Consider the following 241,239-nt stretch of genomic DNA (forward strand, 5'->3'; position numbering starts at 1 on the left):
CGGTAGCTCTGATTGTCAAAAGTTAACAGACAAATCAGTAACCACAAAACATGGCGCCGTACAGTGCCACCTTTTTAGGTGTCAACCTTGATGACAAGATTTCTTCTTATACTTTCACATCTTATCCATGAAAATCTATGAATTATTGTTGAAAAATAAAACCTAAATTTGGCCTTACTTATTTTTATTGCATTGTCAACACCCTGGAACAGGTCAAAATTTGTATGAATCTCTTTTTTGGAGTCCATACTTGTGAAGGATCTTGAGGTCAAGTTAAAATGGCATTAAATAAATACTCGCTCGCGCATTCAGAATCCTCGACGGGATTGTGCTCGCACCCTGCCAATTACTTCCAAAACAAGCCAGACGCCATTTTTACAACGCTCCATCTGCATTTCTTTGTAAGTTTTGCGATTCCGATTTTGAAGGTCTGTTTTTTTTAGATTGTCGGGGTTACTTTTAAATTGTTTTTTTAATTAATTAAAGACTTTGGAAGTTTCGTGTTTTTGTGTATTATTTGGGTCCGACTACGGTAAGTTTTCATGCCAACTGCTATAATATGTAGTCAAGTATGGCGCTCCTATTTTTGCAAACATACAAGTTGGTGCAAACTTAGCGTGGTCGGAATATATTTAAAATGAGTGTTTGTTAAAGATCTTGAAGCGAGTAATCAATTCTTAAAATATTTATTTGTGTAAATATCTCTCCAAAAATACAACAATTAGGTTTGGATGAATGGACTGATCAAAACTATGAAATACTCACATTACTCACTGACCCAGTAATAAAAAAACACTGAAAAATATCAATAGCATACTTTAACCCTAATATGTCCACATAACTGGAAACAAGCCTTATACGTTACCTACACACTCGGTAAATTATAATAACTACCTCAAAGATTTCAATGCCATGTCATCAAAAATCAAAGTCGAATGCTGCTAAACACCCCATAAACAGGGGTTCCGTTCCCATAGTAACCGCGTCTCGCTCAATCCGCGACACTAGCACCATCTGTCGCAAAATCCTCGAACTGATTGCTAGATGGTATCGCTTCGTAGTTTCAGATGTTAAGGATAGATGGCGTGCAGTACAACATTCGAGATTAGTTACGTAATGTAAAATGTAACTGTAAGGTGTTTTGAAATCTTTTAGAGTTTAAGTTTGTATCCAATATTTATCTGACATTTCCAATGCCTTAATATCACATTAATATGAAATAAATAGGATCCATCCATCAGTACTCCTCTTTTTGTAATCTTAAGCTTGTATTTCCTATGTACGAGTATGGGTGTTTTTATAACATAGAAACTTTTTGATATTTTAGATTTTTGTCGTAGGTATTCTTTTGTCAAAGTAATTTTGGGCATTTACATACATTACATACGTACCTAATTGAACACGTATAACAACAAGACAGCATTTTAAATAATACGTAGGTTTATTACCCTATTGCCTAAACTACAATTAATATTTGTTTTAATTATTTACATGTGTAATAATATAACCATAATTTACTTTTCTATCCATAGTGTTCGTTTGTCTGTCATTATTATTTGTCAACTCTCAAATGCTCAAAGGTTGACTGGAAGAAATTCCTTATAGGGATAAGTTCGCCTTTGTACATTGTATAGGTACTTTCTTTTTAATTGTATCTTAACCTGTCTTATGTAAGTACAGTGGACTGCAAAGAGATGTCCACTTTTTCACCTTACTGCCTTGTAATAAGGTGAAAAAGTGGATACATCTCTTTGTAGTCGACCCTACAATAAAGTGTTTACATACAAACATACAACATTACATATTTATGTTTGGGCCCCAGCACTCCCACCACATTTTTAGGGTTCGTCTATTTTAAAGCATAACAATAAAGCGCCAATTATTTAATTTACCTACCTACTCACTTTTACTAAAATACGTACCTAAAGGTTTTCTGGAAGAGATCGCTCTTTAGCGATAAGGCCGCTTGTTGTTTACCTCTGTCTTCATGTATTATTTGTGTTTCCATGTACATTTATTCTGAGGTTGTGCAATAAAGAGGATTTGTATTTGTACCTATATACGCACTTAAACGGAAAAATGTGGGCACCATTTGCCGTTTAGTTGCGAGTAACTTTAAAATTGATTATGTATAGGTACATAAAAAAAAACATGTAAACTGAGAACATAGGTAATTGAAACTTAGGCAGAAATTATTGCCATAGAGCACGTCTATTTAGATGCGATATATGACTTCCAGCAAAGTTCAGGGCCTGCCGGTTCAGTTCGACTGCCGAGAATGATATTATCAAACTAGTTTAATCAGATGAAACCGGCTCGAGGCAGTTCGAGCTAACACAATTAGGTAGTTTCTCGCTTCTATTAAAATGGAGGGTATATAATAATATCCTGTAAGTACCTATACCAGCTGGGTATATCCTGTATAGCAACAGGGTGACTGTATACCTATTTTCCGTGTGAATAGTTTAGTCATTCTCCGTGGCGGCAAGGCAATAAATAAGTTAGCCGGAGCTGGCCTACTCTTTCTTTCAAATATTTCAAACTAGCGACTCTCCCCGCCTTCGCCACGGGTTAACAAATTATACATAAATCTTCCTCTTGAATCACTCTATCTATTAAAAAAACCGCATCAAAATACGTTGCGTCGTTTTAACCTTTTTAACGCCACAGACGGCAACTGACGTCAACGCAAAATCGTGACAACGACGCCAAAGACGGCATTTGCCGTCGATCGTTTTTTGATGAAAATCTACTGAAAAACACCCCACTTTTAGGTTGGCATTATTTATTCACAAAACTAAATTTTACCCCCGTGGCGTCAGTGGCACGGCAAATGGATGCGCCGTTTGGCGTTCAAAAGGTTAAAGGTCTACGCATACATAGAGACAGACAGACAGCGTGCAGCGGGAAGCGAATTTGTTTTATACTATGTATATGTAATTAGGCAAGCCGGTGAGATTCTTGTTCCATTGACCATGACCAGAGGGTCAATAGGACCTTACCTTGCAAAATTCTAGGTTATTAAAGTTACAATTCCTTAGTAAAGTCAATTGGGGTCAGAGAAACATAATTTATTTTGCTTGGGGCAAGGAAAGGAATATGAGGATTTCCTACAAATGTTTCTTTTACCCAAATATTTCTCTTACTTCATCAAACTATAAAACTATTTATTTAGTTTATCCTTATGTATTACATTGATGTTATAATATAAGTGGCAAGTCATAATTACTAATTTACATTATTTGATTTGAATAGGTTTTTTTTTTACTGCAGTTGAACATAATTTCACTGTTAAAAGAATAAAAACGCGTGCAAAGCAACGTACAATGTACTATAGCGTAGGGATTTTTATTTCACATTTATTCATGATAATCATACTACTCCACGCTTGAAGTAAATGGTTTATTTCAATGGTTTCTTCAGAGCTCGTGCATGGACCAAAGGTTCGTTTTATATCTTTCCCAAAAATCTGATTAATAAAGAAGGCCTACATGCAAAGACAGTAATCTAACGGAATAAAATAAACCAACCTGAAGGCACACCGACCATGGGGGAATCGTTCTAAACACAAACAATTCAGATAATACAATTTCGATGTCTTAAATTCCACTCCAAAATACTTCGGCGCAGTAAATACATTTTTCGGTTCAACAATCCCGAGAACACATAAAAAACATTAATTTATCCCGCGAATTTCAGAACTTTAGGATTACGGCATTCAAAAATTTCGTAAATAAATTTTGTTCAGAAAGTTGTTTGGGCGCGCCAAGATTTATTTGGGCCATAATAAAGGCTGACAGCTGGGTGTTCCTTTTTGAAGTTTTAAGTATTTTTTTAGGTTTAAGTACCTATCATGACGACATGATTGATACGAATCAATCGAAGTCACATGTGAATTAGGTTAGAATAGCTACAATCTATCTAAAGGGGCCCACTGATTACCAGTCCACCGGACGATATCGGCCTGTCAGTTAAACGCAAAAGGTGACAGTCCCGAACAACTGACAGGCTGATATCGTCCGGCGAACTAGTAATCTGTGGGCCCCTTTACTGGCCAATTCGAAAAAACTGACATCAGGATGTCGTACTTATGTCGAGTGTACGGACATGTACGAGCGAAATGCACGATAAATATTCATGTCAGTAAGTATATGTGGTTTACCTAACCCTTAGCCTCTTGTATGCGAACGCGGATCCACGTTAGTAGGTATTGAACTCTAATTAACAATTAATTAGAATTCAATACTTACTGCGCGGATCAAAATACGAGAGGTTAAAATAGGGCAAGGGGAAAATATTTACCACCATGATGTACATACATAAATGGTAGAGTTATTTTCCGTTATTTCCGCCATATTTTGTAAGAATTAAATGACAACTTTTTCGGTCTCTTTTTCAAAAATGAAAACGTACACTTTAGGTCTGGTATGTACTGTAGGTAGGTAATTAGACTACCTACCTACGTAAGGTAGTGAGTCTAGTTTGCTAGTAAGTCTTACTGACCTATTTCTCGTTATACTATATTAACCTTTTAACCGCCAGCAATTTTTGATCGAGCGTGCTCGTGTCGCCACCGACAGCAATTGTACCACGCAGAGTAAGGTTGGCATAGTTACGGGAGTTATAAAATGTGCTGTAAAAACCAAATCAGATCTTTGTCTTATTTATCAGACTGTGGCGAAATGAGCTGGATATGTAATGTCTTATATATCAGACTCTGGCGGTTAAAGGGTTAATCGAAATCAATTCACAATCGCATATTTATCATACCCGTCTTACCGAAATCCTCCACATCTAATTTTTATAAAATCACGCACAAATGGGAACACGACTTAAATGATAAGCCGATTCGGATTTGAATGCAAAAAATCTCAATCGAAATTACCTTTCTATTCTTTTACAAATGGAATTCTTTAAGTAGCCATAATAATTGGAGGGCTTATGGCTTAAGAGCTTTAGTTCCTAATGGCAGTTCCGATTGATCAATTTTTAATCGGCGATCCCTTGAGAAAGGAGGAAGGTCGGGCTTGTAAATTGCTACAATAGGGTATTCTTCTACTAGTCAAATCAGTTTCTTTTTGAGAACTGTCAAAACGATTTTCTAATTGGTCTGATCACGACAAGTATTCATAACTGAGGACACGAAAGGTCCTTTAACATTTAACATCCATAATTAACATTGTAAAAAACGGCCGCCATCTTCAATTTCAACAATTTTGTTGTAATTATATTGATATTTATTCTGAGGATCCGCAAGACCTTTAAATAATGTTCCCGTAGTCACCAGCAATGTAATAAAAAGCTGTCATCTTTGATTTGTAAATATTTTAATCAAATGAATCTACCTACATGGAATTCTGTCGTTAAAAATACTAGCTTTTTCAATGTTTTTGGCGAATTGTGCGTTCATAGTTCGGGGTGAACTACTAGTAGGTATATTTCTGATTCTTAAGGGGCCCACTGATTAACAGTCCGCCGGACGGTATCGGCCTGTCAGTTGTTCGGAACTGTCAACTTTTTGTTCTAACTGACAGCCGACACCGTCCGGCGGACTGTTAATCAGTGGGCCCCTTTAGCCCGTTATAGTGTCCCACTGCTGGGCGAAGGCCCAGGGGAGAGCCCCTTGATCTTCACAACCCCCGTTGTTGTGATTTTTGTATTGTATTTTCCTTGTAATAATTTGTATTTTCCTTGTTGCAGTTGAGCGCACAGTAAAACAAAATGGCGGCGTTCGTGGCCAAGCAGATGGTGGGCAACAAGTTAAGCGCCGTTAAAGGTAAGCTACTGATTTAATTCATCTGTTTTCTCTTCTTCTTCTTCCTCGATTCCTCATGTCTGAGGGTCGACCACATGAGGTCGTTATTTCGTGCACCAAGGTTCCCCATCCTGCACGATTTTCGGCCTTCCTGATGTAGATCCCTGGCAGGCCTTCATCCGTTTTATACAGGCCAACACAACGACATCCTGAGGAGCGCTCGTCAGCGCTAACGTCCCTGCGGCTCTAGAGCCCCAGATCGCAAGGGATGACGACAAACGTTCCGACTGGATATCTCAGGGCTATAACCGCGAAAATAGAAGTTCAAAAATTGCGAGCATCTGTCTCTGTCTCTCTATTACACCTTCATTGGAGTAAAAGAGAAAGTTCCCCGCAATTTGCGAATTTCGATTTTCGCGGTGGCCCCTCTGATTCCCTGGCGATAGGGCCGCGCGCTGGTGCCCGTTTCTCAAAAGCTTGTAGCTTGTAATACAAGCGGGACTTCCACTTTTATTACAAGTTACAACCTTTTTGGAACCGGCCCCTGGTGTGGGACTATACTACAGAACTTTTTATTTTCTTACATGTTTTCAATAAACGCGTATCCCATCGTCAAAACTTAAGTACCTACATGGCTAAAACTATTGATTCTTATAACCTATAAAACCATAACCATCACAATCTGTAATCTTCTGAATTTACCAAAACTTAATGGTTGCAAAACTTGATAAAACTTCCTTTAAAACCTCTTTTTTTTTCTTGCCACGCCAATCGTGATTTCGTGCGATTTGGCCAATGATTCCTGAGATCTGTCTACAAGTTTTCCTAACTTGTCTCTCGATTTTGATCGTTTGCGGAATTTAATATTGTATTTTTAGCGATTTTGTGACGGATAGTGGTATCATGATTTGTAAAAGATTTTTGGACAATCTTCAAGAATATTCGAGTATTTTTTGCGCCGTTTAAGTGATAGGGATAGGACTAGCGGGCCTAATGGTGCGCTATTACATTCTGTCGTAATTTTTATTTTCTAACAAGTACCTATATAAGTGCGAAAGCTTTGTATGACACGATAAAAGTGCAAAAATTGTCACCTTAACTTGAATTAAAGCATAAAAGTTGCTTCTGCACCTCTTACTTTTACGTAAAAAATTAAAATAGGTACTTACGTACGGCTACCAACAGTTTGGCACTGACAAACGCCGTTGAGAACGTAATTTACTTTACGTACTCGCATATTGGTGCGAGCGAGATATAAGTATAGAAAGTAAATTACGTTCTCGATAGTGTATATGTCAGTTTTGACACTGTCAGTGACTCATGGTAGGTACGGGCTAAGGTCGATTTGTATTTAGCAGTGAGTGAGTGATTTTGTGTTCGGGTAGACTCACATTGTATAACAAATGCAGTTGTGGTGTCCATGGGCGGCAGTATTTGCTTACCACTAGGCGATTCGTCTGCTCTTTTGCCTCCTATATCATAAAAAATATAATACCTATATAAAGTTCAGCCCTTTTGACTTTTAAAAGAACATCTTTATGGCACGCTCTTGGCGCTGGCGTTCCGTTTTATGTCCTCATCTCGGCATATATGTCATTATTATGTCCACATTTACATACAATGCTGATGCGACGCGTGAGCGGTATGCGTTACTTGATGTGCTATGAATAGGTACAGTTTCATTGACTTATATCTCGGGACTGGCCTTATGTGCACAAAAAATGGTACTAGTTCAGCGGTGTTACTCATGAATTCGAGCCAATCATGTAGTCTAACGCAACTAGTTGCGACCAATCCCGCGGCCGCGTGCGCGTGATGCGAACTCATTAACCAATCGCGTTGCAGCGTTTTCACACCGCTGTACTGGCCCCATTCATGCGCCATTCTTATTGCCCGTAAGGCTAGTCCTGAGATATATATACTTATGTCAATGTACAGTTTTGGTTACCTACTAACTTTACTTGCATATTGAATTTACTCTGATACGAAGGTTAAACCTTGATCTTTATGAATAATAACCATTAGTTATTCAAAATAATTAACACAAAATAATCTTAATTTAATCTTGAAATGTGATTATTCTAAAAATCGACAAGAGGTCGAATTAAATGTGAATAGAAAATAACGAATTATTTGCTGGTGGCTATAATAGCTGCACCTGGGTTATTTACGGTTATTCTCTAATCTTGTCATTTTCTCTTTGAAAAAAAGTACCTACTCGTAGTTGCCGTGCAACAATTAAAGTATTTATTTCAAGTAAGTAAAACGTTAACAAAATCCAAACTCTCAATCATAAGCTGAAAAGGACAATAAGTACGAGTAAGTCTGGCTGGCCGACACATTCGGACCTGTTTACACATTGGTTAGTGTTTTTTGCGAGTTCATACGTTTGCCACTATATGCAAGTAGCAAGTACATAGTAAGTAATCATAGGAAACAAAAAAACCGGCCAAGTTCGAGTCGGACTCGCGCACGGAGGGTTCCGCGCCATCAACAAAAAATAGAGCAAAACAAGCAAAAAAACGGTCACCCATCCAAGTACTGACCCCGCCCGACGTTGCTTAACTTCGGTCAAAAATCACGTTTGTTCACAACAACAAATTGTTGTATGGGAGCCCCACTTAAATCTTTATTTTATTCTGTTTTTTTTTGTTGTTATAGCGGCAACAGAAATAAGATCATCTGTGAAAATTTCAACTGTCTAGCTATCACGGTTCGTGAGATACAGCCTGGTGACAGACGGACGGACGGACGGACGGACGGACGGACAGCGAAGTCTTAGTAATAGAGTCCCGTTTTTACCCTTTGGGTACGGAACCCTAAAAATGTTCATTTAATCGCCGATCATTAGGCAGATTGCCAGATGCATCGACTCAAAACTGTCTCCCGGGAAATCTCCAACGCGAACACAGAGCTTTGTCAACACACAAAACAGCTTTTTCATTATTAGCCAGCCTTGGGGGACTTTTGAGCTACTTAGAGCTATTTGGCATCTATTGGCTGTATGAGAGACATTGGCCAGCTTGGTGCCTTTGGGGATGTGGTTATTTGATAGATGACAATGATTTGCAGCCTGGTTCGAAGTTTAAGATACGTCAATTAATAGATCAACTAGGGCAGTTGAGAGGGTATCACTACATAATATAAAACAAAGTCGCTTCCTGCTGTCTGTCTGTCCCTATGTAAACTTAGATCTTTAAAACTACGCAACGGATTATGATGCGTTTTTTTTTAATATATAGTGATTCAAGAGGAAGGTTTATGTATAATTTGTTAACCCGTGCGAAGCCGGGGCGGGTCGCTAGTTTTACTAATAATAATAAGTCAAATTTGCTACCAATAAACCATGGTTAACAATTTCAGTGCCAGGGGCCCCATATCCAATACAAAATGAACACATTTACGTGTTCTTGGTGTGTTAATTAAGTGTGTTGCATTTATTCATTTTAACACATACACTGCCAGCTCGAGCTACAGCGCTTCGAGCGTAGCCGTATAACACGTTTTTGTAACGAAAACATCGCTAGCATTGAGTTAATAAAAGAAGTAAACATTATCGTTCAAAGGTTAATTTTATTATATCATTAAGTATATCCTTAAAATTAACTTAAAGCTTACAAAATTATAAATTTACTAATACTGGCATATAGTTTGTTACAGTATTTTTCTGCCGCGATCACCACTCCACCGCTTTGATCTTTTTCTTATTACAATTTCAAGATCACATATAGTTAATACAGTGAAATGTACACTAGGGGTAGGTACTGATACTAATCACTTTTCGATTAACGTATATCGATAAATGATTGCCATTTTAGGTACGGCTACTGATCTTTATTTACTTGCAGACACATAATTAATATAATCTATATCTATACCTACTTATTTATACAAATGGAAGCACATAATTATCATTCTTATGAATTGCGTTGAGGCCTATTTGCCAATTACGTATACATATAACTGTTGAAACTCTGCACCTTTTAATAATTATAAATATAAAGAAAAAAGCATGATGATAGGAAGTACGAAGAATATTTAAAGAAATAAATAAGGTTTTTGCAGTACGTAAATAAGAATTATTGGAACAGGTCATGGCTGATATGTTTTTTTTTTTCACCTCGACGACTTGAGGTTAGGACCTCATATTAGACCTCATATATTAAAGAAACAGAAAGATTTTATCATAGGTAACATATTTTATTTCATTTTGTATTAAGATATTTTAAACCTTATTGAGTAGGAACTTTGTATAGAAAATAAAATTAATCTTGTAACTATTGAAGGCTTATAACATTAAAATTTAAATCGATATAAGTGAGGTTTAGACAAAAGTTAATAATGATGTTTAAATTTTATTTTTATTCACGAATGTTAAAGTTTGCTACAATTTTCTTTTGGTTGCTAGATTATTAGCAACATATGTTGTTGTTGTTGCTTAGTGCGGATAGTTTATCAACCGAATGATTTACCTTATTCAAAACATACATATTACTAAATCTGACTAAATCCCAACATCCATAGAATACTCCTTATTATGAAAGAGACTTATCAACACTTTCTTCCTCATCCCCCCCATATTCTCCCCATACCCCTCCTCACACTGTATGTACGCCCTCTTGAACCTTTCACCCCCATCAGGGATAAGGAACTGTTTCCTCTTTCTGTGTCTTCTTCGGTTTTCTGGACTCCTGGTAGTTGTGACCTCGTTTTCTGTATTCTGCATCGGGGAGTGGAAGAGCTTTTTGCTGATTGGCTGTAAGTTTCTGTTTTTGCTGCGCACTGGAGAATCGGTTTCCATCTGAAATAAAAAATATTAGAATATTAACCTATACAGTACCCAACTTTGGGAACAGATCAAATTATTTTATTAAATAAGCAAGCAAGCAAGCGCATATTGCTTGCCCTTAGAGTTGGTCAAAGACGCCTAGTCTTAGTAAGATGGCATATAGTCGAGAAATTGGGACTGGTTCCACCGTGGCGGGGTGGCCAAGGGGTTCAAGGCGTTAGCCCGGATTGCTAAAGACCCCGGTTCGAAATTCGAATCCCGCCTTCACCACTGGAGGGCTTCGTCACTTTTTCTTTAATATATGACATCTATATCAATTTATTACTATATTTACTATACAGTACCTTTCATTCTCATTTATACAGTGTCTATAAGAGTGAAAAAGACATGTTACGCGAGTTGGTGGTCATTGTTGCCTTTCTGAAAAAAAATAGACCTACCCCTAAGCCCACAATTCCTTCTATTCGAACAATTACATGCTTGCCTACCGATCGGCTACCTGCTTGTATACCATGGTCCGATTCAACTTGAGACTGCACAAACAGTACAGTCGCCATCAGATATATCGGAGCGGCCAAGGTGTTCACAATATCTGAACGCGCACTCTAACGCCTTTACAATAAAGGCGTGTACAGATATTTGTGAGCACCTTGGCCGCTCCGATATATCTGATGGCGACTGTACCATAATAAACATCATAAACTTTTTAAAGATTTGGTACGTTTTTTGAATCAACATACTTAGCTTAATTAATTATTGTCATATTCATCATATAACTTTATTACTGTAGCTTTTACTGTTACCTACATGTTTAATTATACAGCGCTTTGGCGCTCCTAGCTGTAGGTAATGCTGTAGAATTATACCAGAATAAATATATTACCTATATGTTCTGTTTGTGTAATTATGTGTATTGTCTGTATGTTTACGAATAAAAAACTATTTTATTCTAATATCAATAATGTTGATTTATTGTTTAACAATTATTATTAATATGCTTTACGAGGTCTGCTCTTTAAAGTAATATATTACCTATAGTTACTTATATGTACCTACATGTTTTTTCTAACATTAGTAAGAAGTAAGCGATCTTGACGTGTCTTTTTATTGAAAAAAAAAAGTTGCAGCTAATATGTAACAATTATATAGCATATTATTTATATTCTTTTGGTTTTATAAGTAGGTAATCGTTACTATATTTTAATAGGTAGCGTTTTGCAATAAAAAAACACATCAATATTGTTTACCCTTTGTCTAATGCAAAAAAAACTAAGTATAGTCTGATTCATTCAAACTTACCATATCATTATCTGACATAAACTCCACGGAGTCATCCAATATGTTGTTCCTTATCAACACTGTCAGATTATCCCGCGATATTCTATTTATCGGGGTCGACACACTCGTCGCGGCCATATTCTCTGTTTTCTTGCTCCAATTAAATAACTAACGGTTATATTCGAATTTCTTCTGCTTAAAACACACAGAAACAAGCTAACTTCTTTGTGCGTTTCTGTTGATATCACTAGAAATAGTCCAGCAAAGATTTCTTTAAACCCAAATAAGGCATCTACAAAAATAACTGATGATAGTTTGTTCAAAATTTAAATGGCTATAATTGGTATTTTAAACTGAGTTTATTCTTAACTTGGACCGTCTTTTATCCTTAGAATCTATCTCAGGATACTAGGTTCTTTTTATAACAATCTTTCACAGTTCACTATCCATCTGTTGCATATTATTATGTCTAAATCAGTCCTTATATTCGCGCCAAAACAATATTTTACTTGAATAAACTCAAGTTAACACGCACTGCACTGTGTACTATTTTAAAATAGCCAACGCGATTTGATCGCAACGGTCGGTATTCGGAATTCAAAAACAGGTTGGTCGACGCGTCCGACGGGATCGCAGAGCAGGTACTACATGGAGTGAGTAGGGATGCGCGGGAGTTATTATCGATATTTCATTCGGATTAGATAGACTTAAACCAAGGCTGCAACAATTTCGATAACACACGCAGTGCAAGTGTTAAACATACGTCATAATTTCACAGAATTTGACGTTTAAAATAACACTTGCACTGCGTGTGCCATCAAAATCGTTACAGGCCTTGCTCTAAATCTAGCAATTTTGAAAAGAATTCACGTTCCCGAAATACTTGATTATTGCTTAAACAAAAAATGGACGGTTAAACCCATGTCAATTTCGCACGCATTAATAGTCTTATCTTATCTTATCAGACAATTTTAAAACCGAAAGAAAAATAACACATTTATTTTAATGCGACATAAATAAATTATGTACCTAGTTACCGATTTTATGTCGTAATTGATCATTAGTATTCTTCGCATTATTGTTTTAGGAAACGTCTGTAAATAAAGGTAGGTAACAAAATAAATTCGCGATCGGTTACAAATGTGAATTAATATATTTTATTTTATTAAGTGTTTGGATATCAAATCAAGTCAATAACGAAACAAAATGTCACTTGAATTGTTTTAAATTTTATGTAGGTTTGTTTATACATAAATGTCCAACCTATAGCGTTATCTCACAAAAGAAAAACGGAATTAAAGTATCGATACCTACATTGTTCAATCGAGTTGTTACCTGCGCCTCACTACATTACCGTTCTTTGGGGGTTGAGCAAAAAATCGCATGTTTATTAAGATCTTATCATCACTTTACTTTGAATCCTAGTGGGATAGGTATATGGTTGATTATATAGTCAGCTAGCAAAATGCTGTCTTAGGGCGATTGTGCACTACAATGAATTTTAAATGCTGTCTTATTTATAAAACTAAGTAAATAGCGTTAAGTACAAAAGATGGTCCCTATGACAGTTCATTTTTAGGGTTCCGTACCCAAAGGGTAAAAACGAGACCCTATTACTAAGACTCCGCTGTCCGCCCGTCCGTCCGTCTGTCACCAGGCTGTATCTCACGAACCGTGATAGCTAGACAGTTGAAATTTTCACAGATGATGTATTTTTGTTGCCGCTATAACAACAAATACTAAAAACATAATAAAATAAAGATTTAAGTGGGGCTCCCATACAACAAACGTGATTTTTGGCCGAAGTTAAGCAACGTCGGGCGGGGTCAGTACTTGGATGGGTGACCGTTTTTTTGCTTGTTTTGCTCTATTTTTTGTTGATGGTGCGGAACCCTCCATGCACGAGTCCGACTCGCACTTGGCCGGTTTTTTTAAAGTTCTGCACATTAATTGACTTAGAAATGTAACATTTAAATAGATTTAAAAAAATACGGTAAAACATCTTTCATTAATAAAATTATGGTTTAAATTAAGCCCAACCAGAAGACAAATTGAAGGAACTGTCATGGCTCCTCTACACGATGGGCCAGCGCCGGGCACTCCAAGGGACGCAGCCATGCGGTAGAATGAGATAGCAATATCACTTGCTCCCTCTAACGCATAAATGCGTCCCTTGGAGTGGCCGGCGATGGCCCATCGTGTAGCGGAGCCATCATAGGGATCATCATTTGACGCAAAAGGTATAATAGTTTATAGTCAAAATACTTTTTATACTTTATTTACTAAAATACCTACGCAAATATGACGAAAATTTTAAATACATTTTCGTTTATTTAAGTAGCCCCTAAGAAATAAAAGCAGTTTCTTTTTATATTTAGGATTTATTACAATAATAAACATCTGGTAGTAGGTAGGGAAAAACACTTGTATTCGACAAACCAACTTATTAAATTACAAAAATAAGTACATGTTTCTTAACAAAAAAGTAAATCTGTGATTCAAAACACATAATGTTTTATTACCTCATGGAGTAGTCCAAATATAATATTATTTTTGTATATAAAATCATTTTAATTAGTACAGAAGTGTAGCTAGGGTATACAATAAATAAATTATTTAGTAGGATATCTACAGTCAAGGTATTATTTAATAACTAAAAACTTAAAACATAAGTAATATTTTTATAGTCGCAACTAATAACTAACCCTAAGTTAGTAATATAAAGATGCTAGATTATTTATTTATATAATTTTAAAGTTTACTTATTCAATGATATATACACTCTTATAGTTATACGTTTTCAAATGTGTGTCAATGGGGTTCTTCAAAAAAGGAGTGTACAGGTTTTTAAAAAAAGGTCGGCAACGCGCATGTAACACCTCTGGAGTTGCAGGCGTCCATAGGCTACGGTGACTGCTTACCATCAGGCGGCCCGTATGCTTGTTTGCCACCTATGTGGTATTAAAAAAAATGTAAAATATAAAATTAATATAATGTATTATTCAGTATTAATGTATAGGAAGCGCTGGTGGCCTAGCGGTAAGAGCGTGCGACTTTCAATCCGGAGGTCGCGGGTTCAAACCCCGGCTCGTACCAATGAGTTTTTCGGAACTTATGTACGAAATATTTTGATATTTACTAGTTGCTTTTCGGTGAAGGAAAACATCGTGAGGAAACCGGACTAATCCCAATAAGGCCTAGTTTCCCCTCTGGGTTGGAAGGTCAGATGGCAGTCGCTTCCGTAAAAACTAGTGCCTACGTCAAATCATGGGATTAGTTGTCAAGCGGACCCCAGGCTCCCATGAGCCGTGGCAAAATGCCGGGATAACGCGAGGAAGAAGAAGAAGATTCAATATTAATGTATTATTTTGTATTAGTCATTATGTAGGTAATTGAGAATGCAAACTGTAATTATGACTGACTGACTTAAATATATAAGATGAATGTCTTGTATTCCATATGATGTTATGATAGTTCAGCCAGTCAAGATACAAAATTGGCTTGGTATGTTAGTCTTAGGTACAGTCGCCATTAGATAATATAACGGAGCGGCCAAGGTGCTCAAACTCAATATTTGAGCATGCCTGTATTGTCAAGGCGTTTGCTTGTTCAGATATTGTGAACACCTGGGCCTCTCCGATATATCTGATGACGACTAATTATATATTTTATTTATTTTTATTTGGTTCATAATTTACCATCATAGGCTTAATTTGTTTGAATTCCAATTATATTTGGCAGTCAACATTTACAGCGATATTTTTTTTTTACTGTCCTACTTAAATTATATTTTTTTATATAACCTATTTGAGCTTTCGTTACAACAACATTAATTCATTTTTCAACTTCTGATTAACAACTTTCATATATTCTATATTGTACCTACTAGCTTCCTGTTTCTCCGGGATCGGGTTCATATTTCTCTTCTGACTCTGTTTCTTCGCGAATGCATTTCTAGCGTTCGACACCTTGTTCTTCAAATTCTCATTATTCCAAACATCAACTCCATTCAGCTTCATCGTCGGAGATAATCTTATACTATCTAACAATCTCATTTGACTCAAGAAATTTACAGACGTATCTTCAACGGAATCCTCTTCAAGAAAGCTGAACGTTCTCGGACAGTTAGCTATCATTGTTATTTCTTCTTTCACCATTTTTCTCTTTATATAAAAGGCCACGTTTTGAACGTTGTTGTTCAATTGACACTTAGCTGCATACTCTTTAAATTCTGTCAGGAAATTCTTCAAAGTAATGGAGTGGCTGAAGCAATATTTTCTGATTAGCTGACTGGTTTCGACTATCTGCTGTTTAGTGGCCCCATTTTTCGGTCCGATCTCCTCGAAGCCTTCTAGTTTGAACACGCATTTCTCGTTCCTGATGGCTTCTAGTTTGGTGACGTAGTAGTTTTCTAGCTGGGTGTTGGTGTAGAGCTTGGGGTGGTGGGAGTTGAGGTAGGTGGACGAGGGCGGCGGGTTGGTGAACAGGTCGAATTCGTGACGACGGCTGACGGCCCGGGTGTCGACTGAGAGGTTGTCCTCCTGTAAAAATAGATATTGTGATGACACATCATTACTTAATTTAGGCCTCACTTCTATTCATAAATGAGGATGATAGATAACTAAGAAAATAATTCCCAAAAAAAAATATTTAATTTAATTAACTTATATCACTTTCTTTTAATAACTTACAAGATAAAAATTGTATTTGGGTGAATACAATTTTTCTTGGCACTCGTTTTTAAGGTTACGGTCGCCTGGGTCACTCTCAAACCCATAGTTTTATGGTACCTACTTATTTCAAATAACCAGATTACCAGACATACATTTTCATAACTGTAAGCCCTTTTCATAACTGGTAATATACTTAGCATGCTAATAGAACGTAGTATATGTATAACATTTCTTATAAGAAACCGTGCTACGGTGCTACTATTGTCGCCTGGCTGACGGGACTGGATGGACTACCAACAAAAAAAGGTGATCCACCCATTTGTGACGGTCAAGATGTTGAGTTGAGTGTCGGACTGATTCTAACTTTAAGATATCAAAAGTGACGTTTCTTCAAACCAAAAACGTCACTTTTGACACTGACATAGGTATCCGATCCATATACGATATATAGCAAATTTTTTTACGTATCTTAAAGTGCGAATCAGGCGTGTGTCTTTTAAGGTATTGACTCACCAATCCTTCCAAGAAGTGGAAGTAGTTGCAGACGTCCTTGAACTTGTTGGTCTGGCCGCAGTGCAGCCAGACGATGAAGGCACGCCTCACTGTCACGTTTGTGTATTTACCCCCCAAAATTGCCCCCATGTTTAAAATTCATTTGTTTAAGTTACATGTCCGTCTTTGGGTCACTAATTTACATATGTGCACCAAATTTCAACTTAATTGGTCCTGTAGTTTCCGCAAAAATAGGCTGTGACAGACGGACAGACGCACGAGTGATCCTATAAGGGTTCCGTTTTTTTTTCCTTTTGAGGTACGGAACCCTAAAAAGTTAGTTACTTACTTGGCTGGCGCGATGACCCACAATGAGTCTTGGCCTCCAACATAAGAGTACGCCACTTTGCTCGGTCTAGAACGGTACCACGCCAGCTTTCGCAGACGCTGAGCGAGGCCGAGGCCGAGGCTAAAAAGTTGATCCACCCATTTGTGACGGCCCAGATGATGGGTATATTGACTCACCAATCCTTCCAAGAAGTGGAAGTAGTTGCAGACGTCCTTGAACTTGTTGGTCTGGCCGCAGTGAAGCCAGACGATGAAGGCGCGCCTCACTGTCACGTTTGTGTACGCTGGTGAAGGCGGCTCGAGAAGTGTGTGCTCGGTCAAACGGTTCATGGCTCTGGAAATTACAATTGCCTTGGGATACATTATGTAAATGATCTCAAAATAAATTGTTTTTAATTTACACAACTTCGGGAACAAATCATTTTTTGAAGTGAAATCTTCTTTAGCGGCGCTGGGCACTTTTTGAGGTGGGGAAAAAGTGATAAACTCGAGACAGCGTAAGGCGATCACGTGACCGTAAGGGGCGTAAGGCGATCACGTGACCGTAAGCCCCGTAAGGTGGTCACTCATAATTTAAATGGCATTTAAATCAATAAAGAAAACTCAATGTTATTTGACATTTATGTTGCGGACTCCTTTTCAAGACTCTTTACCTATGTTCAAATAATTTGAGGTTGTAATGGCAGTATGTAAATAAACATGTCAATGAAAAAGTGTGATCTTATTTGGAAATGATAATAATATATAATAAATAAATAGAATACCTCCGCTAAACGTATGTATCGTGTTACCGGGCGTCGGTAACATAGTGAGGTGAGTTTTCACTTCTATCGGCACTCCCGGAGTTCAACCGTTGTTGCTTGTTTTTTTATTTTGATTTGTGTTTTTTAGTCACACTACTACCTATATATTAATTATAAACTGAAATAGATGTCATATATGTTATAAAAAGAAAAAGTGACGAAGCCCTCCACTGGCACAGAATAAATAATAGTACTAAGTACAGAAGACTCACTCTCTAACAAAACGCGTCTGTTACGATCAGCACAGATATGGCCGCTAGGTGGCGACAGCGCCACGCGCGGCTTATGGCTTTCCCTAAAATTGGTGTGGAACGGATGTAATGTTAGCTAATTTCTTACATTTATGTCATCCTCCTGAACGATAATAACATTAATAACATGATACTAAAACCTATACTAAGTAGGTATAAGTACATGGCTTTTACCTAGAAAAATAAATGTAAAGATTTAACGATTCAAAAGAATAATTATAGCTTTAAAAACAATATTTAAAAAAAATACACTTAAAAAAGCGCAAGTTTGTAATACTTATTATAAAAAGTAATATTTTTGTTTTATACATCAATTTATTTTTGTTTTAAACCTCTTTCGCCGTTTTAGCTCGCTACCTAAGAACTGAATTTACCCTGATCCTTAATAATAATAACGGTCCGGTAGCTTGGGCCTTGCCACCGGTAGCTTGGGCCTTGCTGCCGGCGGCACCCTACGTTAGGTTTTTTTATAATGTGTTTATATGTATTTTTTATTGTTTTGTTATTTTACTTTTATATTCATATTATATAAACCCTAGCCTAAGAAGGATGATGAATAAAGAAAATAACGGTCCCACGAGCATTACATAATTTCAGAACAAAAAGGCTACCCTAGTTTTATATCACCTTCCCAATTCTTAAAACCTACAATCGATTTTACTACTTAACAAAAGCTTTTATTACTAACCAGAATACTTGACCCCTAGTACAGTATTGAGATAAGGTACTGAAGGGTCTAGTTATACTGAATTCTACTTTTTACCTACATTTTCTTATGGAACTTTGACAAAAGGGACTAAAAGGGTATCCTTGTAGTCGTAAAATGGATTATTCCAATATTTCGAGAAATTAGATAACGTTTACAGAGGTTTTCGAAGGTTATTCCCAAATTGCCGAAGTATTCTTACGAGATTGCAACAGTTCTAAAAAAACCGGCCAAGTGCGAGTTGGACTCGCGCACGGAGGGTTCCGCACCATCAACAAAAAACAATCAAAAAACGGTCACCCATCCAAGTACTGACCCCGCCCGACGTTGCTTAACTTCGGTCAAAAATCACGTTTGTTGTATGGGAGCCCCACTGAAATCTTCATTTTATTCTGTTTTTAGTATTTGTTGTTATAGCGGCAACAGAAATACATCATCTGTGAAAATTTCAACTGTCTAGCTATCACGGTTCGTGAGATACAGCCTGGTGACGGACGGACGGACGGACGGACGGACGGACGGACGGACGGACAGCGGAGTCTTAGTAATAGGGTCCCGTTTTTACCCTTTGGGTACGGAACCCTAAAAAAGGTTGTCTGGAAGAGATCGCGTTTTAGCGATAAGACCGCCTGTTGTTTACCCTCTTCTTTTCTGTATTCTTTGTATTGTTTTCTGTAATGTGGTGTGCAATAAAGAGTATTTGTATTGTATTGTATTGTATTGTTTCTGGTACCTATTAAAAAAAAGGTGCACAGGTTCTTAAGGCCCCGTGGGTTCTTCTCTCTCTCACTAAGAGTAAGCGTGAGCGAGACACTTACGCTCACGCTTACTCCCTGTGAGAGTGAGAGAAGAATTTGAACCCGCGGAGCCTTAAGGGTCCATTATTATTATTATTACTATAAAGTGTGACTTTGTTTGTATAACCATTGTAATGTTATAAAACTCAGGAACGTATTTTCATCATCATCATCATCATTAGTATCATTAGTTTTATTAGCATTAGAAAAAAATACGAAACAATTTTGAGAGCAGTCTTTTTATTGAAAAACACTTTTGAAAAATAATTCACAGCAAATATGTAACAATTATGAGTCATACGATTATTTACATATTTTTGCTTTCATTAACTAATAGTTACTGATTTTTAAAAACTTTTTTTCAATTAAAAGACTTCTTCCAATGAAATAAAACTATTAAAACGGATTATATCGCGTATATTGAATTTATTCTAATGCTAAAAAAACGAACTATAGTAACTTACCTACCTCGTAAATTTCTTATTCTCTGCCAATATGGCAAAGTTTCATAATGTAACAACAGTTCTATGAATCTATTTTGCTAAGCACCTTAGTATGCATAATAATTATTACACCTTTTCTTATAGTTAACTAGCGTCCCGCCCCGGCTTCGCACGGGTTAACAAATTATACATAAACCTTCCTCTGGAATCACTCTATTTATTACAAAAAACCACAACAAAAATCCGCGCACATCCGTTGCGTAGTTTTAAAGATCTAAGCATACATACAGACAGACAAACAGACAGCCGGAAGCGACTTTGTTTTAAACTATGTAGTGATGAAGTGATAAGTATAAACTCGTATAATAATTATAATTATTTTTCTTTGTTTATAGGTATGTCTACAACTAATGTCTCTGAAACGCAACTAAATCGTACGTAGGTATCTTACTATACTGAGGATATTAGTTTTATAGAAAATATTTTTATCTTTTATCGAGGTATACTGAATATAAAGGTACTTTGTCTTTTTACTTGATATGATAAAAATAGAGTATTTAACATATAGGTACTTATTATGATTTCTAAACACGTTAATTATTCCGTTAATGATAGGTTGGTATAATACTGATTGTTACGTAGGTACCCTATGATCAATTCCTAACGAATTACTGACACATTATTTGACACGCTGCATAATAGCATATATATGTACCTAATCATAAAATTATAATCACCAAAAAATACCTTACCTTTATTTTTCTCAGTTAAACAGTAGAACCACTATGAATTTAATACGGACAAGTTACACTAAACAAATAATTATTAATCAAAATCAAAATATAAGATTGTTAAATGTCATAAAATAATCATTAATTTGAATAATTTCGAATAATTGGCCGCTACGCGTCCGCGAGCGCTGTCCACCGTCAATTGGTCAACGGTTTATTTCAAAAGTCCGATTCGAATTTTAAAACTACCCACATTTATGATATCACAAACAAAATTCACTAGTAAACCTGCCACTTATCTTCAAAACCTCGTATCTTAGTATATAATCGATACTGAGATACGCGCTTTCTAGGCATAGTTTCGCTTGGTTTTAGTTATGTTGACAACCGACATTTTAGTAGGTAGTCTATAAACTTATCCATGCAGCACGCAGTTTATTTCAAACTTGATCTTATGACAAGGTAATAAGGGTTATTTTATAATGAAGGTCTAACTGGTAAAATTGACAAATAAATGAAAATAGTCTGGAGGAGCCATAATATTATTATGTCCATACTCCATACTAATATTATAAATGCGAAAGTGTGTCTGTCTGTCTGTCTGTCTGTTTTTGAAATTTGGTATGAAGATAGTTTGAGTCCCGGGGAAGGATATAGGATACTTTTTATCTCAGAACTCACCCCTTAAGGAGCTGAAGAGGGGGGTGGAAATTTGTATGGGCAATCAATAACCACTGAACCTATTTAGTTGAAATTTGGTATGGAAACAGTTTGAGTCCCGGGGAAGGACATAGGGTAGTTTTTATCCCAAAAAACTCCCTTTAAGGGAGTGAAAAGGGGGGTGGAAGTTTGTATGGGGATTTGGGGATTCGTTAAAAAGCAGATTGGGTAAAAATAAGCTACCCAATTACTAACTCCACGCAGATGAAGTCGCGGGCAAAAGCTAGTACTTAATATTTAATTTAGCATTTCTTTTTTAGGTTATATTCATAATTTTCTGAAAAAGCGTCCATGCTTTAGGCCTGAGATACACTTGTATTTTTTACTTGCGTAAGTAGGGACAAAGCTATTTGTTAGAAGGAGATAACAATCTTTATCTCTCATTCTGTAGTATATCGTGGGCCTTATAACAAGAAACTTATGGTGCAAGATTTTTTTTATATCTCCTCTACCTAGTCCTTGCAGCAGAAAATGCTGCCTGGAGTAGGGTTACCAGATGACAGGAATTTTCCTGACATGTCAGGAATTTTGGCCTTTTGTCAGGAATGGGGACGGAACACGTAAATGTCAGGATTTTTTTGAATTGATAGACTTTTTTATAAAGTACCTTTTTCTTAATCTTCCTCGCGTTGTCCCGGCATTTTGCCACGGCCACGGCTCATGGGAGCCTGGGGTCCGCTTGGCAACTAATCCCAGGAATTGGCGTGGGCACTAGTAATAAAGTACCTTTTTATTAACTTAAATTAATATGTCAAAAATATTCGGAAATCAGGAATTTTGTCAGGAAATTCTAAATTTGTATCTGGTAACCCTAGCCTGGAGTTACCCCTTGAACTGAACTGATTTTACGCTAACATTGCCCTTAAATTTAGGGTTAACGATACTTATAAATAATAATTTGACTGTAGGTAACATAATAAAAAAAAAATACGTTCTTTTACTAGCTAATTTATTACGCATAATCGCACATTTTATCGTTGTTTCGTCAATTATTACGCATTAATTTATAAGATTCTTACAATACTATTTAAAATCTAAATTTATGTTTTTTTGGTTTTTTACGGCCCTTCAGCCGGTTTGTTTCATATCATCTTATAACTACACAATTATAAAATTATTTGCAGTCTTTTGACTCTCCTTTACTTAAACCTAATTAATTAAATTCCCAGTAATTACACCTCCACGGCCATTAAATAAATTATTGCTGTGGCATACTATTTGTTATTATTTTATTTAAAATGGAGTAGTAACAATTAGAATTAAATGTCATAAATATTTATAGAAAAAAAAGTTGCATCTAAAAACTATAGTACCTACCTAAACTATTCAAAAATAGGCATGATCACTAATTAAATTTAATAATTGTCTCCCTGAGCGCTCTTAGGTTTGACTTTTTTTTTAAATCAGCTGACAAAGTTTGAAGTCCCAACATTAATGAAACAGTCACATCAAAAACCTCAACTCTTGTTAATCTTAAATTAAAAATTCTTACAAATCATCCATCATCAGCCATCAAATACATAAGTCAAATAACGTCATTATCTATATATATAAATGCAAGTGTCCTGACTGACTGACTGACTGACTGACTGACTGATTCATCAACGCAGAGCCGAAACTACAAAAGCTAGAAAGTTGAAATTTGCACACTAGGTTGAATTTATAAAGTGTACAAGAGATAAGAAGCGATTTTGAAAAATTCAACCCCTAAGGGGGTTAAAAAGGGGATGAAAGGTTGTATGGGGTGCAAGTTTTATTTTAAGCTAGGAATTTGAAACTTTGTAAAAATGTACTATATTAAAAAACAAGAAAACTAATTTCTGCGGTTTCGAAAATTCATCCCCTAAGGTGGTGAAAAAGGGGTTGAAAGTTTGTATGGAGATCAAATATTTTTGTGAGTGTTGGACTTGAAACTTTGTATATGGGGATATTATTACAAGACGGGAAAAGTAATTTCAGGGTTTTTGAAAATTCATCCCCTAACAGGGTTAAAAAGGGGTTGAAAGTTTGAATCCATTACAAATGCTTTGAAACTTCTTAGAAAGGCATAATAGCCGATGACAAAAAAAAGTAATTGCGACGTTTTAGGTAATTCAACCCCTAAGGGGGTAAAAAAGGGGATGAAACTTTGTCCTGGGGTGCAAATTTTATTTTAAGCTAGGACCTTGAAACTTCGTAAAAAGGTATTAAATTAAAAAACAAGAAAACTAATTTCAGCGTTTTTAAAAATTCATCCCCCAAGGTGGTAAAAAAGGGGTTGAAAATTTGTACGGAGATCAAATATTTTTGAGAGTGCGGGACTTGAATCTTTGTATTTGGGGATATTATTAAAATACAGGAAAAGTAATTTCAGCGTTTTGTAAAATTCATCCCCTAACAGGGTTAAACAGGGGTTGAAAGTTTGAATCCATTACAAATGCTTTGAAACTTCTTAGAAAGTCATAATAGCCGATTACAAAAAAAAGTAATTGCAACGTTTTTGGAAATTCAACCCCTAAGGGGGTTAAAAAGGGGATGAAAGTTCGTCATAGGGTGCAAATTTTATTTTAAGCTAGGAACTTGAAACTTTGCAAAAAGGTATTAAATTAAGATACAAGAAAACAAATTTCAGCGTTTTTAAAAATTCATCCCCCAAGGTGGTAAAACATGGGGTTGAGAATTTGTACGGATATCAAATATTTTTGAGAGTACGGGACTAGAATCTTTGTATTTGATGATAATATTAGAAGACAGGACAAGTTATTTCAGTGTTTTGTAAAATTAATCCCCTAACAGGGTTAAAAAGGGGTTGAAAGTTTGTATGGAGTTCAAATTTTATTTTAAGCTAGGAACTTGAAACTTCGTAAAAATATATGTTATTGAAATACAAGAAAACTAATTTCAGCGTTTTTGAATATTCATCCCCTAAAGTGGTGAAAAAGGGGTTGAAAGTTTGAAAGGATATCAAACATTTTTTCGAACGCAGGACTTGAATCTTTGTATTTGGGGATATTATTAAAATACAGGAAAAGTAATTTCAGCGTTTTGTAAAATTCATCCCCTAACAGGGTTAAACAGGGGTTGAAAGTTTGAATCCATTACAAATGCTTTGAAACTTCTTAGAAAGGCATAATAGCCGATTACAAAAAAAAGTAATTGCAACGTTTTTGGAAATTCAACCCCTAAGGGGGTTGAAAAGGGGATGAAAGTTAGTCTTAGGGTGCAAATTTTATTTTAAGCTAGGAACTTGAAACTTTGCAAAAAGGTATTAAATTAAGATACAAGAAAACAAATTTCAGCGTTTTTAAAAATTCATCCTCCAAGGTGGTAAAACATGGGATTGAAAATTTGTACGGATATCAAATATTTTTGAGAGTGCGGGACTTGAATCTTTGTATTTGGGGATATTATTAGAAGACAGGAAAAGTTATTTCAGCGTTTTGTAAAATTCATCCCCTAACAGGGTTAAAAAGGGGTTGAAAATTTGTATGGAGCTCAAATTTTATTTTAAGCGAGGAACTTGAAACTTCGTAAAAATATATGTTATTAAAATACAAGAAAACTAATTTCAGCGTTTTTGAATATTCATCCCCTAAAGTGGTGAAAAAGGGGTTGAAAGTTTGTATGGATATCAAACATTTTTTCGAACGCGGGACTTGAATCTTTGTATTTCGGGATATTATTAAAATACAGGAAAAGTAATTTCAGCGTTTTGTAAAATTCATCCCCTAACAGGGTTAAACAGGGGTTAAAAGTTTGAATCAATTACAAATGCTTTGAAACTTTTTAGAAAGGCATAATAGCCGATTACAAAAAAAGTAATTGCAACGTTTTTGGAAATTCAACCCCTAAGGGGGTTAAAAAGGGGATGAAAGTTCGTCTTAGGGTGCAAATTTTATTTAAAGCTAGGAACTTGAAACTTCGTAAATAGGTAGTTAGGTAGTAGGTTTTATTAAAAAGAGGACATGAAAATCTAAGGGGGTTTAGAGGGATTACATCGAGGACAATTTTATTCAGTTAGGGGCTTGAAACTTCGTAGGTTGTGAAAGAAAAGTCTCATGCGTTGTATAATATTAATAATTAAGAAATGATTAACCGTCCTACCGCAATCTCTTGCTGCATAATGTTCTAAGCTAATGTAGAATATATAACCACCAATATACAAATCCACGCGTACGAAGTCGCGGGCAACAGCTAGTTAGCTAATAACTAGCTATTTAGGCAATAACAAAGAAACAGTTAAATCGAAGACCTACTCTTTAGTTAAAAGTCAATTAAAAATTCAATATGTCAAATACATGAGTCAGTTAATATCATTATTAGCTAACTATTAGGTAGTATCGATCATTAGCATGAAATTATTTTATGGCTTGGTAGAAGGTTATGCCTTATAAGCCACCGTTGTAACAATTATTTTCGTAAAAATAATTTTCATACAACATTTTCGATCTTAAACCACGTCACATTGTTAACATATAATGAATACACAATTGCACATCTAAATTACTATCTTAGAAAAGAGCATATTATGATTTTAAAATACATAGTTATTATGTACCATAATAACACACACACACGAAATATTTCCGTCGTCGTAGTACAAAGTAAGTATAAAACACTCACGCGCTTTAAATTATCAATTAAATTCAGATCGAATAAGTATTTTAGCATTGATATAATAAAAATATAATAACAATATTTATAAAAAAAGTTATTATACTGTCAAGTTCTAAATAATCACATTACAATGTTTGCTTGTACAAAAAGCTTTGATGAGATAGAACACATAATGTAGAATTGTAGACTTTGAGTTTAAAAAATATAAGTTTTGATGAATTTATTTCTCTTACTTAACTCTATTTTATTTTGAATCTTTCCATTTGGCTATGACATCCTGGACGCTTCGGGCCTTCGGCCCTACGCGGAGCTCGGCCTTCGCCCTTCGCATTTAGACACTTATACTATTGTTCTGTGATTAAGCACTGACATTCTGGACGCTTCGGGCCTTCGGCCCTACGCGAATCTATCTAACGCGATTCCGCAGACATATCAGTATCCTATAAAGAGTTTAGATTAGATACATGAATGCGAGTTTTATCACCAACTTTCATTATTTTCAAAACGCAAAAGAATTTAAAATCTTACGGATTAACTTCCGACAGCAATTCATCGTTTATTATACGCCCGTGACTTTCTTTGGCATATTTAGGAAAGACAAACACTAAAACACGCACACTCCTTTTCTCTAGGGTAACTGCTATAGTTTTTGGCCACTCCGTAGTAATTGGCCACTACATAGGCAATATAATTAAGCCATATTGATAACAGTCATCGTATTAAAATGTCATTCAATAGAACTTGCTAACTATGTAAACAAAAGTTACTAGTAAATTGACATTCAGTGTCAGTTTTAGTATGGCGGTTTGTTTACATAGTTAGCAAGTTCTATTGAATGACACTTTAGGTTCGAAAGAGCTCGTAATTCTGAGTCGAAATAACATAAAAAATCCCAAAAAAGTGTAGTGTACAAATTTAAAACAAAATGACCCTTGTAGCCTTAGAAATAAGTATATTGCGACTGCTGACTAGCAATACTCTTCAGTTTCCGCATCAGAGCCCTATTTTGGACATATGTCTTATCCCCAACCACATACATATTCACACTGAACGATTTAAAAAAATCCTGGACATTTCTAGTTTGGCTGACAGTCGCCGTATTAATCTCGGGCCTGTTGATTTTGTTTTTATAGTCATTCCAAACGGCCTTAGGTGCTGGGGGCCAAGAATATGTTAGGCTGGCGAGGGGCTTGGAGCCGGGGGATTCGGTTTTGTCCGGGTTGGGAGTGCTGGAGCGGACCCAGGATTCAACGTCCTTGATTGGCTGGTTGGTTTGCTCGTTGGATTCGCTGCTGGAATGGAATTCTGGGCGCGGGACGTTGATAGCTGGGAATAAAAATAAGACAGTTAATTTCCAGTTACGACAAATTATAGTTTTTTTTTATTAATGCAGTCTAAATAATGTTATACCTATATGTAAAAATAACTGTCACATACTCAATTAATATACATGGAAAATGGTATATTAAAGTTGATTCTTGTAAGTGAAATAATAATAATAAATGTGGCGGCATTCTAGGTTAGGTTTTTTATAATGTGTTTATATGTATTTTTTATTGTTTTGTAAATGTTTTTATATTTTACTTTTATATTCATATTATAAATAACCTAACGTAAGAGGAAAGATAAATAAAGGAATAATAAATGTTTACAAAATTTACGGCTAACAGTCTGTATTTTACGAGACGATACTACATAAAAATCTCAAGCTCGATGGTGTTGTGTTGTTTTATATTCTGTCGTGTGCTTGTCGCCGAACTTAAATAAATACATAATATTTCACGTTTTATTCTATATACATATATATATTTTTTAACAAAAGTATAAAAAAGTAAAGTATGATATTTTACAATGATAACCTCTAGTCGCCCATACGTCAAACCTTGCCAAGCAAAAATAAATTTTATTTTGTCAACACAAAGTTCAAATTAGAATGGAACAGGAGACCTTTTTATAGGTCTCTGGGCGGTTAGAGGATATGGTTTCGCCAAACTGCTTGACAATCCGTTGGCGAAATACAGAACTCTTTATTTAAATACTATATCTTATATCTATTACATTTAGGTCTAATATTAATAGGTTTAGTTCAATCTGACACATGAAAAAGTGGAAAAATGAGACAACATGTAAGAACTTACCTGGCGGCGATTTAAGTTCATGACCGCCAATCGCCGTGGCTTCAGCGAAAGACCGCGGCGATATCGGCGCATTGCGGCCCTCTGTGCATCCATGCCCAGTAACGGACGGCGTTGGCCCAGTAACTGACGGTGTGGACCCAGTAAAGAACGACTTACCTGGCGGCGATTTAAGTTCATGACCGCCAATCGCCGTGGCTTCAGCGAAAGACCGCGGCGATATCGGCGCATTGCGGCCCTCTGTGCATCCATGCCCAGTAACGGACGGCGTTGGCCCAGTAACTGACGGTGTGGACCCAGTAAAGAACGACTTACCTGGCGGCGATTTAAGTTCATGACCGCCAATCGCCGTGGCTTCAGCGAAAGACCGCGGCGATATCGGCGCATTGCGGCCCTCTGTGCATCCAAGCCCAGTAACGGACGGCGTTGGCCCAGTAACTGACGGCGTTGGCCCAGTAACTGACGGTGTGGACCCAGTAACGGACAGGGGGGGTGTGGGTCCGTTGTCGCAGCGACACTTGATGAGCTGGCAGCGGGAGCAGTCGGAGGCTTCGAAGTCCTCTAGCATCTGGATTAGGGAGCGGCGAATTGATTGGAGATTGAGCTCCTGAAAAAAAAAGAGAATAATTATTGTATTTATGACGTCATATAGTCAAAACCGTAAAAAATATAGTAATAACGACAAAACGGATACAATGACGAATTTTCGAGGTCCCGTCTTGGTAGATTATGGGTATTTAATACATTTTGTATTATATAAAATTGAAAGTATAATTATTAAGACATAAAGATAAATAGTACTAAAAAAATTTAGACTACATGCAATAAGAAATAAAGAAAACTAGATGTTTCTAGTTTTTTTTTATAGTTACACAAATTTGGGGACAAATCTAATTATTTTTATCAAATAAATATTTAATATTTAATACATATATTTCAGTTTATAATTATTAATTAACAGAGATATTGTTCCAAGAGGTACTTAAGTCATATTATGAAGAATTTGTTTTTTATATAAAATATATAGGTACTTACTAGCAATCACACTAAAAGAAGTATAACATTATATTTAGCATTATGTTGTAGAAGCATTCAAAATTATCTTAAAAAATGTAGAACCATGTAATGTATTAAAGGTACGTATTTAAGGTGTTCAATAAAACCTATAACTACCTATTTTAACTCATAAAAAATAAAAATTACTGTATGTACGAAAATATTATTGTTTTTAATTATTTTATATAATTATACACTTTCGTAGAAATATGTCAAAAAAAGCCTGTATTTACAGTCTATGAAGGAATTCCTGATTTGTTATGAATTTGATCTGTCAAAAGTTAACCTCAGTTACTGACAAATCATATCCATAACAAATCCAGATCAAATTCATGACGTGTTATTACATTCGCATTCAGAATACGCCTTAAGGGTGGTATTCCACCTGTCTAATTTGTTTGTCCAATGTGTGTTTTGTCTCATATTTTGCTTGAGAGAGAGAGTGAGACGCCATGAGATTGGACAAACATATTGGACAGATGGAATACCACCCTAAAGAACAGACTTACAAACAAACAACTTTACCCCACTATACATAATGAAACTAAATGATAAACTCACCAACTGAAAACTACTATCCGTATAGTAGTATGACTGATCATGCCACATATTAAATAAATATTAATTTTAAAAATAAATTAGATGTTACTCGGTTAACCACGAACACGGTAATGGAACTCACACCCAAAATACCAAATAACATTACCTGCTTTCACTCATTAGGGCTAGAACTAACAGTAAATTATACTAGGAATAAGGATTAGCCGATCATTGTTTTAAAATTCTAAAGGGTATTCCTACTCTTACACTTTTCACAGGTGATTTAGCAAATTAGTCTTTAAATTCATAATGATAAGAAAATAACACATTTGCGAAATACTACAACTAAATAAAGGGATTAACTGCGTGTTATCTATTGTTCCGACTTTTATCTAATGAGGGTATTCACGTGTTGTTTGTCGTCTAGCCACCCAGAGACCTATAAAAAGGTCTCCTGTTCCATTCTAATTTGAACTTTGTGTTGACAAAATAAAATTTCATTTTGCTTGGCAAGGTTTGACGTATGGGCGGCTAGAGGTTAATGGAATGGTTGTTTGGTAAGGTTTGACAGCACGTTGTATTTACATAAGGTTCACCGATGGACAGGAGTGTTGCTGTTTGTACCGTGTTTTATGTCAAGTTATTATCAACCTTAGATATCCGTTGATAGGGTTTAAATTTGAGTGAACAGATACTAAAGATTTTATATTATGGCTTGGGTATTTTAATGATTTTTAGAGCATGTTGTGGGTTAGCTGGCTATGGGCTTATTTATTTCTATCATTCTATGTATAAATGATATCGTTATTAGCTAGTAACCACAATAGGTACATCAAAAATCTTTGTCTCGCTATAATGGATGACTCACGCTAGACCGGCCCGGGCCCGGACCGAAGCGTCCGACATGTTATTTTCTATGACGGCTGATCAGTGCGTGGTGATTTCCATAGAAACAAAGCGCCGGAAGCTCCGGCCCGGCCGCGGCCCGGTCTGGCGTGAGTCATCCTTAAGTTCGCTTAAAACCTGCCGAGGTTTACCGAGGGACTACAGTATGCTTTTCATCCAAAAAGGTCGGCAACGCACATGGTACACCCCCGGAGGTGCAAGCGTCCATAGGCTACGGTGACCGCTTACCATCACCGTGTGCTTGTTTGCCACCGACGTGGTATAAAAAAGGCAGCATACCCCGGTTTGAAGGGTGCAATTCGAATTGACGTATTAAAAAAGTGCGAGGACAAGTAAAATTCGATAAAAGTATGATGTAATTTTCAAATCCCATCAAAAACATTATATGTAAATTAAGAGCGAACTGAAAATTTAAATATAATTTTTAGTTGTGTTAGGTACTCAACTTAATGAATGTAAAATATAATATATAGGTAAGTGTTCTTTCAGGGTCGTAAACAGCAAACGGAAAAGTTTAGGCTCATTTAGGGTCGTGACTGTACCTGCATATTTTATTTCGATTGCAGTCGGGGACCTTGATATATTGAATTTTTCCCATTCACAGGTCCCCGACTGCATCGAAATAAAATATACAGGTACAGTCACGACCCTAAATGAGCCTAAACTTTTCCGTTTGCTGTTTACGACCCTGAAAGAACACTTACCTATATATTATATTTTACATTCATTAAGTTGAGTACCTAACACAACTAAAAATTATTTTTAGCTTTTCAGTTCGCTCTTAAACTGCAGTCGTGCTTTTTAATTTTTAATTAATTTATTTTATTTTATACATTTTAGTGACCATACAAACCAACCACATTTTTTATATGATTTAAGTCACTTAAGTTGCTTCAAAGAGCTTTCATCATGTTGATATTTGATATGTTAGCATAAAACGTGCTTAAAAACCTAAATAGGTCGGACCCAAAAACCAGACGTATTGAAAAGTGCTATGGCTTAATATCTCTACAACTACATAATTATTTCCCATTAGTTGGCTTTCGGCCTTCGCAATTAAGATACTTAGGGAAGCTGCAGAAAGCATACACCTTTCTTATTACGTTCCGGGCCTTCGGACCTACGCGAAGCTCGGCCTTCGGCCTTTGCAATTAAGAATCTTCGGGAAGCTACAGAAAATGTGCACCTTTCTTACGCTCTGGGCCTTCTGCCCTACGCGAAGGTCGGCCTTCGGCCTTCGCAATTAAGAAACTTGGAAAAGCTGCAGAAAGCGTGCACCTTTCTTACGCTCCGGGCCTTCGGCCCTACGCGAAACTCGGCCTTCGGCCTTCGCAATTAAGATTCTTGTGGAAGCTACGGAAAGCGTGCACCTTTCTTACGCTCTGGGCCTTCGGCCCTACGGGAAGGTCGGCCTTCGGCCTTCGCAATTAAAAAACTTGGAAAAGCTGCAGAAAGCGTGCACCTTTCTTACGCTCCGGGCCTTCGGCCCTACGCGAAGCTCGGCCTTCGGCCTTCGCAATTAAAATACTTCGAGCTGCAGAAAGCGTGCACCTTTCTTAAGCTCCGGGCCTTCGGCCCTATGCGAAGCTCGGCATTCGGCCTTCGCAATTAAGATTCTTGGGGAAGCTGCAAAAAACGTGCACCTTTCTTACGCTCCGGGCCTTCGGCCCTACGCGAACCTTCGGCCTTCGCAATTAAGATACTTGGGGAAGCTGCAGAAAGCATGCACCTCTCTTACGCTCGGAGCCTTCGGCCCTACGCGAAGCTCGGCCTTCGGTATTTACAATTAAGAAACTTGGGGAAACTGCAAAAAGCGTGCACCTTTCTTAAGCTTCGGGCCTTCGGCCCTACGCGGAGCTCGGCCTTCGGCCTTCGCAATTAAGATACTTGGGGAATTTACAGGAAGCACGCACCTGCCTTACGCTTCGGAGCGTCGACCCTATGCGGAGTTCGCCCTTCGGCTTTCGTTATTAAAATACTCGTGGAAGTTGCAGGAAGAGCCCATCTGTCTTAAGCTCCCAGTCTTTGCTTCTCGTAAAATATTGTTTCACAACAGTAGCACGTGTGCTCCGGGATTTGCAAAATTTGTCGTGCAAAATTAAAATCATCATCAAAGACCTGCCTTCTACAGTCATGATAATAGTGTCTTCTATTCAAAGTCTCAAGTTAAATCTTATAATAAACAGCACAATATGTTTATTCAGAGTACCTGAGCATTTCTCAAATTATTTGTACATTTCGATCACATCTTAGATTTCTATAAAAATTGGTATGCTGGTAAAGTACCTACATGAAGCTGAATAATTTCCACCATATTTCCCAAAATGTCCAAGAAAGTTTGTATGAAACATTCCTTTTTTGTTACCAAATGTGTAAGGAAATCTGTTAACAAAAAAGGATGTTTCATACAAACTTTCTTGGACATTTTGGGAAATACGTATGATGGAAATTGTTCAGCTTCATGTAGGTACTTTACCAGCATACCAATTTTTATAGAAATCTAAGATGTGATCGAAATGTACAAATTATTTGAGAAATGCTCACCTAGTCAATCGTTCAAACCGTTCCTTTCGTATTTGACACTTTCGCAATTGAAAATAACGTAAGCGCCACGTATGACGTTGTCGTATATAGCTGCAAAGAGAAATGTCATTAGCGCGATGTAGAACATTTCGTATTTTCTCTCCAACGAGACAATTAAACATATAACTTATATATATTCATATGATCGCCTTAAAAAATCCTTTCTTTTAATATCCCATTCAATAGATTTAGACAATTCATTTATCTTTGCGTTATACTTATATTTTGTAAAATGTTGTCCTACCAAATGAATAGTTTAAACCATATTTTGTGTACAGTTTTAGAATCGTCTTTCAAAATCCTTTATTTTAATACCCAACTCGATAGGTTTATAAGTTTTATTTTTGTTTCGGTTGCACAATTTGCAGTGCATAATCCGCCATATTGGTTTTGTGATGACGTCACATAGCCTATGTTACTCGGGATGACGTAAGGATTCCAATGATATCTCAAACACCTAAATCGGTTCAGGCACTTAGCTGTTACGGTGTAACAAAGAAACTTACATACCCACATACAAACATGAACCCTGAAAACAATACACTCTTTTTTTGGGGCAGTCGTGTAAAAAGGTGCAAGTCTCGCAACGCTTTTACTACAAAAAAGTTTTGAGATGTAATGTGAATCCAAGTCGGTTATTTTAATCAGTGCCAGGGGGTGTTAAAACCGTATCAATAAGATATCTTTAATTTGTAATACGTATAATGACTTGGCCATCGCACGGCTGCATAATGACAAAAGGATCATCGTCACCTATTAAAAATAATTCTAATTGAACATAACGCTAGCGCTAATTGCAGTTTGAGCATTACACATATTTACGAGTACGGTACGAGTAAAGCATTATGTGCGATTGCCAAGTCATTATAGGTATTACAAATTCATACTCACATCGTACATCGTAGTGTACCTTTACTTTACCTACTATTTGTAGGAACTGCAACAGTAACTTTGTAATATCATATATTTTATGGGATTACAAACTTACTTATGCAGTTCTTAGATCTTTAAAACGTGACTGATATTGCAATATTTTTAGGTTTTCCCTTTATGTGGCCATTAAACCCTAACTCTATACCAAATTTCAGCTCTCCGAGTTTATGGGAAGTACTAATTCTATTCTGATGATCATGAGTGAATGAATGAGTGTCATAAATGCGAAACTATGCTTTCGCTTAGCTTCGGAACTAAATGACCTACAGACTTGAAATTTTGCATTTTAAGTATGTGATTATAGCTTACTGGATGACGAAAATTTCTGCGTTCTGGTCTTATCCAGAGGTTCTCAAATAGGGGCCTGAAAATGCGGCGAAATAGTTCCAGTAAAGGATGGTACGGCAGTGTTTGCTTCGCGATAGATATTGTAATCGCTTTTCTATAAGAACTAGCGACCCGCCCGGCTTCGCACGCGTTAACAAATAATACATAGATCTTCCTCTTGAATCACTCTTATCTATTTAAATAAAACCGCATCAAAATCCATTGCGTAGTTTTAAAGATCTAAGCATACATAGGGACAGACAGACAGCGGGAAGCGACTTTGTTTTATACTATGTAGTGATTTATATTACATATAGGTAGTCTATATTTAATTAATTACTAACATTGGTACGTTCTTTCTCTCAAAAAACCGAGCTATGAATATAATAACTAACATACGTTTTATTGAATAAATATTATCTTATCTTATCTATAATCTAAGTTTGCCTTTGTCAGCAAAAAAAGTTTTATAACTCTCAGCTGTTTTAAATACCACAACGGGCCATAATTGTCTTAAAAATACTAAGAAAGACAACATGTTATTTCTCTTTATACTTTTGCCGCCGTACTTTTTACAATTGAAGGTTACTACGAGGTACCTAACTTCTTACCACCTGCTGTATCCTTACCAGTTACCACGAATTTGACACTGACATATTCTCTAACGTGAGCGTTACTTACTTTCTATGCATCTCGCTCGTACTGCCATATTAGCGCGAAAGAGATGTATAGAAAGAAAGTTACGCAGACGTTACCGAATATGTCAGTTTGACACTGCTATAACTCAAGTAGGCTTGTGTTGTGGGTACTCAGACAACGATATACATAATAATAATATACAAATACTTAAATACATAGAAAACATCCATGACACAGGAACAAAACTGTGCTTATTACAAAAAATAAATGCCCTTACCGGGATTCGAAGTATTCGAACCCAGGACCATCGGCTTCATAGGCAGTTACTTACCGGTCGTCGGTTTTTTGCTAAAATTATTGGCAACACACTAGTATAGGGTCTTTGCGCTAGTTTCCGTCCACGCTCTAGTTTTCGTCCACTTGACAGATTCGCAAATAATACCTTTGATTTTTAATTTTCTACTTGAGAAATATGATTTTTATGTAGACACATATATTGTTTTGACATTAAGGATTGCAATATGTACAATTTTATTGTACATATTTGTGCACGAATGTAGGTTTATATTGAAATGTCGTCAAGTGGACGAAAACTAACGCACCTACCCTAATTGAAATAAATGTAAAATATTAAAAGAAAGTGCATCCGAGCACACGTCGCCGTATAAAGGCGGAGGTCAGAGTCAATAAGCGAGTGCGCGTTGTTAGGCGCGTGGGGAGTCGGCAAATGGAATACCGCGGGGTAGAGATGGAATGGGACGCCGTGGGTAATTTAGTGAATATCGATTTATTTCACTCCGTATTATCGCCTTACATTTCTGGCTTCTTCTTACTTTCACATCTAATTATTGTGATAGTAAAGAATAAAATATATTTCAGTCGAAATCTTCATTTTATTTATTCTCGTCCAGTTCAAGAAAACGAATTTAGTTATTTTAAACCAATTTGTCCGTCAGTAAGAACCAGGAAAACTATACTCATCCTTTTCTTTTGGATGCTAGTACTAGTGTAAGACTAAGATAGTATTATGATTCTCTTTGTCTATGTTTGAAATGAGACAGTCCTTTGACCAACTATATTATGTTTTTGGTCAGCGAATTCATGAATAACAAATGCCAGTGTACTCGTAACTCCCACTGCAGTAAAATAAAGGTGTGTTCTGTATTAAGGTTTATTTAAATAAAAACAGTGCCTAATGATTATTATCAACATCATATTTTTATTAGTGCGCATATTTTTTTGACGTTTCTACAAAAAATTTGAACAGCATAAAAACGAATGTGTCATTCTATAGAACTTGCTAACTACGTAAACAAAAGTCACTAGTAAATTCATATTTTTGACAGTTTCAATATGGCGATTTGTTTACATAGCAAGTTCTATAGAATGACACTAAGCATTTTCTCAATTTTATCAAATTGGAATCAACTCCACCCTCAAAACCGAAAAATGCCGCCGCCCCAATTTCTAAATTCCCTAACCCTTACTAAGTATTCGGCATTGTTCTTAGTTATCGGCGCGCGGAGATATGCAATATACCGGGGCACGAATACGCCCACAATATAGTCAAGTATACGAGGAATGCGGGCATGCGACCGCCAACCGCTGATGGACATTTTTTAGATACGTCTTTAAGTTAGAAATAATTTATCGATGTCGGTTGTTGTTTTGTAATATAACGTTACTATTGTTTGATTGTTACATGTAAAAACATTTATTAAGTATTTTAAAATTAGAGACTACTGTGTAGATATTGTATTTATTTATACAATATGTCTAATATAATATTTATCGAATACGTTCATAGCAATGAAATATTAAAAGGCCTTTATTTTTTGAGGTGCGGCGTTTATGATGTGTTTGACGTCATAATTTTTTCCCGTTACAACAACGTATTGTTATTGTTATTACGTATCATTGATACTTTTTGAAAGTGTTTTTTTTTTTCTTGTACCTATTTGTGGAACAGTAAAGTTTATAATGGAACACAATTATAACTTAAAATGCCTACGTTTTAAACCTGATTACAGGTCAGGAATGTAGTATTTAGTCCCGGATATCGACGAGGTGGCATGCGGCCGCAATATTAAAGGAATGCGGGCGTGACGCGATGCGGTGACGGGACATTTTTTACGTTCACCTCAATTTAGAATTCGTTTATCGATAATTTAGATATCAGGCCGAATATTACGTAAATTATATTGTCTTTCATTTTAGGGTGACACTTGAACACACACAACAATTGAATTTTAGGGTATTTTAGTTTACTTGTAGTAAAATTTCATGCTCTTTTTATAATTTTTTTTTTATCCTTTTATTTAACCTTTATTTAATATTGTATAAAAAATAAAATCAGTTTTATAAAAGAGAAAAAGTATAAACTAAAATAACCTCGTGAAAATGAAAAATAAATTAGGTTAACATAAATTATAAATGGGAACTTGCCAACTAGGTAAACAAACCGCCATATTGAAATTGTCTCTGAATGATGAATTTACTAGTGTCTTTTGTTTACATAGCGAGTTTCGTAGAATCACACACGATACACGACATAAGTACATCGACAAAACTTTTATCGTGCCTTTAACTATCGATAAGCGTGTGTCCCATCACTAGGCCATAACGAGCGACGTGCCGTTGCCGGGCGACGGAATGAAGCGCGAACGTGCACTCCCGACGTCGCGCCAAATGGGAATTTTATTATTTTTATTTTATTTCATCCCGTTGTCGATAGTTATGTGGTACTGCACTAACTTTTGATCCCTTACGTTTGTCTAAGATTTTATTGTCTTACTTTATTTTACTTCATTTAGCTTAGCGGTACGGACTACGGATGTGCGACTCTCAATCCGGAGGTCGCGGGTTCAAACCCCGGTTTATACCTATGAGTTTTTCGGAATTTATATACGTATAGCGACCCGCCCCGACTTCGCACGGGTTAACAAATTATACGTAAACCTTCCTCTTGAAATCAAATCCAAATGAATGTTATCAAATATTTATCATTCAAATTCATTATTTAAAAGTCAATTCTACCAGAAAACAACTCAAAATTTGCATTTGCGTACTTTGCCTCACATGTGAATAAAATGGAACTTTGCTATCTTTTTTTTAATAATCAAGAGAGCCTTCACCAGTTGGTGTGGTGAAAATTGTATTTTATGAATTACGGTCTTTTGTCACTTAGCTACCGCTATCGGGCCCCACAGTCCGCAAGGTGAACATTGGTGCCCGCCGGGGCGCGATATCGCGGCGCGCAGCCGCGCTACGGACCGTGAAACATTGGCTTTATTACACTGCCAGTACCCTTACCATGAGTTTACCGCGGCCTTAAAGCTCCGTGGACTTCCAGTTCGAGCGCCATCTTGATTGTTAGCCTCGTGATTAATTCCTTTGTTTTTTGCTCATTCATATTGTTTAAATGAAATGAAATCTTTTATTTCAGGCAACTAGTGGCCCATACATAAATATCTTAAAACTAGCATACATAATTATATTATTATAAAATATATATATATATAGGTATATAAACTAAACACTAAAAATCACATTATGATTGCGATGCATTACGCAACCCCGCAGTGTCAGGGAACCGGCCGCGGAACCGCCGAAACTTGACACCCTTCGGCCAAAACTCCTCCTTGGTGAAGGTCGCAAGATGTTAAAGTGTAGTACCGATAGCTTATTATACAGTTAACTAATATGGTGTGTGTGCAATGGAGAATTCATCTTGAAGCGCGTTTAACCACCATTTTGGAGTCAACGGCCGGTTGTCCACGTGCTTCTTGTAAAGTCCGCTATCGCTTTACAAGAGTGAATAAAATCACCGTAATACATTATCTTGTACAAACCGTACAATTTCAATCGTATTACCTTGCTCTTATGACCTTGATACTGGCGAAATTGCCCCACTGGGCTGAAGCCATAATTTTAAAAGAAGAAGACCTCATTTCGCCGTTAAACGTAAGTTTGGCGAACCTAATATAAGTTTAAAATGTACCATACTTTTTTGAAAAAAAAAAAAGAAAAGCTCCGTGGGTTCAGGTTCTTCTCTCACTCTCACTGAGCGTAAGCGTGAGCGAGACGGCTGTGCGTGCTCGGGATCGAAGATAATCATGTTTTAAATTTTTTTTTTTTTGTAAAAAAAAAGTAATCGACCGAACAAAAATAAAAATGCATGCACATTCTAATTGACCTATATGATAAAGTTGCAGGTAGATATCACGAAATAACCTTCGAACTTATAAACGATGGGATTTTTTAGAGTTCTTCATATCTACTACTTTCATACCTACTAGAAGACTCCAACCTTTACAACTGTACCTTCTTTGTTAACAAATAATCATTTTTCATACCTACTAAACCACGTTCCTTGACTTAAATCATTTTTTTTTAATTAACGCAGATATGTAACAGAATAAAGGGGCCCACTGATTTTAAGTCCGCCGGACAATATCGGCCTGTCAGTTGGAACAAAAATTTGACAGATCCGGACAACTGACAGTGACAGGCCGATATCGTCCGGCGGACTGGTGATCAGTTGGCCCCTTAAAATAACTGGGACATCCTTGTATTTACTACAATCGCTAGAAAAAAGTTGAAATTTTCACGCGTCGACTCCATATTGCCGAACTAACAAATCTACCGAACACATTACGGATATAGCGAAATCCTGCAACACTGTGATCTTCTTCAGAAAGAGCGTATCATAGTATGTAACTTCTATTGGGATACGACCTTTTAAAAATAAGTCTGTAAGCGTCAGCAGTTCAATATACATCAGGCGATGTTCATAAAAATGTTTTCTTTCACCTTTAAAAGAGACCAGTATAAGATGACCCGCGGCTCCATAGTTAACTAGTCTACTTAGATCGCACTTATGCTGGTTGCGTTTAGATGTGTGCAGAAAATGTTGTGGGCAATGTACGCCTGATCCGAAGATATAAAAATTTATACAACGACAATCCAAGGTCATAAAACGGACTTATCGGATATGGAAGGCATAATTCACCGTTTGCGACGGATACGGGGGAATTGCGTGTTTTTCTTATTGATTCCTTACGGCACACAGAAAGACGCGATGCGAGGCGTTTACGATAACGCGATGTTATATAGGTGTAAGTCTTGTATTCGCTCCGCGCATGACAATGGCGCCGCTCCATTTGAGGTGACATTCGAATGTCAACTATAACTGCATTACTGTTGCGACATTACTGCTGCGGCATCAACGCCACCGCCGTGTCTGTCAATTTCCATGATAAGATGGGTGACGAATTGAAAGTCGTGGCAGTAACCGCTGCATTACTGCCACGGTTATGATACTTATGACATTCAATTCGTCACTCATTTTATAAAGTAACAGTAATTTCGCAACAGTAATAGACCTGCAATTGCCATCCGAATGTCACGAACATCGTATGTGGAACATACAATCGTTTATTTGACAAATAATCTGCCAAATAGTATGAATTGTGAAGTAGTGTAAATATACATACAAGGCATAGTTGTTGAATGGTGTTTAGCATAAATGTGTCAACCCACATTGATTTTGCAATAAAATGTCAACTATAAGCGTCAATTTTTTGAGTTGACATTTTATTGCAAAATGAATGTGGGTTGACACATTTTTGCTGAACACCATCCAGTTAACATATTAGGTAGGTACTCCTTTAACATTAGTAGTCCGAAGGAACAGTGGATATCTATACATCTATATCAGTTTATCATTCATAACTTTCATTTTGACATAAATATTCATAAACATTTACTCACACCACTAAAACCCAACTCAATCCAAACATTTCCCTAAAAAAACCCACATCAGTAGCTGTGGTATAATTTGGCCCGTTCCGGCCAGCAAAGATTGAGCCCGCCCGCAATTTCCGGGCCGCACTTTGCCGGCGTGCAGTTGACGCGCACTCTTGTGCGGTAATTGGCTGGATCACTTGTTGTCAAGAGGCCTGTAGAATATGTTTTTGCATTGTTGGCTATATTGATTTGCGATTGTTTTGTTGGGGTGACTTTGAATAGGAATAAATTGCTTTTATATCTCAATAAAACTATAGGTCTATACCGACTGAAATAGATGGCATATGGTAAAGAAAAAGTGACATTTCCCTTCAGTGCGTAGGTCGGATTTGAACAGGCGTCTTGAGCTTACGTGGAAAACGCCTTGGACTTCCAGGCTACCTCACAACGCCTCACAACCCACCCCAATTTCTCGAGTACCTATATGCAATCTTAGAAAGCTTTATAATAATTATAAGTTTAAAACTGAAGTGATGTTTTTATCATGATTATTTACAGAACGCTTGACTTCTACTAGAAAGTTACCTCGCAAATTCTTTACCAAATGACTGAGACAGGCGGTATATCTATACTTACATAATAGCGGTTCCATCACGCTTACGGTTTTATACCAAATTTGATACGTCGAAAGCACTTTTGTGATAAAAAAAATATCCTGGTCACGGCACCAAATTGTGTACTATTTATGTGAATTGGAAGTCATCTTCGAATAACAAAATGTTTATGTCCCTTCAGAATCAGAAAATGGATTATCATAACATCTATTTCATAATTAAATTTATATGAAATCAATATACTGATATTAATTAAATTAATTTGGTTTGTTCCCTAAGTTCCCTTTATAAAGCCCCGTCTACATATTTAGCTAATATCTTTCAACAGAATTTATTGACAAAAAGTCGAATTAAAATTAAAAATGTGTCAAATGCATCCAAACACAAGTGTATCTAAGTGTTAACTGGTACACTGTTGCTAACGCAACCTTTATATTTGTATAAAATCTCAATACCTATATTCCTAATGCAGTAGCTAAACGTGACCGTCGGGCTCGGCTAGTATTCGGAAGCTTTTTCTTAAGCACCAATAGGGGCGCTCCACATACTTTGTATCGCGGCCAATTAGAGGCACCTAAATTTAAACCACCTTTTGTACTGATCAAATATTGCAAATCACTCTCTCATCAGCCCCCATACACTAACTACACCACTTCTACATTTAACCGTTTTGGCAAGAACCCTTTGTAACCAGTATCTTTGGAAGATACATCAGTTTACTTTAAATCGAAGCTTTTTATTTGAGTCGTCGAGCTCCTGACCTGCACGGCGGCTACATACACCCTTCAATTATTTAAAAGCGCTTTTTAAATAAGCGTTTAGTCTCCAACCCCGCACCGGCAAATCGGATCAGTCGCTCTTTGATTACGCAAATCAGAGCTTCTTAAGGCGGCGGGTACAGCTAATTTCATTATTTAGCCTGTGCTGCCTTTGAAACGGGAGAGTTGGTGGTTCACTGTGCTAGCAGAATGGTTTGAATAGCAGATTTGTTGGCCACGGCAACGGCACGGTTTGAAGCAGATTTGTTGGCAACGTCACTTAGTATTCGTACTATTTGGTATGGCTAAAACAACTTGACAAATATAAATACCAGTAGCTCCAACTTTACAAATTTACTTTCTTTATTGCAGGATTCAAAACTTTCTTCTGGATTTTCTAATTGATTTTAAAATAATTGTTGTCAGTGTTGTTATTTGCTTAATATGTTATTTGCAGGTGCATTACAGTTTTAAAATACGATTTTTATTTTGATAATTATTGTATTAGTGCTTTTCACTCGCAACGATATATCCATGAAAGATGCCCAAAATCGGAATGTGCCTGAATGAAAAAATAGGTAGTACTGACTCTGTCATAGTAAATAGCGTCTAAAAATGAAAGTCGTTTTTCTCATCGAGAAATTATTCAGTAAGCATTAAAAAAGTGGCTTAACAATAACTAATTGTGTTTGCCCACTAAAGCGCCTACGGCAACACTTAAAAATAATTTTCTTTTTCCAAATATGCCTTTGTTCTTCAGAACAAGTATTTAAACTGTAATTCCAAGTAATATAAGTACCTATTATTACTATCTTTTTTATATTTTTACTGGTTTCTTTAACACAAATAGGTACCTACTTACTTTAAACTTAGCTAAACTAGCTCAAATACTCTACTTGGCCGGTAGCCAGCTATAATGATTGCCGTCCTGGATCGGGGATTGTTTATTTTGGCCTGTTGGTTATTATGAACACGTTATTTAATAGGCTTTATCTTTCTTTTTCAGGTATGAATACAAATGCTTTTGTGAGGATGCAAGATATAACGTCGCAGTTGAATGCACACCGCGATCCCGCGTCGCTCCGTTATAGGCGGAGGTGGCACTCGGTGGGTTTTTAGACGGTAGTAGGTCCTTGCCCTTTAGTCCGTCATACCCGTCTTGCTTCCCTCGTGACGGGATGCGTAAAAGCATTTTCCCAACGTAAAAAAAAAGCGGCCAAGTGCGAGTCGGACTCGCCCATGAAGGGTTCCGTATTTAGGCGATTTATGACGTATAAAAAAAACTACTTACTAGATCTCGTTCAAACCAATTTTCGGTGGAAGTTTACATGGTAATGTACATCATATATTTTTTTTAGTTTTATCATTCTCTTATTTTAGAAGTTACAGGGGGGGGGGACACACATTTTACCACTTTGGAAGTGTCTCTCGCGCAAACTATTCAGTTTAGAAAAAAATGATATTAGAAACCTCAATATCATTTTTGAAGACCTATCCATAGATACCGCACACGTATGGGTTTGATGAAAAAAAAATTTTTGAGTTTCAGTTCGAAGTATGGGCAACCCCAAAAATTTTTTTTTTTTTTCTATTTTTGTGTGAAAATCTTAATGCGGTTCACAGAATACATCTACTTACCAAGTTTCAACAGTATAGTTCTTATAGTTTCGGAGAAAAGTGGCTGTGACATACGGACGGACAGACAGACGGACAGACGGACAGACAGACAGACATGACGAATCTATAAGGGTTCCGTTTTTTGCCATTTGGCTACGGAACCCTAAAAAGGATGCAAGATATAAGGTAAACAATTTTATAACAGCAACAGACCTAAGTAATATTAAGTCCAATACATAGAGGTAGGTACCTACTCGATACTTATTTTATTACTTTGTTGAATGCTTTGGATTTAAGTACATTATCATTTGCAAAGTAGCGTAGGTACCTATGAACTTCTAAGTCAGTAATTCTAAAGCCTTCTAATAATAATAATTCAGCCTACATACGTCCCACTATTGGGCCACAGTATAATAAAGAGTACTAGCGAACAGTATGGACACTCCCTGCCTCCCGTTGAAAGTGCCGCCCACCCGCTCTCGGTTACCTCACAGTTACCCTACAATGTCTTATCTCACTCATACAAGCATGGTATGCGTTCACCTACACGAGCTTAGGCTGTGTGCGTAGGAACGCGTTTGTTTCATACATTTGATCGCCAGTGTCCGAGATGTGGCTGGGCACAGGCCTCCTCTCATGCGCGAGAGGGTTTGGGCTATAGTCCCCACGCTAGCCCAATGCGGATTGAGGACTTCACATACACCTAAAGCCTTACTTTTGTAAAAATCAAAACCTACTTATTTTGAGCAATCATGTATTATGTATTTATATATTTTAAGTAGAGTGTATTACTACTACAGACTACTTAAGAAATTATTAGCGTGAAAAAATAACATTAATGTAAATATTAACTTTGTCGATTCCTCATTTTAGCGTAATTTTAGCTTTAGGTATTAATAAGTACCTACTTATATAAAATATAGGTAAAAATATTACACCAAGCGAAAAGAAAAACTATAATTAATGCTAAACAATTATTTGTTGAACTAGGTCACTGGCTACTCCATTAAATCAACTCACCCCATCCAAACGAAGTACCGCACTACTCGCAAAGCAAAATCGGGGCTAATGAAAACGAAAACCGAACCTTTGTGCGCTTTCAAACGCTGATCCGGTTATAGCAAGTTTTAACCGCTCCTAGCCTGTATTCAGACGGCAGTTGGGGTTAATTGGACTGATGAGGGGTGAAAAGGTTGAGACGAAGACGACTGAAAAGCTGACTTTTGTTGCTTTGTGTATTAAAATAAATTAATATGACAGATTATCAGATTCTAAATACTGGGTAAGAAAATAGTCGAGTTGCTTCGATCGTATTCGATGGACTTTTTCAACTAAGTATGTACAGTCAAGTGTAAAATATGGGTGCACTCATCAGACTCAAAAATATGTCCCATAGCTCTTATGTCAGCGAATTAAGAACTATCGGACATATTTTTGAGTAAGTTGTATGCACCCATATTTTTACACTTGACTGTACTTATATTGTAAAATATTAGCAGACGTAATTATGTTCAGAATTTTTGATTTATTTACCCTCAGTATCGCAAATAGCCTCGTAATTCAAGTAATTTAAAAGAGTCCTTAAATATAAATAATTAAAGAAAAAGTTCAGACCACTTAACGCGAGCCGGAAATCAGAAGTTTTGACAAAACATTCAAGAATGAATTGACAACCCTTAGCATGTACCGCAGCATCATCAACCAATCAACGGGCAGCATTTGAAAGAAACAATAGAGAATCAATCATCGCCCCGCCTATTCAGTTCAGGGGTGTCACACTTATTTCTTACCGAGTCGAGAGCTTAGGTCAATCATTATAAGTGCTCGATTCTTGATATAGCAGAGTTGTTACAGACATCACTATATATATCGGAGTGGCTAAATTGCTTAAAAATATCTAAACTCGCCTCTATTATCAAGGCGTTAGAGTGCTTGTTCATATATTTAAGAGCGCATAGGACGCTCCGATATATCTGTTGCATTTGGGCGATGTTTGTCCGACCCGTGTCACTCAGTCTTTGATTAATAGTATCCGTAATTAATGAGGTTAGGGTTGCTATTCGTAGAGATTTCTAATGCGATGTGGACCAGCGTAACTCGGCGATCAAGATTGTTTATTACAAATCTAAGTACCTACTCAGGTATAAGTACTACGTTTTAATAGCAATATAAATCTGACAAACCAAGAAGCATTATATGCTGTCTTGTACTTTTGGTCACATTGGGATGGTGTGTCCAGTGGCAGATTTCCGATTCCAAAATTTGATAAACAACCTAAAATAAAATAAATAAGTAATTGAATATTTTAAATTGTGAATTTTGGAGCAAAGTAGGCACATTTAAGGTAATTAAAGTTTTTAGATGTCTAGATTCATATTAAAATGTTCTACAAAGAAATGTTCGTATTTACAGTCTTCACTGGAACTGGCAAAGCTCAGGGCTCTCCGCATCGAAGCTTTGCTAATGCTACTTTTTCTTTGATAAGCCAGTAATCTGATTATCGAGGGCTTTGTGGATTTATAGTAGTCGCCATTAGATATTTCGGAGCGGCCGAGGTGCTCACAAATATCTGAACACGCCTCTTTTGTCAAGTCGTTAGAGTGCGTGTTCAGGTATTTCGAGCACCTCGGCCGCTCCGTTATATCTGTTGGCGACTCCACCATCGTCCGCATAGTTGAACTGCAAATTATATTTAAAGACATAAGTCTAGTCTAAGTTTACTATCTACACTTCAGTCATAATAACTTGTCATCTAGCCTTTTATACATATAGGTACATAATTATAATCACGCCTATTTCCCGGAGGGGTAGGCAGAGACCACGGATTTCCACTTGCTACGATCCTGACATACCTCTTTCGCTTCCGTTACTTTCATAACATTCCTCATACACGCTCGCCGGTTTAGGGCGCTCTTGACCTGGCCTTTCTACAGGATTTCCCCGATCTGATCAGAGAAAGTCCGCCGAGGTCTGTCCCTTCCAACTCCCTCTTCTATCTCCCTTATACACTCTCTTTGTCAGCCTTCTTTCATTCATTCTTTCCACTATAGCCTTTGCCTATTAGCCTATGTTAGCCTATTATTATGGTCCATCGCACTATATGCATGTGAGACATGGACGCTAAATAAGAGAGATCAAAAATATCTACAAGCATTTTAAATGTGGTGCTGGCGAAGGATGGAAGGAATAAAGTGGACGGAAAGAGTGACCAATGAAGCCGTCCTGAACAGAGTGAATGAAAAGAGAAGTTTAATGGACATTATTAAAAATAGAAGAGGAAAAATGATCGGCCACCTGCTACGACACGACCACTTCATCAGAAACATCATAGAAGGGAAAATAAATGGAAGGAGAAGGAGGGGAAGACCAAGAAAAAGTTATATGAGCCAAGTGAAGGAGCATGTAGGGGCCGTGTCGTACCAGGACGCTAAAGGGCTGGCTTCGGATCGACCAAGGTGGAGACAAATTCATCACGCTGCACCGACAAGAGCCCAGCTCTTAAATTGAATGATGATGAGCCTTTTATTGCAATTTTATATGTCACCCGCTACGCTACGTTTGTATGGAACAATTGAATACAGAAGGGGAAACATGTTGGGGCACCTGATACGGCATGATACTTACATAAAGTCGATAATTGAAGGAATAGAAAAAAAGAGAGGCAGAGGAAGACCGAGACGTGCGTTTATGACCAGGCTAAAGAGAAAATCAAGGTAGTGACGTATCAGGAGCTCAAAACAAGAGCAGAGAGAAGAACTGAATGGCGGTTACTCCACCGACAAGAGCCAGGCTCTTAAGACTTATGATGATCATGATGATATGTCACCCGCGATAACACAACATTAGCCATATGATCACAGTCACCGGAAGACCCCATTTGCCGCGGATTGGGCCACGGCACGTACTGTCTACCCTTTCACGTTGCATTACGCGGACGTGGGTTCAATGCCGGCGCAAGGCACAGGCGGTGGCGGGAAAGCGGAAAAAAGTGGAAAAAGTCGTGTTAGGATAGTTTTTGACCGAGGTGTCAATTCAAGTTCCGGCGGTCCCGAGACCAACTCCCTAACACTGCCGGATTTCGTAACACATCATAGCCATAATGTTAGATTAAATAGATCTAAAAACGCTTACACTAACAATTGCAATAACTTTGGCCCGAGTCACGTTATACTATTATGGCTTACGATGAGTAAAAGTTTCAAACACCGATTTTATGTAACCAAAAGGTTACATATGCCTTAAAATTAGAAGCTAAACACTAAGTACCCCTTATTCATAAAACTTAGAAACAAGCCATACCCATAGTATCCGTAGTATCTTTTAATGTTTCTGTCTGGCCTTATGGTTGACTGGTAAAGAATGCCTTTTGGCATTAAGTCCGCCATTTGTACATAATTGTATATATCTTTGTGCAATATAGTTTATATAAATAATTAGTATAGTTATCTAAATATGGCATAGGTACTTACGATAGTTGTCAGTTTTTAAGAATGCTTTTGTAAAGAATAATGGCGTTATTCATAAACGGCTGCTAACTTAATCAGTTGATGATTGTCGTTTGTCCCTATCTGTCGTTATTCCATAGAGACAGACAAACGACGATCATCAGCTGATTAACTTAGCAGACGTTTAAGAATAACGCCGATGTGTAACACATCTTCAAAATTATCTTTCTTCTGAAACATGTCCCGTATCTTGTCACTTACACCACACCCCCAACTCAACTAAGAGCAGCCGCATTGAAGCAATAAGTCAGAATTTTCCTAATAATAGTAGCAGTCGACTAGAGTGAGCCTTTATTGCGAGGCTAAGCTCGGTAATCTCGAGAGCAACTGTTTCAGAGACGAAGGTCTGTAATAGTTTTTCTGTGGCACTCATGTGGAATAAACTCCACTTTCATATAATGTATTCGTATTGAATACTTTTGTTCTTGGCTTTTAGTTTTATTTGTGTACGGTCGAGTTCATACACATCTTTACAAGCCCACGTTTCATATTGTGTCATGTATCATAAATTCAAAAAATTAGGTACCTACACAGAACATGAAATTCAGTGAGCTGAAGTAGGTGGCACTGTAGAGTCAGCAGCACAATTTGCTAAGCGGGCGGGGTGTTTAAAATTACCTACCTATTCCCTTAAAAATAAAGTTCCGTCAAGAAAAATAGGCCAAATATGATCACATGATTTCTGGACGACCCCCAAGATGTATGGAGTCGCGCGCGAAAACGTAACTCTTGCTAGACCGCGTAATTGATAAGTATTTAGAATCCAAATAATAGATTTTTAGGGTTCCGTACCTCAAAAGGAAAAAACGGAACCCTTATAGGATCACTCGTGCGTCTGTCTGCCCGTCCGTCTGTCACAGCCTATTTTCTCCGAAACTACTGGACCAATTAAGTTGAAATTTGGCACACATATGTAAGTTTGTGACCCAAAGACGTACATATATCGTAAACAAATGAATTTTAAATATAAAGGCCACTTTTGAAGGGTAAAAGAGCAAATTAAAAAATAAAGTTTTACAAAATATATCGTGTTATATATCAAATTAAAGAGCTCATTTCGAGAATCTCAAATATATTTTTTTTTATAATTTTAATATAAATAGTTTAGCAGTTATTCAAGAATATAAGCAAAAAATGACCATCCCCCCCCCCTTTATCTCTGAAACTACTGGGTCTAAAATTTTGAAAAAAATACACTAAATAGTTATTTACCTGTAGATGACAGGAAAACCTATTAGAAAAGTGCAGTCAAGCGTGAGTCGGACTTAAGTACTTAGTTTTTGATCCGACCCCTACGACGGGTTTTTTAAAGAGATTTTACGCACTTTTCATTAAAAAACATATTGTTAAAAATACATGTAACGTAAACAAATGAATTTTAAATATGGAGGCCACTTTTGGGGGGTAAAAGAGCAAATTATAAAAATAAATTTTTTCAAACTATACCGTGTTACATATCAAATGAACGAGCTCATTTTGAGAATCTCAAATATACATTAACTCACATATATAGACGGGTCTAACGCGAAATTAAAGTTAAAGCCAAAGGATGTTGAAAATATGATGTCTACCCCAAACTTTTTCATACTTTTTTCGTCGGGTAGTTGCACAAATCTCTGTTTTGACATTTTGCTGGGACGTCAGTTAGCCGCGACCATGCCCAGTGAAACCTGTGTCGCAACGTCGGTAAATAAATATAATGGAATAAATTTCGCGTTAGACCCGTCTATAGATGTGAGTTAATGTGTTCAAAACGCAAAAGTTTTAAATCTCAAATAGGTATATTATTTTTTTATAATTTTAAGATAAAATAGTTTAGCAATTATTGAAGAAAATAGGCAAAAAATTACCATTCCCCTCCTTCCCCCCTTTTTCTCTGAAACTACTGGCTCTAAAATTTTGAAAAATATACACTTAATAGTTCTTTACCTATAGATGAAAGGAAAACCTATTAAAAATGTGCAGTCAAGCGTGAGTCGGACTTAAGTACTTATATAGTTTTTGATCCGACCCCTACGGGTTTTTTAAAGACATTTTACTCACTTTTCACTAAAAAAAACATATTGTTAAAATTTGTGTAATGAAAATGAAAATGAAAAATGAAAAATATTTATATTTTATTCAGTAGCTAATTACAGTATCTGCACTGGTGCCTCTTTTTAAGTGAGAATACACTTGTGCTAAGAGAACACCGCTCTTCCACGCGGTTAGTTTACAATAAGTATCTTAGGAATAATATGTAATAATAAACTATGAAAAAATTAATATATGTAATGTACGGAACCCTTGGAACGCGAGTCCGACACTGAACTCTTTCTCTCCATATCATAACCGATTTCAAAAGTAATGTCTGCATACACTTTCTAACCTCTCTTTTACTTTGTATTAGAATTTCTGGTGCAAACTTTTATAATTTTGAGCCAAAGTTTACACTTGCCATACATAAAGTATACGCAAAACGAGCTCTCTAGCCGCTAATAAGGTAGTCTACGTAGTGCAGGACTAAACTGTAAGCGAATTTGCATCTTATTTGGACGGGTTAAGCTTCAAAATGCTTGTCGTTGATTGAGATGACTGTATTAACGCAGACAATGTGAAATACCGGAGTGCGCCCTTGACCCGAATCTGCGGGTGTTTTCTTAGAAAACGAGCTACTGTGGAAAATATGTGGAAGTTTTTCTGTGCAGTCACACCTATAATTGTTTTATGTAAGAAATTAACCTTTTTTCTAACTAAGAAGAAATTAACTTTTTTCTAAGTTTTTGACAAAAATGACAATTTTGTTTTATTGATGACTACTTTTCTTTCCACATACAACAAATACTCATAAAAACATGAATCTAGAATAACTGGTTAACTGGATCAGGCATGGGGGGGAGGGGGGGAATGACGGAACGGGTCTTATTATACCTTGTGCACTCGTATTTGCGTCATTTGACACATGACACTGACAACAGCAATAGAACGTAAAATATCTTGCACATCGAAATTACAAAGGAAGACAATTGCACTGCGAACGTTTACGTTTTACGGCTTTTTTTTTATTATTTAGGGTTAGCCGGACACCACCGTTATGAATCGTTATGAATCGGTAGTCGTCTAAGTAAATCGATATAAATTTTTCATTTTAGGTCGCGACAATTCAATCCAATTCAATGTTTTATTCATAAAATATACATTTTACACGTCAACTTTTTAAACATTATTAAATCTAGGTAAATGTTGTTATAAATCATTCATATTACAATAGTTATTCGATATTTATAACAAATGATTATTAAATTTATTATATCGTCTTATTATTATTTATTAACCATATAATTCTAGCTTTATTTAAATCTCAAATAAAAATTCATTAAACGTCACAATTCGATACCTCAGTCTAGGTGCCATCCAATCGTAATCGCTTGCTGTGACAATCGATTTGGGTTAGTTACATCTCTATATACGTCAGTCATAATGTGTCAAAAGACGCAAATAAAAATAATTCCACTATAGTCTTATTATGTATCTTTATTCGACTGCATTTTAAATAAATTATTTTAAACCATGCATAAAATAAAGCACCAAAAGATTAACAGAGAAACAGACAGTATAGTTATTTTAGTGACAATTTCTTTTTTTTTTTAGTAAATAAAAAAATAAAAAACCCGCATCAAACCATAGATGAATCTATAAAGAGTACGTAATTTGATTGTGACGTCCGTAGTAGCAAAATCGTTTTGACAGTTCAAAAAAAGAAACTGATTTGACTAGTAGTCAAATACCCTATTCGCGTGTATACGAATTCTTTTTGAACTCATACAAAACAAATACTGTTCCTTTAACCACAGCCTTTTATCTAATGAGAGCCACTTACATTTGCGGCTCCATACATATTAATCGAAGGTGCTTCATACATATGGAGGGTTGTATAATATCGCCTGCCTTGTCATTGTTGGGACGGGGTTACTTCAATTATTGGCCATAGAACTACAAAACCGGCCAAGTGCGAGTCGGACTCACGCACGAAGGGTTCCGTACCATTACGCAAAAAAATTGGGTCTCTATTGTTTCCATATTAACTCACATTTATAGACGGGTCTAACGCAAAATTTATTTACATACCTTTATTTACCGACGTTTCGACACAGGTTTCACTGGTCATGGTCGCGGCTAACTGATGTCCCAGCAAAATGTCAAAACAGAAATTTGTGCAACTACCCGACGAAAAGTGTATGAAAAAGTTTCCCAAAAAGTTATAAGTCATATATTATACTATATATAATATTATTATTATTTATATATGTTGTATTGTTTGCCCGAATTTTCGCTAGTCATTATTTGTTTGGTTCAGAAACGCGTCACTTTTCAGGATTGCCATAAAACAAACCTAACCTAACCTATCCATAGGATAGCCTTACAAGAATCCTGAAAAGTTAACGGTTATGATATGACTTAAAACTTTATGGGAAACATAGGGACCCCAAAAATCACGTTTGTTGTATGGGCGACCCACATAAATGTTTATTTTATTTTGTTCTCATGTATCATGTCACATCTGTGAAAAAAAGAGGAAGATGGGTGCAACTATGCAGCGACGAAATAAATATGTGGCTTTCCATAGAGAAGAGTCTTTATGCACAGGGAGCATAATAACACACATATCGATATATTTCGTCGCCAAAGCGCAAACCTTCCTATAACCTCCTTTTCCGAACGACCCGGATATAAAAACAATAACCCTCTCCCTCCGGATAAAAATGATGGTTGTAATTAATAACCGGGTATGAAGACGTATGGGCCGATCAATCTAGCGACCAACCCTTCTGCGGGCTACACCTTTTATTCCGAACAATCAATCAGCGGTAGGTATCACTTGAGGAATGCATTTTAGGTAAAAATAAATGATACCTGTATGAATTTAAACTGTTGTGAGACATGCTAACATTGAATAATTTTACGGTTTAGACTCACTTTTTTTAAGTCACTCGCGCGACATGTTTCGGAGACACAACAAGTGACAACTCGGACAAGTGAGTCTAAACCGTAAAATTATTCAATGATACCTGTATGTGTGATACCCGGGTCAGTATTTTTTCCGGAAAAAAAAATTATTACATTTAATTTAAATGATGTTATTTAATTATCAATCGCCCGTTAATTTTTCTTGTACTTGCCCGTACATGTATTGTCTCGAGCGAGACGCACGGGCAAATTAGAATAAAATTACATCACTTAAACCATATTCGAACTTTAAGATACGTCAAATACTAGATGTTGAAACGATATGGATTGGATATGTCAGTGTCAAATAAGTGTCAATAGTGACGTTCCTTCAAACAAACACGTCACTTTTGACACTTGTTTGACACTGACATATCTTGTTGATGTCTAATATTTAATAGATATCTAGTTCAAAATCGGAATTGGGCCCCAAGATATAGGTAATTTTATGTCAAAATGTTAGTTTGAATTGAATTCCGTGTCAACGCTGCAACAGTAGTAAATACAACAAATATATGTACATACTAACAGCACCTATGTCATGAAACTAGCAGCTTTTAAAATATCTTAGACATTAAAAGACCAAATAAAATATTTCCCAGAAACCCCGAGTATATTAGAGTGATTCTAAAAGCTCTAAGAAGTCCGAGCGCGCTAATAACGGCGGCCATTTTCCGGAAATTGTCACCGCCGCCATCTTCGTTTCGACCGGAAGCGGGGATCGGCACTCGACACCTTTGTACTGTGCCGTTTAGTATACGATTCCTTTTTTGAAGTTATACTGGTCTTTAAGATGATAGAAGGATTTTGATTTCGTTTTTGTGAGATTTTTATACAAAATACGTATAGAGCGTAATAATATTTATCTTGCATTCTATTGGCGATATTTATAATTGCGCTACAATCATTGAAGTGAATAAAAGTGACCATAGTAATAAGGTGCAAAGACGGTACTACTCAATTTGTTGATATTTTTCAATTGTTAATACTTACTTCCGATAAAATTTCTCTAAAACAATAATTCCTTTAATAAACGTAAAGTATCAGTATTTCATATTTTTTGTTGTTTTTTATTAAAAAATCTAATTAAAATATGATAACCCCTAATTCCGGAACCAGTTCCGTAATTCCGGAATTGGGACCCAATATCGAAAATCAGTTCCGGAATTAGAAACCATCCGATATTGCAAGCCTTAATTACCTAGCTATTATTACAAATATATAAGTTTAAAACGACCGAGATTTACTCACAAAACGATAACCGGATAACTCAAAAAATATTCCATCTTTTTATTAACCTTTATTTATACCATAATCATAATTAAAATGTATTAATTAGACCAATAATGTTACCCTATTTTAATTTCAACAGAAGTGATTATCATAATATTGAATGAAACGATTAACCATATATCAGAACAGAACAGTCACTGGCCGATGTTATCCAGAAGATGCGGTATCTAAACTAACTGGAACGACGGATGACTGGCAATGAACAACTCATCTTAAAACATGACTCACATCATCCATCACTAGACATAGTGGACATTGCACGATGGTACATGGTAATTTGTCTTGTCTGCATTTAATAATGCATGTAAGTATAATACAACTAGAATTGTATGCTTCGTTTAGCCTGCGATGACATGCACTTTTAGTCTTAATGAATCAATCATAGGTAGGTAGAGTAAAACCAAAGAAAGTCTGCAACGCTAAATTAATAGTAGTTTTTAAAAATCAGTATGTGACAACACCACAGAAAATTGATTAAATAGTCTTGATACTAGTGAAATTTCTACTATATTTACCGTCTATGAAAAAATTAAGCTGTGCATTATGGTTAAATAAATGTAATTCCAACAATAGATGTTACTATTAATATGTATACATAAACTAATATTGATAAATAACATTGGGAGAATGTGACATTTGGCATCATCAAAATTATTGAACTTTTGTAATATCCGCGACGGCCTAGTGGTAAACAGGTACAGAGGGCCTACCGCGAACACCAAGGTTCGCAAATTGCAGGCAAATCTGTCTCTTTTACTTTCATCAAGGCGTATTTAGATTGACAGAGAAATTGCCCGCAATTTGCGAACTTCGGTTTTCGGAAAACCTAAATAAACCATTAAAACAATAAACATATATTAAGAATAAATTTAAGCTTTAACTAGTAGGTACCCATGCCGTAAGTATAAGCATGGAGGCTGTTCGAGCTCGAAACCCGATTAGTACCAATGAGTTTCTCAAAATGTTAGAGGAAGTTCATAAGGTAAGATGCCTATACCTATCAGGTGTGTTCAATTTGCAGTGAAACCTTAATCTAAACCAATATTATAATATTATCTACATAATATGGTGCAAGTAGTAAGATGTTTCCTTCCATTTACCCGTCTTCAACTCCAAGTTTTGTAAACATTGTCGTTTTTGAGCTTGAATCGCCTCGTGCTGATTTTTTACTAGTGTAAAATTATTCGTCATGCGGAAAAGTAACTCCCGCATGCCGGTTTTGTAAGGTTTCAACATGTTTTTTCCGTTCATCACAAAACACAACGCATATTTAAACGATTTTTACAAACACATGCCATAGTGAATGACGTTTACTGACTGCTAAAAAACATTGCCATATATAGATTTTTAATTCGCTGTCAAATTATTGCGCTGCAGACTTTCTTTGGTCTTACTCTATATAAATATCGAAGCAGATATACAAAGTGCCCCCTAAAAGATACTTACTTCCTTAAATATGAAGAATATGGATTACCTACTACACAACAACTAAATAAAACTATGTAGTGTAATTATTACAAAACTGCCTTTTGCCCGCAACTTCGTCTCTTTTGTATGACGATGATGATTATTGATGTACCTAAACTAACCTGTGCTTCCTCGCGCCTCAAATTACCTCCATACCAGATTTCATCTTCAAATCTGATCAGCTGTTTAAGCGTGAAGGGGTAAAATAGACAAACAGACAGACAGACAGAGTTATTTTCGCATTTCTTAATATTAGTAGGAATAAAGGTAGCTAGTAATATACTTAATTAAGTTTATTTTTTGTGATTTCTTGGTCATCACCATTCCCATTTACAGTGAAAACAGTATCCGATTCATATTATATAAATATCATCCCTTATATATATATAATATAAAGCATCAATGCAAAAATGATGGGAAATACGAGGATAATTATAATTTTACAAGCCTCAATTATTTAATTGATGTTTTCTCCTGTACCAAATGTAAATCCAAGATCTTCGGTTGCGAAACCGTACATCTTACAGTCCAACGGTTTCCGGATAAAAAGTAGTTCAAGAAGACAAAGACAAACCGTGTACCATTCGCTCAAATGTTATTCAATGGCCAAAATCGACTTGCAAACACTAAAGTTAAATAAATGTTTATAAAATACGGTCGTGTTTGAGTGAAATACGCTCACAATAAATCACTCGGCGAACGGGAGGCATCGAACGAATGCAAATGACCGGTGATGGATACCCGGGTTTGCGTAATGTAGATTCTGGTGCTTTTTTGTGTTAAACTTGATGGTTGACCTATCACCTGGACACTTATGTTAAGCCCTAGGCCAAAATATGGAAACAATGTTGTTTTCTTTAATATTTCTTGTTTCTAGAGTTAGATCAAGCAGCAGATAACAATCTCATAGATAAGTATACGAGTAAGTACCTTGATTCATTCATAAAAATCGTATAGTTCTAAAATTATTTAAACCGAACAACCTTCGTTGTTAGGTATCCCTCCTGTGCTGTAAATTAGTTGCCAGCATACAATTTTTCACCAACTTTCATATCACAAACAAAAGAAGACTCCACTCACCTGCCAATATAACCTGTGTTTTTACACAAACATCCCTTTGAAACGGCCGATCGACCCGGATAACCCGGATAACCTGGTGATGTATGCTGGCCGCGACGCTTGACACCGCTTGTATTCTGTAGAGTGAGCGAGATCAAAACGTTTTTGCACGTATATCTTGTATTTTGTATGAAAAAGTTCTTGATATAAACTTTTATTGGCCTATTAAAAAACAGTTTAACAGCAAACATTGTCCCAGTTTTTCCCCATGCACAAATAAAAAATGGAAGCTAAAACGTGACGATAATTGTAGAAGTTTCTTTATCAATTTTTGTTCGTATCATGACCCATCATCTACGTATACACCTGTATATACGTCTCCCTACTGGACATAGGGTCCTTTCAAAAGGTTTAGCTAACAAATCAACCGAATGCAGATCAGGAACTACAAACATACCTTTAATATGACCCTTGCTTGACCGATTAGCAAGTGATAAAATAAAGGTAAAATTATATTCAATTATGTATGAAATTATATTCAATTGACAATTATGTATGAAATTATATTCAATCATGAATATTCATTAGTAGTAACCAGAGTATAAAGCGACGCTTCAGGATTTAAAACGCAAATGAAGATTTCTGAACCAGAAAATTTGGATAACGCTTTTGTACCTACTTATTGGTTTACCATAGTATTTTATTCCCCTTTTTTCGTAGGTAAGTGTTTGGAATACACGTCTCGCCGAACATTTTTGCTCATTACAAAAGATCGCCACTCGCCGAAATGTCTTTGTCGCTTACGCCCCATTTTTTAACCGGCCGGCGCCATGATTAACCGCGCTTTTTAACCGGGTCCAACGTGTGTTCTGATGTCGAGTATATTTCACGTTTTTTAGGGTGTTGGCTGTTTTGTTTCGTAAATACAATTTATGCACGGGTTGGGATTTTATTTTTGGAGAGAAGGAATGATTTTAGCAATCTGTTTGTGGGAAAGGGTAGGTAAGTATGTTTGTGTTGATTTTTTGAGCAAAACTTTTGAGCGAATTAAAGGAATGAGGTAATAATTGACTTTTTTAAGCTTAGAATAAATTTAAAAGTGGAAAAATTACTGTCTTGGGTGAGACTTGAACACACGGCCTCTGGATCCAGAGGCCGTGAGTTCAAGTCTCACACAAGACAGTATTTTTTCCACTTTTAAATTTATTCTAAGCTTAATAGCATCGATCGCAGACGTTTCTGCTTGTTAAAAATTAAAAATTGACTTTTTTTACAAAAACATGGATGTGTATAAATACATTATATTAAGTTTATCGCCAAAGTAAGTTATAAGTGCCGGTTCGTCATTAAACATTTCCACAATCGGCTCCTTTATTTTTCTGCAAAATAACAATTAATAAGACAATGATATTTTTAATTTGGCATAATGCGTAGATGCCGGTTTTCATTTTTAATTTAATAGTTATTACTTCCTACAAAATGCTCTCAATTTCGACATAATAATTTAACTTGCCTTCCTCTAAAACACTGCAAGGAGTTAGGCTACAGCCTACAATTTACAATTTGTAATACGACATATCACACGTCACAGCCACAAGGGGCCCGGGGCCTCTTTGACTCGCGACTTGTGACTCTCGCGGCGATACCGGATTTGAATTCATTTGTTACCCTCGTAAGACCCACTGTGCACTCCGTTTCAATCTAATTCTAACGCTACGTCTTACGTAGGCGAACAACGCGCGAACGCGTCTAAATCGCTCACGTACGAGTAGGACATACCTATACGTATCAACGGTTTGTTTCATTCTCGCCGCGCCGCGCCGCGCCGCGACGCACCGCGCCGCACCGCGCCGCGCCGCGTTCGCGCGTTGTTCGCCTACGTAAGCCGTAGCGTAACCTTTCGTACCTTCATTAATATTCAAATTAAAAATGGGAAAATATTATATACCTACTTAGTGGAATTTTAGAGGAAAACCTAATGTGCAAATTGTGTAAAAATCTGTAAATTCTAAATATGTTTCACAAGTTTAATAATTTGAGTAAACATACTGTGAAAGCTGGAAAAGTGCTCTGTAGTATTTTTAATCCTATTAATTTCAATTTGGATTCACCCTATTCATATCATTTTGTCCACCATATATTCGTGACCTAGTACCTACCCATTAGTTTTTGTCTCGAAATAAGAACTTCCTATAAAAACACTTGGGTACGTGTAATTAAATCAGTAAAAATAAGCCTTCAAAACTATAAGGTTAAAATTACTAAGAAACTTTTTTGATTAAACGGACACCTTTGAAAATAATCGCTTGGAAATCCAAAAAAATATGCATTATGAACCAGGCGTACAAAAAAATATCAACTATCATCATGTCACCATTTATAGACCACTACTGCGATAGACCCTTCGAGTGCGCCTCTTGTCCCAGTCCTGAACTAGACGAATCATTATAAAATTAAATCTTATAAATAAAGCGAAAGAGCTTAATGAATTCAAAGTCAAACGATATGGATTGAATATGTCAGTGTCAAACAAATGTCAATTTCTTCAAACAAAAACGTCACTTTTGACACTTGTTTTACACTGACATATCTTGGTGATGTCTAATAGATATCTAACAGATATCTAGTTCAAAATCCGAATAGAGCCCTAAGTCTACTCGATACATATACCTACTTCAATGCACATGCGAGACAGCAAACAGTGGCACGCATCGAGTGCGTCGCGGGCCGCATTAAAGAATCCACTCCCTTCGAGACCCTTGAATTGATGGGAGAGAAAAACGCAGGTTGCAGACCTAAGTGAACACCAAGGGATGTAATACATCAAATTGGTATTTTATTCGTTATTACACGCACAATTTACAAACTTACAAATTACTATTTGCTATTTTTAAATTTTACTATTTATTACAAATATTCTTAGCAACCGCTTGGCACGTCTTGCTTTAAGTAGTATATTTTTCACTATTTTAACTACCTATTTGATGTGTGAATTCATCAAATAGTTAATATATGTTGTTGTTAGTATAGTTTTTAATGTACCTACGTTATTATAATCAAATCAAATCAAATATCATCAATATAAATATCAAATATAATAAACAAACGAATATAACGGCAACTAATATGTAAACATACTCGTATTACTTAACTACGTAAAGTAAGAGTACGTAATCGTAACTCACACTTACAGCCATATTCGAACTTTAATATACGTCAAATACTAGATGTTGAAACGATATGTATTGGATATGTCAGTGTCAAAAGTGACGTGTTTGTTTGAAGAAACGTCACTTTTGACACTTGTTTGACACTGACATATCCGATCCATATCGTTTCAATATCTAATATTTGACGTATCTTGAAGTTCGAATATGGCTGTTAGTATCTAATCAATTGAGACAACTTAATATTAAATAAGGATTCGATATACTTTAACACATATTTTATTACGTGCAAATATATCATCGCAAATCGTAAGTGGTAGTAACATCACAATACGTCAGCATCTAAAACACATCACAATCACTACACTACACCCCCCGTACAATTATAAACCCCCCTTACGATCGGGGGGAGTAAGGAGGAGGGGATAAGAAAACCGTATTCTCCGCGAGTGGGGTAACTTTATACTGGCACCTAAACATAGGGTTGGCGACGGACTATGTCCCACAGTAAGCTCAAGAAGGCTTTTGTTGTGGGTACTCAGACAACGGTAGGTATGATATACAAAATACATAGAAAACACCCAAGACTCAGTAGCAAATATCTATGCTCATCACACAAATAAATGGCCTTACCGGGATTCGAACCCCGCGGCTTCACAGGCAGCAATAATATTTTATATTTTGCTTTTTACTTACCTTTACCATAATTTTACCTTTAAAACCACACAAACAGTACCGTAAGAAAACTCACACAAAAGCTAAATTGTACATTTTTTTCATTCCAGTTTAAATTCGATTTTATTTACCTGCCATTGAAAATGATTTATCTAAGCTATTTAGTTTTTTTTTTTGTTTAGGTATATTGATTCGACAATTTGAACAGCTACATATAATACCTTTTTAAATAGCAATAAATCGCCACACAGGAAGACACGCACAAACAGTATTTGTATCTAATGTATTTTATGTATTACAAAACACTTAAAGAAACACTATGGCCAATATTTAAATAAGTACTGTTGTTAAACACTACTAAAATGTGATATTTACTCGTACAAATCTCAATAATTTGGAAGCCTCAAAAATAAATATAAGTACCTACATGTAAGTTAAATGGGGTAAAAATGGGGTCCCTCCCCCATTTTTACAGCAGACAACAAACTTTTTACGCATTCCAACACAGTTCAAATTCAACCCATTTTTTTTTGTTCAATTAACATAAAAAAGCCGGCAGTGGCAACCCTAGCGTCCATCAAAGGCCCTCGCTAAGTATATGAAATGAATTGTAAATGAAATCAGAGGCGAGTGCTACGCTTTATCGCGCCGAGTGGACGCCCGCCTTTATAGCACATTCGTTACGGGGAAATGTAAACCTTATTATTTATATATTAGAGTTTATTTTTGGGTTACAAATGTGACTCATATAACTATTGGAGGACCTTATGGTTTCTGTCGGTGTTTGGGAGAAGATAATGTACTTTTTTGTATAATGATGCGTGTTTTTTTAACGAAAATATTTAGTTAACTAACTTGATGTTCAACAACGAGTGTAACAAAAATAGACAGGCCGATTCGAACGTACGTAGATATCAGAATGATTTTGAATTATTAGTTAATCATTCATAATTAATAAATTAAATAAAGTTGGTGAAACCAATTTGTCAGTAAATAAAAACAAAAAACCTATACTTACTCATCCTTTTCTTTTGCGTGCCAGTATAATTGTAAGACAAAGATAGTATGATTCTCTCTATGTTTCAAATGAGACAGTCCTTTGACAAACTATATGTGAGCAATTTTTGTGCTTTTTTTTACAGCTGGCAAATTGTTTGGCAAACTATTTTTGAAGTGAAAACTTCTTTAGCGGCGCTGTGCACTTTTTGTGATGGGGAAAAAATGTTAAACTCGTAACAGGTATCACGTGACCGTAAGGCGTAAGACGGACACGTGACCTGATCTAAAAACTGTTACTTCAATGTCATTGAGTTTTTCTTTATGATTTAATATAATTTATTCAAGAAAAAACTCTAGTTATATATGTAAGAAATCCACAACGCAGGCTTCGTCCGGTGGCCACAAATGCAAATCAGCAACATGCTTCGTCCCAAACACAACAAGGATGATATCCGCAACAGGCTTCGTCATTCTAAAATCTAAGTTAAACAATATAACCGTCACAAATCGTACCTGGCTCAAATGTCCCCATTACGCTGGCAGCGTTACCGCGCTGAATGGCCAATGAGATCTGTTGGACCAGGTACGATCCGGACCGAGGGTCGCACCCAGCCACAGTCCCTCAGCCGCCGACCCAAATCCCTCACAAACTCCCTAGCCTCCACAGCCTAAGGTCCCGCAGTCTCGACTGCAACTGGGACAAAGTCGTACATTGGTTCCAGGGCAGAGTATTTGGCATGTTTCATTTTGGCGGCATACTCCGCGGCTGTTCCAGCAGACCTGACAGTGAGACTCAAGTGGGAAGGCGCAAATGTGCTCACGCACGTTGCATCCCACAAGAGGCATCGTCCCTTCTGCCAAGGAACCAATGTCAGACCATCAGGCCTCTTGCCATCCGTGCGGCACAACCCTGGAGGCTCCAAAACGCAAGGAATATTGGCCGACACCAAAGCCCTGCGGATGACATCATTGATGGCATGATGCCTGGAAAAACGGCCCGCGCACTTCATGCAGCTAAGGCCATGGTGACCGTCTTCTTCAACCATGACCTCACAAATACACCGATGCGCTTCGCACACCTTACACCCCAATCGCAAGGCAACCTTTTTCTTTATTGATTTAAATGCCATCTAGTGAGTTTCACTCAAACTGGTATTAATATAACTCGAGTACTAACAGTGATATGCTTAGGGGTTTCAAGTAATGTGACGAAATAACCCTAGATGGCGTTAACCTCAATTATACATAGTGCTGCAGACATTTTGCAATAGTGATTGAGTTCATCACTTCTGCCGGCACTCCCTGAGTGCAACCCGTTGTTTTTTCTTGTTTCACACACCCTACCTCTATACAATGAATAATTAATAATAATATAATGAATACTTACTATTAGTAAAGTTCAGGGCACAGACAAGACATCCTCTAGACTGAGCATAGTAACGCTACCCCCTGTGCCACTATATACGGTAGTTTTACTCCATCTTCGAGTCAAAGTGTCAGAATCCCGTGCCGTGATTGGTCCGTGTCTTTGAACGGACCAATCACGGCACGGGACTCGCTCACCTCGTCCCCCGCACCCCCGTATCTTTGGCAGCATCGGTTTCATGAAATAATTGCTCTAAACTCCGTCTAGAGGATTCCTAGTCTATGGTTCAGGGTTACCAAGCGTATCCTGTCAATCTGCCCTCAGTTAGTTAGCGGTAGAAGGCTCCGTAAGTGGGTACGTAACAGAGGATACATAAAAGCCGATCTACGTCGCTGTCAATAAATTAACACTGAGTTGCGGATGGATAAAATAAAGTAAGGAGTAAAGTGTGGCTACCACCAGTTTAGCACTCAAATATCAAACATCAACATTTATTCAGCGAATAGGCCAGAAGGGCACTTTTACACGTCAACATGGAATTTACATACAAGCAAAAAAAAGACATCAACAATTATAAAATAGGTACATCTAAGCCGCAAATATCAAATCAAACTAAAGTATTACAATTACATAGAGATGTATAAAGTCTCTAAATGTCGAATTAAAAAAAAAGCTATAATCAAAAAACCACCAAACATACAAATAGAAAAATCTACTGACATATTATGACACTGACATAAAACGCTATCGAGAACGTAACTTACTTGCTATGCTATGCTCGTACGCGCATATTAGTACGAGTGAGATGTATATGAAGTAAATTACGTTCTCGATAGCGTAAATGTCAGTTTTGACACTGTCAGTGACTCATGGTACGGGCTCTGATGTCAGTGTAAGTTCGAACTAAAGTGTCATTCTATGTAAACAAACCGCTATATTGAAATTGCCAAAAAATATTAATTTAATTTGTGACTTTTGTTTACATAGTTCGAAAGTTCCATAGAATGACACTTTAGTCTGTTAGTCAAACAGTAATTTATGGCGTACTAAAAAACCATATCCGTATTAAATTTTGAAAATCTGAATAGTGTAGTCTGACGGCCATATTCGAACTTTAAGATACGCCAAATACTAGGGATTGAATCGATATGGAATGGATATGTCAGTGTCAAACAAGTGTCAAAAGTGACGTTTCTTCAAACAAACGCGTCACTTTTGACACTTGTTTGACACTGACACATCCAATCCATATCGTTTCAATCTCTAGTATTTGACGTATCTTAAAGTTCGAATATGGCCGACCATCTAACGTAAAAGTGACATTGGTTGCCCGAATTGCGCTGCAAAAGAGAACTAGTTGAAATCTAAACTATAACGTATCTAGAATGAATCTAGTACGTGTCGTCTCTTGTGAATATCTTGAAGTTCGAATACGGCAGTTATTCGTATTCTCATATCACTTTAAAAATAAAGCGTAGCACAGCGTTGTTACGAAAGTGCTACGACGCGTAGCAAGCTACGGCGTAGCTGCTACGTGTCTTTTGACGGTTCGAAGTCTCGGTAATTATGTCGAGTTTCTGTTTCAATAAAATATTAGTTTTTCTTTGTTGGAAACTGATGTTCGAATATGACGTCATTATTTTGATGTTACGTTTTAAGTCATAATAGACAATAGACTTGGACTCAGAGTTAAAAGTGTTGTAAGTCCTACAGCCATATTCAAACTTTAAGACACGTCAAATATTAGATATCTAAATGATATGGATCGGATATGTCAGTGTCAAACAAGTGTCCAAAGTGACGTTTTTGTTTGAAGGAATGTCTGTTAGGCTTGAAAAAAATTAACAACAAAATTTTCCAACCCCCAAAAAAAACCGCCAAAAAAAGTTAAAGAAAATAGAATAAAAATCTGCTAGATTTAAGAGGGTAGACTAAATATTAAAGTCACACAAAATTAAGTTAATTAATGCCTTTTTCTTCTTTGTTTTCAGGTAAAAAACTTCGAGAGGAACGAATAGTTTTTATAATAAAAAAAAGTGCTAAGAGGTAACATTTTAAAGAACAGATTTACTCAACTACGGTAAGGTTTATTTTATTTCATATCGTGGTTTGTCTTTGAAGCCACTAAGCTGATTTTAATGAATGATGTATGGATAATATTTTATAGTCACTTAGGCTTTGTTTAAAACTATCCTAAAAAAAATATTACAACAAAAAACCTGCTTTTATGTTTTTTAATTAGGTCATATTCTACATAACATTTTACCAATAATTAGCATAAAAAGCATTTTAGTACAGCTTACATCTATCTTATATTCAACCTATATAATTATTCAAAGTACATAGTTATACGTACTCAGTTATAACAATGTAATACGCTTCCCAAAATCTTACTTCAAGCAAAATAAAAGCATAACTGCCCGATTCGAACTTTAAGATACGTCAATTAATAGATCTAGAAACGATATCGATTAGATGAGTCGGTGTCAAGAGTTACATTTTTGTTTGAAGAGACGTCGCATTTGACACTAACATATCTAATCCATATCGTCTCTAGATCTATTAATTGACGTATCTTAAAGTTCGAATCCGCCCGTAGCACTAAAAAAACACTCCCCAATATTCATAGCAGAAATCCAGAACATTTGATACGCACAATAACTCCACGCATTACAATAAAAATAAAACTCCCAGCCTTTTACGCGGACCGTACTTCAAAACTTCAAAGCGGACGCTGAGATAAATCGTGTTGTCTCCCTCGCACGCGTAGCGGATCGTATCTTCCGTCTCTGTTGTTGGTTTTTATGCAGTACCGTCAGGTCGTAAGGCGAAAGGATATCGCTACGTGTTCAAAATGTTGAGTAAGGTACTTTTTTTTTTCTTTATTGCGGAATGAGTAACAGCGAATAACACTTATGGTGTGGTTATATTTTTTGGGAATGGCCATATTTTGTGGGAATTAAGGTCGCGGCTGTAAATTATTAAGTTGTTCGGATAAATTTAGCTTTTTTTAGTTTAGTTGGTCAAGAGTCTTGGCTAGGCACCCTGATTACTGATGTTATACAGCATGTATACTAACATTACTAACATCATACCTTTAAGTGGCCATCTATGGACATTTACGTGTTTGCAATCAGCAACAGAATATACATATTATTACATATATATATACGAAGTTCCCAATACGTTTTTTTTATTCTACGGGTTTTTACATGAAAGTGAGTTTCCTTGCGGTGGTTCTTATCTATGTTTGGTAGAAATCAGCTCTTTTCCAAAATTACAAGAATTATTGACAAATTTTTTGAAGTGAAAACTTCTTTAGCGGCGCTGGGCACTTTTTGAGGTGGGGAAAAAATGATAAACTCGAGACAGCGTAAGGCGATCACGTGACCGTAAGGGGCGTAAGGTTTAGATGGCCACTCGCCACTCATAGTTTACATGGCATTTAAATCAATAAAGAAAAACTCAATGTTATTTGACATTTATGTTGCGGACTCCTTTTCAAGACTCTTTACCTAGGTCAGGCCTATGGAACTCTCCGCGCGAGCTCGGTTTTATACCTACGAATCTGTTCCCGTTCACAGTAGAAAAGCAAGCCAGTTGGTTGCCACACGCGCTCACGCACGCACGTCGCGTCGCCGCGCGCTCGAATATGCCAAATTGTATGCGAAATAAATGTCTTCTTCACGAACAAATAACACAGCTTCTAGTGTCGATGGATGCAGAAACAACAAAATTAATAAAAAAAACCGTTTTTGCTCTTCCGATAGATAGGAAAAGTATTGTATAGATAGACATTTTCAATATAAAGTAGTTTATAAAACGGCGTAAACACTGCGGTTACTGCAGGGAGATATGACCTTTTAAAATTGTCTTGCAGTCACTTGTCGGAATAAAACGCATAAACGGAATATTATAATAACTAATTGCAACTTATCTTACTCATGTATAGTTATTGTACGCTATGATTTTATATGGCAAGTTCTAATGCAAATTGGACAATTAAAACTTATATTTTAGGTAGGTATCTTCTATAGAATATATAGTTTAAGTGGTACCTACTTATTTGTAAAATCATTTCTAAGCGTCGGCAACCCTAGCGTTGTGCCGGCGCGCGCGGTGTGGGAAGCGGCGCGTTGAAGGTCACTCCATTGTATTTTTGTGTAGGTATCAAAACGGTAGGTATTTGCGTTTTCTTTGAGAGATAAGTATCTGTTCGTAAGAACTATTATATAATCTGTGCCTAGGTTCAAATAATTTGACGTTGTCATGGCAGTATTCAGTATGTAAATAAACATGTCAATGAAAAAGTGTGATCTTATTTGAGAATGATAATAATATATAAATAATAAATAGAATACCTCCGCTAAACGTATGTATCGTGTTACCGGGCGTCGGTAACATAGTGAGGTGAGTTTTCACTTCTATCGGCACTCCCGGAGTGCAACCGTTGTTGCTTGTTTTGGCACATAGCGTAGGAGGTTTTGTAAATATACATAGTTATTGACTTCTTATAGCAGTGTACATGACTTAATAGTGAATACACATTTATTAGTTTCAGATAACTGTCAGTCATGTATGTAGAATGCTTACTGATGTCAGAAATGTGTTAGAAGCTTACACCCACACACACACACACACACACACACACACACACACACACACAGAGTTTTAAGTCATAATGTATTGTTTATCATACATATTTTCATTACTGATGTCTAATAGATATCTAATATTTGACGTACCTATCTTAAAGTTCGAATATGGCTGTATGACTTGAAACTTTTTGGGAAACAATAGAGACCCCACACACACACTTACCCGTATGAACTTTATAAAATTATACCACTCTTAATGCTTTGCCAAGCGTTTCATCCACATTACGTCATCCGCAATGCTTATCATACATTTAACCACATGACCCATTCTTACAAAATGTACCTAATGCAATACGAATAAGGTCCCTTTTCCAACGACGTCTTATACTTACATCTTTCATATGACACTACAGTCGCCATCAGTTATATCAGAACGGGCGAAGTGCTCACAAATATCTGAACACGCCTCTATTGTCAAGGCACTAGATGCGTGTTCAGATATTTCTTAGCACCTTGGCCGCTCCGATATATCTGATGGCAACTGTACATCATTCTCGTTTAGGAATATATGCCTTATGTGGGGTACTATTAAGGTTAATTTTATTATGCATGTGGTTGATATCAGGGATGTTGCGGATGCCGATTTTTTGACATCCGCGGATGCGGATGCGGATTTTTAAAGGCTCACATCCGCGGATGCGGATGCGGATGTCAAGATAGGTACATAAAAAACGTCAAATATTACATTTTAGTAATTTTTATTTCAAAAAACCGGCCAAGTGGGAGTCGGACTCGCGTTCCAAGGGTTCCGTACATTAAGTCCCACTCACGCTTGACTGCAAATTTCTAATAGATTTTTTGGCTAATGACTAGATTACCTAGCAGTCTAGCACTTACGCCGATGTTAAGACATTCCTGTACCGACCTGTTCCACATCCGCATCCGCATTAAACTCCGCATCGATTTTATGCGGATGCGGATGTTGAAAATAATGCGGAAGTTCCGCGGTTGCGGATGCGGATGCGGATAATCGCAACATCCCTGGTTGATATATTCAAGTGATATAAGTCGGAATGCCGGCATGTCGCCTGGTGGCGGGTTCGGTGTCCGGATTTTAATTACTGCAAATATGCTAATCTGATGTATGTATGTGCTAAACTGGATCATAATACCCCATACTAATAAGTGTCTGTCTGTCTGTCTGTCATTCTGTCTGTCTGTTACCTCTTCATGCCTAAATCGCTGAACGGACTTAGTTTAAATTTGGCATAGAGATAGTTTGAGTCCCGGGAAGGACATAGGATAGTTTTCATGTCGGAAGTCAAGTCACTAAAGAGGGTGATACTGAAACAAGCAACAACGGTTGCACTCCGGGAGTGCCGATAGAAGTGAAAACTCACCTCACTATGTTACCGACGCCCGGTAACACGGTATATTATTATCATTCTCAAATAAGATCACACTTTTTCATTGACATGTTTATTTACATACTGCCATGACAACGTCAAATTATTTGGACATAGGTAAAGAGTCTTGAAAAGGAGTCCGCAACATAAATGTCAAATAACATTGAGTTTTTCTTTATTGATTTAAATGCCACCTTTCGCTCCTTACGGTCACGTGATCGCCTTACGCTGTCTCGAGTTTATCATTTTTTCCCCAACTTAAAAAAGTGCCCAGCGCCGCTAAAGAAGTTTTCACTTCAAAAATTAATGATTTTCATGTTAATTGGTGTAAGCAATTAAGCATATTATGCTCAAAGTTATTGCCTTACTTACTCTAACTGCTGGAACTAATTCCACACAGACGAAGTCGCGGGCAAAAGCTAGTATTATTATAAATGTGTTAGTCTGTTTGTCTGTCTGTTACCTCTTCACGATTAAACCGCTGAAGCAATTTAGATATAATTTGGCATGTTTGAGGCCCTGGGAAGGATATAGAATAGGTTTACTCAATAATCATCATCATTATCATTGACGCAGACGAAATTCATTTTATTTAACCTTAGGCTGACTTTTTGCGACTTCACAGTATCTACAACTCAACCACAACACTAAAATACTAAACCAAACACATTCATACCATAACTCCATACTTTAGAAGTTACACACATACGTCAACTCACCAAAAGGCCTTAAACTGTGAAATAACCGGCCGATGTCAAATGCAAGGTATTATAGTAAATTACTTAGCGCATCGACCTATAAAAGATTTAACACACACACACAAACGACACGCCACGCCCCCTGTCGGCAGTCTTTGTTCCTCCACTACCATTTAATAATATACCTTAAGTCTTTTGAATAGGGTTCACGAAATGCTATGTGGATGGTGCACGCACACATGCGCAGTACGCGTTAAGGGGGAGTGAAATATTTCCGCAATTTTTCTTACTTACATTTTATTGTGCGGGCTCTTTGTAATGGCGATTGAATTAGATTTTAGAATATTGCGATTGTTAAATTTATATTAAATTCATAAAATACCTTAATAAATGTTAGCTAAGAATTTCGCTTCAAATTAGAATTAGAATGAATGGTGTATTTATTAAAAAAATATAAGAGACACTTTTACAAGAATCCCAATTTTCCTGTGATTTTTATTCGCTCTTATAAAACCCAAGGGGCCGAAATTCTAAATATCTCACGGAACCCTCCCAATAACGATAATTGCAGCGATCATTATTAAAAGCACAATTTGACGGGAATCAACTTTTCCGTAGCCATTACCACTGACAATGCTCCCATTTTACTTGTGCACCCTCTTAAGGGAGTCAGTGTGTGTGCGTGTCTGGCCGATATACACGCTAGTGTGGGTGTGCCGAGAAAGCATAAATAGCGGTGCGGGGCGGGCTAGAGAGCATTGGCGCGCGGCCTGCCGTCGCGGTCGGTCGCCTCTCGCCATGCCATAGTCAATCCACGCTTCTCTTTCCTTCTCTCCTAGTAACTAATACGTATCATGCATTCTCTATTGTAAAACTGGTGCTCAAATAACATATATTTTTATATACGGACGTTATGGAGAGTTGTTGATAGGTTTAGATTATATTTTTGGTATAGAAGTGATAGAACCGCCAAGATGAATTTTATCGGTAAGTCCAATTTAGTTGAAAGCTTTTTTTTAAGTTGCCAACAAAAGGTTAATAAAGGGGTGTTATGGGTGTGTAATAAAAGTTAAATAAGTCGTAGCGATGTCATAAAAGATACACGCGTAGCTGCCGCATTGATGGCTACGCTACGGCGTAGGCCGTAGTCGAGCTACGAAATTGAATTAAGCTTAACTAAGTTGATTGAATTTGCCGAAGTTACTAAAGGATGCATTACTTTGAGAAGTTATTGAATACACTTTGGTTGCTGTACTTGCTCTAGCTGTTTAATTTGATTTTGCAGTTTTTGTGTAACTTTAACTTAGTTTAGATGAAATCAGACAGTTGAATTAAATGCCTTGATTTTTTTGCTTAGTTTACTTTAAGTATTTTGACATAAAGTAAACTGTCTGACTCTACCTCTTACTTTCAATACTGTATCTATAACCATAATTCGTTATTAAGAAATAAGTTTATAATATGTTTCAAGTTTATCTAAGTTAAGTAATTTGTTTGACATAAATAGCACGTTTACTACTATTCATAATACATATAAGGAAATATGCTCCTTTATTTATTAAGTAGTATAGTAAATTTTTAACGTCAAAGTATATTAAATATTCATTGATGTAGTAGTGGTTCTTCAAGAAGCAAATATTCAGGGTTCTCAAGATTTGACAACGCATAAGTAGCTCTTGTGATGTTTCTTATGTCCATGAGCAATGGTGACCGCTTCCTATCAAGGCGGTTCGTATGCTTATTAGCTAACACATTAAAAAAATCGTAGTTTGACATCACACACAACAAAACACAAACAACAAAGTTTACTATGCTACCAGCACTGCAGGCGTAATATGGTTATAGACGTGACAAAATTACCGTCCCTTTTTAACACACCGGGATAGAGTGAGGGACACCGTTTTATCACGCTGTCACGTAGACAAGAACGACCATCATATCCGTACAGAAATACGTACCTACCTATACAGGGTGCACAGTAATTAATGGATAACCTTCTAACCACCGACAGGGCACCTTAGGCTGGTCCAGAAAATGCACTTATAGGTCTAGTAAAAGTTTCGTGGTTTTCGAGATAATCGCACTTTTCTAAATTTGAAGTATGGTGCTAGCTATTAAAAAAGACAGAAAAGTTCGATTATCTCGAAAACCACGAAACTTTTACTAGACCTATAAGGGCATTTTCTGGACCATTAGATGGTTATCCATTAATTACTGGGCATCCTGTATATTAATTATATGGTCCTGATAACTAACAACTATTTTCCAGTATTCAAAAGACCTTACGATGGTGAAATTTAGTAAATTAAGAATATCATTTATTATATTTATTTATTAAATAAAGTTAAACTTTTATTTTAACCTCCTGAGACCCAGAGGCATTTGTTTTGTTTTTGAATTTGGAACCCTTAGTTACTTAATGAACGTTTAAAATATTTTTTGGAATATGTACAAAAATTTGTATGCGGGGTCTTAGCAGGTTATGTTATGAAACAATTTTTTTAAAGGTCTTATTGGTGCACTTAAAAGGGTATTTTTTTGTTACATTACCGACAGGAGGGTAAAAACACACACATTTAATATACATACTAAAAAGAAAGTTAACTCTTGTTCTTTTTACCTTAAAAAGCAACTACAACTTTTAGTTCTGCTATAAAAAAAAGAAACTACCTACGTAGTTCACCACACATTCACCACCATAAACTTATACATATATTATATTGCTAACATCTCATTCCTCTTTCATGTTATACAGCTTTAGGATAAGTACTAAAAGTATCATAAACCTTTATAGGTAATAAAGGCAGCTGTTTAGGAATTCAACACGTGGCTGACTAATAAAGTTAAGACACATGGCCAATATGCCAAATAACACTCGTCTTACATATAATACTGGAATTAATACGAGTACGTACTTCTATATGAACTACTCTGAGATTAAATTTAAACTAACGTTATTTAAAGTGAAGCGCTAGTGGCCTAGCGGTAAGAGCGTGCAACTTGCAATCCGGAGGTCGCGGTTCGAACCCCGGCTCGTACCAATGCGTTTTTCGGAACTTATGTACGAAATATCATTTGATATTTACCAGTCGCTTTTCGGTGAAGGAAAACATCGTGAGGAAACCGGACTAATCCCAATACGGGCCTAGTTTACCCTCTGGGTTGGAAGGTCAGATGGCAGTCGCTTTCGTAAAAACCAGTGCCCACGCCAATTCCTGGGATTAATTGCCAAGCGGACCCCAGGCTCCCATGAGCCGTGGCAAAATGCCGGGACAACGCGAGGAAGATGATGATGTTATTTAAAGTAAAGATGATTCACGCTGAACGGTTCAGGGTGCGCAGCCATCATGCCAATCGTTTGCGGCGTAGCTAACAAAACGCAATTTGTCACTGTCGCACTAATGTGGAAGAGTTATAGACAAAACGTATCGTTATCGTAGCGCAAACGATTGTCTACTTGGCCTAGCCCAGGTCCGGACCGAGGCTTCTAAGACTTCGTTTTATATAAAACTAGCGACCCGCCCCGGCTTCGCACGGGTTAACAAATTATACATAAACCTTCCTCTTGAATCACTCTATCTATTAATAAAACCGCTTCAAAATCCGTTGCGAAGTTTTAAAGATCCAAGCATACATAGGGACAGACAGACAGCGGGAAGCGACTTTGTTTTATACTATGTAAAGTCTATTTTTTAATTCGGTAGACTGAAATGACAGTTAATAGTATGAAATGACATTTCATGTTCATACTATTAACTGTCATTTCAGTCTACCGAATTAAAAAATAGACTTTAGTGAAGCATGACGTGATAACCGATCACACCGGTCACCGGTCATACTTAGAAAACGAAGTGTCGGAAATCTCAGCCCGGAGTGGTATTAAACAAACTGCCGTATTCGAACTTCGAGATATTCACAAGAGACGACACGTACTAGATCCATTCTAGATACTTTATAGTTTAGATATCAACTAGTTCTCTTTTGCAGCGCAATTCGGGCAACCAATGTCACTTTTACGTTAGATGGAGTTAGATATCTATTAGATGTGAATTGGATCTCTAAGTCATGTCTTGTGGAAATCGTTCAAGAGTATCTCCAGAATCGCGGAAATGTCAAATTTGACAGGTTAGATCTTAAACATATCGTTATCGTATCTTGGTGATGTCTAAAAGATATCTAATAGATGTCTATTTCAAAATCCGAATCGGGCCCTCAGTCACCTTTTTGACTAGAACCCTATTTTCGTTGGCATGTTGTCTTGTCAAGTGTCTCTTTTATCGTGACAAGTTTGTCGACTCCCAACTAAGAATTCCAAAAATCCAACGCAGAATTTCGAACATGCGCCAACCTTTGGCTCAATCGTTTTTGGCCATTTCGTCCCCGGGGATCCAGCAGCCTCTGTGTGGTGTCAAGGCTGCTGGCAGCGTGCCAACTAGGCTACCGAGACCTTAATCCAAACAGGCGTAAGTCTATTACAAACCCTACGGAAATCTGTCTTATTGGATACGGGGATAGAATGCGCTGGTTAGACTATTTTGGAAGGTCTTAATATAAAGTATATTTATTTATTGCACGGTATATGTTAGTGGAATGTTGGGGTTTATGGAGGTTTCAGATGGTTCTAGTTTGGTTTTCCTGTACGCTAATTGGGAGTTACGGAGTGTTGTTTCGGATATATTACATAAAGCACGCGGAAGGTCAAATTAAGGGGAAAAATCTATGATACGAGTATATCATACGGACGTATAAAAAATGTAGTCTACTAAAATCAGTCTTGTTTTATGAAATAACTAGCTACCCGCCCCGACTTCGCACGGGTTATAAAATTATACATAAACCTTCCTCTTGAATCACTCTAAGTATCTATTTAAAAAAACCGCATCAAAATCCGTTGCGTAGTTTTAAAGATCTAAGCATACACAGGGACAGACAGACAGCGGGAAGCAACTTTGTTTTATACTATGTAGTGATATGGAAAAAAGTAATTCATGTTTTCATATTTTATATTCTAACACTAAAAATCGATGACATTAAGCGTTTCATTAAGGTGACGTTCTGATGTCATTGTTGCTGCCGCTGTATATAAAATAAGTGAAGTTAACCGCCTCATTACTGCTGGCGACGTTCATTCCATCACTCGTTTTATCAAGGAAATTGACACATACAGCAGCAGCACAGCAACAACAACGGCGCAACGCTAGACTGTGGCCATGAGTAAGCCCATTTATAATAAAATAAAATAAATAAAAAATAAAAATATGCAGCTGCAATTGAAATCCGAACACCTTAAACGTTCTGTATGCCTCAACGTAGTTCGCAACCCTTTAAACGCTTATATTTAACTCGCACTGTTCTAACATAGGCTACTCTTCATAAATCTACTCTGCCAAAACTCTAAATTCGCCCAAATAGCACGAAACAAACAGAACGATTGTAACTCTCTGCGAACCAGTCACATTCTGTAATGACAATTTATTGCCATGCTACAGGGTGTTTTGCGGCAGATTTCCGATTTCAAATTCAAATAACGGCCATATTCGAACTTTAAGATACGTCAAATATTAGATATCTAAACGATAACGATCGGGTATGTCAGTGTCGAACAAGTGTCAAAAGTGACGTTTCTTCAAACAAAAAATTCACTTTTGACGCTTATTTCACACTGACATATCCGATCCATATCTTTTAGATATCTAATATTTGACGTATCTTAAAGTTCGAATATGGCTGTAATTTTCGAACGCGAAATGCGAGGGAGACGCGGGAGGGTGTTTAAGTTTAAGTTTCGTGAGTGTTCCGAATTGATTAGTGACAATAGGCCGCTGTCCAGCAGAGCAGCGTGCATATACCTAATGCTCTTGAGGCGTATCGTCCTAAAGTCTTTTATTTGTACAGTCGCCATCAAATATATCGGAGCGGCCAAGGAGGTGGTCACAAACATCTTGGACATGCTGTTATTGTCAAGGCGTTAGAGTGAGTGTTCCGATATTTTGGAGCACCACGGCCGCTCCGATATATCTGATGGCGACTGTACCGCAAAGCGGAAGTTTCGTATTAATTTCGGAATGTGCCGAAAAGGTTGGAGTGCGTACGCAGCGGAGGATGACAATAGAAAATTAGATTTGCCAAATATTTAATCCACATTCATCTACTTATCATAAAAATAATTCCTGACCACTTTAACTTTGCACAAACTTGGCAGCCAGAATCATGTTGTACGTCTATTCTGTGGAAGGGTTGTATTTCGGCTCCATTTCGGCAACTTTCAAGTTTGACGACTGGTCTGGCCTAGTGGGTGACCCTGCCTGTGAAGCCGCGGTCCTGGGTTCGAATCCCGGTAAGGGCATTTATTTGTGTGATGAGCACCGATATTTGTTCCTAATTCTTGGGTGTTTTCTATGTATTTGTATATTATAATAATATCGTTGTCTGAGTACCCACAACACAAGCCTTCTTGAGCTTACTGTGGGACTTAGTCAATCTGTGTAAGAATGTCCTATAATATTCATTCAAGTTGGTAAAACCGATGAAGAGAGGACTAGAATTCTTTCCTCCTATCATCCTTAACGTCGACTAGGCCCAGTCTGGCCGAGAGCCAAGCTCTGAATGTAAAAATTAAAGATTAAAACTCTCCTTGATATCGAACCCGACGAAGTTCCATCGTTAAACTGCGAACTTGGCCGGACTTTTTACAAAATCGGAGTTTTTATGCATGCTCATGATCTTGGTTGTAAAATTAACGGTTTTTTAAAGTTTAGTCCAAGTTTGGAAAGATATTTTAATTTTGAGGATTATTCAAAATATTTTAGTAGTGACAATTAAGCATGTTACATTATGTGTTTGACTGTTTTAAAAGGAATTTTAAGTAAAGTTTTCTAACATTTTAATGGCAAAAGATAATGAAATATAAATACTTTAGTAATGCTTATTTCTTTCAGGATTGAAATCTTGAAACTTATCTTTATATTAACATGAAAATTATCATTTTGTTGGCTCTACCACTACTCATTTGTTTTTTTTATCATTTAATTAAAGTGCCAAATAATAACGTACCAATATTTACAAAATAACACACTTATTTAGTCAGCAGCAGAAGTTGCTAAACGGGCGAGGCGTTCATAATTACCTTGACGCGCTATTAATAAAGTCGCGTCAAGATCATTTTGAACACCTCGCCCGCTTAGGAACTATTGCTGCTGACTGTACTTACTTAAATTACGTAAAAGTAAACAATTTAAGTGAAGAGGAAATAAAATCCCGTGAAGAGGGCAAGAAATCGCTTAAAAACTCCAAATACGCCTCCGAAACTATCTCGTTTCGCAAAAAAAGGAATCTCGTCTTAGAAAAGTTTTAACGACCGCTCGGTCCCTGTCCGTCGGCAGTGTTTAGAGAGGGACGGCCGACTCTCGAGTCGAGTGCTGGTCAAACAGAGGACATCGGATTGCTTTTAGCGGGAGGTGTTATTAAGTTGTGAGTAATGTGTAGTGATGTGGCGATTTTTTGGGGAGTTTCGGCTATTATGGCGGTCGCAAAGGTTAGCCAAAAGGCTTTCAAAAGTCCTGATTTTGACTCCCTATTTTGCCTAACAGTAGGAGGTTCCCAGCATATTCAAACTTACATAGTGACATCAAAATGACATCATTTAGATATACTTAATTTTGATATTACAATATAAGTTTGAATTGGCCTAGATTTCTCCGAAAAATATTCAAAATAAAATTGAATAAAAGACATGAATCCATACTTGATAAACATTGGTGTTGACTAAGTAAATAAAAGTTCCTAGCTTTCGGTAAATAATAACATAGACAGCTTTTTAAATTACCTACCCTAGGTAGCACGGTCGCATTTTTATCGTTTGTCACCATGCCTGTCACGTTCTAACAAGTAAGTATGTATGTAAGTGCGAAAGTGACGGGCATAGTGATATTCGATAAAAATGGAACCGTGCTGAGCCCGCTATGCTATCATAATTAATGTTAGATGGCACTTACTATTTATATTATTTTATTAAGTGTTTTGTGTTACTAACATAACTGTAAGTTTTGTGTATGTAATACGTATGGACAAAAGTCTGATATAAAGAATTTTTATTTATTTATTTATACCATAAATAAAATTCCAACATGACTATTTTGACTATGTATTATAGCAACCCAAGTTTTAGTACCTATATATTTTGTATAATTGATCATAGATGGCGCCAGCAGTGCCATTTGCCATAAATAAAACTACACACGCGGCACAGCCAGTATTTAATATCAGGTTCTTTGTTCCGAATATGTAAATGTGCATTTGCATTGCAGTGACGTTGCACCGCCCACGACATAATTTGACCTGCACGTTGCACAATTTACCCCTTTGTCGTTCACAGCATGGACAGATACTAATTAAACACGAACGTTTTAGGGAATATACTAAATAAAACAAGAAATTATACCTGCAGTTACAAAGCCAACGTTTTTGTTTGAAAACGTCACATTGGCCATGGGCTAAGATGGTCACTTTTACACACAAATTAAACCACTAGCCCTCAAGTGGCCAAATATATTGGTTTCTAACGAGATGACATTTATTCCTAAAACAAATTTCCTACAAAGAGTGTATTCACTAGCGGCCGCCACTTTTTACCCAGAATCTGCTTGATGCACACTTTGAAGAGATTTTGTTTTTTCATTTTGGAAGTTAAAAAATACTTAAATATGGAGGTCTTGTATTTTTTATAATTTCAATATTTTTAGTGGTTTTTTTTGTGATTAACTACCCATCATCTGCCTTTTCAACTAGAATTTATTATCAAATTCAATATGTGTCATCATCCTAGTTCTAACGACATAGCATAAAACAAAGTCGCTTTCCGCTGTCTGTCCCTATGTATGCTTAGATCTTTAAAACTATTACGCAACGGATTTTGATGCGATTTTTTGTAATAGATAGAGTGATTCAAGAGGAGGGTTTATGTATAATTTGTTAACCCGTGCGAAGCCGGGGCGGGTCGCCAGCTAATCTCTAAAATAAAATTTCGTCCAAACAGTCACATCACTAGTGGTGTATGTGTGCGTTAAGCCGGACATTAGGACGTTTTTGCGGACACTTTTTACTTACAATCTGCTCGGTGCACGCTTTGGCCAGATTTACTGCTGAAATGTTTCATTTCGGACGGAATGCTGCGCTAGGGAGCTTTATTTTGAAAATAGGTAGTATTAATATTTTCTAAAAGTTCAAAGAAGTTGTCAAACAAAACTTTTGTCAATACGAAATCATATTTTATTTGTAATGACGTTTGGAATGATAAATAGATGGACTGTATCGAACTTAACTTTAAATGCATCTTAAATGAACATGACGGCTTCATCGTAATATTTCATATTTTTGATGTATTGAGACTTTCAGAATATCTGAAGTAGCAAGGGTCACCGTACACATATTCACTGCCAGCGGCCCGCTAGGCGGGTTCACTGTTTGTAAGCGCTTTTCGCCACATACGAGTTTTCCCATGTTGTCGGCTACGCTCGTAGCACTGAATGTGTTAAATATCACTTAAAGGTTAACTGGAAGCAATCCCTTAAAGTTCGCCTTTGTACTGCGTGTCCTGTGCCATAAATGTATGTTACACTAAAGAGTTTATACATACATACATGTATTTAGCATATCTTCCTTATTTACGCCCTCTACAACTGTATAAATATCTGTACTATCCAAAATTTCAACCATTTACTGCCGTATTCGAACTTCAAGATATTCACAAGCGACGACACGTACTAGATCCATTCTAGATACGTTATAGTTTAGATATCAACTAGTTCTCTTTTGCAGCGCAATTCGGGCAACCAATGTCACTTTTACGTTATAATATCGTATGAACGAACTATTTCCATTAGATATCTATTAGATGTGACTTGGATGAGTATCTCCAGAATCGCGTAAATGTCAAATTTGACAGGTTAGATCTTAAAAATATCGTTGTCGTATCTTGGTGATGTCTTATAGATATCTCATAGATGTCTAGTTCAAAATCCGAATCGAGCCCTTAATATGCTTAAAACGTAACACATTTAAATTTCATTAGATAACCACAATACCCTCAATTAAGCTGTTAACTTTATGCATTTTCAATTAAAATGGAGCGGCGCAGTAATTGCACTAAAATTGAGTGTTGCCATAAACTTGTAATTGCTGTAGTTGGTATTTATTGTTTTGCCGATGGTAACACTGAATTATAACATAGTAAAGTGCTTCCAATTACTTAGTGCCATTTGTAAATGCTAGAGCCTCCTAAAACAAGATTAGGTTTCTTAAGTGGCATAGGATAAATATCGGCACTATTTTATTAACAGTACCCTTACCACGAGTCACTGACAGTGTCAATACTGACATATAAGCTAATGTCTACGTAACTTTCTATGTATCTCGCTCGAACTGACATATTAGTGCGAGCGAGAAGTGTTGCCTCAAAAATATATTGACAATTTTTTTTAAAGAATATTTTTCTTATTTACGGGGTCCCTTTTTTCCCAAAAAAGGGTCCCTTTTTAACTTTTCAGGTTTTTCGTAAGGTTATCCTATAGATAGGTTAGGTTAGGTTTGCTTTATGGCAATCCTGAAAAGTGACGAGTTTCTGAACCAAATGAATTATGACTGACGAAAATGCGGGCAAACAATACACATTTAAATAAATAAATATTGGACATCCTTACACAAATTGACTAAGTGTAAGGCCTGAGTGGACTCACGAAGCGGAGCGTTCGGCGGGGCGTGCAGCGTGGCGTCGGGCTCGCAAGTGATTTGAGCAGCGTGCACTAAGGCCGCTCCTATACGTTTGCATTTGTTTAACATGCACGCCGCACGCCCCGCCCCGCTGCACGCCCAACTCGAGCGTCCACTCAGGCCTTACACTAAGCCCCACGGTAAGCTCAAATAGGCTTGTGTTGTGGGTACTCAAACAACACACAACATTTAACAAATTGTTAAAACAAAATCAGCCTCAAAAATAAAAATAAACAAAAGGAAATACAGTATCATGGGACACCTTACCGGATAATTCGATCTAACGGGAAGCATGGCTTATCCGGAACACCCCCAGTATTCTGGCCATTTTATTAGTTTCGCGAAAATTGGACACTCTGTGTTCCGATTTGGAAACTAATACGGTTTACATAGCTTGCGTAACTTTTTTATTTTGGATTTTAGTTTTGCTGCTACGTGAAAATAAACCATTGAAAATGGTGAGCCTTTGTGAGTCGAATGAGAATAGGAATACATTTTATGAAGTTTAAGTAGACGTTGGTACTCAATTATTTTACCCAAATAATTACTTATTTATTTATTTCAACATGACCTTACAGACAAATCCAATGCGCCATGAAACTTAACATTTACATATACCAAGCAGGTACATTATTACCAGATTATATCAAATTATTACCAGAAAATGTAAAAAATAATCATTAAGTACGCGTTTTTTTTACTTTTCTATTTTTGGTGGTGGCCGAGTAGATATGACGTCCGACTTTCAATCCGGAGGTCGCGGGTTCGAATCCTGGCTCGTGCCAATGAGTTTTCGGAACTTATGTACGAAATATCATTTGATATTTACCACTAGCTTTTCGGTGAAGGAAAACATCGTGAGGAAACCTGCATACATCTGCGAAGAAATTCAAAGGTGTATGTGAAGTCCCCTATCCGCATTGGGCTAGCGTGGGGACTATAGCCCAGTGGGACGTATATAGGCTGAAATTATTATATATTATTTTATATTTTTGGTAAGTATAGTACCTAAAGTTTACACTGTCCATAGTAATGTCGTTTTCAGTGTCACTAGAGCCCGTACCATGAGTCACTGACAGTGTCAAAACTGACATTTACGCTATCGAGAACGTAATTTACTTTCTATACATCTCGTTTGCACTAATATGCGAGTACGAGCGAGATGTATAGAAAGTAAATTACGAGTACCATCTCGACGGCGTTTATGTCAGTGCCAAACTGATGGTAGCCGTATAGATTGATATAACTCTACTGAAGCATATATATACTAACTCCATTACTTGCCGTCATTCCAATACTATCACTAGTAATGTCATTTCTTCAAAGTAATGTCATTACTCATGATAGTGCCAGTACCGTATAAGACTGGAATAATTGATGATCTAGATTTTAAGTGAGTCTAGACGTAAGTGGGCTAAAGAGGCCGTTGACGAGGTGAGTCGCTATTTTTAAGGAAATCGATAGCGAGGGCGCAACATTTGTCTGTTTCCTTTCTTTTGTTAGTTTAAGCCGAGTGATATAATAGACATCTTTTAGGTAGGTAAGCATGTTCCATCCTAGACTGCATCGGCACTTAACATCAGGTGAGATTGTGGTCAAATGCTTACCTTTTTCCAATAAAAAAAAACAAGTTGCACTCCGGGAGTGCCGGCAGAAGTGAAAACTCAATGACATATTGTAACAGTTTTTCGATCAGATCACATGTCCGTCTTACGAATTTTCAATCTGTCGGTCACGTCCTGTCGCGAGTTTAACATTTTTTCTCCACGTCAAAAAGTGCACAGCGCCGCTAAAGAAGTTTTCACGTCAAAAAAAACTTTGTTTTTTTATTATGATAACTTCCATATCTATATGTAGGTATTTTTTATACTTACTACTTAGTGGCAAATGACTGACCAAACGGCTAGTTTACTATAAGAAGGGACACAAATTAAATTGTTTTAAGGTGACAGTCCAATCAGTCCATTTCCAACCGCAGCTGCACTACTGTTCATTTTACTATGGAAATTGACAGTAAGGCTGCGGTCGTACTGCAGACGCCGCACGCAGCCGACAACGTCACGTCGCACGCAGCGTCTGAATGGTGTTGGCGGGGGGACGCCGCACGCAGCGAGCGAAAACGACCACTCCCGAGCATTCTCGAACACACCATTCAGACGCTGCGTGCGACGTGACGTTGTCGGCTGCGTGCGGCGTCTGCAGTACGACCGCAGCCTAACAGCGACGCGTTCAGTACCAGTAGTGCAGCTGCGGTCAGAAATGGAATGTTACCCTTATTGACATGAATTTAGTTGAGCAAAACATCATGAATCTTTTTGGGTTTTTGATGAATTTTAACTGTTATTTTTTCACAAAACGTAGTAATAGTCTTCTTCTTAGTCGGATACTCTTGTCAGAGCAGTCGTGGTCATTGGGGTCGTTGTACGGCTTTTTTCGTTATTTCCCGCCATCCTTCTCTATTTTCTGCATTCCGCACGCACAGATTTAAAGGTGATCCGGTGAGATTTTTAACTTGGTCGGTCCATCGCATTGAGGGCCGCAATCTGGGTCTTGTGCCACCCACTCTGCCCTGAACAACAAGCCTCTCCATGGCGTCGTCTTCCCTGCGCGTAACATCACCGAAGTGTAACCTTGAGCTCCTGGAGAATGGATATATTAGTGCGACGCTGAGTCCACGATATCCGCAGCATCCTTCTCCAGCACCACATTTCCAAAGCATCAATGCGTTTCCGTTCACTCTCTCTTACTGTCCACGTTTCAGCACCGTACAGCAACACTGGAAAGACGAGAGCTCTTACCAGGCGAGTCTTCGTTGCCTTTGTGATGTTACGGTCTCTCCAGATCTTACCGAGTTTCTCCATTGCAGACCTAGTAATAGCTATGCGTCGCTTGATTTCATCTTCGGAGCCTCCGCTGTCTGAGACCAATGACCCCAAGTATATGTATGATGATACAACTTCACAGTTTCCAATCGCTTTTGGTTTCTTTACGTTGTTGCGGTTCACGACCATCATCTTGGTTTTCAGTCGGTTGATCTTCAGACCAAATTCGAGACTGACTGTCTCAACGTAGTAATAGTAGTAGTAGTAAAACACTTTATTGTACAAAAATCAAAATAAAACAGGAAAAATAACATGAAACGTACCTATGTTATAAAGATATCAAAAAATGTACCGTTACAGTAATTATTTTGGGATTTTATAAGCTTGTTTATTCCAACAATTTTGCCATTTCATTCTATAGTATAATATCGATCTAACATAGTTTCAACCCAATTCCATGGTAAGAACTTTTTAATGAGTTCAGCTTAAAAACTCACGAGTCGCTTATGGAAATGAGTCTGTAATTATAATTAAAGTGGCATTTGAATGACCTGATGTGAAAGTAGGTTACAATCTGACGACAGGCATGTAAAATGTTACATTACATATCGTCGGGTGAGAATACGTTTGTGCCATACGCCCTTAAATTGATTCGCAGGAGAGCGAATAGAGTCAAAAGAAATATTTTTCGTTTTTTTTTTAATTTAGGACATACCTATTGCACTTATTTATCATTTAGGCACATATGTTTACGATTTATAGTACCATACAATTTTTTTATTAAGTAATATGTAAAGATAAAGCATTAAGTTACGTACTTTTTTATACCACCTTCATGTAATTTAAAAAACAACGGGTTGCACTCAGGGAGTGCCGGCAGAAGTGAAAACTCAATGACTAGTGCAAAATGCACTATGTATAGCGAAACTCACTAGATGGCATTTAAACCAATAAAGAAAAACTCAATGACATTACATGTAACAGTTTTTCATGTAATGTCATTGAGTTTTTCTTTATTGATTTAAATGCAATCTAAATGAGTGGCTATCTAAATCTTACGGTCACGTGATCGTCTTATGCTGCCGCGAGTTTAACATTTTTTCCCCACCTCAAAAAGTGCACAGCGCCGCTACAGAAGTTTTCACTTCAAAAATGTTTTAAAATGAGAGCGTATAACTTCTATTGTATGGTAGCGACACTAACCTTCAGGCATTACATAAAGTTCAAGGCGGAATCCGCTGAAAACCTCATCTCAGGCGCTAAATAATGCAATCAGCAAAAAACTCCCGCAGATGCGATTCGGGAAATAAATTAAAACTGGAGTGTAATTCCAAAAGCTTTACCGAGACAGAGTGAGTTTGGGAGCTGAGGCGAACCAGAGTCCGTACCATGAGTCACTGACAGTGTCAAAACTGACATAAAACCGCTTTCGAGAACGTAATTTACTTTCTATACATCTCGCTTGCCCTAATAAGCGAGTACGAGCGAGATGCATAGAAAGTAAATTACGTTCTCGATGGCGTTTATGTCAGTGTCAAACTGATGGTAGTGGTACAGTATTCTGTCCATAGCCGAGTTTGTCAGGGGCAAAAACGTACCGTACTAATGCTAGTGATTAATTTTAAAAAACCGGCCAAGTGCGAGTCGGGCTCGCATTCCAAGAGTTCCGTACATTACACAATTTTTAACAATATCAAAAACGAATTAAGTCTGACTCACGCTTGACTGCACTGTTCTAATAGGTTTTCCTGTCATCTATAGGTAAAGAACTATTTTGTGTATTTTTTTCATAATTTTAGACCCAGTAGTTTCGGAGATAAAGGGGGGGGGGTGGTCATTTTTAGGGTTCCGTAGCTAAATGGCAAAAAACGGAACCCTTATGGATTCGTCATGTCTGTCTGTCTGTCCGTCTGTCCGTCCGTATGTCACAGCCACTTTTTTCCGAAACTATAAGAACTATACTGTTGAAACTTGGTAAGTAGATGTATTCTGTGAACCGCATTAAGATTTTCACACCAAAATAGAAGAAAAACAATAAATTTTGGCGGTTCCCCATACTTAGAACCCTTTTCATCAAACCCATACGTGTGGGGTATCTATAGATAGGTCTTCAAAAATGATATTGAGGTTTCTAATATCATTTTTTTCTAAACTGAATAGTTTGCGTGAGAGACACTTCCAAAGTGGTAAAATGTGTGTGTGTCCCCCTGTAACTTCTTAAATAAGAGAGTGATAAAACTAAAAAAAATATATGATGTATATTACCATGCAAACTTCCACCGAAAATTGGTTTGAACGAGATCTAGTAATTAGTTTTTTTTTAATACGTCATAAATCCCCTAAATACGGAACCCTTCATGGGCGAGTCCGACTCGCACTTGGCCGCTTTTTTTCCTTTTGAGGTACGGAACCCTAAAAAGTATCGATAACAAGCAATTTTCAAATCACAAATGTGACTCCTCCTCATTTTTTATTTATTTTAAGATATAAGCTACGTGTAAAAAATGCTAGTTTTCAAATTTGTCTTTAGGTCTTTTTGGTGTTAGGCCTGAGATAGACTTGTAAGTTTTACTTACGTAAGTAGGGACAAAGCTATTTGTTACAACTTACAAGTGTATATTGGGCCTTAGGGAACTTGAGTCACTGGCACTCGCTAAGCAACGTGAACACACATCCTAGATGGCGCAGCTGCGCTTGTTTAATTGGCTGTAATACGTCGGGCGGAATGATGGGGCAAGTTACAACAAGTTTTCGTTTAGTGGCATTTAAAAATAGCTGAGTTGTTTGAAAAACTGTAACTCAACTAGAGATCAAATAACACTTTGTTTTCCTATCAGAGGGCCTAGCCAATATGCCAATCGTTTGCGCCGTAGCGAACGAAACGGTAATGTATCTCTATCAATCTATATTAGTGCGACAGAGACATTAGCGTTTCGTTCGCTACGGCGCAAACGATTGGCATCTTGGATAAGTACCCAGGATCGATAGAGCTCGTAATTCTAAATAGAAATAACACAAAAAATTCCAAATCTGAAAAAAGGCATGTACAATCACTACATAGTATAAAACAAAGTCGCATCCCGGTGTCTGTCTGTCTGTATGTATGCTTAAATCTTTAAAAGTACGCAACGGATTTTGATGCGATTTTGTTTTATAGATAGAGTGATTCAAGAAGAAGGTTTATGTATATAATTTGTTAACCCGTGCAAAGCCGGGGCGGGTCGCTAGTTTTAAATAAAATGGCTCAGACTAGCCTCAAGCAAGTTTACTCTGTCTAGTGCCGCGATGTATTAGCTAGGGCTGTCAGGAAATAAGTAGCTCCGCAAATTAAAAACGGGCATTGTGCACCCTACCGTGGATTACAGACGCAGACTACTTCCTTCAGATGGTGCAACGAAAAATGTACTAACTGAGGCTACACAGGCACTCCTGTACGGCTACCATCAGTTTGGCACTGATATAAACGCCGTCGAGAACGTAATTTACTTTCTATACATCTCGTTTGCACTAATATGCGAGTACGAGCGAGATATATAGAAAGTACATTACGTTCTCGATGGCGTTTATGTCAGTGACAAACTGATGGTAGCCGTACTGTACTTGGAAATAAGATAATCGCGTGCAACATATACGTACGGTAATCACAAAAAACATTGACGCAATCGAAATGAGAATTAAGTATAGTAACACAATGAAATTATAAGTACGTATACGTAATGTGTAACTGGTAGTAAGGTAAGTTTTTGGCAAAAATTTCAGCTATTATCGCTGACTACTTTTCATTCCACAGGCAACTAATATTCATCGAGACAGTTCTAACAACCCGAAACACAATTGGTTTGCGTTGTTTTATCAACCTCCTGTCTCCATCATCAAATCAAAAAATCATTTCAATCTTAAATCGGGAACTGGGTCAAATTTAGCTTCCAATGTTGGACCTACACTAACTAACTAGCACAGGGCAAGTTTAATAAAAGCTTGTAATAAAAATGAGATTAATTTCAGCTCAAATGCTAATCTGAGCGCGTCTTCCATGGTGAGCGTGTCTCCACGTGTGCTTCATCTAATGAGTAGTAGTCTATGCGTACAGCTCTGTGCAAGGATGTGGAAATATCCATGCTTTCCTCTCTTGGGATTAAAATGCTCTCGTGACTAAATAACTGAATAGTTTTCTTTGAGCACACATTTTAATCAAGAATTTTGGTCTAAAATATTCGTAGTGCTACAGTATAATTTTTGAAAATGACTTTTAATAACCATTAGGGTTTATTATGTTTTATTAAAAATATAAAAATACAGCTAAAATAGGTACAAAACGAAAGAACCAAACGAAAATGAAATATCAATATTTTTTTAATAAGCACCTTTATAAAAATCTTTTTGAAATATCGTACCTATATAGTATTCATTCTAACTCTTTTACTAATTAATTATTAAACATATTTTGACATATTTTTAGCAAATGTTTGCTCAACTTTAAAAACGCTGACACGAGCATGATATTTCAATAACGATGTCCAAACTCCAAACTTTCATAAAAGTCACTCTCGAATTTTAGTAAAACTTATTTTCATTTTGGAAGCTCACTCGTTTTGGTGTGATAAGTTTTTATACGTCAAACTTCTATGAATTGATGACGTATAACTAACATTTGCACAGTCTGTGCTGACAAAATCGTTGCAGAGTTATCTTGGTCTAACTCTATGTTGATAACTTACAAACCGATTCGAAGTTGCACCGATATTTGAATCATATTGGAATCATATCAGTTAGCAAACCTAGTCACGTGTACGGACAAGTACCTATTAGTGCGAGCGAATAACATACTAACTGATATTTTTGAAGTGAAAACTTCTTTAGCGGCGCTGGGCACTTTTTGAGGTGGGGAAAAAATTATAAACTCGACACCGTAAGGACCGTAAGGACCACATGACCACTCATAATCGGCTCGCGGTGCTCGGGCCCGACGCGCCTCGGTAGGGTGCCCGTGCTTCAATGGGATAGGTTTGGTTAGGTTAGGTTAATTTAGATGGCATTTAAATCAATAAAGAAAAACTCAATGTTATTTGACATTTATGTTGCGGACTCCTTTTCAAGACTGCTGACCAATACTGCCCTAATACTGCTCGAAGCAATACCGAGCCGAACGGAGCCGAGAATGTCCGAAAGGCGGAGTGTCGCCCCACTGGTACAACCGAGCACAGCCTAAATACTACATGACTAAGTGTAAGGCCTGAGTGGACGCTCGAGTTGGGCGTGCAGCGGGGCGGGGCGTGAGGCGTGCATGTTAAACAAATGCAAGCGTATAGGAGCGGCCTTAGTGCACGCTGCACTTGTGAGCCCGACGCCACGCTGCACGCCCCGCCGAACGCTCCGCTTCGAGCGTCCACTCAGGCCTTACACTTAGCGGTTGATTTGCCGTGTAGACAAATTGATCGGTGTCTAGGGGGCATATGATATGATGGACGCTGTTATCGGCTTGACAAAGCAGATGTCACTTTTTAACGACGCGCGAGTGAAAGAGTCAGACTGTCTTTATCACGCCGATCGCTCCGCTTCGAGCGTCCACTCAGGCCTTACACTAAGCGAGTTAGTATCGACCGCTCTAATAATAGCACCACGTGGTATGTACTCGCAGGTTGGTACGGTCGATAGTTTGTCGCGAATCGCGATTGGGGCTTGGGATTCGTTCCATTGAATAGGATGTTTCATTAATAAGCTTTAGGTAAAATAAGTCAGCGGTTTTGACTTATTAATAATGTTAGTGCTGGTAATTGCTATAATTGTTCCAAATTTTAACTATCTACGTCAAACGGTTTCTGAGAAAAACACATTTAACTGATTTGCAAGACCGATGTGATCCGATAAGTGTACCGCGAACAAAGTTTGTGCGGTACACTAAAAACTGATGTCACACGACACATTTTTTTAGTTTCATTAATATATTTGTTTATATTTGTTTTATTCTATTATGATGGTTAGATTGTTAATTACCTACTAGGAATGTACCGACTAGTCGCCGACTAGTCGGGAAAGCCGACTATCCGGCCACATTTGCAGTCGGCGATTAGTCGGCGAAAGCAGGACATGAATAAAATAAAAAGCCAATATTAATCAAATGTTACATGCCCATTCTACTCTAATACGTATACGTATTTAGGGCCAAAAACTTATATAATAGGTAGGTAGGTAGGGTTTTATAATAGGTAGGTTATTGTACATTTATTGTAAACTACGTGTATGTGAGGTGTGCAATAAAGAGTATTGTATTGTATTGTACCTACCTATAATATACCTAGAAATTTTCTTAGTGCAGATATTCGTCTGACAAAGAGGTTTCAACTTGGTTGAAAGCATTTATTAACACAACGAAAACGCGTAAACTTTGAACTTTGCACAATTATCATAATGAGCCCGAGTGCCCAAAAGCCTCCTTTGAAACGAGACGCTTAACTCTGAAACGTTCAAATTGTTCGTAGCTAAGAATTTGCTACAAACGCTATACCGTAGAGGAGCTACGCTGCTACGAGAAAACTTAATACTAACCGCGGTTTTCGGAAAACAAGATTCGTTCTAGAGAAGAGAACGATACGATATGTACTAGATACCTGGGGCCCGATTCGGATTTTGAAATAGATATCTATAAGACATCATCAAGATACGATAACGATATTTTTAGGATCTAACCTGTCAAATTTGACATTTCCGCGATTCTAGAGATACTCTTGAACGATTTCCACAACATCTAAAACGCCCGCTCCGTGCATCCGCGCCAGCTAGCGGGCGCCCTAAATTGCATTATTCTGTTAATTAAATACCAAAACCAAAACCACTCGTGACGCAGATGGCGGAACTTTACGATTGTTTCCCAAATATTTTTAATCAAACTTTCGCTGTTCCGGACAAGCCATTTAAAAATAAAGTCTAAAGTAAGACAAGGAAACCTCGTAAAAACTGGGACTGTTGGTAAACTACAATTTAAAGCAAACTTGTATTTTAAAGTATACAAGAATGACATTGTATGACGAGCGCCGATGCATATGTTTTCGTCTAGTCAGAGCAATTTTTGAGGTGCTCATATTTGTACAAATATGATGTTTTAAATTTAAAAAAAAAAACACTGTTGAAGACTAATATGTACTTACCAGTAGTTCCATTTTGTATATAAATATTCTGCAATAACAAAGTCTAACAACATACTTACAAAAAATACCAGTTTTCACATTATTGCGGGCAGGAACTTGACAAATGTAGAAAGGGCTATTTTTGCTCTTCACTAGACGAACTCCACTGCATTGGGGCTAATATATGAAACCTATTTATGTACCTGTAATTTCAATAGGCCACAATAGAACCTTGTCGATTTAACTACAAAATACATGACTTACAACACTCAATAAGCACTGTGGTAGAAGACAAACCAATCGATTCGTTATGTGGTTCTATAGTGACATAGGAATCAAATTGGTTAAACGTGCCTACAATTACAGGTGCATAACAACTATAATAGGCTTCCAAATTGCCAAATCACTATAAATATAAACCAAATCAGCAACCAATTTATACATCAAACATACTAAATAGAAGAATCATTCCTTCCTTGGCCGAGGGAACCCTAAAAATCATAATGCGTATCGCAAACATTTACCTTCCCACTGATTAGACGGACAAGTATATATACTTATACCTATATTATACATCATTATATCTATCGGAGGGGAGTGTAGGGTGGACATGAACTCTAATTTAGCCGGACATGTCCAAATGAAATTCTAAAAAATAAAAAAAGTCATAGGGCATATCATTTCGACTACACCTCCTAGTAGATAAAGGCTTTCTTTATTGAAAAACTGATGAAAAAGTTGCATTTTAACAACAAAAGCGGCAAAGTAATTAAATGTTGAGTTGTTTCCTCATGTTGGCTGGCGGAATTTACTTTAAAATGATAAATATTTAATAGCGTTCATTTGTATTTGATTTATAACATTTTAAACTTCACATACGTATGTTTTACAATTAGTATTTTTCTCGCGGTCGGTATTTTAGTAATCTGATGATGTACTCATCAATACAACTTATGAAAAAAATAATTAAAATCATGTTATCGGGATAAATAGCACCTTTCCTACTACTTCATAGGTTTCTTTCTTTTATTCTATTATAAATCCTGCACCTAACACCCGTCTCTTTTAGGACCTGTGGTTGACTAGTAGAGAATGCTTTAAGGTATTAACAGCCATATTCGAACTTTAAGATTTACGTTTCTTCAAACAAAAACGTCACTTTAGACACTTGTTTGACACTGACATATCCAGTCCATATCGTTTCGATATTTAATATTTGACGTATCTTAAAGTTCGAATATGGCTGTAAGTCCGCCATATGTACTTAAAATTGTATGTGCAATAAAGTTTAAATAAATAAATAAGACAATAAATATCTAGGATACTTGTCCCCACTTTAAACTCCATTATGGCGACCCTGACCGCCCCCGGATAGCTAGGCTGTGCCTACTGCCTAGTCTGGAGCATTGACCTAGCCCGCGTTGTTATAGCGTAGCTATAGCGTCGCTGTGTACACAAGCGGTGGACTACCACCCTACAGACTCCACTTTACAGTGATACCTTTTACTTTGGACGTCCACGCCTAATGCTTTTCAGTATAAATAATGTTAAAGCAGGTGATGTAAATGAATGAAATTGTATAGTCGTTTTTAATTTACCGCTTAAACCTATTTTTGTCTATATTTATAACTCCATACCAAATTTGATCTAAGCGGTTCAGCGGTTTAAGCGTGAAGAGGTAACAGAGATATAGATAGGCGGCCTGATTCGAACGTTCAGATGCGTCAAAAGTTTGCTAAAGATACGACATGGATCGGATATGTCAGTGTCAAATGTTTGAAGAAACGTCACTTTTGACACTGATATATCCGATCCATATCGTATCTTTAGCAAATTATTGACGTACTTATATCTTAAAGTATATAGATTTTATGTATTTAGAAAGTATTTGAGACGTCAGGCCATAAATAATTAAGCGTAAATTTTACGCGATTGAGTCCCGTGTTCTTTTTAAAATGGTGTTTCTTAAAGTTCTAATCAGGCCGAGAGTTACAGCCATATTCGAACTTTATGATACGTCAAATATTAGATATAGAAACGATATGGATCGGATATGTCAGTGTCAAAAGTGACGTTTTTCTTTTGACACTTGTTTGACACTGACATATCCGATCCATATCGTTTAGATATCTAATATTTGACGTATCTTAAAGTTCGAATATGGCTGTTACTTTCGCTATAATAATATAAGTAAGTGCTGATACTAGAGATTAATAGGGGATGGGAGCGCCGTATCGCGAATTGTCAACTCGTATATGCACTAGGGCCATTTTATTTAAAGTTGTCCCATACACTTTTTTTTAATATGTGATTTTCTATGTTATTTCTACTCAGAATCACGAGCTCTTTCTATTCTAATAGGAGAAAAAAGTGTCCCAAGGTTTTTATTTCCATTCCGTTACTATTTTTCATAGACTTTGTATGGCGGTCACGGAATGGAAAGATCTAAAAATGCATGGAAATTTTGGGACACTTTTTTTCTCCTATTAGGAACGAAAGAGCTCGTGATTCTGAGTAGAAATAACATAAAAAATCTCACATTTGAAAAAAAGTGTAGGGGACAACTTTAAATGAAACGGCCCACTATCTAGATGATACTAAATAAAACGGCCCACTATCTAGATAATACTAAATAAAACGGCCCACTATCTAGATAATACTAAATAAAACGGCCCACTATCTAGATGATACTAGTACATATAGCTATAGTAGGTACCTATAGCCAGGAGGGACGCGTACCGGTAAGCGGCATGCAACTTGTGGATATTGATTGTGATGCGTCAAATGGAAATTTACAGAAGGGGTGGACGAACCAAAGAGCTGCTTTCCACGCAGTTGTATTTAGAAATAGATATCTATCTATCTAATAAAGATATAAGATCATAATTCAAAGAAAAAATTACATTAAAATCAAGGTACCTACTCTTAAAACTAAACACTACTACTAAATATTAATCTAAACTAACAACTAACAAGTAACCTACCCACCAAACTCGCCCCGCGCCCCTCCAGACGCAAAGGAGCCCATCACGCTAATAATCTCTCTAATAATACCTTTAAACGAGCAATTCTTGTATATTTATTTATATAGGTATATATTTCGGGGATCTCGGAAACTGCTCTAACGATTTCGACGAAATTTGTGGGGATTTTCGGGGGCGAAAAATCGATCTAGCTAGGTCTTATCTCTGAGAAAACGCGCATTTTTGAGTTTAAATAAGTTATTCGAGCAAAGCTCGGTCTCCAAGAGCCCGTACCATGAGTCACTGACAGTGTCCAAACTGACATTTACGCTATTGAGAACGTAATTTACTTTCTATACATCTCGTTTGCACTAATATGCGAGTTCGAGCGAGATGTATAGAAAGTAAATTACGTTCTCGACGGCGTTTATGTCAGTGCAAAACTGATGGTAGCCGTACAGATACTCGTATTAGAAGTAAATTGACGTTTTGCGAGCCTGTTTTACTCGTCACTGCTATTTTGAATATACTTATAGCATAGGTTTAATATGTAGCATAGGTTATGGCTGTACCTGCTATAAAAATGGGAGATAAAACATCTTACCCTTTCATTCTTTCTTTCGTATTTAAGCTCCAAACAAACACCTAAGTTTTCATGTCAAGTGCTACGCCAAGTTTATATGAATTCTTACTACCAAGTTTGTGTAAAGTTAGCATGCTCTGAGACTAAATATATGTTTCATAAGATTATAGTGATATTTTTATGAATACTAATTAGTTATAGGATAAGTTCGCCTTTGTACCCTACTTAACCCATTCAGCAATCATCATGAATCAATGTTGTTTTGGCTTTACGAAACATTTTCACTACATACCGGGAAACCCATGTCACCTATGACGTAGCGCTACGATCGTAGCTTGGTAGTACCTAATTATGTTAACTAGTATAAGAGCTATATACTAACATATTTTGTTTTTAATACTTAATAGTCATTTTCTCTTAAAAATGCACCATGTAAGTTTTTCGAAAATCCATCAAATTTTAGGCTAGGTTTTGGGATTATACTGAGCAACTTTTACTATGGTACCAACCCCGAAATTACGTTCCCATAGAAAATGGACCAGCCAAAATGTATGAAACAGCCAAATTATTTCTACTCAGAATCCCGAGGACAAATGATTTAAAAAGAAAAAAAAATGTGTCCCAAAAAAATATTACACTATTTCAGATACATTCTGTATGGACCGACCGTTACAAAACTGCCACCCAAAATTTGTATGAAAATCTGGGGACACTTTTTTTTCGTTATCTCGTTCAATAATCGTGATTCTGAGTCTAAATAACCCAAAAGTGGATGGTTTTTTCGAAACAAAATAATGGTACTATTTTTTCTCAAACCCCCCACTTACGTAATTAGTTTCCTACATGTTTGCCATTAAACCTATGTATACTAAGCAAACAGCTATTGATAACGTAATTATGCAACAACAAGTCGTTATAAACCGGCCGACGTAAACAAGGCTGTAAAAATAATTGGGGCGAGGCCGATATTACTTTCTCATGAGCAAGATGTTTACTTCGTGTGTCGTCATGTGAACAGGGGAAAGTCGCGTCGTACACACTAACACATTCACACAAACTCGAGCATAATTCCAACCCTATGTACGACATAGATCACATAAAACATTAGAATTTGCATGCGAGAACACACGAGGCACACTTTGTCGAACTTAAACCAATCAGCGTCCAATTCAGGAGTTCCGCGCAATCCAATTATGGCCCGGGCGCCGTTTTGATCGGGGTACATGCTTTGGAGAAATATTGAGATGCTAGTAGGCCATTTCGGATGCTCAATTTGACATCAAAATGATATGAAATGATGTTGTTTAGTTGTCATTCACGAGTGTATTTCGATCGTATGTCTCGCGTGAACGAGAAGCATGGACAAATGATAACAAAAAGACATCATTTTAAAATCAATATGCTACATATGTAAGTTTGAATTGGACTTTAGAAGTCGTGCACTCTGCGTGCTAAACGATAATAACTAGGATAGCTTACAAACATATTTACGTCACCCTAGGCCCGTAAGTGGGATTTTCTCCTCGCGTAGCGTAGCGTAGTAATCTCACTTCCTGGCCAAGGCAAGACGTAAAACTTTAGACAAACCACGGGCGGTAATTTGTAAAGCCCCAGATCGCATATTTATGGCCACAAACACCTGCGATCTGGAGCATTTACGAATTCACCTCCCTAGGTATGTAATGTACTATTCCCTTCCTCTTATTTAAATTTTAAATTAACTACGCAAGTCTAAAATAGAAGAAAACGAGAAATACCAACACGCAATTTCCTTGCACCAACCGCAAAATATTCCTCTCGCAACCGAAGATATTTAATTAAAAAAAGCGGGCCTTCTCAAAAAGCGGAGACGCATCATTATTCTGTCAGCGGCAGCCGATCAATTAATAATTGAATTTCAAGTGCCTTTTCTTAACTTATCGCGCTATTTCCACAATAAATTGAATTCAGTCTTCACACTCGTTTAATCTCCATTCTGGGAATTCAATAATAATTCAGTGCTGAAATGAGCATCTGCATAAATATTTCATTATGTTTAGGAGTTATGGCATTCTGTGCGACGAATGCGCGTAAGTGAGCATTCTTACGTCTTATTTATGGGAATGGTAATGTAGATATGTAATAAAATGAAGCCGAGCGTTGCCAAGTCTAATGTTTTTACAACATTTTATTTAACTTTCCTAACAGACAATGTACTTTTAAATCATAATTATTATTTTTTTCCTCTATTATTCCAACTGTCACTCATGACATACAAATGCATACTTGGTCTCCCTCGGTACAGGCCTAGCCTACCCCTGGAATTTCGGTACTATTTAACCCATGGTATGTACCCACCCGATGTCACAACAATTTATGTATTGTTATTGTTATTATTGGTGTTATTGTTGTATAAACTTATTTTTATCTTTTATCTTTACTGTGTGTGCAAATCTTTCAAATTTGAACCAAGAGTATTTGATTTGGTTGAAATTAGGAAATCTTCCGTAATCCCGATGACCAATAATATGCTGACATGGAGAAAATAATGTAATTTTGATACCGGTATCACGAATATAAGTACCTAAAGTCTATTTTTTTATTCGGTAGTCTAAAATGACATTTCATAGTATGAAATGACATTTTATGTTCATACTATGAACTGTCATTTCAGTCTACCGAATAAAAAAATAGACTTTAGATCCGTGTGATCTCAAGTAGGTACGGTAGTCTGGTTACACTAGCGCTAGAGGGTAAATTTGCCCCTTTTAAAAATTATCAGTAATATAGCCCGGTAAAAACAATGTTTAGTATATTTGGGCCACCCTGTAGGTATAAGTATAAAACCAGGAATCCGTTTAATCCCAATCGTGAGACTATGCGTTTCCAAATTCCATGTCTATAAATGTCTTAAGTGACGACACTTAACTATACACATGCGCTCTTTTATACATAATATCCGTGGCCTGTTTATTGTGGCCTCTGCTTTCTTATATTTACTACTTAACTGGAGGTTATCGTTATATTGGTTTATTGAGGTGCGAAAAGTAGGAATACAGAGCAAGGGCGAGGCACGCTAGGAATGTAGAATGGTCGTCGTGGGATGAATTTAATAATAGTGCCATTCCGGTTTTGATATGAGCGGTTTTGGCTAGGGAATAAATTCAATTACGAAATAAATAAATATATGTCTTGGCCAAACATGTTACTGGGTAGGTAAACAGTATTAAACACTTATTTACTAGGTACCAGAAGTTACACTTACTTAGTCACGGGTGCTTTCTATGTATTTAAATATTTTTACATTTATTTATTGGGGTCCCGTTGTTTCCCATATAGTTTTAAGTCATAATGTATTGTTTGTCATATTATCATTAGTCATAAAACTGAAACCGTTAACGTTTCAGGATTTTCGTCAGATTATCCTATAGGTTAGGTTTATTTTATGGCAATTCTGAAAAGTGACGCGTTTCTGAACCAAATGAATTATGACTAACGAAAATTCGGGCAAACAATGCATTATGGCTTAAAACTATTTGTGAAACATGTCCTTTTATTTTATTATGTTCTATATTAATATTAGCATTATCTCCTTTTAATTCACAAAAACAAGGCCCTTCAACCGCATAATCTGATATTTCCCTCAAACGAAACAGATATCTGTTAATTATACCAATCCCAAAACAATTAGGTTACGAAACACATTTGCACCGCTAACCGGATCCGGTTATCCGTGCCTTTAACCGGTTTTATCTGGGATCCAATATGGCGGCTGCAAACCATTTCACGTCAATCTGCGCTTTTGTCACTGACGTGTCTGTCGGACGGAGATGGGGTGTGGAAAAATGGGTGGGGAATTTGATTTGGTCAATTTACGTAGCATAGTGTTTTCTCTTTTCGAAGCGCTGGTGGCCTAGCGGTAAGAGCATGCGACTTGCAATCCAGAGGTCGCGGGTTCAAACCCCAACTCGTACCAATGAGTTTTTCGGAACTTATGTACGAAATATCATTTGATTCGGTGAAGGAAAACATCGTGAGGAAACCGGACTAATCCCAATAAGACCTAGTTTCCCCTCTTGGTTGGAAGGTCAGATGGCAGTCGCTTTCGTAAGAGCCTACGTCAATTCTTGGGATTAGTGCCCAAGCGGACCCCAGGCTCCCATGAGCCGTGGCAAAATGCCGGGATAACGCGAGGAAGAATAATAAGTGTTTTCTCTTTTCAATATGTTTCGTTTTCAAATGTTATGTACTTAACCAAAAATGTGTTCTGCAATATTTAGGAGGCAGCTACATAATACTTTTAAGATTTTTGTACCTAACCTTATACTTATTTGAAAATAAACAAGTACTTAGTTTTTAATCAGGACAATATTTTTAATTTTGTATACTTAAGGCCGTAAGTCATTAGTGCCATGTAATTTTATGCCAAGTGTACTGGTATACTGCAATCAACGGCGGCATAATAATATTATCTATCTATAGCACTTGACCGAATCCAATAAACTTTATTGAACTGTTTATGTATTCTCTAAGTTGATCATAAATAGAGTAAAGTCAATGTGAGAAGGACAGTCAAGACAGTACACATTTTCCACTTACAGAAAGTCATTATAACAGGAAGAGCAAAGACCTACCTTGCTGACTGACTGTGTCGTAGCGAAGTATAATATTGTACCTATACGGGGTCCCGTTGTTTCCCATAATGTTTTAAGTCATGATGTATTGTTTGTCATATTATCATTAGTCATAAAACTGAAACCCTCTTAAATCACTCTATCTATTAAAAAGCGCATCAAAATCCGTTGCGTAGTTTTAAAGCTCTAAGCATACATAGGGACAGACAGCGGGAAGCGACTTCGTTTTATACTATGTAGTGGTTAACAAATCATATGCTTGTTACAGGCGCGGTCGGCGGCGACGGAGATGACAGCGACGACAAGGAGAAGGAGGAGGAGGCGGAACGCGAACGACAGGAGGCCATCCGCGAGGCGGAGGAGCGGCGCAAGGAGAAACACCGCAAGATGGAGGAAGAGAGAGAGAAGATGCGCCAAGAGATAAGGGACAAGGTAGGAATATAACTATAGGCTTTTGGAGAACCCAAACAGAAATAAGCTTAGGTGCTCTAAGATAAGGAGGAGGTGGAACGCGAACGACAGGAGGCCATCCGTGAGGCGGAGGAGCGGCGCAAGGAGAAACACCGCAAGATGGAGGAAGAGAGAGAGAAGATGCGCCAAGAGATAAGGGACAAGGTAGGAATATAACCACAGGCTTTTGGAGAACCCAAACAGAAATAAACTTAGGTGCTCTAAGATAAGGAGGAGGCGGAACGCGAACGACAGGAGGCCATCCGCGAGGCAGAGGAGCGGCGCAAGGAGAAACACCGCAAGATGGAGGAAGAGAGAGAGAAGATGCGCCAAGAGATAAGGGACAAGGTAGGAATATAACTATAGGAGGCTTTTGGCGAACCCAGACAGAAATAAGCTTAGGTGCTGTAAGATAAGGAGGAGGTGGAACGCGAACGACAGGAGGCCATCCGCGTGGCGGAGGAGCGGGTAGAAAGAGAAAGGGTAGATGCGTGAGGAGTTAAGGGATAAGATAGGAGAATAACTTACAAGAGGCTTTTCGCGAAGTGGAGAAAGGCAAAAAGAAACAACGCGAGTTGTTGGAGGTGAGAGAGAAATAAGGGACAAGGTAGGAATATAACTACAGGGGGTCTTATATAAAACTGAAGAGAAAAAGGAGGAGGAACACTGCATTATAAAGGAGGAGTGAAAATATGCGTCAGTAGATTTAAGATAAGGTAAGATAGAAGATGCGACACAAGGGAAGAGATATGCTATGATGTATTTATTTCCAGGTGGAAAAACAAATATCTGCAGCAAAGTAGGGTATTTGTAAATGTTATTCCGGAGATGAAAGTCCAAATAGCTTACAATTATTAGAAACTTAAAATCCATATAAGTTTATAGGTACGTCATTCAATAATCTCTAAAATGAAACCTAACGTTTCATACAAAATTAAATAGTATTTCAGACTTATCAAAGTAATAACATAAAGCTGGCCTAAAAACCAAAAAGTGATCCTATTTCGAGGTATAAAAGCAAATAGAAATACCAGTCCGGCAATAGAAATAGCACCCATGTCTGTGATAATAACTGGGTAGGATAGGTATTTGATTTCACGCCGTTTATTGGACAGTGCGGGTGAAAATAGTTGGAAAATTGCGGATAATTCTTCAGGGCATGAACGAATATTGCGGTATCACGATGTTATTTATATGTAGGTATGTTATAATCTTGATTATAACTTAGCTTAGAGCCTGGATGAATAAGTTTTTGCGGCGCCAAATTATTGACTATGGAGATCAATACAGTTTAGTGACATGTGGTTACGTTTTGACACGCGTGATGCAAAGAGATAATTTTATTAAAGATAAACAATGTGGACTAAAAACTTCAATGAAAATATTTTGGGCATTGATATTTTTTAGAGGAATAATTTGAGAACTTTCTGCTTTTATTAATTACTTATGTTATGTTAATTTGATTTCGAAGTGACGTTTTTGTTTGAAGAAACGTCACTTTTGACACTTGTTTGACACTGACATATCTTGCTGATGTTTAATAGATATCTAATATTTGACATATCTTAAAGTTCGAATATGGCTGCTACGAGGGTGAATCAAAAAGTCCTTAGAAATAGGGTCAAAAACAAACGAATATCATTTTTATTTTTTTTGCTTTTCAACATAATTTCCTTCTTGTTCTATACATTTATTATACCGTTTTTCAAGTTTTTTTTATCCATCATAAAAAAACGATTTTTCTTGAGCCTCAAAAAACTCCTCTACGGCACCCATGACCGCGTTGTTGTCGTCAAATTTAGTTCCGCGAATGTGCTCCTTTAGTTTCGGAAACAAGTGGAAATCACTAGGAGCTAAGTCTGGCAAGTAGGGCGGATGATCAAAGATCTCAAAACCAGCTTGGCGGATTGCAGTGAGAGCCATTTGTGATCGATGAGCCGGAGCATTATCATGGTGAAAAAGCACTCCCGCACTCAATTTTCCTCGACGTTTTTCTTTGATTGCTTGACGCACTTTTGGTATCAAATCGGTGTAATAGGCACCTGTAATGGTTTTTCCTTTAGGCAGATAATCAATAAAAAGGATTCGTTCTGCATCCCAGAAAACTGAGGCCATAACTTTACCTGCTGTCGGAAATACTCTAAATTTCTTTATTGGAGGGGAGGATGGCCGTTTCCAGGACATGCTTTGCTTTTTTGTTTCAGGGTCAAAATGGTGAACCCATGTTTCGTCCATTGTTACGAAACGACGATAAAAAGTGTCAGGATCATGTAAGATTTTCTTTAGATTCCGCTTCGAAACTTCTAAACGCAAGTCTTTGTTAGCCTGCGTTAACATTCGCGGAACCCATCTTGCTGACACTTTTTTAAAACCCAAAACATCGGTTAGTATTGAATGTACGCTACCAAATGAAATCTTTAGAGTCTCTGCTATGTATTTAATTGTTAGTCGCCGGTCGTCCAAAACCATTTTCTCAATTTTTTCAACGGTTTTTGCGTTAACTGAGGTAGATGGCCGGCCGGAGCGGGGGTCGTCTTCGCAGCTAGATCTGCCTCTTTTAAACTCGGCAACCCAGAAAGCGACGGTGGAATAGGGTACAGCACTAGTGCCTACGGTTTGCTGAATATCCAAAAAAATTTCCTTGGTAGTCATTTTTTTCATACACAAGTACTTTATCACGGCACGTAACTCATTTTTTTCCATAATGGGACGTTTTAGTCGACTTATTTCGCAAAATATTGATTTACCATGTAACGGCGGGAACAATTCGAATGAAACCAACTGTCAAATATTACGTTATAATGACAGTTCAAAATAAAAAAAAAACTTCATTTAAAAACTTTTTATAAACAGCCAGTTCTAAGGACTTTTTGATTCACCCTCGTAGTAACCGCCGCCGGTTTGTGGCTGAGTGGTCTAGTAGTCAGCGGGCCTACCGCGAACCACGTTCGACGTGTTTCCTCTCTGTCGCACTTGTAAATTCGTAAGTAAGTATGACAGGGAGGTAACACGTCGAACGTGGTTCGCGGTAGGCCCTCTAAACGTTAGCCGCGTAAGCTGAAGACGCGGGTTCGATTCCCGCCTCGGCCACCGACTTGGTCACTTTTTTATTTAGTGTATGTTATTTATTTCAGTTTATGAGTTTTGATACTTTTGATGCATTGACAAATTTAGAGAACGGCCGATTTAATAACCGATGAATCATTTTAAATTAACAAAAACTTTTGTATAAACTCTAGGCACGTACGATGTGTGGTAACTAAGAGGATTTTGTAACCCTGGCACAGATCCAAAATGGAGTGAACAGCCGACGAAAGTGCTTTTTTATCGAATGTTGCATTTTAGATGACTCCGTGCGATGTTTGATCTAGATAGGGGTTTCTGTAACGTTCAGCTAGCTTTCGGCAGTTTTTTTAAGGAATATAGTAGGTAATTTAATCAGATTTGACTTTTTCTTTCCTTTTAAAGTTCCAATCTATCGAGTAGTAAGAAAGATCATTTATTTACAAACAAGATATATACAGTGGTATTACTAAAATAAATTAAAAACTAGCTTAAATCTAAAATAGGCCCTTGAGGCATTGTAGTATGATTTTAGAAGTATACCAATTATTATGCCGATACTTATTTTTAAGTTAAATAAAAAAAGTTAGTTTGGTTGAAAAAATTACACTTTTCACACTGACAGATCAGTATTGTATCGCCGTGATATCTTATACGCATTGTTCGAATCGGGCAGAGCTTTGTACTTGATATTCCACGACTGTCCGTGCAGTTTTTCAAGTACAATAGTAAAAACTGTTCAAGTTTAATAAAGTTAAATCTTGCAGAAGCGCGTGTACGAGTCGTTCTGTAAAACGGTTCCGTGCTTGCAATGTTAAGTGATATTTTCTATTGCATAAACTATATTTTCTGAGACATACTAACATATTTTTATAAATTATATAGAATTAAACAAGTGTATAAAATTTCTGCACCACAAAATCAGATACCAGGTATATTATTATTGGTCTAACTATTTATAAGTAAATCTTTGTGTAAACAGAAATTAAAGAACTTGTGAATAACGTAGTTTGAGTTAAACTTGTTTTCCAGCAAAAGTAACAATTATTTGCGGTTTTTGAAAAAACTTACTCTATTCGTGTGTGCACGACTGGTGCTGCCCTCATTTTGTCAGACTTTCTACGTTAAATCTTATGCAGGAGTAAAATTATTTCAAGCGACTGCCGCTGGTACTAATGTCGGACATTCCATAAGATTACCTGTGTTTGTGACGATCAGTGCCACTTCCCCCTCCATCGACTTCACACCTTCCCAATAATGGCAACAGTTCCAATGTCAATTTTTTCAGTAAATAAATTTGTTTATTTTTTTTAATACGTGGTCAAAAAATGTTTTTTTTTTCTGATACGTGGCCCGCCTCTTAACTTGCTTGCTTAAGCTTTCTTAATTATAATTCAGCGGACTGTAGTTCTTTTTGCCGCACGTTTAGCTTATCATCATCTTCTTCCTTGCGTTGTCCCGGCATTTTGCCACGGCTCATGGGAGCCTGGGGTCCGCTTGGCAACTAATCCCAGTAATTGGCGTGGGCACTAGTTTTTACGAAAGCGACTGCCATCTGACCTTCCAACCCAGAGGGTAAACTAGGCCCGTATTGGGATTAGTCCGGTTTCCTCACGATGTTTTCCTTCACCGAAAAGCGACTGGTAAATATCAAATGATATTTCGTACATAAGTTCCGAAAAACTCATTGGTACGAGCCGGGGTTCGAACCCGCGACCTCCGGATTGCAAGTCGCACGCTCTTACCGCTAGGCCACCACCGCACGTTTAGCTTATATTTTCGCTTAATTCTTTTTCCTAAATCGTAGCGACTATAATTGAAAAAGTTTATTACTTTCTGTTGACGTTGCAACTTAAAAATATTTCAAGTTAATGTTTCAATCTTTCACAAGAACTCTTCAGCTTGTTAAATGCAGATTCTTCAAACAGGCATAAAAGCCACGTACCACCGTTTAACTGTTTTTACCCATTAATTTGAAGTTTCGAACGCTTGGCACATGGAAGTGGGTCAAGCGTTTGAGTTATTACGCTTGCAGAGCGTTACACAGTTTTTTTTAATTAAAAAAAAATTAAAACTATTTATTTGGTAGCATACAATTTTTCATAATTGGGCTGGTACCTCTTTTTAAGTATTGTAAATGCTTGTATTAAGAGAATACCGCTCTTCCACTGTTGGTAACTTACAGTTAGTTTTTTATTTTACTTTATTATGCTATTAACATTAGATATCAAGCAATTACAATTAAACATTAGACATTAGTTTTGGTAAAAGAAATAAGCACATACTTATGCGTGTACAAAAAATATTTTAATCTTGTAATAATATTTTAATAACATAAAATCTTTCTTTCTCTCCCCCGGTTATAATTGAGTTTGATTTAACTGGTCTGCAAACAAAAGTGGTTCGGTCAGTAGAATAATCAGATGGTCAGCAAGGGTTAGCTTAGGTTAGATTTTTGCTGATCAACTAATTTTTCTGCTGACGGAAAATGTTTTTTTGGCTGACCATTTAATTACTTCCCGTAATAATTGTGAGGATACAGTTAATATACTGGTTGCGAGACGGGTTATCGTGCTCTCTTCGCAATGGGAATGTACCCGTGGAGCGCCCTCTAGCGTAATTCGCGTGCAGTTAATTTGACGTGCGAGTGCCTCACGTGCTCCACCCACGTTTAACTTCAATTGAGGTTTAACCCTTTTGAAAGTTGGCCCAGTACAGTCGGCGAGAGATGGTTGAACGAATATATGAATATATGTATATTATTAACTAGCGAACCGCCCCGGCTTTGCACCGGTTAACAAATTATACATAAACCTTCCTCTTGAATCACTCTATCTATTAAAAAAAACCGCATCAAAATCCGTCGCGTAGTTTTAAAGATATGTATAAGCATACAGACAAACAGACAGGGAAGCGACTTTGTTTTATATACTATGTAGTGATTTAATCCATATAGGAATATGTATGTATGTATGTATATAAACGCTTTATTGTACATAAGATAGGTTAAGATACAATTAAAAGAAAGTATATACAATGTACAAAGGCGAACTTATCCCTATAAGGGATCTCTTCCAGTCAACCTTAGTCAATATGATCTGTAGTTTAGAGTTTACTCTTTTAAATAGCAGTACTGTGATGTCCCAGAAGTACAGATATTTTATTTTCAAAATATTTATTATGATGTAATCATTAAAAGTACCTACCTAATAATAACGGTGTCCTAGCCTAGTCGGTACTGTCGGTAGTGAAATGATCCTGCCTACTAAACAGGAGGTCCCGGGTTCAAATCATTCGTGCGTTATCTAGAATATTTGTTCCTGAGTTATGGGTGTTACCTAAATACGTATGTATTTAATTATCGACTAGATTGATATGTGTAAGATTGTCCCCAGGTAGGTACCTATTTATTTATATTTTGTATTAATTAAATGCAGAAAAACCGGCCAAGTGCGAGTCGGACTCGCGTTCCAAGGGTTCCGTACATTAAGTCCAACTCACGCTTGACTACACATTTCTTCTAAGTTTTCCTGTCATCTTATAGGTAAAGAAATATTTTGTGTATTTTTTTCAAAATTTTAGACCCAGTAGTTTCGGGGAATAGTAGTAGTCGGACAGACAGACAGACGCACGAGTGATCCTATAAGGGTTCCGTTTTTTTCCTTGTGAGGTACGGAACCCTAAAAATTAAATTTACCGGCTAACTACGAGCAAAAAGGGAACTATTCCAAAAATCTTCACCAAAAGCGCGCTCATTTAGCGCAGATTATTAAGATATGTCCAGTTTTTAATTAAAACACGCTTTGTTTTGCCATGTGCTGGTATTTAAGAGGCTTTAGGTTGACGCTCGGTGGGTTTTATTGTGTACTCATTGTTTTAGGGTCCATAAAACGTTGATTTCAATCGCTTTGTCTTGGCAGTGACGATGGTTTATTGCAGTGACGGTTTATGTTAAGATTTCATTTGTGAGATGACTTTTTAGTTCAAAGTACCCCACAGCAAACACAGGGAAAAAGTGGTTTCAATAAAACCTCACGAAATTTTTGTATGATGTAGATTTAAGTCTCCGGATATATTTTTTATAAGAGCACAACTCTCTGAGAAGTATATTTTCAGAAATAATCAAGTTTATATTTTTCTATTTCTGGGACGTGTTTTCTAAAATACTTTAGATATACTTCGTGATATTTGATTGAAACCACCTTTTCCCTATATTTTCTTAAAGGTGTTTTTGAAAATCTTTAGTAATTCGGTTTAAGATTTAAGATACAATACCCAGTTAGGGGCTTTCCCTATGTAGTAGGGACACAGAACGTTTGAGCTCAGTATCAAATTACCATCTCTTTTGTCCTATTCCATGTCTATTTCTAAAATAATTACTTGAACTATCTACTGATACAACACATTTCGAAATTGAATGGTTCAATAGCAAACCGTCCATTCCATTTCGAAGGCAATATTCGTTTTACCTCAATCGAGAATTGGGCACGCGACGGTAATCGGGTAAAAAGTGAACTTAAGGTACAGTTCCGATTCAGACTACACCATCATTACTGCTGCAGTATTGCGCGACATTGCTTCCGACTGCATTGCTATAGTAAATGTCTTAAATCACCGCAGTAACATCGATTCTGACAAAACACTGATTTATATACTTTCACGATTTTTACTCATTATTATTCACAACGAAAAGACTTAATCGCGTAAAATTTAGTTTTTAAATCTACCTCCGACGTTTCGAGGACGGCGTTGTCCCCGTAGTCTCGGAGTCGGAGTCGAGTCGTGTTGTCAGAGCCGTTGTACGGACACCGTCTTCGAAACGTCGGAGGTAAATTAAAAAAACTAGACATTTATACCAAATTTAGCATTAACTGCAGTAATGCAGATAGCAGCATTATTACGGCAGCATAGTGCAGCGTGGCATTACTGCCGATTGCATGGCTGCTGCAAATGTAAAATCGTTTATTCCCCTGATTCTAGCTAGACTTTAGCGGCAGCAGTGCAGTCAGCAGTAATGTAACGCCATATTACTGTAGCAGTAATACTGCTGTATTCTGAATACAACCAGTACCTTTATAATAATTACCCCGTTTGTCATATTGCAGTAGAGAAGTCATACATTTGTACATTTTATTACTGAAAAGCATCAACAGTGCGCTTAGATTGAGCTAATATGGACCTTCCGTCAACGGCGTAAGGTCTTTATCGTCTGCTTTACGTTATTTGGGGAAAGAATGTATTTTATTTGAAAAGGTCGCTTAAGTGGTTTTTATTTGACAGCAGGAACAAAATTTTACTATCTTTTCTCACGAAAGTCTGCCTTACGAGTAGAAGTAAACATTTGGAAGATGATTAATAAGGTAAACGTACTAGTGCTCGACATGATAATGCCCAAAAGATGGCACCATAGATATAATATTTTTAAAGATAGAGTCTAAGCCATCCATCACCGTAGCCTCACACACACAGCCAAATGTTATGTACGATTAACAATGAGGAACCAAAGGCACTATGTGGCCACGACGATAAAGTCATATCGATAAACTATACGGACTTTTTTACAATTAAATTTTTACTTGAAAGGATTTTAACTACCTAAAATGAGCAGATAACCATTATAACACAACTTTATATACCGTGTGTAAATCCAATACGGGCGATAAATTAAACCAGATATACGAGGGGCGTTCAAAATATTCTCGGTATTGATATCTTACGACCTCTTCTAAAATTTTTTTCGTTACTGGCCGCTAAGGTTTATTCATTGACATTAAAAAAAAGTATAATTCGAACCGAGATGGTCTTTTGTTTTTCTGCAATTGCTGAACAAACATGAACATCATGTGCGAATTGACAATGTTAAATTCTTGACAAAACAGGGTAAAAATCAAAAAACCATAAAAGAGGAAATGGATTGTGTTTACCGTGAGTCTGCTCCTTCTTTATCTACCATTCAAAAGTGGTCAAGCGAGTTTAAACGCGGAAGGGAGAGTATTGAAGATGACCCTAGACCTGGCCGGCCTGTAGTAGCTACTTCACAAGAAAATATTGATAAAGTGGAAAAACTTATATTGGAAGATGGTCGAGTGAAGGTAAAATCTATAGCACAAGTAACCAATCTCTCTATTGGTACCGTACATGATATTATACATGACCATCTTAATATGTCAAAAGTAAGTGCAAGATGGGTTCCGCGAATGCTGACTCGGCTTCAAAAAGACATGCGTGTAGCTTGTTGTTCCGATTTTATTGACCTGTGCGGTGAAAATCCTGATGAGGTGCTGCAAAGAATAGTTACCGGAGATGAAACCTGGGTTCATCATTATGACCCAGAGAGTAAACAAGAGTCCATGCAGTGGCACATTAAGGGTTCAGCTCATCCCAAGAAGTTCAAGGTCATCCCTTCAGCTGGCAAGGTCATGGCCACGATATTTTGGGATTGTGAAGGAGTATTACTAATCGATTATAAAGAAAAAGGTGTAAATATCACAGGACAGTACTACGCTAACATTCTACGTCAATTAAAGGATGTAATTAAAGAAAAGAGGCGAGGAAAGTTAACCAAAGGTATTCTGCTTCTGCATGACAACGCCCCCGTCCATACTGCTCATATTGCCAAGGCAGCTATTGTTGAATGTGGGTTTAAAACTGTTACTCACCCACCGTATAGTCCGGACTTAGCCCTCAGCGACTTCTTTTTGCTCCCCAATCTTAAAAAGGATCTGCGTGGAAATAAATTTTCTGACGATGAAGCATTGAAGGCGGCAGTGGAGGAGCATTTTTACACGAAAGATAAAAAATATTTTTACGAGGGATTAAAAAAAATAATTGATCGATCTTTTAAGTGTATGAACATAGGGGGGGAGTATATTGAAAAATAAAAATATCAAACTTTTCGTACTTGTTTGTTTTCATTCTCATACCGAGAATATTTTGAACACCCCTCGTAGAATTTATCCTTGTAATCATTAATTCAGTATTTTTTTAAGTTACTCTTAATTATGACCCCGTTTTAATTATTTGAATTATTGTCTAAAGGAGGCATGGAACGCCACATATATAAAAGTTACATTAAAACCAAATAAAATATGTTTTTCGCAATAGTAGAGTTTATTATTATATTATAAAGTATTCATTATCCATTAGCATTTCCAGGTTGTTTATTTTTAGTGAAGATATCGAAGCTTCTATTAATCGCTATTCCGTTCCGCTGTGTAGAGAGTATCGATATATAACATGATTAAAATCGACAAATCCACATCCCTAAAAACGTGCAATAAACTCATACACATTTTAACGCACACATACACAGCTTGCCCACCACCAAAATGGCTACGGCTTGACGGATAAATTTTGTACTGAGAACCGATAACGTTGGGGCCTTGGATGGCACCCTGCTATCACCTCTATTGACAATGACTGAAGTTCTAAGACTTCTAAGATGACATGTCCTGAGACCGCGTGGAGCACCAGTACGTTTACCTTATATAAGGTTTTTGTTATGTGCGTCAGCAAACGTGCGTTTTTTTTTGTGAATCAATTTGCAAAAATAGAACTTGGAAGTGTGTTACATTTGTTTTTCGCTGAACATTTTTTCGTAACTATGTAAATCAAAAAAAAAAAAACAAAATTCGTTTATTTTTTAACCAGTTTTTGCCGTGATGTCGAACTCTCCTTTTAAGTTATAGTTAGTAAATAGATAGGTCCGATGAGTACCTTGCTGATTTTTTCTATAAGTAAACATTTTAATAGTTATTTGTACAACAAGAGATCAAAGTTTGATATTTCTTCGAGTGCTTATTTTGAGTCCCGTGCAAGCGAAAGATTCTATACTAGATTCACGAGCGTAGCGAGTGAATCTAATTTAGAATCTTGAGCGTAGTAAGGTACTCAAAAGCGCACGAGATGTAAATAACTTTGATCTCGTGTAGTTCACAAAACTTTTCACCTCAGCAGTGAGAACATATTAGAGAACCCGAAAAATGTATTCCTTCTTCATCACTTACCTATTCACTCATGTTGTCTTAAGATATACTAACAATTAAGTTTTCACCTCAGCAGCTCGAACAAGGGTACTTTGCTACTTAAAAACAGTGAGCAAAATCGCATTTTGCTCCTTTTGTCTCACTCAGTGAGCAAAATGCGATTTTGCTCACTGTTTTTAAGTAGCAAAGTACCCTTGTTCGAGCTGCTGAGGTGAAAAGACAATTTATTTAATGACCTGTTTGCATTTAGCTGTCAGCATTTCTAAACTTACAACATATTTCTACAACATTGACCTAAATTTCTCTCCCTTTGAACCTGTAGATTTTCTCATAGCGACCTCAAGTCGCCACCGAAGTCACTTAGCACTCGGCACTGAAGTCACAAAGGCACTTGGAAGAACTAACTGGCCCCAATTATGAGCAATTTGAGCGCGACGAGGGCACGGAAAGTGGTAAAGTGCACTGAGGGGCTACCGCGAAAACCGAATTTCGCAAATTGCGGGCATTTTTATCTGTCACTCTAATTACGCCTTGGAGTAAAAGAGAAAGATCCCCGCAATTTGCGAAATTCGGTTTTCGCGGTAGCCCCTCTGCTCGTACTAGGTAATACATTGTTGGTGATAATACCTATAGTATCTTAAGAAATTAGTCTTTTGAGATGAGTAATAATTTTAAGTTAGTTGTCTAAAGATACACGTGTAATGTGTCATAGAAGTAATTCTAAAGTTTTAAATACAAAAGTCTGTCTGTCTGTTACCTCTTTACACTTAAACCGCTTTAACCGAAAACCGATGTGAGGTGACTGTTACAGTTATTGGCCACTGTTAACAATAATAAGGCTTCAATTGGCTTGTTTCTTTCTGATTTGTTAGGAGTGGCCAATTTCTAGTAGCTAATAACTATAGCATGCACTTATTTAGATGAAATTTGGTATGGAGATAGTTTGAGTCTCGGGGAAGGAAATAGGATAGTTTTTGCCACGGAAATCATCATTGTACGCTGTCGAAGAAATAGTCTGATTATTATAGGTTGATTTTTAGGGGGCAAACGTACCACTGGCTAGTGATTGATTAAAGATCGACTCAAGTGCTAAAGCAATTTGACGTTTATGGTGACATTTCCATGCTCTGTCATTGCAAAGTATGCAGAGTTTTGGTAATTTTCTACGACATTTCAATCTCTGATCAGGAATACCGTTAAAATCCTTCGATGTCCACCCTGGGGCCCATTTCTCGAACGGTATTAGTCTAATATTATTAGTGTGTTGCCATGGTAACCCATAAGATTTGACAGTTTGTGGACTTATAATATTAGTCTAATACCGTTCGAAAAATGGGCCCCTGTATTTATTTATTCACTCAGCCGGGCTATTAAGCCTAAATATCCCTCATATTCGCGTGCCTTCAGTGGAATGTCATTTTCAATCGATAGCGCCCCCTAGCGAGGGGAGGCAAAGTTAATTCTTGATCTTGTTACGAGGAGCGATCCGTCCGGTAAAGGTGTGGTGCTAGTGATGGCGTGATGGTGAGCTACCGCTTGTGGCAGGTAGTCCCAAATCTTTGCGTGAATAAAAAAGTTATCGCCGCAAAAAGTACTGAGAGTTGAAACGTGACTATATATATAATTTTTTTCGATACTAAGATCCTGTGTTGCAGATCATGAAGGTTTTGTTATTGTCGATGATTTTGTGTCACAATATTCCTTATAATTTTTATTAGTTTTCACATGTTTAGCCGATGGTCCCGGGTTCGAATCCCGGTAAGGGCATTTATTTGCGTGATGAGCACGATATTTTGTTCCTGTCATGGTTTTTTTCTATGTATTTAAGTATTTATATATTATTTATATCGTTGTCTGAGTACCCACAACACAAGCCTTCTTGAGCTTGCCGTGGGACTTAGTCAATTTGTGTAAAAATGTCCTATAATATTTATTTACTTATTTTATGTTTTTTGTGTCATATATTTTAACCCTAATATTAGGTATTCTTGTTTGACCCTTATAGCCATGTTTAAATATTAAGACGAAAACGCAAAAGACAAGACAATTTTATCTTAGTAAAATTTACCCAAATCCTTGACTATTAAATGATAGTTTCTTGTAGACAATATTTTCCGTAGGTACATATAAAAACTGTAACAAAATTAACGCTTCTATTTAGTTTACACTTACAACAGCACTATCTAAGTATCTACATTTCCGCACACTTGAGTCACAAAAGCACTGCATTTAGCGCCGGGCCCCGCGAAACCAATATTATAATTACGTTAACTTCGTTCCGGGTACAGTTGCGCAGAGTTGCTCCTGTAGACAATATTGTCCCACTTACATATAAAAACTGTAACAAAATTAACGCTTCAATTCAGTTAACACTTACAATATCACTATCTACATTTCCGCACACTTGAGTCACAAAAGCACTGCATTTAGCGCCGGGGCCCGCGGGACCAATATTATAATTACGTTAACTTCGTTCCGGGTACAGTTGCGCAGAGTTGCTCCTGTAGACAATATTGTCCCACTTACATATAAAAACTGTAACAAAATTAACGCTTCAATTCGGTTAACACTTACAATATCACTATCTACATTTCCGCACACTTGAGTCACAAAAGCACTGCATTTAGCGCCGGGGCCCGCGGGACCAATATTATAATTACGTTAACTTCGTCCGGGGTACGGTTGCGTGGAGTTGCTGCTGTAGACAATATTGTCCCACTTACATATAAAAACTGTAACAAAATTAACGCTTCAATTCAGTTAACACTTACAATATCACTATCTACATTTCCGCACACTTGAGTCACAAAAGCACTGCATTTAGCGCCGGGCCCCGCGAAACCAATATTATAATTACGTTAACTTCGTTCCGGGTACAGTTGCGCAGAGTTGCTCCTGTAGACAATATTGTCCCACTTACATATAAAAAGTGTAACAAAATTAACGCTTCAATTCAGTTAACACTTACAATATCACTATCTACATTTCCGCACACTTGAGTCACAAAAGCACTGCATTTAGCGCCGGGGCCCGCGGGACCAATATTATAATTACGTTAACTTCGTCCGGGGTACGGTTGCGTGGAGTTGCTCCCACGGCGGTCGTAGCGTTCGTAGTGTACACGGAACTCAAGGCAATATTGTTTGAGTTTTTATAAGGTCCGGGGTAATATTAAGTTGGAGAAATAGGTTAGTGAGGGCAGATTAAGCACTGGCAACTTAGATACTTAAGGTGTGCGATGTTTTCATAATTTGCGATTTTCACTTATAATTTACTAGCGACCCGCCCCGGCTTCGCACGGGTTAATCCTCTTGAATCACTCTATCTATTTAGAAAACCGCATCAAAATCCGTTGCGAAGTTTTAAAGATCTAAGCATGCATAGTGGCAGACAGACAGCGGGAAGCGACTTTGTTTTATACTAGTGAAGCTGAAACGGGATTTAATTGCATGCATATAAAGTATTTATCGTTTTTTTCCTTTTTTATATGTCTACCTGTAACCATAAACGTAATGTTACATTCGAAACGTCAGGTTAAATAATGAAATTACAATCTAAAATTAAAAGCTAATGATAAATATAAACTAGTTACTTATAATAAAATTAAAAACTAAAATAATCTAAATTAAAAATGATTAAAAGTACTTAAGTGCACGCGATTGCGATTGAATAAGGAAATTGTATACCGTAAATCGGTTGATTGTGACACTCACTAATCAAATAATTTTGTAACATCTGTAAACTGACATGCACAATCTGACAATAAATGATTACTTACTTACTTATTGAGTCCTATTTCAGTTTCAATTATGAGTTAAAATCGTATTAATCAGTTCTATCCCCGGCTTTTAGCAATAAGTTTCTTGGAAGTTCTTTGCGTAGCGTTATTAGATGGTCACTTTTTTGGTGAACAAAATAATTGTGATCAAACCGGACTTTGTAATCTCAATAAGGTTTTCCCGCCGGATTTATTTATAACAAACTAGAGTCTGCGCCCATTATTGGAATTACATACATTAAATTAACAAGATTTGAGCTCTTCTATCATTTCAGGAAGCACTAAGATCAAAAGGAGTTGTATCATATTATATAAAATAAAAATATACACTCGAATAGCGTTAATAAATCCCCCGCTGCAATTGGGACCCAACCCGTTTCGACACAATTAAAACTTGCACTCAATATGGCTGCCATACAACTTGGCGCGTGAATGTCATCCTTTGCACTGAGCACCGCTCACTGTGATAAGCTGTAGCGAATTGCATGAGTAAACCGCTCACTGTCGAATTTCGCTATGTAATTTGGAAATTGGTAAACTATGCGAGTCATTGTATGAAAACAATATACTGCTTTACTCCGCGTATAATATTTAGGACTAAAGTGTAATCCGATAATTACGAATGTCGAAAACCGTCAGATAATGCCGTAAAGGGACTCTTATTATGATGGAATTTTCGGTGATATTCAGCTGATTTTATAAAATATTCTGTACCTACTCCAGTTAATCTTTGAACATGGCACTGGCAATAATACTGAAATATTGAGAATTTCCAACATAAAATATTTATCAGAAGATCTGCATATTTCATCATTTATTATCATTATTCTCTTGAGAGCAGAATATTCCATCTTTCTCTTACTTATGCTATCTCTAATCATTACCTACGTATAGCGTGTGATAGAGACAGCACGCCCACCCGTACGTTAGACAGAGATGACACGCCAACTGGGCGTCTTTCCTGGGCGCATGCGCGGCCATGTTTTGTATCGCGTGATCGCTGAGGGTGCTGCGCGCGAGTTAGTTCGGTAGCCGACATCTTTGTGTATAAACGTATGCGCGTATCCGACCCTACGACCGATCATAGTTTTGTTCAATTGTAATAATTTTAGTATTTTAAAGTATAGTGGACTGTTGTGTATCGTAAACCGTGTCTTAAGTTAAATAAACTGTTTAACTTCAGTGCCGGTTATTCTTATTATACCTACACCCGCTATATACGTAATAATTTAGAAGATCCTAATGATTTATTAGACAATAACTAACGAGCAATTCTTGTATATTTATTTATATATGCATATATATTTCGGGGATCTCGGGAACCGCTCTAACGATTTTGATGAAATTTGCTATATAGGGGTTTTCGGGGGCGAAAAATCGATCTAGCTAGGTTTTACCCCTGGGAAAACGCGCATTTTTGAGTTTTTAAATGGTTTCCGAGCAAAGCTGGGATACCCCAGGTATTTAGACATTTAACTGACACAATTTATGTCCCTGCATCAACAAACGCTCCCTTCTTTAAATTGCGCCTCAAACTTTGAACCAAACCTTTGACAAGTAACTGAAGTTGCTCAGTTCCGCAAAGATTTGTTTTATAACTTTTACAAGGCTTCAAGATCGGTTTAATGACTCGTATAATCATCTCGGAGTTTAGATCATGATATAATGCGGAGTTTAGTTCATTTGAAAAGTTTACTTCAATCATGTTGAATATTGTTATGAATGGAAGTTTTGTAATGAAAAGATTTTATCGCTTATAACGCGGTTTTAGGTATTTCCATCTTGTCAAAGAGTTGAGTGTGACGTTGCTTAATAATTACTTGTTTCGAAAATCCATACTTTTAATCCATACTAATATTATAAATGCGAAAGTGTGTCTGTCTGTCTACCTGTCTGTAACCTCTTCACGCTTATAAATAAATAAACAAGAAATGCTCGTTTAAAGGTATTAGATTTTTAGTATCTACCTATTCCTTCTCGCCTTCCTGCCTAAGAAAGACCTTAAACTCCGTATGTTTGCCCTCGCTAATAGTGTTTGTTTGTATGTTTGTGCGCAAACACATCCTAATCGGGCCCGGCGAAATGGGTCGAGTGTCCATTCGTTACCGGCTTTCCTGTTAGAAAAGAGAAGGGTTAAACTACGGAGAAGGTTTCCATTGTGTTTCTAAATGTAGGTAACTGACTTATAAAAAAAGACGAGGCTTTCTATTCGACAGTGTGACTGTTTGTTTTTAAGGTTCCGTACCCAAGGGGTAGAAACAGGACCCTAATATTAGGTACTAAGACTCCACTGTCCGTCTGTCTGTCCGTCTGTCTGTCCATCTGTCTGTCTGTCTGTCCGTCCGTCTGTCTGTCTGTCACCAGGCTGTATCTCATCAACCGTTTTAGATGAAAGGGTAATCATACAAATTCTATTTCATCTCTGATAAAACTGTCAAATTAAATCAAGTCGTAAATAGCAAACATATGTATATATATTTAAAGTCAGAATACGCCGCCATATTGTTTTATATTTATCTGCCATTGGACAATAGGGCGATCCTTATTCAATTAATATTTCAATGGCTACCAGCTACCACTATACACTATACAGTCGACATTCATTGTCTTTCCATGATTGATATGATAATAATCTGTAGGTAAACTTTGATTTCGTCATCCCTATAGGTATTTATAGCTGGTCAAGCAGATCTTGTCAGTAGAAAAAGGCGGCAAATTTGAAAAATGTAGGCGCGAAGGGATAACTTCCCATAGAAAATTTGAATTTCGCGCCCTTTTTTACTGCCAAGATTTGGTTGACCAGCTTTAACAATGATAACAGCTTGTATGTTATAAGTTTTATTTCGTAAATAGGCTTCAATACAACTGAAATTATCTGTTTAGATGTTTAATTGGACATACACACGCACACATAGAAAATTTTTATCTGATCTTATCTGAACACACACTTACTTACTTACTTATATAATCTGAAAATTTTAAATAGTGTACCAGCATAAAATCGGAACGGAGCGCAAACAATTAATTAATTACATTAATCAATCACTTAATTTAATATTTAAAACTTTCGCGTTTTGAACACATTAACTCACATTTATCGACGGGTCTATCGCGAATTTATTTTATTACCTTTATTTACCGACGATTCGACACAGGTTTCACTGGTCGTGGTAGACTTAATGGCTAATGGCATTCTCTACCACTCAAACATATTTAGCCCGTTGTAACCACAGACATGTAAAAATCAAAATTAATTAAAACTATATACATATATGTATTGTTAAGTATAAATTTAACAATCAAATATTACATAAATTACGTATATCAGATCGCTTGGGACTAATCCTCTGTAACCATTGAGGCCTATACTGCCGTATTCGAACTTCAAGATATATTCACAAGAGACGACACGTACTAGATCCATTCTAGATACGTTATAGTTTAGATTTCAACTAGTTCTCTTTTGCAGCGCAATTCGGGCAACCAATGTCACTTTTACGTTAGATAGAGTTAGATATCTATTAGATGTGAATTCGATCCCTAAGTAATATCTTGTGGAAATCGTTCAAGAGTATCTCCAGAATCGCGGAAATGTCAAATTTGACAGGTTAGATCTTAAACATATCGTTATCGTATCTTGGCGATGTCTAAAAGATATCTAATAGATGCCTATTACAAAATCCGAATCGGGCCCATTGAGAATAATATTCCCGTAACAGTCCAGGAATAAAGGGCTATGACATATAGTGAGATAGGTCGTTCGTGTTATGGACGTTATCGGTTTTCCGACATGATACTGATGTGTTACTATCGGCTCCTCGGTCACTGTTAACTCACGCGTCTCTCACTTTGCCCCCTTACTACCCAGGCCATGTAGATTGTAGACGATTTTAAGATCCTGCCAGAAGCAGTCGCTTACCTGGGAAGTAAGATAGTAAATATTATAATAACAATACATTTTACATGTAAAATACAAAGAAAATTATAACTAGGTAAAGTCGAAGAACAAAGCAACATGGGAAGGGTAAAATTCTAACTAATATATAATATATTATACACACCATTGTGTACATATAATGTATGGCTGTTATATGTGTGTATGTCATACAATAAATAAATAAATAGATAGAGAAAAGAGAAGCAGCAGCAGTAATTTCGGAATTGGAAAAAATTTGAAAATATTAATTACTTACATTCATATTCGATAAGTTCAAAATTTTGTACCGGTATCAACTAACCTATTTCGTTATTTCGATTATTATGATTGCAAGAATAACAAGACATAATGAAATAGAATACTTGTTATTGAAATTAACAGGGTGGACGTAACAAAGGTGACTGTTTGTGATCAGACTGTATCACCATAATAGACAGAGTCGTAGTTTTTTTCTTAGCATGTATTTAATGTTTTTAGTTACGGTTTACAATCTAAATAATTTATAATAAATACGACAAGTATTTCATAACAAATAAATGTCCTATGTATGAGTGAGTTAACATAGTAACGCTTCTGAAAGCTATGAATATAATTCAATTCGGGACAAGCCCCGACAGTTATAATTGCCACTATACACATCCATATTTTATTCAGAACGCTGTTACGTGCTGTGATGGCTTCAGTTTACGTGGGAATCGGGAATAAATAATTAAGCAACAAAGACATTAAAGTTGTATTATAGGTAAAACAAAAAGTTTAATTGTTTTGTAATTTCAAGAAGAGTGAGATCTTAGTCTTTAAGTCTGGTACGAAAACATATTCCATACCACCTATTAGTCTAGACGGTTCTCCTCTTCAGACTGTTACAAAATTTAAATATTTGGGCCATTGGGTCACAGACGACACTCTCAAAGATGATGAAGACGTTGAAAGGGAACGCAGAGCACTATCGGTTAGGGGTAACATGTTGTCGCGCAGGTTTGCACGCTGTTCCCGGGAGGTCAAAATTACTCTATTTAAAACGTACTGCCAAAACCTGTACACGTGCAACCTGTGGAGCAACTACACCAAAAAGACTTTTAGTGCTCTGCGTGTCCAGTACAACAACGCCTTCAGGGGTTTGTTGGGGCTGCCCTGGCGATGCAGCGCGTCAGGAATGTTCGCCGAGTGGGCACAGACGGCTTCCACGCAGTGCTGCGTAAGAGGGTAGCGTCCCTGTGGCAACGCGTGCGGGGCAGCACCAACACACTCCTGAAGGTGATTGCGGAAAGGGTCGATAGCCCTCTTATAGCTCATTGGATGTCTATGCATGTAAGATCCAATGAGCATTATATGTTCTACTAACATTAACGTTTATTTTTATTTTTATAGTTGTATTTTATTTTTCTTTGTTATCTACTAATATAGGTAGTTGTGTAGACAAAAATATGGATACCTGGTGTCTGAAATAAATATTTTCATTTTCATTTTTCATTTACTGCTATGGGATCGGATACCGAATTTTTTTGTATGGGAACGAAAACGGTATTTTTTCGTAAAATATATAACAAAAATATATGTACGTAAGAAAAATAATCTAACAATTATTTTTAAGCCAATACCTGTATGTATAACTTACAATATTGGCTGAAGCAACTCGCCCAAGTAATAACAACAACCTATAAAAGGACGTATTTCCACAGGAATTCACTATTGTTTACGACCTTTTTGCATAATACATGATGCTTTGAAAAGTTAATGCCTTTCTAGGCTTATGTCGATGTAAATGATTGTAGTCACGCATGCGTAATTGAAAGTAATTGTGCTACGGCAGTGGAACACGTAACTCATATTATTGTACAGTCCCACAAGAAATTGTATATTATTGAGGGCGCCACTGAGCTTTATTAGGCAACACACGATGCAATACGTACATTCTAAACTGAAATAGACCTCCGGTGGATTTGGTCACATTTCCTTTAGTGAATCATTTCAGTTTATAATTTAAAATATAGTAGAGTGACTACTTAAAAGAACAAATCGAAATATTTTCATAAAATCAATTTTACGAAAGTAATAGACCATCTCACCTTCAAACCCAGACAGGAAAAGTAGGCAATTAAAGAGCTGACGCTTTTAATTAATAACGTTTAGTTCGATTTGTTATTATAATTTAGAAAATTGTTTCATATCAATATCGATAACACTTGAGTCGATATTTAATTAATCACTAGCACGTATGCTTTTGTGCTATTTTGTGCCCAGTCAAACAGGGCTATGTAGGTATATTACATTTACTTAACGAAATAATGTACCTACTACATACTTTTTCTTCTTAATATTAGTATATTGACCCCAAAATCAATAAACATTAAGCAATATTCGCATTTCGCACTACACAGAGTAACACTTAGTAGGTAGGGTCAGCAGCTTACTTATACATTTGTATATTGATGGTTATACACATACGGGTGTTTTCTGTAACAGGAGCAATAAATTAAACTGTAGGCTGTACTCCTCAAACTGACCAACATTTGTTCAGCGACTTTTAAAAATAACTTATGTTTTGATTTTTATTACACTTTAAAGTATGTATATTCTAAAGCGCAATGTATTGCAAATTTTGTTATGATTAAAGCGTGACAAGCAACGTCAAACACACTGATGTCAGCGTACATTGAAGGCAATATTTATTTTGTATGAAAAAAAGGAAGTCTAAAGTTTTATAATTTTTAAAAGTTGTTTAACAAAACTTTATAGTTTGAGGAGTATAATATAATATGTTTCAATTATTTGCTCGTGTTACAGGCAACACCCTGTATACCTACTCCTAATATACCTATGCGTAGGTACATTTTGGCAGTGAATCATCCGTTCTTTATAAAAATGTTGTAGATACATTTATCGAGAAGAATTATCTCCAACTTCCTAACTTCAGACAAAGACACTTTAATTCAACGAACTAGAATAACTATAAGTCTAGAAACTCAAGGCTAGAGCTCAAAAACCGGACAAGTGCGGGTCGGACTCGCCTAACCGACGGTTCCGTACTTTTTAGTATTTGTTGTTATAGCGGCAACAAAAATACATCATCTGTGAAAATTTCAATTGTCTATCACGGTTCATAAGATACAGCCTGGGTGACAGACAGACAGACGGACGGACAGCGGAGCCTTAGTAATAGGGTCCCTTTTTTACCCTTTGGGTACGGAACCCTAAAAATTACCCTTACCTACGTGTATTGTCCCGCGAGTGACTCAACTGTACAGTCACGAGTAATTTGGGACCCATTTCCATTAAATGTTGTTAGAACATTCGTAATGCAATAAGGTTGAAACTTCAGTTCGATGGTGTTGAAATGTCAAATTAAGACATTTATAAGTCATAGCGAATCGACCCTTGAAATGATAACCTCTTGGCAAAAAGTTATCACTCCGGTTTTATAATCTGTTTGAAGTGACATTTTCAAAAATATTATTTCACAAATTGACGTAATTGAGTGGTTGCCCCTAGAAACGTAAACGTAAGTAAATGTCGATGGTAAACATTATGTCAATGAATTATGACACCACTGCGTTAAAATATTAGCTCTAAATAGCGTCAGTTTGCTACACGATATTCAACCTTAGGTGGGTCCCAAATTAAAGCTCGTGACTGTACAACACACATGGTGACAACTTCAACGTCCAAACGCGCAAGAGGTTTGACATATGTATGGATTTTTATTAACCAATAACAATATAGTAAATTTTTTTTACCAAAACATTTTTAAATTACTGGAATTTGTGTACTAAAGCTGGAGGCATATTAATGCAGAATGAATATATTTCAGTGGTATGACAGTTTTTCGAAGTCAATTAAGCTTTCGTATGTATATTTATGTCGTCGCTGCTTTATTCAATAATCTTAAAGAAAAACAAGGCATCTACATCTCAGCTTCAAGCATTATAAAAGATTACTGCTGACGCTACAAGCACATTAGCGCCCCCCACCCGTGTACCAGCGTGTTGCTAATGCATTCTGCACTTTATCTTTAATGGGTTACGACTCCATGTCGCTTAATGGTGCTTGTGATTTTTATTGACATTGTCGTTTATAGTTTCCCAGAGTTAGTAAATATGATAAATGGAGTATGAAGCCTCTTAAAACATTTTCTGCGAGGGAAAACTGTTTTAGAAATATTCGCTTTACTTAGAACACAAATTTTTGGCGTTATCTTTACGGACTCAACTCTAATATCTTGCGCAACGAAATGTGCAAAATATTTGATAGAATCTTATTTATAGAGCCATAATCAAATTAATTCAAAACAAATATCATTTATTTTCAGGCAATACATACCTTACAAACTAACACACCTACATACAAAAAATTTAAATCTTTAAGGCTAAAAATCATTTTGATGACATAGTTTTCTGTTCCGGTATAAGAGCGTATCATACATATATAATTTTTTGTGTCTGCTTCGTGGTACAAATTACTATGACAGGTGAATATAACTGATAAGTATGGCAAAGTTTCAAATGTCACGTGTAAAAAAACATGTCACGAAAACTGTAACAAATTCATATTATGTATCATTCACAGAATAAAACAAATATTTGTATTTCGCATATGTGTATGTTTATTCAATGTTATTGTGTGTGTAAACGTAGGCTCCATAATGTTTTGCAATACCTACCTTTTCGATTATTTCTCTGTTTCCGCTACCCAAAGGTTGTCTGGAAGAGATCGCTCTTTAGCGATAAGACCGCCTGTTGTCTGCCTCTACATATAATCAATCGTTCTTTTCGTTTGTATCTTTTTACTGAGGTGTGCCAATAAAGAGTATTCTATCTATCTATATTTTATTCGATACAAATGCTGAACAGTAAAAGTGTGACAACGGATCAAAACTACGTTCAAACCGGTTCCGTGTTAGATTTACGGCTACAAAACTTAACGCATCGCTCAATAAACAAGTATGTAACGAACAAAGCACCTAAATCTCGCCGCCATTTTCTCGCCTGTCACCGCTCGATGGCAATTTTCCGGTTCGCGAACATTTCACACGTCGACGAGCGATCGAGCCAGTGGTAACGCTGCGACGCGTGATTGAGCACCAGTGGTAACGCAGACATTGTGTTTACGGCCATAGTCCTGTATATGTAGGCCCCCATGATTTGAGATCTCATCTCTAATTGTTATCATCATGCCCGCATATAAAAGTATATATTGGTATGTCGAGATGAACAGATAACAATTAAGTTTTTTTATTTTATTTAAATGATGATGCCCATTTACCGTTTTCAGGAAATAAGATAACATGTAAAATCCTTAGACGCTTAACCCGACAACACTTAAATAGTTTAGCTGGAAGAGATCCCTTATAGGGATGAGTTCGCCTTTGTTCCTCTATTTCTGGAAATTTTATGTAAACCTGTGTTGTGTACAATAAAGTGATTACTACTAATTATATATACTACACTTTTAAATAAAAATTATTTGATTTCTTTCCCGGTAAAAAATAAAGTTTGGAAGATCAGAATTTTTTAATGAGTACCTAGTACCTACCTAACTATAGAATTACGGATGAACGTGCATTTTCCACAAAGATAATAATAGTACATTACATACCTAGGGAGGTGAATTCGTGAATGCTCCAGATCGCAGGTGTTTGTGGCCCGAACCGAAGGTGAGGGCCATAAATATGCGATCTGGGGCTTTACGAATTACCGCCCGTGGTTTGTCTAAAGTTTTACGTCTTGCCTTGGCCAGGAAGTAAGATAAATAAAATAATGACGTAAAATAATAAACAGTGACGTAGCTACCTCTTTTTGTGTAAATGACTCTCGCCTGTCTTCGCTCGATGGCAATTTTCCGGTATGTGCGCATTTAATACATCTCCGCGCGATCGAGCACACGTGGTAACGCTGCGCGTTGCGATTATAACCTTCAGTGCCTTACAAATAATTTATTTCATAGACACAACCCACATTCGAGTTGCCTTACTGCCGTATTCGAACTTCAAGATATTCACAAGAGACGACACGTACTAGATCCATTCTAGATACGTTATAGTTTAGATTTCAACTAGTTCACTTTTGCAGCGCAATTCGGGCAACCAATGTCACTTTTACGATAGATCGTGTTAGATATCTATTAGATGTGAATTAGATCTCTAAGTAATATCTTGTGGAAATCGTTCAAGAGTATCTCCAAAATCGCGGAAATGTCAAATTTGACAGGTTAGATCTTAAACATATCGTTATCGTATCTTGGCGATGTCTAAAAGATATCTAATACTTAGGTCATACTGAAAATTCCTGGACTGGCCACTTAGAAAAAATAAGTTTTCACATATATCAGAATCCAGAAACTTTCAGTATGAGCCACGTAGATGTCTATTACAAAATCCGAATCGGGCCCACAACCGACATTCGAGTTGCCTTAGTAGCGCAACGTTTTTACAAAACAACAGGCCATATTTCAAAGGTCCCTGTTCGCTTATCTGCCGACTGGGGATTACGGGGCATATTTGTTTTGGATGCCTTTTCGTGTGCGCCATATTTGCCATGATATGCTTTGTGATACTTAGCTTTTAGAAGGGACAATCCTAATATTATTATAGGGGTAGATTTTTTTTTGTTGTATATTTTTTCGTCAGGTTTCGATGAAGTTTGGTGGATAAATAGTTCTCTATACTGCACAATATTGAGCGCAGTTTCGATGAAGTTTGGTGGATAAATAGTTATCTATACAGCACAATATTGAGCGCAGTTTCGATGAAGTTTAGTGGATAAATAGTTCTGTATACTGTACAGTGTACAATATAAGCGCAGTTTCTATGAAGTTTGGTGGATAAATAGTTCTCTATACTTTACAATATAAGCGCAATTTCATCATAAAAATCTGTTGAGTTACGAGAATATGTGGTATTTCGTAACTCAACAGAAACCTACATACATTTGGTTCAGGACAAGTTGTGAATCTCAACCAGCCAAATTTGATCGAATCTAATGTGGAATAATACTATATAAATATACACTGATTTAAACTTTCACGATTTTTACACATTATTAAATTGTACAACGGGACTTAATCTCCGAGACCACGGGGACAACGCCGTCCTCGAAACGTCGGAGGTAAATCTTAAAACTTAGATACGCGATTAAGTCCCGTTGTACAATTTAATAATGTATATAAATATATGTACTTATTTGTGTAACTACCTACAATAAACTCTCTTATCGTTATTTTTGTATGTGATAAGTTGATAACAATAAAACCAACTTCCAATGTGCCTCGTGGCGTTTTAGCATGTTTATTACGGTTTGGACAACTGGGCCCGATGATAAGGTAATCCCAAATAAGGATAACCCCTAATGTACGATAGGGTTCGTGTATTTCAGAAATGAATATACGTTTTACAACTGTATTTCATTGGTTTTAAGGTTAAAAATTAAGTATGATAAGGTAATACCAAATAAGGGTAACCCCTAATGTATGATGTTGTATTTCAAAAATTAATATACTTTCATTAGTTTTAACGTTGAAAACAGGCAGGGTTGCCGAGGTTTTCTCGAGGGACTACAGTAAGTATAGGGTTTTCCAAAGAGGGTATGTAATGTACAGTCACCAGAAATAATATTTTACACGACGAAGGCCGCAAAAATATCTGACACGATCGTATTAGAGCAAATTTTTGCGACCTTCGGAGAGTCACATTGAAGGTGATTGTACAGGTTTTTAAAGGGTTGGAAACGCGCATCTAACACCACTGGAGTTGCAGGCGTCCATTAGTTGCAGTGACCCCTTACCGACAGGCGGGCCGTATGCTTGTTTGCCACCGACGTATTATTTATTTATACAAGGAATTCCAACAGCTAGGAAATATTTGTTTAACATTTTAAATAGCATTACAGAGCCAATTATAATAGGAACTCGCAAATAGAAACTGAATATAATAATATGTTACACAGTACACGCTATGATATCAAAGCACAGTATGTGATACAGGATAATACAGTATGGAATATATCAAAAGTTACAATATATGTATCTAATACCTTTAAACGAGCAATTCTTGTTTATTTATTTATTTCGGGGATCTCGGAAACGGCTCTAACGATTTCGATAAAATTTGCTATATGGGGGTTTTTGGGGGCGAAAAATCGATCTAGCTAGGTCTTATCTCTGGGAAAACGCGCATTCTCGAGTTTTTTTATGTTTTCCGAGCGAAGCTCGGTCACCCAGATATTATATATAAAAACATAATGCTATATAAGCAATGAGTAAGAACATCTACAAATTAATTCAATTATAAAAAGATCCTTTGCTAAAGCAGGTTCGTATGTTAGGTATCCTAGAAAGCCCTGTGATGATCAAAACTAGACGAACAAAGTGTTACAACCTAACCCTCCCCCTGCTCTTAGCTCAATTTCCGCACTGATAGGCTCCTAACCCTGTTAACGGGTCTTGACTACTGTTCATAAACCGGGAGGCGTATTCTGCTTGTAGTATCCGGTTATGAATTTGGTCTGGATTGGTTATGAAACTTATGAATATAATCTGTCAGTGTCAAAAATTACGTTACGATCAAATTCATAGCCGGTTTTTACAATCAGAATACACTTCCATGGCGGCATTCAGCCTTTAGGTATAAGATGTGTTATTGATTTGATTTTGATATATGTGGTATAAAATAGAGATGCCATGAATATTCGGCAACTATTCGGTATTCGGCCTATTCGGCCACTTTGCCGAATCGGCCGAATGTTGCCTACTATTCGGCCGGATACCGAATATCTGTTGCACCTACTTAAAAATAAAAATTGCACAATAAAAATAACCAAAAACTACGTAGGTATATTTAGAATGGGTTCTTGGAAAGTTGTTAAATACGAAGACCTTTTTTTGAGCATTTGTTGATAAAAAAAACTGTTTATTTTTACATGAGTCTGTTTTGTTTGACTCTATTTATTAACGCTGTTCAACAAAAATATATCTTAGCTAACGTCATCTAACGTTGAGCTTTGTTAGCGATCAATGTTCATAATAATTGTGACTCATGCCGAATATTCGGTATTCGGTCGAGAGAGGGGCCGAATATTCGGTATTCGGCCAAAACCACTATTTGGGGCATCTCTAGTATAAAACCTGCGAGCGTGATGCATATTCACATTATCGTAATTATGTTTACACAATTAATTGTATTTAACCATATACCTACTTATTATCTATTCTAAGCCCCTTCGTTTGACTTTTCTCGTGTTTTTTTATTGTAAGAGGAGCCAAAAACAAATCCATATATATTTTTAAACTTTTAGATAACTTCTATAATAATTAAAATTCGAAAAAAAACGACGGGACATAGCAGTGGTTAATACATAAACATAATTTTGCGTGATGATATTTTCTTTAATGTCTTCAGAGAGAAAAATGAGGCATAGGTCGCATTTCCTTCTTTTTTAAAAAAAGCAACTACTTACTTTAATTCCGATAAAAGTAGCGTTACAAGTACCAAGACATGTTTCTTGTACAGTCGCCATCATATACATCGGAGCGACCGAGGCTCTCACAAATATCTGAACACGCCTCTATTGTCAAAGCATTATAGTCGTGTTCAGATATTTTTGAGCGCCTCGCCCGCTCCGATATATCTGATGGCGACTGTACACACAATCTTCCGAACGCCACTATAGGTTTAAGTAAGGATATCGAAGGACGGTGGCAATTCCCTGTCTGATGGCTTTGTAACAGGGTTAGTGCCGGGCAGCGGGGGGGTTAAGTTCATTGACCCTTGTGTTTATCAGAAACTGAGGTTGTTTCACCAAGCTGACGCATATTTACGTAACTAATCGTATGTATATAGACAGTTGGTAAAGGTGATATCTAAAGTGTCATTCTATGGAACTTGCTAACTATGTAAACAAAAGTCACTAGTAAAGTAAATTCATAATTCACAAACAATTTCAATATGGCGGTTTGTTTACATAGTTAGCAAGTTCCAAAGAATGACACTATACACATGTATTGTAATTTACCCTTATTTTGCGAGTAATGAATTTGTTTGTTTTTTGTATAAGTATGTAAGAGGGTTCTATTTTATTTTACTAAAGTTATTGTTGTGCCGTCGGTAAGTATCCGAAAATGTCCACAACATGTAATAACTTTAGAAGCTGGTCATATATTTTGTACGGGAAACAAAATTTTCCATTTCCAGAAAGAAAATTTGTAAGAATTTTTAAAGGTTGTTCCTCGAAATTTTTGATTGTCATAGTCATCAAGTCAAGTTAATGAGACCTTGGAGATCTCGAGGGAACCCTTGAAAAGGCTTTGAATTGTAGTATTTTTATAGCAACTCACACATTTGAAAACAACATATTTGGTTATAAACTGAAATAGATGTCATAAATTAAAGAAACAGTGAGGAAGACCTCCAGTGGTGAAGGCCGAATTCGAACCGGCATCTTTAGCAATCCGGGCTAACGCCTTAAACCCCTTGGCCACCCCGCCATGGTGGAACCCGTCCCAATTTCTAGACTATATGGGTCAATTTCACCAAACGAGCATTTTTGTCTAATTCCCATGGAATTTTGAAATACCAACATTACACAAAAAAAAATATGCTGATAATTTGATAAAAAATATAATAAACATTAATTTTCTTATGGGGTAAAAATATTCATAAAACTATAAAAGTTATTTCAATTTAAAATTTTGGTCAGGGCACGGAAATTAGTGTGTCCATGGGAATTAGATTTTACTAGCACGGAAATTAGAACATTGCACAGGAATTGTTTTCTTAGCTTATTTTGGTAGTTAAAACTATTATTTATGTATATTTTAATCTACAATAATATACTTCAACCATACTGAAGCGGCATCGAACATATTTATCTACTTTAATTTTAGTTTCGGACGACAAATCTACGAAAGTATGATACACTAAAAACTACGTATTTGACTAATAGTTTCCTTGATTTTAATGGCAACTAATCTCTCTTTCTTAGTAAAATATATATATTTCAAAACAATACTTTAAGTAGTTGCGTAAACATGTCCGCCTTACATACAAAACTATTCATTAAAAAGTGTCATTATGTATCTGCATGTAGATAGGTACAAGGTGTATGATCTGCTTTATGGCCGTATAGGAAATGATACTAAGAAATAAATAGGGGCACAGAGAGAAGAAGTTATTGTGTAAGTTAATCTGAAGAAATCGAATATGCTGCCTTCATAAATTCATAACACAAACAATTGTTTAACCACATATGAGGTAAGGTGGGGTAAGACTATCACCGGGGTAAGACTATCACAGACAGACAGACATGACGAATCCATAAGGGTTCCGTTTTTTGCCATTTGGCTACGGAACCCTAATAAGGTATCTAATAGTATTACGGTTTTAATACCCCCCTGGCATTGTCTAAAATAACCGACTTGGTTTCACATTACATCTCAAAACTTTTTTTGTAGTAGAAGAACTGCGTTGCGAGACTTGCATCTTTTTACATGTAATGTTTTTGATAGGATCCCATCTCTTTTTGTAGGCTGTCCTTCTTTTCAGGTAATCATACCCATACCATACTGATACTATGTATACACATATCATAACTATATACATCTTTATTCATACTCACATCGTACATCGTAGTGTACCTTTACTTTCCCTACTAATTGTAAGAACTAAAAGGTAAATTTGTTATCGCATACATTTCTATAGGATTACAAACTTATTTATGCAGTTATTAGATCTTTAGAACGTGACTAATATTGCAGTATTATTAGATTTTTATTGGCTTAAAAAGCTTAAACCTAATTACGTTTCAAATTTGGAACTTGTGGGTATGCTAGAAGTACCTTAGAATAATGATGATCGTGAGTGATTGTGTCAGTGACAAAACTAAGGGATTTTAAAGTGCATTAATTCTTAGATTACATGTTCAAATTAAATGTTATTTTGACCGTGCCACTTGCCAACAAAACATTGCAAATGTGATTCATTTTGTTTCATGTAACCTTAGGTACAGGTATTATAATATGTAATAATTCCAGAAATAGTTTTATGTTTATATAATATTTTAATGTTATAATATGATCAATGAATAAGGTAAGGTGGGGCAAGACTAACAGTACAAGGATTCCATACAAGTGATAGTCTTACCCCGGTGTCGTCTTACCCCACCTTACCTTACGTATTAAAATTGCCCGGGTTATTCGGGTCGATCCTGTATGTAAGTACTATAGTACTTATACTAAAAAACTATTCACAGATTTTTGTGCATTCTTTAAGATTTCCTTAAATGTAAAATAGAAAGATATACGTCGTATTATTATTACATATAATATATATTCAATGCCAATATATATAAGTAATAATAATATGACGTAAACATTGCCAATTAACTTACAGTGCCCCCAATAAAAGATTTGTTGACAATATATGTAATACTTTCTAATTCCCGTGCCACTTAATCAGCTGTTTTAGGTAAATTTGTTATGGGAATTAGGGCACGGAAATTAGAATTCGTAATAAAAAAAATCGCCAAAAATTTAAATCGTGTTTGACCAAACTGTTATGTTATCGCTTACATAAAGATACATAAAGGGCTCCTAAATATGACAATTGCTATTGAAAAGCTATGTGGAAAATAAAATTTATAAGGGGCATCGAAATTAGAAAAAAATTGTCGCCCACCCGGATTCCGAAATACTTACGCGATTTGCTCGAACACGCCGCGGCTTGACTTACATCCGCTTGCTTTGAGAGACAGCCGAATACTGCCAGTACAGGTGAGGCGGGATACGAGGCGGTTCAAATACAAACGTCGGCTGTCAGAGCCCTTTGAGTTTTGCCGACGAAATTTTACTCGCGCGCTCGGACAAAATTTAAACATCGATCACGAGTTATTTACCACAATGAAGTTAATAGTATATGTGCTCAGTGATAGTAAATATCATCTAGTTTAAGTATTTGACACTAAATTAGTGATACTAATGTAGAATTTTTCGTAGGATTTTTCATTATGCTCAAAAGTAGATTCCGGACAGGGCACGGGAGTAGTAATTTGAGCCTTTAGGTATTTTTATGTGTACTCTAAAAACCAACTAATCAGTGAATTCATATGGAACTCGGTGTGAAAGTGTGACTTCTTTATGTAAAAAAAAATTGGTAAGTATTGTCTGATGCTAACCCGCGATTTTCATCACGGACAGAAAAAAAATCGTGTTCAGAAATTGACCCTTATGCCATCTTACTAAGACTAGGCGTCTTTGACCAACTCTAAGGGCAAGCAGCAATTTGCGCGTGTCAGATGCGTCCTTGGCGATCAAAGGTTTAAGAAGAAAGAATATTGAAGAAAGAAGATAAGAGAAGAGAAGGAGCCCATGGATGTGAAATTGACTCTAGTAGGGAGTCCGTTTCCACGCGACTCCCTAATCGAGTCAGGTTGACTTCCGTGAGGCTAGCTCGGCTCCTGACGACGGGTCTACGAAGAAAATTCACTAGTTCAACATTTTCTTTAATAATAGGGTATTTTTTAATGGTATCAGTCGATCAGGCGGTCTAGCATGAGTTGCGTTCTCGTGCGCGACTCCCTTTGGTACATCAAGCGCGACTTCAAGTATGGACTCGCGCGCGAGAACGCAACTTATGCTAGACCGCCAGGTTTGTTTTGAGGATCAAATTTAATGTATGTATGGGACCCATTGTCTTAAAGCAATACAAAAGTCACAAATGATGGTCAAATGCTGGCACCCGCACTTTACTGACGAAACGCTTCTAACAAAATGGCAATACATCGTGACGTCACCATGTGACGTTGGAAGCCGTTTCGATGTAACTATGTGAATTAAGGAAATTGCGATTTTGTCGGTGAAATATTGCGTTTATGTATATTATAGCTATACAATATTTTATTAAATAAAATGTAAGGAATCGAATGGTACCATTATTTTTTTCCTATTTGGAAGTAAAACTAAAAAAAAAAAGTATTTTTTAATTGTTGTATTTTTTTTTTCATATATTGATAAAGTTTCCAATGTATTGTAATAAAATGCTCATTTTCTATGTATTAACTAGATTTAGTTGTAAAATTCAACATGTGTCAACAACCCTATGCAGATGTAATGCATAATCGTTTTCCATCGTATTTCCTCGGAAACGTTTGTATTAGTCATGCTACTTCAGTCAGTCTTAGTACTTTTTGTACCAAGACTGACTGAAATAGCAAAACGTACACTGTACGTACCTAATAGGTACCTAAATTAAGTTAAAATTATCAAATAATTATAATCTGTCTTTGCAATGACGTCAATTGTACCTTGACGATTACGATCGATCTTATACAGAGTGCTTCCTGTAACAGGAGCAATAAATTAAACTGTAGGCTGTACTCCTCAAACTGACCAATATTTGTTCAGCAACTTTTGAAAATAACTCAGGTTTTGATATTTATTACACTTTAAAATTTATTCTAAGACGCAATGTATTGCAAATTTTGTTATGTTTAAAGCGTGACAAGCAACGTCAAACACACTGATGTCAGCGTACATTGAAGGCAATATTTATTTTGTATGAAAAAGTGGAAGTCTAAAGGATTCATAATTTTTAAAAGTTGAACAAATGTTGGTCAGTTTGAGGAGTACAGCCTACAGTTTAATTTATTGCTCCTGTTATAGGAAGCACCCTGTATTTTCGTTTAAACATTATACCTACATTTAAAGTAAAATAATATTGACTAAGCATTTTTTTTCTAATTCTAAAATATCTTTCCACTTCAAAAAATCCTGAAGATTACGTTTTAAAAAATAACGTAAATAACAGCAGAAATGAAACTTTTTATAATTAGAATTTATGCTTCGGTAATAATAATAAATTATCTATAATACCCTTCTTACCCAAACTGACGGGTCTCTAAACAAAAATATCGTCTCTTACGCTCTTTTTATTCTAGATAAAAATATTCGGAGGGTATACCACAGGGATTTGCACGGATTAATATAATGAAAGCTTATCTATATTCAAAATGAAACCATAACAATGCGTAATACGGTTGATTTTACTCTGAAACTTTGGAGGTTAAATTTTATTTACTAAAAGGTTGGGATTATTGGCTTGGAATAATTTAATTGAAATTTAATTTTATTGCTACTTACTTTCATATTATATGTACATCGGGTTTGTTTCTTTATGTTAGATAATAATGTAGATTTAGTTGAAAGACAAAAGAATCCAAAGATAATTTATTTTTCACCTCAGCAGATCGAACAAGGGTACTTTGCTACTTAAAAACAGTGAGCAAAATCGCATTTTGCTCACTGAGTGAGACAAAATGAGCAAAATGCGATTTTCGAGATGCTGAGGTGAGAATTTAATTGTTGGTATATCTTAAGAAAACATGAGTGAATAGAGGTAAGTGATGAAGAAGGAATACATTTTTCGGGTTCTCTAATATGTTCTCACTGCTGAGGTGAAAAGTTTTGTGAACTACACGAGATCAAAGTTATTTACATCTCGTGCGCTTTTGAGTCCCTTACTACGCTCAAGATTCTAAATTAGATTCACTCGCTACGCTCGTGAATCTATTATAGAATCTTTCGCTTGCACGGGACTCAAAATAAGCACTCGAAGAAATATCAAACTTTGATCTCTTGTTGTACAAATAACTATTACATTTGCGTATTTATACCGAAAATCCTATGAAATTGATTATGAATTATCGAGTTGGACATTGTTTATTTTCTTATACTAAAGGTGTATTTAAACAGCTTCAGTTTAAGAAAAATATATGGGCTTTATAAACTGAAATAGATACCATACACTAAAGAAAAAGTGACCAAGTCCACTGGTGGCCCAGGCGGGAATAAATGGCCTTTGTCTGAGAAATATATGTTATTATGGAACTGAAACCAAAGCGAATGAGGTAGGTATGTAATTTACCTAAACGAAAAACGCATTAAAAAGACAGTTAGAAAAAAACACATTCGATTTAATTTAACTTGCAAAACCTTATTAGTTTAAAATGTTACTTATAACAACAAAATATTTTAAATCAAATGTGACTTAGGTATATCAAATGTACCTAACTTAAACATACAAACACGTTAAGTCATGGTCAAGTTATGTTTTTTTAAACATATACAAGACTTACGGCCATATTCGAACTTTAAGATACGTCAAATACTAGAGATTGAAACGATATGGAATGGATATGTCAGTGTCAAACAAGTGTCAAAAGTGACGCGTTTGTTTGAAGAAACGATACTTCAAGATATTCACAAGAGACGACATGTACTAGATCCATTCTAGATATGTTATAGTTCAGATTTCAACTAGTTCTCTTTTGCAGCGCAATTCGGGCAACCAATGGCACTTTTACGATGAATGCTACCAAATGTTTAAGAACGGGACAAGTAGGTACACAATTTTGGGATAAATAATTATTTGTCAGTTTGTCAAGACAGCAGTGTCAGTTTCACCGGGGCTTGTGATCCGCACAGAGGACTCGGCCAGGGCACAGGATTCTTCCAGGTATCCGAAATTCACAACGTTCGCGGAGCACCACACAGGTGTTTAGGTGCATGTCTTATTTCGTCTGTCTGTCCAAATAGGTGTCAACTAATTAGAGGACCGCGCGGGCCGGAGGTGTGGGGGGGAGACAAATCTGCATATATAGACACATGTATAGGTAGTATTTTGAACAGTGTTAGATATCTATTAGATGTGAATTCGATCTCTAAGTAATATCTTGTGGAAATCGTTCAAGAGTATCTCCAGAATCGTGCAAATGTCAAATTTGACAGGTTAGATCTTAAACATATCGTTATCGTATCTTGGCGATGTCTAAAAGATATCTAATAGATGTCTATTACAAAATCCGGATCGGGCCCATTTAGTGCTATTTGCTTATCATTATACAAAAACATAATATATCATTATATTTTATTATAACATTCTCATGTTCCTCTCTTTGCGTGTAATAAAGGGCCGCCCTCTAGGGACTCCGGGATATTATTCTATCCCTTACAATTACAAAATGAAAGTTGTGGACGTGAACATATATAGGTTTTGCCTTTTTTGGCTGTAGGTTATATATATTAACTCACATTTATAGACGGGTCTATCGCGAAATTTATTTAATTACCTTTACCAGTGAAAAATATTACTAGGTTCATACAGCGCCGGTTTATGCTTAATTTTAGGCTCTTTTTGGAAAAGGTTTTGCCTTTTTTGGCTGTAGGTTATATATATATTAACTCACATTTATAGACGGGTCTATCGCGAAATTTATTTAATTACCTTTACCAGTGAAACCTGTGTCGAAATGTCGGTAAATAAAGGTAATTAAATAAATTTCGCGATAGACCCGTCTATAAATGTGAGTTAATATGTGTTCAAAACGCGAAAGTTTTAAATATTATGTAGGTTTACTTGAGTCCCGAACACCTGTCACACTAGAAGCGCTGGTGGCCTAGCGGTAAGAGCGTGCGACTTGCAATCCGGAGGTCGCGGGTTCAAACCCCGGCTCGTACCAATGAGTTTTTCGGAACTTATGTACGAAATATCATTTGATATTTACCAGCCGCTTTTCGGTGAAGGAAAACATCGTGAGGAAACCGGACTACTTAATCCCAATAAGGCCTAGTTTACCCTCTGGGTTGGAAGGTCAGATGGCAGTCACTTTCGTAAAAACTAGTGCCTACGCCAATTCCTGGGATTAGTTGCCAAGCGGACCCCAGGCTCTCATGAGCCGTGGCAAAAAATGCCGGGACAACGCGAGGAAGATGAATATGAGTAGGTTATACTTGAGTCCCGAACACCTGTCACGTTTTTAGTGCTCCGTACAAAATTATGTTCACGGAGCACTTATGCGACTGAAATGACTTGAGTTTCATTCCGTTTTCTCACGGCTGGTTACATAAGGTTTACAAGAACTTGTTGCCAACTGTACCTAAAGTGCAGCCATTGATGTCTCGCTCCGTACTCCATAATGACATTAAAAGCTTTCTACGCGTAATTAAAACGGAGCGACGCGAATATTGAGCGCGCTTTGAGGCGATGGCTGTTGTTAAACGTTTTATGACTGTTGTGTAACTAACTATAAGTAGGTACAATATTGAAATAAGTACAAAATTGGAACGAAATATTGTTTTCATTTCTCATGCCCCGAAAGTGGGTCTTTGTTGTGGTTGCTGGGGCAAGAATCGAGATGTGGGTAGTCAGAGGCCTTCAGGCCTATATAGCCAAGATGACAAACGTTTGCGCTACGAGAACGAAACGCTATCTGTTACTCTATCACACTAGTATCGAAGAGTGATAGAGAGACAGAATGCGTTTCGTTATTGTAGCGCAAACGATTATCATCTTGATTATGCCCGCAGTTCTGAACCTCAAGATTGCATAGCTATCCGATTCGAACTTAAGATAGGTACGTCAATAACGATATTGATTAGATGTGTCTCATGTGTCAGTGTCAAAAGTGACATTTTTGTTTGAAGAAACGTCACATTTGACACTGACATATCAAATCCATATCTTAAAGTTCGAATCGGGCCGTAAGTCTATAAAAAAATCTTCCCCGCAAACTCGCAATATCGTCGGCAAGATTAAATATCATGTTCATTTTATAAGGCCCGGCACAATTAAAATTGTCTTAGCCTCGTGGGCCTTGTTACTGTAGTAATGAGATCCCGGAGGAGCATTATTGGAACAATCGGATTAAAAAAAGACTGTTTCAGGACTGAGTTCAATTTTTAATATGGCTTTGTTTTTTAAGCTTTTATTATATCTTAAGAATTAAGTACTAATATTTATATGTAATTCTTATTTTTTATAAAAACGGCTTCCGTCAAATTTGCAGATAGGAAAAACGATTATAATCTGCTTGTTAGATTTGACAAACATGAATGACACCATAATTATAGCCAATCCTAACATGGTTTTAAATCTTGATGGTCAAAAACAGATTATCAAGACAACAATCAAAATATTTTCCGATTATAATAAAATTTCCGTACACAAAGACATTTGACTTATTGTTGTTCGACAATATTAACTTTTAACTTAATATTTTAACCAGCGGGCTTTATATTTGTAATTTTATTCTTACAATTAATACTCATCACTGCCACCAAAAAATGAGAAATAGCATCTACTGAAAAATATTTCCCAAGTTGCAATACTACAAACTCCATACTAACGTAAACCTTTGAGCTTTTCCTCGGGGAAATTAGGGCAAGTCGGGAGCAGCGGCTCGGCCACTATAATTCAACCAATTTCATCGATACACTCAAATATCGAACTCTCCCGTTCGAAATGTCATGGATTCCCAAAACGCATTCTTATTGCCTTTGCTGGGTTGTTAGTCTTGGAATAACAAGGTTGGGCTTTATTTCTAGAAACACTGGGATAAGGATATTATTACAAGCTTTTATTTCACTTACAATGTTTGTCGTGGAATATATGAGACCCAATTCATTCCGGAACTCTTCTCTTTCCGCACAGACTCTATGTTTACTCTACAAATCTTGCAAAATTAGACCCATTATTCGATTGAGCTGAAATTTGAAATAGGTATGTAAGTTGACCGACAATTCAATATTATGGTATCATCGAGCTGATCTAACGATGGAAAGAGGAGGTGGCCATAGGAACTCTGTGATAAAACAACGCAACCTAATTCGGTTTGTTAGAATTGTCTTGATTAGTATTATTTTTTCCTTTTCTGCCTTGAAAAACCATTATCAAATTGTCAAGGTTTAGAACTATATTAGGATTGATTTATTCTGTAAAATCGAGCCACAAAATTTACCCAATTTTTACTTTTAGTCATTTAAATATTTTCTTTGAAATAATTGAACTGCATGTTGACACACGAAACAGTTTAATTTAACAAAATCTCATTTAAATCCAAAATTCTTTATTAAACTCTTTTCTCCCTTAGTTGGGGCCACTTGTCACCAACTCACCCAAATGCAAGCGGAAGTGCAAATGTAAACAGGTCAGCTGTTCCAAATAGAATAAAGTTAGCTGTGGTAAGTACCCCTACGGTACAAGTGCGTCTCCCTACAATACAGGTACGGCGTAAGATTCATGGGCCTTTTTTCGTATTAAATAGTCACACTTTTCTCAGTGACTAAAAGGAGGAGTGCACTCTGGGTAGATGCTGTAAAAAGGCCTCAACTCTTTTGCCATTCTTGTAATCTAAAGAAGTCGCACTTGTCCAATGGGAGCACATGCCCCAACTGATCTTATTTGGGGACGGAGCTAAAGGCCCTGAGGAGATTAAATCTTAAAATATATATCCGTCATTATTTGGCAATATGTAGGTATATATACTTATAGGACATATTCTATATATGTACTTTCAAGTATATAATGAGTTGAATAAATTTCATGATACACGCATATTTATTAATTATGTTTTGGATTCTTGTATTTATTTGTTTGTGAATCTCAAATTATCTTTATTCTTCATCTTCCTTGCGGGTCTTTATTCAGTCCTCCACTAGTTTTAAAACTTTAACACGTTTTTTTATATTCTTTATTAAAATTGACACAAGATAAATCCACCATGTTGATCTCACCTCGGGGCTTACCACGGCATGAAATTCAAAACATCTATCGGTTAATTTTCTGAATTAGCTGCCATTTTAAAACGGATTTGCACTCTCTCAATTGCTAATCAATTGTTAATTTTATTGCTTCAGAACTCCATACAATATGGAATAACCAGGCAGGGTTCTAACAGTCCTATCTCTGTCGATTTTTTGTCGTTAACTCCACTGCACAGTGACAGGACACCGCCACGCGTAATGAGCGTAATACCTAAGGCGTAATAAAAAGAAACTGGTAGAAAAAAACTGCAATACTTTGGTCTCGTTTTTTAATGCGACGGGCCCAGAAATCTGATGTCACATTCAAAGTCAAACACTGTACCTAACGCTTTCCTTTCCTGTTTCCAGTACAAAATCCCCAAGAAAGAGGAGGTGGTGGAACAGCAACAGCAGGAGCCCGACAACCCCCTTATGAGGAAGAAGAAGACGCCCGAGGAGCTGGCGGCCGAGGCGGAGCTAGAAGACCAGGATGAATTTACTAGTGAGTACCCACCATTACACAACCCCCAAGAAAGAGGAGCCCATCAACCCCGTCATGAGGAAGAAGATGCCCCAGGAGCTCTGAGGCTGAGCTAGTAGACCAGGATGAATTTACTAGTGAGTACCCACCATTACACAACCCCCAAGAAAGAGGAGCCCATCAACCCCGTCATGAGGAAGAAGATGCCCCAGGAGCTCTGAGGCTGAGCTAGTAGACCAGGATGAATTTACTAGTGAGTACCCACCATTACACAAGCCCCAAGGAGGAGCCCGACAACCCCCACATGAAGAAGATGTCCTAGGAGCTCTGAGGCTGAGCTAGTAGAACAGGATGAATTGACTAGTGAGTACCCACCATTACACAACCCCCAAGAAAGAGGAGCCCGACAACCCCCTCATGAGGAAGAAGATGCCCCAGGAGCTCTGAGGCTGAGCTAGTAGACCAGGATGAATTTACTAGTGAGTACCCACCATTACACAACCCCCAAGGAGGAGCCCGACAACCCCCACATGAAGAAGATGTCCTAGGAGCTCTGAGGCTGAGCTAGTAGAATAGGATGAATTTACTAGTGAGTACCCACCATTACACAACCCCCAAGAAAGAGGAGCCCATCAACCCCTTCATGAGGAAGAAGATGCCCCAGGAGCTCTGAGGCTGAGCTAGTAGACCAGGATGAATTTACTAGTGAGTACCCACCATTACACAACCCCTAAGGAGGAGCCCGACAACCCCCACATGAAGAAGATGTCCTAGGAGCTCTGAGGCTGAGCTAGTAGAATAGGATGAATTTACTAGTGAGTACCCACCATTACACAACCCCCAAGAAAGAGGAGCCCATCAACCCCCTCATGAGGAAGAAGATGCCCCAGGAGCTCTGAGGCTGAGCTAGTAGACCAGGATGAATTTACTAGTGAGTACCCACCATTACACAACCCCCAAGGAGGAGCCCGACAACCCCCACATGAAGAAGATGTCCTAGGAGCTCTGAGGCTGAGCTAGTAGAATAGGATGAATTTACTAGTGAGTACCCACCATTACACAACCCCCAAGAAAGAGGAGCCCATCAACCCCCTCATGAGGAAGAAGATGCCCCAGGAGCTCTGAGGCTGAGCTAGTAGACCAGGATGAATTTACTAGTGAGTACCCACCATTACACAACCCCCAAGAAAGAGGAGCCCATCAACCCCCTCATGAGGAAGAAGATGCCCCAGGAGCTCTGAGGCTGAGCTAGTAGACCAGGATGAATTTACTAGTGAGTACCCACCATTACACAACCCCCAAGGAGGAGCCCGACAACCCCCACATGAAGAAGATGTCCTAGGAGCTCTGAGGCTGAGCTAGTAGAACAGGATGAATTTACTAGTGAGTACCCACCATTACACGATCCCCAAGGAGGAGCTCGACAACCTCCTCATGAGGAAGAAGATGCCCTAGGAGCTGTGAGGCTAAGCTAGAAGACTAGGATGAATTAATTTTATACTTTTATATTTTATATTTATACTTTTATAACTACCACGGGATTTTTTTTAATCGTGTAAGAAAAACCCGCGCGGCAAGAAAATGTTGACACAATTCCTCGCCAGTCTGCCTGTGACCACGAACGTAATTAATGAGTTCCCACCATTACACGGTCCCTAAGAAAGAGGAGCCCGACAACCCCCTCATGAGGAAGATGTCCTAGGAGCTCTGAGGCTGAGCTAGTAGAACAGGATGAATTGAAGAATGAGTACCTACCATTAATACTAGGTCTGTGAGGCTATAGACGTCGAGAATACATGTGGCTCGGCCGTTTATAAGAATTAACAAACACTGAATCGATAAAATAATCCACATTATTATAGAAACTGCTCACAAAATACCTACATGTCGGGATAAGCACCATTAACACCCCTTTAGAAATATATTTTTTAAATCTTAACTACTACTGCAAAATATACCGATGACGAATCTGAAGGTAATGGTTCCGTTTCTGCCATTTTGTCACCGGAACCCTGAAAATTAGATTAAAATAAGTAACTAACTTTCTTATACGATTCAAGTTAGTAACAATTTCCTTTGTAATGTTTCAGAATTGAAAAACACCATCGAAACGCAAGTTAACGAACTAAAATCGCAGATCGAGAGTAAGTGCGTGATGCAGTGAGCGCGCAGCGCTGGCGCCGGCGACAAGATGGCTGCCGTCGCAAAATGGCCGCCACCACAAAATGGCCGCCGCATGGCGCCACGTTTATTATTATATTAACCGAATACATGATGTAGCTGTGCTAAGGTCACTGTTACGATGTTTCACCCAAACACATCTCCCTCCCGCCCAGGACGATTTCGTTCGGATAATCATTCGCGCTCAAATTCGTAGGAGAGATTCGAATTCTAAATTTTTTCGGAACGTAGTTGGCTAGAGGCGCGTTGGTGCTTGATAATAAGCAATAATATTTTTATACATTCATAAAAGTTAATGTGAGCCCTCGATCAACCGATATGTACTTAAAGCGCGTTCCAGCAAGGTCAAAAAGTCATTGCCGCAGCGGCGCTCGTGCGTAAGCGTGCGTGCCGTGCGTGATCCGTGCGTGCGTGACCCGTGCGTGTGTGCGCGTGCACGCACCGCGTCGCGGCGGCCCGTGTGAAATGTGAAACATACCAGTTTTATATGTTGACGCTTGTGATATATTGTTATTTAAGTGTAAAGAGGAAATAATATAAAATACAACTAGACGAAACGGTGTATTATTATTAAAGAGGGAAATAAGTAATATAGGAAGACTTAGCACGCGTGTAGTTGTTTCAATACTCGACTGTGTTTACGATACTTCTCTCTCTCTCTGCCAGCGGCTACATTGAAATAACAATGTATTAGGTCTTTACGGATATTTGTTTCATCCAAATTCCCCGGCCTCGGTCGGATCGCTCCTTCGCGACTTCAACTATTGCCTCGACTCTCTTGCATGCGTGCTTTTGCAGTGTTACTCGGTGTTGTGTCTGTGTATTCAGTTTAGGTGTACCTGTAACCGACCTAGCCTTATTGTCCACATCGAACATATAATAGGAACCGCGCGGATCGCCGCCCTTGTCCATTTTGTTCTGCATGCCTTTAATATAAGATCGATGTTCGTTTAGAGTAATGTAAAGTTGTAGATATCAGAGACCCACACATCGCGTTTACGTTCAGGCACGCGACGGTCGAATCTAATGTTTTATCGATGTTTTAATGCTTAGGGATATAATGTTACGTAGTGAGAGCGAATTCTTCGAGCGATCTTGCCCTTTGGTGCGACAGTTTGAACACTTTGAACGGCGAAGTACGACCGAGAAGGACACAGAGCCGGTTGTTCGGATAATTATCTCCACGTATAACGCTGCAAATGCAAAAGATTTGTTATCGTCAAAAGCTGTGATATATAAATAATAAACAAACGCTAGGCCGGCGCCGAGCGAAACACTTCTCTGGTAATAGCTTCCTTCGACTTCGATCACGCATACCGGTCTCTCTTCTAGGACTGTGATCGCTTCGCATTCGATCAGCACATCATGTATTTACACTAAAACAGCGTTCATCCGTTCTATAACATCACGCTTTAGATCTAAACTATCATTTCTTTCTACTTCCTTTCTGCGTTTCCTTTAAGTACCTATCTATACTGTATTCTGGTCAATTATATCCTACCTTCAATATCTATTGCGAAATCAGAAATACTATTCAATATACACACACATGTAAATATTAAAATACAACAATAATTTCTGATTATTTATCGAGAATGCTACTCTATTTTCTGATGTATAAGAATCAATATTTTCTCGCACTCTACTGCACACATATGTATATTTTCATAGCTTGTTTCGATAGGACCTAATTTCGAGCACGCATAGCATTAGCTCTTGCAACATGAACATGAAACCACAATTATGTCCTGATTCATTGATCTGTTGGACAACTGATGGGCATCGCTTCTCTGAGCTCCCGTCCATACTTGCAAACATCACTCTCTTAAAACTAATGTATATCTTTGTATTTCACGTTGTATGTGTGACTAGCTTAGGTTTATCATCAGACGTGGGATTTTAGGGAGCAAAATTAAATAACAGGTGAGGAGTTCCTATATCGACAAAATTACCGATGCTTTTATGAACTCCCTGCCTATCATTTAACTTTGCCCCCTAAAATCCAATGTTTGTTTATCATATTACAACAGATAGTTCTATGTATGTGCATGGCAATCATAGTTAAAGGTTGTTTGTAGCTATTCGGAATAAACAATAATAGATATAAGATTCAGTCGGACCTGTCGATTTTGATATCATTTTGACACGACCAATGTTCCAAAGTTCACCTCTGAGCTCTCCTTGTATCTTAATGTTAGTTGCCACTTCTATATCAAGAAGCTATCGAGTATATACCTATATATAGTACCCTTGTCTGTGCGTCTATCTTCGATCTAATAGTAGGTAGTTTCTAGCCTGTGCTCTTCGTTGTTGATTCCCGTTTAAAGTAGTAATAGTGCTAGCAGAAGGATTATTTTGGTACGTAGATACTTGACTATCGCTACTGTCACTAATGTAAAACTATAAGACAAATCAAATTATTTTCAATTTTGATTTGTACTGTTTTAATGTAGAATCATTCAAGATTGCATATGCTGAGGAAATTGGGACAGGTACTGAGGTGAATGACCTAGGGGGTATAATGGATACTAATATGGAAATGCTAGGTACAAGTTCCATACTAGGCTTGCATAGTCAGCCCACGCTTAAGTTTTCCTGCCAAGAGCTATGTCACTTCTATGGGATATGTATGCATTGTTAATGCCAAGTCAGTGCAAAGTTATCATGGATGGTGTTTAGGAGGCCTAGATCACATTTTCTTTAGTATATGCCATCTATTTCAGTTTAAATTTAAAAACTAGGTCTGACGCGACTTGCATGAAGAAAATAGTTAAGTGTGAGCTCTTGACGTGTGAATCAGTGTCGTTCTCTCTTCAATTCGTCTTTTATTTTCTCTTTTTTTATAAATAAATTACTATATTAGACATATTGAAACAGGTCATTCCCGTAAGTTGATAATTACTCGACATGTTTCGCTCCATATCGAGGAGCTTCTTCAACGGCCCGTCGCCCGCGCCGAGCAATTGATCGCTGAGCGCTGCAGCCCGCAGTCTGCGTCGGTCCGCCAACGCGTGCTCCCGGTAAAGAAGCTCCTACGGAGCGAAACATTTTGAGCAATTAAATAAACTTAACATACGTGAGTGCGTTTTAATATATCTAATATAACTGTGTCTGACGAAAGTTTTGTTATGAAAATATATTATTATATTTAACGCTGCGGCTATCTGTGTGTCTGTATAAGCTTTCGATGTTCAATGTATAGTTTATTGTAATTAGATTATATGCTTAACTGCGCATATTGTAAAGGAATTTGGGTGATATCAAATGGTTGTAGCATTACAAGATTTACAAGTACAAGAGGTACCAAGTTATTGCCTAAGGTTGCAGCGGCGAGGTTATAATATATATTTAGACCAGGGCCAACCTGGCCGAAGATACTATACTATACATCACTGCATCGAACATGTCTTTCCCACTGTCTTTCAAATCGTAGTAAATAAATAAACTTACATACAGATTGATTGCACACTCACAGATAAAACTTATACCGACTCTTTTCTTTCATATTAAAAAAATATAGTGCATTTATAAAGAGGTTTATACAAGGTAGATGTGTAGTTTAGTAATAATTGTACGTTATTTATAAAAAAACAAATTCCTTTTCACGCATTTAGCTACGTTTAAGGCCCACACGGATTTTGACCAACTATAGATTTTCTCAGCGATCAGTTGATAAAATAGATTGATTGATCTTATGACTTTCGTACTCAGGGTAAAATATATATTTACTATGAATAATTATTGTTGTCTATTTATATATGTTTTTTTTAGATGATTTAGGTGGGAGTGACTTTTTGGCCTTCATAGGCTTCCTGTCCTTAAAAGTGATAGTTTTTCTTGAATTTATTAATGTTCCTTGCCCTGTGTAGGGTGAATCTTTCACTGTTGTTCTTTCCTTAGAGGAGTTATGAAATGGTAGACTTATACAATTTAATACAAACCTTGTTAACAATTTATTGATAAATGAACATATTATAGTTGGAGTAGATTAGGGTCTGCCACGGGAATAGACACATTTCTAACATTTCACTGTTACTTCGTATACCCTGTCCATTGTAATAAAGCCAAAGACCTTATTTCAACAAAAAAAACTATTTTAAATGGCTGGCTACTTTGGACGGGGTATATTTTAATATTTTAGCGTGTTTTCCTTCGTAGTCCTCTATCTCAACACAGTCTAGTTAAAAATGTTACAAATGTGTCACCTCTTTGAACACTCAGTATCCGGTTGTTTAATCATTTGAAATATTCCTCTATACCATAGACTAAATATTCAAATGAATACACAATCGGCAGCACTCAGCGTGTCTATGACCTGTAATTTCACCTTTAGCGTACGTCTTTACTGAAATAAATTATGGTATTTAGAACTTTCGCGTTTTGAACACATATTAACTCACATTTACTAAGTTAGCCGCGACCACGACCAGTCAAACCTGTGTCGAAAGTCGGTAAATAAAGGTAATACAATAAATTTCGCGATAGACCCGTCTATAAATGTGAGTTAATATGAATTATGGTTCCTTATATAGAAGAATTTTTTTATATTGGTAAATGCTACGCTAAAGATACGGAATACAATCTTGGATACCATAGACAAATAGTAATAGATGAATTTAGAGACAACGACACAATCGAACACACACGAGAGCTTCGACACACGCCAATATTACTTTATCATAGATATATATTACGTTATATGTTCTGACGTTACTCGCAGTATAGAGAGAATTTTTAAAAGCAAAGAACTGACTGTAAAAGTGCCACACACATTTTGCGCTTTTTTCTTTTAAGCCCCCTCCAGACTATGTGCGTGAGTCGCGGCTTCGCGCCACGATTCGCGCACGAGTGTGGAGGGGGCTTTATTCTCTATATTGTTTTTTTTTCAGGTGTTCTTAAAATGAGGCACAGGGAAATGGGAGGATGGATTAAACTGCCACGGCGAAAGCTGGTTAATATATATGTTCTGTATAGCTAAATTTTGTCCGTCTGTTTCCCTATGCGCTTGTTGTTTTTAGAATAGTTATTATTGGCCAAGATCACTGATAGAAGGTTAGTTTTTAATATTAGTGACAACTAGTGTTAAATCGCAAGTTAACCGTAACAAAAAAAGTGTAAAGACAAAAAAATCTTTGATCGACCACTCCGCGTGGTCTGGCATGTTGTATTGTTATAAAAACGATTAACGAAGGTTAGTAGTTTATCCACGATTACATTTAACTTAGAGTTATGGATGAAAAACGAAAAAAGGGGTTAATAATATTGTTGAAAATGTTTTTAGGTAATTGATAATTGGATTGAGCTTTTGTGAAACCGCGTTGTTGAGAATAATTTAGGTTTCGTTTGCAGTTGGCTGTACAAACTGCCAATCGATAATCGTCTCTATCGTTAAAGGGATACGGTTTAGTTTCACGGTTCACGTAGTGTAGGCTTCGCCTTTTGTGTCCCATGCTGTTATGTTTCAGAGGTCCCATTATTAGTTATGTATAAAGTTTAGAGGTAGGGGTTTTCAGCTGCCGCGGGCGAGTTTGAAAATGTTCTACCTAACATGTTGTTAAATAATAAATAACTACATTGTACCACCATACTGTTGTTTAATTCATTACTCCCTTGGATAGTAATAAAATATTTTCGGTAAGTAAAATTAATCGTGTCTTAACCAACGCAGTAACATCCCTAAACTGCTTAATGGGAGCATAAGGGCCGATACAGACGGACTGCAATCCAACTGCAACTTGTATGGGAACTGCACACCGACGTTGCAGTTGTCATGCAGTCGGCGTGCAGTTCCCATATAATTTGCAGTTGGATTGCAGTCCGTCTGTACCGGCCCTAAGAACTATAAGCAGTACAATAAGAAGAGCTAAGTATAGTGTTTTTTTTTATATATTTACTCATTGATTATGATGATGATGATTGATGACTCGTTTATTATGATTTTATACGTAAATATACATTTGTGCTCACCAACAAAAATTTACACGTATAGATTAGTTTTTTGCTGACAATTAGCAAAATATTGCCGATTGCAACCTAAATTTTGCTGACACATAATATTACCAAGTGGATTGCATTCTTGGTCTCGGGTGTTTCATTTAATAATTGACGACAAAATCTTGCTGACTAATTTTTTATTGGCCGAATTTGTCCATTCTCAATTTTAAGTATCTGGGTCACTTGCACCATTTTCATTAACCTGGAGTTAACCGGTTAAACCTGGAGTTACCTTGGTTACCAGTACAATATGACACTTGGCCTTAGTCACAAGTCAAACCAAGATAACTCTGCAACAAAGAATAAAACCGAATAAAAAAGGAGATGATTCCAAAAAAACTATTTTTGTTAACCTTCGCAAAATGGTCATACTTATAATACGAGTATAATAATGGTAGGTAGATATAAAAATTAAATAATACATAGCATAATATTTCATCAATTTATTTTGTAAAAAAGTATAAAAAACGAATTACTAATAACATATTTTACATCGTAGGGTTACGTCTAGCCGCCCGAGACCTATAAAAAGGCTTCCTAATACTTATGGTTGTGAACTAGTGTTTTAAATTATCTGTAGATGCCATTTTAATCCAAAAATGACAGCGCTGACCAGAGTTTACTTAAATTGTGATTTAATTCGTCTAATAACGAGAGAACGTTCTCGAAAGCAGTTTCCAACAAGCCATGGTTAGCATTCTCACTAATTTTAATTTCTGCATCGTCTTCTGTTATTTTAGTATTTATTTCTATCCCTTCATTATCTTTTCTAGATTTGTGGTTATCATTCTCATAATCAGTTGATCTGTCGTCATCATTTTCAATAGCCTCTTGAAAATTCATCATTTCTTTATGCTTCTTCAAAAATTTACCATATTTTGAATGCGATTTTCCGTCTAAATCTATTTCGTTCTCCGCAGTCTTATCATCTTCACGTTTTTTATTGTTAACTAATAAACTCCTTTTCCTTCTCAAGTGAGAATCTTCATCAACTTCACTGAGATCTTCTCGGTTTCTGTAATTCCTTGAATTCCTCTTGGAAAGTGTACTCATATTATTTTTACCTAACTTTCTTTGTTTGAGTCCCTTAATGCTCTTAGTCAAGTTTAATTTTGAAATCTTAATACCATGGAGGTTGTTCATAAGTTTTTCAAAAATGCCTGAACCTAATAGTTTATGTTCGTGTTTAATCTTCCTGTCTCCTTTCTTTAACGATTGTCTTCCCAGCTTCCTCCTGCTATCAAATTCTTCTTCAGAAGTTTGACGTTTGACTCTGTTTGTTATCAGATTGTCTTTAAGTTCAATTAAACCTTGAACATCTCTTAAACCTCTGTTCATACTGTCGATCCTGTTTCGCAATGCTTCATCATTATTGATATCGTTAAATTCATTTAGATCGATATTAAGATCAAAATCGTCTAAATTAATGGATCTTTTAGATCTAACTTTCTCTTCACTCTCATTAAGTTCCTTTTCCTTGGATTCATTTTCATTTGGATCTTTTGTTTTGTTTGTTGTTTTACTCTTATTTTCTTCAACATCTATTTCTTCTTTACTTTCCTCTTTAATCTTTACAGGTTTGGCTTCAACTAGAGTAGCGGTATCCTTGTCATTATAATCAAAGCAAGCGTTGACCTTGGTGTTGGCAAGGACCCAGAAGCCGAAGGTCTTAGGAGGCAGGTTGAGAAGTAGGGTCTTAAATGGGCGGACCCGCTTGACGACTGGTCGGATGTTCCCCTCGTAGAACATTGGCCGACCATTTACGACAATGTTGCTGAAATCGTGAAAAGATTCGTTAAGAGCACAGTTTATTCACTAATACCAAGAAATTGTACTAGAAGCTAAAAAGTAATGTATCAAATCAAAAAACTATCTGGTGTAATTGTCTCGTAATTGCTACATATTTATAAAAACTTCATAAAAACTTAGCTTTAGATGGTACACCTAATATAAATAAAGCCACCGAAATAAATTTGAGAATGTAGTCCGAATAATCTAACAACATCATCCTACAGGTAAAGGCTCGTAAACCCAAGATTATCTGCCAACGACTCAATCAGGAAGCATTACCCGCTATGATCATGCCCCAATATAAACTGCATTATATCTCCCCCCTCCTCCCTCTTCGCCAGCTTCACCGAGAACCTCGCCGGTTCGCTGTCCATGTTCACCCCGTAAAGTGTTACCGCGCCTGGTACTGGCTTGTGTCGCAGCGATGTACAGTGTGCGAATAGAGCCGCTTGTCCGTCGGACGGTTCCATGGTGAGTTCTAACACGCGCTCGCCGACTAGGTTCTTGAATAGTAGGGCCATGTAGAAGCTCTGGAAGGTAAATGCAACAAGTTATACGTTATCGCGCGTTAGAGGTATTTTTTGTTGAGTTTGTGTGTGAAGATACAAGTTAGAATAGAAAAATTTAAAGACACTTTCCTAAGGCAGGGCTTCTTAAACTAGTTTATGAACTCCAAAAAGTTCGACAGTGATTGTACGGAGATCAGGAAAAGACGTAGTGATACGTGGGGATGCAAAATTGAGAAACCCTGTGATACCAGTTTCATGTTTATATTTGTAGAAGTGTAATAGATAATTAGATAGGTACCTGAAATTATAAGGTACTTTACATTTTTTGTAGATTTAAACATTTTACATATAATAAATTTAATAAAAAACTACTACTTAATATTACCTTCTGTACCTAAGAGATTGTAACCTATGTAGGTGCATACTTAAATAGCCGCAAGCTTAAACAAAAGTACCTAACTTGTGCCCGCTACATAACGCTTGCAGAATATGTTTCTTAAAAAATGGTAGCTGGGCCGACCAGGCCGTATCCAGCCCGGAGCTTCCGGCGCTTACTTTTCAATGACAGGTAGGGTTTGCAATCCGGATCCGGAATGTATGAAATTATCCGGATCCGGATCCGGATCCGCGGATCTTCCCATACATTTCGGATCCGTCGTGCAAACTCTAATGACAGGTGATCACGTGATGTTTGCCATAGAAAACGAAGCTCCGGAAGCTCCGGCCCGGACGCAGCCTGTACTTACGTGAGTTGTTAAATAAATATATATGGCATTTTCTGTAGGTATTCACTTACCAAAGTTGGTTCATACAACTCTTTCTCGAGCAATTCTCTGAAGTGCACATGGAAGCCGTTCCTGGCTGAGTAACCGAGGCTGGTCAGCCAGTCTGCCGCACGCGCCTGCCAAATAAATAATAATTAAATATTAACCATTTAAACGCCAAGAACACCTAAAGGCGTTGTCACTAGTCATGCCTACAGCGCAATGAAGTTCATTGAACACATATACATGGTTTGTCAAAGGACTGTCTCATTTCAAACATAGACAGAGAGAATAAAACTATCTTTGTCTTACACTAGTACTAGCACCCAAAAGAAAAGGATGAGTATATTTTTTTTTTGCTTTTATTTAGTGACAAATTGGTTTGACCAACTATAAATACCACATCGGTAACTTCATATGATTGAGATAAAGTCAGTTTCATTCGCAATATTATTGATGGAATTATGATAAGACTAATTTGCATTTGTTTCTATCATTACACTGTATCAATCATAAAATAACAGAATAAAAGTCAAAGTAACCTTCACACTTTCAAGTAAGGTTTAGATTAGCTCGCTTGCGCGCGTGATATTGGCGTGTGAGTAACGTTTATGTTTATAACGTAAAGTGTTCAAAGGATTAAGTACGCCGGTTTTTCTAAAGGTATATATAAAGCTGGTCAAGCAAATCTTGTCAGTAAAAAAAAGGCGCGATATTCAAATTTTCTATGGAACGATATCCCTTCGCGCCTACATTTTTCAAATTTGCCGCCTTTTTCTACTGACAAGATCTGCTTGACCAGCTATATTAGGTGTTACTGACCTGTTCGCTATGCTGCTGCGGGCGTTCCGTCAGCCAGAGTGCGTTACTGGTACTGAGGACTCGGAGCAGGGACAGACGAGAGGATTCTGACATGCGGGCAAGCTCATGGGAGGATGAGTTGCTGAAAACAATGAGATTTTGTTTCTTTTGGTTCATCATCATACTTCCCTTCTATTAATCATATTTATTGGAAACAGTGGTGTTATAGCTATTAATCTATTACATAATACCTATGAGTTGTTTAACATGGGCCTTGTTAGGGCATAGCAAACTTAAGAATGTAGCATCGCGTACTTAGGTCTTTTCCTACCACAGTATATTTCGAGAAAAACTTTTTTTAATTTTTTCTTCGCAAAATAACTATGAATTTTTCAAAAATTACAGCACAAAGTCGCTGCCACGCCTTGCTAATGTGAGCCTGGCGTCGGCTCGATAACCTAATCTCATATAATATCAGCTCCGTAATCTTAAATAATTATCATTAAAGAAGAGGGGAAATTAGGCCTGCTATTAATTCGGTTTCCGTGTGATGTCCAATCCAAATCAAGTACCTACCTAAGACTTTATTTTATTTTATTTAAGTTTTCTAAGTAGGTACGCAACTTACCCATTTAGCAGCACAGCATCCATATTATCAGCGGACAGCGTCACATAATCCTTAAAGTCGCTCTTAGAACCTGCTTCAAGGCATGCTGACACGTCACCACCGACCACCTTCCAGTGGCGGGAGTCGAATGTGTCCACCATCATGCGGAGGGTTTGCAGGTCGTTGAGGTAGTCTTCGAGGGTTTGGTTGTTACATTCTGGAAGCAGTTCATTATGGTGTATTAAAGCTAACTGCCTTGTACCAAGAAGACGCTCTTTACTGCACAGTCTTAGAAATAAAAGAAACGAAATAATAAACTGTAAAGTTAACGAATTAAAAAGAAATTGTAGAACGAAGAAGGGACGGTATGAAGCAAATTTTGTGCGCATTTACTAGAGTTGAAATGCTTAACTGAAACGCTAATTATTTATACGACATGGAAAATAAGAGACGACTGGGGAATGTGAAAATTGCAACGATAATTTATAGTGGAATTAGAGAATTGCATGCGAAAATTACATAGGTGCATGGCCTTATTTGCACAAGCCAAATATGAATCAGAACATACATCTTTGAATAATTCACCCAAACAAATAACTGCTGTTCAGTGACTTTAAACTGCTTTCCGTGAACACACTGCAGTGACTTTAAACTGCTTAACACACTGGAACTTACCGTAACCCAACTGCCAGTAGATTTCCTGCACATCATCCTTATCCGCTATAGTGAGCATGTTCAACGCTGGATTAGGATCCCACATACCAGTCTCAGTCTTCTCACCATTGTTCACAGCAAACACTAAACTAAAACCAGTATCTTTAGCCCATTTCGCAAACCTCTTCCATTGTCTGTGACTCACTTCCAATTGATCTTTAGATAATCTTCTTAATCTTTTAGGGCGTTCTTCACTTTCCTCTTTATTCGACTTTAATTTCGTTAAACGTCTAGATTTCAATTTCGATAATAAGCTTTCGTGACTTTCATCTTCAGAAGACTTTGTTTCATCATCATAATCTTCTAAAATCTTTTTAAGTTTCGTTATATCATGAATCTTTGATTTCTTTAGTTTTGGTTTTAATTTCTCTTTATTATCTAATGTTTCTTCTTCTTGGCTGCCAGAATTTAGTTGTCTTTTATGTCTTCTAAGTAATTTTTCACTTGATCTTCTGAGTTTTGTAAGAATATCCTCATGACTGTCTTCATAATCGTAGTCTTCTTCTGTTTCTTTTTTAATTAGATGTCTTTTTTGCTTGTTCGGTTCTGGAAGGTATGTGTTTAGGTGGTCAATGGTCATGCTTTTATTATTGAAGGTGATATGAGAGGTGGAAGGGCCGGATATTCGGAGATATGCTGGTGTGAGTGAGGCTGCCATGCATGTCGATTCTTTACTGAAAAACATAGAAGAAGATGATAAATTGCTCAGCATTTCAGCAGCAGTAGCTGTCTTGGACAAGGAGTTATTCACCAAAAAGCAGTCATAGCATAAGCAGTCATAAGGAGAATCATCATCTTCCTCGCGTTGTCCCGGCATTTTGCCACGGCTCATGGGAGCCTGGGGTCCGCTTAGCAACTAATCCCAAGAATTGACGTAGGCACTTGTTTTTACGAAAGCGACTGCCATCTGACCTTCCAACCCATAGGGTAAACTAGGCCTTATTGGGATTAGTCCGGTTTCCTCACGATGTTTTCCTTCACCGAAAAGCGACTAGTAAATATCAAATGATATTTCGTACATAAGTTCCGAAAAACTCATTGGTACGAGCCGGGGTTTGAACCCGCGACCTTCGGATTGAAAGTCGCACGCTCTTACCGCTAGAAACGAACTATTAGGTAAGTATTAGGAATCATTTGTAAATAGAGTTTGAATCACTGTATTAACAAGCCTGATCATATTTTAAATTGCAGACACTAGAGGAAGATTACGATGATGACTCACATTAGACCGGGCCGGGTCCGGGCCGAGGCGTCCGACATGTAATTTTCTATGATCGGTGATCACGTGGTGCTTTCCATAGAAACCGCCGCCAGGCCCGGCCCGGTTCAGCGTGAGTCATCCTTTATGCTGCATAGCTGCATTCGATAGATCAGTACATAGTATAAAACAAAGTCACTTCCCGCTGTCTGTCTGTCCCTATGTCTGCTTAGATCTTTAAAACTACGCAACGGATTTTGATGCGTTTTTTTAATAGACAGAGTGAGCCAAGAGGAAGGTTTATGTATAATTTGTTAACCCGTGCGAAGCCGGGGCGGGTCGCTAGTACCTAATACACAAAGCCAGAATGTATCCAAATGGAAACTAAACGTAGGTTCGATAAACTTAAACGCTCAGTTCCGAATACTAGAAGCAATTTACATAACGAGCGGCAAATATAAATCATGACTCGATATGGACTCAATAGCGAAATCGCTAGGCGAATAAATTTTAAATAAGTGTGCATATATTGAAGTATCGGCCTGAATTCTGACTAATATCACTTTAAACTCTCGCGTTTTGTACACATATTTCGGTCAAACAGAAAACTGTGTTCACGTCTTTCCTGTAGACATACACAAGAGTTAAGGGCTATAAAGGTTAATTTTCTTATTTAACCCTTATCCACGTGAAAAGGTTCTCCTTTTATTTAGAGAACTATGATAAAATCATTACTTACATGCCCACAAGCTGTTAATTATTGCCCACAGGAGAAAAAATGTACAGTTAGCGCTAACACGCTAGTTTTCTCTCCTGTGGGCAATAGTTAACAGCTTGTGGGCATGTAAGTAATGATTTTATCATAGTTCTCTAAATAAAAAGTAAAAATGAAAAGTAGATAGTGTTTAACTCGGGTGAAAGGCTTTCATCCCTTGGTTAACAATCTACTATTTACCTTAAATTCCGACGTTTCAGCTGAGTTGCACCAGCTGTGGTCACGGAAAGACAATGAAACTACATCGCTGTAGACCCGTTTGTGTAATTAAATATCTGAATTCTGACTCCTTGTTGGTTTAAAACTTTGCCTAGTATGTTAATGTAGTTGTGCCCTGAATGACAATGCCATTTTGAAACCATTATCTAAGATTGCATTAAACCTGAAACCTCCATTTTAGGAGCCCGTCAAAATGTACACAATATTTTATTACGTTACGCCGCGGCCCGTGCATTTGGTTAATATTTAAATTAAATTTGTTACAAATAAGAAGAAAATCTAATCCAGTATTAGAGAAATAAAACGTACCTATGCTTAATTTTTTTTATTCCCTTTAGTAAGAATTATATAGATACTAACAAATTATGAACCCAAACAGAAGGTACTTAGTCTGAAATAAATGCATTTTATTTCAGACTACTGTACATTTTTATTTAATTTTTTAATACAGTAACAATGTTCCTGCACAGTGTACCTACCTAACGAACATTATTTTGAAAACACTCACCTGCTCAAATCATCGCTGCTAGTAAACAAATACTTCGGATCTATCGTAAAACTAACAAATCTACTATCAACTTCATTCACATGGTTCTCCGTCGATATTCGAATACTAAACGCTTCTCCATTCACTTTACTAACTAAAAACAATAAAGCTAATACTAAATACCGCGCTAAGCGGCTCATTTTTAACTAAAAACTAAATTTTGTGACTAAAAACAGCAATCTGCAAAACTGAATACTACAAAATAAACACGACTTTGTTATGTAAAACTATAAATGCAGTATCAACATTATGTGATGAGTGTGTTACTTTTTATAAGTATTTAATAAGGAAGTGTTTAGGAATGTAGCGGTTAATGAAAGAATTTAGAAGATGTGATTATTGTCTAAACAAATTAATGTCAACTTGGTAAGATGGAAGTTTTATTTTTCTTATCAGCAATTTTTCAATAATGACTGAGGTCCCGGACGTGGGATTGGTCATTTCTGTTCCTCCTTTTCAGGATCTTCAAAAATAAAGTAGGTATATATAGGTAGCCTATGTACCTATAGACTGGGGGTAGCCCCAGCTCTTCATATTTTTTTTCGTTTCAGACGGACAGAAATTACTTACGTTTTTGTATTTAAACTGTTACCTGTTACACGCTTAAAAAACTACTGAACCGATTTCGATGAAATTGGGTATTAAGATAGTTTGAGTCCCGGGAAGGGACATAAAATAATAATGTTTGAAATTATAAATATAAGGATTAATAATTCCTTTTTCTATATATTAAAGGAGTTTTATATGTATTTAAATCGACTTACAAATGTAACCCAATGTTGTTAACTGAGTTGTAATTAAGTCGTGGGCTGATCCCGTTGCGTCACATCTGCAGTGCGACGAAACAGTTTACATTGCTAGTTTACACTCGCTGGCAATATACGCAACAAAGAATTCTGAGGAAGAGTAGGTACAAAGATTTTGTTCCTGAGGAAATAACCAAAGTTAGCAATTGCGAATTGTAAGCACTTATATACACGTTATACACACCTAACACTACTTTTACAAGGCTGAAGAGAAGAGCACCCCAAGATCTTATAAAATAAATATAAGATTTTACGAAATTGATGGGCATATCAAAGGATATCGTACCACGCACGACTATTAACTAGTTTTAGTTTTAGATTTAGTATACCTAGCTTTAATTTTATTGTATTATTGTAAAATGTAATGGGTTTATACCTAAATAAATAACATTTTATTTATTATTTATTCTCTTTATTTATTTATCATCTTAAGTTAGGTTAATTTATAATATGGATATAAAAATAAAATACAAAAACACTTACAAAAACAATACAAAATACTTATAAACATATTATAAAAAAAACCTAACCTAGGGTGCCGCCAGCAGCGGGGCAAGGCCCAAGCTGCCGGTGGTCAGGGCTGCAGAGAGAGGAACCGACGGACTATCCGCGCCGTGTCCAAGATCACCGCCTTCTGCATCTGACCCTTGATCCAACCACCTAGCGAGAGTCTCTCAAGATGTTGGTCGAGACTCTTCGCTATTAGACCGTTCGCTGATACAACTATCGGGACAATGATCGTCGAATCAACATCCCACATGGCGGTTATCTCGTGAGCCAAGTCTAGGTACTTACTGGACTTGTCCTTCTCGGCTTTCACGAGATTCTCATCATGGGGGATGGTGATGTCAACGAGCACGGCCCGGCGTTGCGCTCGATCTATTATCACAATGTCAGGCTTATTGGCTACAATAGTCCTGTCAGTGATAATAGATCGATCCCAATAGAGCGTGGCACGGCCATTCTCGAGAACCGGCACAGGTGAATACTTGTAGTACGGTACTTCGCGGTCCACAAGACCGTATAGAAGAGCAAGCTGCTGGTGAATAATCCTGGCTACGAGATTATGTCTGTGCAAGTACTCGCCGTTAGCAAGATGAGAACAACCGGAAATGATATGCCTGAGTGACTCTCCGGGACGGCGGCATGCCCGACAAATGTCGACCGTACCGTCCCTCAGGATATATTTCCGATAGTTGTTCGTCATCATTACTTCGTCCGCAATTGCACAGGCAAAACCCTCGGTTTCTCCGAAGAGGTCCCCGAATCGTAACCAGTTCACCGACGCGAGCAGGTCCACATCGGGTCCCGTGAGGGCCTTGTAGAACCGCCCGTGTAGCACCTTACTCTCCCATGCCGCCTTGCGATCCGCAGTACTTAGTACCACAGGTTTGCGCCAGTTCTCGTTTGCCAAGGAGAGCGGCGTGAGGTTCCTGTCTACTGCCACCACATCACGATGCATCCCACACTCGTTGTTAAGGAAATAATTCCTGAGATTGTACACCTCGCGGTTGTGGAGATCCTTGGCGTTTAGGAAGCCTCGGCCTCCACATTTCCGTGGGATGTACAATCTCATAACCGACGAGCGTGGGTGTAGCATGCGATGTGCGGTGAGCAGTGATCGGACCCTCCGATCCAGGGCGTCCAGCTCGGTCTGAGTCCACCTTAGTATGCCAAAGGAGTATGTGAGTAGGGGCATTACCCAGGCGTTGAAGGCGCGCACTTTGTTGCCTCCAGACAAAAGACTGTTAAGGACTTTTGTGAGCCGACTGAAAAAGCGCTCCTTCACCGACCGTCTAATACCCTCGTCCTCAATACCCAACGACTGTGACATACCAAGGTATTTGTAGGTTTCTGATTCAGAGATAGATCTGAAAGACATTGTCTCAGAAGGTTGTAAATTTGTTGAATTTACAACCCTCCCCCGCTGTACATGCATAACCGCACATTTATCGACACCAAACTCCATGTTGATGGCACTACTGAAGACTTCGGTGGTGTTCAGTAGCTCCTTCAAGTCTTGGTTATTTGGTGCAAATAATTTGAGGTCATCCATGTACAGAAGGTGAGAAATGACTTCACCCTCTCTCCGAAGCCGGCAACCTAGACCCAAATCCTTCAGCAGGGTGCTGAGGGGATTCAGAGCTAGGCAGAACCATAGGGGACTCAGACTATCACCCTGAAATATTCCTCGCTCAATCCTTATGAAATCCTGCGGGCCAGGGCGGTCATCCCCGCCTCCTGGTTGACGAAGGACTGTGGTCCACTGCCTCATACATGCGCTTAGAAAGGCTCTCAAAGCTGCATCAACTTTATACAACTCTAAGACCCTCCCCAGCCATGAATGAGGCACCGAATCATAGGCCTTCTTATAGTCAATCCAAGCGGCCGAGAGGGCCTCCTTGTTCCGCCGGATTTGTTGGCAAATGGTCATGTCTATGAGGAGGAGCTCTTTAGTACCACGGGACCCAACCCTACATCCATTTTGAGCGGGGGCCAAAATATTGTTAGCGACAATGTGCGCGTTGATTTTTGTCCTCAAAATGGATGTAAGGAGCTTATAGAGTGTAGGTAAGCACGTGATGGGTCTGTAATTCTTCGCTTCCGTGGTACTACCGGACTTATAGAGCAGGAAGGTGACACCAGTTGTTAAGGAAGGTGGGAGAGAACCAAGCTCAAGGGCTTGTTGAAATTGTGCTGCCAAGCACGAGTGCGAGCATCGGAACCATTTTAGCCAGAAGTTGTGCAATCCATCCGGCCCAGGACTTTTCCAGTTCTGGGCCGTGCGGATGGCACAACTTACGTCATCGGGGGTGATAGTGACTACCCCCATAGGTTCGATGGACTCGCATTCACGCTCGACAACATTCATCCAACTCCCCTCGGTGTGTCCGACAGGCACCGACCAGATGCTACGCCAAAAGTCAGTCATGACAGTAGGATCCGGCGGCTGCGTGTCGGACTCACGAAGGTTAGTTTCCTCCCACTTTCGGTACACCTTCCTTTGGTCACTCTGGAAAAGACGATTCTGCTGGAATCGATCCACACGCTCTCTGTAGCGGCGAATACGGTTTGCCCATGCATAGACTTTCTGCTTAAGAAAGTCGATGCGCTCCGTGATATTGGCAATATAGTCGCGGGGCTCAATACCCGTCCCCACGAACGCCTGATTCACAAAGCGCATTACTCGGGGGCGGTTATTGCCCCCCCTAAAGCAGATCAGCTTTGCAATCAGAGTCCTAAAAGAGCTGATACGTCGCTCGATCCGTATTTGCCATGCGGGGGCACCTCCGGCGGTCCTAGGTGCACGTTCAGAGTCCGGAAGCTTGACTCGTGCAACACGGCACGCCGCGATGGCTCCGCAATACATGATCGCGTGCGTATCATCTAAATCTTTACTAGTCCGTAGATATGGCTCTAGTAAAGCGTTTAGGGCTCCCATTAGCGCTAGATTGCGTCTATTCATAGGCAAACGTGGTAATCGTGGCCTAGTGTTGGGAGTGGAGCGATACTGCGTAATCGCCTCATCCAGAGTCCTCCTCAATTGCTCATTGGCTGTACTACTCACACACTGCGCGATCTCCTCCTCGTCGGCGCTGAGATCCACCCGCGGTGCCCCCGGTGCCTGGTCGGGTGTCGGCACCGGATTCGGCGACGTCGCGGGCGGGTCCTGCGCCAAGGTGGAGGCCGCGCAAGCAGAGAGAGCCTCCAGGCGAAGCCGATCAAGTGTCGAGTCATCCAACCGCTTTAGCCGCTGAATGACGCGCACCTGATCCGATAATCGCTGCTCCGACACGGTGATGGTGGGTTCAAGAACCTGAAACAGAGGCAGTATTCTTGAACGATAGGCGGATAGTTGTGTTCCCCCCTCTGTAGCCCCATAATAGGCGCGCATGACGTTCTCGTTCATTTGTCGAGTCCATCGCATGCGTCGCACTATACCACCGGCAGCGGGAGCCGTGGGCGGGGCAGGATGTCCCGCAGGCCCCAAGCGTGCCGGCAGCGGTGGCCGCCCTCGTCGCGCAGGTGGTCGTGGCGGCGGCGGCGGCGGCCCGCTCTCGTCACTGGACCCGTCTGTGTCAGGCGCCGTTGCGAACTCGTCGCCTGACGACGGTGTGGACGAGGAACTGGACGAGGCGGGCGGGGGTGGTGGGCGTGCGTTGTTGGTCGACTCCGCTGCACGTTTTTGACTCCTCGTAATCATCGTTTCATACTTTTTTACCGTTTTGCCGTAATATTGTGTTGACCGTTTTGTCAAACAAATGTCATGTCTGTGGCGTGTGTATAGAATTTGAGTCACACGTATTATAGTCGATATTTTATGTTTTCACATATTTATCCAGGTCAAAGGTTCATTTGATGGCAAAATACACAATAGTTTTAACAATAAAAACGTATAAAAATATAATTATAGCAAATAAGATTTACGAGACGTCTGTCATTGTCAGAGCGGTTTTTTTATTTTTATTATTATTATTAAAAATACTTAATCTCCAGCTAAATGTCAAAGATAGACAGCTTGCAGGATTGAAATGGTCTCAAAAAAAAACGTTATACACATAAACAGTGCACAAGAAAGTTTATGTAGGTATGTACCTACTAACAAGAGACGTAGCAAGGGATATTATGAATATATATTAAGTAGCTAACTCCTTTATTTATTTTTTTTAAATAGAACGCACCATAAACGTAAATTAGAATTTAAGTAAGTACTCTTTTAGTTATTTGAGCATTTGACCAATAATGTACAATAACAGTGACACATCACTTACAATAAAAGAGTAAGTAAATAATCTGCTGACAACGATTGCATACCGCGGTGTCTAGTGACGTGCGTCCACTTTGCGAATATTTTCACGTAAATAATAGTGAGTCATGTATTAAAGGCAGGGGCATAGATTACTCAATACTAGATACCGCATCGTGTAGAGTCGACTATGAAACACGGGTTGTGTTAAATCTAGTGTAGGTAAGTAGGTCATTTTAAATGTTTGAAACAATTAGCTATGTAAATAATTAGGCAAGTTATTTAATTAAAAGCAATTTTTATTTTATTCGTGAATTTGACACACTTAATTAATACTACCCCTTTATAACCTTATACTAGATTTTCTAGAAGTAGATAAGTACTAAAATAATGAACGCTCAAGTAATTATTTTTATATTATGGTCACTCGTATAATATAAGCAAGTACCTATGCACCATCTACATATTGTAGATCAATGATCATCCATATACCTACATAATGGACATGGAAAATATGCTTCATAGGTTGGCAGACGATTTTCTACCGTAACACTAATAAAATAAAGTCAGTATTAAAACCACATCGCCCAATCGTTATGGTTATGAAGGTCCTCTAGCCCAACGGCACAGAATAACTAATAGTACTACCGCCAACGGTCTGGCCAGGGTCGATGGCAAGAGGCCTGGGCATCTTTCTCTGTCACTCTAATTACGCCTTCATTGGAGTAAAAGAGAGATATTCCTGCAATTTGCGAATTTCGGTTTTCGCGATAAGCACTCTGAGCATGGCGTGATGACGTTGGTGCCTTGGAGTATGTGTCGGCCTCTTGTATGGGATGCTATACCTACGTAGATACCCTCACTACATTCGGGATTCGATTTTAGAATCCTTCGCTTCATTCTGGATTAAATGTATGCCCTCGCCATAAACATGTTTTTATGTTCCTTTGTTACACAATCTATAGGTAAGTAATTTGTTTTTCTAAGGGTCAAAGTTGTTTCACCACTCGTGATAATATTGATATCCGAGCAAGCGAAAGATTCCAAAGGAATCTTGAGCGTGGCAAGGGCTCATGAGGGTTAAACAAAATTTGCTCCCGAGTGAAACAACTCTAAATTTGCATCAGATTATACTTTGCCACACATGTGGATAAAATGCAACTTACTTATAAAGCGGCCAAGTGCGAGTCGGACTCGCCCATGAAGGGTTCCGTATTTAGGGGATTTATGACGTTTAATATCGATGATTTATGACGTATTAAAAAAAACTACTTACTAGGTCTCGTTCAAACCAATTTTCGGTGGAAGTTTGCATGGTAATGTAGTACATCATATATTTTTTTTAGTTTTATCATTCTCTTATTTTAGAAGTTACGGGGGGGACACATTTTACCACTTTGGAAGTGTCTCTCGCGCTAACTATTCAGTTTAGAAGAAAATGATATTAGAAACCTCAATATCATTTTTGAAGACCAATCTATTGATACCCCACACGTATGGATTTATGAAAAAAAAATTTGAGTTTTAGTTGTAAGTATTTTTACCCCCAAATTTTTTTTTTTTTCTATTTTTGTGTGAAAATCTTAATGCGGTTCACAGAATACATCTACTTACCAAGTTTCAACAGTATAGTTCTTATAGTTTCGGAAAAAAGTGGCTGTGACATACGGACGGACAGATGGACGGACAGACAGACAGACATCACGAATCCATAAGGGTTCCGTTTTTTGCCATTTGGTTACGGAACCCTAAAAATCCGTTTTTAAAGTAGGTAGGTACCTACCAAAAGAGCCTTTACGAGCTGGTGTGGTTAAGATGTATTTTACTAGGGAGCAAAGTTCGTTTAACCCTCATGCCTTGAAACTCTCGCAACACTCAAGGTTCCCGTTTTCAAACCGCTCACTACGCTCGAAGTTCAATTTTAGAATCTTTCACTTGCTCGAGTATCAAAATTAGCATGAGGAGTTAAACAACTTTGCCCCCTAATAGTAAATCAAATAACTATTTGTAGACATTTCTCTGCGCTGTAGATACGGTAGGTATTTTCGTTTTGTTATTTCTGTTATTACACCTATAAAGGGTTAGTAATATCCGCGTTCTTTCTCGAATGAAATAAGATTGCATAACGTTTGATTATAACATTTTATGAATCATCATCAGCATCACGCATGATAATGGTGATTAGGTTCACTTTACTTATATATAGCTGGTCAACCAAATCTTGTCAGTAAAAAAAGGCGCGAAATTCAAATTTTCTATGGGACGATATCCCTTCGCGCCTACATTTTTCAAATTTGCCGCCTTTTTCTACTGTCAAGATCTGGTTGACCAAGTATACTTTACCTACGGTGAAAAATTGAGTCAAGAAAACAATCGTGTGCTAAAACATCGTCATAATTATTATTTATCTACTTAAACTGAACGAGGCGATAGAGAAAAAAAAATGACAGCTCGTGTTCCATCACGTTATGATTACATGACTTGTGTTTGTGTTTTGCCGTTTTACAAAAAGTTAATAAACAAATAACAACCTTATTACTGTACCTTAAGGCTTAATTTTTTTTTGTTGTGATTCTACTCAAATAAAGACAAATAGTCAAATTATCTTTAACTTAACTTCAAAACGAGTCATACGATACGATTCTATGTACTCAAGTAATTATTTTTATCAAAACATTAACAAATTATCATCTTATCGACCCTTACCAACAATATTCGCGATCTCTGGTTATCAGTGCTAATTATTATGACGTCACACGATGCTAACATGTGCATATTATGACAATTTTGCAATGCAAACTACATAGTTTGTTGTCTAGCTAATTTTAGCTGGTTTCATAGCATGTTTATCGCTGTAAGCGTGGAAGTGCAGTGGTTTTCTATACAAAATGGATAGTAGTAGTGAATCAAGTGATAAAAAAGTGGAGGATGAACAAAGAAAGGAGTTGGCGGCGCATCAGAAAATTTGTCTAGTATGTGGAGACAAGGCGTTGGGGTATAACTTTAACGCTATATCCTGTGAGAGTTGTAAGGCGTTTTTCCGTCGTAATGCTTTAACTAGCAAGGAGTTTAAATGCCCGTTCTCCAACAACTGCGATATTACGGTTATAACTCGGCGTTTCTGCCAGAAATGCCGTTTAGAAAAATGCCTAGCCATCGGCATGGTGAAAGAGTTTATCATGTCAGATGAGGATAAAGCAGAGAAACGGAGGAAAATAGAAGAGAATAGAGCGAAGAAGAGGCAGCGGGATCCGGACGAGGATATAACTAGCTCGAAGAACTTTAAGCGAGACGATGATGCTATAAACACCTTTACGCCTCAAACACAAGAGTCTGTGATACAATATGATGTCCTTAACAGTACTACGTGTAGCCCTAACAGTACCGTACAATCTCCTCTTAGCAATGAGGTTGACTCGTTAAGTTCTCCTCCGGGTTACGGGTCCTATGTTCCGGTTCAGAGCGCAGATCACCCGTACACAATGAAGGTGTTCCCGATGGATGAGAAGACTCAGTATGATCCGAGGATGATGGAGTCATACAACATGTGTGATAGTATGATGTCCATTGAAAGTAATATGTATGAACAGCCAAAGCAGAACAGTATAAGGTAAGTTTTTTTTTTATATTTTATAGATACATTTATTTTTCACCACACTAGCTCATAAAGGCTTTCATTATTCTTCGAAAACTTATGAGGAAGTTGCATTTGATTGGTGTATTCCCAGTTGTCCAATATTCCAATGTATGTACTTCTTTTGTATTGTTCTGATAATTAGCTTAAGATTAATATATATGTAATAACTTCTTACTATTCATAAGTGCTTGTTGCTAGGCTAGGCCTACATGAATAAAGTATATTTGGACTTTGACTTTGTCCCCACTGGGCACAGATAGGAATATGTAGGTGCTGCATACAAACCATTCCCAATTGTCCCCAACTCATATATGGCGGTGGTCACGTGGGGTGGAGACAAACATCAACCCATCAGAGCCCTTGACTGTTTTTGCGCAAACCCGCGGCGCCACTTGACTACTTTTCGCCAACGCCACTTCAAGATATATTTAAACCATAGAAGGTGCCTTGCAGAAGGCGTGCCTCCATGAGGTACAAAACATAGGCAATGCGACACTATGATTGGTCGAATTTATTTGTTGCCCACCATAATCCATACTAATTTATGGTGGGGGAATTAAAAAAAAAGTGAGACTGTGACAAGGACAAACAATGATAGCGCTTTCGCTGCTACTCCTACTGAAAGATACATAAGACTATCCCGTTTGGTCATTTCCCCCCACTCCTCATGCCTGATCCAGTTAAAATACTAGATTCATGATTTAAACGATGTTTCAGGTCAATATTGACAAATGGCGATGCGATCAACCGGGAAGCGAAGCCGCTACACATGTGCGAAGAGCTACCGTCCACGAGCACTGATGCTGATATTAATAAAGCTAGAGATATACTGCAGGACGTGGAACGGTGAGTGACGCTTGTCATGCTTGATGATCCAACATACCCTGGGTTTTGCCAGGCGTGTCTCACTCCGCGATTTCGTCGCTTTGCTACAGGTAGCTAAAAGTACATCCGTTCAGCCCCAATTTTGGGGAAAGCCATAAGCCGCGCGTGGCGCTGTCGCCACCTAGCGGCCATATCTGTGCTGATCGTAACAGACGCGTTTTGTTAGAGAGTGAGTCTTCTGTACTTAGTACTATTATTTATTCTGTGGTTTTGTAGAGGCAAACAAGCAAACGAATCGCCTGATGGTAAGCAATAAGCAACGTTACATGGTGACGTCACGATTTATTGCCATTTTCTTAGAAGTGTTACGTGGGTTCGTCAGTAAAGTGCGAATGCCAGACTTTGACCATCATTTGTGACTTTTGTATTGCTTTAAGACAATGGGTCCCATACATACATTTGATCCTCAAAACAAACCTCATCAACTCTTACTATTCATAAAAAATTGTCAAACACCCTATTGCCATTTTGTTAAAAGCGTTTTGTCAGTAAAGTGCGGGTGCCAGACTTTGACCATCATTTGTGACTTTTGTATTGCTTTAAGACAATGGGTCCCATACAGACATTTGATCCTCAAAACAAACCTCATCGACTCTTACTATTCATAAAAAATTGTCAAACACCCTATTGCCATTTTGTTAAAAGCGTTTTGTCAGTAACGTGCGGGTGCCAGACTTTGACCATCATTTGTGACTTTTGTATTGCTTTAAGACAATGGGTCCCATACATACATTTGATCCTCAAAACAAACCTCATCGAATCTTACTATTCATAAAAAAATTTCAAATACCCTATTACAACATCGACAACGGAATAAAGTCAATACAGCTAAGTGTAACTTGCCTTCGGACCGGGGCCTGTTTACACATTGATTAGTTCGTACCAGGGATGTTGCGGATGCAGATTTTTTGACATCCGCGGATGCGGATGCGGATGCGGATATTTAAAGGCTCACATCCGCGGATGCGGATGCGGATGCGGATGTCAAGATTAGGTACTTAGAAAACGTCAAATATTACATTTTTAGTATTTTTTTATTAAAAAAAACGAAATGTTTAGTATTTGCGCAAGAATATAGGTGCGTTATATTTAATAAACAGTAACTTGGCCGACTTTTCTGGATCAAGACGATTTTGTTATAGGTAATGAGTGTAATGACGAAATTACCTAGCACTTACGCCGCCGCTTAAGCTCCGCATCGATTTTATGCGGATGCGGATGCAGATGCGGATGTTGAAAATAATGCGGAAGTTCCGCGGTTGCGGATGCGGATGCGGATGTTCGCAACATCCCTGGTTCGTACATGTACCACTAACCGAAAGTGGCAAACATTTTAATTAAACAGAAGTACCTATACTTTCAGAGTAATTGAGGTAAAACGTTAAAGCGCGATTGGCAAATCTTCCGTTGCTAGTTTCGCGCGGTGCGCCATATTTTTTGTTCCTTTCTAATTTCCTTTACGCCCCCTCCTAGAACCTTTTTAACTTTTTGATTATGTTCCATTGCAGAATAGAACCTAATTCCATGGAGTCCATACTGTGTGAGGCGATCAAACTGGAATTCGAAGCGTACACCTCCATTAACCACTGCAGTGGGTCATCCAGAGAACTAAATGAGGTATATATCATTTTACATTATTTGGTACTATGTTGTTTCGCTGTGCTGTTGAGTCTAGTCCAGTACTTATAGTAGGCCTAGCACAGGTGTGGCGCGACAGTATCTCGCCCGCGATATAGACTAATGTGTTGTTCGGTCGAAGTATTTAGCAGATCGCGCCATCATAGATTGCCCTGTGAATCTTTAGAATTGTGTCAAATATTTGTTTTTTTAATGTCCTGGATGTCCCTTTAAGCCAAATCTCATAGAAAACGGGGCAAGCTATGATGGCGCCATCTATGCAAACCTTTAACAGTTGCCAACCCAATTGATACAGTGAGGAAAAAACGGGTTGACTATCTCGCGGGCGAGATACTGTCGCGCCTCTCCTGTGCTAGGCCTACAGGGTCGGAACACCGCTGTTTGCAAGCTGCACGGCTAAATAAATGAATTACTAAAATGAATTATTGAATGAATGAATGAAACGAATGAACTGAATAAAATGGAATAAATGAATGAACGATGTTACCTGTCGTGATTGTTTCACCGGATGGTCTCATCGGAAGATCAGCGCTGGAAGTCGCCAGCAACATGCTGAGATGAGATCATTTCGTGGCACTTTATCCTTTTATTCTCTGTTATATTTTATTTTTATTTTTTATTTTACTTTATTAGGTACACTAAACAGACATCGTACAATATCATGGGTAATACAATTGTACATTATAGCTTAAATCTAGCACGAGATCCAAAACAAGTGTACACAGCATGTTTTACAATTTAGCGGAAATATTACAAACTAATTAACACCATATTATAGCTACAGTGAAAAATATCAGAGAAGAAAAAACTATCTAAACATTACAATATAACGAGTAACGAACTTTACATATAAAGACTATTAAACATCACAGATGAAACAAACTTAGAGGATTAAGGCAGATGTTATATCTCTTGTTATCTCTTGTTATATCTCTGTTATATCTGTTTCTATTTTGTGTTTGTGCTCACGAATAAAATTATTTCTATTCTATTCTAATGTAATTAATAAAATGAATGAAATGAACACAATGAATGAACGAAATGAACATAATGAATGAATGAATGAAATGAAATGAATGATAGAATTTAATGAATGGAATGAATGTATAGCTTGTTAAGCCAGGTGCAGTAAAATTTTGTTTTTTTTTTATTCCTCTCAAACTTGCGTTTATTTGTAATAGGTGGAGCGAGCCAAGCTAAACGAGCTTATAGTGGCCAACAAAGCTCTGCACGCTCCTATAGACGACGACATGTCGCAGCTTGTAGCCGCTGACTGCACTTCCAACCTCAAAGTAAGCAAACCGGTATAATATTTTTCTCAAAAATGGACGGCAAAGTCGACGTTGCCGTTTAAAAAATAGGTCGCGAAGTGCGTAGTTTATGGTCATTCAAAAAATTAAAAAGTTAAAAACATTGCAGTCTCGATTTCGGGACTGCAATGTCGCATACAAATTCCATTATTTAACGAGTTCCAAACTTTTTAAAACTTCAAATGGCCATATCAAATGAAGGCTTAGGTCCCTTAAACAGCCAAACAGATGATCAGCACTTATTATTATAAAGCCTATAATAGACTATCGCACCGCACCGCGACCTTGGAGCGTCGCACCCATAAGTGAGAGCGAGAAACAGATATCTCTTTCTCGCTCTCACTTATGGGTGCGACGCTCCAAGGTCGCGGTGCGGTGCGATAGTCTGTTACAGGCTTAATGTTGGTACCGCGACTATTTAGGTATCTCAAATAGGTTGGCGTAGTTTCAGCAGAAAAATACACTTCTTTTTTTTTTAAAGGCGGCAAGCTAATTTTTTTAATGGTTGTATTTTTTTCTGTGAAAATTAATGGAAAATTAGAACGTTGCTTCTGTAAGTTCTGTAAAATATTTCTATTTCTTGCACCATTTTTGAGAAAAGCACTATATATGACTCGGCTGGAAGGCTACTTGCTGGCTTCGGATTCAATTAAACGGACTCCCAAGGTCGTCCGTTTAAAACGAATCCTCAGCCTGCAAGTAGCTACTTCCGAACCTCGACAATAATGTACTATAAAACCTTCGCGTTTTGAACACATATTAACTCACATTTATAGACGGGTCTAACGCGAAATTTATTCAATTACCTTTATATACCGACGTTTCGACACAGGTTTCACTGGTCATGGTCGCGGCCAACTAAAGTCTCAGCAAAATGTCAAAACAGAGATTTGTGCAACTACCCGACGAAAAGTGTATGAAAAAGTTTGGGGTAGACATCACATTTTCAAACCACCCACTACACATAATGTGTACGCCCCGTTAATGTGTGCGTTAGACCCGTCTATAAATGTGAGTTAATAAGCAAACCGGTGTCTTAGAATCAAAAGTTATTTGTTTTACAAGGGAGCAAAGTTGTTGTTTAACCGCTCGTGCTAATATTGACACCCGAGCAAGCGAAACATTCCAAAAATGGAATCGTGAGCGTTGCGAGGGTTTCAAAGCACGATGGTTCGGATGGTTAAACAATATTTGCCCCCGAGTGAAACACAAAAATTTTCCCCGTAATTAGCGAATTTCGATTTTCGCGGTAGGCCCCCAGTAGTCCAGTTAATAGCGCCACCTACGTCAGTGATAAAACACGCACTGTTTTTTTTATCAGGATGGTGACGGCGTTCACGACCCGCGGCTAGTGACCATTGTGAACCTTACTGCCATAGCAATAAGGCGGTTTATCAAGATGGCCAAGAAAATTAACGCCTTCAAGAACATGTGTGAAGAAGATCAGGTATGTCCATCGTTGATTAACCTTTTGGACGCCAATGACCGATATATCCGCAGCGTAGGTTCAACGCCAAAGACCGATTAATCGGTCACAGACCACAGAGCAACATCGACCTACGTGCATATACATAAAGTTCAACTTCAGTTTTGACACTTTAGTGAGCGTCAGTGTGACAGCTTTTGTGTTTGACACGGCGTGGAAAAGGTTAAACATAAGTGGCGTTTGTATGACGTTTATACTACGACGGTGGCAAACAAGCTTACGGCCCGCCTGATGGTAAGCAGTCACCGTAGCCTATGGACGCCTGCAACTACATGCGCGTTGCAGACCTAAAAAAAATCAGTTTAAAAAAATAATCTAGACTAATCCTTTCGACTGTCTACTAATCTACTTTGTATGTTTAGGTATATGAACCAGGGATCGGATACCGGTATTTTTTGTATGGGAACGGAAACGGTATTTTTTCGTTCTTTGCTAATTACTTCATTTCTAATTGGGCAATCTAATAATACGAAGTCATAACCTAAAAACACAAATGAGTCCTACATTTCGGGTATAAAATAATTCGAAAAATATGGTTATTTCTAAGTTTTTGCCAAAAACCGGTTCCGATCCCTGATATGAACTTTTAAATTCCATTGAAACAATATGTATATACAGTCGCCATCAGATATATCGGAGCGGCCAAGATGCTCACAAATATCTGAACACGCCTCTATTGTCAAGGCGTTAGAGTGCGTGTTCAGATATTTTTGAGCACCTCGACCACTGCGATATATCTGATGGCGACTATACACTGGGGGGCATTTACCAGAATTTATGGGTGAATTTATTTATGTATTCCGCCCAGGCGCCCTAGCCAAGGTGACAATAGCCATCGCTTCGCCATCGAATCGCTTTGTTTCTCTATCACTCTTCGATATCCCCCTAAGACCCAGCCATACAATGAAAAAACCCAAAATTTGCTGAAATTTCAACCTATAGTGCAGGGAATAGAGTTAATTTTTATTTGTTTGAAAATTAAACGAAACAAATGAAAAGCAAGTCTGTTCCAATTGAATCTAATCTATCTATCTAATACCTTTAAACGATCAATTCTTGTTTATTTATTTATTTATATACAGGGTGGTCCAAACCTTGACGTCCAAAAAATTTTTCGTCGTGTGTGTGTGTGTGTGTGTGTGTGGGTGTGTGCGTGTGTGTGTGTGGGTGTGTGTGGGTGTGTAAAGAGGTGAACTTATTAAACAATAGTGTGTATGGAGACAGTAGTCGGCGGGGTGGGAGCAGGTAAAAATGAACCCTTTGTAGATAACAACCCGCCGCGACACGGGTCCAGTTAAGATAATGATTAAGCTTACCCAAATGATGATTCGCTTATCGCATGTCACAACATTGACTCATCGTGGTCATTTCTGTGTTTTATTAAAGTTAGGAATAATAAAACCGTATTTTTTTGTGATTCACTAATTTGGGAACTTTCGACCTCAGCTCCTTTGAGTGCCGCTTCTGTCAAATTTCGACTATTAAGTGTCACTTTTTTTTACCTTTTTGTAAAACACTTAGGGTCTATCAGTTTTTAAAATCAGCAGAAGTCCTTGTAACAGCTTGTATTTTTTTTTATTTAAGCGCAAAATCTAAGCTTGACATGCCTGAGCGTAAAAAAATTATTTCTGTCATGTTTTTTTACAACTTGTATCAACGTGAGGACGCTGATTTTTTTTAAATAATTACGTCATTTATTAAGGAGTATTTATTAAGAAACATTAAAAAAAAATCTAATAGTTTTTTTTAATGAGTAAATTACTTCACCCCCAAAATGTTCACCAAAAAAAACTTCAAAAATTCATAACTGGAAAACTACAAAAAATCGGCTAATATACATGGGGTATATTCTGATAGCCCACGACTAGAGGAATCTAAAATAAATTTTTGGACGTCAAGGTTTGGACCAACCTGTATATATATATATTTCGGGGATCTCGGAAACGGGTCTAACGATTTCGATGAAATTTGCTATACGGGGGTTTTCGGGGGCGAAAAATCGATCTAGCTAGGTCTTATCTCTGGGAAAACTCGCATTTTCGAGTTTTTATATGTTTTACGGTCACCCAGATATTATGGTTTATATTTCATCGACCTGAAGAAGTACTATAGGTAGGACCTTGGGCCTTAGGAGGATATTAGTGTGACAGTTGCGTTTCGTTCGCTACGGAGCGTCAGCGATTGGCATGTTGGCTACGGGGCCTGGTCGCAAGTTGGAATCTTGGCTAAAGCCGCAGGGTTCGAAAGGATAATTATCAATAATAGTTATCTTGATAATTATCGCGATAAAGACTAATTATCTGGATAATTTCGAACCCTGGTAAATGGATAATTTCGAACCCTGGCTTTAAAAGCCGTGAATTTTACTATTAAGGTTCCGTGGCACAGGCGCGTTATCCGGGCGGAGCGTTTTATGGGCGTTTTTTTTTTGTTGTCCCAAACACTTTTTTTTTCAAATTTGGGATTTTTTATGTTATTTCTACTCAGAATCACGAGCTCTTTCTATCCTAATAGGAGAAAAAAAGTGTCCTAAGGTTTTTTTTTTCCATTCCGTCACCATTTTTCATAGACTTTGTATGGCGGTCGCGTAATGGAAAGATCGAAAAATGAATGGAAATTTTGGGATACTTTTTTTCTCCTATTAGGGTAGAAAGAGCTCGTGATTCTGAGTAGAAATAACATAAAAAATCCCAAATTTGAAAAAAAAGTGTTTGGGGCAACAAAAAAAAACGCCCTTATATGTAAGGCTTAGCACGCACTGCGGTTTTTAAAAAGCGGTTCCGCTACCGCAAAAAATGTAACGTACGGCATTCTTTATAAGCGCACGCACTTGCGATTTAAGAATGCCGTACGTTACATTTTTTGCGGTAGCGGAACCGCTTTTTAAAAACCGCAGTGCGTGCTAAGCCTAAAAGCGCGACACGCCCCGCTCACGCAACGCGCCTGTGTGACGAAGCCACTATTCCTTGATTTTTTTTTTCTTTGCAGGTAGCTCTTCTAAAAGGAGGCTGTATAGAGATGATGGTCCTGAGGAGTACAATGACTTATGATGGACAAATGAATCAGTGGAAGGTAACTCATTTGATTTCTAGTTTAAGAGTCAAAAAGCGCCGCCAAAAGACGCTTTCGTACTATCGAAGTTACCTTCCATTTTCAAATATTTTGACTAAGAAGTTAGGGCTTGTAGAGTTAGAAGCTTGGCTCTAAATGAGATCTGATAACTTTTTGACAGTGCGAGCCATAAGATCTTCATGTCGTCTGGTCTACGCAACATTTTACATGTTTTTTTTTATAAATATTTAAATTAATCTGACTCGTGTAATTTGCCGAAATCCCCTCTCCCCACATGAGATTTAGTGAGATTCCGCTTAAAGCATGAGTAGCATTACCTTACACATTCATGTTTAAATCTATAGTTCGTTTTTTTAGCATTAGAAAGAAGGTAAGCGATGCTGACATGTCTTTTAATTACAAATCACCATTGAAAAATAAGTCATAGCAAATATGTTAAATAAAATTATAAATCATATACGATCTTTAAATTTTTTTGCTTTCATAAGTAATATAAACTAAAAAAAGCGTTTTTTAAAGACACGTCAAGATTCTTTACCTTCTTTCTAATGCTAAACAAAACGAACTATAGTAGTAATAACAGTAAAACGCACTAGGTCTTGAATAAAGGATTTATTTTGAACTGGATACACGACAATGCCTTAGACCGACGCTTCCATGGTTTTCGCGGGAAGCCATCTTGACAGAATGCCCCGATGACAGCTGCGCTGTCAGTTAGGGCTACGTTCGAAATGCCGCTAACAGTAGGTATTATTATTTATTCTGTGCCTTATTTTTTTAACTCCAGGTACCTCACTCGCAAGAGCAATTCGGCTGCATCCGCACCGACGTCCTAAAGCTGGCGAAAGGAAACATTTACCGCTCGCACGAGTCGTTCATTCGCTCGTTCGACACGCGGTGGAGACAGGACGAACAGATCATACTGGTCATGTCCGCCATTTTGTTGTTCACCCCGGACCGGCCGAAGGTCGTACATCGGGATGTTATCAAACTAGAACAGGTACGTACAAAACCAACGCAAAAGATGTGGGTCAAATATGACTCTCGTTTTTCCATGTGGCTCAAATATGACCCACATGTTTTGCCATATGACGCATGACTTTTGACATGTAGGTCAAACATATCTCACGTTTTTTTGTTTAAATTTGACCCATGGCTTTAGGCATGTGGGTCAAATATGACCCACATTTTTTGCGTTCTGGGTCAAAAATGACCCGTGTGTTTTGGCATGTGGGCCAAATATTACCCATGTTGTTTGTCATGTGAGTCAAATATGACAAGTCTTTCCACGTGAGTGTCATGACCCTCAAGAGCAATTCGGCTGCATCCGCACCGACGTCCTAAAGCTGGCGAAAGGAAACATTTACCGCTCGCACGAGTCGTTCATTCGTTCGTTCGACACGCGGTGGAGACAGGACGAACAGATCATCCTGGTCATGTCCGCCATTTTGTTGTTCACCCCGGACCGGCCGAAGGTCGTACATCGGGATGTTATCAAACTAGAACAGGTTCGTACGTAATCCATGCAAAAAATTACCCACATGTTTTGCCAAATGGGTCAAATGTCTCAGATTTTTTCAAGTGGTTTAAATATGACCCATTTATTTTGCCATGTGGGTCAAATATGACCCACGCTTTATACCATATGGGTCAAATATTACACATCTTTTGAAATGGGGGTCAAACATAGACATGTTATTTTTCCCATGTCAAACATAAACCTTCCAACGTGGGTCAATTATCACATATTTTGTCAGGTGTTAAATATGTCATATTCACCGTTATTAAAACGTACCATACGTATCATAAAACGTTCACCTCTGTTCATTATTATACTGTATTTATTTCATTAACTTATTAAAATTAGAATCATTGTAGTAGGACGTATTAAAACACGAATCCCGTGATTCCCGCGGCATATCCGTATTAGCATAATGATTGAGGTCATTAACCCCGTGTGGCACCGACTTTGCCGATCACTGAATATGACACATGTGTTTTGGCATATGGGGCTGTCCTTAAATTACGTCGCCTATTTTTGACGATTTTTGACCCCCCCCCCCCCTAATTAGAAATGACGTAATTAATGAATAGCCCCTATGGATCAAATATGACCTATGTTTTTTTTTTCATGTATAACGAACCATATTTGTATGTCGTATGGGTCAAACCTATGTTTATTTTCCAATAGGATTTTTACAATACAAATGTATCTTTCCAGAATTCCTACTACTACCTACTCCGGCGCTACCTAGAAAGCGTCTACCCGGGCTGCGAAGCTAAATCCACATTTCTCAAGCTCATACAGAAGATTCTAGAACTTCGGAAGCTTGCGGCAGAAGTCACCGGGGTGTATCTAGATGTGAACCCTATTGAACCACTTCTGATGGAGATATTTGATTTGAAACACCATCCTGCATAGGTAAGGTAGGTTCTGAACGTTAGTTGTGTAATAATGTGTTATAGATGAAAGAATATTATGAGATGCGTATAGGCAGTGTTGGCCGAAAGTTAATGCGAATTGAAAATGTTGGCCATTAACCATTATAAATTGAACCTTAAACCGTATCGGACGATTATAGTTTACGATTCAATTTATAATGGTTAATGGCCAGCATTTTCAATTTGCATTAACTTTCGGCCAACACTGCGTATAGGTTTCGTTAGCTAGCAGAAGTCACCGGGGTGTATCTAGATGTGAACCCTATTGAGCCACTTCTGATGGGGATATTTTATTTGAAACACTATCCTGCATAGGTAAGGTAGGTTCTGGATGTTAGTTGTGTTATCCTCGTAAGGCCCAGTGTGCATTACAATGTACACGGTGATTCAATCAAATTTGAACCTTTCTAAAACTAGATAAAGTAGCATTTCTGTTGTTTCATTGTTTTCTAAAACAAACGAAAGTCACCCTAATGTACTATACAACAAGGTTCAAATTAAAAATAGGGAAACTTTGTATGGTGGGCCTTACGAGGTTATAGATAAAAGAATATAATGAGATGCGTAAGTAGGTACTTATAGTTCGTTTTTTTAGCATTAGAAAAAAGGTAAACAATGTTGCCGTGTCTTTTTATTGAAAAACACTTTGAAAAATAAGTCACGGCAAACAATTATGAATCATATACGATTATTTATATTTTTTTGCTTTCATAGTAATAGTTTAACGGCCTCCGTAGCCTAGTCGGTAGTGACCCTGCCTACGAAGCTGGAGGTCCCGGGTTCGAATCCCGGTAAGGGCATTTGTGTGTTCTTCTTATAGATGTTTTCTATGTATTTAAGTACTTATATGTATTTATATATTATATATATCGTCGTCTAGTACCCACAACACAAGCCTTTTTGAGCTTACCGGACTAGGTCGATTTGATTGTCCTATAATATTTATTTTATTTATTTATTGATAGTTACTGATTGATTTTTAAAAGTGTTTTTTTTTATTAAAAGACACGTCAAAATCGCGTTTGTCTTTTCCTAATGCTAAAAAAACTAACTATAGTGAAATATATATGTAGGTACTGTAAAACTTTGTACGATACTTACATGTGCGAATTTCTTGTTTTTCGCACATGTATCGTAATGTACCTACTATTACACCGTACAGCATTAACTAATGTAGATGAAAATGACTAAAAACGCGTCTCATTACCTATTCTTTTGTCTATTAAGCACAGTCAATATATGTATATCAGCGGGCGCAGCATGGTTCCATTTTTATCGCCTGTCACTATGCCCGTCATTTTCGCACTTACATACGTTTTAGAACGTGACAGGCATGGTGACAAGCGATAAAAATGCGACCGTGCTACCGCCGCAGGGTTCTGAACTAAAATTGAATGTAAGCTACATTTATATCACTTTATCGTAACGTTGCATCACACGTTATTTTTCTATTTTGATAGCAATCGTTTTTTTTTCTACATTTTTTTAAGATACATCCATATGACATAGAGTATAGAGGGCTACCAAGATCTCATAAGAAAATCACAGGTAAATGATATATAAAGCTGGTCATGCAAATCTTGTCAGTAAAAAAAGGCGCAAAATTAAAATTTTCTATGGGACGATATCCCTTCGCGCCTACATTTTTCAAATTTGACGCCTTTTTCTACTGACAAGATCTGCTTGACCAAGTATAAATCAGTGTTGGCCGAAACGTTAATGCAATTGAAAATGTTGGCCATTGACCATTATAAATTGAACCTTAAACCGTAACGGACGATTACAGTTTACGTTTCAATTTATAATGGTTAATGGGCAACATTTTCAATTGCATTAACGTTTCGGCCAACACTGGTATAAATGCATATGGTGTTATTTATAAACGTCTGCTAAGTTAATCAGCTAATGATCGTCTTTTGTCCCTCTCTATGGCATAACGACAGATAGGGACAAACGACGATCATCAACTGATTAAGTTAGCAGCCGTTTATGAATAACGCCAATAGTTGTTATTCTGTTAAAGAGTTGATTATAATTTAATTTCTACGCTCACTTAGCATATCGCTTAAAATGTCCAATTTATTTTATTAATTAACGTTTATTCATTTACTCAAGTCACATTTAATTAGGTAAATAAGTTATTGTTTTATTTATATTTTTATATGAATAATCCATAGACTAGGAATCCTCTAGACGGAGTTTAGAGCAATTATTTCATGAAACCGATGATTGATTGGTCCGTTCAAAGACACGGACCAATCACGGCACGGGATTCTGACACTTTGACTCGAAGATGGAGTAAAACTACCGTATGTAGTGGCAGAGGGGGTAGCGTTACTGTGCTCAGTCTAGAGAGGATGTCTTGTCTGTGGAATAATCATAAAAACACTAGAATATGATTATTTTTTCAATATGTTTTTTGTAAGTTCATCTGTAACTTAAGAACCATATTACTTGATTAAAACTAAAAATATTTTAATCAATAAATTATTAAAGCAATTCTTTACATAAATTTTAAAATATACGTGAAGTCAATTACTAAAAATAAGTACATGCGAGATGAAAATATGCCAAAAAATATATTATTGTTATTTTAAATTCGGTTTCAATCAAAAGGAAATATTTGTGACATATTTCAATGTGGTTGACTCCTGTAGTCTGTTAGTTGCTTAAATTAATTTTATTATTGTACAGTCACGCTCCGTGATTGTTACGCCATTTAGGCTTCTAGCTAAATTGGATATTTCATAACGTAAGTATGGAACAACCAATTTAGCTAGGACCCTAAATTGCGTAACAATCCCGTGTGGTGACTGTACCTGTGTCTGTAGTAGTGTCCGACCATAATCGGTTTGTTTTTTACCGAAACCGAACCTTCGACCCAAACATGACTTTTATACCGTAACCGAACCTTCGTCCGAAGCATGAATTTTATTCCGAAAGCGAATCTTTGGTCAGACACTAATCTTCCGTAACAATGGTGTTCCGGACAATAGGTAGGCGTGCGCGAAGCCGAAGCCATCACGTAGAAGCCCTTTTGACACTAAAATATAAGGGGTCCACCGAGCGGATTTTTTTATTTTTTTTATTTATTATTTAAATCAATAGTTAAGAATTATTTATAAGTTTTATAACGTACCTACTCTAGATAGTTTATGGGGTCAATTTTAAAGACATTTGTCAGGGTATAATAACTCGGAACGAAATTGTTTGCAGTGATACACAGTGGTGTAATGAAAGTGATGAAATTCGCATGTGTCTAAATGAGCCCTTAGTTTCGTAATAATTTTAGCAATAATGCGTCAATTTGTTATTATTAAAAGTTAAACCACTGGTGCGAAACCGACGATTTTTTTTCATTCTACCAAATAAGGTACTCGAAGCATTATACAGGGTAACATCGGAGACGTGAACAAAATGGTAATTATGCAATGCTCGTATCAATGCGATTATCGGAACTTATGTACGAATAGTATACCATCATTTGATGAAGGAAAACATCGTAATAAACCGGACTAATCCCAATAAGGTGAGATAGATGGCAGTCGCTTCCACTTTCATGAAAACTAGTGCCTACGCCAATTCTTGGGATTAGTTGCCAAGCGGACCCCTGGCTCACTTAGCCGTACTAAATGCCGGGACAACGCCAAAAAAAAGATGCAATTTTAATGCAAATAGGTATAAGTACACGTCTTATGTTAATTATAGATATATTATGATTATGACACACTTAATTTTTTTATAAAAAAAACATTGAAGCTGTTAAAGTAAGCAAATATTATTTAGGTTCACGTCTCCGATGTCACCTTTTATTTTGAAATAGTTACATGGTGGAATAAAAATACGTTTACATTTTTTTTAAAGTGCGTATGATAATTTCAAAGGTTTGTGGTAAACCAAAGGGAAATATTTTGAAAGATACTTTTGTTTGAGTTAAATGATTGTAGTTTAAGACATTTTGTGAAATATGTGTAAGAAAATTATTAGTAAAAAAGTTGTGAACGTATTTTTGGCATCCTGTATGAACAATGCAATGCGTCGGTCGGTCGTCGGTCTGTCTTAGAGATGGGCCGAATATAGAGTGTGCCGAATACCGAATAATTACCGAATATTCGGCCCATCTCTAGTCTGTGTTAGTTGTTTAAGAGTACAGTCAGCAGCAGAAGTTGCTAAGCGGACGAGGTGTTCGAAATGATCTTGACGCGACTTTATTGTTAAGAGAACAAGAGCGCGTTAAGGTAATTTTGAACACCTCGCCCGCTTAGCAACTTCTGCTGCTGACTGTACGATGAGTTTTTATATCCTGTTGAATTGAAAATAGTCGAAATAACGTTGAGAATTATTTTTATATTATATATTAAGTATTGGGTATTACTATAAATAGGTGCAATAACTATTTTAACGATTAACGAAATATATATTGTAGTTTTATAATGCTGCGTTTTATTACGAGAAATAGTTAAACTTTCGAACGCTGAGAACCCTTCTTATTTAAAAAATGCGACGCAATCAAATTATGATAAAGCCTGTCCAGAAATATATGATCATTGTCAAGAGGGCGCTGTTATTCTCATAATATGTATAGGGTGACCGTTCAGTATAGTATGAAAAAATTAGTTACAGTGAAATTCCGCAACATGGCGCGTGATCGTATATTCCTGGTCAGGCTTTACCTAATTTTGCCAATGCCACTCTTTCGTATGTTATTGAGAGTTCGATTGTTAAAAAATGAGTAATATTTACACTTTCATTTGAATAAAAAGATGCACTGATCAGAGAGCTACTAATCCTATGCCAATAGGGAATACTAAGCTAAACTCTGCGTAGAGCGCGCCACTTCCGCAGTCCGTCACAATCTAAGGGTCTACCGCAAACGAGAGTCGAAAGTTTGTTATCTAACCTCTCTATCACTCTTGCATATTCGAGCAATAAGGAGGCAGATAGCTGTTTCGATTTCGCGTTTCCCCGTAGGCCCTTTGTAAACAAACCGCCTTGATGTATCAATGTCATATTTTATTGTCTGTGAGAACTTGTCCAAAAACAGTTACTCTATGGTTTACGAAAGGCGCTTGTGCTGCACTCTGGCGGCAGAACATTGCAGTAATAGTAATACCTTCTATTTCAATGTTAACACTTGTTTGGGTTAAGTCCAAATTCGGTTTCTTGCACCAAATAATCAGACAAATAAAAATCTGGAATACGGACTAAACATAATTTATTTAAACATTGAACTAAACAAACGTATGGCAAAAATAAATAACTTCAAGGAACTAAATATCAATACTACATTTTGACGTAAAAATAAAGAAAAAAGAAATGAACTTTTAAATTAACAGAAACCTAACCCTAGTTATATTACCTAAAGGTTGAATAATTTCTATGGCGTACTCTGTCAAAGTAACTTTCATGATGATGTCACATTGTCGTCTGTGAGGCAAGTTCGGAAATTACAAATAGCAATCAAAGAGTTAAATTGACTAGAGAATAAGTGCAAGTGTAAAAATATTGTCGTTTGTGACTGCACTGTTGTATTATGTACCTATTCAGTATTCATGAAACAGGTAACTTTAACGTAGACACACTAAAATAGCACTGGTGTTTACTAATTCTAAGTTTCTATTTGACTTTTTGCTATTCTACTTCTCTAAAGCCTTATCAATTCCCAAAGCGATCTGCATTTCCAGAGTCATCGTCTCCTCGACTCTCTTAAAATCATCCTCAATGTTAGTTTGGTCCATACAGTCTTCAAATAACTCATCCTCTCCTGATAAATAGCTGGTAACGTCCATTTCTCTACCATCCTGACTTATATTATCTTGGATATCCTGTTCTGTATGACCAATAGATCTCACATCTTTAACATTTTTATCCTGATCACCACAAACTGCACTTGTGATTTCAATTTGACAATCTTTATCTTTATTTGTGTCTCTAACGTTATCTTCTTTCTCAATATTACTAGTTTCTGCTTGAACATCTTTACCAGCATTAGCATTTACTTCATCATTACGACTGACATGAAGTTCATCATCATTAAAAGACTTATATTCCACATTAGAATCATTGAACTCCGCAATCCCAGAGTCATCGTATTCTCTAATAGCATCTAGAGCGACGTTCACAGCAATATTTCCATCAGTGATGGTTTCCTCAAGGTCTAAAGAGGTGTCGCTCGGTAGAAGTGTGTTATCGTTGTCGTCTGCATCGTTTTCGTCGTCGGAGAGGGTGACTTGGATGTAGGAGGGGACAAAGCTGCCAGCACGCCAAGCTTGCTCAGCTACGTCTATGTGGGCACTTAGGATTTGGGATATTACAGGAAGCTGGAAAACACAGAATAAATTACAACGATATCACGCAACTTTTAATATGAGTAATTCTAAGCAGACGTGAAACTCTTAGCAATGAAATGGTTTGAAAACTAAGGATAGAAATACACAATACAGGAAGCCAACGTGTTAAAGTCATATGTGAAACAAATCTGCATCGTCTGGTCGATTTCCGTAATAAATTATAATGAATAAAATATCATGCAGCCAATAAAAGTGGAACGCCCATTAAATGTTGATTGAACGAATATCATCTCTTGCAAGTAATGACAATAGCAAGCAAATGACAAGGGATGATATGTGCGTTAAAATTTACAAAAGAAAATGCACAAAATCGTACTAAAAGCGGATCTTAGGCTCCAAACAACAGCTGAGGATGCAGGTGAGTTAAACACTAACGGTCCTATGTAAAAGTAAGCAATAAATTGATTGATTGAACGGTGTTATTCATAATTTATTGTGGCATAACGACAGATAGGGAAAATAACTCACCGCATGATCTTGCATCTCTTCCGTCATATGTTCCAGCAGTACATTGGTCTGATTATCAATCTTGCCCGCGTGACAATTCAGCGCGTCGTATTGGCGGTACATCTCTCGTTCTTCGTAGTGCAGGGTCCTGTCTAGGATCTCGGTCGCTACTGACTGCTCGATTCGAGCGTTTTCGGATACGTCCGAGTTTATACCTAATAATTTAAACACACAAACATTAACAAGCACCCATGTATAAGAAGATTCAGACGTGGAAGTGGCATTGAATTGGGCAAAAGCCCTTGCTACACGGTCGCCGACAAGCCCCTCAGACCGCGTGGCCTTGGTCTGGACGGACCGTGTAGACAGTTGTTTCCAACAAAATTTGACCAAAACTGACCAAGGACAGACCAAGGTCAGACGGTTAGAAGGCTTGTCGGCGACCGTGTAGCGAGGGCTATATCCTCAGGAAACGTGACACCCACACTGACTTAATATAAAAGAAATAGACACAGTTCTTTATTCTATATCAATGGACACCCATCACAAGTGACCATAACCAGGAAGATGCGAAGCAAACGGAAACATGATCGCCCTAATTTTTTTTTCATTGGCGTTCATTGCCGTTCCGTGGAGCAAGAGTTAGGTGTATTGGGAATGGAGTGGGAAGAGGTTACCCTAACTGCCCAAGAACAGAGTCAGTGGAAGATTATGATTCGTGCTCTACACCCCAAGGGTTATAGGTAGGAAGAAAAGAATTGTGCACTAAAATGTCCATATATAGCTTTTAAGGATCAAGCGGTTATCAATTTAAATTTTATAAAACTGACCTTGAGAAGGAAACCGATCATCTTTATAAGAGTTAATGGTGTCAATGATTGATTTCTTGGCTTCGCCTCGATCGACAAACATCATGCTATCATACGAAGTTGAAGCAGTTGGTACAGCCTCTTGATCTGAAGTATCGACTAATTCTAATGTATTTCTAATTGGATGGATGTTGGTAGTTTCAGATGTATTTTCATTATCATCAGTAATACATACAGTAGAATCTTCTTCAGATTTAACTTTAGATGAGTCGATGTCATGTACATGACGAATATCTTCGGTAACTGTGGTATCAACTGTGGAAATAAATAAGAATTATTTACTGACTACAACTTCAACATTTTTTGGCTTTAGTAAGTTTTAATATTTTTCAATAATTTACCTCGTGATTTTAAGATATTCGTCTGCACTTGTTCAATTGGCACAACTGTAGCTTCTAATGATTTATTGTCCCCTGAATCAGTCATAACGTCACTTACTGTAGTTGCTTCTTCTTGTGTCTCTGATTCAGCTCTTTGGACCTCAGAAGTACTGACTTTATCTGTCTTGTCCTCTTTGTAGACACTCTTTATTTTTTCATTGATAGTCTTCAGTGTATGTGTTTGAAGAGAGCTAGCTTCTTTTATTGATATTTGTGTTTTGTTCACGGGCTTAGTTAAGTTCTTACCTATATTTTCAGGCCTTATTCTTGTAGGTTTCTCCTTTATTATTTTTGCTTTCTCGGGCTCCTTCTTAACAGGTTCAATTTTCATCAACGGTTCTTTTTTAATTGTTTTCTTAGCATCAGTAGGTTTACTGACATTTACAGCTGCAATAGATTGTCGTCTAGATATATTTGCTTTAGTAGTTTTGTCTTTTTCGACGACGCAAATAGATTTGCGTGAACTGATCTTTTCATCATTTTTACTTTTATCTTCTCTAGGTGTAATATTAATCCTTCCTCTAATTGGCCGATCAACGTTACTCTTTCTAGTTACATTTGCCGTTTTGGCAATAGTCATCTTAGTTTCTTTTGGCTTAGTAACTTCTGGCTTAACTTCGTCTTCGGTACTAACGCTGTCCTTGTCACTCGGAATATTTATTGAATCAGTATCACAAGATGATGCTGTAATAAATGTATAGTTATCTTTTTTTTTTCAATATACAAATATGAATAAAGAACTCATACATACGCTCAGAATCGATCTTTTCCTCTCCAATTTCGCATTCAACTTCGAGAGGGCGCTGATCTACGTATTGGACTCGAATGGCTCCGGGAATATAAGTGAGTTTTATCTTTGACTCGTCTGCAAACCAGATAAATGTTTTTTTACCAAAATTTAAGCGAACTAAACCTTTGTTTCTTGCGAAAGTTTTTTTAATAACTCACCAGGTTTTTCACCACCAGTAAGTTGGCTCAAAGCGACTCTGTCATAAGCATTGTCGTATCTGTACGTGGTGTATTCGGCCTTCTTGGTTACTTTGTGAGCTGGGACCAGATCCTCTGACTTGTAGAAGTCATCCATGGGGTTCTTGAGATACAATTTCTATTGAGAAAAATATACTTATAAGTAGATGAAGTTGCCATTAAATTTAAAAATTAGAAGGAAGTGTTTGAATATTTAATTAATTGGAACACAATATATTGTTACCATAGGATCCACAGCTGGTTCACCACGTGCTATTCTCGCATCTCGTTCCGCCATATCTCGGTCAAGCTCGGCGAATATTTCCAGGTCTTCAGCGCTGGGCTTCAAATCCTCATCATCGTCTTCTGGGTTATTGGACTTGACACTTTGCATGTAGTTCATGAGGGAGACACCTTCACCAGCGGCGGCTACATTACGAAAAAGGTTAAAATAAATATGTTAAATAGGTTCCTAAACTACTACTACTTTATATTACTGCTACCTTCTACTCAACTCATGTTTATTATTTTAAACAAATTTTGGTCACAGACAGAATAACTCACCACTTCGTCTTCTGTCCTGAAAACTTTGACCCGGATTTTTATTTGTTGCTTCTGTATCCTTCGTAATTTCTTCTGGTTTATTTTCTTCCTGTTTTTGATTATCGTCACCCTTTCCATTATTAGTTTTAGTCTCAGATTTATTATCGTCTGATTTATTTCCATCATTATTTTTAACGGTGTCACTTTCTGTTACTTCATGTTTTATCTCAGATTTATCATTGGACTTGATTTCTGTTATCAAAATCTTTTTAAATGGTTTCTTATTAGCGCTATCATCATCCAGTGTTTCAGTTTTAGCTTCACCAGTCGGAACCATTTCCTTAGCAATCTTATTATCATGATCTATCACTAGGTTATCTTCTTCTACAATACCAGTTAATCTGGTGCATTCTCCAGCTTTTTCTGTATCTTCTCTAACAACCGTTTCTTGAGATTCAATCATTTCAATTAACGGTTTTTTCTCAGCCTTACTATCCTCTTTTTTATCTTCCTCAATAACCTCTTCTGTTTTAACCTGGTTTTTGGTCGCTGAAATATTTATAAAACATAATTTTACTGTATGCAAGTATTAAACACTTTAATATGTCAAGTTGAGATAAAAGTAAAAATGCAGTCATACTCAGTTTTTGAGGCTTTTTAGACTGCTGCCCGAAAATCAAGTTGTTAATACTTTTGAAGTCATTTACAAAACTCCTGCAAAGAAAAGTAGAAAATATATGTAAAGTATCATTCTATGGAACTTGCGAACTATGTAAACAAAAGTCACTAATAAGCATATTTACAATACTCACCCAGCCTCCTGATTCTGCATCTGCATCTTCAAATCTCCCCTGTACCCGTACCAGTAGTCGTCGAGATGTTGCTCAGACACTGGCGGTCTCGGAGGCTCTTCCTTGATCTCCTGGATGTAACGGCTCCCCCGCATGAACGGGGACCATTGGATGTCAGTGGTCACTGCACCTGTGCCGTCATGCCGTGGAACCATTGTTAGTTACTGTCGGTAAGGTGGTGAGGCAAGGTGTTCAAAATTGTTTGAACAGCAAGTTAAAACTATGGCTTGAGCCCTGAGGAACCCTGTCTACAATTTTATGCAAAATACCTTTATAACAAACGTTCTTTCCTCTTGGTCCTGGCTTTTATCCCATTTTACTTGGGGTCAGCCCTCCTAGTAGTTCTGCGCCACATCACACGGTTCTTTAAGCTTTTTTTAAGAAATGAGCCAGTTGTACCAAACCCTATGATGACGTAGCTTAATAATTTAATTTGCTAATATTTTGTCGTATGAAGAGGCTTGTAATTTTCTTCTAAGTAACGTAAATTAGTATAAATTAATTTTGTATTAAGTAGAAACGTCTGCAAACGATGCTATAAAGCTTAATAATTTAGTATGCTGGTGCAATGGCTATATGTACTCTTTTCTACATTCCAATATCATGGCCCGATGGAAGACCAGCGCTAGCCCAGCCAGGCTAGCACCATGCTGAGTCGAGTCGGGACCATTTCGTGGCTTATATGTTGTGTTACGTGTTGTTTTCTCCTTTTATTTTGCCACGAATAAACGCACTCTATTATATTCTATTCTATAACATTAATTACATCATCCTTGTCCATGATCCTTAGAATAAATTTATAAAAGTGAAAAATTACTGTGTTGGGTTGGCTTGGGTTGGGTGGGGTTTTTCCACTTATAAATTTATTCTAAGTAAAAGCATCGTTCGCAGACGTTTCTGCTTGTTACAAATTTAAATTACCTTCATCCTTTTTGCCCTCGTCCCCGCTATCTTCACTATCTTCACTCGTAGAATCATTAGCTTCTGATCCAGAAAGCATGTCGTCTACTACTCCTTTAGCTTTTACATCAATTGGACCAGATTTATCTTCTGTAGATGAAGCTTCCAGTTCTACCACTTTCGGTTTCGTCTCTTCAGGAGATTCTTCTTCCTGGTGATTAGATTTTAAGCTATGTTACAAAATTATTAAATTATTGTATTTTGATAACTAGGCACCACTACAGGCAACTATATACAAGTTGAGGAAAGATTACAAAAAATTTAAAAAAATCTCGGAAAAGTTCACAAGAAATAAAGGAAATATCCATTTTACAAACCCAATACAAAATGATACAATTTCCAAATTTATTCTCCGTAAAATATTCCGTCAGCAGTGTCAGCACTTCGCCAACTACACAATCCCAATGTTCCAAATAACAATAAAATCTTACTTTGGGTGGTAGTCCCAACTTTTCTCTCTCCTCTCTTTCTTTCTTGTCACGTTCTGCTCTCTTCTCGTCGCGCATTCGTATTAGATAACGCACGCTTTGCATCGTCTTCTCGTGGTCTTTTGCTATCCAACTGTAATAGAATCAAGTACCATTGCCCACACTGTTAATTGACTATCGGTAAACCTTATTACAAAAGGCATAAGGTCCACCGATGGCCAGTTAAGAGTGTTGCTGTTTGTACCGACTAAATGAAGATTTTTAAATTTCGGAGAAGCCTTAGACCGAGTAGATGCAACTCTAGTTATCTCAAAAAGTGTAACTTAGAGATAACTATAGTCTGCCCAAATAATGTACCTAGGAATGAAGGATTTAGGAGTGAATTTCGCTCCTTTTAGTGACGAGAACGGTTGAACAAACTAATTATTATTTAACAAATTTAGGAGAGTCTTTGCAAAACGGCTTATTTATCTATGAACACCATACAAAAATAAGCCCTTTTGAAAAGACTCCTGTCCTTCTCCAGGATTTGCAGTTTCGACCAAAGCTCAACTCACACTACTTCCCCAGTTCTAGGTCAAAAATGTCATACCGTTGCCTCTCAGCAATTTCCTCTTCAACCCCTCCGCGCTGCCAAGCCTCAGCACATGCTCGGTCGCGAGGGAACACAGGTCTGTTGTCCAGATTCAACAGCTCCTTCAGCCGAAGGGTTAACGTCTTGCGGTAGGCAGGAATGGCGCGGATTACCGGATTGCCGGTTAACACCAAAACTGGAAACGGGAATTTTTGAGATTTGAGTGTAGGTAATAAAGAGTCTTACTATAAGGGCATTCCACAAAAAGGTTTACTTTGACGGGACTTGTATAGCAGCTATCTTATATTTAAAGCCATCACCATACCTTATTGGTTTCTTATCATTATTAGAATCGTTAAAAAAAAAGCTTCACGTACCCGACACTTTTTTGAAATGCCACATAATATAAACTTCTCCGTCTCTCTCACACATCTGGTACGAAGGCCGAGCTCCGCGTAGGGCTGAAGGCCCGAAGCGTCACATGAGAGGGGAAGTTGGAGGTTAAACACCACCCAATAGTAAAAGTGCCCTAGACAATTATAAATCTGGTACCAGTTTCTCTGACAGGCGTAACTCAACTAAAGTTACGACTTATTTTAAAGCTGCAGAAAACGTAAATATTAAGTTGCATAAAAACCTTTTAGAATTTTCATAGCCTCAAGTACGTCCACGATAAGAGGGTCTTCAATGCGATTGTAAGATAGGTCCAGGACTGATAGATTGTTGCAAAACTTCAGCTGTTCCAAGTCACCTAGAACATAGAATCAAAATGTAGGCACCAGTTAAATCAAATTCTATTGATTAATAAATAAGCCTACTTGTAGAGTTCATTCAACTTATCCTCTACCTGTTCTTATATTATGGTTCCTACTTCTTGACGGGAAGAAAAGTTTTTACCCTTACTAAAACTTTAACCTAAGATCTTCAGTTTCTAAAGTAGCCGTGAGTGTAGTGGGTACTTACTGACAGAAGACAGCATATTATGAGCAATACTCAACGTATGCAAATCTGGCACTGCGTCTAAATTCTCAATCTTTGGCACAAAATTGTGGTCCAAATTCAAAGTATCCAACTTCGGGCATCCCGTTAGATTCTCGATCTTCTTTATAATGTTGTAGTGGAGATACAAGCATTTAAGTTCGGAGAGTGTATCAAGGCCTTCTATGCGTAAGATCCCATTGTTTTCTAGGAAAATGCATTTTAGACCGGTATATTCTTCCAAGTTTTCGATCTTGGAGAATCCCTGAAGAAAAGACAAGAATTAACCGAAATTTAATCGCAGAATGAAGACTTCAAATATCCGGCACAGAGCTTTGAGATAATTTCTGATTCCGATATTTTGCTTTGTAATTAATGAAAATGAGAATTCCAGTTTCAGGATTTAATGATGTTGTCTTTTTACCGTTTGTCTCATTTTTGGAACTACCCCATAGCACCTATCCTATAACATGATTATTGATTACATTAATAGATCTTACCTTGAAATGCAAGTACAATATATCATTCAAGTAAGGAGTACTATACAATTTGTGCTCCTTGCAATGCTTCTTGATAAATTCCTTCGTCATCTGTGGTCCTCTATTCATCTCCTCGATCTCCTTATCTCTTTTTTCCTTGATCAGTCTCTTCCGTTCTTTCTCCTTTTCTTCCTCTTGTTCTTTCTTTTTCTCTGCCGCGAGCTTAGCCCTTTCTGCTCGGATTTCTTCATCAGCTGTGATATTTAACAAAACATTGTTCATATAAAGAATGGCATTCACAGGTATCAATCAATCAATCTTCGTCAATTTTACACTATTAAACTTAAAAGAACTGGAGGATTGGTCGTGGTTTGTTCTATCTACAACAATAAGACGAAATACCACTTCTACTAGTTTCTGGTGTAATCACAGTGTACAACTACGTACATCATTTCATAGTACACGAAGACAGCGCTAGGAAATAGAATGCTGTCAAATCATTTCATTCAAAGATGGACAGTTGACTACCTAGATCGACTTTATGTAAGACCCGCCCCGGCTTCGCACGGGTTAACAAATTATACATAAACCGCCCTCTTAAATCACTCTATGTATTTTTAAAAACCGCATCAAAATCCGTTGCGTAGTTTTAAAGATCTTAAGCATAGGGACAGACAGGCAGCGGGAAGCGACTTTGTTTTATACTATGTAGTGAAGCTCGCTTGCTGCAGATTTTTGGTTTGCTGAGAAGGTTATGTCCTAAATTAATTTAATTAATTTTATATCACTGCAAAATTGATCTAAAAACTTACATTTAACATCGCCGATGCTTGATTCGTCAATAATCTCTGGTTCAACTTCTATTACATGTTTTCCAGCAAAGTCACCTTGCGCTTTCATATCGACATCATTAGCATCATCTTGACCCTTTTTGCCATCCCTTCTAAGTAAATTATTAGCGATTCGTAGAACTTCCTTGTTATCTTTCATTTTATCTTTTATGTCGTATAGAAGGTTATCAATCCTCTTATTTCGCTCGATATCCTTGAGTTTTAAATCAGCTAGTTTTTTAGCCAAATCACCTTTTGGTTCAAGATTGGTATCCCATAATTCTTTGCGTCTTTTTTCAGTTCCTTCATTTACATCTTTGCTATCTTCTTTTATAGCAGCGTCAATTCCCTTATCTTTGTTCTCATCTTTAACTTTTTGCTCATCTTTCTTTTGTTTATCTTCTTGAAGTTGTTTGCTCAAGTCTTGCAGTGACTGCGTTGGATGTAGAATGCTATTTGACTTTCTCATTACTTCATCTATTTCTTTAATAAAATCTTTACATTCTTTACTCCTCATGTCATATCGTTCCTTACTTTTATTAATTCTATCTTCATGACTTTGTATTTCAGAGTTCAATTTCCCTATAGCGCTAAATATTGAACCAATATCAGCCTCTGTAACCGAGCTTTTTGTCTCATCCTTAGTGTCATCTTCATCTTCGTCTGATTCATTGGTTAAATCAATTACTTCAGTAAATTGTGTAGTTTCTGGGACCTGTTTTTGTTTTATAACACCTTCGTCTTTTAGTTTCTGATATGAAATTGTTGATTTTTTAGATTTTTCTAGTGCTTCGTTTACATCGTTAAGTAATTCATTCATACTATTGAGTTTATTTGTAATGTCTTCACGGATTAACGTACTAAGATTTTCAGCACCTTCAACAATGTTTCGAGCCAGATTTTTCATTTCATTGTATTCCATAGTATTGTTGTTTATATTTTCGTCATTACTTATTTGTAATATACCTTCTAGAGCATTTTGTAGAGTTTGTTCCATTCTTTCATCAAAACGTTGTGAATTTGAAGCCGTACTTTCCTCACTTTTATCGTTATTCTCATTTTCTGTTATTACTTCAGCTTCAATGACATCGTTACCTTTATCTTTTCCTTGATCAGATTCTTTCGACATAGGACTTTTATCTAGCAATGTATTAATACTTTTGCAAGCATTTTCTGTATCTTTCAGTCTTGTTTCAAAGGTTTTAGGTATGTCCTTTGCATTGTCAGTAAAGTTAGAAATATTTCCTAGATCAGTTTTTATGCGCTCCGAAGTTTTGGTTGTGGCTCTCTCAACTACAGCATTTAAATCTGGCGATATAGGGTTGGAAATGTTCAATGCTTCATTAATGGTAAAATTTTCCTGAACCTCTTGCATAGTTGTACGTTTAAACTCTCCTTTAACAAAGAGACTCGATGATTCTTTCAAAATTGGATCTGATAAATCAAAAGTTTTTCTGTCGTTCGGCTTAACATTAGGATCGTCATAATAGTCTGCCATTTTGCTGAGCATGTCTTTAGTTTCCTGGAACCTAGTTTCATAAGACTTGTCAGTAAATTGACTTACCATATTCTCAATAGCTTCAAAATCTTTATCTTCTGTGTTAGATTCTACTTTTTCCTTTTTAGTGGACACTTTCTCATCTTTATTTCTGTCTAATTTAATCTTATAGTCTGTTACCGACTGACATAAAGCTTGCATGTTTTGGTATTTTATGTTATTTATTTTTTCTGTATCACCTTTGGCTCCTTCTAGTTCTGCAGTCATGTCGTCGTAACTTGCTATATGTATATCTTCTAAAGGGATGGACATACCTTTATTTTTGTCAGCTTTGGTCATTATCTGAATTTGGCGCGCTTTTTCTGCAATTATCGGATTGTCATTTATGATCATACGAGCTTGTTCGCTTGTCAGTGGCTTCGTATGATCTTCGACATTGGTAAAAGGCTGTCCAGTCATCACTTCATATTCAGACCTTATTCTCCCTGGGTATGATGCGGCTATATATGGCCTATCTTTAAAATCTTTCAAGCTAGTTAGTTCGTTTTCGATGGCTTTTTCAATAACATCCTTGGGCAAGTTGGCATTTTTAAAGAATATACGTAACTCTTCTTTCTTTTTTTCTATATAAGCTGCATCACTTACCGGATTGTCCGAATTTCCGGACTCTTCCATTTTGACTTACCTGTTTTTTTGAAATATTTGTAATTATTTACTAGTTCACCTTGACACTAATACATTAGACGTAGACAAACATTTTCTGCTTATGTATTTCCATGGTTACCTATTTGAATCTTTTGTTTGGTCGAAATTTGAAATTCTCTGGAAAGGACAGGTTGCTAAGGAAGACATTGAGGTTTATTGCAAGAAGTTTTTAACTTTACTCTGTGAAACGAAACGAACGAAGAGTAGGAATTGATGATTATTAATAATTTAGTAAAAATCAACTCATCATGACTTTTTTACTAGCGTAATTGTAATTTAAAAGTTTATTAACACATAATTCAATTTTTTAAGATTTTAAATACTTTTCTTGCCATACATTCGAATAAAAAGTAGCTAATCGATTTTGAAATAGTACGTAGAAATAACCTAACAGCTGTCAATGTCAGATGTTGCAATGACAGTTTAATTTATGGGTTTCGATCCCTTGTTCAATGCCGATATCACTATGAATTTTCGTTAAAATATGCCTGAAGACGCTGTTGCTAGATTGAAAATGTCTGATGAACGGAATTTCCGTTCATCATACTATGAAAAGGTCGGTTGTCGAGGCGTCGAGGAGAAGAAATCTCTGGAGATACTAATGAAAGAAAAGCCGTGGGATAAATTGAAATTAAAACAGTTCTGCCTTCGGTTTACGGTACCAGCTGCTTATAGGAATTTAGTATGGAAGGTTCTACTTGGTAAGTAAACCGTATTTTCATATCATAAAGGATCTGTTCTCTATTAACGCTCAAAACTAGGGCAGTGGTATCCAGATACCACTGCCCTAGTTTTGAGCGTTAATAGAGAACAGATCCTTCAGAACAGATCAGTGCCCAGGCGTGTTGCTACTGGATTTCTTTGTTTGTGAACTGGTTGTTTATTTATTTATTTTATTTTTAGAATTATTCTATAATGATACAGTCTATGTTAATGAGAAGTTAGAAGGAAAATTACAAATGAGAAATATACATTGGACCTAGATTAATCATTTAAATAAAAATATAAAATAAATTGTATCTGATAGTCCTACTGTTCCCAATATTCAATGTAATCTTGTGACTAATAATAAAAGCAAATATAGTTTGTCAAAGGACTGACTCATTTCAAACATAGACAGAGAGAATCATACTATCTTTGTCTTACACTTGTACTAGCACTCAAAAGAAGAGGATGAGTATATTTTTTTTTGTTCTTATTTACTGACAAATTGGTTTGACCAACTAGAAAAGAAATTGACAGCTGTTTTACTCCCAGATGGATAATAAGCTTAAAACCAATGAACAAAGGCGCGTACTCGATAATCGTCTAGTAAGAAAGAAGTTATTAGAAACTAATTTTGAAGATTTGTTAAATATACAATGCCCAATTAAATTATATGAAAGCTTTACTGTTATGTTTAAAAATATTTATGATGCATGTTATAAAATACAACCGACAAAAGACGTAAATAATATTAGAGATAATAAGAATTGGATAAGTGATAATTTGAAAAAAATGATCTCAAAACGGGATAGATTGTTCGTAGTTTGGTGTAATGATCCAAAGAATATGTTAAAAAGACTAGATTACACTAAATATAGAAATAAGTGTAATAAAGCAACTAAGAAATGTAAAAATGAATACGATAAACAAAGTATATTAGATTGTAATAATAATATTAAGAAAGTATGGGAGAAAATAAACAGTTTGTTAGGAAATAATAAAATCCCATTAGACAGTTCCGTCCTTAGTAATATGGTAAACCAAGGTAACACTATTAGAGACATTTGTAATAAGTTTGCATTTACCTTTTCAAACGAGATAGAACAAATTAAGCATACGTGTAACGATACATGGTTAGATAGAAACAACTATGTAAACAAGGCGGACGTGTGTATGAGATGGCAACCCGTGCATAGCAAAGATGTCAAACGTGTAATTAATCTAATAGATAAAAATAAAGCGCCGGGGAGCGATCTTGTACGCATGTCTGATCTGAAGCTAGTCGTAGATAAAGTAAGTCCAGTCATAGCCAAATTAATTAATTTATCAGTTGCTCAACATAAATACCCTAATAAGTTAAAAGAATCTATAATTCGTCCAATCCATAAAAAGGGTGACCGTAAAGTATACTCAAACTATCGACCAATATCCATTCTCTCCAGTATAGATAAAATAGTTGAAAAATGTATAATTAGTCAAACAAGCTCCTTCCTTCAAAAAAACAGTATATTAAATGATGATCAACATGGGTTTCAGAAAAATAGAAGTACTGCCACTCTTTTGTCCAAATTCACTGATGAAATAAATACGTACTTAGACGATAAAAAATTTGTTGTAGCAATTTTCTATGATTTAAAAAAAGCATTCGACACTTTGGAAACAAACACCCTTTTAAATGGAATGGCCGAATGTGGTGTGGGACAGCCGCTAAACAAATGGTTTCGCGACTATCTCACATCACGTTCATACCGCGTTAAGATTGGTGACGACCTAAGTGATGAGACACTGGTACATTGTGGAGTACCACAGGGCTCCGTATGTGGCCCAGTGTGTTACCTAATGCATGTAAATAGCTTATGTGGAGTTTTGCGAAACTGTTCCGCACACATGTTTGCGGACGATCTATGCACCCTACGCGCAGGAAACAATATGGTAGAAACTTGTCGTCTAGTTCAACAAGACATAGACTCAGTAGTTAAGTGGTCTCATGACAATGGCATTATATTGAATTCAGATAAAACTAAGCTCCTAATTATACAATCGCCATATTTAAGTACAACAGAAATGCCCCTCCCTATGTACACCCACAGTTTCACTTGCCTTCATAATAACTTACACGATTGCCATTGTATACCAATAGAAAAAGTTGATTGTGTTACATACTTAGGTGTCAAAATAGATTCCGCATTTTCTTGGCAACAACATATAAATCATATTTGTAGCAAACTTAGGATTTTATTAGGAAGATTTTACCACCTTAGCTTTAAAGTACCGACTAATGTATTAAAATGCTTATACTTTGCCATAGTTGAATCCTTGTTAAGTTATGCTCTTGATTGCTATGGTCTCACTTTTAAATCGTATATGGATAAAGTAGAAGCGCTACAAATTAGATTCTTAAAGTTACTTGTCAATAATAAAACTAGAAACAGCTGTAAAGGTAATTATAATAAACTATTTAAAATTTGTAAAATACTCCCGGTCAGTTTAAAACACAAATATCTCTTAGCAGTTAACAACCATGGCAATAGGGTGCATATCTCGACACGATTAGAACATAAACATAATACAAGATCAGTGGCTGTGCAAAAATATGAAATACCCCGCGTTACTAACTATTATGGAGACAGAACATTAAGAAAAAGGTTGCCGTATTCTTTAAATAGTCTGCCTGAAAATATCAGGCTCGAGCCCAATAAAATTAAATTTAAAAAAGCACTAATGCTGCACTTACTGAAAACACTTGGGTGACAATTGTATGCCTGTGCCTGCAAATGTCACTCAAGTGAAGTTAGTTATAGCTACGATGTTAGTTTTAATTTTTAATATGTTAATTACGTTGATTATGTAAGTACTTACAACAGAGACTCGCGCCTGCAGTCAAACTGTGCAAACAGTTTTGCAGGGAACTGTATTAGATTATAAGTATTCATGTATTAATAATAACAAAAAAAAAAAAAAAAAAAAAAAAAAAAGCCCAAAGGGGTCCCTTTGTTTCACATAAAGTTTTAAGTCATAATGTATTGTGTATTGTTTGTCATATTATCATTAGTCCTGAAACTGAAACCGTTAACTTTTCAGGAATTTTCGTAATGTAATCCTATAGTAGGTAAGGTTTGTTTTATGGCAATCCTGAAAAGTTATGTGTTTCTAAACCAAACAAATTATGACTAACGAAAATACGGACAAACAATAGGGTAAGTGCGTTAGTTTTCGTCCAGCTCTAGTTTAAGTCCACTTGAGGAAATTCTAATATAAACTTACATTACTGGACAAATTTGAATGTATTGCAATCCTTAATGTCAAAACAATATAACTATGTAGATAAAAATGATATTTCATAAGTAGAAAATTAAAAATGAAATATATTATTTGTGAATCTGTCAAGTGGACGAAAACTAGAGCATGGACGGAAAGTAGGGCAAAGACCCTACATTATGACTTAAAACTTTTTGGGAAACAATAGAGACCCAAGCCAAAGTCATCAAATAGACAATAACTAATTTACTTCATTTCCAGACATCATACCCGTATACCCAGACTCACATACATACGTAACTCAGCAAAGAACGGAACAGTACCAGGACCTCCTATATGCAGTTGAGATGCTAGACCTAGCCGATATGTCGGGGCCTCGGAGTCAGATCCTACTGCAGATGTGGTTGCTGGAGAATGAAGAGACGAGGCCTTTGCTGTTCCCGGAGACTAATTGCTGTGTAAGTGATGCTGCTTGTAAATTGCTTATTCATGCAAATGCCATATAGTGGTCTTCTGTAAGTGATAAGGCGCATAGCTTTTTATTGTGCATGTTAGTTAAGTATACAAGAAACAGTGTACTTATTGTTGAAGATCCTAATAAAAACAAAATAAAAAAACAACGGGTTGCACTCAGGGAGTGCCGGCAGAAGTGAAAACTCAATGACTAGTGCAAAATGCACTATGCATAATTGAGGTTGACGCCATCTAGCGTAATTACTTGAAACCCCTAAGCACATCACTGTTAGTACTCGAGTTATATTAACACCAGTTAGAGCGAAACTCATTAGATGGCATTTAAATCAATAAAGAAAAACTCAATGACATTACATGTAACAGTTTTTCAATCAGGTCCGTCTTACGGTCACGTGACCGTCTTACGTCTAACATTTTTCCCCACCTCAAAAAGTGCACAGAGCCGCTAAAGAAGTTTTCATTTCAAAAATAGATTAAAAATTTCCAGTATCTCAGTACGCAGCGAATTCGCACTCGTGGCGAACTCGCTCTCGTTTTCAACTCTTCCTCAAATCGCCAGTGTGACAACGCCCATAATGAAATGTTTTCGTCCAGTCCTCAGACACATTCGTCCCCATCGCCGAGACGCTCTCCTCGCTGTATTCTGACGAGGTGGACGTGTACTGGCTGAGCAAGGGGCTCGCGGAGGTCGTGAGGCACATGCAGAAGGACCTCACGAAGCTCAAGGAGGCGTTCCTGAGCATGCTGGACAAGGAAGACCAGGATTTGTTCAAGTAAGTTTTTTTTTAGGGTTCCGTACCTCACAGACACATTCGTCCCCGTCGCCGAGACGCTCTCTTCGCTGTATTCTGACGAGGTGGACGTATACTGGCTGAGCAAGGGGCTCGCGGAGGTCGTGAGGCACATGCAGAAGGACCTCACGAAGCTCAAGGAGGCGTTCCTGAGCATGCTGGACAAGGAAGACCAGGATTTGTTCAAGTAAGTTTTTTTTAGGGTTCCGTACCTCACAGACACATTCGTCCCCGTCGCCGAGACGCTCTCCTCGCTGTATTCTGACGAGGTGGACGTGTACTGGCTGAGCAAGGGGCTCGCGGAGGTCGTGAGGCACATGCAGAAGGACCTCACGAAGCTCAAGGAGGCGTTCCTGAGCATGCTGGACAAGGAAGACCAGGATTTGTTCAAGTAAGTTTTTTTTAGGGTTCCGTACCTCACAGACACATTCGTCCCCGTCGCCGAGACGCTCTCCTCGCTGTATTCTGACGAGGTGGACGTGTACTGGCTGAGCAAGGGGCTCGCGGAGGTCGTGAGGCACATGCAGAAGGACCTCACGAAGCTCAAGGAGGCGTTCCTGAGCATGCTGGACAAGGAAGACCAGGATTTGTTCAAGTAAGTTTTTTTTAGGGTTCCGTACCTCACAGACACATTCGTCCCCGTCGCCGAGACGCTCTCCTCGCTGTATTCTGACGAGGTGGACGTGTACTGGCTGAGCAAGGGGCTCGCGGAGGTCGTGAGGCACATGCAGAAGGACCTCACGAAGCTCAAGGAGGCGTTCCTGAGCATGCTGGATAAGGAGGACCAGGAGTTGTTCAAGTAAGTTTTTTTTAGGAGTTACCTCAAAAGGAAAAAACGGAACCCTTATAGAATCACTCGTGCGTCTGTCTGTCTGTGTCCGTTCCTCTCCGCCCCCCTTTATCTACGAAACTACTGATTCTAAAATGTTGAAAAAATACACAAAATAGTTCTTTATCTATTGTAGATGGCAGGAAAACCTATTAGAAATGTGCAGTCAAGCGTGAGTCGGACTTAATGCACGTAACGCCAGTCTGACTCGCACTTGGCCGGTTTTTTTTTCTTAATTTGTCGCCCTAGGCCCCCTAGGGTGCACTGTATGTATGTAGACACCTTATTGTACTGATTGTACATAAGACAGGTTAAGGTATAATGAAATAGAAAGTATACAATTAGTGATGCGGTAGGTTGTCAAGGGCTAATTCAGTTAACACAAAACGTGTCGTGTTACAGCGCCATCTGCTTCAGCTGTCACAACAAGTTCATGTTAGTGATAAACAGACTGCACTTTTTTGCCACCATTGTAAAAACTGTTAGAAAATATAAAGACACATTTTCGACAAACATCGTAACAAATTTTACTCAAAATTTTAATTACAAAAAAAAAGATATTAAATATATTTTTTTTCAGCCACTTAGCGGATATCTATGCATTGGATGCGCTACCTCTAACAAAATGGTTCAACTGTTGCTTCGCTGGCGTATTAGACGACACTTCCTTAGCAAAGTATGAATTATTTTTATTTATAACTGTTATTATTTACTTTTTTTCGAAATCATCATCATCTTCCTCGCGTTGTCCCGGCATTTTGCCACGGCTCATGGGAGCCTGGGGTTCGCTTGGCAACTAATCCCAGTAATTGGCGTGGGCACTAGTTTTTACGAAAGCGACTGCCATCTGACCTTCCAACCCAGAGGGTAAACTAGGCCTGTATTGGGATTAGTCCGGTTTCCTCACGATGTTTTCCTTCACCAAAAAGCGACTGGTAAATATCAAATGATATTTCGTACATAAGTTCCGAAAAACTCATTGGTACGAGCCGAGGTTCGAACCCGCGACCTCCAGATTGCAAGTCGCACGCTCTTACCGCTAGGCCACCAGCGCTTACTTTTTTCTAAATATTAAACTTTTTTCTTTTTTCAGGATTTGGGACAAGGTGTGCAGTGGTGCGCCGAAAATATTATCATTTGTTGCTGTGATGTTAGTTATTACGCTACGACGAAATATATTGAAAGCGAAAAATTCTGAGGAAGTATTAAATTGTGTATCTGAGGTAATTATGTAGAACCTTTTTATACAACTTGGCTGTACGGATTTATAATCAATGCCATTTAAATATTAAAAAAAAAACAAAAGTGTTGCTATTATAAAATATTTGGAAACGTAGTAGTTTTTGTCTGATGTATTGAAGAATTAAAATTGTGTATTTTTTGTAGATTCCAGAGCAGTGTGAAGAAGTAGTAGCTAATAAAGCAATAGAGCTATGGCAATATTATGGTGCTCAGCCACAAAGCGATCAACTAGCGAAGAAATGATGTATGACCTTCTAATGGGTATAACCCATTAGAAGTAAAACAAGATTTTTAAGAATATAATTACCTATTCGGAAAGAAACGAGCTAAATTTTGAATACAGCTACTTATGAGCAGCTATTTGGTGTAGTACCTAATCCCTTGTGTGCTTTATAAATTCGCACTCTATTTGAATCTAAGTGATAATCGTTGTTTATTATAGAGTTTTAAATACATATTATTATAATTATAATGTTGTTTCATTAATGTTTAAATAGGTAAGTGTAGTATAAAAATAATAATTTTAGATTCTGGGGGGGCGATTTTTGAGTTTCGACCGCTCGATTTCGTGTATTTCGTTCAATAATATCTCCACTACTAGGCATTAAAATTCTATTATTAGAATTGAAAACGAGTGGTCTATACCACTAGATTCCCAATGTATATCGCTCGCATTTCAAAAATATGCATTTCGCCGTTTTCCACCGATTTTCGAGTGACGAAATCGAGCGCTCGAAATTCAAAAATCGCCCCCCTGTTCGGAAAGAGAGTCGTGGAATGTATTGGGTGGGCCCAACATTATATGGTAGTATTATACAGTGTGGAAAGATAAGTCGGGCCCTGGAGGGAAACTACCTTAAATCCTTAAGCTGGCTCATTTTACTTAATGGAGACATTGGAGACATACCTTTATTTTTAAAAAGAAACAAAACTGCATTCAAAGTATATTTCTTTTTTTCTTCGATTTGGCTTGTCTAAAAAAAATCTTGTAAATATTACATTTTATGGATATTTTGTACGACAGACGAGTTTAAGACCTAATGTTTCTTGGAGAAATGTTATCATTAACATTAACTGTATCGACTAGTAGAATAAAATTGCGAGTTTTTATTTTTTGGAATTTTTAGTCGGTTCGAGTCCCGGGCGAGGCAAGCGAGTTTAAAAAAATCTTTGAATGCAGTTTTGTTTCTTTTTAAAAATAAAGGAATGTCTCCTTTAAGTAAAATGAGCCAGCTTAAGGATTTAAGGTAGTTTCCCTCCAGGGCCCGACTTATCTTTCCACACTGTATAGTCGTGGAATGTATACATACGTTCATCATCACAATTTTAAGAGCCTGGCTCGTGTCGGTGGAGTAATCGCCATTCTGTTCTTCTCTCTGCCACTGTTTTGAGCTCCTGATTCGTCACTACGTTGATCTTCTCTTTGGCTTGGTCCAAAAACGCACGTCGCGGCCTTCCTCTGCCTCTCTTTTTTCTATTCTTCCTTCAATTGTAGTCTTTATGTAAGTATCGTGCCGTATCAGATGCCCCAACATGCTTCCCCTTCTGTTCTCAATCGTTTTCAACAAGGATCTCTTTTCCCCTACCAAATCCAATACTTCCGTATTTGTTTTCCTCTCTTTTCAGCTTATACCTTCCATTCTTCTCCATGTCCACATTTCAAAAGCGTTCAATCTGTCCCTATCACGCTGGGTTAATGTCCACGTCTCGCTTCCGTATAACGCTATACTCCAGACGTAGGTCTTGATAAATCGCTTTCTTATATTTCGGGATATCTTCGCTTTGAATAGGTGTTTTTTGGTGTTGAAAGCTTTTTTAGCTATGGCTATACGTGTGATGATACATACGTTATGTGTATATATTCCACGACTTCTCTTTTCGCACAGACTCTAGAATAGTCTAGAAGTAATAGTTGAATAACAGTCGAAGAAATTATTGAAATTATAGCTGGTCAAGCAAATCATGTCAGTAAAAAAGGCGCGAAATTCAAATTTTCTATGGGACGATATTCCTTCGCGCCTACATTTTTCAAATTCGCCGCCTTTTTCTACTGACAAGATCTGCTTGACCAGCTATAGTAGAAAATTTAATTTTGTAATGGCAACACTAAACCCCTCGCCATTTTGCGAGAATGTCAGCCAAATCATCAGCTTGCATTTTTCGTTAAATTTATGTTGTTTTACATTATAGTTACAGTGATTTTTGTTTAAAAAAGTTATTGAACAGTTAAATTATCAAAATGGATCGTTTTATAAGCATGTGGAAAGTTCGGGAGCTGGCGGACAAAGTGTAAGCTGTGTTACGATTTATTTAGCTTTTATGCAAATTGTATCCATCTGTGTGACAAATAAAGCAGTATAATGAACCCATTTGCTTATTAGTATTCTAATAAACTTTAGTTTTTATGTGTGTGGTTTCTGAAATCGCTTTAAACGGCAATTTCAAGTGGCCGTCCTTTAAGCAACTGGTTTTGCCAAAAATTGCTTGTGAAGGCCAATTTTGTTGAATAAAATCGGTGTCGAACATGGAAATGGGGAATAATTGTTAATTGGCGACCGGTTTGCAAGTTATCATTGAGCTGTGATGTCATTCAGCGAAGTAAACTGCTGAAAAAGCGAGTTTCGTGTTACGAAATGTCCAGCGTCTACAGTTACTTGTCTGACTGGTGGGAGAGGCTATCTTAACGACCGTTATTACCTGTATCACTGTCTAATTACGTTTTAAAGCCTTTTAGTATAGATTTATCTCTCAATTTAATAAGTATTTAGTGTGAGATATTTTCAATAACATCACATCATTTACATATAAAAACTAACTCCCGCCCGCGACTTCGTCTGCGCGGAATGATGATGATGATTAATAAAAATTATCCTATGTCCTTTTTCGGGACTCAAACTATCTCTATACCAAATTTTCTCCAAATCGGTTCAGCAGTTTAAGCGTGAAGACGTTACTGACAGACACACTTTCGCATTTATAATATTAGTATGGAAGTATAGATATCCATTTTCATTGTTAAAGAATATTGCATCTGGATTGTTATGATATTCCTTAATATAAGGTAACATCTTCGTTCTTTTCATTGTTATAATAATCAAATCCAAAGGTTTCACTTTTAAAATGATAAGGATGGCATGTTTTATTAAAGAGTTCTATATCCACATTCTAACTCTGTCACCAGACTAAAGGAGAGTATTAAAATATTGCACTGTACCCAAAATTACACAATATTCTAAATTAACACATGTATTGCCACCCAGCCAAACAAGACATCCGCGCCAGGCCACAAAAATTTCGTCATATAAAGCTGTAGTACCACAATCCAGACATCTACAGACATATGTGTAGTAGACATCTTTTAGGTAAGCATGTTCCATCCTAGACTGCATCGGCACTTACCATCAGGTGAGATTGTGGTCAAATGCTTACCTATTTCTTTAAAAAAAAAAAAAAATCCTGACTATCGAGTCGTCCGGCCTGGGAACGAAATCAGAAAGTGTTAAAGTTCACCAATTATTTGCTTGCAAAATTTGACTGAAAGGAACATGATTAGTTAGTTAACCCTTCGTCTGGCAAATTATCACTGGGATGTCTATGTGAAATTTATGTAATTAACAGAAAGTTAAAATTCCAACAAATCTAAAGTAATGTCTGCCAGTGCCACTTGAAGAATTAAAAAATTTTTTTATTTTTTGTTTGATTTGTTGGAAGTCGGTTTTCCGACTTCAAAAAAGATGAAATAAAATATTATCCTTTTTGAAGTCTATGCGTTACCAACTGATATGTTTGAAGTCGGTGCCAAGCCAAGTAGTAACAATATGAGTCAAAAATGGGATTTATAGCCATAAAGCTGACTATTTTTGACTGGTATTGTTACTACTTGGCTTGGCACCGACTTCAAACATATCAGTTGGTAACGCATAGACTTCAAAAAGGATAATATTTTATTTCATCCTTTTTGAAGTCGGTTTTTTTTTTTGTAAAAAGTTTTTATTTTTCCATTTTTAGTTTCAATCGGTGAGTGAAAAATCAATCATCCCCTATTTTCCTACCCTTAAGGTCGGATTTTTTTTTCCAAATTTATATGGGACCAACTTCGGGGTATACCGTTTCCAATAAAAAAATAATTATCAAAATCGAACTACTCTGTAAAAAGTTATGTGTGGTCATACATAAAAAAAAATATACGCGTCGACTTGAGAACCTCCTCCGTTTTTTTCGTCGGTAAAAAGTTTTAAAAGGCACCAAACAGACTGACTGATTTATGTTCAATATTTAGTAACGTGTGGATTGCCTCAATGACTTAATTGTCTTCATTACAAATGTTAATGTATAACTGTTCACACATGCCAATTGTGACAGCCCACTTTCCCAATACACTGCATGATTTAATGTCATTTACTTGCATAAAAAACATTATTGTCAATAGATAGGTAACAATACCCGACTCGTAGTTTCTAACTTAAATTCTGTTTACCTATATTAGTGGTTGGCAACCTTTTAGCAGCCAAGGGCCACATAGTAGTTAACGAAGTTGACGCGGGCCGCACTTTGTTAATATTTATGGCTTTATTAGACATTGTCATTTGTCAATATTACATACAAAATAGCCAGGGAGGCTCGCAAGTGACAGGTTCACGGGCCGCAGGTTGCCGACCGCTGACCTATATAGTGTGATATTTTGCTATTTCGAGACCTTTATATTTATTGTTATTTAGCGTTATATATGTGGAAGCTTGCAATTAGCATCTAGCAGATAAGTCTATCAACCTATGCAGTAAGCATCCATAATAAAATAAAATAACAAATGGTCAATTTTTGGTATCATTACCTTCAAGACTTTTGGATATAGTGACAAAAAAAATACAACATTAATTAAACTAAAGGTATAATAATGATTAGAGATTACACCTGATAGTGATATAGACCAGTGTTATCTTATCGCATATGGTTTTTATTTCGAGAGTGACACTCCCATTACCACTAAAATTTGCTTCCTTGTGTTTTAATATCTAAATCAATAAATAAAATCATTTCCTTCAACCAACTTAGAATAATTTTTTGTCTATCTGTGTGTCTGTCTGTCCGACTACTGGGCCTAAAATTTTGAAATATTCAAAACTATAGTGACTCAATCATCGTTTTATGGTTAGTGCACTTCAGGTATTCGTTCGACTAACGGCATGCATCACAGCATTTAATCGTTAGTATTTAATCTATTCTAAAATTAACTCAAATGAAACTAGTACATACTAGCAATTAAAATCCCAACAAAAAAATAGGTTCAATGCACATCCAAATTACTTAGAACCTTCACTACAATAGTTATTTAATTGACCTAGAGACCAACTCAAAATGGTCAATTATCATATCTCTTTTCAGATGCATTTGTTAAAATGACCAGATTATGTTGAGCTCTCGGTACAAATAAAGTTTTTATACATTGAGGTCAAATGCATATGGTGATTTAAGGGCCTACTGCAGCCGCGTCTGGCGCTTCGTAAACCACGCCCGCTAGTTCTTCCCTCCCCGCTAACACGCACACATGGAAACGCTTCGCGCCGCACGTGAAGTTTGTGTGACCTTTTAGCACCATCTAACGTTACAGAAGTTAACTACCATTATACGTGGTCGCTGCGGTCGGCCAGAAACTTAAATTCGGAAAAAATTGAAACAGATGGCGTTGTTACTTGTTCATAATAGCAAACAATAAAATAATTAATTCATAAACCTGCATATTTATTGTTGTTTTGGAAGATGTTAACATCATAGAAGCAGCAGCGTATATAGCATATAAGTTAAGAGTATTGATAATAAGAAAATAGCACAAGAACAGAAAAGAGATTATTTTTGATAAAATATGATGAAAACAGATTTACTTGATTACGCTCACCTGACTTTGCGGTCACTAAATGCAAATTTCAACCTTATTGTTATGGGGTTACAATAACCCTGGGGTTGCAGGCGTCCATGGTCGTTATTATTATAAATGCTTTGGTTGAAATGCTTTTTATTAACCCTCGAATTTTTCATAGGTACAGTCACCTGCAATAATATGTTACTCTTCGACGGCCGCAAATATATGTGACACGCTCTTATGGCTCTACAAATAAGATCTAACATGATCTACCGCAAAACGGCCTTCGGTGTGTAACATATTATTGCAGCTGACTGTACTCGTATTCATTGTTGTATAGGTAGGTATTAATATCTTTTATCCGATCGATTTGCATTTATTTGAAATAAATCACAGTGTTTAGTAATTATATGTTTTATTGAATAAGAGATTATTTAGGTATGTAAGGAATACAGGGTGCCTTTTTGAAACACTCATTTTTAGGGTTCCGTAGCCAAATGGCAAAAAACGGAACCCTTATAGATTCGTCATGTCTGTCTGTCTGTCTGTCCGTCTGTCCGTCCGTATGTCACAGTCACTTTTTTCCGAAACTATAAGAACTATACTGTTGAAACTTGGTAAGTAGATGTATTCTGTGAACCGCATTATATTTTCACACAAAAATAGAAAAAAAAAATTTTTTTTGGGGGTTTCCCATACTTAGAACAACTGAAACTGAATTTTTTTTTCATCAAACCCATACGTATGGGGTATCTATGGATAGGTCTTCAAAAATGATATTGAGGTTTCTAACATAATTTTTTTCTAAACTGAATAGTTTGCGCGAGAGACACTTCCAAAGTGGTAAAATGTGTGTGCCCCCCCCCCCCCTGTAACTTCTAAAATAAGAGAATGATAAAACTAAAAAAAATATATGATGTACATTACCATGCAAACTTCCACCGAAAATTGGTTTGAACAAGATCTAGTAAGTAGTTTTTTTTTTAATACGTCATAAATCCCCTAAATACGGAACCCTTCATGGGCGAGTCCGACTCGCACTTGGCCGCTTTTTCTGGATAATTTTGAATTTCAATTGTCAGGGGTGCCTACATTATTTTTTAATACATTTTACAACGACAACAAACAACAGTTCAAATTCGCCGTATTTTTATTACCCGGGTCGATCGCAACAAAATAGAAAATCATGTTTTTCAAATCTAAGCGTTATTGTAATTTATCTCAAATAACCAAAAAGACAATCTGACTAGAACTTAAAAACGAACTGAATTATTTTAATATGTCGATTTTTCTTGGTGACCCAGGAGATTTTTTTTTTATCCCATACAAAAAGAGCGTATCCCAATCGCGTATCGGTTTTGGTTTTTACTTATAAGTGTGAAAAATATATTCTACCATATACGAAGGATGTGTGTTTTTTCATGTTTTATATGTCTTTTTGTACAATAAAGTGTTTTACTGCTACTAATATATCATATTAACGATTAACTAAAAAGGTATTTACATCTAATTTAACTGGTAAATTATTACAGCCCGCTAAAATTAATATATATTCAAAAAAATATTTGTTAATATGTCCCAAAATCATGGCTCATTTTTTAAGTCTCCTGACTTACCAAACATATCGCAACGAAGGCAAGGGTACAACGCGGCATCGTGAACCTAATAACGTAACGTTTCAGTTACTTTTTTAGTCGCCGACCATTTTATCCGGGGTAGGAAAAGAGGTATTAGATCTATCCTGGGTCTAATATGTTATAAAAACATAGTTTTTTGAAAAATGTTCGTAGGTAGTACACAAAATTTACATTTTCTTTTAAATGTGATTTGGGTCATCGTTCTCCCTGGTGACTTTTCTGGTGACCCAAGAGACATCAATTTTATTATGACTCAGGAGACTTTTTTTCTATGCACTTTGATTTTTTTGATGCGCTAATTTTGTAATCTAAAATAACTTTAAACTGCTGATATACTTATATCACTTTGCTGATGAGTAGAAGTGGAATTTAAACTTAATTTATTGTTCTCTCCCTTGACATTTTGGCATACATTTGACATGCTGCAGTGCACTCCTAACGTTAATAAAGACATAATTTTTAGAAAAAGCTTTAGGAAAACTCACTCTTGAGCTTAAAACGATTAAGTCCTTATCATATTATGTTAGATTTTTAGTACAGACCCCAAATCAGTGAAAATGTGTCTTAGCCAACTAAATTTGTCTCTGGGAAAAGTACGATATCCCTAAAAATTGTACGTACATTTCGCATTTTTCTGAAGGAACGGAATTCATAAATTGGGTTATTATTATTTTTTCAGATTATTTGATTGCATTGACATATCACCAAGATAGATAGAACATTTAAGTTACCAGAAGAAAAGCATTTGTGTTCTTTAATAGTGTGGAAAAAGTAGGTTCGATTCCCGGGCGCGATTAAGCGAATTTAAAAAAAAACAACGTGTTGCATTCCGGGAGTGCCGACAGAAGTGAAAACTCAATGACTAGTCCAAAATGTCTGCAGCACTATGTATAATTGACCCATCCTCCTTTCTATTGAAAACTTTTGGTTCCGAAATTGCTGGTCAGTGAGCTTGTTTAAAATTCGAAAATCAAATTTATTAATTATAATAATTTATTTATTTGGTCATGATATTTTGAGTTTTATTCACCAGTACTAGAGTTCACTTTTATTAGCGATTTCATCAAGATGTAGCTTTATTGAATTATATTTGAGTGATATAAAGTTATAATACTGTGAGATCCTCGTATTTCAGCCCGTACAAGATTATAACCTTTTTCATGTAATGTCATTGAGTTTTTCTTTATTGATTTAAATGCCATCTAAACCTTACGGTCACATGATCGCCTTACGCTGTCTCGAGTTTATCATTTTTTCCCCACCTCATAAAGTGCCTAGCGCCGCTAAAGAAGTTTTCACTTCAAAAATCTTTGAATGCAGTTGTTTCTTTAAAAAACAATAATGTTTCATTTAAGTAAAATGAGCAAACTTAAGGTTTTAAGGCACTTTCCCTCCAGGGCCCATAATTTTTTTCCACCCGGTAGTAGACAACTATTTTTTTCGACTAAATGAAGTTTTATTAGATAAATCGTTGATCACATGGTTCGTTTCACACATCACATCAAATCGTTTGTCATCACAATCAAAATTTGTCAAAAGTAATGAAATTTATGCCAAAAAAACATAAATAAAACATATAAATTCAACACATTTTTTTAATAAAAATCTTTCTCGATGATATAAAAAAGAACATCGACAAATTATGTTCAAAGAATTAATATCAAAACAGATGTCATAATTAGGATTGGCTACTTTAAGAAAGGGACAGAGAGATTTAATCCTCTCGCTCTGCACGTTTTTCTCATTCCTCCTTGTCAAGCCAAAATAAACTATAAAATGATAGTAACACAGTACATTGTAATATTCACTTTTTCCACGGTATCATGTCATTGTAAATTACTTATGTGAAATTGTAGTGGCGTGCGACTTTCAAACCGGAGGTCACGGGTTCGAACCCCGGCCCGTGCAAGTGAGTTTTTGTAAGTAGAGACCTTTTTTAGTGGTACTTAAATATAATAACTTTTCGTATTATTGAAATAAAATATTTTATTCAAACAAACTTAATAATATAATAATTAAAACGAGTAATATCAATTAGTTTTTAATATTTATTCAATTATTTTAAATTATTTGAGCATGAAACATACTAGATTTATTTTTATCATTACAATAGAAAAAAAGCAAAAAATATATTCTTATAGATATTTTATTTTCAAACAAAAATAAAGCAAAAAGTTACGGTTAGATTCTGATGGCTAAATACCAAACAGCTACCGATACATTTCAATATCTGTCGAAATTTCCTAACCCGTTGTAACTGACAAAGAGTATAGATTTCGACGTAGCATGACGTAGCCTAGCAAACACGCACACATGCGTAACGTATAGGCCTGTAAGAAGGCACCATCATAGGTTTACCTCCGATTCCGTTACTACTCAATGGAGTTACGACTCAACGTTTATTGGATATTAAAATTTTACGTAATTCGGAGCGCTGCGCGAAGTGACATAGGTCTTACCTCTTTGAGGCACGACGGCCATCTAACATTACTGGCATAAAGGATGCATTTATGACTTTGACGCATGACAGAAAGAGAAACGGAACTGCGTAAAATGGGCGTTTGCTGTTGAATTCATAAAATCAAAAATCGATAATAAATCCATCGGTAAAGGATAATAAGTTAATATTTAGTTCTTTGAAAGTTAAGACGAGATGAAAACCTTTGCTGTAAGGTGGGTTGTGCTGGATATGGATGTGTTTTCTAGTTGCACGAAGCTAAAACCGAAAAATGAACACGTAAGTTTGGATTTATTTTCTATCGAGAAAATTGTAAGCATTCGTGTTTCGACTACTACGAAATGTCTTATCATATAGTCAAGAAACATATATCCGAAAATCACTACTGTTTGTTTCCGGGGCTAGCCACTGCCACCTTTCTAAGATCCTGTTATTTTTCGATGCACGGCCTTAATGACTGTTACAATTATATGGGTGGCCTTGAAATGCTTTCTCTGTTGCGTAACGTTACATAGTGTATGTTGACACGTTTTTTGTAGTTTTGCTTTTATTTTATTCTATATGAGGGCGTATTATGGATAAAGTGTATGCGGGTTTGATGTAACTGATCTAAATATTTTTCTACAAATTGAACATAATAGGCCAATCAAATTAGATACAAATAGCGTTTTGAATTTTTAAGGAATTAATTCCCAGAAAGCTGGAAATCGTTTTAATACTTTCATTTGGTCCCAAATGCGTGTAATCTGAGTTTGCTCCAACCTAGGAGGTGTGCGTAAATTTTGAGAGTCTTACTTCGTTCGTTCAGTCGGTTCCCCACCACTCATGCCCAATCCATACTAATACTAGATTCATGGCCTAACAGCAATTGATAAAGGGTCATGATTCATGAAAACAATTATAAACATTACTTTATAGCTGTCAGTCTAGCTCGGGAACTCACTGTAGGGACGAAACTACTGTAGAGTAAACTAGAGTAGTAGTAGTAGTAGTAAAATACTTTATTGTACAAAAAGAAACATAAAACATGAAAGAACACATCATTAGTACAAAGGCGAACTTATCCCTTGTATCCAATCGTTTTTTATTTATTTATTTTTTATTTATTAGGCTCACAAAACAAGTTACAGACGTTTATGTAAATTACATTGATAGCTTACAGTTCAGATCTGGACTATAACTCTAAACATGTGTGCACAGAAGGAAAGGAAATTTTAGTTTTCTATGGCTATTTACACATTTAACTGATTACCAAAAACCTTTAATTTTTTTTCCTTGTTTATAGTACAAATGTAGTGATGAACTACACAGAGGTCGAAGGCAAGGTCCGCGAAGCTACGTCCGACGAGGCCTGGGGTCCGACCGGGCAACAAATGCAAGAGCTAGCCCTGGCGACCTTCACATATGAACACTTTCCCGAGGTCATGTCCATGTTATGGAGGAGGATGTTGCATGATAACCGGTCACACTGGCGAAGGACTTACAAGGTACGTAATTGTAATTGTAATTAGCCTTTATTATTGAAGCTGGTACATAACATATATTAATTTGATTTATCAACTTTAGCTTCAACTCGTCCTTTGACGTAGGCCTCCTCCATAGCTTTCCATTTGTTTCTTTCTTTTGCTGTTTGCATCCATTTACCTCCTATTCTTGTTAAATCATTCGACCATCTAAACTTTTGTGGGCCACTCTTTCTTTTATTATATCTAGGGCACCACTCTACAAGGTCTCTTAAGGTACGTAGAAGTGGGAGAGGTTAGATCATGCCGTCTCTCTCACACAATAGGTAAGAGTTGGCCCTGGCGACCTTCACATATGAGCACTTTCCCGAGGTCATGTCCATGTTATGGAGGAGGATGCTCCACGATAACCGGTCACACTGGCGAAGGACTTATAAGGTATGTAGAAGTGGGAGAGGGAGGTCAGATCATGCCGTCTCTCTCACACAATAGGCAAGAGTTGGCCCTGGCGACCTTCACATATGAACACTTTCCTGAGGTCATGTCCATGTTATGGAGGAGGATGCTCCACGATAACCGCTCACACTGGCGAAGGACTTACAAGGTACGTAGAAGTGGGAGAGGTTGATCATGCCGTCTCTCTCACACAATAGGCAATAGATGCAAGAGTTGACCCTGGTGACCTTCACATATGAACACTTTCCTAAGGTCATGTCCATGTTATGGAGGAGGATGCTGCATGACAACCGGTCACACTGGCGAAGGACTTACAAGGTACGTAGAAGTGGGAGAGAGAGGTTAGATCATGTCATCTCTCTCACACAATAGGCAATAGATGTAAGAGCTAGCGCTGGCGACCTTCACATATGAACACTTTCCCGAGGTCATGTCCATGTTATGGAGGAGGATGCTGCATGATAACCGGTCTCATTGGCGAAGGACTTACAAGGTTCGTTAAGTTCTTAGGCTGGTTTTAGTGTCACGCGGACCGTCCGTGCGGATCGCTCCGCACCGTCAAATTGTATGAGAAAGCTGTCCACGCGGACCCATCAGCTTTACTCTAAAACGCTCCCTGAACTTAATACATATTGGTCCGGTGCGGAGGGATCCGCACGGACAATCCGCGTGATACTAAAACCAGCCTTAGGACACCCACCAGACTTCTTAGGACAAGTTGCACCAGCAACAATTCTCCACTCATCAATTCAACTCAGCAGTGAACTATAGAATATTTCCTACAATGACATTTAACGAACTTTTTAACGATGCCAGTGATTGCTGATTTCATAACAAACAGTACCGGCCAAGGTTTGCCGTAAAAACCTGAAGGTGATATATTTTTGGTAATGATAGTTTCCTATGGTCCTTTGACTGCCAAAGAAGTCAACTGACGCGCGCCGCTACAACCCAATATCATCGTTCGTGCATTCTGTCAAGGTTCACGATGACATGCTCTGCACACGATAGGCTTAAATAGTTTAAAGCAGGGCTCTCCGCTCCAGATGTTCAGCCCTAACAGCAGCAACCAGATACTCCCCCCCCCCCCCCCCTCTCGGCGCCGACGGTGGCCCGCGCGAAAATTATGAGGCGCAATATGACCCTCAGGTAAAAAAGTTTGGAGACTCCTGGTTTAAAGGGTTAAATATTATTTTTTTATTGGAAACTTTACTAACTATTGTCGTATATAATTTCAGTGCCTACTCCTCCTAAGCTACTTGGTGCGAAACGGCTCGGAGCGAGTGGTCACATCGGCTCGGGAACACATTTACGATCTGCGCTCACTCGAAAACTTCACTTATGTGGACGACGTGGGAAAAGACCAGGTAAACTATACTCTATTTTCGTTGGAAGTTTACATGGTAATGTACATCATATATTTTTTTTAGTTTTATCATTCTGTTATTTTAGAAGTTACAGGGGGGGGGGGGGGGGGGGCACATTTTACCACTTTGGAAGTGTCTCTCGCGCAAACTATTCAGTTTAGAAAAAAATGATATTAGAAACCTCAATATCATTTTTGAAAACCTATCCATAGATACCCCACACGTATGGGTTTAATGAAAAAAAAAAATTTTTGAGTTTCAGTTCTAAGTATGGGGAACCCCAAAAATTTATTGTTTTTTTTTTCTATTTTTGTGTGAAAATCTTAATGCGGTTCACAGAATACATCTACTTACCAAGTTTCAACAGTATAGTTCTTATAGTATCGGAGAAAAGTGACTGTGACATACGGACGGACAGACGGACAGGCAGACATGACGAATCTATAAGGGTTCCGTTTCTTGCCATTTGCCTACGGAACCCTAAAAATCATTTGCGTTTATATGCGTCATTGTGTATTGGGTAAGTTGCTTTGCTGAGAGTACGCCAGAAGTCCGTCAGATTCATGTCGCGGGGCGAGGTAATGCGAGTCGGGGCGGGGCGGTGCGTGTCCGTTCTGTATGATAATACTATTACTTATTCTGTGCTTATAGACGGAACTATAGTGACTCGTATCTTATAGTAAATCGTTTATTTTCTCTCAGAAAGCGACATGTGTGCGATTGATTGATTGATGTTTTGCTGTTGAAGATTAAAACGATGGGGTATTCTTTTGTGAAGTCAGTTTTTCGTTAAAAGTTATTTTTATAATATTTTTAGGGTATCAACGTTCGCCATAAGGTGCGTGAATTGATCGACTTCATTCAAGACGACGACAAACTGAGAGAGGAGAGGAAAAAGGCTAAGAAGAACAAGGACAAATATATCGGTGAGTAATATAGTGTGTCAAAGGACTGTCCCATTTCAAACATAGAGATAATCATACTATTTTTGTCTTACACTAGTACTAGCGCCCAAAAGAAAAGGATGAGTATAGTTTTTTTGGTTCCTATTTACTGACAAATTGGTTTGACCATCTATATTTACTGAAGTAGTCGGACTTTCACAAAATGTACTATACCTATTCAGGTACCGTAGGCAACACGCCAACGCTAACGCTTCGCCATCGAATCGCTTTGTCTTTATCACTTTTCCATATTAGTGCGACAGTGACAGTTGCGTTTCGTTCGTAGCGTTAGCGATTAGCAGGGGTCGGACAAAAAGTGCGGATGACGTCAAACCACTTATAGGATGATTTCAAATAGTATTTTTGATTTTCATAAACAATTATCACTTATCATTTATCAACCTCTTTATTAAACGATATCGCCACTTGAAATGAGTGAGTACGTTTTTGACTGACACATTGTCAATCAGATGAACAATAAATTGACTGTTATTGTTTAGCTATTGTATCTTCACGATTATATTTAGCTAAAATTTATATTTACTAATGTATAAGAAAACGCTCTAAAATGTCATCTTTACTCGAATATTGTGGCAAGTTTCGTGAAATTTATTTTATTCACTACATCACCCTACCACCTGTATTATTAATTCCATGGATTTATTTACGATTATTTTGTTACTTCATTAATACTACTTTGTTACTACATGTCACACGGAAGTTTAAATACAAACTCAAACATCATCCTGTGTGCAAGATTACGTCATTTTTACGTCATCCGCACTTTTTGTCCGACCCCTGGCGATTAGATTAAATAGACCGATATACTGTTCAGTTTTTCTGCAATAGTCCCAATGTCTGCCGCGACCGGATCATGGGTGTCTATTGTTGCGCCTATGAACGGATTCCAGCTAGGGTTGCCAGATGGTCGGGATTCGGCGGGATTCTCCCGATTTTTAGCACGTGTTCCCGACTCCCGTGTTAGTAATTTAAATTGTATTTTTTTTTCCTTATTTTCTCGTAATGCATGTTAATTATGTAGTATAATTATATTAAAGATGTAATTATTTTTGAAAAGATGTGTCCCGCCGAGTTTGTTGCCGGTCCCATAATGGGATACCCTCCTCCAATTGAGGGGGGATTTAAATCTTCTCGGGGCAGAGGTGTAGGGTTGGAGCCGGTCTACCTAGCTTTATTTGACGTTTATAAGCGCATTGTAATTATGCCTACTTGAATAAACTATCTTTTATCTTTATCTTATCTTTATCCCGACAAAGTGAAAATTGTCCCGAAAAACAGCATCACGTTATAAAACAATAATTTCAAGTTCCGAACTGCCGTCGAGCGACCTGCATCGAACCCGTCAGCGCGCGCGCGGCGCGCGTGGCGAGATTGGGCAGAGCAGCTGACGTAGTGCCAATAATGTATAATATCGTTGTTTTTAATACAATTAATTTAATTTGAATGGTTCATTTTCCCGACTTAAGTCCCGAAATTTTGATATTTTTTCCCGATAATAGCGCCTTTCGATCTGGCAACCCTAGTTCCAGCAGGCGTTCCACATGACATTAAAGCTCTCCAAAGGGACTCTACGTGTTAGATCTATAGATCTCGCTAGATATATCCCCACGCGAGCCTATCAAAAGACCGGGATTTATAGGTCCGTGAAGTGCAAAATAGTAATGAAATTAAGCCACAGGCATCGTCAAATCAAATGTGTATAAGATAAAATTTGATCTAATGAGAGATGATTGGTGGTCATTAGTGATGGTGTTGTTTTCAGGGATGTCTTCAGAAGCGGGCACGATGGGCGCGCGCGGCGCCGGGGGCTGGGGCGAGTATAGCGACCGCGGCGGCGGCACCAACTGGGGTAAGGCCATCCATAGACTAGGAATCCTCTAGACGGAGTTTAGAGCAATAGGGATGATGACACATGTTGAATTTTATAACAAAATCTAGTAAAATAGATAGCAGACGAGCAATTTATCACAATAATGTGGATATTAAAATAAAATATTGAAAAATTACAAAATTACAGGACCTGAGAGTTTCAAAATTTAAGTTTTTTTTAACTTCCAAAAACGATAAAAGTAAGGGTACCATTCGATTCCTTACATTTCATCCAAAAAATATTGTATAGCAACTATATACATACACGCAATATTTCACCGACAAAAACGCAATTTTCTTGTTTTGTCCATACTACAAGATGGGCGATGACGTCACGGCCTCTGGCCGTTTTGTATAGGGCGTTTCGCGAGTGAAGTGCGACTGTCGGACTTTGACTACAATTTCTGACTTTTGTGTTACTTTAATGCAATGGGTCCCATATAGACATTTGATCCTAAAAACAAACCCGATCGATTGATACCATAAAAAAAAATTAGTCATGTAGCCTATTATTTCATGAAACCGATGCTGCCAAAAATACTGGGGTGCGGGGGACGAGGTGAGCGAGTCCCGTGCCGTGATTGGTCCGTTCAAAGACACGGACGTCACACAAAGACATTTGACTCGAAGATGGAGTAAAACTACCGTATGTTTGTGGCAGAGGGGGTAGCGCTACTATGCTCAGTCTGGAGGATGTCTTGTCTGTGAGGCTATCTCACCCCCGCTTCAAGCTACCAGTCTGTACCATCGCCTACGCTGTTAACCTTTTGGGCGCCAATGACCGATATATCCGCACCGTAGGTTCAACGCCGAAGACCGATTAATCGGTCCCAGACCACAGAGCGACATCGACCTACGTGCATATACATAAAGTTCAACTTCAGTTTTGACACTTCAATGATGTGGCGTCTGAGTGACAGCTTTTGTGTTTGACACGGCGTGGAAAAGGTTAACTGACTGACAAAAAAACGTTTAAAATAGGAAAAAAAGTGGTACCATTCGATTCCTTACATTTTATTAAAAAAAATGGTATACCAACAATATACATAAACGCAATATTTCACCGACAAAATCGCAATTTCCTTCAACTTCAAACTTCAACATTTATTCAGCAAATAGGCCACAAGGGCACTTTTACACGTCAACATTGATTTTACATACAAGCATAAATAATAATATGATACATCAACAATTATAAAATACAACTAACTGTAACTACCAAATCAAACTAACGTGTTACATTACATTCACATACATTCCTTGTTTTCCATACATCGAAACGGCTTCTAACATTATATGGTGACGTCACGATGTATTGCCATTTTGTTAGAAGCGTTTCGTCAGTAAAGTGCGGGCGCCAGACTTTGACCATCATTTGTGACTATTGTATTGCTTTAAGACAATGGGTCCCATACAGACATTTGATCCTCAAAACAAACCTGATCGACTGATACCATTATATAAATAAACCGGCCAAGTGCGAGTCGGACTCACGCACGGAGGGTTCCGCACCATCAACAAAAAATGAACAAGCAAAAAAAACGGTCACCCATCCAAGTACTGACCTCGCCCGACGTTGCTTAACTTCGGTCAAAAATCACATTTGTTGTATGGGAGCCCCGCTTAAATCTTTATTTTATTCTGTTTTTAGTATTTGTTGTTATAGTGGCAACAGAAATACATCATCTGTGAAAATTTCAACTGTCTAGCTATCACGGTTCGTGAGATACAGCCTGGTGACATACGGACGGACGGACAGCGGAGTCTTAGTAATAGGGTCCCGTTTTTACCCTATGGGTACGGAACCCTAAAAATGTCAAAAACCCTATTTCTTATTTCTAGACGAGCCCAAAGAGCGAAATGATGATGATGATTATGACCGGGCAGATGATTCTGATGGTGACTATAGTCATGGGCCCAGCCATGTTAGCGCCAGGAAACCTAACAAGTAAGTACTATTTTATCCATTGAGGTATACAGTGTGTAAGTCAAATACGGGTAATAAATTAAACCAGATATAGAATTTACCCGTCTTATCATTAATTAAGATGTTTTTTTAAGTTACACTTAATTATGACCCCGTGATTAATTTTTTCCACATGTACCTAGCAGCAATGTACTGTAAACATTAAGAAACAAGATGATAATGACATTACGAGATACGAACTTTTCATAGTAACTGCCAACAAGCGTTGACAGTTACTTTAAAAAGCTCGTATCCCGTAACGTGTGTGGTGTATTACATTGCGGGCCGAATTATTTTGTATGGTTATAATTTTCAATGCATTTCTAAGTAAAATCTATCTCAATATACTTTTTAGGTCCTATGCTAACCACCGTTTAAATATTCGCCCGTATTGGATTTACACACTGTATACAAGAGACGACGTCTCGAACAAAATGTTTCGCACTAATATACGAGTACGAGCGAGATGCATAGAAAGTAAATTACGTTCTCGATGGCGGTTGTGACAGTGCGAAACTGGTGGTAGTCACTGGTAAATTAAAAACGTTTTCACACCACATATTTTTTATTTTTATTTCTCCTCTCATCTACTCAAAGGTTAACTGGAAGAGATCCCTCAAAGGGATAAGTTCGCCTTTGTACTTCTTACTAATTGTAAGTTATTTTTAATGTCTTTTTGTACAATAAAGAGTTTACTACTACTACTACTATATTTGGAAAAGAGCTTTTTCTTCCCTGATGCTAGGAGGGATCAAAGTGGCACTTTTCCTCCCTGCTACAAGGGATCAAAGTAACACTTTTCTGTTCTAGCGCACTATTTTTAATTTTTTTTGCACTTTATTTTTTTAGCTTAAATAATCTGTTTAAGCATCAGATTGTGTCAACACTAAGATTTTTTTATTTTCCTCATAGTTGATGTGAAAAGCAGTATGTGTCACACGGTATCAAAATTATTTCGTCTCGGGCGTTAACACTTGAATCCCTCATCACGCTCAGGATTCAATGTACGCCTTGACGGAAATATATCATTTTGATCCCTTATAACACAAATTACTTATGTTGTTTAACCTCTTCTACCTGTATTATCCGTATTGTTTTCTGTAATGAGGTGTTCAATAAAGAGTATTTGTATTGTATTGTATTACTATTTACATTTTCAGAGAAAACGTATATCGAGACGACGGCGCCGGTAGTCCACCGCCTCGCTCCCTCAGCGCGCGCGCCGCCGAGCGCGAGCGAGACCGCGATACCGACGGCTACGTCAGCGCGGGACTGTCTCAGGGCTCCGCTACGGGACTCGGCGCGGGGAACACGCTCAACATCAGCCTGAAGAGCCCCGCCAAGACTAAGAGCAGTACGCCCAGCAAAAAGATCGATTTAGGTAACATATTTCACCAATAATATCTGACCGCGATACTGACGGCTACGTCAGCGCGGGACTGTCTCAGGGCTCCGCTACGGGACTCGGGGCGGGGAACTGATAAGTATGTACTAATAGCAATGAAACAAGTGCGTACGATGGAAGCTCGTTTATTACTGGCGCGCAGGCCAGGATACAGCGGACGCGCGGGCTGAGGCGCGGGGACGTCACATGCATACACGTCATCTCCTCCCGATATAATTAAGGGAACCTGGGATCAAGAAATACAGACTATTATAACATGATGTATAACCACTTATTTTAAACCTTATAATTAATGGCCTTAGATCTAGGTCGCAATTGATGACGACGTTGGGGATCGGGCGACAAGTTATCGGTCGAAGGGATAACCTGATCTTCGTTACTAGTTTCTGGTGAATCATTAAGTATCAATGGTCGCTCAGTCCCCAAGTCCTCCCCCTCTGCTTCGGCATCCTCCCACCTCTCCTCATGAACGGGTTCATTCGGTAAGTCCGAGCTAATAGTAGCCGGATTATTCACGACATCATCAGTGTTTAGATCCGTTGACTGGTCTTGTGAGACTGCAGGCGAGGTGATAGCATCCGAGATCACATCTGACAAGGTAGCAGAGGATGTTGCTGCTGAATCTAAGTTGTGTCCTACATCATTATAGCTATTGTTGTTCGTATATCGCAATATTTGGTCAACGTGGCGTCTACAATTTATGTTTTGGTCTATTACGTAAACGAGGTACATTCTACGACCGATTATGTTAATTATTTTACCTCTTGTCCAATACGGTTTACGATTTTCAAAACATTTAACCCAAACGTCTTCGTTGACGTTAAATGAACGCACTTGTTTACCGGGCTGGACCGGCTGCGAGGAATGCACCGCGTCAGCTGTTTTGCCTCGCGGCGGTACTATGAGGTCTAATCTCGAACGCAACTCACGGCCAAACATTAGCTTGGCTGGAGTTTCTTTCGTTGTACTGTGCACTGTAGTACGATATTCGAACAAATAGCTCTGTAATTTAGAATTTAATTGACTTATACATTGTGATTCTTGTTCTATGATTGATTTAATCATTTTTTTACAATTTCGTACTGCACATTCGGCTAAACCGTTGCTAATTGGGTGATATATAGGTGAAGTTACATAATTAACACCCATCATTTTACAAAACTGATTAAATTCTTGAGATGCAATTTTAGTATCATTATCAGACACAATCGTATCAGGTAGGCCAAACCTCGTAAACAACAATGATAACTCTTTAATTAAATGTTTCGTAGTAGTACCGCAAGTCATGTCTATACATTCTACCCATTTGCTAAAAGCGTCTACCACAATCAAATACGTTCTTTGAGCTACAAACATGTAGTCAATGTGAATGCGGTGCCACGGGCCCGGCGGCTGGCTCCAGCTGGCGGGCGGCGCGCGAGCGGGCGCGGCGCGCAGCACGCTGCACACTGCGCACGCGCCGATCAGCTGTTCGATGTCGCGATCTATACCGGGCCACCACATACGTGATCGAGCGTTGCTTTTAGTTTTAACTATACCTAAATGTGTTTTATGTAGCTCTTGCAATAATTTGTATCTCAATATTTTTGGAATTATAACACGATGTCCTCTCATTACACAGCCTTTCTCTAATTCTAAATCATTCCTGCAACGGAAATAAGGTTCAATTTTAGAACACCGTATTTTGCGCGGCCAACCTTGCTGGATATATTTTGTCACCGTAGCTAACGTTTTATCCGACGCTGTAGCATTCTGAATGTCTTTATAGGTTAAGGGTGCTAAATTATCTAGTTGCAACGCGTTAACGTTCAGTACACTGCACTGGTTTACAAGTTTGTTTTCCGCCGCGTTATCTGACGACGACGTCGGGCATGCGCGCGAAAAATAATCAGCAACTGTGTTATCCTTACCTGCCGTGTATTGAATAACGTAATTATACGCGGATAAAAATATAGCGTATCTCACTAACCTAGAAGCCGTCATTACCGATATACCGTTCTTTTTTCCGAATATCGCTAATAAAGGTTTGTGATCGGTTTTTAGGACAAACGGATCCGCGCGGCCATACAAGTATTGGTGAAATTTTTTAATTCCGAATACCAACGCGGTCGCTTCTTTATGCAGCTGACTATAGTTTCGCTCACTGACCGTCAGCGAACGGGAACCATAGGCAAGCGGCCGCTCAACGCCATCAACGCCTATTTGGGACAGTACAGCGCCCAGGCCCTCCGGGCCAGCATCAACGCTGAGAAGGAGACGCGCGCTGGGGTCAAAATGCGCCAGGACGCGCTCGGACGCCAGCTCCCCCTTCATCCGTTCGAAGGCGGCTTCGTGTCGCGGCGTCCACTCCCACCTCGCGCCCGCGCGCAATAATTCGTGGAGTGGACACAATATGCTAGATGCATTTTCTACAAAATTGCGATAGTAATTTACTAGCCCTAGGAAACTCTTAAGTTCCTTTATATTTGTCGGCCGCGGTGCGTTTACTATAGCGTCTACCTTTTTAGGGCACTTGTGCATTCCATGTTTGTCGATAATATGGCCTAAATAATTAACGCTCTTTTGGAAAAACGCACATTTATTTTTTTGTAGTCGCATCCCGGCGTCTTGAAACCTTTCGAAAACTAACTTTAAACGGCCTAAATGTTCGGATTTTGTAGCCCCCGTAACACCAACATCGTCTAGGAAAACGGCTACACCCTCGATACCCGCTAGCAAGTTCTCGATAGCTCGCTGGAACACCGCCGGCGCGTTCGCGAGGCCAAAAACGAGGCGCGTGTACATAAATAAACCTTTAGTGGTATTTATTGTGGTAAGCTTTTGGGCTTCGTCCGAAAGAACAAACTGGTTATAGGCCTGACTGCAGTCTAACTTCGAATAATATTCACCCCCACTTAATTTAGCAAAAATATCCTCTATCCGAGGTAAAGGATATTTGTCTATGTAAATATCATTATTCACAGTGAGAGAATAATCCCCACATATTCGTACGCTGCCGTTTTGTTTTAAAACCGGCACAATTGGCGTTGCGTAATCGGAGTAGTTAACGGGGACTAGAATACCGTCCCGCGTAAGTCTCGATAATTCATTTTCTACCTGAGATTTTAACGCAAACGGCAATGGTCTCGGCTTATAAAATTTAGGTTTGACACCTTCCTTTAATTGCAAATTCACCTTGAACTTATTAAAACACCCTAGTTCGTCACGAAATAATGGTTCAAAATTTGATAACAATGTTTTTACTTCGGGATCAAAACATTCGTTTACAGCCATTTTGTTATTACCTACTGCAAAATATATATCAAATTTGACCATGAATTCACGACCCAAGAGCGGATTTGCACCGTTTTCCACAACATAAAACGATAATTGCCTTGTCACGTTACGATAGGTAACATCGGCCGCAAATCTACCCGCGGGAGTGATTTTATGACCGTTATAGAAACACATTCTAACATTGACCTTTTCTAACGGAATTCGGATGAAATGTTTTTCATATAGTTCATAACTAATTACATTTGAACCTGACCCCGAATCTAGTTCCATGTTTAACTTTACGCCATTATTAAGAACGACAGGAATTAATATGGGATCGTAATTGACGCACCTCAAATTGAACAGCTGGCATTCCTCACACTCACTGCTGCCGTCTCCAGACTCCTGGGCATCCGACGACTGTCCGATACCGATATTATTTACACGACTGGATGTGCACACTTTCTTAAGATGGCCTTTTTCGTTACACTTTTGACACCGGTAATTTTTATACCTACACCTATCCGCCGCGTGATTACGAAGACCACAAATATTACAACGGGAAGAAGAGTCCGCGCTGTCTGCCGCGCGGCTGCCGTGCCTGCCGCGGCTCCCGTGACCTCCGTGACCTCCGCGGCCGCTGTTGCCGCTCTTTGTCGTGCTCGCCCGGAACACTGGCTCCTCCTTGAGCACCGCAGGGGTGGCCTTGGCCTGTCGAGCACAAGACGCCTGCTGAGCTAGCTCCAACGCCTTAGCGAACGTTAACTTCTCCACGTCCTGCTCGCAGAGTCGGTCTCGTTCTGGGCCCGCATTGAATCCCAGAACAAAACGGTCGCGAAGCATCGTTTCCAGAGCGGTTCCGAACTGACAGTGAACTGCCAGACCACGTAATCGAGCCGCCCAGTCTTCGATCTTTTCGCCGTCTGCCTTTACCGCATTGTAGAATTTCGCTTTATCCGTGAAGGTTGACCTCTTTGGTACAAAGTGTCCATTGAGTAATCCGAGCAGGTCATCGTACTTCTCCGTTTCCACCTCCTTTGGGTGCGCGAGGTTTGTAAGTAGCCGATATGCGTCATCCGAAAGATGCGTTAATAAAACCGCTTTCTTCTTCGCCTCGTCCGTAATCGCATTTAACCCTAAAAACTGCTTCAATCGACTGACAAATATTTGCCAGTCCTGCGTATTAGGATCAAAGTTAGAAATACTGCCTAAATAACCGGACATTATTATTTCACTGCGCGCGCGGGTATACACTATGCACCAGCCTCGTCAGCCACTGATAAGTATGTACTAATAGCAATGAAACAAGTGCGTACGATGGAAGCTCGTTTATTACTGGCGCGCAGGCCAGGATACAGCGGACGCGCGGGCTGAGGCGCGGGGACGTCACATGCATACACGTCAGGAACACGCTCAACATCAGCCTGAAGAGCCCCGCCAAGACTAAGAGTAATACACCCAGCAAAAAGATCGATTTAGGTAACATATTTCACCAATAATATCTGGGAGACCGAGCTTCGGTTTAAAGAAACTTTATTGTCTAAGAAATTACAGAAATTTCACTTATAAGACAACTTATAAATAGATAACTTACAGTATTTACAAGTTACGCAATGGGGAACACGCTCAACATCAGCCTGAAGAGCCCCGCCAAGACTAAGAGTAATACACCCAGCAAAAAGATCGATTTAGGTAACATATTTCACCAATAATATCTGGGAGACCGAGCTTCGGTTTAAAGAAACTTTATTGTCTAAGAAATTACAGAAATTTCACTTATAAGACAACTTATAAATAGATAACTTACAGTATTTACAAGTTACGCAATGGGGAACACGCTCAACATCAGCCTGAAGAGCCCCGCCAAGACTAAGAGTAGTACACCCAGCAAAAAGATCGATTTAGGTAAGATATTTCACCAATAATATCTGGGAGACCGAGCTTCGGTTTAAAGAAACTTTATTGTCTAAGAAATTACAGAAATTTCACTTATAAGACAACTTATAAATAGATAACTTACAGTATTTACAAGTTACGCAATGGGGAACACGCTCAACATCAGCCTGAAGAGCCCCGCCAAGACTAAGACCAGTACACCCAGCAAAAAGATCGATTTAGGTAACATATTTCACCAATAATATCTGGGAGACCGAGCTTCGGTTTAAAGAAACTTTATTGTCTCAAATCAAATATCAAATAGGCCACAAGGGCACTTTTACACGTCAATATGGAATTTACATACAACAAAAAAAAACGCAACAATAATTATAAAATACAACTAAGCCGTAAATATCAAATCAAACTAACATAGAGATGTATAAAGCCTCTAAATGTCGAATTACAAAAAACGCAATAACAATAGTATTGAAAAAAAACCACAAAGATACAAAAACTATAATCTTAAAATTATTTAGAGATGTAAATGTCTCTAAGTGTCATCATAACTAAAAGATTACAATATATAGTAGTTAATCAAATTATCCTTAGGGCCACTTGCACCATTCACTAACCCAGGATTAACCGGTTGAACCTGGAGTTACCATGGTTACCAGTACAATTTGACACTGGGTTAATGGTTGAACCGGTTAACCCGGGGTTAGGGGGATGGTGCAAGTGGCGCTTAGAGATGTATACCCTCCAAGAGTCAAAATACTGTATACCTAATTAAAACATTCATTAAATTAAAGAAAATGATAGTAAAAATAAAATAGCATACGAGAACCGAATGAGGTGTGTCCATGTAATTATACTCAAAAATAAAGTTACTAAGCGCCACTTGTACCATTTCACCAACCCGGGGTTAACCGGTAAAATCAGGAGTTACCATGGTTACCAGTACAATTTGACATTAGCTTAAGAGTTTAACCGCATAACCCTGGGTTAGTGGGATGGTGCAAGTGGGCCTAAATATAATAGCTCGTGTTAGCTTAAATAGACCAGTCTAAGAAATTACAGAAATTTCACTTATAAGACAACTTATAAATAGATAACTTACAGTATTTACAAGTTACGCAATAAGCAAGCACTTAATGACAGTGTTTAACAATAAACAGTTGCATTTAGATTTAAACTAATAATTAAAACACAAGAATAAGACTAAGAATCGACCCTAATGGTCTTAACATAAGGTTTAGATTTAATTTGTTAGTAATAGGAACATGCGAGGGTATCTTTTTTGTTCGACTCATGACGGCCAGACTTGTTTATAGGGCCAGTTAAACGAGACATTTAAGCTGTAGTTAATTATCGGTTATCGATATGACTTTTCTATTTTTATTTTTATAATATTATTATTTTAAATATACTTAAGTTATTATAACTATTTTATCCTATATATTTATTTTTTATCTTTTCTATTTTATTTTATTTATTATTATTATTTTATGAATATTCGTTTATTTTACACTTTTGATAAAACCAGTGTACAGCTTTGCTCGGAAAACATATAAAAACTCAAAAATGCGCGTTTTGCCAGAGATAAAACCTAGCTAGACCGATTTTTCGCCCCCGGAAGCCCCATATAGCAAATTTCATCGAAATCGTTAGAGCCGTTCTCGAAATCCCCGAAATATATATACATATAAATAAATAAATAAATATTGAAGAATTGCTCGTTTGAAGGTATTAAATTTATCTAGAAAGCAGGGACGTCATTAAAAAAAATGGCCAAGTGCGAGTCGGACTCGCGTTGCAAGGGTTCGTTACGTTAAGTGCGACTCACGCTTGACTGCACATTTCTAATAGGTTTCCTGTCAGTTATAGGTAAATAGCGACCCGCCCCGGCTTCGCACGGGTTAACAAATTATATATAAACATTCCTCTTGAATCACTCTATCTATTAAAAAAAAAACCGCATCAAAATCCGTTGCGTAGTTTTAAAGATCTAAGCATACATACAGACAGACAGACAGCGAGAAGCGCCTTTGTTTTATACTATGTATCTATAGGTAAAGAACTATTTTGTGTATTTTTTTTTTCAAAATTTTAGACCCAGTATTTTCGGAGAGGAATGGTTGGACAGACAGACAGACAGACGCACGAGTGATTCTTTAAGGGTTCCGTTTATTCCTTTGAGATACGGAACCCTAAAAAGTAGGCGAGTTGACCGTGACGTCGCTATACATGTTTTCATATAAATTCAATGTTAGCAAATCGTTTTGACATTTCTAAAAAAGAAGCTGATTTGACTAGTAGGAAAGTAGCTAATTTAACCCACCCATTTGTCGCGATTTACTAGAGTGTTTGTGGCTGGCCAAGTCGCCATTCACCCAACCAATTTGTCGTCAGTCACCAGAACTATTAATAAGACTACAATACAATACAAATCCTCTTTATTGCACAACCTCATAAAACATTTACAGAGAGACACACATAATACATAAGTAAGATTATAATTATCACTACATAGTATAAAACAAAGTTGCTTCCCGCTGTCTGTCTGTCCCTATGTATGCTTAGATCTTTAAAACTACGGATTTTGATGCGTTTTATTTTTAAATAGATAGAGAGATTCAAGAGGAACGAAGGTTCATGTCATAGACTAGCAATCCTCTAGAGTCTAGACGGAGTTTAGAGCAATTATTTCATGAAACCGATGCTGCCAAAAATACGGGTGCGGGGGACGAGGTGAGCGAGTCCCGTGTCGTGATTGGTCCGTTCAAAGATACGGACGTCACACAAAGACACTTTGACTCGAAGATGGAGTAAAACTACCGTATATAGTGGCAGAGGGGGTAGCGTTATTATGCTCAGTCTAGAGGATGTCTTGTCTGTGGTTCGTGTATAATTTGTTAACCCGTGTCATAGAGAAAAAAATACATAGAGTGCTCACTCCATACATCAGTTTTAGTACCGAAACGACTATTAGCATCTAACATCGAGTAGCGGAACTATCAGTACTGCTACTTGACAATAGATGTCGCCACCGACCGGAAAGTCTTATGCTGTTGAGATAAGACTTTCCGGTCGGTGCTACATCTATTGTCAAGTAGCAGTACTGATAGTTCCGCTACTCGATGCTAGATGTAGACACTGAAATTAATAGTCTGAACTGATGTATGGAGTGAGCACTCTATGTATTTTTTTCTCTATGACTCAACCAATTTGTCGTCAGTCACCAGGCCCCTATTTCACCACGCCGACATTTGTCAGTGACATATGTCGAGTGACAATTGTCAAGTGACAGGTGACAAGTGACAACTTCGTAAACTGTTTTTGTATAGAAGTGCTTATAAACATGACAGGCATTTAGTTACAATTGTCGATCTTTCATTTAATGACAATGATTTGGTGAAACAAGAGTAGTTTTTATAAGTCGACATATTTGTCAATTTGTCGGTAATTCTTGACATGAGATCGGAGCTGTGTCAGGCTTGGGTGACAATTGTAGTGTTTTCGTTGTTAGCAAACCCCGTTATCATTGTTGCAGTTCATTGAAAATAAACGTTGGCAAAACTGTGTACCCTAAAGACGCCTTTAGGGTACACATAAAAATCGCTTTAAATCGCTTTTAAATTCTTCTTAACTAGCATTAAATCATAATTCCATTATAAATTGTAATTGTTGCCTATGAAGGCGTTTAGTAATTCAACATTTAGGATTTGGAATAAGTCTCAGTATAGTTTTCATAATTTAAAAAAATTATAATGCGAAGTTGGGGACCGGTAGCTAAATTAGGTATGTTTAGGTAGGTATTGTTTTTTTAATAATTTACTTGGGCGAAGTTGGGCACTAACAGTAAAGTTAGGGTTTTGGTTAGTTAGAAAATGAATCTCCGCGAAAGCAATAGTGGTGATATTCTTATACAAGGGAATATATAAAGTACGATTCCTACTTTGACGTCACTGACTTTGCATTTGCAGAAAAAATTACTTAAAACAAACAAAAAAATAATGCTTTGACGCCTTGTCCACAAATAATGTAGGTATACGCTGCATTAAATGGGGTCGGGACACAGATGGGATCTCAATCAATATCATGTTAGTGATGACAACACGGCACATCGAAAGTAATTAACGATCTCTTGTGAAGAATTGACAAATATGTCGACTAGTAAACATTACCCTTGTTTCACAAAATAATTGTCATTAAATTTAAGATGGACAATTGTACCAAACTACCTGTCATGTTTATATGAAGTTCTATACAAAACAATTTACGAAATTGTCATCTGTCACCTGTCACTTGACAATTGTCACTCGACATATGTCACTGACAAATGTCGGCGCGGTGAAACAAAGGTCTGTAATTTTTTTGACAATTGTCGTACCTGTCAGCTTGGTGAAATAGGGGCCAGAACTATTAATAAGACTACAATACAATACAAATCCCCTTTATTGCACAACCTCATAAAACATTTACAGAGAGACACACATAATACATTAGTATGATTATAATTAAAGTATAAAACAAAGTCGCTTCCCGCTGTCTGTCTGTCCCTATGTATTAGATCTTTAAAACTACGGATTTTGATGCGGTTTTTTTAAATAGATAGAGTGATTCCAGAAGAAGGTTCATGTATAATTTGTTAACCCGTGCGAAGCAGGGATGTTGCGGATGCCGATTTTTTGACATCCGCGGATGCGGATGCGGATTTTTAAAGGCTCACATCCGCGGATGCGGATGTCAAGATAGTACCATAAAAAACGTCAAATATTACATTTAAGTTTTTTTTTTTCAAAAAACCGGCCAAGTGCGAGTCGGACTCGCGTTCCAAGGTTTCCGTACATTAAGTCCCACTCACGCTTAACTGCTCATTTCTAATAGGTTTTTTTGGTTAATGACTAAATTACCTAGCAGTCTAGCACTTACGCCGATGCTAAGACGTTCCTGTACCGACCTGTTCCACATCCGGATCCGCATTAAATCCGCATCGATTTTATGCGGATGCGGATGTTGAAAATAATGCGGAAGTTCCGCGGTTGCGGATGCGGATGCGGATAATCGCAACATCCCTGGTAGTGTGTCCATCGCTAGTGTGCAATAAAGTTTAAAAATAAACAGAAATGTTGTTTCAGGCGCTGCCGCGAGCTATGGCAAGTCCGCTTCGAGTCCAGCGCCCACTCCAACCAACAACAACCAGTCACAGGAACTGTTGGACGACCTGTTCAAGACCTGTCCCGTACCAGGCACACCGCAGGGCGGACTTATTGAAGACGACTTCGACCCCAGGTAACCGAGCTATGGCAAGTCCGCTTCGAGTCCAGCTAGGGTTGCCAGATGGTCGGGATTTGGCGGGATTCTCCCGATTTTTAGCATGTGTTCCCGATTCCCGACAAAGTGAATATTGTCCCGAAAAACAGCTTCACGTTAAATAATGAAAAAGGCGAAAAAATTGTAAAATCGGCAAAAAGTAACATAAAATACATGTGGCAAGGGCAAACTAAGAAATAAATTAGTTATACATATTTTTTTAGATTATTGATAGCAATAAGTATAACTATGATAAATGATAATATAGGCAGATAATGAGAAGACATTTTTTTTGTTTGTTCAAGATCTCAAATAATTTATACTATTTTTATATAAAAACGTCTATGGGCAGAGCAGCTGACGTAGTGCCAATAATGTAAAATATCGTTGTTTTTGATACAATTACTTTAAATTGAATGTTTTTTTTCCCGACTTAAATCCCAAAATCCCGAAAAATGTATACGAATTCCCGATAATAGCGCCTTTCGATCTGGCAACCCTAAGTCCAGCGCCCACTCCAGCCAACAACAACCAGTCACAGGAACTGTTGGACGACCTGTTCAAGACTTGTCCCGTACCAGGCACACCGCAGGGCGGACTTATTGAAGACGACTTCGACCCCAGGTAACATTCACACTCATTAAAAAACCGGCCAAATGCGAGTCGGACTCGCGCACGGAGGGTTCCGCACCATCAACAAAAAATAGAGCAAAACAAGCAAAAAAACGGTCACCCATCCAAGTACTGACCCCGCCCGACGTTGCTTAACTTCGGTCAAAAATCACGTTTGTTGTATGGGAGCCCCACTTAAATCTTTATTTTATTCTGTTTTTAGTATTTGTTGTCATAGCGGCAACAGAAATACATCATCTGTTTGCATGCTATTTGCATGTCTCTATGACCAAACATGTAGCTCTATTGTATTAGTATTTAAGACCTGTATATACCATGTTTAAGCAAATAAAACTCTGTATCTGAATCTGTGAAAATTTCAACTGTCTAGCACGGTTCATGAGTTACAGCCTTGTGACAAACAGACGGATGGACAGAGGAGTCTTAGTAATAGGGTCCCGTTTTTACCCTTTGGGTACGGAACCTTAAAAAGGAAAATAAAGGATATCAACAAATTATAATGGAAATTAAGTCCTACAAAAAAGAAACAACCTTGCGTTTTTTAGGGTTCCGTAGCCAAATGGCAAAAAACGGAACCCTTATAGATTCGTCATGTCTGTCTGTCTGTCCGTCCGTATGTCACAGCCACTTTTCTCCGAAACTATAAGAACTATACTGTTGAAACTTGGTAAGTATATGTATTCTGTGAACCGCATTAAGATTTTCACACAAAAATAGAAAAAAAAACAATAAATTTTTGGGGTTCCCCATACTTCGAACTGAAACTCAAATTTTTTTTTTCATCAAACCCATACGTGTGGGGTGTCTATGGATAGGTCTTCAAAAATGATATTGAGGTTTCTAATATCATTTTTTTCTAAACTGAATAGTTTGCGCGAGAGACACTTCCAAAGTGGTAAAATGTGTGTCCCCCCCCCCCCCCCCCTAACTTCTAAAATAAGAGAATGATAAAACTAAAAAAAATTAATGATGTACATTACCATGTAAACTTCCACCGAAAATTGGTTTGAACAAGATCTAGCAAGTAGTTTTTTTTTAATACGTCATAAATCGCCTAAATACGGAACCCTTCATGGGCGAGTCCGACTCGCACTTGTCCGCTTTTTTATCTTTCATATAATTAGTATAAGTATTTGTAAAACATTTATACCAATACACAATTACAACATCTATACCTACAAGTAACTATGGGTCTCTATTGTTTCCCAAATAGTTTTAAGCCATAATGTATTGTTTGCCCGAATTTTCGTCAGTCATAATTCATTTGGTTCAGAAACGCGTCACTTTTCAGGATTGCCATAAAACAAACCTAACCTAACCTATCTATAGGATAACCTAACGAAAATCCTGAAATGTTAACGGTTTCAGATAAGATAAGATAAAGATAAAAGATAGTTTATTCAAGTAGGCATAATTACAATGCGCTTATGAACGTCAAATAAAGCTAGGTAGACCGGCTCCAACCCTACACCTCTGCCCCGAGAAGATTTAAATCCCCCCTCAATTGGAGGAGGGTATCCCATTATGGGACCGGCAACAAACTCGGCGGGACACATCTTTTCAAAAATAATTACATCTTATAATTAACATGCATTACGAGAAAATAAGGAAAAAAAAAAATACTTTCAGTTTTATGACTAATGATAATATGACAAACAATACATTATGACTTAAAACTTTATAACTAAACAACAGGACCCCGTAACTATGCTTATCCCACAACTTACCTTTTCCAGGGCTGAAGATCTCAAACCGGCACCAACCAGCACCGAGTTCGGAGACTTCACCAACGCCTTCGGGGCCCCCGAGCCTGGCTCCAATGATGGTTTCGCTGACTTCAGCAGCGCATTCACCGGAGCACCTAGCACTTTTGGAGCACCCGCTGCCTTTGGGGCTCCGGCCAGCAATAACTTTGGGGCTCCGGCCAGCAATAACTTTGGGGCTCCGGCCAGCAATAACTTTGGAACGGCTAGTAACAATTTTGGAGCGCCGGCTTTGAGCAACAGTTTTGTGGCAAATGTTACTACACCGGTCAATAATAATGCTGGTGAGTTAGCGTTTTCCAAAAAAAGTGTACATTTCATTCATGTCTTCAAAATATTGACTTCTTGGGCTCATTTTACTCAGAATCATTTGTACATTCACGTCTCATACATAAAAAAATGTGTCCAAAAAATTCCTTTCCAGATCGTCACATTCTTGTATGAAATTATTTTTTATTTGTATGAACGTGACGCACTGGAAAAAATTTTTTTCATACAAAATTTTGGGACACATTTTTTCATGTATGAGGCGTGAATGTACAAATGATTCTGAGTAAAATGAGCCCAAGAAGTCAATATTTTGAAGACATGAATGAAATGTACACTTTTTTTGGAAAACGCTCGAGTACTCATCAAACATCACTACATAGTATAAAATAAAGTCGCTTCCCGCTGTCTGTCTGTATGTATGCTTAGATTTTTAAAACTACGCGTCGGATTTTGATGCGGTTTTTTTTACTAGAGTGATTCAATAGGAAGGTTTATGTATAATTTGTTAACCCGTGCGGAGCTGGGGCGGGTCGCTAGTTTATTGTATTTATAACACTTTAAACTCTCGCGTTTTGTACACATATTTAATTACACAAACGGGTCTAACGCGATATAATCTCATTGTTTTTACCTTTAATTCCGACGTTTCAGCTGAGTTGCACCAGCTGTGGTCACGGAAAGACTGACAAAAACAACAAACAATGACAATAAACATTAAACTTTGACGGGTAGTTGCAATTTCTTTGTCTACCCCGAACATTTTTATTAACTAATTTCGGGTAGTTTAGTGGTGTTTTATTAATATCTCCGTTGACATTTGTTGAGACGTCAGTCTTTCCGTGACCACAGCTGGTGCAACTCAGCTGAAACGTCGGAATTAAAGGTAAAAACAATGAAATTATATCGCGTTAGACCCGTTTGTGTAATTAAATATTTATTGTATTTGTAGGTATAATGAGTTATGAAGTCTAAGAAAAATCATGTTTCGCATGTAAAGATTCAAGATTTATTTTAAAAATTAATATGCAATATGTCATTTTGTATGTGTACATCTAAAGTGCTCAAGTCAAAAAGATTAAGTAAACTAATTTTACGTCTGGTCAGTGGGGAGACACTCCTGACTTCGGGCAAACTCGGCTCCGTTCGGCTCAGCATTGGAAGCAATTATTAGGGTTGACACAACTTGACGTCTCTTTTGCGTGCACGACCACAGATAAGATACTTGAATTTTGACAACCCTAAATAGCCGAAAGGGATACTGCCATAACTTAGACATCATGATTCGACCCAGAATCACTGTCAAACTTCGGTTTTGTAGGAAGTGTCCTTTCTGTACGGTAGTACTGTTACTTATTCTGTGGTCTGGTTAGCTCATGCCACAGGGCGGACACGCCATACATCAAAAATCATTTGCGTTTATATGTGTGCGCGGCACGTCTGCACACGCGTCATTGTGTATTGGGTAAGTCGCTGTACTGAGAGCACGCCAGAAGTCCGTCAGATTCATGTCGCGGGGCGAGGTAATCCGAGTCACAGTACAAGAACAGTAGTGAATCTTCATAGAAATGTGCCGCTGCCGGCTTGAATGTGTGCGTGCGCGCCGGGCGCCGTGTACGCACGCGCTGCCACACATTCGCATAATATACGGGGGAATACGGTGGCGGCAGTGTGGGCCGTACCGCGACTGACATCGCGCGCATTCGAGTACGCTCGCATTTGCCTGCTCTTACCGGCCTTAATTTATACCTCATTAATGAATTGATAGAACATTTCATTATATTATATAAATAGAAACCTAGTGCTACTCATAACACGCAAATAATATTTAACTAAAAATAAAAGTGACAACCCTAAGCGCCAACGCAAGAGTAGGTAAATAACTTGCCGAGCGGCCTTAGATTCACTACTGTTCTTAGTGTACTGTGTCCGAGTCGGGGCGGGGCGGTGACCGTTCTGTATGATAATACTATTACTTATTCTGTGCTCATGCTAAACTCCTTTTTTTTCCAGCCCCGGCATCGAACCTAGACCTGCTGAGTGACCTGGCCCCTCCCCCGATCACCCCAGGGGGCTTTAGTGACCTGGACTCGCTGTCATCACAGCTGTCTGACGTCACACTACAACCCACACATACTGGTGAGTTGGCTATACAGGTTAATTATAAAAAATAAAAAAAATAAAAATCATTTATTTACCAATAAACTATGGTTTACATATTTACCAGGGGCCCCCGCACTAGGTGAGACCTGTATCGCGGGGAACCAGTTAGATTTGTACAGTATCTGGATTTAGTTACTTAATAGGTAGATATACTTAGCATGCAAGTTATAAAATTACTAGAAATTACACTTAAGTTTATGCGTACATTATTATAAGTTTTTGCGTACATTAGCTCTAATCATTGTAAGGAAGTGGTCTAATTACCGGCGACAAGCGAATAACGATTACAGAGTACTTTTGAGCAGTTTTAACGGACGTGTGCATTCTAAATCGTACTGATTGATCAAAACTTTTAGATTAATCATTCAATTAAAAGTTTGAAAAACCATCTATACTTGGTCAAGCAGATCTTGTCAGTAGAAAAAGGCGGCAAATTTGAAAAATGTAGGCGAAGGAATATCGTCGCCTTTTTTTACTGACAAGATTTGCTTGACCAACTATACGCATTATGTCAAAATAAAATCATTTTATGCCAATGTTTTACATTATTTTAGAAAGAGCGATACTCTTCAAACTGCTGGGATCAATTTTTATCAGGCGCAAGAAAATTCGCTTACACATTTAAAAAAACCGCATCGAAATCGGTCCATCCGCTTGAGAGCTACGATGCCATACCCCTTTACTCCCAGAATTTGAAATTTGACAGCCCAAATACAATTTTCAAATTTTAAAGTTGATACTCTTCAAACTGCTGGGATCAATTTTTATCAGGCGCAAGAAAATTCGCTTACACATTTAAAAAAACCGCATCGAAATCGGTCCATCCGCTTGAGAGCTACGATGCCATACCCCTTTACTCCCAGAATTTGAAATTTGACAGCCCAAATACAATTTTCAAATTTTAAAGTTACACACATAGGTACATTTCTTTCACGAACAAAATAATCGATCGCTATTCGCTTTGTCGCTGCTGGTAAACAATTACCTTAGATTTAAAAACAGTAGAATATGCATTTAAACTTTTTAAAATTGAATTTCTTTCGTTTCATTTTATAACAAAAGAAATTCGCCGAAATTTTTTCGAAATCTAAATTAGAACTTAACTATAAAAAAAATCACAAATTTTATAAAATATTAAATTGATTTTAGTTCTTTGTTTGTAAGAGACCACTTCCCGTTTTAATTTCGTTCATTTTCTGGCGCTCAAAGGTACAATGAAAAACAAAAATATTTCGTTACTGTATGAGAATATTGGTGTTAAAAAAGTTTTGTTTTACCGGTGTTATTAAAGTTTTTTTCAAACTCAAGCAATATTTTAATGTACGTTTAATACGTAACAAAATTTAAAAAACGTTTAATGTGATTACCTGCTTGCTGCTTGCGACTTTCCTATCGTTTATAAGTTCAAAACACACTCGACTCCTGTCTGCATGATACGTCACATAAATGTAACTAGTATAAATACAGTTTTGGGCACATTCAGGTGTTTTCCATTTCCAGAAAATGAAAAAAGGAAAAGCGACCTCCGCAGAGAGTTGAGAACACTTGTAGACGCTTTACACGGAGTCGAACAAGTGAGCTCCGCCAGTCAAGTGAAAAAACTGGCTCCGTACCTCGAGGAAGTTTCCAAGACCCTCCCCGGACCCATCACAGTGCAAAAGCTGAGCCGGATCGATGAAAAATCCTTCAACAGTGAAGTTTTAGAAGTGTTTGTGCAGTGTTTAAGTAGTGTAGTGCGCGTTATGACAACATTGTGGCCGCTTTTCAAGAATGAAGTCTCAAGCCTGTTCACCGTTGAAGAAAGTTTTGAGGTTAGTCATGAAACACTTGCCGTTCTATGTGGGTTTTTGAAAAATGAAAGTAACGAAGTCACTATAAACGCTTTTGCGTCAATTTTGACAGACTATGTCAAAAGTGATGCAGTTTTGACCGCTATTATTGACTGTAGTAGTGTCAAATTTGATGATGAAAGTGAGCTGTATAAACAGCAAAATGAATGGGAGAGCTATATTCAACTGCTGGTGACATTACCAGAAAGAATTGCTAATAAATTAGAGAAAAACACACCCAAGAATTTCTCACATGAGAACTATTCGTACAATTTGATCTTTCACATAATAAGAAGCATGGATTATATGACTGAGTCCAGTTACGCGCAGAATATACAGTATGACGTTTCATTCTTGTCGTTTTTGGTATCCAAAGTGATAATTAATTACAATATGAGCGGTAATTCGGACGCCATATTCAAATTCATAGACACACTTATCGCATGGTCGACCAATGAAACTGTTACTATGTATATCAGGCGGAAACTCATACAAAAGATGTTCTTCCACTTAAACAGGAAAGCCATAGATTTCATCTCAATGACATTGCTACACCGATCACCCATAGACTATACAAAAACTGAACAAGCAATTTTACATATGCTTGGAGACAATTTCGATCAAAATAAAGATTGGGAAGAAATTCTAACATATAGAATACCTTTATACATTCAGCCGAAAGACTACAAAGATACCACTATACCAGAAAACTTGATATATTACCTATCTACTACAAGAGACAGCAAAGTTTTGACTGAATTAGTTTTAAAATTAAGTAGAGTCTGGTCAGAACACTCAAATGTTACTAACATAACACATCATATGTACACTTCACAATTACTGATACTTGCTATCAAATATTGTGTTATAATTCATAGTGGGAACAAAGAAAACTGGTCGTTAAATGAACTAAAACCAGTCCTCTATAAAGGCATGTCAAAACATCTTGATGTAATGTCACAAGAATTCAGGTGTATTGGTATGGCCACTATTGAGATTATATTGAAATTATTAGCAGTACTAGATGACACTGATAAATCTGTAGAAAAACTAAGCTTTGATTATATAGAAATGGGACCAAGTTGCGTCGAAATACATCATCAGCTCAAAGAACTAACGCATAAATGCATAATAGACGCAAAGCGAAAGATACCAAAAGATTTTAAGCCGAAAACAGTAGATTTGAAAGGAATTCTCGATCTAATCGCTATGAAAGTGATAGATGAACATAGACCCGTCCATAATAACACTATAATGACCTGTGCTGTCAAAAGCCCAGAGCAAACTAAAGAAATCGTTAAAACTATTATCTCAGTCAAACTTGACGCTCTAGATAAAAGCAAGACTTTATCAGAGGATTTAGATTCAGATGACGATCTGCAACCTTACGATATGTCAAACGACATAGCTATAGCTGATAAAAATAGACCAGCATATGTCAGAGATTTAATAGAGCTCATAAGTGAAGCGAAAGATGCAGAAATATTCGAGACAGCGGTGGAAACAGCTGAAGAATTAATTACTAAACAGCTTAAAAACGAAGATCATAAATTGGCCACAGAATTACTAGATCTCTTCATACATTTGGACGCTAAATTCCATGTAGATGATTTTGATAACATCAAATTTAATACGGCAGTTGCTATACTGTGCAGTCACCCTAAAGTTTGCGCTGAGCATATTTGTAAAGAGATTCATACAGACGTCGGAAGATACTCTATTGCTACCAAAATCTTCATGCTTGATGTATTTTCTGAAGCAGCCAACAGAATTGCCGATATCAGACCTAATAATGAACCAAAACTAGTCAAACCTGATGTTGTAAATCAAGATGAAGAAGAAGTATCAGCAGAAGAAATCATACGACGCAGACTTATACAGAAAACGAGATATTTCCACTCAAAACGACCACATCCTTTTGCTAAAGCTAAGAAAAATCAATTCGCTGCGGTTTCTGATAGTTTCTTCTATCCATTAGTCGGCGGATTTGGTATAAGACAGCTTACTTTAAGCCATCAGAACCAAAAGCAAGACATAGACAACATTTTACTGTTCAAATATTTATCAGTGATTGGGAACATAATTCTAGCATCGAAAAACTGTCCGAAATGCCCGAGCTACTGTTGGGATGTTGTCCAAATGATTCTATATCTCCGATACACACCGGACCCAAAAATACAGTCGTGCGTCATAGCCATGTTAGCTAGTGTGATTATAGTTTTACCGCAATCTATACTGCGGAGCGAATTCGTAAAACCCATGTCTGAGCTTCAGGCTTGGTTAGAAGATATGATACGGGTAGATATAACTACACGATTAAACAGTCCTGCATCGGAAACGGCTATATTCGCTGCTCAAGTTATTTCTTTACTAGAGAATAACTTAGGTGATGTAGGTTTATTTGAGGATTAGAGTTTGTGTACGGCTTGGCCCGAGACGGTAGAGGATAAATGCAAGCACTGCTCGAAGCTGCTTTGCAATCACGAGGTGTTCTGGACGAATGATATGACGATAGCGTCGTATTCGCGCAGTGTGCGTAAGTGAATTCGTTCGCCAGGGTTTTTGGGAGACAAAACAAAGGTATCTTAACGCTTGGTCCGATTCGATTTATTAAATATGAATAGTGTTTGAAAGTAACTGCTATCTATGTTATGTAATAATTAATAATTATCTGGTGTTTTATTTCGTGCACCGTGTGAAATAAATAATTGTTTTAAGTAGAGGAAACCTCCCTATTTTATTACAAATATGGCGCCCAAATTACGATTCCATTAAACTTTATAATTAAGTGAGTGAGGTCAATTTTTACTTTTTACTAAATATAAAAGATAATAAAGTTAGAGTCGCTAGAGATAATAAATTATTACTATAGCTGGTCAAGCAAATCTTGTCAGTAAAAAAAAACGCGAAATTCAAATTTTCTATGGGACGATATCCCTTCACGCCTACATTTTTCAAATTTGCCGCCTTTTTCTACTGACAACATCTGCTTGACCAAGTATAATAATTATTATATAAAAAAATTAAAATCATTTATTTACAAACAAGATATGTTCAGTGGAATTACTAAAATAAATTAAAAACTAGCTTAAATCTAAAATAGGCCCTTGAGGCATTGTACCAAGGATGCTGGCGACATTTCCTCGCTGTATCGCAATGCTGATACGTTGTGCGAGGTAGCCGCCAGCTCTTCGGTCGCCAGTTATTATATTAGTTTTGAACATCAATGTCCCATGTTTTGTCTCGATAAAACCACCGATCCGCTACCGTCGACCAAGCTGTACTATAATAGTAGCTATTATATAATGATGTGCTGTGCTATAATAGCAAGATGGCTCAGCCCAAATGTCTGATGATTAAAGACTCTGAATTTATCTCTCCTAACGTAACCTAACTGTAAGTAAAACGTATTTTGTGTGATTATACTGATTATACAATAATGTAATACACCCGTAATCATTTGTGACGTTTTCAACAAAAATGTACCACATGGTCGGTTGTCGATAAGGTTGATTTCAAATTGAAGCTAATAGCTAAACGGAAATAGCGCCTTGTTGACAACCGACTATAAGTACCTTTTATGAGAATGGCACATTTGTAAATTAGTCTTAATACTATAATAGCTATGTAAAGTGTCATTCTATGCTACTTGCTAACTATATAAACAAAACAACAATTTCAATATGGTGGTTTGTTTACATAGTTAGCAAGTTCCATAGAAGAAATTCTGTGCTATAATTTGTAGTTATAATTGAACCGTATGACCGCTAAAGACGTCAACTGACGCGCGCGCGAATTGACTGAAATTAATGTGATGGCTTTTGAATTAAAAAATATTTTCATGTCAAAATTCGCTTGCTTCCACGAAATATAGTGCAATCGATGTTTAACTAAAAACTAAAATATGTGCAATACGATATATGTAGATTTATAAACATGAAAGCCAATAACACCATTTGCTACTTAAATAGTGTAAATTTTAAAGTGATACTTTTTGATAAGAACATTTAAAACTGCACAATCATCATCTCACAATTACACATGTTTTGTCTGTTTTATATTGATATAATGTACACAGAAAAAATCAGGTGTTAAAATACTAATAATGAAAAAAATATGTGTTGTGATTTTAGTAGATAAGGTAACTTAGATGGTTTAAGTGTAACTGAGATAAAAATATGTTAAATTAAGCTAAATGTCTGGCCGGCGTTTGTCACTAACATAATTTCAGTTGTTTACTATATTGTGTACCTATCTGTTGTTTTAAATCATATAAAACATAACAACAACATATGTTTTTTTCGTATTTATATTAACATAATTTAAAAAATAAGCAAGTTTATTACAATTTACTACTACTGATTATTTAATAGAACTAATTTGTAATAAAAATGCTATTGACGTTCAATGCTATATCTGTCTAAAGTTACAAATTGACGTTTGCATAGGTAATTATTAATTAAAAATAAAGTAACTCAAAATCGGTTATTTTGACTATAAGTAGTGGGTAAATGTATGGCGGCTAGTTTTAACGTAGACCTAACAAAAATTCGAATAAATTGGCACACAATACATTTAATTCTTAGAAATGTGCTATGGCAAATGTTATATGGATTTGATACTTGTTATAATTTTAGTGTTTTTGTGTTAGAATTGTAAATATTTCTAAACTACATATATGCCTCGTTCAAACATTGAATTGACGGATATATGATTTTTTATAAATGATGAAACTATGTTTTAACTCATTTGTACTACTTGTCACAGCTGTCAATTGATTGTTAAATATGTTTCTTTTTGCAATAGCTGACGATTTTTAAATAAATTTTA

At 37.5% G+C, this 241,239-nt stretch overlaps 8 protein-coding genes across 10 annotated transcripts; 4 read left to right on the plus strand and 4 right to left on the minus strand.

The window, feature by feature from the left end:
• Nucleotides 1–5,685: 5,685 nt before the first annotated feature.
• On the plus strand, nt 5,686–144,172 carry LOC134657521 (complexin). 3 transcript variants are annotated; one of them, XM_063513095.1, is made up of 4 exons: nt 5,686–5,776; nt 99,598–99,761; nt 139,474–139,606; nt 141,676–144,172. In XM_063513095.1, exons 1-4 carry the CDS (start codon nt 5,722–5,724, stop codon nt 141,747–141,749), a joined length of 426 nt encoding a protein of 141 aa, XP_063369165.1. In that variant the 5' UTR covers nt 5,686–5,721; the 3' UTR covers nt 141,750–144,172. The 3 variants fall into 3 exon arrangements, with proteins under 3 accessions (XP_063369165.1, XP_063369166.1, XP_063369167.1); XM_063513096.1 differs by lacking the exon at nt 5,686–5,776 and adding an exon at nt 71,212–71,444; XM_063513097.1 differs by lacking the exons at nt 5,686–5,776; nt 99,598–99,761 and adding an exon at nt 100,010–100,127.
• Nucleotides 10,250–12,028, minus strand: LOC134657605 (uncharacterized). Its single transcript, XM_063513171.1, has 2 exons — nt 11,844–12,028; nt 10,250–10,556 (listed from the first exon to the last, which is right to left on the minus strand). Exons 1-2 carry the CDS (start codon nt 11,958–11,960, stop codon nt 10,260–10,262), a joined length of 414 nt encoding a protein of 137 aa, XP_063369241.1. The 5' UTR covers nt 11,961–12,028; the 3' UTR covers nt 10,250–10,259.
• LOC134657675 (uncharacterized) lies at nt 15,634–17,137 on the minus strand. Its single transcript, XM_063513238.1, has 2 exons — nt 17,009–17,137; nt 15,634–16,363 (listed from the first exon to the last, which is right to left on the minus strand). The coding sequence occupies exons 1-2, from the start codon at nt 17,135–17,137 to the stop codon at nt 15,641–15,643; spliced, it is 852 nt and encodes a 283-aa protein (XP_063369308.1). The 3' UTR covers nt 15,634–15,640.
• Nucleotides 144,173–148,312: 4,140 nt separating the features above from the next.
• On the minus strand, nt 148,313–155,856 carry LOC134657549 (uncharacterized). Its single transcript, XM_063513124.1, has 7 exons — nt 155,647–155,856; nt 152,908–153,620; nt 152,254–152,449; nt 151,647–151,767; nt 150,857–150,961; nt 149,831–150,081; nt 148,313–149,534 (listed from the first exon to the last, which is right to left on the minus strand). Exons 1-7 carry the CDS (start codon nt 155,823–155,825, stop codon nt 148,349–148,351), a joined length of 2,751 nt encoding a protein of 916 aa, XP_063369194.1. The 5' UTR covers nt 155,826–155,856; the 3' UTR covers nt 148,313–148,348.
• A 7,983-nt stretch (nt 155,857–163,839) lies between these two features.
• LOC134657551 (nuclear hormone receptor HR96) lies at nt 163,840–175,692 on the plus strand. The gene is made up of 8 exons (XM_063513126.1): nt 163,840–164,848; nt 165,593–165,721; nt 167,269–167,377; nt 168,580–168,690; nt 170,030–170,155; nt 173,183–173,266; nt 174,054–174,266; nt 175,488–175,692. Exons 1-8 carry the CDS (start codon nt 164,127–164,129, stop codon nt 175,686–175,688), a joined length of 1,695 nt encoding a protein of 564 aa, XP_063369196.1. The 5' UTR covers nt 163,840–164,126; the 3' UTR covers nt 175,689–175,692.
• A 5,652-nt stretch (nt 175,693–181,344) lies between these two features.
• On the minus strand, nt 181,345–192,738 carry LOC134657755 (titin homolog). The gene is made up of 17 exons (XM_063513320.1): nt 190,346–192,738; nt 189,555–189,787; nt 189,040–189,319; nt 188,714–188,827; nt 188,095–188,272; nt 187,506–187,635; nt 187,036–187,225; nt 186,076–186,244; nt 185,904–185,977; nt 185,285–185,812; nt 184,965–185,149; nt 184,703–184,859; nt 184,506–184,619; nt 183,716–184,438; nt 183,336–183,629; nt 182,527–182,720; nt 181,345–182,028 (listed from the first exon to the last, which is right to left on the minus strand). The coding sequence occupies exons 1-17, from the start codon at nt 192,534–192,536 to the stop codon at nt 181,345–181,347; spliced, it is 6,438 nt and encodes a 2,145-aa protein (XP_063369390.1). The 5' UTR covers nt 192,537–192,738.
• Nucleotides 192,739–192,965: 227 nt separating this feature from the next.
• Nucleotides 192,966–200,231, plus strand: LOC134657574 (TBC1 domain family member 7). The gene is made up of 6 exons (XM_063513151.1): nt 192,966–193,267; nt 196,791–196,987; nt 197,598–197,776; nt 199,204–199,299; nt 199,717–199,846; nt 200,010–200,231. Exons 1-6 carry the CDS (start codon nt 193,051–193,053, stop codon nt 200,106–200,108), a joined length of 918 nt encoding a protein of 305 aa, XP_063369221.1. The 5' UTR covers nt 192,966–193,050; the 3' UTR covers nt 200,109–200,231.
• Nucleotides 200,232–201,946: 1,715 nt separating this feature from the next.
• On the plus strand, nt 201,947–238,967 carry LOC134657757 (uncharacterized). Its single transcript, XM_063513321.1, has 12 exons — nt 201,947–202,154; nt 211,103–211,304; nt 212,975–213,103; nt 213,921–214,029; nt 215,831–215,917; nt 217,780–217,885; nt 219,064–219,284; nt 229,580–229,733; nt 230,259–230,378; nt 232,124–232,434; nt 234,431–234,573; nt 235,984–238,967. The coding sequence occupies exons 1-12, from the start codon at nt 202,105–202,107 to the stop codon at nt 238,819–238,821; spliced, it is 4,470 nt and encodes a 1,489-aa protein (XP_063369391.1). The 5' UTR covers nt 201,947–202,104; the 3' UTR covers nt 238,822–238,967.
• The last annotated feature ends 2,272 nt before the right edge of the window (nt 238,968–241,239 follow it).

Source organism: Cydia amplana, chromosome 20 (genome assembly GCF_948474715.1).
Source record: "Cydia amplana chromosome 20, ilCydAmpl1.1, whole genome shotgun sequence".
Lineage (NCBI taxonomy): Eukaryota > Metazoa > Arthropoda > Insecta > Lepidoptera > Tortricidae > Cydia > Cydia amplana.

What these genes read in the sequence shown, in the direction of transcription:
- LOC134657574 (XM_063513151.1), top strand. Translation starts at nt 193,051, where the DNA reads ATGCCTGAAGACGCTGTTGCTAGATTGAAAATGTCTGATGAACGGAAT. An exon ending in AGTATGGAAGGTTCTACTTG is followed by an intron (nt 193,268 to 196,790) that starts GTAAGTAAACCG and finishes CTTCATTTCCAG; the next exon opens with ACATCATACCCGTATACCCA. An exon ending in GACGACACTTCCTTAGCAAA is followed by an intron (nt 199,300 to 199,716) that starts GTATGAATTATT and finishes TTCTTTTTTCAG; the next exon opens with GATTTGGGACAAGGTGTGCA.
- LOC134657521 (XM_063513095.1), top strand. Translation starts at nt 5,722, where the DNA reads ATGGCGGCGTTCGTGGCCAAGCAGATGGTGGGCAACAAGTTAAGCGCC. An exon ending in CAAGTTAAGCGCCGTTAAAG is followed by an intron (nt 5,777 to 99,597) that starts GTAAGCTACTGA and finishes TGCTTGTTACAG; the next exon opens with GCGCGGTCGGCGGCGACGGA. An exon ending in AGACCAGGATGAATTTACTA is followed by an intron (nt 139,607 to 141,675) that starts GTGAGTACCCAC and finishes GTAATGTTTCAG; the next exon opens with AATTGAAAAACACCATCGAA.
- LOC134657755 (XM_063513320.1), bottom strand. Translation starts at nt 192,536, where the DNA reads ATGGAAGAGTCCGGAAATTCGGACAATCCGGTAAGTGATGCAGCTTAT. An exon ending in CGAGGGCAAAAAGGATGAAG is followed by an intron (nt 186,245 to 187,035) that starts GTAATTTAAATT and finishes ATGACGGCACAG; the next exon opens with GTGCAGTGACCACTGACATC. An exon ending in ATGCAGAATCAGGAGGCTGG is followed by an intron (nt 185,978 to 186,075) that starts GTGAGTATTGTA and finishes TTTTCTTTGCAG; the next exon opens with GAGTTTTGTAAATGACTTCA.
- LOC134657605 (XM_063513171.1), bottom strand. Translation starts at nt 11,960, where the DNA reads ATGGCCGCGACGAGTGTGTCGACCCCGATAAATAGAATATCGCGGGAT. An exon ending in TTATGTCAGATAATGATATG is followed by an intron (nt 10,557 to 11,843) that starts GTAAGTTTGAAT and finishes TTTTTATTTCAG; the next exon opens with ATGGAAACCGATTCTCCAGT.
- LOC134657551 (XM_063513126.1), top strand. Translation starts at nt 164,127, where the DNA reads ATGGATAGTAGTAGTGAATCAAGTGATAAAAAAGTGGAGGATGAACAA. An exon ending in CCAAAGCAGAACAGTATAAG is followed by an intron (nt 164,849 to 165,592) that starts GTAAGTTTTTTT and finishes ACGATGTTTCAG; the next exon opens with GTCAATATTGACAAATGGCG. An exon ending in ACTGCACTTCCAACCTCAAA is followed by an intron (nt 168,691 to 170,029) that starts GTAAGCAAACCG and finishes TTTTTTTATCAG; the next exon opens with GATGGTGACGGCGTTCACGA.
- LOC134657757 (XM_063513321.1), top strand. Translation starts at nt 202,105, where the DNA reads ATGGATCGTTTTATAAGCATGTGGAAAGTTCGGGAGCTGGCGGACAAA. An exon ending in GAACAAGGACAAATATATCG is followed by an intron (nt 214,030 to 215,830) that starts GTGAGTAATATA and finishes TGTTGTTTTCAG; the next exon opens with GGATGTCTTCAGAAGCGGGC. An exon ending in AGCGCCAGGAAACCTAACAA is followed by an intron (nt 217,886 to 219,063) that starts GTAAGTACTATT and finishes TTACATTTTCAG; the next exon opens with AGAAAACGTATATCGAGACG.
- LOC134657549 (XM_063513124.1), bottom strand. Translation starts at nt 155,825, where the DNA reads ATGAGCCGCTTAGCGCGGTATTTAGTATTAGCTTTATTGTTTTTAGTT. An exon ending in AGCAGCGATGATTTGAGCAG is followed by an intron (nt 153,621 to 155,646) that starts GTGAGTGTTTTC and finishes TATGTTTTTCAG; the next exon opens with TAAAGAATCGACATGCATGG. An exon ending in AGTTGTATGAACCAACTTTG is followed by an intron (nt 150,082 to 150,856) that starts GTAAGTGAATAC and finishes TTTACCTTCCAG; the next exon opens with AGCTTCTACATGGCCCTACT.
- LOC134657675 (XM_063513238.1), bottom strand. Translation starts at nt 17,137, where the DNA reads ATGGGGGCAATTTTGGGGGGTAAATACACAAACGTGACAGTGAGGCGT. An exon ending in TCCACTTCTTGGAAGGATTG is followed by an intron (nt 16,364 to 17,008) that starts GTGAGTCAATAC and finishes CTATTTTTACAG; the next exon opens with GAGGACAACCTCTCAGTCGA.